Source organism: Hyperolius riggenbachi, chromosome 2 (genome assembly GCF_040937935.1).
Source record: "Hyperolius riggenbachi isolate aHypRig1 chromosome 2, aHypRig1.pri, whole genome shotgun sequence".
NCBI lineage: Eukaryota > Metazoa > Chordata > Amphibia > Anura > Hyperoliidae > Hyperolius > Hyperolius riggenbachi.
This window is the reverse complement of record NC_090647.1, coordinates 98,292,184-98,580,541: the sequence shown is the minus strand read 5'-3', so window position 1 is coordinate 98,580,541 and position 288,358 is coordinate 98,292,184. Positions and strand designations below refer to the sequence as shown.

At 44.3% G+C, this 288,358-nt stretch overlaps 1 protein-coding gene across 1 annotated transcript; it reads left to right on the top strand.

Moving 5' to 3' along the window:
- Positions 1-65,029: 65,029 nt before the first annotated feature.
- On the top strand, positions 65,030-266,413 carry LHFPL6 (LHFPL tetraspan subfamily member 6). The gene is made up of 4 exons (XM_068267108.1): positions 65,030-65,255; positions 74,447-74,985; positions 244,488-244,586; positions 263,709-266,413. The coding sequence occupies exons 2-4, from the start codon at positions 74,601-74,603 to the stop codon at positions 263,825-263,827; spliced, it is 603 nt and encodes a 200-aa protein (XP_068123209.1). The 5' UTR covers positions 65,030-65,255; positions 74,447-74,600; the 3' UTR covers positions 263,828-266,413.
- The last annotated feature ends 21,945 nt before the right edge of the window (positions 266,414-288,358 follow it).

Below are 288,358 nucleotides of genomic sequence, written 5' to 3'. Positions count from 1 at the left end.
AAAATAGCAAAGTCAAAGGCTAATTTCATAGCTTGTTAGAACTCTTTGAGTATTGATGGGTTTTTTTAAACAGTTTGCCTTACACCTGCAAAAAATAACTCTGCATGTCTGAATCCTGAACTCCAGGATTTTCCAACTACTAACAGCATAAAATACACAGAAGAAAATGTGAAAATAATCCATAATGCAAGGCCAGTAGGTTCCTAACAACACATGTTAAAACAAGTATAGATGTATTCAAATACTGCAGAAGACCATTATCCGGCAACATCTTAGAGCCAAACAGGATCACTTTGTCAAGGTGCAGCTTCATTTTGAATAGAACTGATCAAATTAGCAGATTCAAAAACGAAGCATGAACAGTTAGAGCAAGCCTGAAGCAAAAATAAACTTTATGATGTAATGAATTGTATGTGTAATATGGATAATTAATAGAACATTAGCAGCAAATAAAAGAGTCTCATAATTGTATTTTCAGTTATATACTGTAGCTTTATTTTTATTATAACATTGCATCATTCTGTCACAGCTGAAGTTTTAAAACCACACTCTGCCTTTTTAACTTTTTAAGCCTTTATCAATGTAAAGCACTATAAGCCCTGCTAAACCGCCACATCCCTGCGGCAAAACGAGGGGTCTATACCCCCCAAATCCCCTCTGCTGAGTCTGGGGAGCGCTTCCTCACAGAGGCAGAGCTTATGGCTGTAGCTTTGCCTTTTGGTGCGTCAATCCCTGCTGATCACCGTCTCTCCCCTTCCCTCCCCGCCCCTCTCAATCTTCCTTCACTGAGAGGGGCGGGGGAGAGGCGGAGATCCGTGGGCAGATTGACGCTCATGGAGGCAGAGCTACAGCTAAAAGCTCTGCCTCCATGGGTAGCAAAATCCATGACCAAGAAAGTTGTGGATTTTGCAGAGGGGATTTGGGGGGTATAAACCCCTCGTTTTGCCGTGGGGATGCGGTGCTTTAGCAGGGTTTATATCGCTTACCATTAAAAAAGTGGAGTTAGACTTGCTTCAGAGTCTCTTTAAGCTGTAAAACAAAGCAGAAAAAATGACCCTTTGAACTTTCCTGCAGTAAAACCTTATCTCAAGCTGTTACATTCTTTGTTAACCTCTTGCCGACTTCGTCACGCCCATGGGCGTGGCCGCGGCAGCAGCCCCAGGACCGCCTATCGCCGATTGGCGTAAAGTCCTGGGGCTATGTTTTGCAGGAGATCGCGCACATCTCCTGCTTGGGGCTCGGAGCTCCGCCCCGCCCCGCCTTCAGTCTCCGAGTGGCTATAGCCGCTCGGGAGACTGTTAGACGCCGTGATCGCCGTCTATTTACACTGTGCAGCGCTGCGATCAGCAGCAGCGCTGCACTGGGGACCGCTGTGTGACACGGCTGTCCCCCTGGGGGACAAGAGAGCGATCGGCTCTCATAGGCAGAAGCCTATGACAGCCGATCGCTGTAATTGGCTGGCTGTGGGGAGGGAGGGAGGAAAGGGGTTTAAAGAAACAGTTAAAAAAAAAAACACGAACAATAATATTTATTATACAAAAAATAAACATGGGGGAGCGATCAGACCCCACCAACAGAGAGCTGTGTTGGTGGGGAGAAAAGGGGGGGGAATCACTTCTGTGCTGTGTTGTGCGGCCCTGCAGATTGGCCTTAAAGCTGCAGTGGCCAATTTTACTAAAAATGGCCTGGTCACTTGGGGGGTTTAGCCCTGCAGTCCTCAAGAGGTTAAATAAGGAACACTCCCAGTAGGATTGGTTCTCTACATAGGCATAGCGAGAGTGACACTGAAGACAAGGAGCACCAGAAACAAAGTCAGCAACAGTTAATATAGTCCGCCGCAGGCTTAATTAAAAAAAAAAAATGTTTGTTCCTTTAGGGATGCTTTAAAGAGTTAGGTCAATTTCATACATGAGGTAGGCATACAATATACAATATTTTTACAGTGGAACCTTGGTTTGTGAACATAATTTGATCTGGAAACATGCTTGTAATCCAAAGCACTCTTATTTCAAAGCTAATTTCCCCATCAGAATTAATGGAAACCCAGGTGATTCATTCCATAATCCAGAAAAAGTTATAGTAAAATAGTATAAAATAAAAATGTAAACAAGACTTTCGCTATAACTAACAACATCATTGCCATCTGTTGTCTCGGCCAACCTTTTTTGTGTGTGGCTTTAACAAGGAACTTATCCAATGACAGTTGATTTTGCCTACTTCATTTCATGAAAATGAGACACTGTACAGTCTCTACACTCTTATCAAGGCCTTGTACACATCATGACGCGTAGATGGCCGTGCTATCGGAACGCATCGCCCATTATAGCACGCCATATGCGCTGCTAAGAGCTGCACTGCTGATTCCATTCACTACAGTGAATGGGTCAGTGCTGTGCTTGCAGACAGAATGCATGCAGCAGTACGATAGCGCATCGTACTGCTGCGCAGCACCTATGATGTGAACATCAGAAGGTCTGTCTATGCCCTTCTGCCGTTCTTGCGTGTCGCACATCATACGAACTTCCAAATGCGCACGGAAGCGCATCATGATGTGAATGAGGCCTAAATTCAATCCTGCATCCTCAAAAGAAGAAGAACTATCGGCTCGGTTGTGATGACATGACACATGTATACTTTTTTTGCTTGTATATCAAGTCATAATTTCACAAAAATGTTGGCTTGTATCGCAAAGCACTCCTAAAGTAAAGGTCCAAGGGAAAAAAATCCACTTACCTGGGGCTTCCTCCAGCCCGAGGCAGCCGTCCTGACCTCTCACCGCAGCTCCGGAGGCTTCTGGTCTTCTCCACTGCAAAACCCGACCTCGCCAGGTCGGGTTCTGGGTCGGCCTCTTCTGCGCTCCACGGTGCGGGTCACGTGGTCCGGCCGACGTCATCAGGACTGTACTGCACAGGCGCAGTAGTTCTGCGCCTGCGCAGTACCGTCCATGATGACGTCGGCCGGATATTTAATTTTTAGTGAACTGTTTTTCCTTATTGGATAATAGGAAACAATCACATTTTCATTGGCCAAAACTACATTCAAATATCAAACTCAGGTCCAGAGCAATAACAAAACATGATTATTAATTCTCATGCTTTCTCTTTTGACAAAAGATCAAGATGTACTGTACACTGAAACAAAAAGTTTTCACTAAATTTAATCATCAAGCCCACTACAATATCAGCCATTTGGAGCCCGAGTGTGTGTGGCCCCATACCAAAATGTTATCCATTTTTCATCTGTTACTGGTATAGCTTTATTAAAGCAAATCTGTAGCGATAAAATGAAGTCAGATACTTACCTATGGAGAGGGAAGGCTCTGCATCCTCTCTCTCTCTCTCTCTCTCTCTCCCTCCCTCCCCCTTCGAAGAGGATTTTTGCCATTGAAGGTGATTTTGGCTTCTGCTTGGATATCTGAACTAACTATCCGCCCAGATTTCGTATTTCAGATGGGAAGTCCGAGTTTGCTCGGATAGTCTGATTATCAGATTAGTCAGATTATCTGGGTAGTTCGGATATCCAAAATCTTGCTGAGCACCACTGTTAGGGGACACGAGTGCTCCAGAAGCCTTCCAAGGGTTCTCAAAGGCCCGTTCAACCAGTGTCTCAGATTCATGCAACGGGGTAACAGCACTGGAACGAGGGAACTGAGAAGGGACAAAGAAGACTTAATAGGATCTAGAGTAAAGGTGTCAAACACACGGCCCGCGGGGCGAATGTGGCCCTCTTTGCCATTTTATGTGGCCCTCCAGAGATTTAAATGTGCATCATTGTAAGTAGTTAAAGAACAACAGTTTACTGTCTTACCATCCAGAGAATGACAGTGTTTCTGGTTAAAACATTGTTTGGGTTTTTGAGTCTGGGTGCAGCAACCATGCGGCCTCCTCCTTGGATCCAAAGATCCAAATCCACCAATGTCGCTGAAAAAATACATACACCTTTCTCCCTAGCAAAAAAGTGAAGATGACCAGCACTTGCCAATTCTTAAAAAGCAGGGTATTTATTCACACAAAAAAAAAAGTGAACAAAAAATAGCCATGACATCTGGACTCCCAGAATGTAACTATAGCTCTTGAGAGTAGATATAGCTCTTAGCTGCAAACAGTAGCATGAGGACTTCCTCCAGAATAGGTTACGCCTCCATTGCAGCCCAATTCCAATCACAACGGACTGTCGCCGTTTCGAACGGATAAACCGCTCTTTGTCAAGTGAAAGCGCTTTCACTTGACAAAGAGCGGTTTATCCGTTCGAAACGGCGACAGTCCGTTGTGATTGGAATTGGGCTGCAATGGAGGCGTAACCTATTCTGGAGGAAGTCCTCATGCTACTGTTTGCAGCTAAGAGCTATATCTACTCTCAAGAGCTATAGTTACATTCTGGGAGTCCAGATGTCATGGCTATTTTTTGTTCACTTTTTTTTTTGTGTGAATAAATACCCTGCTTTTTAAGAATTGGCAAGTGCTGGTCATCTTCACTTTTTTGCTAGGGAGAAAGGTGTATGTATTTTTTCAGCGACATTGGTGGATTTGGATCTTTGGATCCAAGGAGGATCCAAAGACAGACCACATTAGAACATGTATAGGAACTTATAGGATAGAAGAAATAAGGCTGAACATTTTGTTACAGAGTCTCTTTAAGCTCGTGGTCCTTAACATTTTGCCCACAACTTTGACTGGTTTTAGATTTTGGTCCCTTACATGATTGAGTTTGACCACCCAGATCTAAAGCCTTCTTCTCCATGGATACTATCAGAGTTTTTTTTTTCCTGTCTTCAGTCTAAAATGTGTCCGCAAATGCAGTGTTATGTTCCACAATAACTCCATATTTGTCCTACAGGCCTTGTCTCTACCTAATCTCTCCCACACCGATATGCTCATTGAACCAATTCCTTTGTCAGAGAATGTGTTGAAGAAAAGTCATGTTAGAGGTATACAACCTCAATATGTGTTCAATCAATTCTTAATGTGTTTAATGCTTAAAAAATATGTTGTGCGGTTTATTAAAATTCATCCTGTGACTATCCTGCTGCAGATCTCACAAGAAAATGAGATCCTAATCATGTTATTCCTTCCATGGCTCAGTTATTAACCTCCTCCATCATTGTGCCTCTTCAAATACAATCTTTTCAAACCAATGAATTGTCAGTCTAAAACAGCGATTTATCACTGTGAGTGTGCCTGAATTATTAACGTCCTTTCCGTTCTGCTCATAGCGACATTCCAGGCAGAACTTCACAGATAACTGCTTGTTTCAATCATTTTTCACAGATGTTTTGAAAAATTGCTTCTAATTAATAATGCAGAAATATTGCATCATGGCTTTTGCGGCTCTAAAAGGCTAAGTGAGAAGACAGCAGAGCCCCATTTTTTACTAACAGCAGCAGGAGACATTTGTTTTCTACACTTGTATAGATCTATTTATAAAGAGGTGGAAAACAAGAGTGAAAAATTCTCATCAGAACTTTTATGTCATTTTTTTCTATGCGATTGCGCTTGCAATAATGCATTTTTAGTGCGATTTGCATATTTTGATTTTGCGTTTGCAATTTGTGTTTTTCACTGGATTTCTCTGATTGGTTGAAATTTCTTGAGTAGATTTTTGAAAATGATTGCTGTGGTTACATATGAAATGTGATGCTCTAATTGGCTAAACAGATATAATTTCAATCCAGTCCTTGTTTCTCACCCCGCTGTCCTTGTACGGCTCCATTTCCTTCTCATACAGGCATGGATGGGCCTGTATTGTAGTAATCAGACTCTCTGTTGTGAAACACCATTGTGCTTCTTCCCCAAGACGTAAACAGGAAGAGAAAGAAACAGGAAGAGGAATTCTGGGAGAAAGGAAATTGTTTATGAGTAAAAAATGCATCTATATAAAGATATTTTACTATCTTTATAAACAGGCCCCTTTGTCTATAGTTCCTTGTTTGTACTTCCAGGCCCTTGCCAAATGACACTACACTAACAATACACTTACTGTATTTTTTGCACTATAAGACTCACTTTTTCTCCCCTCAAATTGGGGGCCAAAAGTCACTGCGTCTTATAGTCCAAATGCAGGGAGTTCCTGACTTGTGAAAACCTGCCACTACGAACCTCCAACCCGCCGCAATGTTGGGGACCCCTTGTGGTGTGCCCATGCAGGGGAGGACACAGGGGGCTAAATGGAGGACACAGGGGGACACACTGGGGCATAGAAGAGGATACAAGGGGGACACGAAGGGACATAGAGGAGGACACAAGTAGGACAGAGGAGGACACAGAGAGACACAAGAGGTACAAAGGGGCATGAGGTACAAGGGGGCATAATCCACAAGATGCCCCTTCACAATGGATGCACCAGGTTTGTTATATATTTTTTTCCCTGGTTTTTGTCCTCTAAACTTAGGTACGTCTGTCAGGGGTGTCTTATAGTCAAAAAAATACGGTACATTAGTTTATTACTTACTGATCATGTGATCAGTCCAAATTATCTGATGCATTTTACTTTTGCCTTGAGACCTGAAATGTGGTGCAAGTGAATGTTTTGTAAGGGAAAGAATATGATGGTAGATGGCTTTAATGGTGAAATTTTTAGACTGTCCGTGTAATTATTTTAATGTAATGTAAGCAAGGTTTGCAGCTGTTAGAAAATAGTGGGATTTTGCTGACTTTTTATGTCTCTTTATACCTGTAGTAACAAAATCAATATTGCAGTATATTTGCATTATTGATCTGAGCTACTTTTAAAAGCTTTCTATGAAGATATCTGAAATCTTTGCTTCAACCTTTGGAGCAGCACTTTGGCTCACCTTGATCACAAGGTCAGGAGCCAATGAAATTGGCTCCTGATCGGCTCACAGAGCTCTGCCGTCATAGCTACGGCAGAGAAAGAGTGGGCTTCAGCGTCGGGAGAGCAGCCCAAATGGCGAGAGGTCTGTGTGGTGTGATGTTGGTGAGCCACGCTTTTGTACTAGAAAGTGCTGGAACTTAAGTGATTAAAAAGGTGTTTTTCATGCACGTTTTCTGCACAAGAAAACTGAGAACCAATGTTAATCAGTGGGCTACTTTACACTGGAATGCGTTTTTCACATACAGAAAGCAAATTGACAGTAGTGCAGGATTGTGTGCATTTTCTCAATTAGGGCCCATTCACACCTAAGTGATTAGCGGGTGATTCCTGACAATCGCTAAAGCGCTAGTGCTTTGTTACCCGATGGCAGTGTTCTCACTGCCGCAATTGGCGCCGATTGTGGGTGTTTTGCGATTAGCGGCAATCGCAAACGCGTTACCTGCAGTTTTGCGGCGATTCTGGAGCAATCGCGATTACCCTTCATAGAAGCTCAAATCGTGATCGCTCCAAAAATGCAAATTTGTCCAGTGATATTTTTTTGCGTGAATCGCATAAAAATCACCCGCGCAAAACGCTAGCGCTAATTTATAAGTGTGAATGTGCCCTTACATTAGCTTCTGTGAAAAAGGGCACATGTTTTCCCACATATAAACACACATGGTGTGCAGAAAACATATGCAGAAAAATGTGCACAGAGTACAGGTAGTCCCCAACTTATGAATGCCCGACTTACAAATGACCAATACAAAAATGGGGACTAGTAAAAAAAATAATTTTTTTTTAAAGAGAACACAAGGTGGCATATTGTTATCCTAACAGGACCCAGAGGCATGTCATGTGCACAATGACATGCCTCTGGGTAATTGTAAAGCCACCCTGCGCTTTGCTGTTCCCCCTTAAAAGATCGCATAAATAAAGCAGGCTGCTTGTCGCTAGCCTGCTTTATTTATGCGAGGCTGTCAGTCAGCCTCGTAGCATCTCCACCTGGATTCCAGGCTCCCCCCCACCTGTGTTAGCTTCCTCCAATAGGAAGCCAAGTCGCAACCCAGGAAGTACAGGCTGCAAAATACGCAGCGGAGGACGGCTGCAAGGGAGAGATAAATCTAGAGTAGGCTGGAGGAAGCCCCAGGTATGTATACATTTTTATTCCGGCCCTTCTCAGGTATACTTTTAAGGATATACAAGGTGACAGGGGTTAACCTATTTTGGTTCCTGGACGTAGTTTCTACGTCCAGGAACCAGGCCGATCGCACTCCCGGCCGCGGATTTGGTAGCCACGGAATCAATGTATCGGGCTATGGTGCCCGATCACTGATTCCTCTCCCCCGCTGAAAAAGCGACAGCTTCTCTCGGAAGCTGTGCTTTTTCTGGCCGTTCCCTCCCCGATGCGTCACTCTAAGCGTGTGCTACGCTTAGAGTGACGTCATGTAAACAAACTCATGGCCGCCATCTTGTTGCCAAAAAGTAATACTACACCTGAAAGAAAAAAAAAAGAAAAATTAACACACATTTACATTATAAATCTATTGTTTACCTCCCACCCTCCCAAAACTACCCAAATAAAATGTTTACTATAAAAAAAAAACATTACAATAAAAAAAAAAAACATGTAAATATTTACCTAAGGGTCTACACTTTTTATATATCAATGTAAAGATGAAATATTTCTATATATTTTTTATTTCAAACTTGTAAATAGTGATAGATGCAAAATGGAAAAAATGCACCTTTATTTCCAAATAAAATATTGTCGCCATACATTGTGATAGGGACATAATTTTAACGGTGTAATAACCGGGACATATGGGCAAATACAATACGTGAGTTTTAATTATGGAGGCATGTATTATTTTAAAACTATAATGGCTGAAAACTGAGAAATAATGAATTTTTCCATTTTTTTCTTATTCTTCCTGTTAAAATGCATTTACGGTAAAGTGGCTCTTAGCAAAATGTACCCCCCCCCCCCCCCAAAGAAAGCCTAATTGGTGGCGGTAAAAACAAGATATAGATCAGTGCATTGTGATAAGTAGTGATAAAGTTATAGGCTAATGAATGGGAGGTGAACATTTCTCACGTGAAAACGACGGAACGCGAATGGGTTAAAAAAAGTCAAGCTATCACAGCAATAAAAATGACGTTCCTCCCAAAACTCCTTTACGCCTTTCGTATGCTACCCATCCCGCTGCCAGCCTCTTTCTTACACAATATCCAGAGCAAGGTCAATCACTTTATATGGGGCTCCAAAAAGCCAAGGTTTCGCAGCCTATATTTGTATAGACTAAGATCCGATGGAGGACTTGGAGTGCCCAACTTGAAACATTACTACAGGGCCGCACACATCTCTCCACTAGTTCTGTGGCAGTTGAATTCCCACAGACCTTCATGGGTTGATATTGAAGAATCTTTAGTAGACCCAATTAAACTCTCTAATCTCCTCTGGATCACCCCAGCCAGTAGAGCGACAGTCACTAATCCAATAATCAAACATTCCCTATCTGTTTGGGACAGTTGCAAATACTCCGGAAACTTACTATCTCCCCATAGGCCCCTAACATCTTTCCTCGGGAACCCCTCCTTCCCTGCAGCCTTAATCTCACCAGTTAGCTTTCGCTGGTGGATAAATTCCCACCTCACAACGGTATATGCCTTATCTTCAGGCACAGGCATGAAAACCTTAGCCTTCCTAATAGAGCACAAACAACTCCCCCCCACTGAAAGATTCCGATACATGCAGATCTCACACTTTGTTAAATCCCATCTCTCCCACACGGATTCTCCTCTAACTAGAACTCCATTTGAACATATCTGCGCCACAGACCCACTTTCACCAGGCATTGTCTCAACTATATATAAGGCATTAACTCACGTACAATCCAACCGCAAGCCCAAATATATAGTCGACTGGGAGAAAGATTTAAATATTTTGATCGACCCTGAAGACTTGTCTGACATTTGGACTAATATCCCCAAAACTTCTATCAACGCCGACCTAGTTGAAGTTAACTACAAGCTACTCTTCAGATGGTACTTAGTTCCCTCCCGTTTGGCCAAGTTTAAAAGCAATACATCCCCAAACTGCTTCAGAGGCTGTAATACTCCCGGGACTCATGTCCATACCTGGTGGAAATGTACTAAAGTCCGCCGACTCTGGCTAAGAGTGTGTACCTGGGCCTCCTCGCTGGTTAACCAACCAATACCGAGGAACCCAATTCATACTTTACTGGGCCTTCCTTACCCAAACCTTACTAAACCGCAAAACATGTTGGTAAATTATATCTTTACAGCAACTAAACTGACGATCGCCGCAGCTTGGAATACTAGTCTCCTCTCCTTCGACCTGGTGAAGAAAAATTGCGTGCTAGGCTAGAAGACAATATGACTAAATTCAACAAAACCTGGTCTTCCTTTATGGAATACCTACTGGGGGCTGACTATAGCGCCAAGATTGGCGCGGTTTGACACCCTAGAGCCACCCCGGCCCTCACTGCCTAGACTGACTTGCAACAGCTGACTCTCTCCTCGTCCCATACTCTACCTCACTTCTCTCTCTATCCCTACGTCTCTTTTTTCTTCTCTCCCCCCTCTTGCTCCTCCTTTACTACCTTTCTTACTTATGGTCAGACGGGCCTTCTAGATATCTATCCCTGCCTCCACTGGGAGACAGGTAGCACTAGCTAATCACACTATCAAAACAAAATAGGTTCATGCCCAGCCAAAAATTTGGTTCCATGAATGGGCAGGAGACATTTTGTCACAATTATAACTACCACGACTAATCTTTACATAATACAACGAAAGCAATGTCCTTAACCACTACAACCCTATGGTTGCTTTATATACGCCAGTCGACAATACCTCTAATTCTTGATTATGTTTATCCCTATACTGCTGTTATGATTGTTATTGCTGTTATTTCCTGTACACGACCGTAAGCTCTCCTACAATCTAATCATATGCTAATGTTTATATAGTCTGTGCAGACTTATGTTATCGTTTTATCTTATAAAATCCAATAAAAACGATTGAAATAAAAAAAGTCAAGCTGCAAAGTCCTTCTAGGATGCAGTCTGCGTCCTTTTTCCCTAGATTGCCTCCAATAACTTTGCAAAGTGCCTGCGAAGGTCAGGAGCTCTCTACCATGTCCTCGCTCCCAGGGCCCTCCAGGACATCCTGCCCGCGTGTGCTCCTGACCCGTGCAGGCGAGCGAGCAGCAATGTGAACTGTGCAAGCTCGGGAGGTTAAAGCAGAATTCCATTTCCAGGTCAAGGATGCAGACCCAGGGGAGTGTCTCGGCCCGGTCCGGGCACTTTGCAAAGCTATTGGAGGCAATCTGGGGATAAAGAAGGATGCAGCCCACATCCTAGAAGGATTGTGCAGCTTCACAGATATTTACTTTTCTTTTAATCCCGGTCACCTCGTTCATCCTTTGACTTTCACTTTGCTAAGCAGTGGAAGCTCGTCTTATCGCTCCGGTTTGCTAGAAGGCTTTCCCATGTACAGTAACTATACACAGGAGCCTTAGTCAAATCCAGGATTTTCAGTTAATTGTAAATTCCCTTTAAAACACCAGAGATTTACAACCGCAGCTTGCAGTCATTCAAGAGGCTCTTCTCTTTTCATAGTCCAACGTAAATTTCTTTGATCTTTCCCCCAAACGACTGTCCACAGAGTAAAATAACGGTGAGATTGAACAGACTTTAGAGGATAGAGAAACAGACAAGGATTCACTTTTTATTCCTCAGCAAATTGTGCTGAATCGTCAGTTTTTCTTTGCGTATTCGTTTTCCAGTGCCTTTATTTGCTGTGTAAAATCTCTGCCATGGCTTTTATTCACCTAATTACAAAATTACGTGCCACACTTAAATGTCATTGCCCAGGAGACTTTTTTAAAGTATACGATTTATTGCCGGTGAAAGTCTGCAGCTTGCATTATTTTTATGGAGTATAACTGACCCTACTATGGTTTCTGCAGTAATATAGTCACCAGATATATTGGTGGATTTTTGTAGGATCTCAGGTATGATGGCAAAATTTTCCATGCAATGTGAGGGCATGGAGAAAAAGGAGAAAAGGCACACACTGTGATGCTGGTAGGTGAGGGCTTTAGGCTCTATAGGAAAGGTTTCACCTACTTGTCGAGGCTGGAGAAACCTATATAGGTTTGCCAGCTGTCACGCTTGTGTCCCTCTTACCATCGTGACCATGGTGGAATCCCGACTTGATCACGATCCAAGACCGTGAGGCTATCCATGCAAGCCAGGTCCCCTGGGCGTGTAAACGTTTTTCTGCACTCGGCCGGTATGAGCCTTGCTACTCACCGGCCTCCCTGCACAACTTTGATATTTTCCAGTATGGGGAGGATCATGACTGACATTATGACGTTGGTGTTTAACCCCTCAAGGGGAGTTCTTGTCAGCAATGCTCAAACTAATCTTACTCTCACACAGATGTAATGTCCAGGAGCATACAGGCACAAAAATCCCAGTACCTTAAAGTAAATCGGGAAGTAAAAATAAAAAAACAGATATTCACTTAAGGAGAAGGAATGCTCTGGGTCCTACAGAGCCTTCTCATTCCCCTCATGGTCCCAGTGCTGGCTCCCCGGTTCAAATTTACAGCCGCGGGAGCCATCGGAAGTCTTCAGGAGCTCTCAGGCTCCCAATGGCGGGCAGCTCTGTACTACGCACGCACGAGTGCGCGAAAGAGGAGTGCTTCTGAAGACTCCAAAAGCCCACCAGAAGCGGAAGAGAGCAGTCTATGGCCGGTTGGTCGTAGACTGCTAACGGAGGAGCGTGCAGGGAGACGCGGGGACCGTGAGGAAACTGGGAAGGCTCTGAAGGACACAGAGCCTTCCCTCTCCTTAGGTGAGTATCTTTTTTTTGTATTTATTTTTACTTTAGACTCCCTTTCAGGGATGTGCTTCTGAGTAGCCCCGAGTTTGTAGCTACTCAGATTCGAAATGTTAATTAATACTGATTAACCTCCCTGGCGTTCTGGACGAGCTAGGCTCGTCCAGCGACGCCGGAGGTCGCCGCTCAGGCCCCGCTGGGCTGATTTGAATAATTTTTTTTTAAAACACGCAGCAAGCACTTTGCTTGCTGCGGCGGGCGGTGGCGATCAGGCACAACACGTGCCTGATTGCCGCCGCCCGCCGCAGATTCGCCGCTACCCGCCGCAATGCAGCCTCCCCCCCCCCAGACCCCGTGCGCTGTCTGGCCAATCAGTGCCAGGCAGCGCTGAGGGGTGGATCGGGACTCCCTGTGACGTCATGACGTCCATGATGTCGATGACGTCACAACGGTCGTCACTATGGCGACGGGGGAAGCCCTCCTGGAAATCCCGTTCAGAACGGGATTTCCGGACGGGTGATTGAGCCGGCGGCGATCGGAGGGGTGGGAGGGATGCCGCAGGGAGGGGGGGATCATGTAGCTAGCGCTGGGCTAGCTACATGATAAATAAAAAAAAAAATTAAAAAAACGTTCCCGCGGCCGCAGGGCCACGGGAATCAGAACGCCAGGCAGGTTAAAGCAGGTGTGACCACGGGAGACGGGTGTTAACCTACCCTGAAGTCTGGCCGAAAGGAGGAAGTGCGGTAGTGAGTCATGGAGCGCGGCCAACACTTTGCGTATGAGGCGATGGACCGCACAGGACCCCGTGGACTTCTGGGTAAGTTAAACCCCATCTCCTGTGGTCACACTTGCTTTAATCAGTATTAATTATAATTTCGAATCTGAGTAGCTACAAACTCGTAGCCACTCGGAAGCACGTCCCTGCTCCCTTTTTAACGTCAAAAATATTACACATCGTTACATAGTTACATAGTTATTAGTTACATAGTTATTTTGGTTGAAAAAAGACATACGTCCATCGAGTTCAACCGGTATAAAGTACAACACCAGCCTGCTCCCTCACATATCCCTGTTGAACCAGAGGAAGGCGAAAAAACCCTTACAAGGCATGGTCCAATTAGCCCCAAAAGGGAAAAATTCCTTCCCGACTCCAGATGGCAATCAGATAAAATCCCTGGATCAACATCATTAGGAATTACCTAGTAATTGTAGCCATGGATGTCTTTCAACGCAAGGAAAGCATCTAAGCCCCCTTTAAATGCAGGTATAGAATTTGCCATAACGACTTCCTGTGGCAATGCATTCCACATCTTAATTACGCTTACTGTTAAGAACCCTTTACTAAATAAATGGCTAAAACACAGCCAAAGTTATGTTATCACACCTATCCCTCACCACAGACACAGTAACAAAAGTGGCACCTCAGAAGCCTCTCAATGACTAGAATTGTTGTAGTTGTAAGTGATGCGTGGGACAGTGTGGGAGCTGGAGGGAACCAACCACCTCTGGAACCATAGCTCCCAACTGTCCCTCTTTTGGAGGGGCAGTCCCTCTTTGGGAGCCCAGTCCCTCTTTCTTCCTCATTTGTCCCTCTTTCAGGACTGTGTCCCTCTTTCTATGTAAATATATATATTTCTTTACTAAAAATTTGTTTGATTGACTCTAAACTTTATTCCCATCCTTTAAATTGATATATTACTAATTTTAAAATGTTAATATGAAGGAAAATGGGCCAGGATAGAAAGGACCGGGTGGTTTGAATTATAAAACATCATATTTTTCTTATGAAAACTTTATGGTATGCGTGACTAGGGGTGTGACAGGGGCGTGATCAGGGGTGTGGCGTAAGTGTCCCTCTTTCTCATCTCAAAAAGTTGGGAGGTATGTGGAACAACAATGCCTTCAGGCACCTGCATAGTGTTCCTAGTAAAAAAAATTCTGCTCTGGTTATACTGCTGCAAATCCCACAATATATTTCATAAATGACATTTTATTGGTTTGACTTCTGTAAAATTATTGGCTGTGGGCTATAATTGCTTATTGTAAGTCCAACTCCAACTGTACCAAATGTTTCTGCTTTTGTTGACACTGTTAAGTTGATTAAAGGTTAACTGAAGTGAGAAGAATATGGAGACTGCCATATTTATTGCCTTTTAACCTCCTGAGCATTCTGGACGAGCTGAGCTCGTCCAGAGACGCCGGAGGGTGTCGCTCAGGCCCTGCTGGGCCAATTTACTCCAAATAAAAAGGAGCACACGCAGCCGGCACTTTGCCAGCCGTGTGTGCTGCCTGATCGCCGCCGCAGCGCGGCGATGCGCCGCGTGCAGCGGCGATGCGCCGCGTGCAGCGGCGAAAGAGGGTCCCCCCAGCCGCCCGAGCCCAGCGCAGCCGGACCAAACAGTTCCGGCCAGCGCTAAGGGCTGGATTGGAGGCGGCTGACGTCAGGATGTCGGCTGACGTCCATGACGTCACTCCGCTCGTCGCCATGGCGACGTGGAGGGCAAAACAAGAAGGGCCCTTCTTGTTACTTCTGATCGCCGGAGGCGATCGGAAATACAGATTAGGAGCGCCCTCTAGTGGGCTTTCATGCAGCATGAAATAGTTTTTTTTTTTATCAAAAAAAAAACGTCCGGTCGCCAGCCTGGCGATCTTACTAGAACGCCAGGCAGGTTAAGCAATACCATTTGCCCGGTGGCCCTGCTTATCCTCTGCCTCTAATGCTGGGAAAACACCATAAGTTTTTTAAGCAGATAGATGGTGCGATAGATAATTTCCGACATGTCCGATATTATTTTTTCTGATCGATTTCTCATAGAAGTGAATGGAAATTGATAAGAAAAGATAAGAAAATCGATCAGAAAATCGATCAGAAATAAGATCAGACAGTAAATCGACTGAAAAATATTATTGTGTATTCCCAGCATTATACTTTTATCCATAGCCCCCAAACAAGCATGCAGCAGATCAGGCAAGATTAGCTGCATGCTTGTTTCTGGTGTGATTCAGACACTACTGCAGCCTTATAGACCAGCAGTGCTGCCAGGAATAGCAGGCAACTGGTATTGTTTATAAGGAAATAAATATGGCAGCCTCCACATACTTCCCACTTCAGTTGTCCTTTAAAGAGGCACTGTAGTGACATATAGTAGAATGCAGTAAAATATTCAGGATGATACTCATTGTTATTGTAATTATCCCAGTTTCAGCATCAGAAACACTTCCTACAGCTATATATTGCTGTATGTTGGTATGTAGCTCCACCCTCCCAGTGATGCTTAGCATAGGCTGATTAGATATGCAGAACCCCCTGAGCATTCTGGGATACGAGCAGGGGAGTAACTAGAAATCCCTGGGCCCCCCTGCAAAAAAAAAATCCGCCCCCCCCCCAGGGCCAGCCCCTCCCTCATCTTGGGCTCTCAGCGCTCCCCTCCTGCAATCTTTAGTGACAGCGGGCAGCAGCGGCATGCAGGACACATACCTCCATCGCGCCGGAGGTCTCCGATCAAGTAAGTGCTTCATGTCAATTCCTGTGTAAACAGGAAGTGACATGAAGCTCTTAGACATTGGAGACCTCCGGGGCGAAGGAGGTATGTGTCCTGCCTGCCGCCGCTGTCACTAAAAATTGCAGGAGGGGAGCGCTGAGAGGAGAGCCCAAGGTGAGGGAGGGGGGGAATGTCCCGACTCCCCACCGATCTGCGACCACGCTCTCCTCTTATGCTGCGACCCCTCCTGCCCCCCAAAATGGCCCCGAGCGGGCCCTAGTGCCCCCCCCCCCCCGCAGGGGCAGGGGTCGCATCCCCTATTGTTACGCCGGTGGATACCAGGTATGTTTTCTAATGGCTTTAGTACTCTCAGTAAACAAACATTTTACATGGATCACCTGACAGGACCTGACAGAGATGCTGCTGTTACCAAGGCGAGAGTGCTGGGCTCGCTGCAGAGAAGAGATGATGTCAACACTGGAACATCGTAGGCGGCGAGTCTTTGGCTGTTACTTTTTACACATCCGCAGTCCTCTGCAGAGGGAAGGAGTCAGGTAGAGAAGTGAGGGCACTTTGGGCGGCAAGAGAGCCGCCTCTCACACGTGGTGGTGTGGTGGCCATGCTGCACGCCCTTTACAGTGCTGCACCCAGGGACATATGTCCCCCTTGCTCTCCCCTGGCTACGCCTTTGCTTTAGATAATCCTGCTAGTGGAAATATGTTGGATAAATCAACAGAAAAAGCATTTAATCAACTTACAAGTGACTAATAAAGGAATCATTTTCACCCTTAGTTTCTGCCTTTGTCAGCAGCAACAGGTTTTTACTAATGACCGTGATGACATCCCGTACATTCTATATAAAATATCAGCCAAGATCGTTTTTTGTCAAAGGTAATTTAGCTGGTTTGGTGACACGTCTCCTGTGACTGTTGTTATTATAGTCGGGGGAATGACAATGTGGACATAAGGGTAATATAGCCGAGCTGTAATGAGATCGGGTCAATTCAGCTGAAAATAGTCTGGAGTAATTGCAAGAATAATGAGAGCGATACAGGAAGGACTTGCAGCAATCAGAATGAATGTGGCTTTGTGGTTTTCTCTATTTTCTCCTGAATGTGACACACATTTTCCAAGGACTTCTTCATACCATAGATAGGAGATTATTTTACTACACAGAAGTAAGAGCCACTTGTCAAATCATTTGAACTTTACTGTATTTACTGTGTATAGATCGCTTGTTAGGCTTACCATTTGCTGATACTAGTTCATGCATGTCAAACTCCAGCCCGTGGGCTAGATCTGGCCCTCAGAGCCATTCAATTTAGCCCTCAAGTGGTTTCCCCACTTTGCATTATGTTTGCCCCACTGTAGACCACCAGAGAAGCTATATTGGAGGTGAAGCATTAGATCACCAGGGAAGCCATATAAAGGGGGGCACACTAAACGCTTTTAGCATGCGAAAGCAAATGCATATTTGCATGAGCAATGTCGCATGATAAGCCAATTAGGCCGAATTTGCAAATCCAGATTTGTCAGGTTCTACTTGATGTTTGATGCACACATTAAATTCTTTGTGATGTGATTATAATTCTTTCCCCTTTGGTGGATGGCTTGTTCTAGCAGGTGAGAGCCCTGGAGCGAGCTATCTGCGCCTGCCCTTCCTCCCCTTGGAGTGTTGTGTGTAAGCCAGCCCTGAGCTCCTCAGCTTGGGGTGGCCCGTGCTTCACTCCTTTCCCATACAGTGGAGGAAATAATTATTTGACCCCTCACTGATTTTGTAAGTTTGTCCAATGACAAAGAAATGAAAAGTCTCAGAACAGTATCATGTCAATGGTAGGTATATTTTAACAGTGGCAGATAGCACATCAAAAGGAAAATTGAAAAAATAACCTTAAATAAAAGATAGCAACTGATTTGCATTTCATTGAGTGAAATAAGTTTTTGAACCCTCTAACAATAAAAGACTTAATACTTAGTGGAAAAACCCTTGTTTGCAAGCACAGAGGTCAAACGTTTCTTGTAATTGATGACCAAGTTTGCACACATTTTAGGAGGAATGTTGGTCCACTCCTCTTTGCAGATCATCTCTAAATCCCTAAGGTTTCGAGGCTGTCTCTGTGCAACTCTGAGCTTGAGCTCCCTCCATAGGTTTTCTATTGGATTAAGGTCCGGAGACTGACTAGGCCACTCCATGACCTTAATGTGCTTCTTCTTGAGCCACTCCTTTGTTGCCTTTGCTGTATGTTTTGGGTCATTGTCGTGCTGGAACACCCATCCACGACCCATTTTCAGTTTCCTGGCAGAGGGAAGGAGGTTGTCGTTCAGGATTTCACGATACATGGCTCCGTCCATTTTCCCGTTAATGCGATTAAGTTGTCCTGTGTCCTTAGCAGAAAAACACCCCCAAAGCAAAATGTTTCCACCCCCATGCTTGACGGTGGGGACGGTGTTTTGGGGGTCATAGGCAGCATTTTTCTTCCTCCAAACACAGCGAGTTGAGTTAATGCCAAAGAGCTCTATTTTGGTCTCATCAGACCACAGCACCTTCTCCCAGTCACTCACAGAATCATTCAGGTGTTCATTGGCAAACTTCAGACGGGCCTGCACATGTGCCTTCTTGAGCAGGGGGACCTTGCAAACCCTGCAGGATTTTAATCCATTGCGGTGTAATGTGTTTCCAATGGTTTTCTTGGTGACTGGTCCCTGCTTATTTGAGGTCTTTCACTAACTCCTCCCGTGTAGTTCTAGGATGCTTTTTTACCTTTCTCAGAACCACTGACACCCCACGAGGTGAGATCTTGCGTGGAGCCCCAGAGCGAGGTCGATTGATGGTCATTTTGTGCTCCTTCCATTTTCGAACTATCGCACCAACACTTGTCACCTTCTCTCCCAGCTTCTTGCTAATGGTTTTGTAGCCCATTCCAGCCTTGTGCAGGTCTACAATTTTGTCTCTGACATCCTTGGACAGCTCTTTGGTCTTTCCCATGTTGGAGAGTTTGGAGTCTGCTTGATTGATTGATTCTGTGGACAGGTGTCTTTTATACAGGTGACTAGTTAAGACAGGTGTCCTTAATGAGGGTGACTAATTGAGTAGAAGTGTCTAACCACTCTGTGGGAGCCAGAACTCTTAATGGTTGGTAGGGGTTCAAAAACTTATTTCACTCAATGAAATGCAAATCAGTTGCTATCTTTTATTGAAGGTTATTTTTTTTATTTTCCTTTTGATGTGCTATCTGCCACTGTTAAAATAAACCTACCATTGAAATGATACTGTTCTGAGACTTTTCATTTCTTTGTCATTGGACAAACTTACAAAATCAGTGAGGGGGTCAAATAATTATTTCCTCCACTGTATGTTGCTCTCAAGTCGCGCTCATGCAGCAGAATGCAATGGACGCTAAGGTAAGTGCCTGTTTTTAAATTTTGGGAGGTGGGTGCGGGCGGCTTTCCCCGGCGCTGGCCACACTTGGAGGGGTCGCCTGCACCTCCCAGCCTCCCCCTCCTGGGTGCCGCAGTGTGGGTTCCAGGCAGTGAGTGGGCGTGTGGCCCCTGCGGCTCCCCGGTTGTATGTGGGCATTGGGAAGCCTCCCCGTGGCGCTCCTGGATAGTGCTAATGCAGCATGAACTAATCCCCGCAGGGCAACCGCTTTGCGGTATTAGTTTTAGACCCTGCATATTTTGGCATGCGAAAGCAAATGCATATTTGCATGAGCGATGTCTCGTTATAAGCCAATCGGGCCAAATTTGAAAAGCCAGATTTATTATTATTATTATTTATTGTATTTATAAAGCGCCAACATATTACGCAGCGCTGCACAATAGATAAATGGGTTAACATACAGGTAGAACATACGGAAACTCACAACAAAACAAGATCATGCAAATGATTTGATAACAATACAGTGTCATAGGTCAAGATAGAGACTGTTCGAGTCTACAAGAAGGGTGGTTGTGAGTAAGATTGCATAATCAAGATGGATACATTAGGGAGGATGGCCCTGCCAGAGGCTTACAATCTAAAGGGTGGGGTGGAGACAATAGGGGCTTGATTCACAAAGCGGTGCTAACTGTTAGCACGCCTGTGAAAACCCCCTTAGCACGTCTAAACAAGCTTTTCGCGCATAAAACTTTATGCGCGCAAAACTTTATGCGCGTAAAACTTTACGCGCGTACTGCACAGAGCACAGGGCGCACCGCGCGAAGTGCCCATTAAAGCCTATGGGACTTAGCGCGCGTAAAACTTTGCGCGCGTAAAACTTTACGCGCGCAAAGTTAGTGCACGATCTGATTGAGAAATCCGGTGCTAACCTACTTAGCACCCTGGTTAGCGCGTCTAAAGACTTTAGACGTGCTAAGTAGGTTAGCACCGCTTTGTGAATCAAGCCCATGGTGCGTCTTTTGAGAGGGGGTCTAACAGAACATATTATGATACTGGTGTAGGGGGGTATGCGAGCGTGAAGAGGTGAGTCTTGAGAGCTTGTTTGAAGGTATTAAAGGTGGGGGCGAGTCTGACGGCTGGTGGGAGAGAGTTCCAGAGAGTAGGGGCAGCCCTGGTGAAGTCCTGCAATCGTGCGTGTGACTGAGTTATGCGTGGTGCGACTAGGCGCAGGTCATTGGAGGATCGGAGGGGGCGGGCTGGTATGTGCCTGTGGACCAGATCAGAGATGTAGGTCGGGCAGGTCTTGTGCACTGATTTGTAGGCCAAGCACAGGATTTTGAAATTGATCCTAAAGCTGATGGGGAGCCAGTGTAGTGCTTTACAGAGCGGAGTTGTAGAGGCACTGCGGTGAGAAGAATGTATCAGTCTGGCTGCCGCATTCATTACCAATTTAAGTGGGTCAGTACGGTTAGAGGGGAGGCCAGATAAAAGAGAATTGCAGTAGTCCAGGCGGGAGATGACAAGGGCATGGATAAGGAGTTTAGTGGTGTCAAGTGACAGGTAGGAGCGGATCTTGGAGATGTTGCGGAGGTGGAAGTTGCAGGATCTGACAATACCTTGGATGTGGGCTGTAAAGGAAAGTTCAGAGTCCAGAGTAACGCCTAGACAGCGGGCTTGGGAGGTAGGGTGGATAGTAGTATTTTCAATAGTGACGTGCAGATCTGGGAGGGGTGCAGCTGTGCGGGGTGGGAATATTAGAAGCTCAGTCTTGTCCAAATTAAGCTTCAGGTACCTGGCAGCCATCCAGGAGGAAATGGATGTGAGGCAGGCAGAGACTTTGTCCATGGTAGAGGAGGAGAGATCTGGGGTGTGGAGATATATCTGGGTGTCGTCGGCATACAGGTGATAATTGAAACCCATGGAGGAGATGATTTTACCAATTGAGGCAGTATAGAGTGAGAACAGGAGTGGTCCTAGGACGGAACCTTGAGGAACACCAACTGAGAGGGGTGTAGGAGCGGATGAGGAGCCATTGAAAAATGTTGTGAAGGAGCGGTTGGAGAGGTAGGAGGAGATCCAGGCTAAGGCTAGGTCCTGAATGCCCATTAGCTGCAGGGAGTGGAGGAGGAGGGAGTGGTCGACAGTGTCAAATGCCGAGGAGAGGTCCAGGAGGAGCAGGATGGAGTATTTACCTTCGGCTTTGGCAAGGGCAAGGTCGTTTACCACTTTGGTGAGGGCTGTTTCTGTAGAATGGGCTGTGCGAAAACCAGACTGCAGGGGATCGAGAAGGGAGTTGGAGTTAAGGAAGTTGGTCAGGCGTTGTTGGGCCAGGCGTTCAAGAATTTTTGAGGCAAAAGGGAGGAGAGAGATTGGGCGGTAGTTGGATGGCAGAGCAGGGTCAAGTGAAGATTTCTTTAGCAGGGGAAGCACAGTGGCCTGTTTGAATATGGAGGGGAAGATGCCGGTGGAGAAGGAGAGGTTGAACAGATGGGTGAGGACAGGGGCCAGATCAGAAAAATGTGGGCGCAGAGAATCAGATGGGACCGGATCTAGGGGGCAGGAAGTGGCAGGTGAAGTTGCCAGCAGCTGGTTGACTTCCTCCACCGTGACAGGATTGAAGGAGGTAAGGGAGGAGAAAGAGGCAGGAGTCGGATGTGGTGGGGAGGCGGGGGCGATAGAGTGGAGGAGAGAAATATCCCTCCGGATTTGTCAGGTTCTACTTGGTGTTTGATGCACACATTAAATTCTTTGTGATGTGACACTTTAAAGTACACCTTCCATAAGACAGTGGAGGCTGCCATCTTGATATGCTGCTTAAAATGCTAATGTCTTTGCTATAATTATTTTTTTTTATTTTTTTTGTGCCAAAACCTTTTGTGGCATTGAACAGATTACAATACAGATAAAAGAGGGTACCATTAATACAGACATAGTTCATGCGCAGTACAGGTGGAACCTTAAAGAAAACCTGTAACATCAAAAAGTTCCCCTGAGGGGTACTCACCTTGGGAGGGGAAAGCCTCAGGGTCCCAATGAGGCTTCCCATGCCGTCCTCTGTCCCTCGGGGGTCTCGCTGCAGCCCTCAGAACAGCGGCAATGTAAATATTTACCTTCCTGGTTCCTGCGCAGGCGCTGTGGCGGCTCTCGGCTCCGAATTGCCGATCACCATCGGGTCTGCTCTACTGCGCAGGTGCAAGTCTCTGGCTCCTGCGCTGTAGAGCGGACCCGACTGAGATCGGGTATTTCCGTCTACTTCGGAGCCGAAAGGCGCAACAGCGCCCCCGCTGGAGCCTGAAAAGGTAAATATTGAACAAGCTGACGGATTTGTCAGGCCGCTGTTCGGAGGGCTGCAGCGAGACCCCCGAGGGACAGAGGACGGCGTGGGAAGCCTCATTGTGACCCTGAGGTTTCCCCCTCCCGAGGTAAGTACCCCCCAGGGGAACATTTTGATGTTACAGTGTCTCTTTAACAAAACCTAATGCTACAAATGCTAAATTTTACAATTATTATGAATTTTTATATAGTGCTTTCCTCACAGCCTTTCTTCCTATATCTCCTTTAAGCTGGGATAGCCAAGGAGCTTGTGAATACAGGGAAAAGCCACCGGAAATGGTCAAGAATGTCAGTGTCAGCAACAAATATTAAAGGCCTATATTAGGCACGAGTGGCTTCTACTTATCTATTTTTCATTTATCTTACTTCCGTGAGGCTGGGTGCACACATAACAGAGTGTGAAAGGTCGTGTTTTCTGTCATGTGCGGTTTTTTAATTTGCATTTTTAGTGCGTTTGCGTTTTTTCCGCATATGCGTTTTTCTAGTGTTTTGCCTGCTTTTTATGCATTTGCAGTTCATATATACAAAACACATATGCGTTTTGTATGCGTTTTCAATGCGTTTTCATATTGCGTTTTATGCAAATCACTAGGAAGACAACAGGAAGCGGAAATACCTTTTAGCCTCTTTCCTCCTGCTGTGGCAGCACGCTGAGGTCCGAGATGGTGCATCAGGAGATGCGAAACAATTGTTGACCCGCTGTGCCGTGTGCGGGGTGACCCAGGAGGGGTGATATATAGCACTTCGCTCTGTGCTTTGTTTGCTGGCAATAAACCCAGCGTTTGCACTTTACTGGTGCCCATGTTTTTTGTCTTCATTTGCCAAGGAAGCGGAAATACATCACAAAACAATAAAAAAAAAAATCCATGAAAAGCACATACAAAACGCAATACATTGCGTTCCCATTGACTTTCATTATGTATGTCTTTTATGTGTTTTTAATCATTATGCAACAAAACCAGCGTTTTTAAAAACGCACACATACAAAACGCTTATGCGGGTTTTTTTATGCGGTTTTTCATGCGGCCCATAGACTTCCATTAGCAGCAAAAACGCAGCGTTTTCCGCAACAATTGCGTTTCTGCTAAGTGTGCACCCAGCCTTACTATCTGTGGACCTGAAATAATCTGGAAATTTGACATTAGGTCATTTTCTTGCGCCACAGGAAGTGGAATATCTGTGGGAAGAACCAGATATAACCTGACTGCTGATTAATCAAGTGGACAAGTATGAATTGTTAACACTCCAAATCTGATTAGTCTAGTGCAACAATCGAAATCAATTTTATGTGGCCAAAAAATTTGCACATACTGTATAAGGAATTTGAGTTGGCAGTTGCTTAACGGACACACACAAAACACAGACAGTGACCCCTTCGCAATTATGATGCAAAATTGTAATGCGAAATTTTAGGAAAAATCGTAATTCATTTTGTTTGTAAATGTAATCAGGAGCCGTCAGTTGCCTAATTTTTGCTTAATTGAATGCCGACTTTAGTGGTTCATAGTAAAGCCACTGTCACCAAAAATGCTACATACTGTACATTAACCACCTTAGCGGTATGGACGAGCTCAGCTCGTCCATTACCGCCAGAGGGTGCCGCTCAGGCCCTGCTGGGCCGATTTTGATCAAATAAAAAGCAGCACACGCAGCCGGCACTTTGCCAGCTGCGTGTGCTGCCTGATCGCCGCCGCTCTGCGGCGATCCGCCGCGAGCAGCGGCGAAAGAGGGTCCCCCCAGCCGCCCGAGCCCTGCGCAGCCGGAACAAATAGTTCCAGCCAGCGCTAAGGGCTGGATCGGAGGCGGCTGACGTCAGGACGTCGGCTGACGTCCATGACGTCACTCCGCTCGTCGCCATGGCGACGAGGTAAGCGAAACACGGAAGGCCGCTCATTGCGGCCTTCCGTGTTACTTCTGGCCGCTGGAGGCGATCAGAAGAACGCATCCGGAGCGCCCTCTAGTGGGCTTTCATGCAGCCAACTTTCAGTTGGCTGCATGAAATAGTTTTTTTTTAATTAAAAAAAAAACCCTCCCGCAGCCGCCCTGGCGATCTTAATAGAACGCCAGGGTGGTTAAGGAGAAGAGAAGGAACAAGTCTAGTCATAAAAAATAATTGTTAAAAAATGACTGTTATAGTTTTTGAGAAAATCCATTTTAAAAATGCAAAGGGAAAATGTTTTTTAAACTAAAAAAATGATAATTTAAAAATAATTTTTCCTTTGCATTTTCAAAATGGATTTTCTCAAAAATGACAAAGTATTTTTGACAATCGCATATATTTGCTATTAACCGCTAAATTCGGCACAACGCAAGAATTATGCGCAATTGTCCATAGCATTGCACTGTTAGATTGGGTTTGATGAATTGTTAATAGTTTTAATTCTTAAATCCGTTCCTAGTGTGTGGAACACATCAGGCCTGTCAGATTTGATATGAATTTATCTGATGGTCGAATCTGATGGCTATCTATAGGTATATGGCCACCTTTAGGTTATCTATCATATACTGTTGCTGCATTTATGTAGTGATGAATCTGTTCAGTTTATCACACAGGATAGCTAAATATATACTTTATTTGGATAGCATCTGCCTAGGCTGTGGGAATTAAAGGATAACCGAAGTGACATGTGACCTGATGAGATAGACATGTGTATGTACAGTGCCTAGCACACAAATAGCTATGCTGTGTTCCTTTTTTTCTTTCTCTGCCTGAAAGAGTTAAATATCAGGTATGTAAGTGGCTGACTCAGTCCTGACTCAGACAGGAAGTGACTATAGTGTGACCCTCACTGATAAGAAATTCCCCTTGTTATCTCTTTCTTGCTCTCAGAAACAATTTTCTGCTAGGAAAGTGTTTTATAGTTGGAATTTCTTATCAGTGAGGGTCATACTCTAGTCACTTCCTGTCTGAGTCAGGACTGAGTCAGCCACTTACATACCTGATATTTAACTCTTTCAGGCAGAGAAAGAAAAAAACTCTTTCAGGCAAAGAAAGAAAAAAAGGAACACAGCATAGTTATTTGTGTGCTAGTAACTGTACATACACATGTCTATCTCATCATGTCACAAGTCACTTCGGGTATCCTTTAAGGAAGCTGTGGTGGTAATAAGCAGACAGTGAATTGTAGCTGGCACTGACCTGGTGGGTGAGGGCAGAGGCCTCTCTGTGTAATTATGCTGCTCCTGCGATGACATCAGAGCCTTATCACTGCTAGTTATATCACTGATGGGAGGGGGGTGGGATCTGCTCACCTGTATGACACATTCTGCTAGACACATGAACGGAGGATTTTGTTATTTACAGTCCAAAAATAAAACATCTGACCAATTTCTACATCTTATAACATACGCATTTCGCATAGCCAGTCGCACAATGACCGGCAGCATGAAATTCGCCAAGACCTTATTTAATATCCAGCTAAAGGTACTTATTTCATGCAAATAATGAGTTGGAGCAGTACCTGCAATGTGCCATGGTATCGCTTTACAGCCGCAGAGAACAAGCCCCCACAATCATGTGAAAGCTATAAAGGGGGGAGAGGCACCTAAGTTATTATAGAACTGTTAAGAACAGATAAAATAGAAAAAAAAATGAGGTGGCTTACCTCAATGAAGAAAAATTTATATAATAAATGAATTTTTATATGCACCACCAATGCGTTTGTGGGCCTATACCCACTTCCTCAGGCCGAATAAAGTGCCAAAGGGTCCTATGAGCCATATACAAGGTGCCTCAGAGGCGTATCAGAGGCGCATTGTATTCGGCTCATAGCACCCTTCGACAATTTATTCGGCCTGAGGAAGTGGGTATAGGCCCACGAAACACATTGCCAGTTTTTAACATAGTTTTATATCTTGGGCGCCTATTCCCTCCTTGTGCTTTTCATCCCCCTTTTGGCCCCGTGTGGCTTGGTCACCTCAAGGACCACCTAGATATTTTATAGCAAGACCACATCCAGGCCATCTAGAAACCCGCGAGGAGTTTGGTTTGTTCATCTCCACCTGCCTGCAGTGGTTGGCTGCAACCTCTTCTTGTGAGTACCGAATTCTACCTTTACTCATTATCTACCTTTGTGTCATACTGCACCTTTAGGGCTGTCTCTGTGTTTTTTTTCCAAGGTGCTTTTTGATCACCCTCCACCCCGTACAAGCTATGACATTTGCTGCCAAAGTAAAAAAAAAGAAAACTAAAACGCAATACTAGGTGATTTACTTTTTTGGGCTGTAATCTTGTTTACTTTTGCCTGATTCACAGCCCAAATAAGTAAAAAATTTTTCATCTGATTGTTAAAAATTTTTTTGCATACGATTTGTACGATAAATCCTCCTCAACTCCTCAGCTAGGCCGATCCAGCATTGAGACCCTTGAAGCATGGCCATACTGCTCCTGCGCAGTAGCATGGACCGCTCGCCTTCAGAATAAAAAGCCAAGGCCGATCGGGTCCATGATACTCTGTATGCACAAGCTGTCGATAAGCAGGTTTCCAGGGGTTCCAGCACCTAGTGGAGGAGGATGGGGAACCTCTGGAGGTGAGAACTCCATAGGGGCACATTTCTCCATACAGGTACACTTTAAAATATAAAAGCAAACTCTGGGACAGTTTTACATATCAAATATAAGTTGTCATAGAGATATGAGCTTAAAGGATACCCGAACTGAAATGTGACATAATGAGATAGACATGTGTATGTACAGTGCCTAGCACAGAAATAACTATGCTGTGTTCCTTTTTTTCTTTCTCTGTCTGAAAGAGTAAAAATATCAGGTATATAAGTGGCTGACTCAGTCCTGACTCAGACAGGAAGTGACTACAGTGTGACCCTCACTGATAAGAAACTCCCCTTTTTTACCTCTTTCTTGCTCTCAGAAGCCATTTTCTGCTAGGAAAGTGTTTTATAGTTGGAATCTCTTATCAGTGAGGGTCACACTGTAGTCACTTCCTGTCTGAGTCAGGACTGAGTCAGCCACTTGCATACCTTATATTTAACTCTTTCAGGCAGAGAAAGAAAAAAAGGAACACAGCATAGTTATTTGTGTGCTAGGCACTGCACATACACATGTCTATCTCATTATGTCACATTTCAGTTTGGGTATCCTTTAATGGTTGTGAATATTCATCAATACTCAACAATGGTACACTAAATAGTGATGTAATAATAAAAAGTAGTGGGATAAATCTAGCAGATGAGTCACTGAGTCCATATGGTGGTGGAGAAGAGCACAGAGGGAGGATTACAATTACTGTTGCCTGCAGAGTTGGGAACCCGATATCTCAGGCAACCGTTGTGGGCCAAGTTCTGTACAGGCGCTTCACTGACCTACAGGCTAGCAACCCATTCTGTGGCAATGGGGTGGAGGCTCCAGTGCGCCACACAGCAAAGCAACAGGGAACAGGAGGAGTAAGGAGAACAATAGTTTAGACAGCAAACAAGATTATCTGCCAGTGTAGATCCTTCACCCAAGCATTCGGGTAGAGGGGGTGTATGTGATGAATCCATAAAAAAATGAAGCAAGTAAAAAAAAACAGCAATGCTGATTGCTGAAATGTGCCTGCTATTTAATGCAACTTCCAACACGGTAACGGTCAGTACAGTCTCCAGATTCATTAGAATTGAAGTAACATATGGCTCACCATGAAGAGAGTGAATCCAGGAGCACACACAATACAGTCCAACATTTAAATGGGTCCTCTTAAGGTAAACTCATATTGCAGAGAGCAGTGGATAAAACGCGCAGTAATACTTATCAGACACATGAAGACAAGCAAGAGGTGCGGAGGATGGTCGACGATTGTTTCGCCCAAAGACCATTTTGAGAAAGCCCAGTGGGCCGAACGATCATTGTGTTGGAATATATTACATGTGCTCCTGGATTCACTCTCTTCATGGTAAAAAAACAAAAAACAAAAACAAGAGCACCATATATAACAACAGAAAACATGTTATTAACCTTCCTCACTTTGAGGTCTTTGTACATAAAGGCTAATTTGTTGCCTGAAGCCCGCTGAAGCACACTGCTGACAGCCTTCATTTACTGACTTCGGTTCTGAAACATATTTCTGCTCAATGATTCATGCAAAAGCTAAACGTAGGAACAGGTAAATAGCAGTTTACCTGTGAAAATGTATGATTAGTGTATGATTAGTGCCAAGCGAATTGTTCCCCATGAAGCAGTATTTGCATTAGTCGGGTGAATTCAAAACAAACAGTTTTTATGAGATATTTCAAGATTTTTCCTTCTTTCTATAAGGCAACCAAGTATTGAACTTCATTCCAATCAGCAGCCCATACCCCATTTCCAGAGGAGTAGCTAGGCTTTTCAGCACCCGGGGACAAAGACAGTTTTTGCGCCCCCTCTGGATAAATTGGGCATGGTCATGCATCAGAATATGGGTGGAGCCAAATGTACAAATGCTTTTTAAATAGCCAGATGTGCCCCCCTTCCACCATTTAGATAGCCAAATGTACCCCCTACAGTTAGCCAGGTGTGCCCCCCCTTGTTCTGCTGCTGTTAACACTTCTGCACTCCTCTGCAGAGGGAGGTAGAGAAGCAGGGGCACCAGCCAGCAAGCCACCTCTCACTCACTTGGGGGTGCAGTGGCCATGCTTTGTGCCCCCTTAGAGTGCTGTGCCCGGGAACATGTGTACCCCTTCGCCCACCCATAGCTACGCCTCTGCCCCTTTCCCACAAGAAATCTTTACCTTTTTTCAAATAAATCATCAGGGGGGGTCTGTATGGCTGATATTGTAGTGAAACCCCTCCCACATTGTGATGTAATGACCATGGGCAGCATGGTGGCATGGTGGTTAGAAATCTCTAACTGAAGAGAAAGTATAACAAATGCACTAGGATAATGTTATACACACCAGGGGGAACCTTTTGAAATCTGACTTCTGTGGCCGGGACCCACAAGAGCTGTTTCAATCGTACTTAACCACTTGAGGACCCACCCTTTACCCCCCCTTAAGGACCAGCGCTGTTTTAGCTGATCTGTGCTGGGTGGGCTGTGCAGCCCCCAGCACAGATCAGCTGGCACGCAGAGCGACCAGATCGCCCCCCTTTTTTCCCCACTAGGGGGATGATGTGCTGGGGGGGTCTGATCGCTCCTGCCTGATGGGTGTTGCGGGGGGGGGGCACCTCAAAGCTCCCCTCCGCTGCGGAATTCCTCCCCTCCCTCTCCTACCTGTTCCCCCCCAGTGATCCGCGCTGCACAGGACGCTATCCGTCCTGTGCAGCCAGTGACAGGCTGTCCCCTGTCACATGGCGGCGATCCCCGGCCGCTGATTGGCCGGGGATCGCCGATCTGCCTTACGGCGCTGCTGCGCAGCAGCGCCGTACAATGTAAACAAAGCGGATTATTTCCGATTGTGTTTACATTTAGCCTGCGAGCCGCGATCGGCGGCCCGCAGGCTATTCACGGAGCCCCCCGCCGTGAATTGACAGGAAGCAGCCGCTCGCGCGAGCGGCTGCTTCCTGATTAATTAGCCTGCAGCCGGCGACGCAGAACTGCGTCGCTGGTCCTGCAGCTGCCACTTTGCCGACGCGCGGTATGAGTGCGCGGTCGGCAAGTGGTTAAAGTGAACCTGAGATCAGCTAACTGGGCATATTTATAGTTACCTGGGGCTTTCTCTAGCCCCATGAGGTGCGATCGCGCCCTCGCTATCCTCGCCGGCTGCTCGGTTATCCTGGAATCAGCCCCAGTAGCCGGGCCCAGCGTTCTTCTGCACGTGTGCGGCCCCCACACGTCCCAGAGAGAACGCTCCTGGGAACGGGAGCGCGGTGGGGGCAGGCGTGCGGCCAAGCTGCGCATGCGTAGAAGCCCGCAACTGGCTGGGACTGGCTAGATTACCAGGGCTGATTCTAGGACAACCGAGCAGAATCGCCGGTGATTCTAAATGCACTAGGCTACTGAATGCTAATGTAGGGGGTTCCACAGGAGTTCCCTAAATCGTAGTCTTGGCTCCTGCAGCATATTTGGAGCAATTGGGCTTCAGTACAAAGTATAGGATCGCTATTCAATCACTGTACAAAGTAATTTTGCAGCGATTTTACTACCCAGAACCAGAGAGATACCAAAAGGAAAACACTGCAAACATTGTACAAAACGCTAGCATTAAATTAAAAAATGATTTAAAGCAGCATTGCCAGCCATAAAATCAATTTCCATTTATTACCTACTGATCTGTGTTTATTAGGCAGTCTACAACCTGACCCTGCATTGCAAGCATTCCAATATAATCATAAATGTTTCTGCTGTAATAAATCTTATCTCAGTCAGCCTGGTTCAGTTTGGTACATTACCGAGAAGAGGGAAGCTTGTTATCCCCCCTTCCACATTCCTGTTCCTTTCTGATTGGCTGAGGGCAGCCCAGCGTGACAGGAGGCTGAGAAGGGAAATATACCTCACCCCTGTGCAGAAGCTGAGATACGATCTATGCTGTGCGCACGTGTTTACAAAGCAAGCTATATATGACACTGCAGAGACACTGAAGAGTAAGGGAGAAAATCACATCAGGATTGGCTTCAGTCAGAGGCAGTAAAGATGGAAAATGCCTGAAACAGTTTTATCTTTATTTACTACCATATATAAAATTCACTGAGATCAAAACATGGACAGTACAATACATATGTAATTAGGACAAGCATTTATCTACTTATATGTGTTGTTTTTTTCCTAGGATAATATTGCTGCTCTAAAATCACTAGTAATTGGTCCAGAAAGCACAGCTAAAATCGCCACAAAAAGCACTCAGCTATTGCGTTTTGCAATTTCTCTAACCATTCCCCAGGACTTTAGAGGATAAGAACTGAATATTACTTACACTTGTGCAGAAAAGATGTACCAGGGAGAAGCCCAGGAGTCACACCATGCAGAGAATGAAGAGGTTAAGCAGGACTTTAAACAGTGTAGTAAGGTAGCACTCAGTGGAAGGATAAAATGTAACGGGAATATTGATCCGCAAAACACTCTGCTATCTACTGCTACTCTGGTAAGTATTTTATGAAATATAATTGCACTCAGGCTTTGATTTCCTTCCTCTGAATCAATACAAATATAAATAAAATATAAATATCAGCTGAACAAAAGAGCGCAGTCAATAAGTGTAGACCGCCACACAGGCAACGCTGCTGTAAATGGCGCTCTACCATGTAATGCATTGTGTGAGATACCACAAATCTCTTGTTTGTTCTGCACACTCCCACTACTGCCTTTACTTTGCTTGGCTGGTCACTGATAATTAAAGGGAGTCTGAAGCCAATTTAAAAAAACAAAATAAATCAGATACTCACCTAAGGAGAGGGAAGGCTCTGGTTCCTATAGAGCAGGGGTCCCCAAACTTTTTTGGTCAAGGGCCGGGCCAATATACTTCCAGCACTGGAACGTGGGGACCGTGAGAGGAATGGGAAGGCTCATAAAGACCCAGAACCTTCCCTCTCCTTAGGTGAGTATCTGTTTGTTTGTTTTTTAAAGAAAATTAGATACAGATTTATCTTAAAATATGGCAATTTGTAGTAAGTGCAGCCTTTATGGAATAATAATCATATATGTTTGTCACGCTTGGAGGTGTATTCTCCACGGTCAGCACGTGATGCATAAGCTGACGTGAAGGAGGTACACACACCAGCACAAGGAATCAGGACATCCCCAGTTTAGTGGAGGAGAGGACTGACTCCAATAGGAGATTGTGGCGCACAGAGCCGGTGCAGATCCGAACAGCCACAAACAATACTTTCGTGATAACGTCTCAGCGCAAAATAGCGCTGAGCGCATAAACCAGAACTGAGGAGATCAGGGCAGGTAGACAGAATGAACGCTTGCTTAACTAGCCACTACTTAGTGACAGCAAGCGTCCACAACAAGACAGACTGGAATGAGGCAGCCAATGCGTTTACAGCGATGGCGTGCCTCACAAAGACAGGACAGGATAGTCAGGAAATAGCAGGATCAAGATAGATGAACGTAACACAGACAAATATACAATAAGCATGTTTTCCTAGCGTATTACAATTACAGCTATCAATGAAACTATTTGTAACGTCTGACTAACATATGTATATATCGGCAATGAACCGATATATGACATAAGCAGGAACACTGACTCGCACTGGAGCAATACAGGGAACAGGACTCAGAAGGATTTGCTATCTCTTCGCAGAGATGAACGCAATCCACAAACGGTAACAGGACAGGATTCAGAAGGATTCGTTATCTCCTCGCAGAGATGAACGCAATCCACAAACAGGACCAGGAGCAGGATACTAGCTCAGCACGGGTGATCACGATACGCGCAAACTACCAAAACGTGCTGTAAAACTGACTAACTGAACACAGGATATAAACAGTTCGTGTACGTATATATCAGCGACACTGATGTATCAACGTAACACGAATACAAGGAAAATAATAAACGTGCTGGTATGCATATATATTGGCAATGAACCAATATATGATGCAAGACCAGCAAAGTATCTTTTGAACAAGAAACACGGTCTGGGGCTGAAGCAACAGCAAGACTAGCTACACTGAAACTATGATAGCCCAAGGAAACCCTGCAGGAAGCAGATCTTTATACTGAGGTCATCCAATGGGAGCAGACATGCAGATTCCCACACAGGTGAATGATAATCAGTCACAAGCTGACAGCAAGGAAAGGTAGACAAAGCTATGCAGCTTGCATGGAAAGAGATCAGAACTGCCTCAGCAGCACTACTACTGCCAGCAATACCTGCTGCAGCAGCGATCATAACAATGTTATTGTGTATGTGCTTTCTTGCAACGAGCAGCAGCACACTTCTGTGCAAGGTAATCTAGCCCACTGTTGGATTTTAATAGATTTTTACCCAGTTCAGGAAAACTTTAAAGGGTACCTAAAGTGGCATATGGCATGGTGTTGTTATAATCATATAGTACCAATCCTACTAATGGTGCCTGTGCACGGTACAATAAAAACATTCAATTTTCCTGTTTATTCGACCAAAATGATCGAATAGAGTGAAAATAGAAAGGAATTTTATTTTTGCAATCGAGAAAAACAACAAGCAATTATTCAGTTTTTTTCGATAAAACTCTGATCGGACATGTTGGAAAAATCTGGGTGAAAATACTATTGATAAAAAACAGCTTTTTCTTCATATTCAATGGTTTTTCTCTGATTGTCAGAAAAATCGACTGTTCGTGTATTGTACCTCAAAAAGAGTTTTAAAAACGATTTGACCAAACGGAATAATTAATCGAATTTGTCTGCTATAAAAAAAAATAGAAAGAATTGTACCGTGTATGGGCACAATTAGATTCACTTATTGCATCAGTGGTTACACTGGATCCTGTGGTACAGAGAACATACCGTGCGACCATAAGACGCACCTAGGTTTAGAGGACAAAAACAAAGGTTAAAAATATATATATACACTAAACCTGGTGCGTCCATGATGCAGGGGCGTCTTGTGGATCTTTTCCCCTATACCCCCCAATTATTATTTTCCCCTTGTACCTCTTGTGACCCCTTGTGCCTCTTGTGTTCTTCTCTGTCCCTTCTGTGTCATACTTTGCCCCCCCCCCCCCCTTGTGACCTGTCAGCGGAGTCGGGCATCATTGCACAGGCGCTGACCCAGCTCCGCGCGTCCTACAGCAGGCGACCGTCAGGGGTGTAGCAATAGGGGTTGCAGAGGTTGGGACCGCATCGGGGCCCTTGGGCCAGAGGGGCCCCTAAGGGCCCTACCTCAACTACAGTATTAGCTTCCTATTGGTCCTGTGCTCATAATAATCACTTCTATAGATACTTTGAATAATGGTAATCATTACCAAGCTGCTCCCCATCCCCTTCTTACACTTCTGACACTGTAGTTGCCATTGGCAGGTTTTGGTGCGCTGTATCAATTGTTATGTATAGAGTGCTTAGGGGGCACAATGTAAAACTTGCATCAGCAGGGCTCACAGCTCCTTAGCTACACTACTGGCGACCGTGGTTGGGAGTACTTTGCGTATGACGTAATCGTGACATTGTGCGCAAAGCACTCCCGGGCCGCGACCGCACATTGTAGAATGCGTCTGCCGACTGTTGCCTGACTCCGGCGACCTGGAAGAGGCTGCCAGGGGGAATTTATCTACGAAAGGAGGGGGACAGAGGAGAACGGAGGGAGTGGTGGCCATCAAGACAGCTCTCTATACATGCCTGCACCCCTCGTTTCTCCTAATCTTTTCAGCTCTGGTATCCTTTAATTTCACAGAGGGACAAGGATATTTTCCCACCCTGTCATTGGTTAGCTAGGTCACATGATCACCATGTGACCTAACTGTCAATATTCTATAAACTGAACCAGCGAATAAGGGGCAGCAACAAAGATGAGCAGAGATGCAGGGTAAGGTGTGAAGCAGAAATAGATCACTATTTTGTAAACTAGTCGTAACAGTATCCAGGCACAGCACTTACCATTCAATAAATATTTTAAACTTAAAGAGAAAACACTCCATTTGTGTCATAAGCTGTTAAAACATGGCTGAAATGTATGCCACAAATGTGCAACAATTGGCAGAATCTTAGCAGAAGTGTGAATCCCTGTCCAGATTCATTCTGTTGTCATGGTAGCTTGAAAGCAGCAATCATTCGCTGATTTTAATATCCAATCTAATAACATGTGATAGTAAATCAACAGCTGGAAAATTAGCATGGGAGGAAAACAATCAGCTATAAAATTAATTAATTTGCTGCAGTTGTAAATTTCTCAGTTCAAATCAGATGACGGGACCGGTATTGTGCATAAAGACTTCAGTGAGAGTCATGGAGTGATTTCAGATCTGCATACTTCACTCAACTATCCATTTAATTTCTCCTTTTAATCGCTCCAACCTGTCACTAAGGAGTGCCATTACCCCCATTTTCACTTCTACACGATGGTCCTCAACACCGGCAAAACCGTTGAGATGATCGTTGGCTTTAGGAAGCACGCCCCCACCCCCAAGCTACATTGATGGCACATAAATTGAAAGAGTTCCTTTTGTCCGCCTCCTCGGGAAACAACCATCTCAAACAACTTGAGCTGGAAGGCCAACGACACCCTTACCCAGAGGAAATCTTACCAGTGACTATTCTTCCTCCACCAACTGAAGAAGTTTGTTATGGCCAAGGAGCTCCTGATGAGCTTCTACTCCTCCCTTTGAAACTGTTGTCTGTTCTTCCATCCTGGTCTGGTGTGCTGGCTCCTACGCTAGCGCCAGAGGGTCATCAGATCAGCAGAGAGGATCATTGGGAAACCCCTTCCCCCCCTGGACCTCTTCTACAACTCCAGACTGTCCTCCAGAGCACTGAGGATTGCCAACGATCCCATACACCCTGGCTTTGAGTCGGCTCCCATTAGGCTGGAGATTTCGGTCCATCTCCACCAGGACCGCAAGGCATAAGAACAGTTTTTTCCCCTCAGCTGTCAACTGTCTGAACTCTCTTCACGTCCCCAACCCCCCCCCCCCCCCCAAGCACCCCCACTTTCTTTAGGATTTGTGTGGTACGACAAATCATGTTCTTACTGCTGTATATTGTGTACATAATTGTGGTCTACATGCGTTATCCTGATATTTCTCTGTTCTACAATTGGTGTTGCTCTGCTGTATGCAAAACTGTGTTTGTTCTTGTGTTGTGTTTTCATGGCTTCAAGCGGGACATAGTTTGTGGCTCTTCCCCAACTCAGAGTGCCTCCCCCTCCGAAAAGACGTAAAAATTGAAAGCACTCCAGTACAGGTAGGTAGCCAAAGGGGCCCCCACAGTATAGGTAGTCACCTTCAGTAAAGGTAGCAAAGGTTATCCCCCAGTACAGGAAGCCAATATGTCCCCCCAGTATAGGTAGCCACCCCCAGTGTTGGTAGCCAACGGGTGGTATGTTACATCCTGCTACCTCTTTATCTGCAACACTCACAGACCTGCAGATCAGCAGTGACCCGAAGAGAGGAGAGCAGCGCACAGTAACTGCAAGACACACTTCAAATGCAGGAAGTGAACAATGACCTCACTTCCACATCTGCAGTGTTCACTGCGCCGCTCTCCCCTCTGTTCACATTGCCCCTGATCTGAGGTCTGTGTGTGAGTTATGGGTCACAGACATGGCAGCCCTGGCAGCATGGGAGGTCTCTGCTGTGGGTCAGGCCCCAAGCTGCAGCTCGGTTTGCCTGGTCCAAGCTGCACCCCTGTTTCTAAAGTTATGTACCCACATCGCGATTTTCCCAACGACCGATGATTTTTTTTTTAGCACCGAGCAGTTGTTTCCGCGATATCGCAACATGGGTACAGTCACACGACCATACGAATGTCGCTTAGCATTGTGCCGCAATAACGACCATCACATCGGATTGCTAAGATCCCTGACAATTCCTGCGCAAAGTACCACGACCGTTTGAAGCCTCGTTCGCTCCCGAATTGTAACGTCGCGTGACGTCATGCATACCCATCGTCAAGGAGGCGTTGCAGGACCTGTCGGTGGTGAGTATGGGGCTTAGCCATACACGGTTGGTTGATGGCACACAAGGAACTGGGAGTGCAGACGGTGGACAGCGGACTTTGTGCTGCCCACACTGGAGCTCTCCTGTCTCCTTTTACTTTCACCTTCTAATAAGAGCAAACTCTGCTATGCCGGTTTTTCCATTATTTATCAAGGCTCAAAGCTTTCAGTGAAGAAGATTTAAAGTATAACCTTCCTTTAAGAAGTCTTGCCTTTTCTACAAAGCGCTGTATCCTGATCTAGCATGGAAAAGCTTTCTGTTTCAAATATTTTTCCGTACAAAAGAATAATCCCTTTCATTTTCTGTGCCAGATGTGAAACTTATTCCGAGAAGCAGAGATGCCAAAACTCTGACCTTTCTGAGGAATGTGTCTAATAACTATGGATCGATTAGTTCAAGGAATAGCAGTGGAGTGCAGAGACAGAGCACTCGTTTGTGTAATAATATGTTATATAATATACAGTATATACAAGTTATGACATTTCTGTTTTCATAGAAGTGTAACATCAGATGAATGGGAGTTGCAGCTGTGCAACGACTTATAGTTAGGCTCGGTTCACATTTGTTTTAAAAATGTACCCGTTGCTCTGTTTTTGGGGCCTGGACCAAAACCAGAGCCACGGATACAAATGTTAAAAATAGCGGCGTCTTGACCCACTTCAAAAACGGATCCGTGGGCGAATTGGGGATCCGCTTTGAAAAACTGAACGGAGGGTCCGGATTTGCAGGGTTTTCATGGACCCCGGATACACGCAGGGGTAGTGAAAACCAATGCAAATATGGATCTCCCTTCCAGCCCTGTCTGTGGGTGGGGAGGGGGCTGCCATGCTGGAGGGGGTAGCAGGCAGGAAGTGAGGTAGCTGGCACAGCAGCGGGGAAGGGGGTTGGACCCCCCTCACCTGGGACCCCCCTTCCCTGCTCCCCTTCCAGCTAGTTTCTTTTAAAATCAATCAATCAGGGAGCAGCGAGCGGGAACTCGCTCACTTCCTTGTGTTCCACCGCTCGCTGCTTCACTTCCTGCCATGCCGCCCTCTGTACTTCAGTGGGCAGCATTGCAGGAAGTGACATGGCAAGCGGTGGAACAAGGAAGTGAGTGAGTTTCCCGCTCGCCGCTGGATTGATTTTAAAATAAACTAGCTGGAAGGGGAGCGTGGAAGGGATACGCAAGTGAGGGGAGTCCGACCCTCCTCCCCGCTGTTGTGCCCGCAGCCCCCCTTCCTGGCTGTTACCCCCTCCAGTTCGGCACACCTCCCCCCCCCAGGGCTGGGGATACGTTTTCGCGGGCTGGAAATGCATGCTGCAAAAAGGACACTTTTTTGCAGACCTGAGACTTTTTTTTTTTTTTTAGAAAAACAGATCCCTTTGAAACGGGATCCGATCTGCAACCTGACAAGTGTGGACCTAGCCTTAGTCCTAATAATTGTTTCATGTATATTAATAATACTAATTTCCAACCCATCCACTGTATGTATCTGTGTCCATCCCCCAGACACGCCCCTTCCTGCTCTGCCATTTTCTGTAAGCAGCCGCGATTGGTCATGGTGCTGAATGGCGAAAGTGTGGCGGAGTGACAGGATAACGTCTAGAGACACGGCGTGCGCACTCCTGTCCTGTTTCCATGAAAAAACTTTTGCGGCCAATGCCATTGCCATTAATGGCAGGCTAACGTTGAAAACCTTCAGGGCATACTCGCAGCCACAATGTCTTTTAAAAAGGTGCCAAAACTGTCCAAAAACTTGGGCAGTGGCATGACTGAGGGGGTACAATGGCAATATCCCCCCCCCCCCCCCAAATACAAACTTTATGCAGAGGCTTTTTGTGTGAGAAAAATTGCACTACAAACTCAAACTAAACTTTGTGTGACAATGTTTGGTGAGGTGACACAACAGTATTAGTCAGTGCATTTGAAACAGCACCATGTGTGCTAGCATGTGCCTGGCTGTGTTTATTAATCCTTCTCTTCCCCTAACTACACTAACTAGGGACATCCTCCCTGGGGTCCGATCTGCCTGCCCAGTCGCCCCCAGCATTCACCACCCCTCCCCCCCCATACACCGATCGGGAGCAGGGACAATAATGGGGCACATCTGGCTATCTATTCTAGGGAAGTATTAAAGGTGTGTTTCAAATATTTTTATAGTTGAGGTGCTTAGGTCACTTTATCAACAACAGCCATGATCGGTAGTACTTTTCTGTTTGTTTTCTGTGCTAAATTAAATGACTGTGATGAAATATAAGTGACATGTTATTAAAAGGCATATGCAAATGCCCTATGTATGTTTTTACACTTTGCTGCAAATTGTTTCTGAGGGTAGGATGGGTCAGTATTTAAAAGGATGAGTTGGCAACCCTGGAACACACTAGGCAGAATCGCATATGCGTTTTCCATAGCACATAGTAGAAAATACATGTGTGAATCTGCCTAGTGTTTTCCAAACCTCAAGGTCCTCCTCTTTCCAGTTTATAAATACCCACAAAGCAGTTCGGAGAAGGAGGTCAGACAGTTGGGTGCCGGTGGGCTTCTTTTAGGATTGGCTCCCTTTCAGGACAGCTGTGCACAGCTTGAAGACAGGCAGGAGGCCAGAAACAGCGAGCATTGCCATTACAATAAAAGAGCTTTCTTCAGTTGGTGGTGCCTGCCTCTACTCCGCTACTGATCTGTGGACGCCAAAGTATGGGGGTCATTTGGGGCAATGGCACACCGATCCTCTTTACTGAGTGCCACTCCATCCCTTCCTGCCCTTATTATAGTGTGTGCACCGCAAAAGCCGCTATACCTCCCAACTTTTTGAGATGAGAAAGAGGGACACTTAAGCCATGCCCCTGTCACGCCCCCATCACAACCCTAGTCACGCATACCATAAAGATTTCATAAGAAAAATATGTTGTTTTATAATTCAAACCACATTGGTCCTTTCTATCCTGGTTCATTTTCCTTCATATTAACATTTTAAAATTAGTAATATTTCAATTTAAAGGATGGGAATAAAGTTTAGAGTCAATCAAACACATTTTTTTAGTAGAGAAATATATATATTTACATAGAAAGAGGGACAAAGTCCTGAAAGAGGGACAAATGAGGTAGAAAGAGGGACAGGGCTCCCAAAGAGGGACTGTCCCTCCAAAAGAGGGACAGTTGGGAGCTATGAGGTATGTAATAACATTGTGCTCTATTTGGTGCCCTTTTTAACCACTTACCGTATGAGCCCTTTGTACCTGCTTCAAGGAAACCGTATCAATATGAAAATGACCTCCCACCAATGTACAGCTTAATGCTGGGGATACACGGTATGTTTCTGTACCGTGTATCGACCAGCTGATCCGGCCAGCTGATAATATTCAGCTGGCCCGATCAAGCCTCTCGACTCCCGCCCGCTCGATCCCCGCCGGCGGACAATGGCAGGGAATCGAGCAGCTGATTAGGAAGCGCCGGCGGGGACGAGTGGGGATCGATCCGCGCGCATGCAGGGATGCGGCGGGGACGCGGCGGGGATCGATCTGGCGGCTAATCGGTGGGCATACACGGTGCGTTTCTTTCTTATCAATCGAGCCGCTGATGGGCTCGATTGATAATATCCGACAGGTCCGATCACGAATGGATCGATTCCCCGCTCGATTCCCGCCCGCGGACAATGGCAGGGAATCGAGCGGAAGATAAGCGGCGCCGGTGGGGACGAGCGGTTATCGATTCGGGCGCACGAGCAGACGCGTGGGGACGCAGTGGGAGTAGATCCAGCGGCTAATCGAGCCACCAGATCGCACCGTGTATGCCCACCATTAGACAGCTTACCTTTGCCATTTTTCTGTAATCCAGTCCCTCAGAGAAGTCATAGCACAGCCCTGCTGCCAGTCATTGCAGCTAGTATGGGCTGCTGTATCATTGCAGCGAGTGTGGGCTGCCCTCTCACTCACACTGGACCATATATTTCAGTGTTTGGATAGTGCTACAAGGAGCAGTAGTGGAATGCAGCTTCATACTTTCTCCCTGTGGTAACCACAAACCTCAATCCTGCCTCTTGTCATGTCAGGCTTTAAACCCACAATAATCACTTTTCTTGAAAGACGCCATCAAGCAGGATTTTTGCCGAATGACAGAGAAAATGTCCCTGATCTCCACTCTCTCCTCTGACTGTTTTGTCTGTTTGATCCCATTAACTCCATAATTACCTAGAGCTGAAATGAATGGGGGTCAATGAAAGCAGACCTTGGCTGAGGGCTTGCCAGTACTTCGCTCTTCCCCTCCACTCAGCTGCCACTGGGCGATGACAGACTGTGCTAATGCATGCGAAAATAGCATTAGGAAAGAGAAAATACACAGGAAATGTTAACTCTGCCATAATAAAGCCTGCCCTGGCTTTGTAGTGCTGTACAACATCTGTCAGGAGCTGAGATGTGCCCCCCCATTTAAGTTGGTATGTACCAGGTGTTCTGGGTATTCCCCAAAGTTCAGATAGGTAAGTGGAGAATGGAAGCAGATCCAACTTGTGTCTGATTCATGTTAAGTGTCTGCCCTGGCTGTGGCCTTTTGAAATGTGACATTAAAGAACCACTCCAGCGAAAAAAGTAAGCAGTTAAAATCTGACAGAACCGACAGGTTTGGAACTAGTCTATGTCCTCACGGGGGATTCTCAAGGTTTTCTGTTTTCATATGCATTTCCTGAATGGCAGTTGCTAAGCCTAACTGCCAAATAGTGTGCAAGTGAGTAGGGAGGCTGGCTGGTATCTTGTTTTTTTGGCCGTTAAAGAGGAACTGTCGCAAAAATCTTAAAATTTAAAACACATACACAGAAGAAGTACATTTCTTCCAGAGTAAAATGAGCTATAAATGACTTTTCTCATATGTTGCTGTCACTTACAGTAGGTAGTATAAATCTGACATTAGCGACAGGTTTTGGGTTAGTCCATCTCTCCAAAGTGGATTCTCAGCATGGCCTGTATTCTTTATAAAGACATTCCCTGAAAAAAATGTATACAATGATACTGGACAGCCTCCCTGCTCACCGTACACTTTTTTGGCAATTGGACGGAGCAACTGCCATTCACTAAGTGCTTTTAAAAATAAAGTAAACCCTAAGAACCCCCTATGAGAAGATGGGCTAGTCCAAAATCTGTCGGTAATGTCAGATTGCTACTACTTACTGTAAGTGACAGCAACATAGGAGAAAAGTAATTTATGGCCCATTTAACTCCGGAAGAAACATACTTCTTATTTGTGTATGTTAACATATATTTTAACTTTAAAGATTTTCGCGACAGAGGTCCATTAAACTTCCGTTTAGGATATGCTCTTGAAAACAAAGGAAACTCTTATACTGTACATCAAAGAAACAGTGAAAGACAACTTCAGATACGATTTTACTGCAGGGAAGTTCAAATGGTCATTAGCTCTGCTCTGTTTCATAGTTTAAAATACAGAGTGTAGTTTGTAAACTGCAAACATTAGAGAATGATGCAATGTTATTAAAAAAAAAAGCTATATAACTGAAAATAAAAATATGAGACTCTTTTCTTTGCTACTATTGTTCTATTCATTATCCGTACTAAGAAAAACAAAAGTTTGCTTTCTTAAAACAGAAAGGATTTGCGATAATTCAGGTTGGAGTGAGCTTGAGATGTCTCCCAGGGCATCACTGCTGAATATATGCAAATTAACCATTGTTACCCTTAGAAGCTAAACACACCTCCAGAACCGCTGGAATGCAATGATGTGTTAGCTTGTTAATTTGTACAGAGCCATAATAATCCAACATGCAAACAGACTGTTTCAGATTGTTTGATTCTCATCAGTGCATGGCATGGATTAATTTGGCTCTATGGAGGACTTGAGATGTCTCCCAGTGCAACACTGCTGAATATATGCACTGGGAGACATCTCAAGCTCACTCCAACCTGAATTATAGCAAATTCTTTCTGTTTTAAGAAAGCAAACTTTTGTTTTTCCTACCATTTTAGTAAGGGGGCTCTTAGGACTATTGTAGCCCCTTACACACTCCAATGAGTTCTCGGTCACCATGAGCTTGCTGGTTAGTCTGTACCTCTCGGTGTTACAAGCCCTACTCCATAGAGCCAAATTAATCCATGCCAAGCACTGATGAGGATCAAACAATCTGAAACAGTCTGTATGCATGTTGGATTATTATGGCTCTGTACAAATTAACAAGCTGACACATCATTGCATTCCAGCGGTTCTGGAGGTGTGTTTAGCTTCTAAGGGTAACAATGGTTAATTTGCATATATTCAGCAGTGATGGCCTGGGAGACATCTCAAGCTCACTCCAACCTGAATTATCGCAAATTCTTTCTGCTTTAAGAAAGCAAACTTTTGTTTTTCTTAGCATTTTAGTAAGGGGGCTTTTAGGACCATTGTAGTCCCTTACACACTCCAATGAGTTCTGGTTCACCATGAGCTGGCTGGCTAGTCTGTACCTTATCCGTACTACAAATACAATTCATTACATCATAATTTTATTTCACTTCAGTGTCACTTTAATATGTCACTTTTAGAATTTAAAATCTTGGTGTTTTTTTTTTCTAGACTGCAATAGCGGTATACACAGATAATTTATGTTGGGAAACAGGGCTGTGTAGCAGACTGTGATGCCAATCAGAAGTAATTTATAGCAGCCAATTAGGGAACTGTTACTCTTGGTCAAAGGCGGCTACTAGCTGCTGACAGCGGAGATAATGGAATGATCAATGTACACATCCCACATTTATAATGTAAACTGTGTTGCTAAGAGCCTCATAGATCTTTACAAGAGCAAAAAAAGGCAAGACTGAAATTGTAAAAGTAACATTGTAACACATGATTTCTTCTACAGCAAGAAGAAATATTTCCTCTTGGTCAAAGAGATGGGAGCAGTTCATTTTAAAACAGAAATTTAATGGTGAGATTCTTAATCTTAAAGAGAACTTGTAACAACAACAAAAAAAACCCTGGGGGATACTTACCTCAGGAGGGAGAAGCCTCTGGATCCCAACGAGGCTTCCCCCGTCCTCCCCCGTCCCACAATGCAGCGCTGTGACCCCCCCAAACAGTGGCAAGGTAAATATTTACCTCTTGGGATCCAGCGCAGGTGCAGTAGCAGCTCTTTGTTCGGGCTGATGCAGAAATAGCCGAGCCCGATCATATCCGCTCTACTGCACAGCCGCGAGTCCTTTTCGATTGGACTCGGCTATTTCCCCCCTTAGTCCGGATGAAGAGCCACTACTGCACCTGCGCTGGATCGCGGGAGGTAAATATTATCGCGTCTGCGCAGTAATTTTGTCATCAGGCTTTGTCGAGGAAGTTCTGGGGGAGCCAGCGCTGGATTCCCCAGGCTACAGAGGATGGGAAAGCCTCACTGGGACCGCCTGAGGCTTCCCCCTCCCAAGGTAAGTATCTCCCAGTGGGAGATTTTTTGTTACAGGTTCTCTTTAAAGAAGAGCTGTCAGCCATACTATCTCAGAAAAAAAACACATATATAAGTAGATAAACACTTGCTCTACTTACATAACAGATGTATTGCACTGTCCAAATTTTGAGTTTAGTGATTTTTCTACAGTAAAAAAAGAGAAAATCCTTCTTAGCATTTCTCATTTTAACTGGGGCTATTTTGAAGCCAATCCTGATGTCCTTTCCTCCCTTACTCTCCTCTGCCTGACTGTGTATGCCTTGCCCGCCCTCCACTATAGAAAGTGCATTATCTCACTATGAGAAATATTGGCCAATCAGAGAGGAACACGGGTGGACGGAGGGAAAGAGGCTTCAGCCAATCAGGCTGCATTGGTTAAGTCTGAAGGGAAGTAGAGAAGCAAAAAAGGACAACCCGGAATGCCCAGCAACTTCCTCTTTGTGTACCAAAATTTGTGTGTACCAAATAAGAGTCAGGTAAACTGGGGAATGATCATATATCAACAAGAAAAGTAATAGTGATTTTAACTTTTGGGTTGCCTGGTTAGCATCCTTATTACTTGTTTACCAGATAAAAATAAAGAATTGTTTTTTTCATTTTATGACTGACAGTTACACTTTAAGAAACTCACGGTCGGCATTCATTGATTTATAAAGCGCCAACATATTTTGTACAAAGTAAGAAACAAACATGGGGTACATAATAATACAGACAATGGTGTACACCAAAATACAATATACACCAATGTACAAAATACAGAATTGGTACAAAATACAGTTATTATGGTGACAAAAGTAACATGATAAATAAAATGTGTAAAAAATTCCAAGACACAAAAGGGTGAGAGAGCCCTGCCCTTGCAAGCTACAATCTATATGAATGGGGGATAACAAGGGGTGGTGGTATACAATATTCATAGCTACAGGCAGTGTGTTTTTAGGTTATCTAGTAAGAAGTACAACTTGGCCAGAGGTCAAAAGGGCAAAGGCCTAAGGTAGAGTGTATTCTTGTCGAAAAAAGTGAGCTTTGAGGGAGCGTTTAAAGATATAAAAGGTTGGAGATTGATGGATGTGTTGTGGAAGGGAATTCCAGAAAAGGGGTGAAGCATGTGAGAAATCCTGTATATGTGAATGCAAGGATGTTATTCTATTTAACAATGTATTTATTGGTTTTTTTTCAAAATATACAGTGCCCACATAGGCATAACGCTTATAAACATCTACATACATAAACTTATGTACTAAAGTATAACAATATAGTAGTATTGTACATTACAGTACTGTATATATAAGTGGTCACAATAATACAAATAAGAAATTGCTTTTTTCTTTGCAAAGTACTTTCAAATAATAAACTAACTGTTTATCTATGAGACATTATATATATATATATATATATATATATATATATATATATACATAACATGTTAGCTTGTATCCGGAGCAGCACCTTCTGGGCAGCTGGGGGACCAGTACCACCCTACTAAGCTCCCAGAAGTCGCATCCAGCTTACCATATAATGTCTTTCTATGATCATAGTATGAATAGTGCTTTAGTCGTCTTCATATATCTCTGGATAACCCCCCAATATAAGGGTCTCTAAACTATAACTAAACTAATCTATACTACAGTATACGTGTTCCCTGAGTGAGTTTCTGTTTTAAACTGAGAATGTAAAATATTCTTAATATTGTTATTATGAAAGTTATTAAGTAGAGTAAATTGAACTAAGGAGGTGATTCTAGAGAAGGACATAAGAAGGTCATGTGCAGATCTGAGATTGCGGTTGGGTTGGTATTTGGAAACTAGTGAGGAGATGTACAGGGGAGAGAGATTACAACAAAAACATCAGGTACTGGAGATCACAGAAAGTAATCATTCACTTGTCAATTCCAAACAATCAGATATGAAATGCAGAGATGTTTGTGTACATTTTACACATTTAGCCTGTCATGATGCATTTTATATATGTCTTCAAACAAACAAAAATGTAAACAAGTATCGCCCATAAACTTCATTGTCTAACCCTTCCATCTTGATGTACTGTATTTACTACAATATTTTCTCTTAATCTGAATGATCTTATTAAAAATATGAAACCATTAGCTGCATTAGCTAAAAATAGCACCATTAATGGGAACCTTTAGATAACTGCAGGCAGATTCACAGAGCTTAAAGAGGAACTCCGGTGAAAATAATGTAATACAGTGCTTCATTTTTACAATAATTGTGTATAAATGATTTAGTCAGTGTTTGCCCATTGTAAAATATTTTAAATCCCTGATTTATATTCTGACATTTATTACATGGTGACATTTTTACTGCTGGCAAGTGATGTAGCTGCTGCTTGCTGTTTTGGCAGTTGGAAACAGCTGTAAACAGCTATTTCCCACAATGTAACAGGGGTCACAGGCAGGAAACTGCCAGATGTACCTCGGTACTCAGAGCTTCTTGTGGGAGGGGATTCACCACAATATTAGTCATACAGCGCCCCCTGATGGTCTGTTTGTGAAAAGGAATAGATTTCTCATGTAAAAGGGGGTATCAGCTACTGATTGGGATAAAGTTAAATTCTTGGTCGGAGTTTCTCTTTAAAGAGACTCTGAAGCGAGAATAAAACCCGCTTCAGAGCTTACATTCAGCAGGGGCATGTGTGCCCCTGCTAAAACGCCGCTATCCCGCAGCTGAACGGGGGTCCCTTACCCCCCCCCCCCCCCCCAAATCCCCCCTTGCAAAATCTACGGCCAACTTGGTCATAGATTTTGCTGCTTCTGGAGGCAGGGCTAACGGCTGCAGCACTGCCTCTCAGCGAGTCTATCAGCGGCGGATCTCTTTCCCCCCCTGCCCCTCTCAGTGAAAAAAGACTGAGAGGGGCGGGCGAGAGGCGGAAATACGCGCTGACAGACGCGCTGAGAGGCAGGGCTGCGGCCATTAGCCCTGCCTCACCAGGAAGAGATCCCCACAAAGAACGGAGGGGTTTTGGGAGGTAAGGGACCCCCGTTCAACCACGGGATAGCGGCGGTTTAGCAGAGGCACACATGCCCCTGCTGAATATAAGAGCTGAAGCGAGTTTTATTCTCACTTCAGACTTTCTTTAAGCCCCATCTACACCGTACAATTTTTTGTGTGATTCAATTCTATTCATCGATTCGATTTGATTCAGTCCGACATGTCCGATTGGGATTCGATTTGCCATTGCAAAACAATGGCGTATCGAATCAAATCGAATCCCGATTGGACATGTCGGATCGAATCGAATCGATGAATCGAATCGCACAAAAAATTGTATGGTGTAGATGGGGCTTTAGCCTACAGCCATAAATTGCTTACCTGAGGAAAATGTATGCGTGCTCTAACACCAAGTTTTAATCCTAGCAAGTCTGGCTCTGCAAATCTGGCTCAGATAGCTATTCGTGAGGCAATGCTCAAGCAAATATGCATTTGCTTTCGCACGCCAAACTATGCAGGGTCAAAAAACGAATACCGCAAAGCGGTTGCCCTGCGGGAATTAGTTCATGCCACATTAGCACTATCCATGAGCATCACGGGGAGGCTTCCCAATGCCCCCATACAACCGGGGGACTGCGGGGTCCCAGGCACTCGTACTGCTCTCTCTTCCCCTCTCCCCTCATTTATAAACATACGCACACACACTACACATGTACACATATATATTATCATCATTATTTTTTATTTATATAGTGCCAACATCCTCCAATAATAATGATGGGGAACATAGATATGGGCAGCACAGTGGCATAGTGGTTAGGTTAGTCAGTTCGAATACCAGCCACGTCAACATCTGCAAGGAGTTTGTATGTTCTCCACGAGTCTGCGTGGGGTTCATCCGGGTATCTCGGTTTCCTTCCACATCCCAAAAACATATAGATAAGTTAATTGGCTTCCCCCTAAATTGGCCCTAGACTACACAATACATACATAGACATAGGACCATAATAGGGATTAGATTGTGAGCCCCTCAGAGACACAGATAAGTGACAAGACAATATACTCTGTACAGCACTGCGGAAGATGTTGGCGCTATATAAATACTAAATAATAATAGATACATTAGCATTTCAGCACACTGTACCATCAGGGTATCCAGCAACACAAGTATAAATATATTCAATTGATGTGTAGTTTGAAAACATCACCAATACTGGTACATATTCATTTGATAAATTACACAGTAACACAAGGGGGAGGTACAGCAAAGTTTCCCAGATACAAAGTATGACTAAGGATCTCGCTGTGGTATCTGCAGTCCCAGCTCCCGGTACGCTGTCTCCTCTCGCTCCTCACTCTAATGTCATCATCCCATTGGTCACCCTCCTAGCTGTCACTAAGCACCTGAATTGTTAGCACCGTCCCCATAGCAGTCACAGCAATAGATGCTCATTATAAGCACCACAAGCCCAGCAATAACATGCTACATCATTTGTAATATTATTAATGCTTCTGACTGAGTTAGGGAGTTATGGCATAATATGTCTGTACTTACTTACGGACACACTGGAGCGTTGTACTGCCTCACATTGCATTATAATGTACTGTACATATATCGCAACCCAAATAAACCATTTCCGGTGGTGGGCAATGTAACGCAGGCAAAGACTGCAAGCAATGACTAGTGTGCGCCTCCATAGACTAACGCCAAAGTGTGTGCTTCTTGTAATGCACAACATGCTCTGCCCTGTAACTACAGAATCAGTTGCATCACAGCACATTTGATGAAGTGTAAACTCTACATAGACTTGAATCGGATTACATTAGAGAGACAAAATACTGTCCGCTACAACATACTTTTTGAGGTAAAGTGACACTGAAGCGAAAAAAAATTTATGATATAATGGGCTTGATTCACTTAGACAAATAGCATGCCTTATCAGAGTTAACACACCTTATCAGAGTAGTATAGCGAGCACCACGAACTTATGACTAGAGATGTCCCGAACGGTTCGCCGGCGAACGGTTCCCGGCGAACTTCGGGGGTTCGCGTTCGCCTGCCAAATGCGAACTTTCCCGGTAGTTCGATTCGCGCCATAATGCTCTATTGAGCAAAACTTTGACCCTCTACATTACAGTCAGCAGGCACATTATTGCCAATCAGACTGCACTCACTGGTGGAGCCCCCCCCCCCCCCTTATACAATTATACAAGGCAAGGTCCTTGAGCCATTTGACTCACTCGTCTGCCTATACTAATTAGTTAAGGGACAGCTGCTAGGGAGAGTTTAATTAGCCTCTTGTAGGCTTGCTCCACACTCCTACCCTCTACCCTCCACCCTTCTACCCACTACCCTCCACCCTCTACCCTCCGCCCTCTACCCTCCACCCTCTAGGTATGTACCATACCACAAAAGGCAAGGCCATGCCTGGCTACATATCCTTAAGCAGTGGCTGGATGGTGTAATGGTTAAGGGCTTTGCCTCTGACACAGGTGACCAGGGTTCGAATCTCGGCTCTGTCTGCTCAGTAAGCCAGCACATATTCAGTAGGAGACCTTAGGCAAGTCTTCCTAACACTGCTACTGCCTATAGAGCGTGCCCTAGTGGCTGCAGCTCTGGTGCTTTGAGTCCGCCAGGAGAAAAGTGTGATATAAATGTTATTTGTCTTGTCTAATTTTTCTTTTGGATTGAGCATAAATGGTACATGCTAGGCTAGTTTCAGCTAGTAGTGTTGGTGGTATAATGGATATGTTAGTTACCTACCATACACTGAGACCTGGGTTCAATCCCCAGCCACGGTATGTAAGCTGGCTTTTGAAATACTGGAATTCCCTGGCAGATGAGACCCTCCTAGGAGGGAGAAGGGAATAGGTAGAAGGGAGGTATTAGAACCCTTGAAACATGTTTTCTATCATTTATCCAGCCAGTAGAAATTTTTCTGAATTTTGAAGTTCGCCTCCCCATTGAAGTCTATTGCGGTTCGCGAACTTTTTCACGAACCGAACTTTCCGCAGAGGTTCACTGAGAATACATTTGCTGAGAATTAATTTATTCTAAATCCATTTTAACAGGAATATTAAGAAAGAAATGGAAAAAAATCATTATTGCTCAGCTTTTGGCCATTATAGTTTGAAATGAATACATGCTACTATAATTAAAACCTATGTACTTTATTTACCAATTTGTCGTGCTTATTACACCATTTAAATGATGTTCCTATCACAATGTATGGCGCCGATATTTTATTTGGAAATAAAGGTGCATTTTTTCAATTTGCGTCCATCACTATTTAGAAGCCCATAATTTAATAAATCATATTGATAAACTCCTTTTGACATGAATATTTAAAAAGTCCAGGTAACTATTTATGTTTTTCTTTTTTTATTATTGTAATTTTTCATTTTATTTTTTATTAAAACTTTTATGTGGGTATTTTTTGGTGTGGGAGGTAAACAGGGGATTTTAAATGTTTTAAAATGTATTTATTCAATTCAGAATGTTTTTTGGTGTAGTTTGCTATTTGGCCACAAGATGGCCACAGTCAAAAAGTCCTGGGAGCGATCGATCTCGCTCCCAGGAAGAAGTATGAAGACGGGGAACTTTTTGATCTCAGAAAAGCCGCAGCGTCTGAAGAGACGCTGTCGGCTTTTCTCCGGGGGGGTCCGATCAGTGAAAGGGATTTATAATCCCTTTCATTGATCGCTGGGCTAACGGCCAGCAGCGGGGGGGGGCGCGCATGGGGGGGGGGGGGCCGCGGGAGCGCGCGCAGCCTAACTGGACGAAAATTTTCGTCCAGTTAGGCTGAAGTGGTTAAAGGACATTATCCCTGCACTTTGATTGGCCCAATAGGTTGCCTGTCACTTGACAGGAAACTTGACAGGCAGCCTGCTGGGGCTCACTATGCTACTCTGATAAGGTGTGTTAACTCTGATAAGGCATGCAATTTGTCTTAGTGAATCAAGCCCAATGAATTGTATGTGTAGTATGGATAATGAATAGAACATTAGTAGCAAAGAAAATAGTCTCATATTTTTATTTTCAGTTATACAGCTTTTTTTTTATTACGTTGCATCATTCTCTAATATTTGCAGTTTACACATTACATTCAGCATTCTAAATGATTTCACAGAGCAGGCTAGTGAACTTTTGAACTTTACTCTACAGAAAAAACAAAATACAGTGACAAACACTTAACCCTCTGGGCGATACAATTATATCGCCCAGGAGGTGGCGCAGCACTATTTTTTTAAATGTTTTATTTTTTAAATCATGTAGCGAGCCCAGGGCTCGCTACATGATAGCCGCAGCGCAGCGGCATCCCCCCACCCACTCCGATCGCCTTCGGCGATCAGAGTAAGCAGGAAATCCCGTTCAGAACGGGATTTCCTGCTGGGCTTCCCCGGTCGCCATGGCGACGGGGCGGGATGACGTCACCGACGTCATGGACGTCGTGACGTCGGAGGGAGTCCCGATCCACCCCTCAGCGCTGCCTGGCACTGATAGGCCAGGCTGCGCAAGGGGTCGGGGAGGGGGGGGGGGCTGCACAGCAGGCGAGCGGCGGCGGATCGGCGGCGAGCGGCGGCGATCGGAAGTTACACGCAGCTAGCAAAGTGCTAGCTGCGTGTAACAAAAAAAAAATTATGCAAATCGGCCCACCAGGGCCTGAGAAATCCTCCTGCGCGATATACCCCGAGCTCAGCTCGGGATTATCGCTCAGGAGGTTAAGATAATAAGCTTCTGAAGTCAGAGCTCTCTTTGACTTTGAAAGTCGTGGAGCTCAGATAAGCTCTTTTGCATAGATAACAACTGGAGTCTCTTAACTCTTCCTGTACTTGAAACAATATTAGACTCATATCTCTGCTGCCAATGCTTTATTCCTTATTTCTTAGCTGTACTACACATACAAATCATTATATCATAAGTTTATCTTTACTTCAGATCCCCTTTAAGAGAGAGGCACTTTAAAGAGACTCCGTAACAAAAATTGCATCCTGTTTTTTATCATCCTACAAGTTCCAAAAGCTATTCTGTGTTCTGGCTTACTGCAGCACTTTGTACTATCAAAGTCTCTGTAATAAATCAATGTATCTTTCCCTTGTCAGACTTGTCAGCCTGTGTCTGGAAGGCTGCCAAGTTCTTCAGTGTTGTGGATCTGCTATGCACTCCCCCCTCAGGGGGGAAAGAAACACACAAATGATCTCTTGAGATTCAAAAGGAAGTCTGTATACAGCCTGCTTGTGTATGGATGTATTTTCTATGTGTGGACATACTGTACATTAACCTACTTCCTGTTTGGTGGCCATTTTGTTTGTTTATAAACAAACTTTTTAAAACTGTTTTTAACCACTTTTAATGCGGCGGGGAGTGGCGAAATTGTGACAGAGGGTAATAGGAGATGTCCCCTAACGCACTGGTATGTTTACTTTTGTGCGATTTTAACAATACAGATTCTCTTTAAGACACGCCCCTGGCACACCTCTAACTATACACTCTCTCTCTCTCTCTCCTCTCTCCTCTCTCTCTCTCTCCCCCCCTCTCCCCCCCCCCCCCCCTCATGCATACCACAAAAAAATCATAAGCAAAACATAGTTTTATCATACAAACCACACAGGTCCTTTCTATCAATATTAGTTTTATTTCATAACAGCATTTGAAAGTAAGTAACATATCAATTTAAAAAACAACAGAAGGGATCTGCAGACTGACTGCAGTGGGATAAATAAAAGCTGGTATTCTTTATTCAAAACTCCACACAAGAAGACAAGTCACAGGGACAACTGACGTGTATTGGGCTCAAAGTCTGCCCTTAGTCAGTGTAACTATGACTAAGGGCAGGCATTGAGCCCGATATGCATCAGTTGTTCCTCTGGATGTGTTTGTATTCTTGTGTGGAGTTTTGAATAAAGAATGCCAGCTTTTATCCATCCCACTGCAGTCTGCAGCTCCCTTCTGTTGTTCTACAATACATGGCTTGGCTGGCCAGATCCTGCACCAGTGGGTATGTGTTTGTGGGTGTTTAGAGCATTCAGACTTTCTCTTTGCTCCATATCAATTTAAAGGATGGGAATACAGTTTGGAGTCAATTAAAAACATTTTTTTTCAGTAGAATACTACGTATATTTACAAACACCTGTACATCACTCCTGAAAGAGGGACAAATGAGGAAGAAAGTCACAGGGGGATTTGGTTCTACAAAAAAGGGACAGTTGGTAGCTATGCATTACAACACAAAACACTACAGATCGTGTTAGTCCGGAGTAGCTGCGATCGAGGGAGTGGAGGCTACAGTGGGGCAAGAGGACAGCGAGCTCTGGGGATGGTGTGTGGGATGCAGCAGAAACGTTGCTGGGTTCAGGAGTTCTGACATTCTTTTCTTTCCGGCGATGATGCTGGGCAATGGTTGGGTTCCTGCAGCCAGGAGAGGAGAGGGCCAGCTTGGGGGTAGCATCTGGGGCATCTGCGTGAGTTGACTGGTGGCGGACCTCTCCATGTGGGTGGGTCAGTGCCTGGCAACTAGGGCACAAAGTAGCCAGGAGCAGAGTCGTTTCGTTCATTCTGTCCTAGCATTATTGGCCAGAGGTGCATCTGCTGCGGCCCAGGGCATTGCATGTGTTACAATACTTAGAAACAGAAAAGGGGGGCAAAGAATGCAGGCAAACCTCCCATAGGACCCGAAGGGATGGGGAGCTGTGTGCCGTGGCTGCCATTTGTAGTGCCATCTTGCTGGTCTAAGGGCCCATTCCCACTTGTGCCGTCACCCTTCTCCGAGATAGACACTGCCACGTATGCTGATGTTAGTAAGCATCCGAATCCCTCTAGCTGGGCCATGCAAGGCTATCGGGATTCGGAAAAAATGCTGCAGGCACTACGTTAGTTATCCCCACTCGCAAATTTGAAAGCATCTTATTGATTTCAATAGGCTACGATTCTCCGTCCCAATTTAAGGGCAGAAAAAGGTTGCATATCCTCCCTAGTAGAAACAAGCCCACAATGTTATGGATTACTGACCCAAAATACCAAAAATCCCTCCCCTGGAGCCCCTATAAATACGACAGAGTCTTTCTAGAACAGAAGGCATTCATATTTCACCTCCTCTTTCCTGACATGTGAGTACTTGACCCCGGGGCTGTAGTAACAACAACCGGCACTCATAAACCAGCCATGTGACATGTCAGAAGGTGACAACTACAGCTGCACTGAAAGTGCAACCAAGTCCAGAAGATGATGGTGAAGATTAAAGACGATCTTCTTCTGTAGTGATGACTGATGTGTTTATTATTAGGGATTTTCAGATCCCTGTATCTCTATTTACTGAAGTGGCTCAGCTCAGTAGTTCTGGGCAAACAGTGACAGGGGCTGAAGAAGCTCTTCATGGGAGACATTTTCAGCACTGTCAGGAGAGAGATTGGAGTGTTTTTAACATAAGCAGTTGTGAATTCCCATTCAGGTGCATTCACACTATGCGCCTCCCTGCTGCTATGTTGCTGGATGGGAATTGTATGAGAATGTTCACATCCCAGCAGTATAATGGACCATGTTATCCAAACACACTTAAAGAGGAACTCCAGCCTAAACAAACATACTGTCATTAAGTTACATTAGTTATGTTAATTAAACTGATAGGCAATATAATCTCTTACCCACACTGTTTTAAAAGAACAGACAAATGTTTGATTTTATGATGGCAGCTATCTTTTTGGTTGAAAGGAGGTGACAGGGAGCATGAGACACAGTTTCAACTGTCCTGTGTTCTGAGCACCTCTCCCAGTTGCTAGGCAACGTGAACAACAACATAGGAAATCCCATCATGCTCTGCACAGCATCAGGGGAAAAAAAGCCCGAGCTTTTTTTCTTTGATGGGTGGAGCTTAGGTAAAAATGCAGCTAAAAATTATGCTTTGGTAAGAAAAACAAAGTTTATGATGCTGTGAAACTGTTAAACAAACACCAAGCCTTTTCAGTTCTGCTAAGTAGATTTTTAGTCCGGAGGTTCACTTTATTAATGTATACATTAAAGGGGCACTATGGCGAAAAATTGTAAAATATGTATGAGTAACATGAGCCATAAATTACTTATTTCCTATGTTGCTGTCACTTACAGTATTTAGTATAAATCTGACAGAAGCGACAGGTTTTGGACTAGTCCATTTCTCCATAGGGGATTCTCAGTAAGGCTTTTATTCTTTATAAAGATATTCCCTAAAAAGGTTTTTAACAATGATACTGGCCAGTTTGCCTGCTCCATACACAGTTTTTTGGCAGTTGGACAGAGCAACTGCCATTTACTAAGTGCTTTTGAAAATAAATAAATCCCTGAGAATTCCCCCATGAAGAGATGGACTAGTCCAAAACCTGTCGCTTCTGTCAGATTTCTTCTACGTAATGTAGGTGACATCAACATAGGAGAAAAGTAATTTATGGCTCATTTTACTCTGGAAAAACCATACTTCTTATTTGCTCATGTTTGCACATATTTTAAATTTTACAACGTTCACCATAGTGCCCCCTTAAAGAGGAACTGTTACCAATGTTTGAATTACATCCCAATCAGTAGCTGATACCCCCTTTTCCATGAAAAATGTGTCTTTTTTTCAAAAAGATCATGGGGGGGGGGGGGGGTCTGTATAGCTGATATTGTAGTGAAACCCCTCCAACAGTGCGATGTCAGGACCTAGGTCCTGACAGTTTGCTGTCTGTGAACCTTGTTGCATTGTGGGAAACAACAGCTATTTCCAACCTGCCAAGAAACCAGCATCTTCCTCTGTGCATATGTATATCTTCAGCGTGATCCTGAAAGGAATTGAAGGAAAATCTCTCTATTTGAGACATTAACAACAGTAAAAAAAAGAACACAAGTGCTAAGCCTATACCCCCCTCCCCATTTCACTCAAGGAGCCAGGCTTTATTAGGATTATTGGACTGTAAGCCTTTGGCAGGGTCCTACCTGCCCTAGTGTATTCTACATGATCTTGTGCTCCTTTCCTTGTACTTGTATTACTGGGCCTGCCTGACAACCCCAAAAACGCATGATCATGTATTTTGTACCCTGCTTGCCTTGAACAGCTTTGTCCTATGCTGTATAACCTTGTTACGTCCGTCATCCTTTGTATTATTGAATTTATATTTATTTATTTATTATACAGCGCTGAATTGCATTTTTGTCCTGCACTGCATAATATGTTAGCACTTTATAAATACAATCAATAATAATTATTTTTTTGTTCTATTGTTTAGGAACATTAAAAAGTTAATGAAAAGTGTGCAAAAGCAAACATTTCCCAGTTTACTATTGCAACCATTCAGAATCTTTTGACTCCTTTTTAAACCTGGACTTTAAAATGTACAACTCCATAGAGGGCACTGTGATGACTATGTTTATCATGGTGTCCTCGCCAATTGGCAAAATGCATGCGCTTCGAAAGTCGTACCGAAGCGCATGCAGTGTGGAAGGGCCCTAACCCCTCTCACTACGTTGCTAAATAAATCAAATATGAAAAGTAACGAAATGAAAATGCTCTGTACAAATACATTATAAAAGAAACTGAACGTAACAAATATAAAGGTTCAGAACTGCTGCAACGAGTACTTTCCTGAAGCCATCCATCAAACTATCCTTTATTGACACAGTGCGAGCAGAGAGAGTGCAGCAGTGGGTGAGGGGTTGTATGTAATCTTTTGGTTCTTAAAGCTCAATTTCATGGCCTCCCTTGAGAGTTTTTTACACCATGTGAGACGACCCCAGACATTGGAGGACTGCAGAGACAGAATTGGGAAACCCTTTTAAAACCAGCAGGAGCATCCCAAAGCTCATTAGGCTGGGCTAGTAGGATCATTGATTTGCTGGTCACTGATTATCGTGCTCATAAATCACAGGGATTTGGCATTTGGCTGACAGAAACAGAAAATCAGGACAGTATAATTCATTAAAGGGTCAGCTCTCCCCATCCTAGATGTACTCAGTGTTCACTAGATAAAACCAAGAAGTTTTGAATCAGGATGATACCATTTATTGGCTAACTTAGAGATGGATAAACAGTGAAGGAGTTCAGTTGGCCAGTGGATTCTGAAGGTGCATACACACACTAGATTAAATTGGCCTGAGAAGAGTCTGGACTGAGAATCTAGTGTGTACTGTGTGTACTGGTGTCCCCAGAATGCCAGATCGTTAAAGAGAACAAGAGACAAAAAAGAAAAGGTGAGATACTAAGGCCCCGTTCGCATCTGCGTTTTGAGCCAAACATTCCGGTGAGTGGATCCGATCTCCGATTCACCGGATCCGTATGGCTCTGTGCACACTGCCAAATGGAAAGTGAAAACGCATCTGATCAACAATCAATCGGATCAGTTTTCACTGAGTTTGCCGGCAAATACATACCTTAATGCTTTTTTGCAGCCGGCGGTAGAGGCTTCCTCTTCTTCCGCTGTGACTAGTCACATGATGCGTCACTAGTCACATGACGCAGAAGAAGGCGAAAGCCTCTACCGCCGGCTTCAAAAGAGCATTAGGTGTGTATTTTACCCTCCCTCACCCACCCACCCGGCTGCTTCACCCTCCCGCCGCTTAGGTTCGCGTCCCCACATCCCCCCCATTCCCCATGGAACGGTCCGTTTCTTCACTAGTGTGAAGAAATGATCCGTTTTCCATTGCCCCAATGCTGCAGCATTTGTTGTCCAATTCCGTTCTGCTGGGCAGAGCGGTCCGGAAAATTAGGGCCTGCAGCATTTTTTTAGGTCCGGGGAACGGAACGTACGGAACGTATCCGTACCAACGGACACATGTGAATGGATCCATAGGTTACCATTGGTTACTTTTACATCCGTTCCGTTTGTACAGTATACTTTCCGGTTACGTTCCGCAAAAAAAACGCTAATGTGAACCGGGCCTTAACCACTTTAGTACCAAAGGGTTTCTGGCCCCTTAAGGACCAGAGACCGCTGGCACCAAAAACCGTGTCCATCAGACGAATCGACTCTACCGCCACACACAACGGACACTCGTTGCCTCAGGCCACCCAATCTGCTGTCTCTATAATGGCAGAGCTCTGAGAGCCGGTCAGGAGCTGCTTTAATTGGCTCCTGACTGTGTGATCAATGTAAGCCAATGGGGATTCGCTTACATTAATGACAGGGTCAGGAGCCAATGAAATAAGCTCCAGACCGGCTCAAAGAGCTCTGCTGTCATACCAATAGCAGGGCGAGTGAGCTGCGGCGGGGAGACAGTGAAGAAATCGGTGGAAGCAATGAGAGCATTGAAAATTAGCGGCAGCGGTGAGGTGAAATCTACGCCCTGGCAGGTATAACAGCCTCCAAACTAGGCGTAGATTTCAATCACTGCCATGCAAAAGAGGTTAAATCATACCATAGCTGAAGAAAATAATGAAAACGTGGGAAGCAAGCATGTATTAGGTGCAGTCCTCATGCCGAATGCTAACCCTTGTTTTCCTACGCCCCCTTCGTTTTTACCGAAATCCTCCGTTGTGGCTCAGCCCAGGTTGCCGGAGTCGGTCGGTAGTGCGTGTGTCGAGGAGCGCTGTGTACATGCGTGCGAAAGCATGATGATGTCATCATTCCTTAATGCGTGCGCACTCCTGGCCGCATACGCCTGCACACTACTGCCTAACTCCAACCACCTCCACTGAGCCGCAGTGGAGTATTTTGGTAAAAAGGAGGGGGTGGAGAACTGGGGGGGGGGGACTGGACGATGGGTACAAGGACTGCACCTATTACATGCCTGCTTCCCCCGTTTTCAGTATTTTCTTTGGCTGTGGTAACCTTTAAAAGGGAACTGAAGAGAGAGGTATATGGAGGCTGTCATGTTTATTTCCTTTTAATCAATACCAGTTGCCTGGCAGCCCTGCTGGTCTATTTCTCTGCAGTAGTATCTGATTAAAACCAGAAACAAGCATGCAGCTAGTCTTGTCAGATCAGACTTATAAGTCTGAACCACTGAAACACCTGATCTGCTGCATGCTTGTTCAGGGGCTATGGCTAATAGTATTAGAGGCAGAGGATCAGCAGGGCTGCCAGGCAACTGGTATTGTCTAAAAAGGAAATAAACATGACAGCCTCCATATACCTCTCTCTTCAGTTCCCCTTTAAGCCTGGTACACACATCCAATTTTGATTGGCCAATTTTACCACTTCCATGTTGTAGAAGGGCCAACAGATTTTGAATACCATGAAAATTATGTAGCTAAGCTCTCATATTACATGGAAATGGTAACATTGACCAATTAAAATTGCATGTGTGTACCAGGCTTTACCCAAGAGGGAAACTTCTGGATCTTCCAGAGGCTTTCTACATCCTCCGTCACACCGCCGCCGCCAAGGACCCACTGGGAGATTGCATCCGTGCTCCTCTGCGCATGAGTGTGGCCGTTCTGCATGTGCATAAGTATGGCTGTGCATGCTCAGAACCACGGAGTCACTTGTGCACAAGGGGCTTCAGCTTACTGTGCAGGCGCGGCAGTTGTCCCACCTGCCCCCCCCCCCCTCCCTTAGCAACACATTGCTCTGCTATAAAATTGCATTGGGTGGGCATAATTTCTATGGGGGGGGGTGTACAGGCCACGCTTGTTATGGGGAGGGGAGCTATACTTGCTTTGTGGGGGGGTTGGGAGTTTTGGAATTTTATAGTCATCTTTATCATGGGGTGCAGCACTTGACATATGGGGGGTTGCCACTGGGAAGTTTGGTCTCACAGAGGTCCCATCGAGATTCTTGCAAAATAAGCAGTCAAGTACACCATGTAAATTTCACCATTCTAAAAAGTTGAAAATAACAAGTTTTACTCAGCAATGTATTACACAGAGCTCTGTTAATAATTTGTGATGATGCCCAGGGGCAAACGCAGGATTTTTAAGGGGGGGGGGGGGGATTCCTGAAAGGTCCAGAAGCACTTATGTCCTCGAGTGCTTCCGAATACAGGTGGCTCCATACTGCCCATGCACAAAAAGTGCGCTGGTGTATTATGGAGCTGCCTATCTTTGGAAGTACTCAATGACACAAGTGTTTCTGAGGGCTTCTGGTAGCAGCAAATTTGAATGGGGTACAGCGCTGGAACAACTCCCCGAGAGAGGAACGGGAGATAGACTTAGTTTGGACAATTCAGTGGAATATGTCACATGTCACATAGCGCAAGCGATACCCATATGATGCAGGGATATATGCATCTGCGGAAGAAGGCGGCGCTATATAAATACTAAATAATAATATTTTGCCTCACCAGAATTGCACTTTTATTTAGCTTTCCTGTATGATGAGAAGACACAGCCAGCTCTAGGGGAAGAGGGAAACAAAGGTGAATGAAGGAGGCTGGTGCACACCAAGAGTGCTTCTGAGCGTTTTTCAAATCAACAGTGATTTGAAAAGCGCTTGGCTAATGTTACCCTATGACATTGTTCTCACAGCAGCGTTGTGACTTTTTCAAAATCGCACGTATACTGCATGTAGCATGTTTTTGAGCGATTCATTCAAAAATCGCTCTGAAAATCGCTTCACAAAATCACACTCACAAATTGCTAGCGATTGCTATTGTCATTTTGGCGTTGCACTAGCCCAGAGAGAGGAGTGGAGAAATTGAGAATAGCCTGAGATGGAGCAGAGAACTTATCTGTATTGCAGTCCCACATCAGACAGGTTACTTTCCTGTAATCTGACTCCTGTCCCTGCCAGTCTCCCACACAAGTCAGAAAGTAGCCCTCCTGGAGTCTAGGGACTGTCAAAAACTTTTCAACTTGTTTAACACCTTATCCACACATGCAGTCATTATAACAATGGGGAGAGACCAGACAGATGTTTGCCAAAGGACCCTCCAGGCAAGCTCTGCATCATGCTGTGGTTATTTACCAGCTTGCCTGTCCTCTAATTGCATTTTGTCTGACACTTCTGTGCTGTGGAGAGTCCTGGACTCCAGAATCAACATTCTCTCACTGCAGGCTGCATCTTCTTGCGTGGGGGAAGCCCGGCTGGCTCTCTCATTCTATTAGCTGGAGGGAGGCACCAGAAGTAAGAAGGGAGGGAGCATGAGACTGTTTATATTATGCGGGCTTCCCTGGCTGAATACACAGCTCAGTGCAGGTGTTCCAGACACCCGGAATAGCCCCCTCCGTTCACCAGTGATGCCAACGAACTGCCAGTTAATGCTGCTTCTATGAACCCTGCACCTGCACTTGTTTGGGCACAATTTTAGTGTCAGAATTTTTGGTGGCATTCATGTTGTCATTGTGAAAACTAGCAATTCCATGTTTATGTTTATAAAGCAACATTCAATTTTTGGCAGTGTGAAAAAAAAATCTGCTTCCTGGAGATTATCTGGAGTTTGTATGTTCTCCTCATGTTGGAGAATTGGAGGACTGACATCCCAGCACAGCCCCCTAGTAGTACAGCCCCCTAGTAGAGCAGAAATGGAGGGCTGACCTCCCAGCACAACCCCCTAGTAATACAGCCTGCTAGTAAAGAAGTGGAGGACTGATATCGCAGCACAGCCACCCAGTAGCACAGCCCTCTAGTAGCACAGCCCGATAGAGAACTGGAGGACCGACATCCCAGCACAGCCACCTAGTAGAGCAGAAGAGGAAGTCTGACATCCCAGCACAGCCTCCTAGTAGAGCAGAACTGGAGGTCTGACATCCCAGCATAGCCACCTAGTAGAGCAGAAGTGGAGAACTGACATCCCAGCAAAGCTTGCCAGTAGAGCAGAATCAGAAGCCTGACATCCCAGCACAGCCCCCTAGTAGAGTATGAGTGGAGGACTGACATCCCAGCACAGCCCCCAAGTAGAGCAGAAGTGGAGGTCTGACATCCCAGCACAGCCCTCTAGTCCTACAGCCCGCTAGTAGAGCAGAAGTGGAGGCCTGACATCCCAGCACAACCCCCTTAGTAGTACAACCTGCTAGTAGAGCAAAAGTGGAGGACTGACCTCCCAGCACAGCCCCCTTGTAGTACAGCATGCTTTACCGCTTATAGAGCAGAAGTTGAGTGCTGACATCCCAGCACAACCCCCTTAGTAGTACAACCTGCTAGTAGAGCAGAAGTTGAGTGCTGACATCCCAGCACAACCCACATAGTAGTACAGCCCGCCAGTAGAGAAGTGGAAGACTGACATCCCAGCACAGCCCCATAGTAGTACAGCCCGCTATTAGAGCAGAAATGGAGGGCTGGCCTCCCAGCACAACCTGCTAGTAGAGCAGAAGTGGAGGACTGACATCCAAGCACAGCCCCCTAGTAAAGCAAAAGTGGAGGGCTGACATCCAAGTACAGCCCCCTAGTAGAGCAGAAGTGGAGGGCTGACATCCCAGCACAGCCTCCTAGTAGAGCAGAAGTGGAGGACTGACATTCCAGCACATCCCCCTAGTAGAGCAGAAGTAGAGGTCTGACATCCCAGCACAACCCCCTTAGTAGTACAACCTGCTAGTAGAGCAGAAGTGGAGGACTGACCTCCCAGCACAGCCCCCTTGCAGTACAGCCCGCTTTACCGCTTATAGAGCAGAAGTTGAGTGCTGACATCCCAGCACAGCCTCCTAGTAGAGCAGAAGTGGAGGACTGACATCCCAGCACATCCCCCTAGTAGAGCAGAAGCGAAAGCCTGACATCCCAGCACAACCCCCTAGTAGAGCAGGAGTGAGGACTGACATCCCAGCACAGCCCCCAAGTAGAGCAGAAGTGGAGGTCTGACATCCCAGCACAGCCCCCTAGTCCTACTGCCCGCTAGTAGAGCAGAAGTGGAGGTCTGACATCCCAGCACAGCCCCCCTTAGTAGTACAACCTGCTAGTAGAGCAGAAATGGAGGACTGACCTCCCAGCACAGCCCCCTTGTAGTATAGCACGCTTTACCGTTAATAGAGCAGAAGTTGAGTGCTGACATCCCAGCACAACCCCCTAGTAGTACAGCCCGATAGTAGAGAAGTGGAAGACTGACATCCCAGCACAGCCCCATAGTAGTGCAGCTCGCTATTAGAGCAGAAATGGAGGGCTGACCTTCCAGCATGACCTGCTAGTAGAGCAGAAGTGGAGGACTGACATCCAAGCACAGCTACTAGTAAAGCAGAAGTGGAGGTCTGACATCCCAGCACAGCCCCCTTAGTAGTACAACCTGCTAGTAGAGCAGAAGTGGAGGACTGACCTCCCAGCACAGCCCCCTTGTAGTACAGTCCGCTTTACCACTTATGGAGCAGAAGTGGAGTGCTGACATCCCAGCACAGCCCCCCTAGTACAGCCTGCTATTAGAGCAGAAATGGAGGCCTGACCACCCAGCACAACCTGCAAGTAGAGTAGAAGTGGAGGGCTGACATCCAAGCACAGCCCCCTAGTAGAGCAGAAGTGGTTAAGTGGAGGACTGACGTACACGCACAGCCCCCTAGTAGAGCAGAAGTGGAGGGCTAACATCCCAGCACAGCCCCCTAATAGAGCAGAAGAGGAAGTCTGACATTCTAGCACAGCCCCCTAGTAGAACAGAAGTGGAGAACTGACATCCCAGCATAGCCCCCTAGTAGAGCAGAAGTGGAGGTCTGACATCCCAGCACAGCCCATCAGTAGAGCAGAAGCGGAGGCCTGACATCCCAGCACAGACCCCTAGTAGAGCAGTAGTGGAGGACTGACATCCATTCCCAGCACAGCCCCCAAGTAGAGCAGAAGTGGAGGTCTGCCATCCCAGCACAACCCCCTTAGTAGTACAACCTGCTAGTAGAGCAGAAGTTGAGTGCTGACATCCCAGCACAACCCACATAGTAGTACAGCCCGCTAGTAGAGAAGTGGAAGACCGACATCCCAGCCCAGCCCCATAGTAGTACAGCCCGCTATTAGAGCAGAAATGGAGGGCTGACCTCCCAGCACAACCTGCAAGTAGAGTAGGGGTGGAGGGCTGACATCCAAGCACAGCCCCCTAGTAGAGCAGAAGTGGTTAAGTGGAGGACTGACGTACACGCACAGCCCCCTAGTAGAGCAGAAGTGGAGGACTGACATCCCAGCACAGCCTCCTAGAGCAGAAGTGGAGGACTGACATCCCAGCACAGCCTCCTAGTAGAGCAGAAGTGGACGACTGACATTCAAGCACAGCCTCCTAGAGCAGAAGTGTAGGGCCGACATCCCAGTACAGCAGCAGTCAGTAGAAGAGAAAGTGTTGGAGCACCCGACTGACATCCTAGCACAGCCCGGAGCCCACTAGACTAGAGCTGATCAGCAGAAATCCTCTCTGCATTCACATCGTTCGCACAGCTGGTTGGATGCCGGGCCGGTGGGCAGGCTGAGGGGGCGTGCCCTCGCATGATTGATGGTTCCTCTGTGAGTTTGACACGAGTGTTCCTCCCTCCTCCCTCTGCTGCTCTCCTTCTCTCAATCTTTAGGAATGCATCCATAACATTTCCTCTGCGAGCTTCTCAGAGAGCGCTGGGGGGAGAGGAGAGCTGAGCGCAGCCTGGTGTGCCAGTGATCCGGGCTCTGCTGGAGGAGCATCTGCTGGAGATCGGGATCTGGCCGGGCATCTAGCGGCTCTTCTGCTGCCGATCACTCATGGGGAGGATATGTGGCACCCGGACTGCTTCCCATTAGGTATGATAAACTCCCTTATGGCAACACTGTTACTTTCCTTGTCTTGCCAAGTTCAGCCTTGCTGCTCCTCCATCTGGGTCTTGTCCCATCCATGGAAGTGTGGTCCAGCTCGCTGACTCTGGATGGGTCACAAAGTCTTCTGCTCGGTTATCTGGATGGAGAGGAGCATCAGTGGGAGGGAAGCAGGCAGCCTAGGACATTGGGTGGCCTTTACTGTTAAGTTTTATAAGAGGAGTAGTAGAAGTATATAACTAGTACAGTTCTTCTCAGTTGGGAGTTGATTATGGTTTGGTACAACTAGCACAGTGTTCTAGATTCTTGTAGTGTTTAGTCTCTATTTTGTTTTTGTTTATTTACTTCTTTGTTTTTAACTAAAACATCATTGCTAGGGACCATACACAGTGATGCAGTCTATGGCGATCAGTCAAAGGCAGATCTAGCAACTGTTGTAGTGAAATGTCCATGATGACGAGTCAGTCAACAAGGAGAGATCGACACTTCGATCAACACCCAATCAGGACTGGTAGAAATCATTATTATTGGTTTTTGCGGTTTAAAAAGAAATTGTTATTATTGATCATCAGAGCGTGAATATGCCATTGAACGATCGTTTCCAAAACAACGATCAGTTGACTATGTAAAGTTGCAAGCTTCTTATGTCCATTGTTGAAAGCTTCTCATGTCCATTGTTGCCCTTAGAAAATGTATCTTGGTTACTGTCTTGGAGGAGTATAAAGTATATTCCACTATAAAATGCTTATTTAACTGTAATATACCATACAATACAGATAATATGTTTGCATTGTAAAGGATGCTCTGCATCGTGGGAGACATCATATGCTCACTCCAATCTGAATAATCACAAATACCTCCTTTTTTTAAGAAAGCAAACTTTTGTTTTGCATAGCATTTTAGTGAGAGGGCTTTTTGGTCCTTTGTAGACAGGGGCGTAGCAATAGGGGTTGCAGAGGTAGCGACCGCATCGGGGCCCTTGGGCCAGAGGGGCCCCATGGAGCCCTTCCTAAACCAGAGTATATGCTGTTTATTGGTCCTGTGGTGGTAATAATCACTTCTATAGATGCTTTGAATCATTAACAAACTGCTCACCATTCCATTCTTGTACCTCTAATACTGTAGATGACCTTAGCAGGTTTTGTTGTGCCAAATCAAGTGTTATGTATAGAGTGCTTGGGGGGGCCCAATGTAAAAATCGCACCGGGACCCTGAGCTCCATAGCTACGCCACTGTTTGTAGACCCTGCACACTCCTAAGAGTTCTGGTTCACCATGAGCTTGCTGGGTAGTCTGTTCCTTCAACATTAAACTGAAAAACTAGAAAACATAATTAACTGGTAAGGAATGAACAATTTGTGGCATCATTCATAAGCACAGAAGTTCTTAGATGTTTCCAGCTGCATAAAGTTCCAAGGCTGTGTTCTCCAAACTTGACAATAGTCCTAGGAAATGTGATAGACAGCTGTACCTGTGCAGATCACATCCTCCCTGTGTAATGGATGTGTTGGCTGTTGTAGGTTTTTGAAAGGCGAACATTGTATTGTTTTGCCTTGTGGCTGCACAGAGTGCAGAGCAGGCTTCTGGCACTGATGGGGTTATTGTCAGTGTCACTCGGGTCCTGGGAGTGCACAGCGCTGGCTGAGCCTGTCCCAAGTGACTGAGTCTAAAGACGCAGCATCATGGTAACTAGAGGAAACAACTGGCATCCAGACCAGTGAGGGAGGAGAGTACAGAGAGCAAGTGAGGTACTGTAGATAGAAGCCAGAGAAGAAAGAATCAGGTGTTCTGCTGTAATTGTATCCAATCTGCTCAAGAACACTCAGTGACAAGAAATGGTAAATTAGGTGTGCCACTTTATCAGATCAGTACTTTCTTCTGGATTGAGATATTCTAAGGAGTCCTTATCCTGATAAACAGAGAGACAGACCATTCAGTGTGTCCATCATTTACATTACTAGTTGTCATTGTTCACTGTGTTTCTGACAACTGATAGGATCTGTTGCAGAACTAAAGAAAGTTGCATAACAAGATCTATGCATAAAATGTGGAGGATTACATTTCTTTTTTCAAGTTCAAAACTTGTCAGTAAACAAAGAGAACAGCTGCTAGTATGGGGGTGTTCTGTGCTAAGTATAGCAACCTGCAAGGGGTTTTTCGGTTTGCCACTGTAGTTTTAACTCTATTTTAGGGACTTAAAACAATAACATTTATGTTTAAAGGGTCCAGATCAAGGACTGTCCTTTAAGCAGACCTAACCTCAGAACTTCCTCTCTGCTCTAAAAGATACAGAACAGCGTAATAAACATTAAAGAAAAACATTTCTTTATTATAGCTGATACAAATCCTGCAATAAATCTGCAGCGTGTCTACTTCCTGCTTTCATGGAAGCAGACATATTATTAACATCCTGTGCTTTGAAATGAGCTCATCTGCTGTGGCAGTCAGCTGACACAGAGGAGAGATCAAATTACACAAAACAGGCTAAACTCTCTAAATACATACAGGGTGCTTTTTTCTATTTTTTCCTTCTGTCCTGTGCAACAGTTAAGGTCCACTTTAAGGATTCCAGATTAATTACTGTCCTTAAAGAGAAACCGTGACCAAGAATTGAACTTTATCCCAATCAGTAGCTGATACTCCCTTTCCCATGAGGAATCTATTCCTTTTCACAAATGGATCATCAGGGGGCGCTGTATGGCTGATACTGTGGTGAAACCCCACCCACAAGAAACTGTGAGGATTATGGTTCTCCTGGCAGTTTCCTGTCTGTGAACCTTGCTGCATTGTGGGAAATAGCTGTTTACAGCTGATTACAACGGCCAAAAAAGCAAGCAGCAGCTACATCACCTTCCAGCAGTAAAAATGTCACCATGTGATAAATGTCTAAATGTAAGTCATGGATTTTCAAGATTTTACAATGTTTGAACACTGACTAAATAATTTGTACAATACATGAAGCATTTGTTTTTTACATTATTTTCACTGGAGTTCCTCTTTAAAAGGTGCATTTCCATGACTGTGGCTGGTTATCATGGATTCAATACTAAGTGAATTTGTGTATATGCAAATTAGGGTCGATGTTAGCGGTGTGATTAGCTCCTACAGGTGACAACCAATCACAGCCAAACCCAGTTACATAGTTATTTAGTTTGAAAAAAGACATACGTCCATCAAGTTCAACCAGAAAACAAGGTACAACACCAGCCTGCTCCCTCACATATCACTGTTGATCCAGAGGAAGGTGTAAAACCCTTACAAGGCATGGTCCAATTAGCCCCAAAAGGGAAAAGAATTCCTTCCCGACTCCAGATGGCAATCAGATAAAATCAAGGAACAGGAAGTGATGGCAACTTTACTCAACATGGAGATAGACGACTATAAAAATGGTGTGCTTTGTGTGCATCATCTAACATTTCTTTCAAGCAACTGATTGATCCACATTCGGTGCCTAAAGATGGCCACACATGATACAATAAAATGATCCGATTTTACAGTAATTCGATAAATATGCTCGGATCTCCCCAAAGAATCGAATGCTTTTTTTTTCATTTGACTGAAAAATCCGATCGGATTTCCCGTTTTTTTTTCGATTTTTTTTTTTATCGATCCGGAATGCTGGACATTTTTCTTCAATGTTTCTATAGATTGTCAATTTATTAATATACACACCCTAGCAATTTTCTCAGTTTCCAATCATTTTTTATCATATTTGGGAAAAATTTAACATAGGTGTGTGGTACATGGGTCATATTTTTGAAATGTTACAATCAGTCAGAAAAATTGATTGCAATTCTTGAATTGAACAGATATTTAAAAAATTGTATGGTGTGTGGCCACCTTAAGGATTCAGTCTATCCACTGTAATTTGCTTCATTGTGTGGAAATAACATTTGTAAATTGTCCTATACTGATGTAATGCTGCTGTCAAACAACAAAAGCCCAATAGTCCAAAAATACCCACTTCCCCCAAATACAGCTCCATCACATAGCTCCAAGTAATGGTTTTACTTAGCTATAGTAACTGGCCAAGGTATCAGTTGACAGGTTAGGTTGGTTTACCCTGTATGTTAGGGTGACAGCAGGAGTCAGGCATGACGACTTGAAGTCACTTGAGTTGACAGGAGTCACACATGGGCTCAGAAGGCTGTTTTTAGAGAACTGAAGCATACAATAGTTCTAAATTGTTAGCTTTAAAAGACAGCTGTAAAGAGAGGGATGTGGAGGTTGTCATATGTATTTCCTTTTAAACAATACCAGTTGCCTGGCTGTCCTGCTGATCCTCTGCCTCTAATACTTTTAGCTATAGACCCTGAACAAGCATGCAGCAGATCAGGTGTTTCTGACATTATTGTCAGATCTGACAAGATTAGCTGCATGCTTGTTTCTAGAGTGATTCAGACACTACTGCAGCCAGATGGACCAGCATGACTGCCAGGCAACTGGTATTGTTTACAAGGAAATAAATATGGCAGCCTCCATATCCCTCTTGTTACAGTTGTCACCTAAACAGAAAGGATGCATTAACTGAATTTTTAAAGAGACCCTGAGCTCTCCGTAAAAATGCAATATAGACTTACCGGTCCCGCTGGCGGCTCCGTTATTCTGCGACTTTGGGCGTGCTACATATCAGTATGCCGGCCAGCTTGAGACTCCTGTGCGTGAGCGGTTCAGTCTTAGAGAACCGCGCATTCTCAGGACTCTCTCGCTGGTCGGCATGATGACGCGTTGCGTGCACGGCGGGGATGCGCATTGGACACTTCAGTCCAAAGTCGCCAAATAATGGAGCTGCTAGCGGGACCGGCAGAGGAGCGAGGAGGACGCCAGAGGACATCGCGGGCTACGGTGGGCTGGAGGAAGCCCCAGGTAAGTCCATATTACATTTTTACAGAACTCTGGGTCCTTTTAAAACATTATTATGTTACAGTGATCACATGACCACCTGCATCCTCCTCCTCGTCCGCTTTACAATGATAAGAGCTTGGAACTTACAATATATTAAAGTGAAAGCAGTAACCTATTACACTCACTATTATACTCCCTTTGAATAAAGAACCTTTTCTCCAGCCAGCAGTAAAGTACTCAAAATATATTGTCTCAAATGAACTTAAAGGATACCCGAAGCTAAGGCAAGAAATTCTGCCGTTTCTTCCAGACCCTGCACCCCCCTTTCAAGCGCCCCCCCCCCCCCCCCCCATTCTGGTCCCTCACTGTTGTTCTGAATCATTCCAGTGTGCCGCTGTCTCCTCCAAAATATCTGCAAATTGTGGTAAGTTGCGCATGTGCACCTCCTCAATCATGTCCTTGTGACTGGGAGCATTCTGCGCATGTGCAGTTTGTAAAGAGTTAAACTGCGAATGCATAGAATGCTCTGGGTTACAGGGGCATGTACAAGGATTCCCATGGCCAGGGTGCATCTTAGGGGGAACTGCAGATCTTAGGGAAGGGGCAGCGGCAGTCTCTAGAGTGGATCAGAACCACTTCGGGGGGGTACGGTGTCTGGATGAAACCCCAGATAACTAACAGAACCTCTTGCCCTTGCCTCGGGTGTCCTTTATGTTTGCTTTTATATTACTTTTTATATTCATGTTCTTACTTGTTAGTAGTTTTTCACTAGCTAGATACTGAAAATATATTTTTTAGATAAAATGTTTCATCCGTCAGTACTAAGGACAATTTCTTATGTATTTCTAACCAATAAATTGCAAAAGTTCGACCTTTTGTATTTAGTTCTGGGTTTTGGAACGTTGAAAGGATTGGAGTGTATGTCTCCCTCTACTTTGCCCAGTGCTGGCCTTTGATTATTTGTCATACGGATGAACCCTCTTGACAAAGCCGGCATTTTCAAGGTTCCGTGTTCTAAAGCATTCTTTCTGGGATACTTGCACGGGTATTGTGTCCAGGCTGAATATCCCAAGACCACCATTCATTTGTGTTGCTAAATTAAATTTACTGATTGAACAGGCAGTCGGCTTATTCCTTTTCAAATTGAAGGTTGGGCAAATTAATGCGAATGCCCCTGAGAATGAAAGAACCAGAGACCAGAAAATCTACTTTTTATTTTATGTGCAGTAGCCCATATTCTGCAAATCACACAACACACAGCTTTAATAAGGGAAAAGGAAATATTCTAACAAAGAACTACGGGCTATCAACCACTTCATAAGGCTAGTCTCACCCTAAATGGAAATATAATATTAATTAACATATAGATAAGGGAGCCTAAAGCATATTCAAAATTAGATCAATTTACTAACAATATCTGCGTACAAAACACCCCAAAAGGCACTTTAAAAATCCCACCCATAAAACCACTGCGTTACCCTAAATGTGATTCCTGTAACCTGTATAGGGAATAGGCAGTCCTGGAGTGCACTCCTTTAAGGGACAAGGGTGATTGCTCAATTCTGATTCTTCTTGACTTGTCAACAGCATTTGATACTGTGGACAATGAAATACTAATCCAGCGACTGAAGAATTACTGTGGCCTAAGGGGTACTGTTCTTAGCTGGTTTCAGACCTTCCTATCTGGCAGGACACAGCAAGTATGTCTGGGCACACACTACTCTAATCCAGTGCCACTTGCCTATGGAGTTCCACAGGGTTCTGTACTATCACCATTACTCTTTGCAGTCTACATGCTCCCACTGGGCAAAATAATCCAGAACTATGGTTTAGGATACCATTGTTATGCAGATGACACACAACTGTATCTGTCCTTCAAGCCTGGCACCCAAGACCCATCAGCATCCATAAATGCGTGTCTAGTGGATTTACAAAATTGGATGAACACCAGCTGGCTGAGGCTGAACTCTGACAAAACAGAGGTGTTGGTGGTAGGTGGTCCACACATGATGGATAAAGTTCAAAACGCTCACCACCTCAAACTAGCAATTGGGGGAGATACTGTGCAGTATAAAGACTCTGTGCGAAACCTTGGGGTGATCCTGGATGGAAATCTGAAACTCAGACAGCAGGTATCAGCTGTCGTCAAGTCTTCCTTCTTCCATCTAAGAAATATAGCGAAAATAAAACACCTTATCCCAGCTGAAGACCTACCTGCCCTGGTTCACGCATTTGTATCCTCCCGCCTAGACTACTGCAACGCCCTGTTAATCGGATCTACAGATAAGGTTCTGCGCCCCTTACAGCTAGTACAGAATGCTGCAGCCAGACTCCTAGCCAATGCCCCCCAACAGCTCACACATCACCCCAGTACTGCAAACTCTTCACTGGTTGACAGTAAAATGGAGAATCAATTTTAAGATCTGCCTGCTGACATTCAAGGCTCTACACCACATGGGACCCAAATACATAGCGGATCTATTGGAACTTTATGCCCCTCCACGCACCCTCCGCTCTGCCAACAAGATGAAGCTGGTTATTCCCAGGATACACTTAACATTTGGTGCTCGGGCCTTTTCCTATGCAGCCCCTACTCTATGGAACTCCCTTCCACAATCAGTACGAGAGGCTCCTTCTCTGGACAGCTTTAAAAAAAGGCTAAAAACTCACCTCTTTTCCCTAGCCTTTGAGACTGCATAATGCAGGGTCACAGCGCTTTGAGTCCCCAGGGAGAAAAGCGCTATATAAATATTATTGTTATTGTTATTGTTGTTTAAGAACCAGCGCTGTAACATACAAAATTTCTTCAGGCCCATTTAAAGATCCACAGCAAGAATGACAGCCAGATAAGGTGGAAAAGATATCTTCATCCTCAACCCATGTGCCAAATATAAAGCACGCCTCTATAAACAATGTATACACGTGCGCATTACAGCCACAAATGTGACCTCTCAAGCCTCTATTGAGCAGCAGCCATTCGGGTATCGATATTAGAGCCAACTCACGTGAACCAAGCACGGAACTCGGTTTACACCCTCCGGAAGAAGCCTGGCGACCCGCAGTCTGTGACTGTATTGCTGGCGGGGAACGGCTGCATGAAGGCGTGCTGTACGCTCAGCCACAGAGAGAGGCGAGAGGAAGCGCACGGAGGCACGGGGAGGACGTAGCTCCGCCCACCTATTTGGCGTCACAGGTGCACGCGACGTGTTTCATCCTATCGGATTTCATCAGACGTGTAACCCTGATTACTCAACCTTTCCTTTTATGCTGGAAGCGAACAGGTATCACGTATCAACTTATGCATAAGCATATTAAAAACAAAAGGGAAATGAAAAAGGAAATATTGGCTATGGAGTTTAAAGAGGAACTTTAACAAAGGATTGAACTTAATTACAATCATCAGCTGATACCCCCCTTTACCACAGTTAGGCTGCTTTCACAGTGGGACATTACAGGTGCACGTTAGAGCAGCCTGTAACGCAGCCCAACTCACAGTAATGAAAAATCAATGGGCTGTTCACAGTGCCCACGTTGCGTTACAGTGTAACGCTACACGTTAAGTTAAAGTACTGCATGCAGTACGTTATACACGGCTAAGCCGCGTTAGACTGTTTGCACATGCTCAGTAATGTTGGAGGAGGAGGGGAGAGTCCGCTATTGCGGCCAGCCACATGGCTAATTTATATTCAAAGCACTGTGTGACGTGCAGTGTTTACTTCCTGGAGCGGCCGCTTTGTGCGGCGATTGACTGGCATGTGTCAAAAAGTACGCATCATGGACGCATCAAGAGCCGCCTAACGCGGCTCAATCTGACGTCCAACTTCAACACCACCATGCGTTGTGTTAGGGGCACGTTATGCGACCTTAACGTCGCATCTAACGCAACGTCTTAGTGGGAAAGAGGCCTTAATCGTTAGCTTTTCTCGAATAGATCATCTGGGGGGTCCATATGGCTGATACTGTGGTGAAACCCCTCCCACAATGTAATGTCATGACCAAGGTCCTGACAGTTTGCAGCCTGTCAACCTCACTGCATTGTAGGAAATAACGGCTTTTTCCAACTGCGCATAGAACCTTCAGAAACGAACATTCCTTACAGATCACCTGGCAGAACTAAAGATGTCACCACCAGTGATAAATTTCAGAATGTAAATCAGGGAGAGGAAAGATTTTACAATGGGCAAACACTGACTAAATAATCTATAAATGTATATTGTAAGAGATAAGACATTTTATTCATTTTTATTTTTACTACAGTTCCTCTTTAATTACACTATATAAAGGTAGTTTTATTTGCATTCCGACCTGTAATTATGTTTGTTTTCCCTTTCTCAGGGATTTTCCATTGCTGACTCTAATTTCTGGATATCGAACTGTGCAGGATTAAGCTGTGTTTGGAGATTGCGCAATTCACCATTTCCTCTGGATAATCTTGTTTGTTTTAACTCTGTTTAACCTTTGATGAAGTTTACCTCGCTGGCAGAAGATCATGGCATCTAGTTTGACCTGCACCGGGGTGATCTGGGCACTCCTGTCTTTCATATGCGCTGGGGCTTCCTGTGTTGGGTTTTTCATGCCGTACTGGCTTCTTGGTTCTCAGTTGGATAAGCCGGTATCATTTGGCACATTCCGGAGATGTTCTTACCCTGTTCGAGATGAAAGCCGACAGACCACTGTGATGGTAGAACAGTGTGGCCGCTATGCCTCCTTCCAAGCCATACCAAGCCCTGAGTGGCGGATCTGCACTGTGGTTACTGGACTTGGATGTGGTCTTCTTCTTTTGGTGGCGTTGACCGCTATCATGGGATGTTGTGTCTCGGATCTTATCTCCAGGACTGTCGGAAGAGTGGCTGGTGGAATACAGTTTCTTGGAGGTAAGATGGTTCTTTCTATTGTTTTGGGGGATATCTACGAAAATCAGAAATCAGAACACTTTCACAATTGTAGACTTAAGGTCCGTACACACGCCGGACTTGAGGCAACGACGGGTCCATTGTCACCTCCCGCTGGGTGGGCGTTCCAACGACAGTCCGGCGTGTGTACGCACTGTCGGCGGACTGATACGGCTGTTTCTGAGCGATCCGCCGTTGCCTCCAGTCCGGCGTGTGTACGGACCTTTAGTGTTGTCTTTTGATGAGGACAGACAAGGTGGCCCTTTCACTTTCCCACACATAATGAACTAGACAGACAATCATGAAATTAGAGATATTTGTTTAGTATAGGGGCACTTTTAACATAAAAGGGAACCTGAGGTGAGAGTGATATGGAGGCTGCCATATTTATTTCCTTGTAAACAATGCCAGTTGCTTGACAGCCCTGTTGTTTCTATGGCATAAGTAGTGTCTGAGTCAAAACCCTGGAAAAAGCATATAGCTAATCCAGGAAAACCTGAGTCAGAGTACTGTAGCTGATCTGCTGTATGCTTGTTCAGGGTGTTAGAGACACAGGAGCGCTCTTGCCTTGCAGCGCTGAGTCCCTGGTTTGAATCCCAGCCAGGGCAATATCTGCAAGGAGTTTGTATGTTCTCCCTGTGTCTGTGTGGGTTTGCTCCGGGCACTCCGGTTTCCTCCCACAATCTAAAAACATACAGATAAGTTAATTGGATTCCCCCTAAAATTGGCACTAGACTACGATACATACACTACACGATGCATACATAGACATATGACTATTGTAGGGATTAGATTGTGAGCTTATCCGAGGGACAGATAGTGTCAAGAATATACAGTATATACTCAGTACAACGACAAAATGTTGGCACTATATAATACTAAATAAATAATAATAATAATTGTTTAAATGGAAATAAATATGGCCACCTCCGTATCTCTCTCACCTTGGGTTACCTTTAAGTATTATCTGGGGTTTATCTGCTTACAGGACAGGGAACATATTGGGCTCGATTCACAAAGCGGTGATAACCCAGTTAAAGACTTTAGGCGTGATAACCATTTTATCATGCCTAAACTCAGTTTAGGCATGATAATAGTTTAGGCATGATAATTTTAGGCATGATAAGTTAAGGCGTGATAAGTTTAGGCGTGATAAGTTTAAATAAGTTTAGATCGCAAAGTCCCGCGCGCAAAGCAGCGCCATTAAACTCTATGCAACGTTTTGTGCACCAGACTTTGCTAGCGCAAAACTTTTGATCAGCTGTGTACTGCGGTGCTAACCCAGTTGGTGCTATAGTTATCATCCCTAAACTTATCATGCCTAAACTTATCATGCTTAACTTATCACGCCTAAACTTATCACGCCTAAACTTATCACGCCTAAACTTATGCCTAAACTGAGTTTAGGCGTGATAAGGGGCTTTTCACCAGCGTGCTAACAGTTTGCACCGCTTTGTGAATCAAGCCCATTTAATGCATCTGATAATAAAAGGTAAATATAGAATTCCCTCGGTTTTATGTTCTCTTTTTATGACCTATCAACCCTGAGGAGAGTTTCTCTAATGTATTTCTGCCAAGCATCTACATGTGCTGCCAGCTAGACCTGCCAAGTTATGTATGCACTGATTCTGTAGAATTTCCTCCCACCTGGTTATATTTGTTACAAATCTATTTGCTGTGCATGGTTGTACCTCTATGCTGCCTGATCGTGAGGCAAAGCAACTAAGCTGTTGTTTTTAAATGATGTTTGAATTTAGAACTAGCAACGCTTTAAAGTAGAAAAACTTTTAGGGCTGGAACCCACAAGAGCGTTTTTTTGAGCATTTTGGCAGCGCTGCGATACGCTAGCGTTTTGCCAAAACGCTCAGCTGATGTTAATGGATGGGGCAACTTCCACAGGAGCGTTTGCGTTTCCCAGAAACGCAAACGCAGGACCTGCAGCATTTTGGGAGCGTTAGCGCTTCAATGTAAAGTATTGAAACGCTAGCAGAAACGCTCAGCAAAACCTAAACTGAGCGGTTTTGCTAGCGTTTTGCAGTTCAGCACACTGTAACAAAATTAAAAATAATTCACAGGACCAATCAGGATAAAAACGCAAAACGCAAAACGCTACACAACCGCTCAGGAAAAAAATACACTGTTGCAAAACGCGACCGAAAACTCGCATGAATCCGCTTGCAAACCGCTCATGCAAAACGCTAGCGGTTGCGTTTTGCGTTTGCGGATTTCAGTGGGTTCCAGGCCTTAGTGTTGAATCTTCAGATGTAGAAAAAGAAAATGGTTTTCTTGAAGCAGTAGTTTAAACATGCTAGGATATGAAAGCCAAAGATTATTGCAGTTGCAGTCAATGAAATGCAAATATTCCTGAGTTGATGCAAGTTTATGCGGGCTCCCTGTTGGATTGTGAAAAATCAACAAGAATCCTAACTAGCAACAGGGAGGATTCTCATTGGTCCACCGTGAACCAATGAAGATTTTCTCTCCATGCTTCTGCTGGGGTCTGATCTGCTTCTGACCAAACGGTGGGTGTCAGTGGTGGCAGAATGGATCCACAGGACAGATAAGTTGGCATTCTGCGTGCGGCAACCAGTCTAGTGGGAAAAGACACCGTCCATTCCCATAGCCTTCCATTACGTCCGATTTGTGGTGTTGTGATCACAATATGGTTGTGAAAAAATCCAGCAGGTTGGGATTTACCATTGTGGTTCAGTCTGTGTGCATCAACTTCGACAGTGTGACTACATTCTATTAATAACATAGGATGCGTTCACCATCCGATTTTACATTTTGTTGCGCTCCGGCCCTTATGCAGCTTGAATATGGATCTATCAAATGCATGAGGTTCAGCACCCAGTTGGTCCATTTTCAACTCACTCCAACCTGAATAATTGCGAATTTACTGTATCTTGTTGCGAGTTTGGAAGTGGACGGCAAGTGTGTTTACCAGCTAGGAATTCGGTGCCGACCTCACCTCTACATATGCATTGATAATTGCAAATGATTTCTGTTTTAAGAAGGCAAACTTTTGTTTTCCATTACATTACCAGAGAAATTGCATTAACTTTGAATTATTTGCATCTCATTAGCTAGTCCTAATATAGAATAAGGAGTAAGCCTTCTCGTCTTCTCGCTATACAAAGGATAAAAATACTCAACTTAAGGTACGTATACTCGTCTGATTTTTCCGAACGACTTGTCGTTCAAACCGTTTGTTTGAATGACAGTTGGGCGTGTGGACATACTATCGTTCGACTGATAGCAGCAGTTTTGACTGATCCGCTCGGCGGATCCATTGGACCAACTGTCGTTCAAACGACACTCAGGTCCGTACGTGTTTACAAACGACTAGAAGTCATTTGTACAAGTAAAGGCCCATACACACGTCGGATTTTTGCGAACATTCAAAGTAGATGGTGGGGAGAGGCACACCTTTCCGTAGTATTCAGGGTGCATAACCACGGATGTCAAGCCACATCCAATAAACAGTCCATTAGTAGAAAAGATCTTGGTTAGCACTCCAGCTTCTCAGTGAGCAAAAAGATTTTTTATTTTCCAGTTACATGTCAACACTTAAGTTAACAATTGTTTCGGGGCCATCAGGGGTCCCCTTCTTCAGAACAGTGCAGACAAAACCCTGTTTTGTCTGCACTGTTCTGAAGAAGGGGACCCCTGATGGCCCCGAAACAATTGTTAACTTAAGTGTTGACATGTAACTGGAAAATAAAAAATCTTTTTGCTCACTGAGAAGCTGGAGTGCTAACCAAGATCTTTTTTACTAATGGATTTTTGCGAACGACCCGTCGTTTGAACGTTCCGTCGTTCGCACGTCAAATCCGGCGTGTGTACAGACTATCGTTCGGGTGATCGCTGAAAACCAGTCTTATCACCCGAACGATAGTCTGTACACACGCCGGATTTGACGTGTGAATGACGGAACAACGGAACGTTCAAACGACGGGTCGTCCGCAAAAATCCGACGTGTGTATGGGCCTTTATACTCATTCACACATAAAGTCTTTTGATCAGTCGTTTGATCTGGTCCAGTGTTCTATCCTGTCCATTGACCAGTCAAACGACATGTAAATTAGCTGACATTAGCATATCGGCTGCTTTGTCAGTCTGTGTGTACATGACGTCTGAACGACTTGTTGTTTGCACGTCAAGTCGTTTAAAAGACTGGTTTGAACGACAATCGCCCGTAAAGTCGGACGTGTGTACGCACCTTTAGACACTTCTGTATACAGACATCTGATATATTTTCTTCATTGCCCCATTTATAATTTGTGTACCTCTGTTCAGTTACCTATATTCATGTATTGTGATCGATATCACCTTCTTGTTATTAGTAGGTGACTTGTTTATATCATTTTGCGATATTAAATGAACTTTTTATTTTATCTGTGATGTAACCGAATACAAATGAGATGTGGCAGAATGTCTCTGTGTGCTTGATTGCTCTGTTACACTGTACCACTATATGTTGGTGTGCCCATCTACAGTATGCTGATCTCATCAAAGTGATTGACACTGCTACCCTACATCCTTTCCTATGAGGGTGCGTTTCCACTAGTGCGGTGTGGAATCTCTGCGGATTCTCCGCGGACGAATTCACATGCAGGAGCGAAATCGCATGCAGTTGTATGCAAATTTTACCACAAATTCGCATACGATTTCGCATGGATGACCCTGTGTGCGAATTTAACCATGTCAGTGCCTGTGTGCTTTTTCATTGATTCCATGCGAAATCGTATGCGAATTCACACGAAAATTCGCATGAAATAACACCATGCAGATTACCTATTAAATACATTGTATGCGAATCGCATGCGTGTGTGCGGTGTCCGAATTCGGATGACTCTGCTGAGCAGATTTTTTCTGCACAAGAAAACGCTCCGTTTTCCTGACAAGTGGACACAGGCTCATTCACTTTTATTGGTTATGCGAATTTGCATGCGGGGAACGCATGCGAATTCGCGTTAGTGGAAACGCACCCTTACTCAGTTCAATACAGAAATATTCATTCAGAGCAAATTTTTCAACCCATACCTTCTCATATTTTTATCAATCAGAACCTGATTGGAAATTATAAATCAATCATCAGTGCAGTAGAGCGTTTTGAGTTGCTACAAGCTAGATGATGGAATTTGTAACTTTTAGCTTAGGCTGTAAATGACTCTTAATTACTTGGAACTGTAACCAAGGATTGAACTTCCTTAAAATCAGTAGCTGATACCCCCTTTCCCATGAGAAATCTTTACTTTTTCTCAAATAGATCATCACGGGGGGGGGGGTCTGTATGGCCAGAATCCCCTCCCACAGTGTGATGTCATGACCAAGGCCCTGACAGTCTGCTCTCTGTGAACCTCGTTGCGTTGTGGGAAATAACAGCTTTTTCCAACTGCCCAGCAAGCAAGATCTCCCTCCCTGTGCATAGAACTCTCAGTAACGAACATTCCGTACAGATCACATGACAGAACTAAAGATGTAATACATTTCAGAAAGTAAATCAGAGAGAGGGACGATTTTACAAAGTGTAAACACTGACTGAATAATCTATAAAGGAATATTGTAAACAATAAGCAATTTTATTCATTGTTATTTTCACTACAGTCCCTCTTTAAAATAATATGGTGATGTAGCAACTAATGTATTCCAAATTCAGTCATGTGGAGTGTGAGGTAAGTGTCAGGCCCTCTTGAAAGTTTCTATAGGCACTTTTGTATGGTCACGACTTGGTTGTATCAGTTCTCGGGCTGTTCTAAAATAACAGCTTTAGTTCCTTTGAAATGAAAAGAAGCAGACAATGGCTGTCAGCTGCTGGAAAACCTCACTTCTGTAGTATAATTCTGGCCTCTGTGCTGACAGGAATGCTGCTCTGAAAATGGCCATTAACTCTATAACAGCTGATAAGCCACCCTTGCCAACCTGCCGGCCAGTGCTGCGTCATATGTTGGTGCTATATAAATCTAGGACAGCCTTTCTCAATCTTTTTAGAGCCTAGGAATCTCTACACAAGTTTTCAAGTCTGGGGGAACCCCTGCGTAAAAGCGCAACACTTTTATACCCCCACATAAGAACTGCAATAATTACTCCACAGTGTAGCAATAATTCCACATAAGAACTGCAACAATTGACTCACAGTGCAGCAATTGACTCATGTAACAGCTGCAACAATTACCCCACAGTGCAGCAACCACCTAATATATAAAATGCAACAATCACCCCACATATGAAGTGCAACAATTACCCCACATGTGAAATGCAACAAATTACCCCATATATGAAATGCAACAATTACCCCATATATGAAAAGGAAAATTCCCCCACATGAAATGCAACAACCACCCCCTTATGAAATGCAACAGTTACCCCCTTACGTAGTTATATCAGTCCCCCCTCTCCCCAAGTGCAGCTGTAATCGCTGCAATCATTGGTGTCAGTAGTGTTCAGGAGGTGCACCCCACCAGTGCTTAGTGGGCTGACTGCCTCTGTGTGTGTCTCTCCCATCCCCCCCTCCCCCAATCCACCGCATGCTCATCTATCATTAGTGTCAGTTGGTTTTGAATCAGCACCTACCTCCAGATCATTGGTATGCAGTAGGCTTCAGAATCCCCTATGAGGCGATGGCCTGGTCAAAAACCTGTCAGTTCCGTTAAATTTCTACTAACTACTGTAAGTGACAGCAACATAAGAGAAAAGTAATGTATTGCTCAATTTACTCTGGAAGAAACATACTTTCTTTTTCAAATTTTTAAATTTTTTTATTTTAAATGTTAAAATTTTTGGCGCTAGTGGTCCTGTAATGCTGACATCAGACATAGGCTCAGGGTGGGGATTTAGTGTGCTGAGTTTATTATATCTGTGCTTCAAATACAGCTAATTCGGCTATAAAGTGTAACCATGATATTTATCATTTTATAGGGATGGTTCATTAACCCTTCCTGTTATTCTGTGCTGACATTGCAGAACAGTTGTGTCTATTTCCCTCCACTGTTGCATTTTTCCTTGGTTGGCAGATGTGTATGTTTTATGTTTATATGTACACACATCTGGGTAGACACATTAAAGCAGGTGCGCAACTTTACACTCACAAGTATGTACCAAAACACTGGAAGCTTTGTTTCTACAAGTGCACTGCAAACCAGCGTGACGTGTTTAGAAAACTTTGTGAATGCCTCACATGTCTGTCAATGGAGGTTTATACTACGGAGTCCTTTGGAATGTGGATATAAGCATTGGTAAGTAGTGATGGTCATGCCTAGGGGAACTCATGGAGAAACATGGGATTTGTTTCATCAGCTGATAGATTTGCAGAGCTCTTATTTGCTGTGATCACGTCCTACTTTAGCACATGTTTAGGACTAGCAAATTAGAGACTTGCATATCTATCACCTGACCAAACTGATCATGTGCTTCTCCATGAATTCATTCTCCTAGACATGACCATCACTATTGGTAAGAGAAGAACTGCAGTATAATTAGTGACCACTAGGCAGACTTGCTGCATTTATAAGTCATACCATGTTTACCCTAAAATAAGACCTACCCGAAAATAAGGCCTAGCTTTTGTTTCAAGCATGCTTGAAATATAAGCCCTACCCCGAAAATAAGACCTAGCTGTGGGACCTCCCCATACACATAGCGTCTACCCCTCTACTAGAGAACCCCCCCCCCCCCCCAAAAAAAGCCCTAGCACATATTTCTCCCCAAAAGAATATGAGACTTTGTTCACATTAGAGGCGTTTTTTGAAAAATGTAAGCGCGGGCATTTTTCCAAAACGCACAGAAAGCGGCTGCACCATGTTGTGCTATGGTGTACTTCTCACTTAAGCGTTCCGTGCGCTGTCAGTTTTCAAAAGCGGTGCTTCAGCCATTTTAGGGCGTTTTTGCTATAATGGGAGGTATAGGATTGCGTTCGCATTCTTAAGAATAAATACATTGTATGTATTATTTTTCGGATCAGTTAACTTCCTGACTTGCGTCAGGGAGTGAATTACCAAAACGCTCGGAAAAACGTGTCGGAAACCGCTAACCCCCCCAAAAAAACGCCCACCCAAGCGCTGGGAATCGGACAGAAAAAACGCGAACGGAAGCAAAACGCAATGTGAACAAGGCCTAAGAGAGTGTCTTGTATTCGGGGAAAGAGGGTATATAGCACCTGCCATAAAACGCTGGTGGAATTAGTTTATTTTGGAAAGCTGTCAGTATTGGTTTCTGTATTGGTTTAGTGGCATGACTCAAGTCTAGTAGTGGAATTATGTTTTTCTTTTATGCTGACATCCTCTTCTTGTAAGATGGCCATGCTGTGTTAGTCAGCCAGCTTCACTACTCAAAATATCTGAGCTGAGGATCCCCCATGAGGAGATGGACTAGTCCAAAACCTGCAGATCTGTCACATTTTCACTACCTACTATATGTGATAGCAACATAGGAAAAAAGTAATTTATAGTGCATGTTATTCATTTATATATATGTATTTTAAATTATAATTTTTTTTTTACAATTGCATCGCGAGTGTGCATTGCATTACCCTATTTTACCGCAGGGTGACGCAACGGCAGTGGGGCCTACCACACTTACCGCGTCGTGCCGAAGATTTCCAAATCGCTGCCGAGCCACCGCAAAATCGACAGCACGTTACCGGCCGACTTCCATGGAAGCAAAAGTAATGTAAGTCAATGGGTGACGCATACCTACGGAACAACGGGAATATGACGGGGATCCCCAGGAATGCCACCTTGGAGTACGTCACCGGGCGAGTGACGTGTGCAGGGGGTGGAGGGGATGGGTGGGGTGTTGGAGCTATGCATATGACCCTGTCACCGCACTCTACCGGGTCATATGTTAGTAATTTTTTGCGTTGTGGGATGCGCTAGGGACATTGCATCCCCACTGCAACGCAAAAATTATGTGTAAAACCGGCCTAAAGTTTCCGCATGTCAGCTTCTAAATTCTCAGCTGTCTAGCATGTGTACAAAGCCGAATGCTTTTAAATGTGTTTTTCCAAGTTTTGTTTTTGCATTTCTCTGCTGAACCCTCCCGTAGGCCCCATTCACACCTAAAATCGCAAACTTGTGCGCTGTTTTTTCCCTCCCTCCCTCCCTCCCGGTGCTCCACTGCACGCTGCGTTTTGGTAAAAAGCACTTTTCTAAGCGCTTTTTCAGAGCGGTTTTGTTATTTACTCCCTGACGCAAGTCAGGAAGTGAACTCTGTCACCCAGAAAAGAATAAAACAATGTATTTATTCTTAAAAACGCTCACGCAATCGCTGCACAAAGCGATTATGTGAGCATTTTGCGTTTTTTTTTATACCTTCCATTATAGCAAAAACGCCTCAGAAATGGCACAGGCACCGCTTTGCTGAGCGGATCGGAAACGAACTGCTCAACTGTGAACTCTCTCATAGGGAATCATTGCACAAGCGTTTTGTGGGCGACTTTAAAAAACGCCTGTGCTTGAAAAAAATGCGGAAAATGCCTCTAGTGTGATCGGGCCCTAACTATAGTTTATACATGCCAGGATAGCTGTATGCTGGGAGAAGTATAGCAATATCTCAGAGAATGACAGAGGTAAGTTACCTCAAAGTTTATCTTTGCTTTATGAATATGAAGCTATTCAGCCAAGACTGGAGGATTTTATCACCTGCTATCTCTCCATCAAACATCCAGTCTGTGTAGGAGAGTACCGTATACGTGATGATGGTGGAGGTAATAGGGGTGGAAATGATATTTCATCACGCTTCATGTGCCTGTCGCACGCTACTAACTGCTAAATGTCCCAAATATCGGCTGTTTAGCCGAAATAAAAAGTCTGCCCTGTCTCTGTCTTTATGCCCTTTGCATAGCGCGAACAATGAAACGCAATTTAGTGTCCTTGTCGCAGCTTGACTGGAGACAGACAGCACAGTCTGAAGAATTCTCGCTGCCATTTCTATTGCTTCTGATGATCATATCCTGAAAGCAAGGTTTCTGTTACCCATAGCAACCAATCCCATTCTTCCTTTTAAGGACCACTACAGCAAAAAAAAAAGTAAACAGTTGAAATCGTACAGAACCGACTAGCTCATCTCCTCATGGGAGATTCTCAGGGCTTTCTTTATTTTCAATTGCTTTCCCTGAACAGCAGTTGCTAATACTCACTGCCAAAATAGTGTGCAAGCAAGTATCCTCTTACTACTTTGGCAGTTAGACATAGCAACTGCTTATGGTTCAATTAATTAAATGTCTAATACTTTTATTTTCAGTTATATAGCTTTTTTTAAATAAAATTACATCATACTGTCACAGTTGCAGTTTTACAACCACACTCTGTCTTTTAAGCTATAAAACAAAGTAATAGTGACCCTTTTTACTTTCCTGCAGTAAACCCTTATCTGAAGCTCTCTCTCACTGTTTCTTGGCTGTTTAAGGCCTTGTTCACATTGCGTTCCGATCGCGTGTTCGCTCGCATTGGGCGTATTTGTGGCAATTTGTTTTTTCCTTTCCCAGCGCTCGGGTGGGTGATTTCTAAGCGCTTTTCCCAAGCATTTTTTTAATTCACTCCCTGACGCAAGTCAGGAAGTGAACTCTTTGACCCGGAAAATAATAAATACAATGTATTTACTCTTAAAAACGCAAATGCAATCGCTGCACAAAGTGATTTTGTGAGCGTTTTGAGTTTTTCCTATATCTTCCATTGAGGTGGAATCGCCTAAAAAATGGCTTGTGCAGCGCTTCTCCGAGCGGATCGGAAACAAACCGCTCAGATGTAAACTCTGTCATAGAGAATCATTGCACAAGCCGTTTTAGGGCGATTTTGAAAATCGCCCGTGTTTGAAAAAAGGGCAAAAACGCCCTTAGTGTGAACGAGCCCTCAGTGCTTCAGAAAACGGGGGTGTTTTTCCCAGTGGGTGGAATAGCTCAGAGAAGCTCTTTTGCATAGATAACAACTGAAGTTTCTTAACTCTTCCTGTACTGGAAACAATATATGACTTGTGTCTTTGCTACTAATGTTCTGTTTCTTAGCTGTACTACACATACAATTCATTATCCCATAGCTTTATTTTTGCTTCAAGTTTGAGTTAAAGGGGTTCTGTGGAGGGTTTGAAAAAACTGACACTTACCTGGGGCTTCTATCGGCCCCCTGCAGCTGTAATGTCCGGCGCCGTCCTCCTACGATCATCTGTTCCCTGCCGCCAGTTTATTCGTTTAACTAGACGGCGGCACGCGTGCTCTCTCCCACTCGCTTCTCCGGGAGCTTACTGCGCAGTACGAGAAAACCTCGTACTGTACCGGTGCATTAAGCTCGCGGAGACGCGAGGGGCAGCGAGCATTATTCGTCTAGTTAGACCAATGATTGACCGGTGCCGGCGGTGGGGAACGGAGGATCGTAGGAGGAGGGCGCGGGGACATGATGTACTTTCTTGTGTGTACTGGAACATTTTTGTGAATGTAGACATCGAACTAGAAAGGCTATGAGGTGTAGAAACAAAGCATTTTATTGCAGCATCCGTGATAACACAGCCTAAATTGCTAATCTGCCCTCAATAAAATGACTGAATATTTTGCTGTGGCCAACAAAGGCAGCTTGTTACAGACACTAATGAATGTGACCCCTGGAACCAAACGTGCAGCATTGATTTACTGCCTTCTGTAATGCCTTAATTGTGCTCCCTGTATAATTACAGCCCTGCCTCCAGGTGCTGCACAGGGATTCTCTCATATTGAACACCTATAGTGCTGCGTGAGGTGAAAGTTTCTGCAGATTACACATACAGATTGTCTGTCACAAGCCCAGAACTGGAACCTGAATTTACAGGGTTTTAAAATATAAATTTATATCTGCCTAGTATAATCATACACTGAGTGGCCCAAAAATTGTAACAACGCAGAGTTGCTTATATAAGGACCACTCAGGTCCAGAGGACACTACACGGTTAATGTCAAAATGGGTAAGACAAAATATTTAAAGTGAACCTTAACTGAGGAATAAAAAAAAAGGTTCACTTAGACTTCCCCCAGCCCCCTGCAGATGTCCTGTGCCTGCGCCGTCTCAAACCGATCTTTCGGTCCCCCGCAGGCAGCTAGTTTAGTTCGCCTGGCCAGTGCGCCTGCGTGGCTCTGGCCGCGTGTGTACTCAATCGCACAGGATGGCCACAGCGTCAAATCTCAAGATTTTATCGCCCAACAGTATCTCAGGTGTTTAGAGAGTGGCAGTAGAGGAAAAAAAACTTCAAGTGATATGGACTATTCTGGTTGAAAAAAGGCTGGTGAGCGAGTAGCACACATAGGGGTCGATTCTCTATAACAAATTGCATGCCTTATCAGAGTTAACATGTCTTATCCGAGTTAACACTCCTTATCAGAGTAGCATAGCGAGTGCTACGAACTTATGCCTGCTAATTAGCAATGACGACAGCTCCACTCGTCCTGCCCTGAGCCCCTCAATCGCTTTAAAGGACATTATCCCCGCACTTTGATTGGTCCAATAGGCTGCCTGTCAAGTTTCATGTCAAGTGGCAGGCAGCCTATTGGGCCAATCAAAGTGCGGGGATAATGGGCTCAATTCTGGTAGCGTTTAGTAAATAATGACCTCATGGAATTGGATTTACCTCATGAGGGAAATCAACTTTTGAATTCTGGTAGTTTAAGTAACGTTTTACCTCATGCAATTTCATGAGGTAATTCATGTGGTAATTTTCGACTAAAAATGTGTGGTATTTAGTAGTGAAATACCTCACACTTGAATTCTGAAGAGAAATAAGGTGCATGTTTGCATGTCTTTTACCTCACATAATTAGACCTACCTCTACCACATGATAAATGCAGTGCTGTGACAGAATTGTGATATCTGTCACATAACATGGAGCCTTTTCAGCTTGCTCTGTGTTCAGGGCCACCATATTTAGCTGAAATAAGTAAAAGTGATCTGACCAACGAATCCCCCCCAGCTTCAATTGTGTTTAAAAAAAGAAAATGTGCTCCAAACCCTGTACAATCCTTGATCTGCCAAGCCCGCCCCCCCCCCCCCCCCCCCCCCCCCCTCAACATTGCCATTCCCCAACCTCTGGTTGGAAAAAAAAGTAAAAATGCTCCAACCCACAGCCTCTTTTTTTAAAAAAATTAAGCAAAACTGCGACAAACACCAATTCCCCCACCCCCTCCTCTGGTTAAAAGTGCTCAGAGCCCCCCCCCCTCCCCCCAGCAGCCTCTAAAAGTAAAAGTGCTGCAACCCCCCCTCCAGACCCCCAGCCTCTAAAAGTAAAAGTACTCACACCCCCAGTCTCTAAAAGTGCTGACCCCTCCCCCAGCCTCTAAAAGTGCTCCTACCCCCCCTCCCTCCCCCCAACCTCTAAAGGTAAATGAGCTAGATTTTTTTTTCATAATGGATGCCTATAAATTTACTTTTCATAGGCTGCTACATAATCAAATACACTTTCCCTCAAAAAGAAAAAAAATCTTCCAAAGACTATCCTAACTTATGGAGGACAATTAAAGACCATTACTTATTTGCTGCAGGCTTACCACTGAAATGCCTCATGTTTTACCTCATGTTTTACCTCATGTTTTACCTCATGTTTTGAAATGGAGAAAATTCTTTCAGAATTGATAAAAGAAGAGGAAAATACCTCATGAGGTATTTCACCTACAAAAAAATATTTATCTCACATAGCTACCAGAATTGAGCCCAATGTCCTTTAAAGTGATTGGACCCGCAGGGGCTCAGGGCAGAACGAGTGGAGCTCTCGTCATTGCCAATTACCAGGCAAAAGTTTGTAGCGCTTGTTGTGCTACTCTGATAAGGTGTGTTAACTCTGATAAGGCATGCTATTTGTCTTAGTGAATCAAGCCCATAGTCTGCAGCAACAGAAGGACAACAACATGACAAATTATAGCTCAATTCATTGCAAGTGCATCACAAACCATATCCCATCTAGAGCGCCTTTGGTATCACAGAAAAATGAGAAAATACGCCTGTTATGGGCTCTTGCCACCGTGCTCGATTGGTCTCCATTTGGTTTGAAGAACATCAGAGTGTAACCTGCTTCCATGGCTAGCTCAGTCCCCTGACCTCCTATTGAGCATTTGTGGGAGGAAATAAAAAAATCACTTCTAAGCTTTGCAAAGGATAATTTTTCTGATCAATATTGTACAGAAGTGATAGAAAAATCGATCAGAAAAATGATCCAAAATTGGATTGGACTTGTCGGAAATACCGACAATCTGACGGTAAATTGCATGGTGTGTACCAGGCATAAAGAGGACCATTGATGAAAAATACAATATAAAGCTTTTTATTACTGCCGCAAGGATCAGTGGATGGTTGGGTTGATAACTCACCAAATCGCCTGTAATTTATTAATTTCATAAACTTTGCTCCCTTGGCAAAACCACTGTGGCATTTTTTTGTTTGTTTTGCAGGGGGAGTGTTTATAATGAATGGACTGTGATAAGCAGAGGTTTTCCCCCAGATGTACATCCAGGCAGGGCAGGCGTTCCATAGAGGCAAAGGGAGCAATTGCCCCAGAGCCTTTAGGGTCCCCCCCTCCCTCCAACATACCTGTTTTCCCCAGGGACCCACAATGCAGCAATGAAGGACAGACAGAGGAGCATGCCTGCTGGAAAAAGCAAGAGGCTACTCTGCCAAAGACATTGCAGGGGCCCCAAGGGAACAGTTTAGTAGGGGGTGTAATCTGGGGGGGGGTAGCAGGCTCAGGGGCCCTGTAGGGAAATTTTGCTGCAACAAAGGTTTAGTTGGGAGGGGGTGGTTGTCGGGGGGGGGGGGGGGGGGGGGGGGGCTCGGGTTAATCTTGCCCAAGGGCCCTGTTGTTACTAGAACCGGCCCTGCCCCCAGATTGGATACACTGTCGTTTGATAACCTGTGATAAGACTCCGAGGCATTATAGCGTGAAAACATAGTGGAGTTTCAGAACATGGTTGTACTGTATATGTGCTGTGTGCTTGCCATCTGCACAGCACTCTGTAAACTGATCGTAATTGATCTTGACTCTATAAGAAAGAGTTCATATCATTTTGAACGTGGTCAGTTTCTATGGAGTCATCAAAGCTGGTGCCAATGCTGGAAATGGTTGTACAGCGAATAGTTGGCTTAGCAGTGATAAGAGACTTGGTGGTGTTAAAGCTTTCAGGAGAGAAGAGGTCAAGTATTAGGATATGATAACAAAAGAATCTCAGAAACAAACATGCAGGAAAGTGCCCTTGGGGAAGTAAAGACATTAGCAGAAGGATCTCAGTAAGGTTTGACAAGCCCCTCCTGCTTCCACAAGCTAATGCACTGCCTAAAGGGAACCAAGCTTTATTTTTAACTCCCAGGACAGCTCAATAGCAAACTAAAAATGCATGCTAAGAAAGTGGTTCAATATTAAAAAAAAAAACTTTCATTTTACATAATCTTTTTACATTTTTAGGGTTAATTACAGGCAGATTCCTTCTGCATTCTCCATCCCAAGCCCACAAGCCCGGAAGGAGCAACAGAATATGGAAGGCAGATAAGAATTTAACTAATACGACTTAATTTCCCACAAACAAACCCATTAAGCATTAGGGAGGGGATGAGTGTTCCCCATTATACTTCAAACAGAAAATGTTAGTCACACTTGATAAATTTCACTCCAAAACCTGGATAATGGCAGTGAAAAGGTAGCAGGGGGGCTACATTCTCAAGCATGGCAGCCCTTTCAGCTATTTTAAACCAGGAGCTGCTAAGATCCCTTTAAAAGACAACTGTTACGAGAGGGATATGGAGGCTGCCATGTTTATTTCCTTTTAAACAATACCAGTTGCCTGTCTATCCTGTTCCTAACTTCCTATGCCTCTAATACTTTTAGCCATAGACCCTGAACAAGCATGCAGCAGATCAGGTGTTTCTGACATTATTGTCACATCTGACAAGATTAGCTGCATGCTTGTTTCTGGTGGGATTCAGACACTACTGCAGCCAAATAGATCACTAGGTCTGCCAGGCAACTGGCATTGTTTAAAAGGAAATAAATATGGCAGGCTCCATATTCTTCTCACTACAGGTCTCCTTTAAGGCTTTCTTTTTGTTGGGATTTTATATTAAGAATAGATGGTTGGTTTTGCGTGGAAAAGATACAGTATATAAACCGGATATAATATACCAGTTACAAGGGGCTTAATTCATTAGGACAAATAGCATGCCTTATCAAAGTTAGCATGCCTTATTAAAGTTAACACGCCTTATCAGCGTAGCATAGTGAACTTGCTTGCTAATTGACAATGACTAGAGCTCCACTCATCCTGCCCTGAGCCCCTGCGGGTTCGTAGCACTCGCTGTGCTACTCTGATAAGGTGTGTTAACTTTGATAAGGCATGCTAACTTTGATAAGGCATGTGATTTGTCTTAGTGAATCAAGCCCAATGACCCCATGACATGGATCTGCTACTTTGGCAAGTCCCTGAATGCCTTTAGTTCCAATTTCTCAGCGCTGGATTTCCCACACTCTGGTACAACAACCTGCAGCAATCCAGTGCTAAACCCATGGACAAGTGACCACCATTGTAACCAGGGCTGGCCTTAAGTTTCACAGCGCCCTGAGCGAAACCTGATTTTTGTGCCCCCCTTCATCCTCTTCATGCATGCGCGCATACACATGCACTCACACACAAACACACACATGCCCATATGCAATTCACCTTTTCTCCTGAGATATCTCCTAAGACAGTGGTTCCCAACCTTTTTGACATTGTGACACATCACGCCAAATGCTCAGATCTCTGAGATCCACGAATGGATGGAAAGAGTGCATTATTCTGAATATACTTAAAAATGAAGGCTAGAACCTTTCAGGAATATTAATAAAGACAATCAGTGGGACAGTTAGCAACGCCCCCCCCCCCCCCCATTTAGAATGATAGCACAGCACCGACAATTTGCACCACGCGTTATAGCCGCAGTGCACCCCCCCCAACCCCCCCCCCCCCCCCCAATCTCATGTGTAGGTGCCCTCAATATAGGTTGCCAAGCATAGGTGCCCCCAGTATAGGAAGTCAGTTGAAGGGCTCCATCGCCCCCACACGTAGCCAAGCATAGGTGCCTCCAGTATAGGTATCCATGTGTTGGTGCACTCAGTAAAGGTAGCCAGCTATAGGTGCCTCCAGTATAGGAAATCAGGTGTAGGTGCCCTCAGTATAGGTAACCGGCTATTAGGCGCTCCCTTGGAAGCCGGCGCCCTGAGCGACCGCTCTGGTCGCACAGGTCAAAGGCCGGCTATGATTGTAACTATAGGTATATTTGTCAGGTATAGGTTTCCAAAGGGGAGTAAACTTTTACTAAATTTGCATAAATCATACATTAGTTTTGGTAAAATCACTCACATTGAGGGTCCGTGCACACTAGACCCTGCTGCCTTAATTTGCATCTGACTTTGTGCCTATAGTTATGGTGGTGGCCACTTATCCGTGTGTTCAGCACTGGGTTGCTGCAGGTTGTTAGTCCAGAGAGTGGGAAATCCAGCGCTGAGGAATGGTTGGTTTGTACTTGTTTTATATGGTGGATTGGAATCCTCTGGCTGCTTTGACATTTTGACATGGCCAGAGCCAGGAGTCATTGGGCAAGACTCCCCAATGCTCCAGGGTGGCCTGCTGAGCACCCCCTTAGTGGCAGCACCCATCAAGTGCTTGAATCCTGAGTGGAGAAATGTGGTATACAGATACTAGCATTTCATTACATGCAAGCCATGGTTTATTGTTTGTATCTACATGGAAAAGACATCAGCCTAATGATATATATTTTTATCAATGTGTGTTGAAGGGGAAAACGGCATAGATAGATTGGCTGGTGCTAAATGTCACGACTGGTAGACTATACAGGGTATCCAGGTGTAAGAATGATTGTGGCCTCCGATGAAGCAAAGAGACACGCCAAATGGCTGTCAGGCCAACTGCACACTCCTATCGAAATCTAATGTATCTCCTTGTTTCCTGAAGGCAAAATTGTACTTTGCAGTGTTTTTGTCCATAGGAATGTTCTGGGCTTCTTTAGGCTTACTACAAAACATCCTGCTGCTTCTGGCTCTCTCTAATTTATCGGAGTACCCTGTGATAACACTTACATAAGTCATATCATAGAGCCATAGCTTATACTGATGAAGGCCAAAATAGCCTAAAACAGCACTCTGTAAGTTGGAGTCTATGATTCAGTGAAATCAATAAGTTATGTGTTCTAAAGGAATGCCTGGCATACAAGGGCATGAAGTAAAGTTATGTGTATTTAAACCACTGCTTGACGCAATGCATTGTGGGTGTTACTTCTTGGGCATGTGGAGGTGAAAACTGCAAATGCCTCCTGCTTTAAAGCAAACCTGAACTGAAAAGTAAAAGTCAAAATAAACATGCACATGTCATACATACTTCCCATGTAGACTACTCATCAAGCTCTTTCTCCTCTGCTGTGTCCTGTTTGTCCACTGTGATCAATGGAATTCTCCATCCTCCATTTTGAAAATGGCCATTGCCCCATAACAGCTTCCTGGTCGGCACACCGTTAAACTGTAATATCGCCCTCTTGAAGCATAGTGAAACATGGACATTACCTTGTTCATCAGTTGTCCTTTCAGTTATAACTGACCACAACTGATATATTTCAGTTCTGACAAAATCTTGTCAGAACTGGAAGGAATCGTAAGAAGAAAATGGTGAGCTTCTGAGAGGAACTGATGGTGAGGTAAGTATGTAATATTCATTTGCAGGTACATCATGTATTTATTAAAAAATATTTTTTTTCGGTTCAGATTCACGTTAAGAAGTCAATACTTTACCCCGTTTACCATTTGCCTTATTATTTTTCAGTCTTCCCTCATGCTAATAACGTTATGAGCACTGTGCCCTAGCCGATAGATTTTGCATTCCATAAAGTGGATTCCCACAGGAGCTGCTGGTGGCTCCGACTTTATAAGCGACAGATCCGCATAATGGATGATCTTTAGATTACAGAATGTTGATACATGTTACTTGTTTGAATACATTGCAGACCGCCAACAAGACAATGATGAATGGATGCTGTTTACATTCAATGTACCAAAAATTGCCTGGAAAACATTAATTATTCATGAGCGGAGCCTAGGAAAGCATTCTTTCGCGCTACAATCTAATGACAGGTCTGCAGTTTTGACATGTTTCCCTATGCTGCCATTTATCAGCAACTTCATCTCCAATTATAGCCAAACCAATCACAGACAAATGTAAACAAAAAAGATTAAAAGGAATGAAAATAGCTTAGAAGATATTTCAAAGAAGCCTTACTGAGGTCCGGTCACAGCTGTCATTCATTACATAGCAGTGGCTGTAAGACATCCTCTGTGACATCACAGGGAAGCAGGTGAACAGAAGTACCATATTGCATTCTTACAGCAGACAAAAAAATAAACCGTTGAGATAAACAATTGTATTCATAGTATGTAGTATTTTTTTTAGTGTCCCTCAGCTACATAATCTTTTATGCTGAATATTCACCTAAAGATGGATTGGGGAACCTCACAGCGACGCCTCCCAACCACTGAGGTTCCCCGATCCATTTTCCTACCCACGGGAAAACGCAACACCACATGACAGGAGCGAATGGGAAGTCAAACGATCGCAGGTCTTTACACAGCAATGGCTGCAGATCTCCAGTTTTTTGGGTCCGACAGGAGAGAAGCACTATAAAAATTTTAACATTTCTCTTAACCATTTTTTTCCTTAGGCATAACCAGGGCTGTGGAGTTGGAGTCGAAGCAATGTTTGGGTACCTGTAGTCGAGGTCAGTGGTTTCATAAACTGAGGAATCGGAGTTGTAGTTGCAGTCAGATGATTTTTGTACCTACTCCACAGGCCTGAAAGGGGTGTGGAGTCGGAGCAATTTTTGGTACCCGGAGTCGGTGGTTTCATAAACTGACTCCACAGCCCTGGGCATAACTGTAAATGCTCTTCTGAGCTAATCGTTTGGATTTACAAGGCAGTCTGAGTGGCCTGTTCATGTCTTGAGGATAAACAGCTAACCTATATCTACGGACAGTTTTAAGGTGCATACATCTTGAGGATAAACCGCTAACTGATATCTATGGACAGTTTTAAGGTGCGTACACACACAATTACTGTCGCCCACAAGCATTGTGACTCAATCCCTCGAGTGACATCTCGGGCCCGAGTTGTGTACAGATGAGCCACTAACCTGTTTTGTTGCTACGGAGGGAGGCGGAGGGATGACATGCAGCGTATGATGGAGTGTCACTGAGGAGGAAGGGATAAGGAGGCAGAACAGTGGACTCGGCTAGCGCTCAGACGAGATGATCCGGTGCTCTGGGTCTCTCACTGGCACTTGGGGGGGATCAGGGGCTGCCGTAAACATGCTCGATTTTTGTCCAAGGCCGTCCATAGATAATGTGTCGGCATCACTGAAATGCATCAGACTGAATTGGAACCTCTACATAATCCAACCTAATCCAACAATAAAATGACAATTGCCTTCTTTGTAGGACTTCTCTGTATTATACAATTAAAAAAGGAACAGGATAACGGCTCATTATGTGCTGCACAGGCCAAACTAAACACAAGAAGTACAAAGCTCCGCTCCCTTTGAACTTCAGATAAGTGGTGCCAGCATTGTTCCATTAACTTCTTAATAAGGAGTGATTGTGCATAGCCTACTGCTTCTGTGCAGACAAATGCTTAGCCCCCAGTCATCCATGGAAATTCCTCAAGTCAGATAGTTCTGCTTGACATGTCCCTGCATTGGAAATACTTGGAACACATCACTACTGAGATGCTTAGAGTAGTTTCTCATTAACTAGGCTGTACTGTATTAAGTAATGTAGCTTAAAGGAAACACAAGATGAAAAAAAATTGATGAGATAAACATTTGTATCTATCCTCCTTCTCCTAAAAATTACCTTTTTTTTTAGATATCCCACGGTTTTATTTTATTTTTAAATCTATTTTTTATATTTTTATTGTATCATTGTCTCTTCTCCATGACACATTCATGGAAGTATGCCAGAGCTAAAAATCTATTGACTGCTCTCAGAAGCCATTTTCTGCCAGGAAAGTGTTTTATGACTGTAATTCCTTACCAGTGAGGGTTACAGCTGTTGTCTGACCCAGTCCCCACCCGGGCAGAAACTGTCACTTGAATATCTGATTTTTAACCTTTTCAGCCATAAAAAGAAAAAAACGAACAGCATAGTTATTTGTATGTTTGGCACTGCACATACACATGTCTATTTCAGCCACAGGAAGTGAGCTCTAGAGAGCCTCATTTATAGTTTGGCTTACTGCCAAAAGTTACATTACTGCGCATTACCGCCGGTATCTCTAAGGCCTGTTTTTAGCGTTACAGTGCAATCGGATCACATCCAAAACGCTGGTTGCCAGTTTCAAACCTCCCTAAGATCTGACACTTTGGTGCAATGTGAAGTGTTCGGTGCACTTGATTTCAATTACCATATAAGGGGAGGGGGTGTACTTGGCAAACACTGGCTTTCAAAAAGCTTACACCAACTTAGTGGCCTAGGCTTAAAAACACCTATGATTACATGTCTGAATTCTGCAACTATGTTCAGTGTAATGGTTAACTTTGAAGGCGAATATTTCTGATCAGTGCCCCGAAGCATTTTTCTGCACAGCGGATAATAATATGGAAAAACAAAGCGTAATGCGATATCTCAGTGCGCTTGTTTCATAAGCAGGAAACCCCCGCTTCAAGGTGTCTGCATAGCCAAGCAGCATATTAGACTGGATAGCTTGATTTATGAGATCAAAAGATATGGAAAGTACTTGTCGAATGCTGTGATTAATCTTGGAAGAGTCTACAGCAAAAAGACAGCTCAGACACACTAATCATCCAAACAGTTGCAGGAAATCATAACTAATATATTATTGCCATCTGTTTTGTGTAGGCAGTAATATAGCATGGCGCTGTCTCTAAAAAGACATATACATGCTGATGTATCTTCCCACACAAGGTTAGCAAACAACTAAAACTTTCTCTACTTCCATCTTTTCTAGTTATCTCCAGCTAAATCCATATGCCACAAATTCTCCCTATCAGTGGTACCCCTGTCTATGCTACACATCAGTATTTCACATCATTACTAAACACTGCCAGCCATCAGCAAGTTCCTCTGCTGGTCGTCCTTAAAGGGACACTTAAGTCAAACAAAAAAATGAGTTTTACTCACATAGGGCTTCCAATAGCCCCCTGAAGCTCTCCGCTGCCTTCGCCGTCTCCCTCCGATCCTCCTGGCCCCGCCGGCAGCCACTTCCTGTTTCGGTGACAGGAGCTGACAGGCTGGGGACGCGAGTGATTCTTCGCGTTCCCAAACACATTAGCACCCTCTATGCTGCTATATGGTATATGATATATGCTATAGCAGCATAGATGGCGCTATTGTGGCCTGGAACGCGAAGAATCACTCGCGTCCCCAGCCTGTCAGCTCCTGTCACCGAAACAGGAAGTGGCTGCCGGCGGGGCCAGAAGGATCGGAGGGAGACCGCGAGGGCACCGGACAGCTGCAGGGGGCTATTGGAAGCCCCAGGTGAGTAAAACTCATTTTTTTTGTTTGACTTAAGTGTCCCTTTAAAGTGAACCTGAATTCATTCTTTTAAAGTGAAGAGCCTGTCTAATCCATGTCTAATTACAATTGTAATTTGATCTCTCACCTGTGTCAGCACAGAGCAGCTAATTTGTAAATCCAGGATGTTAACCCTTGATCTGCTTCCATGAAAGCAGGAAGTATACACACTGCAGATTCATTGCAGGAGTTCTGTGGGCTGCAACAAATAAATGTTTTTCTGTAAAGGATATTGTGCTGTTGCTTATCTTTTAAAGCATAGAGGAAGTTCTGCATCCAGGTCTGCTTTAAATGATTGCCGGTACAATCTAATGGTGTAATGGCGTCCCTAACAAGTTCTCAAGCCTTTACCTACATATTGGTGGCTGGATAGTGTAATGGTTAAGGGCTCTGCCTCTGATACAGGAGACCTGGGTTCAAATCTCGGCTCTGCCTGTTCAGTAAGCCAGCACCTATTCAGTAGGAGACCTTGGGCAAGTCTCTCTAACACTGCTACTGCCTATAGAGCACGTCCTAGTGGCTGCAACTTTGGCGCTTTGAGTCCGACAGGAGAAAAACGCGATATAAATGTTCTGTGTTTGTTTGTTTGTATATGCGCAGTTCTGTCTGTCTGTCCCATGTCCTCCTCAATGCAGTTGTTCAGAGGACTTGGAATGCCTGAAGAGCAGTGGTCCTCAAACTAAGGCCCGCGGGCCTATTTTGCGGCCCTGTGAGGATTTTTCACCGGCCCCCACTCTCAAAATCTATTACTTGTAGATGCGGTCTACTGCATGTCTAAATATCTGCGACCCACATATAGAATAGCAGTGCCGACACCATCCATCCACATGGGTCCAATTGGACTGCAGGTTGTCACCTGGGTATGCTTCACTGTCTGTAGCCAAGATGTTCTTTGGGCGCCACATGAATGGCTGCTTCTCCTCCGGAGGAATTCTGCTCTGTGTTGCAAGACATACTATCTGCACATGCTGTGTTGGAGGGCATATTATCGGATTGGGTTAAATGGGAGACATAAGGGCTGCACATGTTAACAGGTAATAGTTTATACTACCTAGGCTCAATGTAATGTTTTCTACACTTTATGTACACTCCGGCCCCCCAGCAGTCTGAAGTATGTTCGACCAAAAAAGTTTGGGGACCCCTGCTGTAGAGGATCCAGAGGCTTCCCTTTTTTTTCAGTAAGTATGTGTTTTCTTACCCAAGGTTCTCCAAAGTTCTTTTTTAATTTTTTTTGTGGATTATCAAATTGAAAAATGGTAGTACGACTGCATAAGTAATCTTTACAAGTCTCTGAAGTTATAAATGTTCAGCTTCAGCCATTTATTCCAATGAACAGACAATGGCCTTTCTCACCGGTGCAGAGGTCAGTTAAAGTCCTTCACAAGCCTCACACAGCTTTCCCCCTTCTGCTTCTCCATCTTGGCCAATTTCATATCTTTCTCAGAAAATCACTGGGCTAGCATGTTAATGTCATTTTCCTAAGTTAGTAAGGCCATATGAGTGCCATTCCACGCTCTCCTGAGAGAAACAGTACACTACCATTGAAGAGTGCGCTGCCATCTAGGCCGTTCAGATCACGGTTGTGAAGGGCATTTTGACTCGGTAAACAGTTCCACGCTCATTAATCTCCGTTTTTAAGGAACGACATTTTACGAGTCTTGAAGTATGAATTTTGCTTTGCCCTGAAGCAGTTTGTTCTCAAAGTACAAATGACTATATTTGAATTGGTTAAGCGCACTTCTAATAAACCACCGAGCCATATGAAGGCAAGCTACTAGTGCAGGTGGCTATTATCTCCTCCCTCATAGCTGTGCATTATTCTAGCCACATTGAATAATGTTGTCCTGGACACTCTGTAACGATCGGTGTCAGCACACAGAGATCTCTGATTATTGGTGATCTGCAGTATCACCAATAATACAGATGCTATACCTGATTATATGGTGATCTGCAGAATCACCAATAATACTAGTATAGCCTGACACGTGACAACCAGTGTAGGATTGTGTTTGGGTGTAACAGTAATTCAGATGAGAGAGCTTACCCGAGTAGCGGGTGACTCAGCCTGCAGCTGATGCTCACCTAATGGCGGGGTGAGTCAGACAGTACTGCAGGCAAGAGGGCTAATGTGTATAATACAATAATGCTGTATAACTGATCACCTGTGGATAAAGTGATTCAGAGTGTACTGCAGCCCGGTAGTGTTTTGGTGCACAGTATAGGGAGAGAACCACAGTAGTGCTGAACTCAGACTCCCCTGAAGAACAGGTGGAGCTGACTGTCTTGCAGCCTAGGAGTAGTTGATACAATTGGTGCTGTAGCCCAGTTTGATTCAGGCGTTACTGCAGCCTAATCTAGAGTGAGACAGACAGTACTGCAGCCTAATAGCAAGTGACACAGATAGTACTGCAGCCTAGTGACAAGTGACACAGATAGTACTGCAGCCTAATGGCAAGAGACACAGATAGTACTGCAGCCTAGGATACCTGAGGAGCAGGTATCCCGACTAGAAGGCAGTATCCTACACCTAGGAGATTGGTGCAGGAAACTGATTTCCCTCACTAGTGGCAGGGCCCACCAGTGCGGGTAGAGAGGTCAGACAGGCAGAGTTGACAACGAGCGGACAGACAAAGTACAGAATCGGAAGACTGATTCAACGTCAGGGACAGGCAGGGTCGGCAACGTGAATCAGATAGACTGAGGTACAGAATCGACAAACGGAAGAATAGTCAGAGGAAGCAATAGGTCATAACAAATAAACAATGCACTAGTACTTTAAAGCTATCAACAGAATCTAGCTAAGTGTGAATTCCCAGCTCCGGCTGGTTCTAACACACTTTGGGAACTGACTGGGGTCTGAGCGCTAACACAATATAGCATTCGCAACAGCAGACGCGGAGCTACTGACAGACCTGCTCTATATATACCCAGCAAGCTCCACAGCGCCGCCCCAATCCCTCAGCCAATCCGGATGCCAGCTGGAGTCAGCTGACCGCAGGATCAGCTGACCCCCCTCTTAGCTGCATAAAGGTCCTGTCGCTCTGCTCGCGCACGCGTAACCCTTAGCCTGTGAGCAATGGAAGGACCAGGCATAACTTGAGCATTTAACCGCGCGGCAGAGGGGGCAGGCTGACACGCGGAGATAGCCGCCATGCCGCTTGTCTCCGCAGCGGCATCTCCGCTATTCCTTACACACTCCAAGCTAAACTTTGCCCTCCGGGTATTTTGTACTCATTTCATTTGGTAGTTGGTCAAATTTCACCTCAATTCTTATTGCAATAACTAGCTTCCATTCTGACAAGAAGTAAACCCTGGTACACATGTATGAGGCATTCCTGCCAGCAGGGGATCAGGATTTGGTCCCTTGGGCACTATTGCAAGGCTGATGCTGTACAGAAGCATTGTCAGCCTGTGTTCAGTTGCTGTATGCTGTGTTGGGAAGGGGAGCGAAGGGCCAATGGCGTGGCACGGAAGTGATGTCACACAGTGCCCAGGATGCATGAAGAGGACAATACATTTGGCCAGTGATAAGTCGAATTGATCCGCCAGACTCATTGCTTACTGAGGCTTCAGGCATTGGCGGCCACTGTACTCATGCTTGATTCTCAGCAGAAGCGGTCGTTATAGGCCCCATGATCAAGTTTCATCTGGCGTGTCTACGAGGCTTAAAGGGGATCCAAACGCTAGCATAGCACACAATGAAAATTCTTTATTTCACGTATAGTTGCTGAATAAATTCACTGGACTGTGCTCTGTGCTTGTTTAACTAGATCAGAGTGTCAGTTAGCTTTTATCCACAGCTTTGAATCAGAGCTGTGAGCTCTGCTGCAGCAGCTTTCTGCCCTATGGTAAATACAGGCTTAACACTTTCATTACCCAAAGTAATACCCAGTTTCCAATGAGAAATCTTTACCTTTTCTCAAATAGATCATCAGGGGGCTCTGTATGGCTGATAATGTGGTGAACACCCCCCTTTCTCGCTAAAGTTCCTCTTTAATCCATAGTATGCTTTGTCAGGAAATCTTATTTCTGAGCTGGACTATACACTCAGCCCATGACTAGGTCTGATTATACTTTTTAATCATCTTTTTGCTACCTGTTGGCTATAGAAAAGTTTTGCTAGGGGTTTAAATGGATTGATGCTTTAAATCTCATGAAAGATGCTGAGTGTCCTAGCAGAGGAATTTCACAAATGCATTTTAACCACCCGAATACAGTCTCTTATTCCTCAACTCCTGAACCTCAAGCATAGCAGAAATTACAGTTGGAAGAGAACAGAATGCCAAGGCCTAATAAAATCCATTTTCATTTTATTCTGTTACTTTTTTGTCACATAACTTAACTCAAGAGCAATTTGCTTTTAATCTAAGCGCTCTGGTTCTCATTACCTTACAACAGCAGCCTGCTGGCATGAAAATGCCACAAAATGTGCAATTATGGGTTTTCATGGATGTATTTTTACACTCCAAGTGTTAGCTTATAAAATGGAAGGAGAAGAATTCCTTAAAATAGCAGACATGCCTTTACTGCGACCAAAAAAAGCTAGTAAAGCTATGGGAGTTGGTCAACTTTGCAGCTCATCTTCAGAAGACAACGTACTACAGACATCATACCCGCATTATGATTAGCTAGATTAGAACATTTGGGGCTAATCCTTTGGAGGACATTTATCAAGCAAAGCTAAACAGAATCAGGGGCTTTAAAGGGGAACTAAACTCAGAACTCCCTCTCTGTTCTAAAAGATTAGCCACGGCATGATAACCTTTATGGAAGAAAAATATCTTTGTTACAATTTATGGGAATTCTGGAAAAAACATTTTGTTTTGCCTATTTTCACGTTTGCAGAAAGCACTAAAAGGGTTAAGCCTCAGTGTTTACTGTAGGGGGAGAGCTGTCTTGGCAGAGTTCTCCTTCCCTTTATTCACATTTGCTGATAAGAACTAATTAGACAATTTGATCTGGCTAAACAAACACAGAACACAGAGAAGTTAATGTCTACAGCAACTATATGTAGATTAAAGACTTTTCATTGTGTGCTGAGAAAGCGTTTGGGTCCACTTGAAGGATCAAGGTACTTTCATAGTGTTAATAACTATAAACCATCAATTGAATACGGTACATTCATTCCTTATATTTGTCATAGCTGTAAAAGCAGCTTAGGGAAAAAAAATCAGGTCATAAGGGTGTGTACGTATTAGTACCCTGCCCGGGAGAAGTAATCGCCGGAAACCCCGAATTGCCCTTACACGGGGGCATGGGCTTTAGCATTGAAGCTATAACCGTGTCATCATCTTAGTTAGATAGTTATTTGGGTCAAAAAAAGACATACGTCCATCGAGTTCAACTACTACACACCTCCATTGGCGCCTCAGATGACTTGCTTTGATAAGGGCTAGGACCCACTAGGAATTGTGAATTGTTCTGTTACACAAAATACCAAGCGATTTAAAAGAAATCAATATATAAAGTCAGCGCAGGTCTATAGTAATACAGCTTTCATCATTTTTTGGTATACAGGATCTTCGAACAAAAGGGTAAAGAAGCAAGGCTTACCAGATTCCAACAACCCACATTATAAGGTTGTAAACGAGTTTGATAGGTGGTCCGCAGAACTTTCAAATTCTGTCGTTTCACCAGCGATGTTGCACACTACAGATTCCTCCGGAATATAGTAGATATCCTGAGATCGCAGAGACTCACCAAAGGGGAGTCCAGTAGGATAGTGACATGAAAGAGATGTACGGCACATCTAAGTGTAAACCGTCTTTATTACATAACAAGTAAAACAATTAAAAACAAGGATAAAGGAAAACTCACATACGGGGCCCGTGCACTGGGAACCCCGAAAAAGTAGCGCGCATAAAATGGTCAATAGAAGACCTCAAATAAAATGGTGCCACCTGTCGCCTTCCCGACCGGTTTCGCAATCTTGCGTCATCAGGGGAGAAAGGCGACCAGGCGGCCAGCACCAACTTTATAACATTTTTGAATTAAAAAGTGGGAGTGGTTAGGCTCCACCTTATTCAGACTACACTAGTCAAAGGCAGAAAGCATCAAACATGAAATAAAACATTGTGACAAATTGCATTGTGTCAGAGAGACAGTAGCAAAAGATCTCTCAGATAGTGTGAATAAAAAGAGGTGAATGCAATATTACCTGCATATTCAATTCGTAGTAGGCTAGTTAAGGCTAAATTAAAAGCTAGATTGATTACTCTGCCCTAGGGCATATCTTTCCTATGAAAAAACTTTTCTCTAGCTGAAAAGCAGGCACTTCCTGTACCAGAAGTAGTCACTGGAACTCAGGAAGTAGCCTTGCACTCCACCAGGGTCAAGTGGAGCACAAGTTCTTCCTGTGAAGGGAGAAAAGAAAAAAAAAAATCCAATGCGTATGCAATAACGCATATGATCATAAAAACGTAAACAATGAAGCACATAGCAGTGCAGTGCGGCTATAAATATGCATGAAGTGTACTCAGGTGTGCAATGAAAAGCGCGTCTAATGTACTATACTAAGAAGGTGCATAAATTTGTATGCATAGTAAAAACAATGAAATGATTTCATTGTTTTTACTATGCATACAAATGTATGCACCTTCTTAGTATAGTACATTAGACGCGCTTTTCATTGCACACCTGAGTACACTTCATGCATATTTATAGCCGCACTGCACTGCTATGTGCTTCATTGTTTACGTTTTTATGATCGTATGCGTTATTGCATACGCATTGGATTTTTTTTTTTTTTCTTCTCCCTTCACAGGAAGAACTTGTGCTCCACTTGACCCTGGTGGAGTGCAAGGCTACTTCCTGAGTTCCAGTGACTACTTCTGGTACAGGAAGTGCCTGCTTTTCAGCTAGAGAAAAGTTTTTTCATAGGAAAGATATGCCCTAGGGCAGAGTAATCAATCTAGCTTTTAATTTAGCCTTAACTAGCCTACTACGAATTGAATATGCAGGTAATATTGCATTCACCTCTTTTTATTCACACTATCTGAGAGATCTTTTGCTACTGTCTCTCTGACACAATGCAATTTGTCACAATGTTTTATTTCATGTTTGATGCTTTCTGCCTTTGACTAGTGTAGTCTGAATAAGGTGGAGCCTAACCACTCCCACTTTTTAATTCAAAAATGTTATAAAGTTGGTGCTGGCCGCCTGGTCGCCTTTCTCCCCTGATGACGCAAGATTGCGAAACCGGTCGGGAAGGCGACAGGCGGCACCATTTTATTTGAGGTCTTCTATTGACCATTTTATGCGCGCTACTTTTTCGGGGTTCCCAGTGCACGGGCCCCGTATGTGAGTTTTCCTTTATCCTTGTTTTTAATTGTTTTACTTGTTATGTAATAAAGACGGTTTACACTTAGATGTGCCGTACATCTCTTTCATGTCACTATCCTACTGGACTCCCCTTTGGTGAGTCTCTGCGATCTCAGGATATCTACTATATTCCGGAGGAATCTGTAGTGTGCAACATCGCTGGTGAAACGACAGCATTTGAAAGTTCTGCGGACCACCTATCAAACTCGTTTACAACCTTATAATGTGGGTTGTTGGAATCTGGTAAGCCTTGCTTCTTTACCCTTTTGTTCGAAGATCCTGTATACCAAAAAATGATGAAAGCTGTATTACTATAGACCTGCGCTGACTTTATATATTCATTGCTTGTGTGGACTTTTGGACATTGTCCTTCTCGGCTGCGGTCGCCTTCTGCCTTGGCGCTGACACTTGTTGTTTATTGATTTAAAAGAAATCGCTGTGAAGGAATGCAATTTTGTTTTTGCATTCCTAATATATTCAGGAGTAGGAGTGGTCATATGTTGATAAGTACAGTAGGGGCTTGATTCACAAAGGCATGATAACTGTTATCACGGCTGTGAAAAAGTGCTTTGCGCGAGTTTTAGCGCATTTTCGCTCAAAAACAGTTATCGCGTGCAAAAATTCGCATTTTCACGATAACGCGAATTTATGGTGCAAATGCGGAATGTTAACGCGTGAAAAATTCGCATTATCGCGCGAATGAGAATTTTTGGGTGTGGTAACCGTTTTTGCACTAAATTTCACGCGAACCACTTTTCACAACGTGATAACATTTATCACGGCTTTGTGAATCAAGCCATGTGTGTGTGTGTGTGTGTGTGTGTGTGTGTGTGTGTGTGTGTGTGTGTGTGTGTGTGTGTGTGTGTGTGTGTGTGTGTGTGTGAACGTGTGTGTGTGTGTGAACATGTGTTGTGTGTGTTATGAACGTGTGTGTGTGTGTGTGTGTGTGTGTTATGAACGTGTGTGTGTGTGTGTGTACGTGTGTGTGTGTGTGTACGTGTGTGTGTGTGTACGTGTGTGTGTGTGTGTGTGTGTGTGAACGCGTGTGTGTGTGTGTGTGTGTGTGTGTGTGTGTGTGTGTGTGTGTGTGTGTGTGTGTGTGTGTGTGTGTGTGTGTGAACGCGTGTGTGTGTGTGTGTGTGTGTGTGTGTGTGAACGTGTGTGTGTGTGTGTGTGTGAACGCGTGTGTGTGTGTGAACGCGTGTGTGTGTGTGAACGCGTGTGTGAACGTGTGTGTATGTGTAAACGTGTGTGTGTGTGTGTGTGAACGTGTGTGTATGTGTGAACGTGTGTGTGTGTGTGTGTGTGTGTGTGTGTGTGAACGCGTGTGTGTGTGTGTGTGTGTGTGTGTGTGTGTGTGTGTGTGTGTGTGTGTGTGTGTGAACGTGTGTGTGTGTGTGTGTGTGTGTGTGTGTGAACGCGTGTGTGTGTGTGAACGCGTGTGTGTGTGTGAACGCGTGTGTGAACGTGTGTGTATGTGTAAACGTGTGTGTGTGTGAACGTGTGTGTATGTGTGAACGTGTGTGTGTGTGAACGTGTGTGAACGTGTGTGTGTGTTGAACGTGTGTGTGTGTGTGTGAATGTGTGTATGTGTGAACGCGTGTGTGTGTGTGTGTGTGTGTGTGTGTGTGTGTGTGTGTGTGTGTGTGTGTGTGTGTGTGTGCGTGCGTGTGTGTGTGTGTGTGTGTGTGTGTGTGTGAACGTGTGTGTATGTATTTATGTGTCTCGGTCAAGGAAAAAATTTTTAGCGTGGCCTTTAACCACAGTTTTGTGTGTGTAAGAAACATATGTAGAAAGCTGAATGAAGAAATATATTGATTTCTGGGTCACTATATTTGATGAGGTCACACAGTTAGCACACAGTTAAGTCTGGAAAGCCTACAGATCACAGAAGGCATGAAGTCAGTGCCAGGTTTTGGTGACAGTGAATTATAATTGGGCTCACCTGGGCTGTGTGTGAAAACAGAATAATTGTGAAGTTATTTTTCGAGCAGCAATTAACAGCTGAAGAATACAAAACCGCATCAGAGCCGCTAACCTCGGTTACAACGTTACATGAGCCGGTTTGCCTTAAAATAAATACTTTCAAGTTGAAGAGATTCCACATATGTTACATCACAGATTAGCTGAAAGCCGTGCAGATTTATCTATGGAAGGTTTGCTAGCTGCCATCAATCATCACAAACAGATGGCTCAGAGCAGCGAATAGAGGCAGAAAAGCTGACTGCGTTATGTTGTAATTACCATGTTAAAGCAAAATTGTTTTTTTTTTTAGCGACGGTGGCTGTAAAGAGTGGGACTCACTGCAGTAATATAAGAGTGTAGAAGGAAGGACAGCCAAGATCTGATAAGTGAAGGAAGGTCCTAAAAAAGAGCTTGATGAACTATTAACCACTCTGGGACCACCTAACATCGATCGGAGGCCGCAGAGTGGCTTCCTAGTTCCTCCGCCACGCCAATAGGCTTCATCTCGCGAGAGATGAGATTTGCAGGAATCGAGCGCTTGCACAAGCGCGTGTTCCCTGCAGTTAACACAGGGGGCCGCCGCGATCAGCCTTCCAGCCAAGGATCAGAGCTGGCAGGCTGTTTTTAACACAAATAAAGTAAATAAATATGTATATAGCACTGCAATTATGGGCAGCGCTGTACAGAGGACAGCCTTGTTACTTAACTGTCCCTCGGAGTGGCTCACAATCTAATCCCTATCATAGGCATATGCCTATGCATGTATCATGTAGTGTATGTAATGTAGTGTAGGGCTAATTTGGGGGGGGGGGGGGGGGGAATAAAATAAATAAAATATGTTTTTGTTTTTTTCAAAAATAGGATCTTTTTTAATTAATGAAAAAGAAAAACTAAAAGGAGCAGCAGCAATCAGAGACCACCAAAAGTAAGCACTATTTATGAGAAGAAAAGGAGGTAAAATTAATTTGGGTGCTAAGTTGTATGAGCGAGCAATAAACTGTTAAACTTGTGAAGTGCTGAATTGTAAAAGATGGCCCAGTCACTAGGGGGGTATAATCCTCTGGTCCTCAAGTGGTCCTCAACTTTCCCATTTTTGTCCTTCAAAAGTGATCAGCTAAAAAAGTGTTTTCCCCGAGGCAAAATATAAGTTATATACCCGGGTAGAGGGAAGCTTCTGGATGGTCAAGACACAAATTGTATGTCCTTCTTGCCTCCACTATTTCCATGCATGAACCCCCTGAACATATCCGACAAGAGCTTGTGGCGGCGTTCCCCTCATTGCACGAGTGCGGCTGTTCTGTGCCTGTGCAAGTACGCCTGTGCAGTAAGCTGAACCCACCCATCCAAGAAGGGGAGTGCACTAGCAGACTAAAAAAGGGTCCCTGTGAGCGGCAGTGGGGCAAGGAGGACACAAGAATCCACTGGAGCATCCCCCTTCTTAGGTACCATATTTTTTGGCATATAAGACACACTTTTTCTCCACCAAAAGTGGAGAGAAAAAGTCACTGTGTCTCATATGCCAAATATAGGGAGTCCCCGACTTACAAACTCCCACCGACCCGCCGTGATATCTGGGACTTCCTGTATTGTCCTTCCTGTGTTCTCTGCTCTCTTGAATAGATGAAAGTAGCAGCTCACCTAATCCATCGGAGCCCGCGGCGAGCAGTGACCTCTCCTCCCCCTCACTGCTCCCCTAGTGCCGGCTTCGGCTGATTGTGTCATTACACGCGACCAGCACTAGGGGAGCAGTGAGGGGAAGGAGAGGTATCTGATCGCCATGGGCTCTGATGGATTAGGTGAGCCGTGCTGCTGCTACTTTCATCTGTTCAAGGAGAGCAGAGAATACATGGAGACAGTAGGGGACAGAAGGGGATACAGGAGGATACATAAGGTACTTGGGAGACACAATACTTGGGGGAGAACATCTTCAAGACGCTCCTGGACCAATGGACACACCAGGTTTGGTATATTATTTTTCCCTGTTTTTTACCCTGTAAACCTAGGTGCATCTTATAGTCCGAATCATATGCCGAAAAATACGGTAAGTATCTGTTTTTTTACTTATATTTCGCCTCAGGTTTGCTATTATGATCTGCACTCCACAGAGGATCTGCACTGTTTCTGCCTCACTTCACATAGACTTAATATAAACACCATCTAGCAGTTACAGCGTAGCACGTGTTAAACCTGCAACACAATCCTCTCCTCTGCTATATGCTGGAATATACCTCCACCATCACCTTTGCCCTTGTATTTCATATGACCTTATTCAGACACAGAATATACTAATGCGATTCCTGTGAGGATGTTTAGGTGCAGCTGCTGCTTCCTGTGTGTACAGCTGAGGCTCTGTAATGTCTCATAATCGCCTATGGTATATTACTTTACAAGCGACTCCCCAGTAGTGTGTCCATTTGTCATCTGTTTCTCTTTATTTGCCGTGTATTATTTCACTGTGATTGCTATACTGGTGCTTCTAGACAAACCAAACCTCTATTTATGGAAAGCCAGGTCACACAGGCAGCAGCCCAGGGCAGCCAAATGTAAGACTATTATGCAGCCCTGGGCAACAAAAATATCGCTGTCATTTTGGGGAAAAAAATTGTTAAAGCAATTTTCACATTTTACAATAGCAGATAACACTCTCGCTTTGAAGCCCTGGGTCTCTATTTTTAATCCCAGCCAGGACACTATCTGCATGGGCTTTGTATGTTCTCCCCATGTCTGCGTTGGTTTCCTCCCACATCCCCCAAAGGCCAAAACATACAAATTATTTGGCTTCCCCTAAGTTGGCCCTAGAAAACGATACATACATAGACATATGACTATGGTAGCGATTTGATTGTGATCTCCTTGCAGGGACAGATAGTAACAAGACTATATACTCTGCAAAAGATAATAGACAATGCACTAATTTAAGATTCACTTTGTTGTCATTGTGTAACACAACACAACTATCAGTAGGAGGGGGTTCTTTCTGTGCAGTAAGATTTCTGTGGTGTGTGGTGTGTTGCCGACAGAAGTCGTTTTCTAATTTCTCTGCCCACTAGAGTATATTGTGTCAAGCTGCTGTCTCACCATTCACCAAAGCCATGAATAGCAATTCATTCCACAAGTACAGAATTTCCAAATGAGTAAGTTTTTTGTTTATGAGAGCATTAAATAGGCACGGTTACGACACATTATTCAGGATACCCAATGCTAAGTTAGTTACCCTGGTTTCAGCACAAGTAACACTTCCTGTACCTATATATTGCTGTATGTTGGTACGTAACGCTACCCTACTAGTGATGCTATTCAGTTATGAAGTCTTCTCTTCCCAGTGCACTCTGGGAGTTCCGGTGGTGTTTCTCCTTACTTAGGAACAACACAACAAACGATCATTCTGCAGCACTGCATCTGCCAGCAGTAGAGATGTCACCACCTGTGATAAAGTTACGAGGGTGAGGAAAGATTTTACAATGGGCAGATATTGACTAAATAATTTATAGATGAATATTGTAAACGATAAGTAGTTTCATTCTGTAAAGTTCCCCTTTAAGTGTTTTTCTAGCCATAGAACTTTGAGGGAAAAAACGCGTTAATGGGCTTATTTCACAATACAGTGTATTTATTCTATTTATTTATTTATTGTATTTATAAAGTGCCAACATATTACGCAGTGCTGGACAATAGTTTAGGTTACAGACAATATTTAGGGGTGACATGCAGCAATAAGACAATACAAGAATAATTGCAAACCAGATCACGCAGCACAGTATGAGTACAAGGTAATGCTTAGTCAGTCACTGGATGGGAGCATGGAGATTAGGCAAGTCGAGTTCACTCAGGTCCATAAGATGGGTGTACGGCAATGGAGGTGCGTAATCAGGTAGGAGACACAAGGAGCAGGACCCTGCCCGAAGGCTTACAATCTAGAGGGAGTTGGGGGACCAGAGTTCAGTTGTGGGTTTAGAGCACTAGTGAGGGGGGTAGGCCAGAGTGGAAAGGTGAGTTTTGAGGGCCTTCTTGAAGATGTTGAAGGGGGGAAATCCTAATGGGGGGGAGGTAATCATATGCATTGGTTGATTGTAACTAATTAGATTTTACCTTAGAGCAGTCAAATCAGTAAAACGGGGAGTGTTGATTGGTTTGCTGAACCTCTGAACGGTAATTTTAGGGCCTTTTCATTCTTGGCTCCAAAACTCTTTGATTCAGTGGGATAGAAGCACGTGTGCCAACAGATCCAATGTTAAAGAGGAACTCCAGTGAAAATAATGTAATAAAAAAAGTGCTTCATTTTTACAATAATTATGTATAAATGATTTAGTCAGTGTTTGCACATTGTAAACTCTTTTAAATCCCTGATTTACATTCTGACATTTATTACATGGTGACATTTTTACTGTTGGCAGGTGATGTAGCTGCTGCATGATTTTTTGGCAGTTGGAAACAGCTGTAAACAGCTATTTCCCACAATGCAGCAAGGTTCACAGACAGGAAACTGCCAAGAGTACGTACTTTTTTTGTTTCTTGTGGGAGGGGTTTCACCACAACATCAGCCATACAGCGCCCCCTGATGGTCTGTTTGTGAAAAGGAATAGATTTCTCATGTAAAAGGGGTTATCAGCTACTGATTGGGATCAAGATCAATTCTTGGTCTGAGTTTCTCTTTAAGCATAGGATCCATTTATATTTGCTATTTAACCACTTGCCGACCGCGCACTCATAACGCGCGTCGGCAAAGTGGCAGCTGCAGGACCAGCGACGCAGTATTGCGTCGCCAGCTGCAGGCTGATTAATCAGGAAGCAGCCGCTCGTGCGAGCGGCTGCTTCCTGTCAATTCACGGCGGGGGGCTCCGTGAATAGCCTGCGGGCCGCCGATGGCGGCTCGCAGGCTAAATGTAAACACAAGCGGAAATAATCATTGTTTACATTTGTACGGCGCTGCTGCGCAGCAGCGCCGTAAGGCAGATCGGCGATCCCCGGCCAATCAGCGGCCGGGGATCGCCGCCATGTGACCGGAGACAGCCTGTCACTGGCTGCACAGGACGGATAGCGTCCTGTGCAGCCCGGCTTACCAGGGGGGGCCAGGTAGGAGAGGGAGGGAGAGGATTTCGCCGCGGAGGGGGGCTTTGAGGTGCCCCCCCTCCCCGCAACACCTGCAGGCAGGAGCGATCAGACCCCCCCAGCACATCATCCCCCTAGTGGGGAAAAAAGGGGGGCGATCTGGTCGCTCTGCCTGCACGCTGATCTGTGCTGGGGGCTGCAGAGCCCACCCAGCACAGATCAGCTACAACAGCGCTGGTCGTTAAGGGGTGGTAAAGGGTGGGTCCTCAAGTGGTTAAAGGGAAGCAGGAGAGTAAGCAGAACGCACAATTCAAACTGGCATAATTATTCTGGAGCCCACATACGCTGTGGATGACCACAGAATCAGTGCAAGCCTATTTGAATAGACATTGTCCGTCATCACTTGGCTGTTTTCTCCCTTCGTTCTGGATCTACTCACCTGTCTTCTGTGTCCCATTCAGGTCCTCCATGCGTGCTGGGCTCAGGGACGAGCACCAGTATTGGAGTCCTGGTAGAACCATAGGGCTATCATTGGATTGCAAACGGTCAATGGGAATCCTACATAGCACCAAGGAGGATTCTCATTGGTTTAGTGGTTGACCAATGAAAGTTCTCCTTGTGGCTAGTTAGGATTCCCATTGATCTAGCCAGTGTGCTTCTCCCAAGCTCTGAACAATGGCGACAGTGGCGGGCTATATGGGGCACAGCATGTCCGCTCAGGATATGCTGTGAATGCACCTTTGTGCATCTGATGTAGTTTCAACCTAGACAACCATTTTTGTTAGCTGAGTGTCCCCTTACTGTAGAAGTATGTTATGCAAGCCGTAGATACACACTTTCCATAGAAAACATTCAAATGACCATACATTGAACGGTAAAAGAGCTAAAGCTATTGCTCCATTTGCTTTGGCTTAAGTGATTTCTCCAGTGCTCTCTGTTCTAGGAATCCATAGCAATCAGTAAGACTCATGAAAAGGCCATTTTATAGAATCAATGTCATTTGGAGTGGAGATGAGATCTTGTCAGCCCAGAGCCTCCTGTCCCCTGATGAAGGTGGCTTGTGGCTGCCTTCACATGCTGTGACTTGGTGCAGCGTCACTAAAGCAAAGCTGTAGCTATGGGCAAAACTGTAACCCATTTCTGAGCTCAGCAGCAGTAAATTGCTGTAAGGCATAGAGAGAAAGAAGCAGGATAGCTTGACACTTGATATTACTGTGGAAGAATATTCAAATGGTATTGCTAAGCTGAGTAGAACTATGTAAAGAAGTAATGTAATGTCAGTAATGCTAGGTACACACCATACAATGTTGTGTTAGATAGATGGTTCCATAGATAATTTCCGATATGTCTGATCTTATTTTCGATCGCTTTTCTGGTCGATTCTCATAGAAGTGAATGGAAATAGATAAGAAAGATAACAGAATCAAATCGGAAATCGATTGGAACTTTGAATCGAAAATCGATTGGATGGGAAATCGACGAAAAAAAACGCATCGTGTGTACCCAGCATCAGTTGGGCCACTGATCTTACTGCCAACTGGTAAGATCCCCAGGCCTAATTTATGAAGGCCAATGCAATGTAATCTGGAGCAGTTATGCAGAGCTTCCTGTCAGAATCATTATTTTATCTACCAGCTGAAACCTGATTGGTTGGTCTGGGCAATTGCTCCACTTTTACTTCACTTTTCTTTGCGTGGAGCTCAGAGGACAGAAATGTTTTTTGCTGGACATCAGAGAAACAACAAACAAAAGTTATGTATACAATTCTGGTTCAGAGAAGAACAGAAACATACCCTATATAGAAGTCAACCACAAATCAAGGCAACATTATTATTACTATTTAGTATTTTTATATAGTAAATAGGAGGACTCTTCCACAACCGACCAAAATGGAACAGATGAATGGTAGTGGCTGGATGGTGTACTGGTTAAGGGCTCTGCCTCTGACACAAATCTCAGCTCTGCCTGTTCAGTAAGCCAGCATCTATTCAGTAGGAGACCTTGGGCAAATCTCCCTAAAGCTGGCCACTAACGGTCCAATTTCTAGCGAAAAATCGTTCGAACGATCAGAAATTCGGATCGGATTGGTTGTAATTAATCTCCATTGGTGGACACAATCTATTATGAACGAGTGAAAAAAATGTCGCCCGAATGAATTTTCGTCGAACGAAAATTTGGATTTTCTTGGTGGTCGTGATAGATAGGAAGCAATGATTGGTTAGTTGATGGTGTAGTGAACGATTTTTCGTCCGATCAGAATTTCTGATCGCTTGAATGATTTTTCGCTAGAAATTGGACCGTTAGTGGCCAGCTTAACACTGCTACTGCCTATAGAGCGCTTCCTAGTGGCTGCTGCTCTGGCGCTTTGAGTCTGCCAGGAGAAAAGCTCGATATAAATGTTCTGTGTTTGTTTAAATGTGAACTGGTCAATAGTCAATTATTACAGTCATCAATCTTCAATGTGTCCATATTCTGCACACTTTCTGGTTCATCGAAATGCAATGCATCTTGTGAACAGGGCCTAAGAAAGTTTCATTAAACACAGTGAATTAACTCTTTGGTGACTAACTTAGCTCATTTCAATGAATTTGCTTATAGGCTCAGAATTTACTAAGAATTACTTATATTTTTTTATAGACACTGCTTCCCATCTCTAACTTCTACAATAACATTAAACGGTCACCATGACAACAGCCCAGCTCAGACGCAAGATGCTGTGGTAGTCAGAAGTGGCATCTCCCTGACCCTGAATGGTTTGACCTTCACATTAACATATTAAGGGCTCATTTAAGTGATGGTGTCAGCCATTGTTATTGAACCTGAATGTCCTTTAAAGTCATGCCTGTCATCCATGATTTCACACAATCTGCTGTTAAGTGTAGCTGAATGTGTTGAAATAAGGTTATTTTTATTGCTGACTTGAGTACAATATTTACAGTCCTTTGTTTTTCCTGCCACTGTGCAGCCCACTTTGGAGTGCTATAAACCCTAAAGGTAGCCATACACTGGTCGATTTGCCATTAGATCAACCAGCTGACAGATCCCTATCTGATCGAATCTGATCAGAGAGGGATCGTATGGCTGCCTTTACTGCAAACAGATTGTGAATCGATTTCAGCCTGAAACCGATCACAATCTGTTGAGCTGCTCCTGCCGCCTGTGCCCCCCCCGTATACATTACCTGAAGATGGCTCCCGGGCGTCTTCTCCACGCTGCACCGCACCGCTCTGTTTTTGCTCCATCCCGGCGCTTCCTGTGTCACTCCGTGACCAGGTAGTTCAAATAGAGCGCCCTCTATTTGAACTTCCTGGTCACTGCAGTGACACAGGAAGCGCCGGGATGGAGCCAGAACAGAGCGGTGCAGCGCGGAGAAGACGCCCGGGAGCCAGCGTCAGGTAATGTATACCTGATCGGATCGGCCGCCGCTAGCGACGCGCACCCTACCCGCGGGCGATCGAGGGTAATTTCCCACACGGCGCGATCGACAGACCGATCCGATTTCGGGAGGAAATCGGATCGGCGGGTGCGTTTAGCGCGAACGATTGGCAGCAGATTCGATCCCAGGATCGAATCTGCTGTCGAAACGGCCGCAAATCGGGCCAGTGTATGGCCACCTTTAATGTTGCAATTACACATGGGCAAACAGAGACCTCACTCAGCTAGTTCATGAAGATTTTAAATGGAAGGTCTAAGATATGTTAAATTAAAATATTCCCAATTTATGTCAGATACGGTACATTCGAAAAGTAGTCACAGCACATTACTTTTTCCACATGTGTATGTTAAAGCCTTATTCCAAAATGGATTACGGTAAATTCATATTTTCCTTAGAATTCTACACACAACACGGCATAATGACAACGTGAAAACGTTGACTTGAGGTTTTGGCAAATTAATTAAAAATTTAAAACTGAGAAATTATACTGTAAGTATTCACAGCCTTTGCCATGAAGCTCAAAATTGAGCTCAGGTGCATCCTGTTTCCCCTGATCATCCTTGAGATGTTTCTGAATTTTAAGAGGAGTCCACCTGTAGTAAATACAGTTGATTGGACATGATTTTGAAAGGCACACACCTGTCTATGTAAGATCACACAGTTGACAGTTCATGTCAGAGCACAAACCAAGCATGAAGTCAAAGGAATTTTCTGTAGACCTCCGAGACAGGACTGTCTCAAGGCACAAATCTGGGGAAGGTTGAACATTTTTACCTGAAAATCTTTATTTACTGAATGCACCTAAAGGTGTGCACACATGCGCAAAAAATGTTGCCTGCACGGATTGGGACTCAATCCATTGGACAACAGTCTGTAATCGATTTCTGTAAAGATGCTGTCGGTGGGGGGGTGGAGATGCCATTGCTGTGCACAATGCACCGGCTTCCAGTGGGCAGGGTAAAGAGGAGAGCATTGTACTTGGTTGAGATGGTCTGGCCTTCTGATCCTCTCCAACATATTGGGGAAGCTCTACACACGCTATATTTTCAGCAGAGACCGCCCCGACCAGCCACCTTGGCCGAGAACCCTCTAGCACGTAAGGGGCACGTCACAGACTGCCAAGCAAGGTCCAAAACCCTGGCAGTCCAGCGCATGTCATCTCCCATGTAATACTGTGGAAATTCCACATCTACAAGGGACTTTTCATGAAGTGAAGTTAAGGAGACCAGCTTTAGACAAGTGACTATAGCTTTGTACTTTAAAGGGAACCCAAGGTGAGAGTGATATGGAGGCTGCCATATTTATTTCCTTGCAAACAATGCCAGTTGCCTGGCAGTCCTGTTGATCTTCTGGCATACATAGTGTCTTAGTCAAAATCCCTGGAACAAGCATATGGCTAATCCAGTAAAACCTGACTGATCTGCTCTGCATATGCTTGTTCAGGGTCTAAGGCTAAAAGTATTAGAGACGCAGGATCTGGAGGGCTGCCAGGCAACTGGTATCGTTTAAAAAGAAATAAATATGGCAGCCTCCCTATGCCTCTCGTTACAGTTGTCCTTTAATATTATGAATTTATTTTGTAGTCAGTTTTTTTTTTTCCTTTTTTTCGTTTCTGAGTCAAATTGTGTTTATTGTCCCTTTAAACTTTTATGAGGATTGGAATCTTTGGTTTCAGATAAAATACAAGCAGAAGGGATGCATTAAATGTTTTATCTGTTCGTTAATCCTTTAATTTATGGATGAATCTGTTGCAGTAAACTTAGATTAAGCAGTCCAGACCTCTGTGGTTTAGAGAAGTTATGCAGGCTGTATCTTTAGCAATAAAAAAAGATAGAAGTGTTTTTTCACCCACTTAGAAGTCTGTTTCTTCCTCGATAGCGGGAGGGCTTCTCCCACTCGTGTAGCGGGCCATAATCTTTCATGAAGCATGTTCTGAGTGGGGCCTTGTCTATGTTTCTTCACAAGCTGTTCCTGCTGAATTCTTCTACAGGCTGTGGGCTTCATTCACTCCTACACGTGGCATTTCAAAGATAGGAATCCTTCTTGTAAACTAATTAGTGTTCTGTTCAGATGGAGGAAGTAAAGATCGTACATCCCTAATTGACCTGTTCCCAGTCTGTTCTATATTTTTATAGAACAACTTTCTTTGGGCAAGTTTCTCACAAATGTTGGCAAACTGAGCATATTATACAAATGTGTTATTAGAGGCTACCTATAGTGAAAGCTGCATGTCAAAATGTTCTGTAGTTAGAGGTAATCTGCAAATTTGTTTTAAGCCTTTGTCACGAGGGAGGCTGAAGGTGGTGAGTACACCACCTGTCAGCTACTCCCATGCACTGGCATTAACAATGGAGAGGTTACCACCATAGTAATTCCCAAGTGAGTGTGCTTATCCATAGTGGCTTACTGCCCTTGTGGCCATTCATAGTGGCCTACTACCCATGCAGCCATCCATAGCAGCCTACTGCCCTTGTGGCCATTTATAGAAGCCTACTGCACATGTGGCCATCCATATCAGCCTACTGCCCATGTGGCCATTCATAGCAGCCTACTGCCCATGTGGCTATCCATAGCAGCCTACTGCCCATGTGGCCATTCATAGCAGCCTACTGCCCATATGGCCATTCATAGCAGCCTACTGCCCATGTGGCCATTCATAGTAGCTTTCTACCCATGTGGCAATCCATAGCAGCCTACTGCCCATGTGGCCATTCATAGCAGCTTTCTGCCCATGTGGCAATCCATAGCAGCCTACTGCCCATGTGGCTATCCATAGCAGCCTACTGCCCATGTGGCCATTCATAGCAGCCTACTGCCCATATGGCCATTCATAGCAGCCTACTGCCCATGTGGCCATTCATAGCAGCTTTCTACCCATGTAGCAATCCATAGCAGCCTACTGCCCATGTGGCTATCCATAGCAGCCTACTGCCCATGTGACCATTCATAGCAGCTTACAGCCCTTGTGACCATCCATAGCAGGCCTACTATATTTGTGGTCATTCATAGCAGCCTACTGCCCATGTAGCCATTCATAGCGGCTTACTGCCCTTGTGGCCATCCATAGCAGTCTACTGCCCATGTGGCCATCCATTACAGACCATGGTAATGTACTGGCAGTGTGCTTTACATTTCCTGTGCAGTTTTCTGTGAGATGATAGCAGAAGCTCTTCCCTCACCTACCCCACCTCTCCGCTATCGCTGTATGAAGCCAACAGAAGCTAAGGAGACTCTTTTGGCCGCACCTAACATAGGGGCCAAAAGTACACTGCTGTTCCCCGACCTTCCAATAGCTGAGTCGTAGGTGGGGGTTGCCACTTAATTTCTCTTTTCTCCCTTAAGATTAAAAAGTAAAACTGGAAAGACATTGTGAAAACCATATGCCTAGGACTAGCACTCTCATGTCAGTTTGTAGGTCATGAATATAGGGCAAATGTAATAATGACAAAATTGTGCTTCCAGGAAGGATGATACCCAAGACGTGATAATCAGTCCAGCATTGCTGCTCTTAGCTGCATTCCTTACTATTTAATAGCATGGCAAATGGAAGGGGTAGTTTCTGGATAACTGGACAGCTGAGGAGGCTAAAAATAGCAGGTTCATAGTAGCATCAATCAAGTGAAGATGGTCATTGACAAATGAAGACTTGTGTAAGCTTGACTAAGTCTAGGCAATTAACCCCCTTAATGGCTGATCAATGCCCTGCTGGTCTTAGTGTCACTGACAGAGTACTCATTAATTCTGTCCTTCCTGACCATAACACGTATCATCATTTATTATTTTTATTTGGACGTTATCTCATATCCTATGGGGTAGGTCATTTAGGCCTCTATTGTGAGGCTACATCTGGATTTGTAGGCACTATGTTATGTGTTAACCACTTTATGAAAACTATAAACACTGCCACCAAAACGCTGCAGAATCGAACCTCCTGTATTGCATGATCTGTGAATTGCCAAAAGGTCCTACTCGGCTCCACAAGCCTACAAGTTACATACTGAGACTTGACTTGAGTCACATAACAGTCTGGCAAGAAAACATCAGTCACCATGTCGCTGACCTTAGAACCTATTAGTGTCAGAATGAATAACTAGTGTCAAACTAAATCACAAATCAACTTGACTCAGTGGCGTAGCTAAGGAGCTCTGGGCCCCAGTGCAAGTTTTACATAGGGCCCCCCAAGCACTCTACACATAACAATTACTATGGCCCACTAAAACCTGCCAAGGACAACCACAGTGTCAGAGAGGCAAGAAGGGGATAGGGAACAGTGTGTTCATGATTACTACTATTTACAGCATCTACTGTATAGAAGTGATTATTACCAGCACAAGACCAATAAAGAGCTAAAACTGCAGTTAAGGCAGGATCTTACGGGCCCCTCTGGCCCAAGGGCCCCCGATGCGGTCGCAACCTCTGCAACCCCTATTGCTACGCCACTGACTGGACTCTACAACACTGAGATTATCCCATCTATTGCTATATTTGTATTGATACACCATTTGAATTGCAATGCACAGTGTTTTGGAACTATCCTGAGGAAGAGTACATTTTTGGGAAGTCATGTGAGGAAGCTCAACAGCCCTTTAACATCATTCACATCATTCATACTGTGCACTGACCTGTGGTCACTCATTCTTCTGTGACACGGCTGTGACCACTCAGCCACTTGAGGCCCGCTCAGCATTCTTTTTACAGGGCTGTAGTCACTCTGCGATCTTTCAGCTTCTTGTAACATGGCTCTGATCTCTGTCTCTTGTGACATAACTGCGATCATTCAGCTTCTTGTAACATGGCTCTGATTACTCAGTCTCCTGTGACACAACAGTGATCATTCAGCTTCTTGTAACAAGGCTCTGGTCACTCAGTCTCCTGTGGCATAACTGTGATCATTCAGCTTCTTGTAACATGGCACTGATCACTCAGTCTCCTGTGACATAACTGCGATCATTCAGCTTCTTGTAACATGGCACTGATCACTCAGTCTCCTGTGACATAACTGCGATCATTCAGCTTCTTGTAACATGGCTCTGATCTCTCAGTCTCTTGTGACATAACTGCGATCATTCAGCTTCTTGTAACATGGCTCTGATTACTCAGTCTCCTGTGACACAACAGTGATCATTCAGCTTCTTGTAACAAGGCTCTGGTCACTCAGTCTCCTGTGGCATAACTGTGATCATTCAGCTTCTTGTAACATGGCACTGATCACTCAGTCTCCTGTGACATAACTGTGATCATTCAGCTTCTTGTAACATGGCACTGATCACTCAGTCTCCTGTGACATAACTGCGATCATTCAGCTTCTTGTAACATGGCACTGATCACTCAGTCTCCTGTGACATAACTGCGATCATTCAGCTTCTTGTAACATGGCACTGATCACTTAGTCTCCTGTGACATAACTGCGATCTTTCAGCTACTTGTAACATGGCACTGATCACTCAGTCACTTGTGACATAACTGCGATCATTCAGATTCTTGTAACAAGGCACTGATCACTCAGTCTTCTGTGACATAACTGCTTATTCAGCTTCTTGTAACATGGCACTGATCACTCAGTCTCTTGTGACATAACTGTGATCAATTAGAATGAATTATGAAATGTATTCTTATGTGCTTTTATGATGTAGATATTTTCTGTGCACTGCCCAGTACATTGCCTTGAGGTATTGTCCATTTAAATTCCCTCGTACTTGCACGTGTCTGTGTTTATAGCATTCACATGCTGGTTGAGTTCCATGTTTAATTGTGAAGCACAGCAACATTTTCCATAGGACAGATAATATAAACAGCCAAGCTCTAATGTTACATGAGACCGCACCAAAACCCTTGCAGAACACACAGTGACTAAAGAGTATAAATATTGTCTGTTCAGCATGTGCATGAAGTCTATACAAAGGACACTTTAGTTTCCTATTCTAAAGGGGTTGATAGGAAAATAAAGCCTCTAGAGATGTTGCGAACTGTTCGCTCGGCGAACATCTCTGGGGCTTTTACTACTTCCGGGTCGCTCTGACCCGGAGTAGTACACCTGCGCTGCCCGGCGAAGCGCGTCCTAGATCGCGCTCCTGTTGCCGTGCACTCTCTGCGCATGTGCGTGACGTCGTTCATGATGTCACGCACATGCGCAGAGAATGCCCGGCAACAGGAGCGCGATCTTGGACGCGCTTCACCGGGCAGCGCAGGCGTACTACTTCGGGTCAGAGCGACCCGGAAGTAGTAAAAGCCCCATGTATTCAGAGATGTTCGCCGGCGAACGGTTCGGGAACCGTTCGCTACATCTCTAAAAGCCTCATGCATTGATGTACCAGCAGAAGTGGTAGAGGTGGCTACCATTACAGGTCCTGTAACCTCTTAACTTTTCCCCTAAGTAAGGCATGTTCAGATGAGTGGGTGACTTGCTCAGTTGTGCCACCCAGCAGCTATCATGAACGGCACATTCTGTTGCAGCATGTGTAATTAGTTGTGGGTGTCCACATTAGAAGTTAGGCTTGAAGGACAGTGGACAACCATTGCTCTATTTAAAACATTCTCATGTAGAGTCTGGTTGGTAGTTGTTTTTTTCATCTAGGTCCTATTCAGTTGGTAGAGTGCTGTGTCAGACACTGGACCAATATCACCCCATTCTCCTGGTGAAAGCCTTTTCACACATGGTAGCAGCTAACGAGTGATGAGCCTACCATGGACCACCAAGCATATGAGCCTGGTCTAATAAGTTATCTGCATCCTTGAAGGTGTCTTGTCTGAAACAGCATTAAATAAAGGGTCAGATAAATCTCAAACAAGGGCTGAATTCAGAATGCTTTAATGGTTTTGCCCACTGTGTTTGATCGTACCATGCCTTGTGCTGTAAATGCCAGATTTCAGACATTTGGTCCCTTCACAGGGGGATTTCATCAGCAGACATCAGATGAAACTGCAGAAGATGCATCAGCATTGGTAGAGTACGAGCCATTTCAGCCCACGACTGTTAAGTGGTTACAGCGGCCACAGATCAATATTGCTCAGGCATCATTAACAATCCATCCTGTCGGTCCATTAGTTATCCGCGGTGCCTGAGCATAACCAATCACAATGCTATTTTCAACCCCCACCAACAGATTGAAGCTGATCCAATGTTCGCTGATCGTCATCCCTCTGCCACCCTCCATAGCAACAGACCAAATCTTTAGCCTTAAGGCTAGGGATGTGTCTGGTTGAACTCAATGGACGTATGTCTTTTTTCAACCAAAATAACTATGTAACTATGTCTGTACAGTATCGTTCCCCAAATTTCCCAATTCCAGAGTGAGAATGTGTATACTTAGCTTAAAAGACTAGATAAAGCTGTCCTTGCTCAGGAATAGTTGCAGGACAGCTGATAGGGCATCTTAGGTGCAGCAGGACCTCAGGTGAATCAGGACAGCTGGCCTGTAGAGTATAGGGCCTATTAATGACATAGGGAAATCTAAGGAAGCCATCTAAGGTAATAATGCATTGTAATTGCCTTATTGATTAGCCCCTCTCTAGAATCTGTACAAGCTCCACAGCTGAAGCTGCTTTATAAGTATGCTTGTCTTATCAGTCAGAATACATTGTTATTATTAGTTTCTTAGGTTCAAACTAAGATCAAATAAAGATATGTAAGCATCTCTTTGTCAAGTATAATTATATAATTATTTCCACTCCTCCCCCACAAACACACACACAAACACACACACACACACACACACACACACACACTCCTACAGAAACACACGCACACTCCTACAGAAACACACACATATTCTCCTGCAGAAACACACACACTCCTACAGAAACACATACACTCCTACAGAAACGCACACTCTCCTACAGAAACGCACACTCTCCTACAGAAACGCACACACACTCCTACAGAAACGCACACTCTCCTACAGAAACGCACACACTCCTACAGAAACACACACACACTCCTACAGAAACGCACACTCTCCTACAGAAACGCACACACTCCTACAGAAACACACACACACTCCTACAGAAACGCACACTCTCCTACAGAAACACACACACACTCCTACAGAAATGCACACACTCCTACAGAAATGCACACACTCCTACAGAAACGCACACACTCCTACAGAAACACACACACTCCTACAGAAACACACACACTCCTACAGAAACACACACACTCCTACAGAAACGCACACACTCCTACAAAAACGCACACACTCCTACAGAAACGCACACACTCCTACAAAAACACACACTCCTCCTACAGAAACACATAAACACACACACTTCTTCAGAAAGACACACACTCCTACAGAAACACACACACTCCTATAGAAACGCACACACTCCTACAGAAACGCACACTCTCCTACAGAAACGCACACACTCCTACAAAAATGCACACACTCCTACAGAAACACACACACTCCTACAGAAACGCACACACTCCTACAGAAACGCACACTCGCCTACAGAAATGCACACTCTCCTACAGAAACGCACACTCCTCCTACAGAAACACACACACACACTCCTACAGAAAGACACACACTCCTACAGAAACACACACTCTCCCACAGAAATGCACACACTCCTACAAAAACGCACACACTCCTACAGAAACGCACACTCTCCTACAGAAACGCACACTCTCCTACAGAAACGCACACTCTCCTACAGAAACGCACACTCCTACAGAAACACACACACTCCTACAGAAACGCACACACTCCTACAGAAACACACACTCTCCCACAGAAATGCACACACTCCTACAAAAACGCACACACTCCTACAGAAACGCACACTCTCCTACAGAAACGCACACACTCCTACAGAAACGCACACTCTCCTACAGAAACGCACACACTTCTACAGAAACGCACACACTCCTACAAAAATGCACACACTCCTACAGAAACGCACACTCGCCTACAGAAATGCACACTCTCCTAAAGAAACGCACACTCCTCCTACAGAAACACACACACACTCCTACAGAAAGACACACACTCCTACAGAAACACACACTCTCCCACAGAAATGCACACACTCCTACAGAAACGCACACTCTCCTACAGAAACGCACACTCTCCTACAGAAACGCACACTCTCCTACAGAAACGCACACTCCTACAGAAACACACACACTCCTACAGAAACGCACACACTCCTACTGAAACGCACACACACACTCCAGAAACACACACACGCTCCTTCACACACGCTTCTACAGAAGCACACCCTCGCACATACACACTTCTACAAACACCCACAAAGGTGTACATGTAAAAAAGGCATCCGCCAATATTTACCGACCACAGCTGACCCTATTATCACACTAACCCTCCCTCTATACAGAGATGGATTAAGATGAAATGGGGCCCTGGAGGCAAGGTAGTAGTAGCGTTGGCTCCCCCTTATGGCCCTTTTAATAATATTAGATGGGAGACGGATCTGAGAAAATGGTGGTTGGGCCCTCTGACACCCGCTAGGCCCCAGGCACCTGCCTCGGTTGCCTTGTGAATGATCCTGCTCAGCCTCTATCGCTACCTAACAGTAACCATTCCCCAACGTTCTGTTGACACATCTGTTGGTCCGTTGGGTCCCATTCCATGAAATGTACAGATTTCAACTCCAGTGTGAACTTTGCCTTACCGCTTCCAAAATATCCAAAAATAACATTGCATCTATTTTTGCCACCCTTATGCTCTGAAAGACGTACAGAACAGTATGCATGGCATGGGTTTACATCAGAAGATACCATTGTGCTTCTGGATCCACCTCTGAATTAGCATTCCCAAGCGCCTCTGGTTAAACGCTAAACAAAATCTTGTTCAGAGTTAAAAACTAATCAAAGCTGTAGAAAATAACTGACTCATAGCATGGATGCGCTTGCCGCAAGGATAAGCAGCTAGTTGTCAAGACAATCATTAAGCACAACGCTCCTCCTTTGATAAGTTCACCCATCGCATTCTGGAGTGGCCTGAAGGTATTCTTCTCCACCAGGGAAGAAAGAAATGCTGTGTTTAAAGCAACGATGACACTAATTTTATTTATGGATTTGCAAGCTGTTAAGTGCTATTCTCTTTTCTTCTTAAGTTTCTCCTTGCATAACTTTCTTTTAATGTGGCTAGGACACTCTTTGTTTTAATGACTTGAAGAAGTCTTACAGAGAGTTGCTGAATGTTTGACGGCAGCTGTGTGTATTTACCTGCTAATATCAGGACACAGATAGGCTCGCCTTATGCTGGCCCTTCAGGTATACATGTTACTGCAATCTCCTTAAACTGCAGTCTCCTTAACCGCTTGGGCACCACAGACTTACACCCCCCTAGTGACCAGGCCATTGTTTACAATTCAGCACATTGCAGCTTTAACAGTGTGCTGCACGGCCATGCAACTTAGCACACAAAAGCACCCCCACCACCCCACTTAGCACCCCCCTTTTGTTGTCATTATTATTATTTCTTTTCCTTACAACCACCCCCCCCCCCCCCGTCCCCGAGAGCCAATCAGTGTGATCGTCTCTCGTGGGCAATAGCGTATAAGAGCGATCACTTTGTGAGCCTCTCCTGGGGACAGCTCTGTGACAGAGCTGTCCTCCGTATAGCGCTGCACTAGATTGCAGCGTTGTACAACCATAATAAACTTTTTCTAAATTTCTAACAGCCTGCTAGCCGCAATCGCGGGCTAGCAGGCTGATACTGGAGCTCTGCAAGCATCCGTGCTAATCTCCGCCCCCCCAGGACTTGACACCGAACGGCAGTAGGCTGGCCTGGGGGAGCCATCATCCCGACGCCTATTTGTGTTAGCTGGTCGTGAAGGGGTTAAAGTAAACCTTTACTAAAGAAATCTTCCCCTGCGGTTTACTTACCTCGGGAAGGAAAAAACCTCTGGATCCTAATGAGGCAACCCCATCCTCCTAAGCCTCCGGGATCCAGCGCTGGCAGCCCCCAAACAGAAGACGTGAATATTTACCATCTGCACTGTGCAGGTGCAGTAGCGGCTTTCCAATGGACTCCGGTGGAAATAGCCGAGCCTGATCAGGTCTGCTGTACTTTGTAGGTGTGTCGCACCTTCGCAGTAGAGAGGACCCAATCGGGCTTGGCTGTTTCCACTAAAGCCCGTTGTAAAGCCGCTACTGCACCTGTGCAGGAGCGCAGATGGTAAATATTGCCACCAAACTTGTCAGCTGATTTTTTGGGTGCTGCCATCGCTGGATCCCTGAGGCTGAAGAAGACTGGGAAGCCTCGTTAGGATCCAGAGGCTTCCCCCTCCTGAGGTAAGTACCCCCCAGGGACTCTTTTTTTTCTTTTAAAACATTTCAAAGCAACTTCAAATCCATCGAAAACGATCATCTGACATTTCTAATATGATTTATTCAGTTCAATTTGCTCTAAATTGTCCTCTTCTACCACTCAATAAAATGATTAGATTTTATTAAAGGATACCCGAGGTGACATGATGAGATAGACATGGGTATGTACAGTGCCTAGCACACAAATAACTACGCTGTGTTCCTTTTTTTCTTTCTCTGCCTGGAAGAGTTAACTATCAGGTATGTAAGTGGCTGACTCAGTCCTGACTCAGACAGGAAGTGACTACAGTGTGACCCTGACTGATAAGAAATTCCAACTATAAAACATTTTCCTAGCAGAAAGTGGCTTCTGAGAGCAGGAAAGAGATAAAAAGAGTCAATAATTCATAGATTTTTAGCTCTGGCATACTTCAATTAATGTGTCATTGAGCAAAATCAATAAAACAGTTAGAACTTAAAAAGTAGATTTGAACCTAAAATAAAACTGTGGAATACCTCAAAAAGTCATTTTTAGGAGAAGGAAGATAGATACAATCGTTTATTTCATTAGTTTATTTTCGCCTTGGGTGTCCTTTAATATATATTTATTTAGTGCCAACATCTTCTGTAGCGCTGTACATAGTACAAAGCAAATAGTGGGGAGCTTAGATACCAGAGCGGTTCAACACACTGTACAATCAGGACATCCAGTAATACAAATACATCCATAGTTGATGTGGGGTTTGAGGCATCACCAATACTGGTACATGTTCCTATGATAAATTACAAAATCATAGGGAAAACTAGGATGAGCTCCCTGCCCTTGCGAGCTTACAATACAGAGGTTAGTGGGGTGGAGATACTAGGGGAAGGGAGACACAGGGGTTAGCAGATAAGGCAGTGAGGCTCCGGTGCTACCTATGACAAATGATAAGGTTGTTTGAAGAGTACATTTGAAGGTGGTTTCCAGGCTTGGAGCATGACAGACTGTGAGAGAATTCCAAGGGAGAGGTGACACTCATGAAATGTCCTGGACGTGAGAGTGAGAAGAGTTGACTAAGCTGAAGGACTGGAGGTCTCATGAGAGGAGTGAAGTTATCTGGAAATGAGGAAATGTTTGGAAGTGACAATTTAGGCTCAGTTCACACTGTGGCGGATGGCAAATGGCCAGCTGTAGCAGACAGTGCAAAATCTGCTCTGGTGGTCCCCTGAGGTCCTTGTAGAGTCTGGAATCCCCTTATCCGGAAAAATGGTGCTTTGTGGCTTTTGCCGCATCGGATCGAATGGTTTTTGAAATCTGTAAAAATAAACAAAAAATGTCTGTTTTTTTACTCTAGTGTGAACCGATCCTTATGTTGATCTTTGTATGATGGAGAGAGGGGTTTGAACGAGATCCTTTGGATGACTGGCAGCCAAGGAAGGGATTGGCAGAGAGGGGCAGAGTGAGAGGAGCATATTTTTTAGATTAATGAAATTAATAATCTAACTTTACTCCAAAGGGGAAAAAAGTAAATAACTGCAGTGTTTAGAGGACAACCATAGTAGATCATTAAGCGGTCAAACCAAACTTGAATAAGATCTGCAGATAGGGGGCAAACTAATGCTCTCTGTATTGTTATCAAGCATTGGAATTCACCAAGATCTGTTGACATGGAGACAGTTGTATAAAGGCTAGAGGGGTCTCTTGGGGGTGGGGATGTACTGTTGGATGCACTAATGGAATGAAGAATATCAGGACTACACCTGCAAATATTGTACATTGTATCTATTGTAGCAGATGTGTGAGTGGATGTGCAAAGGTGAAAAGAAGATTCGGCGGTGGTTATTTGTGAATTATCACTCAAACCTTTCTATTTAACCCAGAATAATAGACATCCATCCATCCCCCCATGTATACAAACGCATGGAAAGCATAGTTACAATAGTCCCATACAAACAACATCATGTACAAAATGTACTGCAGTGCTTTGTGGTTACGTCACTGTATTGTATAAGCTGTTGTGAGTAGTTTGAAGCACATTAAAAACATCAGGCCTCTACTGCAACTGTCTCCAGTTCCTGCTTGTTCTTGGGGCATTTTCCCTTCAGTTTTGTCTTCAGCAAGTGAAATGCATGTTCAATCGGATTCAGGTCAGGTGATAGACTTGGCCATTGCATAACATTCCACTTCTTTCCCTTCCAAAACTTCTTTGGTTGCTTTTGCAGTATGCTTTGGGACATTGTCCATCTGCACTGTGAAACACCATCCAATGAGTTCTGAAGCTTTTGGCTGAATATGAGCAGATAATATTGCCCATAACACTTCTGAATTCATCCTGCTGCTTTTGTCAGCAACACATCATCAATAAATACAAGAAAACCAGTTCCATTGGCAGCTATACATGCCCACGCCATGACACTACCACCACCATGCTATAGAGATGAGGTGGAATGTTAGAATAGTGTCCATGTCCCAATATTTATAGACCTGACTGTATATACTACTCTCTTGACATAAATTACTTCTCAGGACAGAAGTGCTTGCTTGCACTGCCCAGACACAGGATATATGTGGGCAGGGTGGAGGGGCAGGAGAACAGCTGGAGAGATAAAGGGGAGGCAGCCACATTAGCTTAGTAAGGCTGGACCTGTCCAACTTTACTGCAAATAAAGGATTGCAACAGTTCAATCCCACTTTAAGCAATGATTCCCAGGACCTTGAATTCAGGTGTCATTTTATTATTAGTAATATTGCAGGTCACCTCCAGATCTTTTGCAGTTTGAATACGGTTGCTCAGTATTAACAGGTGTATATGGGCCTTTTTCTTCAGCTTGAGCTCAGGGTGACATCAGAAAGGGAACTGAAGTCAAAGTTGCTTGTCCACTCCACTCCCTCTATTTGAGTTGCCATGTTTTTGCCTTGGTTTTGTAGGTCACATAAAGGAGCATCCGTAATATACAAAAAAGTGTTGCTGTCTATCCCTGTTGGAGCTTTCTACCTACTTGTTTCAGGAAGGGAAGCAAAATAAATTCTTCTAGACTGGGACACAGACAGCAGTAAAACCCCCAAGAGAGGTTTAAACCCTTTCAACTATCCTAGATTGAGACACAGATAGCAGTAAAACCCCCAAGAGATTTTCAAACTCTTTCCACACTATCCTACACTGGGACAGGGACAGGGACAGCAGTAAAGCCCCCAAGAGAGGTTCAAACCCTTTTCACACTATCTAAAGAAAAAAATACTTGGACTGTACATTTTCCAGCCTATGTTAAGTTTGGAATATAAGCTAAATATTTGCTCTTGTACCTGTTTACATACAAACTGTTTTCCTTAAACATCAGTGTTTTGTTTTGTGGGAAGCTAGTAAGTAGAAACTGTCCACAGACAAGCCTATATAAAAGCACAATGCATTTGAAAGCAGTTGGCAATGGTTATTTACCAAGTAGCGCTGGATAAATATTTTACTTCTCGCCATTAGCCGGTAAATTCTCGCTGTGCCGCGGATTAGGGCGACTTGTCGCCGCTCAGTTCCCCCACATCAGTGACTGTGCTGAAAGCCTGCGTTTCTGCAAGACGCATTTTTAAATTCAATTTGGCTCTGTGTGCCCTTGGCACTCAGCAGGTTTCATTAAATTTCACAGCAGTTAGTTTCAATGGCCCGTGTGGGTTCCTTTTTATCTACGTTTACCTCCGGAATAGTCTTAGATGGTGGCGCTTTATGAGAAATTATCATGCAATAATAATTCTGCAGTCCACTCAGAGTATGTCTCCTAAGTGGCAATTTTCTATATAATTTAGTCCTAGTGAAAACTTGTTTAAATAATTACCTGTAGATCCAAAATAGGGACTTATATATGACGTTCTTGTAAGTCATTTTTAAAGAAGGATTCTGGGTAATTCAGCTGGGTTCCCCAGAGCCCAGTAATTAAAACTGATTTACTTTGGTCATCACAGAGAAACTCACCCAAAGTCTCCCACTGTCTGTGTAGCCCTGTCTGCAATGGGCTGTGGCTTGCTCTAATTCCTTTTCTAAGCAAGGATTTAAAAACACCACATAATATAACTTAGTTATCAGAGTGCTCAGTTCAGCCCTTTTTCCTGTGAGATTTTGATTACAAGACGAGAAGCAGAGGGGCTTGTTGTAGGAGTGGCTGTTGTGGTTTGGATTTCATCATCCTACTGTTCAAATTTCAAGTGGGAAGGCGCAGACTGAACTGAACTGATGGTCTGTTTTGCAGCAAGCTATGTATCTGGGCTACTCACCAAGTACTTTAAAAGTGTCTTATTTGACATCAGCTAATCAAGGAGCTTCCCAGAAGGAGATGGACCTTGTAAAGCTTGAAAAAAAGAGCAGAATGTTTGAAACATCACTGTAGCTGTGTTTTTGGTCCGATGTTACAATCAATAAAAAGCTTAAAGAGGAACTGCACTGTAAATTATGTAATGAATAAAAATGTAAATTCTCTACTCCACCTTTCTTCACCCCAATTTATATTCTGAAATGTATTACATGTGGCAACATATTTAATGCTGGCAGGTTCATTGTTGCAGAATGTTTGAGAGTTCCAAAGCCAGTGAAAATTATACCTGCTGCATGTCCCACGAAGCAGCTCCGCTCGCAGCCCGGTGTCCCTGCCGGTACTGAGGCCGACCTCAGGGTCAGCCCCATACTGCACCTGCGCGAGCGGCGCTGTCACGCTCACGTTGTCTGCGCTGTACTGCGCAGGTCAAGCTGTCCGCCCTGTGCTGCACAGGCGCAGTACAGCGCAGACAACGTGGCTGTGATTGACAGCGCCGCTCGTACAGGCGCAGTACGGGGCTGACCCGGCGGGGACACCGGGCTGCGGGCTGTGAGTGGAGCTGTGTCGCGGGACATGTTACCGGGCAGGAGCTGGAGGAAGCCAATGGTAAGTACATCGGGGGGAAGCCGTTGCAGCCTGATGATTCCTTTAACAGCCAAGGCTGTGGCGTCATTGGGAGGGCGGGGCTTCATACCAATATATAGTTATAGGAAATGTTTCTGATGTGGAAATCAGTATAATTATAAGTGGGCATCCTGAATAATTTTCTACAGTCACTATATGTCACTACAGTGCTCCTTTAAAGTGGACCTGAACTCTTGCACAGGACACAAGGAAAACAGAGTGAAATGCTTCCTGTGTGTTTTTAGAGAAAAGATCCTGTCTAGTCCCCCCTTGTCTTCAAGTTATTACAAGTGTAATGTGATCTCTCAGCTGTGTCAGCACAGAAATTTGGCAGCCCTTGGCAGGCACAGCTAATATGTAAACACAGGATGTTAACCCTTTGCTTCCATGGAAGCAGGAAGTAGACACACTGCAGATTTATTAAAGGATTTCTGTAAACTATAACTAAGAAATGTTCCTCATTAATAATAAAAATAATAATTCCAGTATTTGTATAGCAGACTCTCCTGTCGGACTCAAAGCGCTTGCGAGTGGGCAGTAGCAGTGTTATGGAGCCTCGCCCAAGAACTCCTTACTGATTACTGAAAGGCTTATTGAATTAGGAAAGGCTGAGATGCGAACCCAGGTCTACCGTGTCAGAGGCAGAGCCCTTAAAGGGAACCAGAGACGCCAGAAAAAAGTTTTTATACATACCTGGGGCTTCCTCCAGCGTCACACGCATGGATCGCTCCCACGCCGCCGTCCTCCGCTTCCTGTATCCGACGGTACCGGGCCCCGTAGTTTCGGCCAGTCGGCGTCAGAACGCGGCCAATTGTCCACATCACAGGGGCTCCCGGCATACCCTTACGCGTGCGGCTGCATACTGCGCAGCCGCACGCGTAAGGATATGGAGGGAGCCCCTGCTCATGCGGACAATTGCCCGCGTCCGCCGGAAGTGACGGCACCCGGTACCGGCGGATCCAGGAAGCGGAGGATGGCGGCGTGGGAGCGATCCAGGCTTATGGGGCTGGAAGAAGCCCCAGGTATGTATAAAATCTTTTTTTCTTTTTACAAGTCCAGCATCTCTGGTTCCCTTTAAAGGGGAACTGAAGAGAGAGGTATATGGAGGCTGCCATATTTATTACCTTTTAAGCAATACCAGTTGCCTGGCAGCCCTGCTGATCCTCTGCCTCTAATACTATTAGCCATAGCCCCTGAACAAGCATGCAGCAGATCAGGTGTTTCAGACTTTAAAGTCAGATCTGACCAGACTAGCTGCATGCTTGTTTCTGGTGTTATTCAGATACTACTGCAGAGAAATAGACCAGCAGGGCTGCCAGGGAACTGGTATTGATTAAAAGGAAATAAATATGCATCCTCCGTATACCTCTTACTTCAGTTCCCCTTTAACCATTACACTAGGTTATTATACTGTCGCTTATCATTTAGAGCAAAGAGGAAGTCCTTAGTTCAGGTGTGCTTTAAGTTTACATTTAGACCAGGCACTCTACTATGTTTGGCATGTTCTCTGTTTGATAATTTATAGGATACCCAAGGTGACATGATGAGATAGACATAGGTATGTACAGAGCCTAGCACACAAATAACTGTGCTGTGTTCCTTTTTTTCTTTCTCTGCCTGAAAGAGTTAAATATCAGGTATGGAAGTGGCTGACTCAGTCCTGACTCAGACAGGAAGTGACTACAGTGTGACCCTCACTGATAAGAAATTCTAACTATAAAACACTTTCCTGGCAGAAAATGGCTTCTGAGAGCAGGAAAGAGATAAAAAGGTCAATAGTTCATAGATTTTAGCTCTGGCATACTTCAATGAATGTGTGATTGAGCAAAAACAATAAAACAGTTAAAACTTAAAAAGTAGATTTATATATAAAATAAAACTGTCATTTTTAGGAGAAGGAAGATAGATACAATTGTTTATTTCATTCGTTTATTTTCGCCTCGGATGTCCTTTACTGCTCACTCCAGATTCACATTACATGGTAGCGCCTGGTAACATGGAGGAGAGGAGGGATGCTGCTAATGTAGCGAGTTGTGCTACACACAGCGGAAGCTGCAGGTTCTGTTGCTGGCAGTTGTGTGCTGAGCTGACAGTCTGAGTACATTCACTTCCAGGAGGATGCCTATAGCAGCTGATATATTGTGATGTGTAGACATGAGCGGAAACCCACAGCCCTGCTTTGTGTATGTGCAATAACTTGAAGGGGAGCTTTTGAAAGAAGCTCCAGCTCAACTGACTGAAAAAGATTCAGCTTGACAGATGTCCACATGAGCCACAACTCAGAAGCCATGCTTTCATTATCCCCGCTGGAACCCGCTCTCCCGCCTTTTCCTGCTTCCGCCAGTTAGGGTTCTTTTAAATGACATTTTCGCAAGGTATTAGCAAAAGCAACGTCCTTGATGTGACCTGAGGTAAAAAAGCTGACAAGGTGACCGGATTGTTTTAAAAAGCAAATGTAGGCATACAGTTCATGCAGTTTTTATACAGTTGTTGTACAGTTATACATTTCATGCAGTTTTTTTATCATTGCATTTTATAGACCTGCCATTTTCTTTTTCTAAGTGCGATAAAAGGTACATTGAAAAACTTTTATTTTTTTGAAATATAAAAATCAAAATGTCTCAGCTGCGTGTTGTCTGCAGGCATCAGGACCAGCAAAGTACACCTGAAGTGAGAGGGATATGGAGGCTGACATATTTATTTCCTTTAAAACAACTCATGTGCCTGGCTGTCCTGCTGAAGCTCTGTTTCTAATACTCTTAGGCTGGTTTCACAGTGGGACGTTACAGGCGCACATTAGAGCAGCCTGTAACGCACCCCACCACACAGCAATGAAAAATCAATGGGCTGTTCACAGTGCCCACGTTGCGTTACACAGTAACGCTGCGCCATTACACAACGTACTGCATGCAGTACTTTGTAAGCGCCAGAGCCGCGTTAGACTGCTTGGACATGCGCAGTAATGTTGGGGAGGAGCGGAGAGCGGCCAAGCACATGGCTATTTAATATTCACTGCACTCAGTGACGTGCAGTGTTTACTTCCTGGAGCGGCCGCTCTGTGCGGCGATTGGCCGGGCGGGACCACGTGATGCCGCATGCGTCCAAGAGTGCGCATCACAGCATCATGGACGCCAGAGTGAGCTGCACAACGCGGCTCACTGGACGTCCACCTTAGAGAGCACCAGGTGTTGCGTTAGGGACACGTTATGCGACCATAACGTCCCCTAAAACGCAACGTCCTGGTGCGAAACCAGCCTTAAGCTACGTACACACATACGGTAACGATCGTTCGTAATAAACGACGAACGATCATTTCTAGTGTTGAAGAAATGGTCGTTAGATAGATCCGTTAAAGGGTCTAAACGATAAGATCGTTCGTTCACGAACGATGCGGAAGTTACGTATATTTCTGGGTGAGGTCATTATGCAAAACCATTAGATCGTTTGTGATAACGGAAAGTTTGTCATTACTGATGGTCTGTAGAAAATAGGAAGTTGCGCAATCTTCGTTCGCCAAACGAACGTTCTTTCAGTAGATTTCAGGAAATGACACCATAGGTATATTATAAAAGGGTTTCAATCATTACAGATGTTGCTGCATTTGGTCTGGACGTGCTTTCATTATCCTGTTAGCGTTATCAGTGCAGCAATGGCATCACATATATATGTGTCTGCCACTACACCCAACAATAACCTTCCAACTAGGACGTTCCAATACTTCTAACGCTAACCTGCCTACACACAACACTACCCTTTCTACATCATCATACTGTTGCACCACCGCATGCCAAGTTGCACTCTGTGTATTCCGGAGTGTGCTGAACCTAAGCTCCCTGGCATACCATATCCCCAATTAATATTGTAGGTTATGGTACTGCCCGACCCCCCCCCCCCCCCCCCCCACACACACACACACTCCTTGCACAGCACACATGGAAACATGCAGAGCACACAAGGATGCTAGGATGGAGAAGGATGCTGGGATGGAAATGCTCCCCCCTCCCCCCCAATAAAAAACAAACCCTACTGAAATGCTTGTACTGATGGACCAGAAATGTTACTTCAGGAAAGAGCTAATGCATAATGTTTACTCTATTCAGGCGAGACAGTGCTGTACTCTGCCATCTCCCTGCAGGCTTCACATCGGTCTACCCCTACTGATTTTTCTAGTTCCATGCGACACAGATGACACCACTAGTTAGAAGTATAAGCATCTGCTGGTCACAGTGTTGATAAGTATAAAAATGTGAGGTTAGGGACAAATGTGTCCGCCCACTCCTGGACCTTAATGAAGCCGCTATGGCCATGCTTCTGTTGCCATGGCAGTGGTAAATGTGATGAATGCGTTTATAGTTGCCTACCTAGGACTTTCTGTTATTGTACTCCTTTAATAGTAAACCTTTGTTTGACTTCAGCAAAATGTTGGAAGTTTACAAGCAAACCCTAGTGACCAGATGTGCTTCCATTGCCGGATTTGAGGTAAGGCTGTAAAGGCCATGGCCTAGGGCAGGAAGCAAGGGACGGTAACTGGCACATAAAGGCAGTTCAACTGCCAAATGTAAACCACAGCATTCACAAACCCAGTCTGTGACGGCCCTGCTTCCACAGGGGCGGGCAGTGGAGCATTGGTCCTGTGCTCCCCCCAATCCTGTGCTGTGCTCCCTCCCAGCACAACACAGAATGGAGAAAGCACAGAACCAGGTAAGTACACAGTATAGGGGAAGCAGAAGATGAGAGTACAGGACCAGAAGTACAAAAATGGGACAGGGGGAGCACACAGGATGGGTTTGCACAGGACAGGGTGGTTGGGGGGAGGTGGAGTTGGTGACAGAGAGCCTTGGGCGGTACAATTTCCAAATCCAGCCCTGTGTTATTCCTCACCATGGCTGTGTGCAGTGCCAACATTAGGTAGTTAGGAAATGTAAAAAAAAAGTACTTTTTCTGTCAATACACATCACATTTCTTAGAAGAACATAAGACCTCCAACAATCCCATTTGATCTTTCACGTTGCAGCATTTCTGGCAGGAAAACATGCAGCTTATGAGAGCAAATTATTTTCCTTCCCTCCCAATATTCAGCTTATCAGTACCGGCCAGTGCAGCGCAGTGCTGCTAACGACTGATAGAGAGAGAAGTGTTTAGATTCGGCTGGCTACCGCTGCTAATCTGCTGGATAGAACCTGACTTTGCAATTATGGTAGATAAAGTAATCTTATTGACAAACAGCAGTTTACAGCAGCAAATGTTTGATTTCTGTGTACCACTAAAAGATCCGTGGCTGTGCATGCTGGGCTGGCGGAAATGAAGTCTGATCAACAGTCTCAGTCAACAGTAGGGTGACCAGATGGCTTCGGCAACAAAAAGAGGACACAGACAGTCAAAAAGGAGGACAAAAATGACCATATATATTTTTCAACTCCATGGTTACCATACGTGACCGTTACTTTTCGTCCTGCCTTAAAACACGGATATTTCATCCAGTGTCAGAACTACAAATTATGCCCAAGCAAAACTTTGATGGGGTCCCAAAGAGTTCACACCCTTTCCTTTGCCTACTCCTAATGAGACTCACAGCATGGAGAGCATCTCACAAGGGTCATAAAATAAGTGGGGTCATCATAATCTTCCCACCCATAACAAGTGTAGCCACAAAACACCTGATCTGAAGGATGGACCTCTTTATCAGAGGGAGTGAAGTAGTAGTTTGGGCCCACTAACAGCTCTGAGCCCCCCCCCCCCCCTGCAGTCACAGGCACTGCTCCCCTGTAGTTACGCACCTTATTTCATCTTGTGACGATCAGAAAACTTGCGTTCTCTCAGGGGCGTAACTAGAAATCACCGGCGCCGCCTGCAAAAATTTGGATGGCCCCCCCTCCCTTGCCCCTCAGGTCCGTTTTGTGGGGCAGGAGGGGTCGCAGCATGAGAGGAAAGCATGGCCGCACATTGGCGGGGAGGGGGGACAGCCCCCCCCCCCTCACCTCTGGTTCTCCTCTCTGCGCTCTCCTCCAGCATCTATTATCAGTGGCAACAGGTGGGCAGCAGCAACACATACCTCCATCGCGGAGGTTTTTAAACAGGAAGTAGCATGAAGCACTGAGAGATCGGAGACCTCCACGATGGAGGTATGTGTTGCTGCTGCACGCCTGTTGCCACTGATAATAGATGCTGGAGGCGAGCGCAGTCAGGAGAGCCCGAGCTGAGGGAGGGGGTGGACTGTCCCCCCTCCCCGCCGAGGTGCAGCCATGCTTTCCTCTCGTGCTGCGACCCCTCCAGCCCCACAAAATGGACCTGAGCGGGCACTGGAGGGTCCCTGGGGCCCCCCTCCTCCCCGCAAGGGCAGGAGCTGCATCCCCTATTGTTACGCCAGTGAGTTGTCTCTTTTCAGTTAGATTATTCTGTTTCTTTTGAATATGATATTTTATAAAACCTTCTTAGTTATCCCTTTTTTAGACCATCAACTGCTAACATGATGATGCAACATGATGTCACGAACATGGCCAAAGGCTGCTTAGTCTCAATATAGATCATATAATTAGTCAAAAACTATAAACTCTGTTCATGATTGTATGAATGAAGGACATTTTCATGAATTTTTGGCCTGGCTGGAGGATGAGGGAAACCATGTTAAAAAAAGAGGACATTGAAAGGAAATGGTCACTTTTCAGACCCACTGGACCTTCGAGGATGACCTAGATATAATACTCTGTGATTTCTTTACCAGTACTGGCTTTGAATCTGGTCAGTCACAATAAGAGACACACAGACAGGTTGTGGTTGACAAGCAGATAGATTGTATATTCTTTGAATCATTATATTTATGCAGAAATTTGTACAGCCTGCGCAAACTCAATAGACATAGAAATTCCAGCCGATTTACATGATAAAAGATTTACATGATAAATGATTTACATGATAGGACTTTCCCAGCATAGCATATGACATATTTCTGCAGGTGTTTATTGACAGTTAGGGTGGTACATTAAAAGTTTCCTGTAAATTGAAGAGATAGACAAAGATAGAACAGAAAAGGAGAAGTAAGAATGCAGTGTTGCATGACAGGTACAATCTTCGAGCTCTAGCTAGACTAGAAGCTTACTGCAATAAATCGCTGACAGTGTATATACTTATATACTTATGCTTAAAATTCCTTACAGACATGTCCTCTTTTTTTAGGACATCCCTTCGCCCTAGTCAGCAGCCATGTGCAGCTGCCAGTAACAAGCAGTCAAGACTGTCCTGTAACCACCTGATCATCGTTATGAAGATTTCTTAGTTGAAATTCTTTAATTCTATCTCCAGTAAGAAATGTAACAAAATACAGTAGTTTTTTGAGCAGGCTAAATCCATTAACTATTATTAATACAGGTTGCTTTATTACAATCCAGAAATGTAACTCACAAGGCTGTGTATTCTGCCTAAGGCCTTTTTCACACAGGAGGCTGAAGGCGGTGAATCCACCACCTGGCAGCTGCTCCCCTGCATTGCTTCATAGCCCCTCGGGGCCCCCTACTAAGTAATTCTGAGCATTCCCCACTGGGGCCTGGTAATGAAGTACTACCTGTACTTTCTGATGGTGGCCCCAAGTATGATATGGTGTCAGTTTGAGTTCATGCTGCACAGGGGTGAGGAACATTCCTTAGCTACACAGTGCAATTGATTTGGCTTTAAAGAAGTATGGGAAAGAATTAGAGCCTCTTTCACATTTGTATTTGTGTTCTAATTCCAGTGATTCTTTCATACTTCATGTGCCATTCATGGATGGTGCCTAGAATGGAAATATTCATATACACTGGTCAACTGGATAGTGTACTGGTAAGGCTATTGACTTTGATGTAGGATTTGAGCTTTTGACCAGGGTGCAAATCCCGGCTCAAGCCAGTACTTGAAGTAAACCCGAGCCGAAGCTCAGGTTCAAAATAGGCCATTACCATGAAGAGAGGGAAGCCTCAGGATCCTGTTGAGGCTTCTTTTGGTGGTCTGCAGTCCCCCTATTGCTGAGGGCAGCCCCCTTCCACATTGGGGCCATGCAGCTCCTCTTCCTGATTCATGAATGCACGAGCTCGTGGCCGGGCTTGCATGTCTACTACGCATCCATGAATCAGGATGAGTTGCTGCGCTGCCCCTATATGATTAGCGCTAATCTTGGGGGGGCATACTCAGCGACGAGGGACATAAGAGCAGCGGGAGGAGCCTCAATTGGATCCTGAGGCTTCTATCTCTTTAGGTAAGTATCTCATTTTGTACCTGATCTTCAGCTTGAGTACACTTTAACACAGCCCATTAATTTACATGCCTATCAGTTTTAATGCGTTAGAATAAATGTGTACAATGTGAATGAGCCCCATGCGCTTTTCATGTGCTAGCCCTTTGTCCATTGCTTGCTGAATAACTGTAAAGGCAAAAATGTGATGTAAAACTGTTGTAGTACTAATTATTTCTTATGATGTAATGGCAGTAAAAATACATACAGTGCTAGCAGATAGTTTGCTTCTGTAACCTTTTTCATATTCATATTTCATTTTGTAAGAATTGGGATTCTCAGAGGAGTTGAAAAAGCTCATTCCCCGCAGACAAGATCAGAGCGTGGTTTTTAATCATGCCTTGGAATATCTTCTCCAGATGCCTTTCATGCGCATCAGATACATCTTGTTTATTTGCAGACATTCAGTTTCATCGTTTTCTTCTTCAGAAATGGAACAGGGCTAACTTGTGCTGGCCGGCATTCAAGCATCCGTCTGACTCTAAGAGAAACAGTCCGCTTCTGCTGGAAGAGCTAAATGATGACTTTGTAAACACCGAACCACACACATCTGGCCCTGAGCTAGAGAAACTTAAAGAGGAACTCTAGTGAAAATAATGTAATAAAAAAGTGCTTCATTTTTACAATAATTATGTATAAATGATTTAGTCAGTGTTTGCCCATTGTAAAATCTTTCCTCTCCCTGATTTACATTCTGACATTTATCACATGGTGACATTTTTACTGCTGGCAGGTGATGGCAGTGGAAGAAGATGCTGCTTGCTTTTTTGGCAGCTGTAAACAGCTGTTGTTTCCCACAATGCAACAAGGCTCCCACAGTGTGATGTCAGAACCATGGTCCTGACATCTCACTGTGGGAGGGTTTTCACCACAATATCAGCCATACAGAGCAGCCTGATGATCCGTTTTTGAAAAGGAAAATATTTCTCATGGGAAAGGGGGTATCAGCTACTGATTGGGAAGAAATTCAATTCTTGGTTACGGTTTCTCTTTAAGCTAATCCATCTCCCTACCCACGGGAACACGCAACGGCACACGATGGGCACAAAGGATAGGCCAAACAATTGTGGTGCTGTGCGCGGGAGTCATCAGGGATCTTAAAGACCAAATCCATGATGGTCATTATCACCACGTGTTGTAAAACGTTTGTGTAATCATGGGCATGAACCCAAGTCGCGAGAGCGCGGAAACGTTCACTCGTCTCTGAAAAAATCGCAGTCTCACAGAAAAATTTCATAAAAATGGCATAGTGGGCGCAGCCCTATACACGACACTACCTCTTCTGGAGACCTAGCGGGTTACATTCATGTGCGAAACCAGACTAATGGGACACCGAGAAATTGAGGCTACCCTTACCTTCTCACTCTGCTCTACCTAATGCTGGGAATACACAATGGGCTCGATTCACAAAGCGGTGATAACTCAGTTATCACGCCTAAAAGACTTTAGGCGTGATAACCTTTGCACCAGCAAAGTTATCACCGCTTTGTGCTCTAACTCGCGCGAAGTTTCCGCGCGTACGCGCGCGCGCAAAGTCCCATGGGGCTTAATGGGAGCTTCGCGCGAAGCGGGAGGCGCTGCGCGCGCGCGTGCGCGGTTGCGCGCGCAAAACTTTGCGCGCGGAAAATTCGCGCGAGTTTCTTCTTATCATGCCTAAACTGAGTTTAGGCGTGATAAAGGGGTTTTCACAGTCGTGCAAAGTGTTTGCGCCGCTTTGTGAATCAAGCCCAATAAGTTACTTCGGCAGATTTACTGGCTGATCAACTTTCTGATTGATTTTCCAATCAGAAAAACAATCAAAATCAGATCAGTCCTGTCGGAAATTATCTATCGAGCCATCTGTCTGCCAAAAAAACTCATGGGGCTTGATTCACAAAGCGGTGCAAACTGTTTAGCACGGGTGTGCTAAACAGTTAGCACGTGAAGTGCTGTTCGCAGACTTTTGCGGGCGCAAAGTGCAGCGATTCGCGCGATCGCTGACTTTTGCGCGCGCAATTTGCTGCGATTTGCGCGGACGGCACTTCACGTGCTAACTGTTTAGCACACCCGTGCTAAATAGTTTGCACCGCGTTGTGAATCAAGCCCATGGTGTATTCCCAGGATAGCACTACCTACTATATATTAACTAATATCAGACTTATTTTGTAATAGGTTCTTCTTCGTTCCTAATAATTCCCCTTTAAGCCTGGTACACACTTTCAGTTATGATCCCTGACCAATTTTATCACCTTCATGTAGTATGAGGGTTTATTCTACACAATCTGCTCATAGTATTCAATGGCCTCAATTCACTAAGATCATGCTGGAGATAATAAGGCAAGAGAAAACTTACCACCGCACAGTGAGAGAGTTATCTCATCTCTTCATTCCTTAAGTTACCTCCTCTGTAGTTAATTTACCTCCTCTGTAGTTAATTTACCTCCTCTGTAGTTATTTTCACATGCAGTTAATAAACAGCCTCATCACCATGGTGATCACTCTAGAAACGTTATTAAAGACAGGAGATAAGCTTAGTGAATTGAGGCCAATATCTGTTGACCGTCATACTACATGGAGGTGGTGAAATTGGTCACTGTTTGGCCAATTATAATTGAACGTGTGTACCAGGCTTTATACTGAGACCTAGGAACAATTTACCTGTTATGTCCTTTAGCACAGCTAGAGTCTAATCAAGTCCACAGTGGCAATAGGTCAGTGTTTCCAAACATCTGAAATTTGGTGACTCAGTCTCTCAGCCCTTCCCTGGCCTATAGCTCAGTCACACCGCCTGTGTAGTGGCTGGATAGTGTAATGGTAAAGGGCTCTGCCTCTGACACAGGAGACCTGGGTTTGAATCTCGACTCTTCATGTTCAGTAGACCAGCACCTATCCAGTAAAGTGTCCTTGGGCTAGACTCCCACTGCCACTACTGAGCGTGCCCTTGTGGCTGCAGTTCAAGTGTTTTGAGTACGCCAGGGGGTAAAAAAAGCGCAATGTAAATGTTGTTTGTCTTGTCTTGATCTAAGTTTCAGCTCTGTTTGAGCACTAAAGTAATGGAAAGCATACACTTTCAATGTCACACTGTGAAAACCATTCATAAATGTGACTGTGCAACACTTAGAGCAGCAGCTCAGGTACGCTACATCCATCAGGCCACGGAGGGAGAGTGTCTCTGATGTTCTGCTGTATTTTAATGTCCGCATTTGCATAACATAATGAGCATTAATAGAAAAAAGCTATTTAATGCTGTTGGCTGTGTACAATAGACTCGCACGTGTCCAATTACAAACAGTCTGTCCGCTGCTTTGAATATTGGTCACACTGTGAGATTTCGCTCCTGCTGTTTCATTTCTCGCCATCTCCTGGTGGAATTGAGCCGCCATCCAGGAAAGATGCTGACTAAAGGGCCAGTCAGGTATAAAAGCCATGTTAATAAAAACTGCCTCATGAATGCATCTCTGTAGCAGGTTTTAATTAACATAACGGTGGCTGTATAGTATTGCGCAGCACGCTTCTGTTTCATGAGGAGTTATTGCTTTTGTCTGGGCCCCAGTAAAAACAACGATAACATTTCAGTTATGAGGACTTTTCCGTTAGAGGGGAATATTGAAAGAAGTCTGCTTTGTTCGGCTGCCAGTTATCTGAGCGAATGTCAGCGGTGCATTCTCATTTGACACTCCCGTCTCAGCGCAAGCCTGCAATTAGCCCGCGCCTCTAATATATTGTGACATGTTTTCTAGGAAGGCACCTGCATTGGCTGGCGTGTGTTTGTACAGCTCGCTCTTTACTCTGAAGACATCCTGACTACTTCTGCTTATAACTCATTACAGAGAATATTGAGGAGGTGGAGCGTGCTGCTGTTAATCACTCTTCTCTGTAGTTGTTCTTGTTGCTTTTTGTTGTGGGAATTGACTCTAAGGATATTGAGGTGGAACTTTAGGTTAAGGTAACCAGATAATGAGGCAGCGACCCGCTATAGGTTGTTCTCAATAAAGAGGCCCTACGGAACCTAGGGTGGGTATTTGACTGGACTTCCTGTTCGGAAGCCCACTACTACCAATCACCCCTCCTCTCATGCTGGCTACGCAACTTCTTTGCCTGCAGGTTATGCCACAACCTGAACCGATTTTGAGGCCAGGCAAGTCAGGAGTCAATAGAGGAGGGAAACGGTAGTCCAGTCAGTCAGATTCTGATCAAACTATGGTGGCTCCCAGGGGCTCTGCAGAGCCGCATTTGTGAGAGCAGCCATTGCTACTGAGGTAGGAAGGCTACCTAACTTCCTGCCTTACTTCAGGGTGAGGAAGCAGTGAACAACTACAGGGTCTTTTTAATAACATTTTCTTAAAGGGGTAGTCCAACCACGTCACGTAGAACAGCACCCATCTTATGTTATTTGCAGCATTTCAGTTTCCAAAGTCATTACTAGAGTTTTTATGTTTTCTGTGTTTCTATGAATGTCTTCTATGTTCTCCAGTTTTATCTCAAAGACCAAAAATGTATGATGAGTTAACTGTCTCCTGGCCATTCTGGTACTTGCATTTGTGTGCTTGATGATGTGCAAACATTGGATTGTAAGCTTTTTGGACACAAAGACTTTTTTCTTCAATTTCATACACTTACATTGATAAGCTCCGCAGAGTGGTTTCACCCTATTTAACTAGAAATATATAAAATTAATTGGACATAAGTGAGTGCAGGTATCCACTAGCATCTTATATGCTGTAAGTAACGCCTTCCACCAGAGAGCAGAAGGTGCTGGATTTGTCAATAATAACTTGTGCATTGGTACAGGTCACATGACTGCACATGACCAATGCTTCCTTCAATGTTGAGGATATCACTATTCCTAGAGTCACCCTTGAGTTCCGAGACTTTAGTTTTGAGTTCAAGTTTAGGTCACATGACTAACCTTGTTCCACAGTTTGTTAGAGTTGTGTATTGCCAAGACCCTTGAGGACTAATTCCTTTGCATCTTTCCCCCCCCCCCCCCCCCTACATTGTAACCAAATGATCACCAGGCTGTTAAAGGGGCACTACAGCGAAAAACTGTAAAATTTAAAATATGTGAAAACATATACAAATAAGAAGTACATTTTTTCCAGAGTAAAATAAGCCATAAATTACTTTTCTCCTATGTTGCTGTCACTTATAGTAGGTAGTAGAAATCTGACAGAAGTGACAGGTTTTGGACTAGTTCATCTCTTTATAGGGGATTCTCAGGGATATATTTATTTTCAAAAGCACTTAGTGAATGGCAGTTGCTTTGTCCAAAACTGTGTAGGGAGCAGGGGAGCTGGCCAGCTTCATTGTTTAACTCCTTTTTAGGGAATATCTTTATAAAGAATAAAAGCCTTGCTGAGAATCCCCTATGAAGAGATGGCCTAGTCCAAAACCTGTCACTTCTGTCAGATTTCTACTGCCTACTGTAAGTGACAGCAACATAGGAGAAAAGTAATTTATGGCTCATTTTACTCTGGAAGAGACGTACTTCTTATTTGTATATGTTTGTACATATTTAAAATGTTACAGTTTTTCGCTGTAGTGCCCCTTTAAGAGCAGATTAACTGTCAGTTGACTGGCAACCCCTTTCCTACACATGTTACTGAATAAGAGCATTCAAGCAAGCTGTGTTTTGTAGTTGTTTGCTTCTGTCAAACACTATGGTTGATGTTTGGTTCAAAAATGTCGCTTGACACGTTGGCAGGTCAGCCGTTCCTATAAGCTTGAAAGGAGAGTATTATAAGTGTTTGTGAAACTGGTTCCTGTTAATCTGTATTTAAAGAATAGGGTGCTGAAGAAAAAAAAAAGTGATGGGGCTGAACTATTCACAACTGTCCAATAACAGCTGGAACACATGTCTGATGGGCATCGGATGAAATTAAAAGAATGCCCCACAGAATGAATGTTGCAAAACCATGTGCAAACGCTTGTCCGTTGAAGGCACTTGAGAAGTGACAACCGTGCACCACCACTTTCCAATCAGTGGGCTTGAGTCTCCAAAGATGATGGCATACAGCACAATCCATCACCCACAAGCCTCACTGGAGTGTCTTTCTTGTGTGCAATGATGTTGTGTTACCATAGCAACCTCCCAACAATAACAAAACAAAAAAAAACTAGATAACACCGATAGGACTGCAGATAGGATGCTGGAGACAATGTGGTCTACTCTTATCTTACATGAAGTTATTTGTGAGCCAATGTTAATTTGTATTCATGTATGCATATAGCATATATATGCATGGATTCACATAGGCATTCAGTACCCGAGAGTATTGTGTCAGTGTGGTTTCCATAGATATAAAAGATATAGAGAATCTGCAGTGTTGCTAGAATAATACATATGTCCACATGATGAATGAAGAAATTGGATCATCTAGTAGCTAGAATATATATTAATAAATGTCCCCGATGGGGACATAGACCACAATGAAAAATCTGACAGAGGGCTTTAGTCTTCCTTACTCAATTCAGAATAAGCGAATGGTAATTGTACAGTGCTCTACTTTGGGAGCAGCCTCTATATGAGTGCTGTTGTTACACACAGAGTAAAATCATGCTAAATAAATGAGTTCCCCAGAGTTACGGTATATGGTTGTAATAACTCTTAGATTCTCTCTTCTGACTATGTGTACATTGGACGGTAAACCTTAGAGATATCATGAGTAGCAAGGCTTGGGCGGTGAACCCTAGAGATATCAGGAGTAGCAAGGCATGGGCAGTGAACCCTAGAGATATCAGGAGTAGAAAGGCTTGGGCAGTGAACCCTAGAGATATCAGGAGTATAAAGGCTTGGGCAGTGAACCCTAGAGATATCAGGAGTATAAAGGCTTGGGCAGTGAACCCTAGAGATATCAGGAGTAGCAAGGCTTGGGCAGTGAACCCTAGAGATATCAGGAGTAGCAAGGCTTGGGCAGTGAACCCTAGAGATATGAGGAGTAACAAGGCTTGGACGGTGAACCCTAGAGATATCAGGAGTAGAAAGGCTTGGGCAGTGAACCCTAGAGATATCAGGATTAGCAAGGCTTGGGCAGTGAACCCTAGAGATATCAGGAGTAGCAAGGCTTGGGCAGTGAACCCTAGAGATATCAGGAGTAGCAAGGCTTGGGCAGTGAACCCTAGAGATATCAGGAGTAGCAAGGCATGGGCAGTGAACCCTAGAGATATCAGGATTAGCAAGGCTTGGGCAGTGAACCCTAGAGATATTAGGAGTAGCAAGGCTTGGGCACTGAACTCTAGAGATATCAGGAGTAGCAAGGCTTGGGCAGTAAACCCTAGAGATATCAGGAGTAGCAAGGCTTGGGCACTGAACTCTAGAGATATCAGGAGTAGCAAGGCTTGGGCAGTAAACCCTAGAGATATGAGGAGTAACAAGGCTTGGACGGTGAACCCTAGAGATATCAGGAGTAGCAAGGCATGGGCAGTGAACCCTAGAGATATCAGGAGTATAAAGGCTTGGGCAGTGAACCCTAGAGATATCAGGAGTAGCAAGGCATGGGCAGTGAACCCTAGAGATATCAGGAGTAGCAAGGCTTGGGCAGTGAACCCTAGAGATATCAGGAGTAGCAAGGCTTGGGCAGTGAACCCTAGAGATATCAGGAGTAGCAAGGCTTCGGCAGTGAACTCTAGAGATATCAGGAATAGCAAGGCTTCGGCGGTGAACCCTAGAGATATCAAGAGTAGCAAGGATTGGATGTTGAACACTAGAAATATCAGGAGTAGCAGGGCTTGGGCGGTGAACCCTAGAGATATCAGGAGTAGCAAAGCTTGGACAATGAAACTTAGAGATATGAGGAGTGACAAGGCGTGGACAGTAAACCCTAGAGATATCAGGAGTAGCAAGGCTTGGATAGTAAATCCTAGAAGTATCAGGAGTAGCAAGGCTTGGACAGTGAACCCTAGAGATATCAGGAGTAGCAAAGCTTGGACAGTGAAACTTAGAGATATGAGGAGTGACAAGGCTTGGACAGTAAACTCTAGAGATATCAGGAGTAGCAAGGCTTGGACGGTGAACCCTAGAAGTATCAGGAGTAGCAAGGCTTGGATAGTGAACCCTAGAGATATCAGGAGTAGCAAAGCTTGGGCAGTAAACCCTAGATATGTCAGGAGTAGCAAGGCTTGCACGGTGAACACTAGAGATATCAGGAGTAGCAAAGCTTGGACGGTGAACCTTAGAAATATCAGGCGTAGCAAGGCATGGACAGTAAACCCTAGAGATATCAGGAGTAGCAAGGCTTGGACGGTGAACCCTAGAAGTATCAGGAGTAGCAAGGCTTGGATAGTAAATCCTAGAAGTATCAGGAGTAGAAAACACAAAAATAATTCCTATCTGGAGTGTGTACATTATAAAATATAACTTTTATTAATATAATTAAAATGAGTTAATATGCCTAATTGACCTAACTGAGGTAGGTTACAAAATCAATGACCAGATATTAATCATTTGTAAACATACATCTGATCAACCTATTCCTCACTAAGGCTTGGACAGTGAACCCTAGAGATATCAGGAGTAGCAAAGCTTGGACAGTGAAACTTAGAGATATGAGGAGTGACAAGGCTTGGACAGTAAACCCTAGAGATATCAGGAGTAGCAAGGCTTGGACGGTGAACCCTAGAAGTATCAGGAGTAGCAAGGCTTGGATAGTGAACCCTAGAGATATCAGGAGTAGCAAAGCTTGGGCAGTAAACCCTAGATATGTCAGGAGTAGCAAGGCTTGCACGGTGAACACTAGAGATATCAGGAGTAGCAAAGCATGGACAGTAAACCCTAGAGATATCAGGATTAGCAATGCTTGGACGGTGAACCTTAGAGATATCAGGAGTAGCAAGGCTTGGACAGTGAACCTTAAAGATATCAGGAGTAGCAAAGCATGGACAGTGAACTCTAGAGATATCATTAGTAGCAAGGCTTGGACGGTGAACCCTAGAAGTATCAGGAGTAGCAAGGCTTTGATAGTAAATCCTAGAAGTATCAGGAGTAGCAAGGCTTGGACGGTGAACCATAGAAATATCAGGCGTAGCAAGGCATGGACAGTAAACCCTAGAGATATCAGGATTAGCAATGCTTGGACGGTGAACCTTAGAGATATCAGGAGTAGCAAGGCTTGGACGGTGAACCTTAGATATATCAGGAGTAGCAAGGCATGGACAGTAAACCCTAGGGATATCAGGCACAGCAAAGCTTGGACAGTGAACCCTAGATATATCTGACCCTGATCTTTGCACTAAACAGAGTGATTTCAAGGAATGCTACTTTGGACCCTTTAGTCCTTGAAATTGCTCCAAAAAATCTGCAGGCATCATCTTTGTGATTTCGGGCAAATTGCAATTTTATCTATGGAATCAATACCATAGACTTGTATTAGCCTAACACTTTGGGAACCGTCAGCAATTCCTCAAAAGCGTAAATCACTACTGAAACGGCTCTAGTTGGCCCTGGGCCTGAGACCTCAACTTTGCTCGCAGAAAAGAACAAACAGGAAAGGTCTCAAGCCTGTATGGATTGCTGCACAACTGCAGCAAGCGCGACTACACAAAGTTTTTTTCAGTCTGAAAAGTTCCATTTCAAAGGTAGTTCTTATAATTTACACTAATCAACATGGTTACTGTGAGAATTGACCTTGTTCACTTTTGAGTTCAGCTGTTAATACAAAGTAGTGTACACATAATGCGTACGCAAAACGAATGTGCCAGAGAGCTCATCTTTCCTGACACACTCTAGCACTCAGCACCCAATCACAGGCAGCCAGTAGCAGAGAGAGAGAGTCAGTGGCAACATTTGGGAGGCAGGAGTCAAGAGAACTCACAAATTATCAGACCATGTGGCGGCAATTACCATTTTGGAGGGCGTGGCAAAATACTGAATAAACGTATGCCCTGCAAAGTTAAAGGACACTTAAACTAAGAGGGATATGGAGTCAGACATATTTATTTCCTTTTAAAGAGACACTGAAGCGGAAAAAAAATTATGATATTATGAGTTGTATGTGTAATACAGCTAAGAAATAAAACATTAAGATCAGATAGATCAGTATAATTGTTTCCAGTACAGGAAGAGTTAAGAAACTCCAGTTGTTATCTCTATGCAAAAAAGCAATTAAGCTCTACGACTTTCAAAGTCGTGGAGAGGGCTGTTATCTGACTTGTATTATCTCAAGTGTTATTGAACTGTTTACTTTTCCTCTGCCAGAGGAGAGGTCATTAGTTCACAGACTGCTCTGAAAGAATCATTTTGAATGCTGAGTGTTGTGTAATCTGCACATATTATAGAATGATGCAATGTTAGAAAAAACACTATATACCTGAAAATAAAAATATAAGAATATTTTCTTTGCTGCTAAACTTCTAGTAAATACCGGTATTCATAGTACACAACCAATTCATTATATCATATATTTTTTTTCGCTTCAGTGTCTCTTTAAACAATGCACTTTGCCTGGCTGTCCTGTTGATCCTCTGCCTCTAATACTTTTAGCCACAGACACTGAGCAAGCATTCAGATCAGACGTTTCTGACTGAAGTCTGTCTAGATTACCCACATGCTTGTTTCAGGTGTGTGATCCAGATACTACTGCAGCCAAAGAAATTAGCAGGATGCCAGACAACTGGTATTTGTTAAAATGAGATTTTACATCTGTATCCTAATAGGAATAAACATGGGTCTGGCTTTTAAATAGTACTTTGGAGAGGAGGTTACTTCATTGTAGAATGACTTTTTAAATGTGCTTTACAAAATCCAGTAAAGAAGAAGGAAAAAAAAAGCTGTGTAGCTGAAAATGTTTATCACTCACTTGCAATGTCTTTGCCACATCCTGGTCAGCAAAGTCAATGCAGAGCTGTTCAGTCTGTGTAATGAACTATTGCTTCTTCATAAATAGCTGCAGGCTAATGTCATAGACTGCCTGCAGCAATAAGCAGTGAAGATAGGAGAGTGGCAATGCTGCTTACCTTCTATCACTGCTGTGAAAAGAGAGAAATCGTTGGAAAAGGGTCCCTGAACCATAGATGTATATTTTACTTTAAGAGCAACTGTAACCCCGGATAGAACTTCACCCCAATCAGTAGCTGAATAGATCATTGGGACCAGGGCGTAGCAATAGGGGTTGCAGAGGTAGCGACCGCATCAGGGCCCTTGGGGTAGAGGGGCCCCGAAGGGCCCTTCCTCAACTACAGTATTAGCTCTCTATGGGTCCTGTGCTCATAATAATCACTTCTATACAGTATATACTTTGAATAGTGGTAATCATTAACAAGCTGTCCTCATCCCCTTCTTGCACCTCTGACACTGTGGTTGTCCTTGGCAGGTTTTGGTGCGCCTTATCAATTGTTATGTATAGAGTGTCTGGGGGGCCTCAATGTAAAACTTGCATCAGGGCCCACAGCTCCTTAGTTACGCAACTGATCAGGGGGTTTGTATGGTTGATATTATGATGAAACCCCTCCCACAGTGTGATGTCATGACCATGGTCCTTACAGTTTGCTGTCTGTGAACCGTGTTACATTGTGGGAAATAACGGCCAGCTGCCAAGCAAGCAATATCTCCTTCTGTGCATAGAGCTCTCAGTAATGAACATTTCATACAGATCTCCTGGCAGGACTAAATAAGTCATCACCAGAGATACATTTCAGAATGTAAATTGGGAGAGGAACGATTTTACAATGGGCAGACACTGACTGTGTAATCTATAAATTAATATTATAAAAAATAAGCAGTTTTATCCATTATGTTATTTTCACTACAGTTCCTCTTTAAGAGATGTTTGTATGTTCCCCTCTAAGTCATGATTAGTAACTTACCTTTATTTTGTCTCTGAACTCCCATCCCTCTGACCTGTAAACAGGCCAGCAGTGCACAAATGGAGAGTGAGAAGGAGGTGTATTCACTAAAGCCGAGCACGTTAGGTTTGCCGGGATTCTTGCAAATTCTGTTACGCGTAATGTAATTACGTGACTTGTGATACATTATTATGGAACACCTACGTGGTTTGTGTAACGGGCAACGCGGATGTTCCATACTGTATACATTGTAAGCTATGCAAATAAGATAGCCCGGAAATCCCTGTTAACTTAACATGCGCAGCCTTCACTAGTTAAACATGTTGTAGTGAATAAACCTTAATATCTGTGGAATGGGACTTCACAGAGACCAAATAAAGGTATATAGCTACCGTAATCATATTTAAGATGAAAACACACTTGCATTTTTATTCTCTGTGAAGGTATTCCAACGTCATGCCTTTAGCCCACCAGCAAGTCCACAGACAAGAAATGAGAATATCTGAGGAATGGGAGTCCACGGAAACTAAGTAAAGGAATGCATTAGAGAACATACAATTTATTTCTTTTCATTTTAAAGCGCACATTCAGTGTTCAAATACACTTTAAAATAGTGGTAAATACATATCGATGATTTAACACTGAATTATAAAGCTCCTTAGGGACAGGGTAATTGTCTTCAACCCATACTGGGCACTTTATGTATATAAATGTGTGTCATTGGTGGGACCATTATATTGTACGCTCCTGAGACAGAAACAGATGTAAATTGCTCTATCTACTCTGTAAACCACTGTGGAATTGCTGTGTGCTATATTAATTAATTAAATAAATCTATACGGTAGATGCTATTAATAGAATAGATGCCTTGGGGCCTAGCTCACATTTTACAGCAGGCCCTGGAGGAATATTTCATCTGGCTTGGCAACAAATTCCATTCCAGCCGTGCCCTTTGTCAGATGAACGATGTTTGCCGGCGTGCTTTATGTCAATAAAATGTGAGTGTCCAGCAAGCAGAGAGTTAATGCTACTGGGTTTCTGGGTTTAATTGAATTCATAGAAGAAGAATGTAGCACATATTTAGAATTCTTGAATCAAGTTCTTGTAGAACAGTGAAGGAAAATGAGTTTTTTTAGCATGTTAAGCCTGGCAGGCTCCCCTCTGTACACCATGTGAAGTGCTCATGTGGCATTCCTGTCAGGTAGAATCGTTTTGCATGTAGCCTGTCCCAATGGACATGTGTGTATTGCTTGCCTGCTTCCTGCAATAACTGCACCGCGCACTGCTTCTGTTTTTTTCTCTGTTTTTCTATTTCCACCCTCCCCAGAATGTGGCCTCCATCACTTTGTGTTCCGAGTGAGAATAGAACTCCATTTTGACCAAAGAAAGCTGACTTACTAAAATCAACATCCATGTTTGGTCTTCCAGGCCTGGAAACATATAAACACTTAAAAACAGTTTAAAAGGGAAGAGGACCTTGGCTCAGCACGACACATGGTTTAGGGTAAAAACAAAAGAGGTAATTTATTGTAAAACATAGAAGAAAAAACACTCACAGCGCGCTTCACGGGTATCAGCCCGCTTCCTCGGGTCAGTAAGCAGTGTCTCAAGATAAGTATTGCATGGTGTGGAATACCTGTAGGCTGACTGCGGCAGTCTCCAGTAAGCCTACAGGCACTCTGAGCTGTGCAATATTTATCTTGAGAAACTTGACCTGAGGAGGTGGATTTATTCCTGTTATTATTATTATTAATTGTATTTATAAAGCGCCAACATAAACGCAATAGCCTGTGTTTGTTTGTTTTTTTTTTAACAATAAACTACCTCTTTTTTTTATCCTAAACTTGGTGTCATACTGAGGTAAGGCCCTCTTACATTTTAAAAAGTTTTTAAGTCTTTTATATATTTTTTGGGTGCCTTGTTCTCTTCCAAGTTACATTACGACCCCCCACATGGGTTAATTATTCTGGCCATTCACAGTAATTTACCCTTTGTTGTCCCTAACTAAACTTTTTGGCGAGAGTGACCAAACCCATTAGGACGTATACATCTTCACAGGGTGGTCGGACCCATCTCACTCAAACCTTTCACTTCAGGTTCACTTGGTCACTTCTACTCTATAACATGCTACAGACGTCTTGTTAGGGTCTCTACTGCATCAGAAGTTTGGCACAATAGCTGCTCTACTGAGGAAATAAATTATAGATTGGGATGAGACAGTTATCTGTTATTTTTTACTGTTCCTCCCTTGTTCGGAAATTACATACAAGACTCCGTCCGCCAAGGTTGAGGAAATGTCAAAGCACCGGAGAAGATGGGAGAAATCCATGCACAGGTGCGAATGTACAAAGACCATTCAAACCACTTACAGATTCATTTGCAACGCATTTCATTTAACACAATTTCAAAAGAAACAATAAAAATACTAAACGTGGAACGAAACTGGCGAGGCAACTGCAATGCTGCCTGCGCAATTAATTTTATGTGTGGAATTCTAGTCTGAAGGTTCACAGCAAATGAGCAAGCCCCGTGTGTATTGCTGTAGTATTAGTGGAATTATCATGCCCCGGTAATGGAACGTACCAATTAACCGCATAATGAACAGATTTACAGTGGGAACAATGGCTGATCGCATTGACGAGAGGGGCCGGAAGAGTTAAAAATCCTTTTGGCAGACTCTGCTAGGTCTGAAGCTGACTTAGTGAACCCGCTGATAAGTGCAATGCCTCCAGGAAGAATAGATCAGAAGGCTCTATAATATGCATGAAAAGTGGGTCAACACATAGCATATGAGATTCCTGAGGTTGCAAATTACATCTGACACATCTACTGTAGAAGCGCTGCCTTGTATCTAACATGTTTTTGTACATCCTTGCTTTATACATAAAGCTGTGTCAAAGTACTCATGCATACATGGTGTTGCTTTTACTGCTTGTCCATTGTACCAGAGTGTGCGCACTATCTATTATTATTATTACGGCTGCTACCTACTACGCTTCAGGGATGGAGACTGATGCGAATGGCTCAGTGTTCTCTATAAAGCATTGCAAGGATATGTCTGGAATAAATGAGGAAGGTGAATACATTAGCTTTATGTAATGGAAAGCCCGCGGTACAACCAAACCTCTTAATTAGGTTTTTAGGGGATACTTTAGAATGTGGGAAAGTGTAAATTTTAAGAGAGAGGAAAAAAAAATTACAGAGGGAAAAAAAAAGTTGCATCTAAAAAGTTTGCTGCGTAACAAAGGACAGAATTTAAAGGTGCCCGTTGACGGTACAATTTTTTCATCAAGTGCGATCTTTCAACGCAATTTTATGATCAGAAGGTAATTATCGATTATTCCAGGGGCTTTACTATAAATCATGGGGCCCTCAAGCAAAATTTGCTAGGGCCCCACAGTGTTGTCACCCGTTCCCTTGCCTACCCCTGGTGACCCTCACCGCCTGGAGGCCCATCTCACAAGGGTCATAAAACAAGCGTGGACATCATAATCTTCACACTCATAACAAGTGTAGCCACAAAAACACCTGATCTGAAGGATGGACCTCTTAATCGGAGAGAGTGAAGGAGTAGGTGGAGTCTCCTTACTGCTCTGGGCCCCCCTGCGGTTGCAGGTGCTCCTCCCCTGTAATTACGCCCCTGGATTGTTCCTATAAACGGGTCGATTAGGTAATTTTCTCTCTTCCAATTCAATTGTAAAATCTAACTTTCAGATCGATTACATTCTCTGTTCCAATCGACCATAGAATCATTTTACATCGATTTTCGCCACACACTGCGACATTTACTGTACAATTCAATCATAAAAATCATGTTGAAAGATTGCATTGCAATCCTGTAGCAGATTGCAAACATTTGAACCAGGGCTGTGGAGTCAAGGAGTTGGAGACGGCGCCATTTTGGGTACCTGGAGTCGGTGGTTTCATAAACTGAGGAGTCGGCGTTGGAGTCGGAAGATTTTTATACTGGCTCCACACCCCTGATTTGAACAGACTTAATATCATGTCAGTACTGGCACTCCCCATATGGAGCTGTCAAAAGACTAAAAGTGGCCATACACTGGCCATACACTATTATTTGATAGAATCAGAATCAGAATCAAATTTATTTCGCCAAGTACAACGGGGGTTGTACCCGGAATTATTTTTGGCTCATACAGGGGCGGAGATGGTACAAACACATGCAGCAATTCAACACATACAATCACGTGCAATAGTACACTTAGGCTTATAATATATACCCATATATACATAATACCAATAACTGTAGTGGAGGACGCATGGGGAAATCTGGAGTGCTATGTGAGGGGAGCAGCCTGCCAACTATCGACGGCGCTCGCTCGCTCCACAGCAGCTCCAGATGCCCCGCAGTGTGTCCTGGATAGAGAAAGAGAGAGAAAGGATAGCTAAGAGAGACGAAGAAAGAGAGAGAGAGAGAAAGGATAGCTGAGAGAGACGAAGAGAAGACCAAGGCAGGAAGAGAGAGACAGATACAGAGGCAGAGTCCCTGGGGCTGCAGAGTGCAGATTGAAAAGCACCCCTGGGTCCAGCCATCTGTCCAGTCCAGTTGTTGTGCAGGGATCTATTGTGGATGCAGGCAGATGGGACCCTGTGCTTCAGGCAGCTGTAGCATACAGAGCCTGGACCGGTGGAGAAAGGACCGAGCTCCAGGGCCCATAGGAGCCAAGTAGACACAAGGATCCTCCTTGGTGGATGGGGCCTGCCGTGCGTGTCCCTCGTGCAGTGCAGGGCTGGGAGCAGCTGTGACCCTCCGCTGGCCTGGATGGGGCCTGCCGTGCGTGTCCCTCGTGCAGTGCGAGGCTGAGAGCAGCTGTGACCCTCCGCTGGCCTGGATGGGGCCTGCCGTGCGTGTCCCTCGTGCAGTGCGAGGCTGAGAGCAGCTGTGACCCTCCGCTGGCCTGGATGGGGCCTGCCGTGCGTGTCCCTCGTGCAGTGCGAGGCTGGGAGCAGCTGTGACCCTCCGCTGGCCTGGATCCCTATGCTGTGAGCGGTGGGGGAACAGCCGTGAGATCCTCCTTCCTTGTGGCTTCTAGGGTCTCCATGGCAGCGGCTACAGGCCGCTGTGAAATGTGGCAGCTAGACGGCTGTGGGCTCCTCCATGCGACGTCCTCGGTATAATCCAGCAGCAGCTTCCAGCCACCCGAGGGGGTCCCACCGCTGGGAACCGTCTTGGGTGACGAGCTGCGGTGATCGGCACAGGTGGAGTCCTCTAACCATGTGGATGCAGCGACGGCAGACCAGCGGAACTCCGTGCTGCCTCTCCATGCTGCGCACAACCACGTGGCCCCGATCAGCTGATCCTCAACAGCTGATCCTCACGCCGCCTGTGTTCCGTGTCTGATGCGGAACAGGTCCGGTAGTGCCCATGTCCTCCGCCTCTCCCAGCAAGAGTGAAGCTCTCTCCACCTCGAGTGGAGAGAGAAAGTACAAAAGTACTAAAAAAGCCGGAGCCCTGTGGCCGTGGCGACCGAGTCCGGCGCCATCTTGGATGATAGCCACCAGATACACCATCAGATAGATCCCTCTGTAATTGAATCTGATCAGAGAGGGATTTATGACCTGCCCACTCGCTACAGATAAAATTTCAATTGTTTTCAACATGAAATCTATTGGAAATTGTCCTAGCGCCTCTGCCTGCCTCATCCCTACCCCCACATAATGTCGCCCCAGGCTCTGAGTGTGGAAGCAGCTCAGCTGTCCACCCAAACCTCTTGTGGTATCCTCTCTCCATCAAATGTACTCCGTGACCCCATCTAATGTATGTGACGTCAGTAAACCCGAGACCACTGCTGCTCACCCCGAGAATTTTCCAGCACGATCAAACGGCTGGCCATGTTGCGGCATCAATCTCTGCCACATTCGATCATTATGATTGATTTGGTCAGATATAGATGTCACAAATCGAGTACTGTACGGACAACTTAGCAGGCCCCTAATATCTATTGTCACACCTGATTACAGGCTGCCTCCATTCCACATGACTGTTCTCCAACCTCTCTATTGGTCCAGAGGCAAGTGATTGTGGCTGGTGGTAGGGTAAGGGACATGGCTTTATGTTCATATGAGGAAGCCAGGAAGATGATTCAGGATTTATTTGGGGAAGGAATTATGGTTAACATATGGATCATGTAAGAACTGTCCAAATGCAAATATCAATAACTAGGGGAGTTAGGTTTGTGTTAGACATAGGTGAGGGGTGATGGGGAAAGAACAAGAGTTAAAGTTAGGTTTAGACTGGATTTGCAGGGCAGGTGGGCCTTTGTGGCAGTTTTGAAATGGAAAATGTTAATTTTTGAGACAGAGAACCATCACACTGGTATGTGTGTATACCCAGATTCTATACCTACAATCAATGACAAAAGTGTGCATTAAAAATCAGTAGCATTATCCTTCAGTATTCCACTCATACATATTGTGAGAATTTTCTGTAGAGTTTGTACCTAAAGTCCATATTTCATGTGTGGTTCTGCATAATTTACTCAGGCTTTATACATTAAGGATAATAATATTAACAATTATTGAAGAAGAGTAGTTTAGCTCTTGACCCCTTTGTTTATGTGACAATGAAATGGATAATTGTATAATAACCACAAAGTAATAATTACATTGTTCGTATAAAAATAGAACGTGATTGCTAATTTAGAAACTGGAGGACTACATTGTGGATTTGTGACAATTACATATTAGGCTTGCTTTTATTCATGCAGAAATTACTTAAAGGATACCTGAACTGACATGTGACATGATGAGATAGACATGTGTATGTACAGTGCCTAGCACCCAAATAACTATGCTGTGTCCCTTTTTTTCTTTCTCTGCCTGAAAAAGTTAAATACCAGGTATGCAAGTGGCTGACTCAGTCCTGACTCAGACAGGAAGTGACTACAGTGTGACCCTCAGTAATGAGAAATTCCAACTATAAAGCACTTTTCTAGCAGAAAATGGCTTCTGAGAGCAAGAAAGAAGTAAAAAAAGGGCAATTTCTTATCAATGAGGGTCACACTGTAGTCACTTCCTGTCTAAGCCAGGACTGAGTCAGCCACTTACATACCTGATGTTTAACTTTTTTTTATTTGTGTGCTAGGCACTGTACAAACATGTGTCATCTCATCATGTCACATGTCACTGCGGGTATCCTTTAACTGGGGTTGGCAGCTTGTTACACCTTCATTACATGACTAATCAGATGGCACCATAAGCACCTCCATTCAGTTATTAATAATAATATTTGTATAGTTCTTTTCCCCAAGTCAGAATCAAAGCGACTGAGAACTGCAGCCACTAGGGGAGCACTCAGTAAGCCACCCTGCAGTGTTAGGGAGTCTTGCCCAAAGACTTCTTACTGAATAGGTACTGGCCTTGGCCAGGATTTGAACACAGGTCTTCTATGTCAGAGGCAGAGTCCTTGACCAGTACACTCTCCATCTTGATTTTACATTTTGAAGAGGCACATCACTCCAACATGCAAACCGTTGGATTGATGTGGCTCTGTAAAATGTAAAAGCTATTGGCTTACCATACACCAGAGACTTTGGGTGACTGGCTATAGGGGCATAAAGAGACAATTTGCATTTTCTGGGGTGAAGCATCATGGGAAATCCCAGTTGCTCACTGAATCATTGCAAATACCTTCTGTTTTAAGAAGGCGAAATTATAAAAAAGTGTCTCTAAACATTCCTTGACTACTGTCCTAAAACATTCCATAACTACAGTCCCTCGACGTTCCAAACCTACAGTCCCCAACAAATCTTGACTACTGTCACTTACTTTCCATGATTACTAAGAAGTGTAATTGTACCACCAATCAGCTATGTTCCATCCAACCAATGCTCTAGCTCAGTGCTGTCCAACTTCATGGGAAGGAGGTGTGTCTATCACTGGATTTTTCAGCTGGAGGGGGCAGAGCATCAGTGCCCTGGCTTGGGGGCAAAGCCAAGTGTAAACAAAAGGTGGACCTGCCAGTAGAGGTGGCCTAATATATAGTTTCCAGTAAATAGTGCTGTGCTTACCTAACCATCAGAAGCCCATAGTCTATGTACTGTATATCACACGTCCTAATTTCCAGCAGATCATGCTGCTCTTCAATTACCAGTCCGTGTATTCTTTGCAAATGTTTATGTAGCATACTCCTGGATACTCTTGTATCCAAGACTGTGTTATGAGGAAACCCCTTTAAACAGGGACATAAAACCATACATAGTATAACTTGTAAGTAAATTTAATCTATCACCCTTTAGTGACAGGCATGCATCTATTCTACAGAACAGGGAGTACAACTACGAAGGGATCCACCGCCTGCAGGTTCAGGCGTTCCCCCTTTACCATATGCCCCTGCTCACCAAACAGTTGCTTTGATCACAGCCAATGTCTGCCACCTGGGCTTTTTCCAAATAGACACTTCTGCAAGTGAACTCCGAAACAAACCGATATGTGTAAAACCGTTTATTTAATACTTAGATTAAAATCAGTATTGCCCGTACATTTTAAAAAACATTAACAGCATTGTATATCACCAGCTCTTTGTCAAGGTAGGATTTTCAGCGTCTCGTCTCGCCTTCCCTTCATAAGCTCAGCGCATGTCTCCAAGGCACCGCCCTACTGGTTTCGTCATATCACAAGACTCATCAGGGGCTGAGTCATGTGTTATGACAAAACCGCAGGGTGGAGCCAGGGAGACGCGCTGAACTTATGAAGGGAAGGAGAGGCGAGATGCTGAAAATCCTACACAGACAAAGAGATGGTGATATACAATGCTGTTAATGTTTTCTCTCTGAGGTAACTTGCAGAAGTGTCTATTTGGAAAAAGCCCAGGTGGCAGACATTGGCTGTGATTAAAGCAACTGTTTGGTGAGCAGGGGCATATGGGGGAGGGGGAACACCTGAACCCGCAGCTGGCGGATCCCTTTGTGTTTGCACTCCCTGTTCTGTGGAATAGATGCATGCCTGTCACTAAAGGGTGATAGATTAAGTTTACTTACAGACTATACTATGTATGGTTTTATGTCCTTGTTTAATACTCTGCTCACATCTAAAATCGAAATCACAAACTCAAGCGTTATGCAATTTTGCCTGCGTTTTTTTAAAGCGCTTTTCTAAAGCGCTTTTGCAAAGTGATTTTTCAATTCACTCCCTGACGCAAGTCAGGAAGTGAACTCTTTGACCCGGAAAATAATAAATACAATGTATTTATTCTTAAAATCGCGAACGCAATTGCCTCACAAAGCGTTTAGCGCTCTTCCATTACAGCAAAATCACCCTAAAAATGGTACAGGCACCACTTTGCAGAGCGCAAAGCGGACAAAATGCGCTGATATGAACCTTCTCATGGAGAATCATCGCACAAGCGTTTTGTGGGCGATTTTGAAAATCGCCTGCGCTTGGAAAAAAGCTGAAAACGCCCCTAGTGTGAACCAGCCCTAAAGGTGTTTCCTCATAACAGTCTTGGTTACCAGATTGAAGGAGAAGTTGAGGAGTGATCACAACTGCTACATAAACATTTGCAGTGGAGGGGGCCTGACACAAAAAATAGTCTGGGCAAGTGAGTGCAGCCCGGGGGCCACATCCGGCCCATGGGCCACCAGTTGGACAGCCCGGGTCTAGTGAGTCCGGCCCAGGGGCCACATCTGGCCCATGGGCCGCCAGTTGGACAGCCCGGGTCTAGTTAGTGCACAAACAAACAGGCTATATTATGGTCACATGGGGGAAGTGGGGTTGCGGGGGTTCCAGCATTTAGACCTCAGTTGGAGTCATTTGGGGACATATTGTGATCTTTTTGAAACAAAGTCAGACAGAAAGCTGTGCAGTATTACCAAATACCTTTATAATACTTTTTTAATAATGATAAACTAAGCCCCAGTAAACCCTTCTGTGGCTCCCTGCACACTGCAAATCCGTTTTCCGATTCCGATTCCGTTTCCGATTCCGATTCCGTTTCCGATTTTCCTTGAATACATTCAACAGAAAAACGGATCAAAAAACGCAGCATGCAGTTAAGATTAAAAATCTGAATCGGAATCGGATGTAAAAACAGATTAAAAAGCGGAATCGGAATCTGAAATGCATGCAGTGTGCAAGAGGCCGTATCTGTGCAGTTTCTGCCTTTCAGACAGGAGAACTCTCCTAGTAATATGGAGGTGACAGAACAATTGTTACTTTGTGTTGTCACATACTGTAACTTGAGCGCGTCGTCTTTTTTTTTTAACTTGCTTTGTTACAGCTCCGCTTCATTTACATTCCAGCTCCCTTTTATGTGAGATGCTGCCACATCCAGCACTGCTTATGTTATAATTAGATGTCTGACACAGCTTTGCTGCATCTGTGATATCTCTCGCATTTCTCTAACACGTTTGTATGGCTTGCCGATGGCTTTCTCGCTGCTTCTGCTAATGCTGTTAGATGTGCCACAGATGTAGAAATCAAAGTCCGGATGCATTTGACAACACTGTTCATGGCATAATAGACAGCTCCTTGCTGCTCATCAGTGTGTAACAGATTTTAGGAGCTACTTGTAATGAGTGGGGAGAGAGTTCTGCTTTCACAGATCACTAGTGTTAAAATTCCCTGTATAAGGCTAGTTACACACCGGGACGTTGCGTTATAGTGGACGTTATGGTCGCATAACGTCCCCTAACGCAACGCCTGCCGGTGTTGGTAGAGGACGTTGAGTGAGCCGCGTTAAGCGGCTCTTTCCGCATTAGGGCAGTGAGAGTGGCGCTGATTGGCCGGCGGGACCACATGATGCGGAGTGAAACACTCTGCATCACGTGGTACCGCCAGCCAATCAGCGGCCACCAGTGCAGTGCATATTGAGTAGCCATGTGTGCGGCTACGTAGCGGCCTCTCCCCGCGTCCTCTCCGCCCCAACACTGAGCATGTGCAAACAGTCTAACGCAGCTTAAGCCGCTGGAACGCTATAGTATGCTGCACGTTCTGAAGAACGTGCAGCGTTACATGTAACGCAACGTGGGCAGTGTGAACAGCCCCATTGACTTTGTATTGCTGTGAGTTGGGGAGCGTTACAGGCTGCACTAACGTGCGCCTGTAACGTCCTTGTGTGGAAGCAGCCTAAAGGTATCTATAGGTATTTTACAATGGAGAATTCTATGAGCAAATTTTTAACCACTTAAGGACTGCAGTCATAAAACCCCTTAAGGACCAGAGCCTTTTTTTCCATTCGGACCACTGCAGCTTTCACGGTTTATTGCTCAGTCATACAACCTACCACCTAAATGAATTTTACCTCCTTTTCTTGTCACTAATACAGCTTTCTTTCGGTGCTATTTGATTGCTGCTGCGAGTTTTACTTTTTATTATATTCATCAAAAAAGACATGAATTTTGTCAAAAAAATGACTTTTTTAACTTTCTGTGCTGACATTTTTCAAATAAAGTAAAATTTCCTATACATTTGAGCGCGAAAGTTATTCTGCTACATGTCTTTGATTAAAAAAAAACATTCAGTGTATATTTATTGGATTGGGTAAAAGTTATAGCGTTTACAAACTATGGTGCCAAAAGTGAATTTTCCTATTTTCAAGCATCTCTGACTTTTCTGCGCACCTGTCAGGTTTCATGAGGGGCTAAAATTCCAGGATAGTACAAATCCCCCCCAAATGACCCCATTTTGGAAAGAAGACATCCCAAAGTATTCAGTGAGAGGCATGGTGAGTTCATAGAAGATTTTATTTTTTGTCACAAGTTAGCGGAAAATGACACTTTGTAACAAAAAAAAAAAGTTTCCATTTCTTCTAACTTGCGACAAAAAAAAATGAAATCTGCCACGGACTCACTATGCTACTCTCTGAATACCTTGAAGTGTCTACTTTCCAAAATGGGGTCATTTGTGGGGTGTGTTCACTGTCCTGGCATTTTGGGGGGTGCCTAATTGTAAGCACCCCTGTAAAGCCTAAAGATGCTCATTGGACTTTGGGCCCCTTAGCGCAGTTAGGCTGCAAAAAAGTGCCACACATGTGGTATTGCCGTACTCAGGAGAAGTAGTATAATGTGTTTTGGGGTGTATTTTTACACATACCCATGCTGGGTGGGAGAAATATCTCCGTAAATGACAATTGTTTTATTTTTTTTACACACAATTGTCAATTTATAGAGATATTTCTCCCACTCAGCATGGGTATGTGGAAAAATACACCCCAAAACACATTATACTACTTCTCCTGAGTACGGCGATACCACATGTGTGGCACTTTTTTGCACCCTAACTGCGCTAAGGGGCCCAAAGTCCAATGAGTACCTTTAGGATTTCACAGGTCATTTTGAGAAATTTCGTTTCAAGACTGCTCCTCACGGTTTAGGGCCCCTAAAATGCCAGGACAGTATAGGAATCCCACAAATTACCCCATTTTAGAAAGAAGACACCCCAAGGTATTCCATTAGGAGGATGGTGAGTTCATAGAAGATTTTTTTTTTTTTGTCACAAGTTAGCGGAAATTGATTTGAATTGTTTTTTTTCACAAAGTGTCATTTTCTGCTAACTTGTGACAAAAATAAAATCTTCTATGAACTCACCATACTCCTAACGGAATACCTTGGGGTGTCTTCTTTCTAAAATGGGGTCATTTGTGGGGTTCCTATACTGCCCTGGCATTTTAGGGGCCCTAAACCGTGAGGAGTAGTCTTGAAACCAAATGTCGCAAAATGACCTGTGAAATCCTAAAGGTACTCATTGGACTTTGGGCCCCTTAGCGCACTTAGGGTGCAAAAAAGTGCCACACATGTGGTACCGCCGTACTCAGGAGAAGTAGTATAATGAGTTTTGGGGTGTATTTTTACACATACAGATGCTAGGTGGGAGAAATATCTCTGTAAATGACAATTATTCGATTTTTTTTACACACAATTGTCCATTTACAGAGAGATTTCTCCCACCCAGCATGGGTATGTATAAAAATACACCTCAAGACACATTATACTACTTCTTCTGAGTACGGCGATACCACATGTGTGACACTTTTTTGCAACCTAGGTGCGCTAAGGGGCCTAACGTCCTATTCACAGGTCATTTTGAGGCATTTGGATTCTAGACTACTCCTCACGGTTTAGGGCCCCTAAAATGCCAGGGCAGTATAGGAACCTCACAAGTGACCCCATTTTAGAAAGAAGACACCCCAAGGTATTCCGTTAGGGGTATGGTGAGTTCATAGAAGATTTTTTTTTTGTCACAAGTTAGCGGAAAATGACACTTTGTGAAAAAAAAAACAATACATATCAATTTCCGCTAACTTGTGACAAAAAATAAAATCTTCTATGAACTCACCATACTCCTAACGGAATACCTTGGGGTGTCTTCTTTCTAGAATGGGGTCATTTGTGGGGTTCCAATACTGCCCTGGCATTTTAGGGGCCCTAAACCGTGAGGAGTAGTCTTGAACCCAAATGTCTCAAAATGACCTGTGAAATCCTAAAGGTACTCATTGGACTTTGGGCCCCTTAGCACAGTTAGGCTGCAAAAAAGTGTCACACATGTGGTATCGCCGTACTCAGAAGAAGTAGTATAATGTGTTTTGTGGTGTATCTTTACATATAACCATGCTGGGTGGGAGAAATATCTCTGTAAATGACACATTTTTGATTTTTTTTACACACAATTGTCCATTTACAGAGAGATTTCTCCCACCCAGCATGGGTATGTGTAAAAATAACCCACAAAACACATTATACTACTTCTCCTGAGTATGGCGATACTACATGTGTGACACTTTTTTGCAGCCTAGGTGCGCTAAGGGGCCCAACGTCCTATTCACAGGTCATTTTGAGGCATTTGTTTTCTAGACTACTCCCTACGGTTTAGGGCCCCTAAAATGCCAGGGCAGTATAGGAACCCCACAAGTGACCCCATTTTAGAAAGACGACACCCCAAGGTATTCCGTTAGGGGTATGGTGAGTTCATAGAAGATTTTATTTTTTGTCACAAGTTAGTGAAAAATGACACTTTGTGAAAAAAACAATAAAAATCCAATTTCCGCTAACTTTTGACAAAAAATAAAATCTTCTATGAACTCATCATACACCTAACAGAATACCTTGGGGTGTCTTCTTTCTAAAATGGGGTCACTTGTGGGGTTCCTATACTGCCCTGGCATTTTACGGGCCCAAAACTGTGAGTAGTCTGGAAACCAAATTTCTCAAAATGACTGTTCAGGGGTATAAGCATCTGCAAATTTTGATGACAGGTGGTCTATGAGGGGGCAAATTTTGTGGAAACGGTCATAAGCAGGGTGGCCTCTTAGATGACAGGATGAATTGGGCCTGATCTGATGGATAGGAGTGCTAGGGGGGTGACAGGAGGTGATTGATGGGTGTCTCAGGGGGCGGTTAGAGGGGAAAATAGATGCAATCAATGCACTGGGGAGGTGATCGGAACGGGGTCTGAGGGGGATCTGAGGGTTTGGCCGAGTGATCAGGGCCCACACGGGGCAAATTAGGGCCTGATCTGATGGGTAGGTGTGCTAGGGGGTGACAGGAGGTGATTTATGGGTGTCTCAAGGTGTGATTAGAGGGGGGAAATAGATGCAAGCAATGCACTAGCGAGGTGATCAGGGCTGGGGTCTGAGGGCGTTCTGAGGTGTGGGCGGGTGATTGGGTGCCCGCAAGGGGCAGATTAGGGTCTAATCTGATGGGTAACAGTGACAGGTGGTGATAGGGGGTGATTGATGGGTAATTAGTGGGTGTTTAGAGGAGAGAAGAGATGTAAACACTGCACTTGGGAGGTGATCTGATGTCGGATCTGCGGGCGATCTATTGGTGTGGGTGGGTGATCAGATTGCCCGCAAGGGGCAGGTTAGGGGCTGATTGATGGGTGGCAGTGACAGGGGGTGATTGATGGGTGGCAGTGACAGGGGGTGATTGATGGGTGATTGACAGGTGATCAGTGGGTTATTACAGGGAATAACAGATGTAAATATTGCACTGGCGAATTGATAAGGGGGGGGTCTGAGGGCAATCTGAGCGTGTGGGCGGGTGATTGGGTGCCCGCAAGGGGCAGATTAGGGTCTAATCTGATGGGTAACAGTGACAGGTGGTGATAGGGGGTGATTGATGGGTAATTAGTGGGTGTTTAGAGGAGAGAATAGATGTAAACGATGGATTTGGGAGGTGATCTGATGTCGGATCTGCGGGCGATCTATTGGTGTGGGTGGGTGATCAGATTGCCTGCAAGGGGCAGGTTAGGGGCTGATTGATGGGTGGCAGTGACAGGGGGTGATTGATGGGTGGCAGTGACAGGGGGTGATTGACAGGTGATCAGTGGGTTAGTACAGGGAAGAACGGATGTAAATAATGCACTGGCGAATCGATAAGGGGGGGGGGGTTGAGGGCAATCTGAGCGTGTGGGCGGGCGATTGGGTGCCCGCAAGGGTCTAATCTGATGGGTAACAGTGACAGGTGGTGATAGGGGGTGATTGATGGGTAATTAGTGGGTGTTTAGAGGAGAGAATAGATGTAAACGATGGATTTGGGAGGTGATCTGATGTCGGATCTGCGGGCGATTTATTGGTGTGGGTGGGTGATCAGATTGCCCGCAAGGGGCAGGTTAGGGGCTGATTGATAAGTGGCAGTGACAGGGGGTGATTGATGGGTGGCAGTGACAGGGGGTGATTGACAGGTGATCAGTGGGTTATTACAGGGAAGAACGGATGTAAATAATGCACTGGCGAATCGATAAGGGGGGGGGTTGAGGGCAATCTGAGCGTGTGGGCGGGCGATTGGATGCCCGCAAGGGTCTAATCTGATGGGTAACAGTGACAGGTGGTGATAGGGGGTGATTGATGGGTGATTGATGGGTAATTAGTGGGTGTTTAGAGGAGAGAATAGATGTAAACGATGGATTTGGGAGGTGATCTGATGTCGGATCTGCGGGCGATCTATTGGTGTGGGTGGGTGATCAGATTGCCCGCAAGGGGCAGGTTAGGGGCTGATTGATGGGTGGCAGTGACAGGGGGTGATTGACGGGTGATTGACGGGTGATTGACGGGTGATTGACAGGTGATCAGGGGGGATAGATGCATACAGTACACAGGGGGGGGGAGGGTCTGGGGGGGTCTCGGGAGAATCTGAGGGGTGGGGGGGTGATCAGGAGGGAGCAGGGGGCAGTTTAGGGACTAAAAAAAAAAATAGCGTTGACAGATAGTGACAGGGAGTGATTGATGGGTGATTAGGGGGGTGATTGTGTGCAAATGGTGGTCTGGGGGGTGGGCAGGGGGGGGTCTGAGGGGTACTGTGGGCGATCAGGGGGCAGGGGGGGGGGCAGATCAGTGTGTTTGGGTGCAGACTAGGGTGGCTGCAGCCTGCCCTGGTGGTCCCTCGGACACTGGGACCACCAGGGCAGGAGGCAGCCTGTATAATACACTTTGTAAACATTACAAAGCGTATTATACGCTTCCTATCCGGGGATCGTCGGGTTAACAACCCGCCGGCGCTTCCGATTGGCCGGCGGGTTGACGTCGCGGGTGGGCGGAGCCTATTGCCGGTGGATGCGCGCGCATCCCAGCGCGCGATCCCCGGCCAGAGAGTGCCCCAGGACCTGACGCCAATCTGCGTTACGTGGTCCTGGGGCTGCCACTTTGCCGCCGCCAATATGAAGTAGGCGGTCGGCAAGTGGTTAAAGGATAACTGAAGTGAGAGGGATATGGAGGCTGCCATATTTATTTTCTTTTAAGCAATACCAGTTGCCTGGCTATCCTGCTGATCCTCTGCCTCTAATACTGTTAGCCATAGACCCTAAACAAGCATGCAGCAGATCAGGTGTTTCTGACATTATTATTCTGAAATCACATCTGACAAGATTTGCTGCATGCTTGTTTTTGGTGTGATTCAGACACTACTGCAGCCAAATAGATCAGCAGGGCTGCCAGGCAACTGGTATTGCTTAAAAGAAAATAAAAATGGCAGCCCCCATATACCCCTCACTCCAGTTGTCCGTTAAATAATGTAAGAAGATCCAGTTAATATATATACACTGAAGTTTTAAGTTTTATGGTTAGGGCTAGGATTGGGTCTGGGTTTCCCATGTGAGGTTAGCCTAATAACTAGGATCAGAGAGAGGAGTAGGTTTACCTTAGTGTGTTGTTAGTACAGTATACTGTAATGGCTAGTTTTAAGGGTGCATACACACATGCAATTTTTAATGGCCAATCACTGACCAATTTAACCACCTCCATATAGAATTATTATTATTTAGTATTTATATAGGTCTGACATCTTACACAGCGCTGTACAGAGTATCTTGTCTTGTCACTAACTGTCCCTCGGAGGGGCTCACAATCTATCCCCTACCATAGTCATATGTCTATGTATGCATTGTGTAGTGTATGTAATGTAGTCTAGGGCCATTTTTTTTTCTTCAGGGGGAAGCCAATGAACTTTTCTGTATATTTTGGGGTGTGGGAGGAAACCGGATTGCCCGGAGGAAGCCCACATAGACACAGGGAGAACATACAAACTCCGTGCAGATAGTGCCCTGGCTGGAATTCGGACCACTACGCCACCGTGCTGCCCAGGGTTAACAGATTTTAAACACTATGAACAGATTGTGTAGGTAAGCTCTTATACTACACAGAAGTGATAAAATTGGCCAATCAAAATTGGAAGTGTGTATGCACCAAGGTCACTTTAACACTAAATGCGTCGCCCAATCACAAAAACACCCAAAACTTTTTTTATGGTTGAGAAGTGTTTGATTTGAGGTTCCATAGCGTCTATTCTCTTTCAATCAGGACTGCAAATGCAGGAGAACAGAGGAACCGAGCTTGCTGGGATTGGAAAAATGAAACATAAAGCAAACCTGGAATGGGATTCACATGCATGTTAGCGCTGCTCCAACAGATCTCATTCACAATCCAAACTGTGTCCAAAGCACTTTAGAAACGCAGATTAGTAAACATTACAGAAGTATCAGAAGTCCACCAAAGCCCTTGGTCTACTCAAGTTATTATTCAACTAATCTTTCCTCTCTCTACTAGCTTTCAGTTATGTTTAACCAATGATGGATTAAGATGAAATGAGGCCCTAGTCAAGGTAGTAGTTTGGCTCATCCTGATAGTCCTTTTGGCAATCTGGGCTGGGAGATGGGACAGAGAAAGTGGCGGTTGGGTCCCCTGACACTCACTAGGCCCCAGGCACCTGCCAAGGCTGCCCTGAGGATGATCCTGCTATCTGTTTAATTGATTGAAATGCTGATAAATACCTTTGTTTAGAAGGTGACAGTAACAATTGTGTGACCACCACTGTTTTAAATAAAGATATTTGGTAGTGCCCACCGCTGCTGCTGTATGGTTGTGCTCTCTCAGCATAGGTCAGTCTTGCTGTCTTTTGGGAGGGAAGGTGTGGCTAGGCTGCCCTTTTCCACCTCTCTCCTAAAAAGGAAGGTTTTTTTAATTGATCTTATTGCACATGGCACTTTTGTTGCAGTTAGGTACTTTCTTCCTTAGTAGATACAGGGCCGGCGCTACCATAGAAGCAAAGGAGGCAGCTGCCCCAGGGCCCCAGAGCTTGTAGGGGCCCACAGTGGCTACAAGAGGAAAAAAAATGTTCAAATCGGCCTTATAGTTTTTGAGAAAATCGATTTTAAAGTTTCAAAGGAAAAAAAAATACACATTTAAAAACCTGCCGACTTTAATGGTTAATAGCAAATCCACCTTAAATGCTAGAAACCCTAAATTTGCAGGATATGTTAAGGAGATCATTAGAAATAATAGGAAAGAACAATTTTAAAAAAAGACCTTATAGTTTTTGAGAAAATCGATTTTAAAGTTTCCAAGGAAAAAAGTATACTTTTAAATGCGGTAAATGTCACTTTTAGTACCGAACGATAGTGTAATTTTACATGTATCAAACGAAAGCGCAATACATTTCCTGACGGGGTTTCCAGGGGGTCTATACGCAGCCGCAGCGCTTTGGCCAGGGATCGCTATACAGCTGCAATATGGCTGTATGAAGATCCCTGACATTTTTTCCTATTTTCCCAATTTTTTTTTTTTATGTTTAGTGTGGGAATTTTTTTTTTTTAATTATGTGGGGTCCCCCCTCCTGAAACTTTTTAACCCCTTGTCCCCCATGCAGGCTGGGATAGCCAGAATGTGGAGATCCGACCAATTGGGACTTCACACCCTGACTATACCAGCTGCAAAAAAGGTCCCCTAATGCCGATTTTTGTTCCGGGGTATATGTTGGGGGGGCCCCCCCAGGTTTATTTTGCCCTGGGGCCCCATTGTTGCTTAAACCGGCCCTGAGTAGATATGTATTCTTCTTTCCCCATATATGAATTATGAGTTCATTTATATAGTTTGCATCAACTTTTGTGCCTGGCCTACTAATGTGTGCTCAAGACCTGCCCAACCTACATCTCTGAGCTTATCCACAGATAAATACCCAACCGCCCCCTCTGGCCCTCCAGTGACCTCCGCCTGACTGCCCTGTGCGTTTCTCACTCCCTTGCACGCCTGCAAGACTTCTCCAGAGCTGCCCCCACCCTATGGAACTTTATCTCTCTTCCCCCTTCTATATTTTTGTACCCCCCTCCCCCACCAATCATAGCATAATGATGGCAGTTACATAAGGTCAGGTGGGTCAGAAAGTCGTATGTGTCTAATTTTACATATTGAGGACTTACTGGGGTTGGAGAGACCCTCATTAGAGACAGAGGGCAGCTCCTCTGTGTCGTATGAAGATTTACTACTAGCTGAATCTACAGCAGTTAATGCAGGATGATTTCATACAGTTGGTGCCATTCAGACAGTCTATTGTTGGGTTGCTGAGTTATAACGCAGTTCTCCTTTAAATCCCTGGAAACACACTATTGTTTGATGAGTATTCTCGCTTTGTAGGAAGAACGGTGATGAGAAAGTGTATTTTTTTTGTTTAATCCATTCTTTGAACATTCACTGTATTTTACACCCGGGCCATTTGATGCACAGGAATAGATCGATAGCTAAATTCCATTTGCACTTGTGATTACCTTAATTTGTAAGGCTGGCACAGGAGTCGGTATTTCTCGGTGTGTAGAATGTACGGTTCCCAACCCTCATTACCTGATTTATAACTGATAACCGCTGTCGGATTCCAGTTCTCTCCCATTGTTGAGATCTTTGATGTGCTAATTAGAGAGAGAAAGACTTGGGAGAAATGTATTTTGCCGTACTTTAATCTCTTTTATTAACAACAATCTCTTCCTCCTCCAATATTTGCTTTGTAGCTTGGTGTAGGTACATGTCTTTGATATCAGTCCTGAAAGCAATAAAACCAGCCAGCGCAATAATTACTTGTGCAAAGAAAGCCCGCAAAGGAATGTGTCCGCTCTCCTTTTATTTGGTTTCAAGGAAACTTCACTGTACAAATAGCTTTCCGGTGTGAATGTGAGGCAAATGACAATAAATCAGTGTACACTGCGGTTTAATTTATAATAGGCATGGTTAATGACTGACGGGGGTTAGGAATTGATTACATATTTTATCCATTAAGTCACTTCCCTGATCACTTATCAGTTTTATTTTGTGTTTACGTAGTCCTACGTAGGAGGACTGGCCATTAGTGATGTTTATTTTATGGTTCTTAAAGGGAACCTGAGACGAGAAGCATCTCCGGTTTTATACCTACCATCAATTTGTACAGCGGGAGACATGGCAGCGTTTTCAAACAGAAGTTATACCTGAATGATCAATCTGCCTGGATGTGCAGAGCTCCAGTAACTGGACAATATTGAACAACAGGCAATAAGATGGAGCCTATACAAAAACAGGTCTGGTACTATGCCAGAGGCACATGACATAGTAGCAGACAGAGGCACATGGCATAGTAGCAGACAGAGGCGCATGGCATAGTACCAGACAGAGGCACATGGCATAGTAGCAGACAGAGGCGCATGGCATAGTACCAGACCTGTTTTTGTATATGCTTCATCTTATTGCCTGAGGAAGCGGGTCACTCCCACAAAACGCATTGTATTTCACTGGAGTATGTAAATAAATGTTTTTGCTGAAAATTGATCTGCATTTTCCTGTGTTTGCTCGGAGGAGGTAAGTCCACCACTACCTCCTCACTTTTAAACGTATTCGATCTTTTTATCTTTTTGGCGCCTCTGTATCCATACTACATTGTTAACGGTTATGATTGACATTGCCCTCAAACTAGATCAAACATTACTGATCTGTACCAGAATCAGTTGGTTCTTTTGGTTAATGTGGCTGCCTTTAGTGTGCATTTTTCTGTTTTTGCTTCTGTGACTATTTTAGCTCAGAGCTTTCTAATCCTCCAGCTGTGGGGAGGGCTGTTTTTTATGTTAGCAAGATGTTGGGTTGTATCAGGACGTTGTTGGTGTCTGATTTGATAGAGATTGATTTAAAAGCTAAATGTCACACTCAGTTCATGATACTCTCTAAGCAATTTATTCATTGACTGAGCAAATCAATTAATCAGAGCTTATTGCATGATGTCGCCGTTAGTGTCAGCCACACTTCACCCTGGAATCCAAGGTCAACGCTCACAGTTTACATTTATATAATTCAATAATTGAAACCGAGGTATTGACTGCAAAGAACAAAGTCAGGATATTATTTATGTAATGTGGCAAAGCGCTCGCTCTGTTTCCTGCTATGATGGATGGGGAAAGTTGTGTACTCTTTTCCCTTTCTTTTCTTTTTATATTCTATGAAGTGCGGACCTTTGAAGTGCTGCAACAGCCAACCGTGCATACCAGAGGAAGGCATTCTTCAAGGGTGCTGTTAGGCTTTTTTATCCAGATTCACGCATGTTTTCTTACTAGTCAGAATATATAAGCCTAACGAGTGCCTAAGGTAAAATGACAGAGCTATTCTTAATGATGGAGGATAGGGAGGTTAGGGTTAAATATATACCTGTTCTGGCATAAAGCAGGTAATTGCTCCCCCCCCCCCCACCATTGAAATGCCAAGGTGCTGTCAACCCCGATCTGTGTTGCCATGCCCTGCCCCTAGCTCGGTAGCCACTGCCAAATTGGCGGCTGCCAAGCCTGGGGCGGGCGTACGTATGAATACATTGCTGGTGAGCTGGGCGCAGGGCGAGCCAAATTACAGCTGACCCTGCTGCCACTCAAATTCCTGGTGGCGTTAAATACTTTTCCTCCTCCAAGTCGTAGCAATTCGAGGGGAAATGAAATTGGGGGTCTGGTGATCGACAAAGACTCAGGCGGACTGTTACCTGTGACCTTATGATGTCAGATAAGGTAAGTATTTAAAGAGAAACCGTAACCAATAATTGAACTTCATCCCAATCAGTAGCTGATAATGAGGTGTGAGCTATCAGTAGCTGATACCCCCTTTCCCATGAGAAATCTATTCCTTTTCTTAAACGGATCATCAGGGGCTCTGTATGGCTGATATTGTGGTGAAACCCCTCCCACAGTGTGATGTCAGCGCCTCACAGCAGTGAGGTACTGACACCACACTGCCGGAGCCTTGTTGCATTGTGGGAAATAACAGCTGTTTCCAACGGCCAAAAATGCAAGCAACACCTCCTTCCAGTGACATCACCTGCCAGCAGTAAAAATGTCACCATGTGAATTAGGGAGAGGAAACATTTTACAATGAGCAAACACTGACTAAATCATTTATACACAATTATTGTAAAAATTAAGCACTTTTTATTACATTATTTTCACTGGAGTTCCTCTTTAAGCCTGAGACCTCCCCCCGATCCTGCTGCATTGTCATGACAGGCTCTGTCATTTTTACTATGGGTAATCTTTAATAACCTGAATACAGTGTATAGATTGAGGACCTGTCCACGTCTCTCCTTAAAGCGGCCCTAAACTCCTTATCGGCTCTAAAACATAAGCAACAGCATAATTACCTTGAAAGAAAAGCTTTTCTTTGGTACAGCTAATAGAAATCCTGCAATAAATCTGTAGTGTGTCTACTTCCTGCTTTCAGGTTTGCTTTGTTCACTCTTCATTCTCACAAAACAAGCTTAGTTTTCTGTTCAGGTTTTCCAGTGTGTTTCTTCTCATTCATATGTGTAAAACAAATGCGTATGATGATGTGTATTGGTGTATGCTACACATTCCCGTACTGTGAGCTGCAAAACCGGAGCTTCCTGCATACAGTGTGAACACACCGAAGTTTCTGGAGTGAATATAAATGTATCAAATGAATAAATCATATGTGTTATTCCTGTTCACTGCCCAATCCGCTGACGCTTCATAGAACTCGCTCTTTTTAGTCGTATTCTTAACGTTTTTGTAGGTGTGCCAGTTACATATTCTTTCCACTGACAAGCAGTTACATAAATGTTGTAATGTGAGGAAGCTGTAGAGGCAGCAGTACATGGCATCCCCAGGTAGACCTTTGTGGACAGGCTCTACTCCGCTCTCCTCAGGGATCTGCTGTTTGATCTTAAGAGATTAAAAGCATCCGACTCGTGCAGCCGCTGTTTACACGTCAGAGCTTTCAACTTTTCTTAAACCTTGCTTCATCCATCACAAAATGCCAGAGATGAAAGCATTTACCGAGTGACATTAAGGCAGACCGCATGACAGGAAGCACATGATGCTTTTTTTATATCATCTTCTTAGTCTATTTATTTATTTATTTTAATGCTAAATTAAAAACAATGTTGCGAGAATTGCTTTATGAGTCTTCCTGGTTTCCTCTCCTGACAAAATGAGTGGTAAGTTGCTTCTACAGGGATTGGGGAAGGGTTAGGCCTATGCCAGTTTTTACTGCTACTCCAATGACCAAGTTCCTCACTGAATACTGTGTCATCTGTACAGGAAGTGAGAGGAACTTCCCTCAGTGGGGATAGCAGAAGTGAGAAAAGCTACATTTGAGGCTGGATTCACACTTAGATGCATTGGGTTGAGATGTGTCGCATTGTGTTGTATTGCAGCGTACGTTTTTCAATAGGATGCGATGCAACTCGACGCAGCTCAACGCAACGCATCTAAGTGTGAATCCAGCCTAAAAGAATATGTCATGGTCTGAATGTGTTTGTTTTAAATTGTAGCTCTATACCCTGTATTAGTTGTAGTGTGATTGGACGCTAGGAGTTTTTTTCTTTACTGTTTGTAGGGTGATGTGCAAGTATATTAAAATGAGGCAAAAAAACAGTAATGCAAATGTATAGCATTATTGATCAGTGCCATATTTTTGGACAATTTAAAGCAAACCTAAAACTTAAAAATAGAAGTCAAAACAAACATACTTACCTCCCCTGTATTCTACTCATCAATCTCTGTCTCCTCTTCTGCATCCTGTTTGTCCACTGTGATCGATGGAAATTTCCATCCATTTTAAAAATGGCGATGACCCTGGGTCGGCAATCCGTTAACCTGTTATATTGCTAATTATAAGCACACAAACACTATTTTTAGTTTAGCTTGCAGTTGTGTTGAGTTCACCTGCTTGTATGCAGTGGTCTCTCTGTACTCTGTGCACGATGGAAGATTGCTCATCTTCAGCTCAGAGCAGAAAAGTGACATTCATGTTCTCTCTCTCTCTCTCTCTCTCTCTCTCTCTCTCTCTCATCCCTGAAAACGGGTGGCATTATTACAGTAAATGCTGCAAACTGTTTTTTGCTCTGCAGAGGGGAGGATTGCTTAGGGCTGTGACTTGTGTGGTCTTGAAATCATCTTCTTCATTAACCTGTGATGTGAGCCTGTCTTTCTGCAGCACATCATCATCCATATGAAGTAAAGCTTTGAAGTGAGCTAGTTATGGCATTTCATTGTTTCAGGTGTTCTTACCTCAGGTCAGAGCTGCATTTTTCTATCTTTTCATATTGCACCTTTTTATGCAACATCATACTATATATACAGTGTATATATATATATATATATATATATATATATATATATATATATATATATATATATATATATATATATAAATATACATATCAGTACAGCACACTCAAACACTGGCAATCCAGCCAGTTACTTTTGAAACACTGTAATTCCCCACCATCCACGATGACCTGGAGGGGGAATAGTAATTATCGCCGCCGGGAACTTGTGCAGAGGCAGGATAAGCCATATACTGGCTGTATCCTGCGCCCAAGTCTCCCATCGGCGAATCCTCTCGTACGCCAACACACTCCCCCACTCCTTAGATTGTAAGCCTGTTTAGCAGGGCCCTCCTCCCTGTGTGCTCTTCTCCACCACCATATGGACTCAGTGGACCACATGGCAGGTGTCGGTGGCTGCCAAACTGACAGGTAAACCAGGACTCAAAAAGTGTAGTTATGTCTCAGATCAATACAGAGTTGCAGGCTGGACTGGGTTACAGAGAAAATAGTCAGGTGTTCATAAATGACAGAATAAACAGGTGGCTTTTCACTTTGGACTTAAATGCTTCCAGGGATGAATAAGTCCTGATTGGGTGTGGCAGGGAGTTCCAAAGTATTGGGGCAGCATGACAGAAGGTTCTGTCTCCAAAGGTTATGAGGTGGACTCTGGAATGACCATGTTTTTAGATCGTTTTGATCTAAGATTGTGGGGGGTGAGATGTAGTTGCAACAAGTCCTTCAGGTATCCAGGGCCCATATTGTGCAAGGGTTTGAATGTCAATAAGCCAATCTTAAACAGAGTTGCCCATTTTATAGCTAGCCAGTGGAGTAGGCAAAGGGTTCGTGTTATGTGGCAATGGTGGGGTTGGCTAGTTAACAGCCTTGCTGCGGAATCTTGTACTAATTGCAGGCAGTGCAGGGTCTTTATTTGGAAGGCCCCAGTATAGAGAACATTGCAGTAGTCAATCTGTGATGTGATGAAGGCATGATCTAACGTGGGAAGATCCGCTGGGGGTATGAGGTGCTTAGTCCTTGCAATGTTCCTTAGGTGAAAGAAGGAATGTTTCACAACAGCTGAGATTGATTCCTGAAGCTTAATTCAGTCACCCAGGCTGCACACAAAGTCTCAAAGTCTGAGCTGTTAGGTCTGAGCTTCCTATCCTACATTGGTTATTACAATGGTAGAATTAACAGAAATTTCAGCAATATTTTAAGTTTCATAAGTGCTGTTTTACTTCAGACATGAATCAAAGAAAGATTCCGCTTTTTCATACTGGCCACGTTCCTTCATGAAGTTCCATAGTTGATTTTCTTCAATTGGGAGGGGTCAGTAGGGATTTAAGCTCTTGATTTAATACAATCATTTTGTTTTTTCAATTTCTTGCGTAATTGTTCTGACACATCTTTCACATTTATGCTAAGATTTCTGTTTTCATTCACTATATTATGACTTTAGAATATATTTCAAGTCTTCCAGTAAACTGATTAAGGGTTCCATTCACTTAGTTGGATATATTATCGCTTTTTAGGAGGTCATCTGATTATCTCTTTTATGTCATCCTTATGTACTTTATTCTGGAAATATCCGGGGCATTGACTCCTAATATTTATACCTCTGTATATAGAGTGAGGAGGGAAATTGGACAGCCTCGTCTTGTCTCATTTTTTAGCTTAATGTCTTTCGATAATGTGCTGTTAATATTTTATCTTGCACTTGGGTTAGAATATTAAATCATGACCTTTTCTATGAAAACCTCCCATAAACCAAATTTGGCTAATACTTTGAAGAGGAGTAGTAATTTCTCTCTATCAAATGCCTGTTTCGCATGGATAGCTAGCAGGCGGGACTCGACCTTATATCTTTTACAGTAATAAATCACATTCAATTTGGACACATTATTATCTCCCGTTCCATTTCCTTTTTGAAATCCTGCCTGATTAAGTCTTATTTATTATCTTCTCACATCTTCTAGCTAACACTTTAACATTGATTTTAATATCAACATGAATTAACACTATAGGGCGAGAATGGTGATTTGAAAGGAGTAGTGTGCATCCAAAACACTGGAGCAATGGAAAATCAATGGAAATACCATTTGTCATCCAATCATGTGCTTTTTAAAAAAAGTATTTTTATAGGCCTCACCCAAAAAAGTTTCCTTGAACAGCAGTCTCATTTTACGCAAACGGTAAGTTTTACAGGTTCACCAATTGCTCAACGATGTTTGTCAGGTGTGGATTTAAAGAGTCTTCTTTGCTCTAAAAGATTATTTACAGCCTTATCAGGAGACAGCCTTCCACTACATGATTTTTCTGCACATTTTTCCGATGACCGGTGGTTTTTTAATTTTTTTTTTGAGCAGCGAGCAAATCCATGTTGCGCCATGAGTACAGGCGTGCGATTATGCAAACGATGCTTAGTGACACGCACGGATAACTACTGTCACGGTGGATTAGATTTAAAGTTCCCCAATGAATTCCCTACATAAAGTAATGCAATCGATTGACTTCCTGTTTGCACACATTGCATGATGTCAGGAGTACCGCCAGGAAGATGGATCGGAGAACGCTCGTCATCAAGGGATGTCGCTGGGATCCATATTCCTGGGTCGTTAGGTGGTTAATCAGCTTTAAACTTACTACCAGAAAAAAATGGTAGCAAACAGCATTCAAACAGTTAAACACAGCACTTTCTTCTTCAGTGGAAAGCTTACTGCCGAAGTTAAAGAAGTAGTGCCTGGTACACACTGTGCAATTTCCCAGATTGACAGTCAAATCGATAATTTCCGGCAGTTGGGATCTAATTTCCGATTGTTTTTTGAATCAACTTTTCAATCACTTCTATACAAAATTGATCACAAAATTGTTTGGAAACAGATCAGACCTGTTGGAAATTATTGGTTCGACCGTTAATCTGACGGGAAATAGCATGGTGTGTGTACCCAGCATTATATCCGAACTCAAGTGATAACATTATCTTGTTATTGTTAACTTAGCAGCTATACAGTTACTATTAGTAAACATTGCTGTGCAGTGTATCAGCTTGCACAGATTGCAGAAGGGAAAACAGAAAAGAACGCTCACTGGGTACATTCAAATATATCAATACAGCAGCTATGCAATAAAATGCAATGGCAGCTTTCAGAGCAGATAAACTTTACTTTGGGAACTTGTCATTTGTAAATGGACAATAATACTTGTGCACAAAGGCAAACATGTTAACTGTATAGGTAATAAAAAATCGGAAAACATTTTTTTCTGCTTTAAAGGGAACCTGAGGTGAGAGGAATAGGGAGGCTGCTATATTTATTTCCTTTTAAACAATGCACATTGCTTGGCTGTCCTGCTGATCCTCTGCTTCTAAAATGTTTAGCCTTAGACCCTGAACAAGCATGCAGCAGATCTAGTCCTCTGACTCAGCTGACTCTGGATTACTGGATTAGCCATATTCTTTTTCCAGCGTTTTGACTCAGACATATACTCGAATACATGTCGACCACGTGTAGAAGTCGACTACAATATTCAACCCTCTTAACCACCCTGGCGTTCTATTAAGATCGCCAGGGCGGCTGCGGGAGGGTTTTTTTTAAATAAAAAAAAAACTATTTCATGCAGCCAACTGAAAGTTGGCTGCATGAAAGCCCACTAGATGGCGCTCCGGAGGCGTTCTTCCGATCGCCTCCGGCAGCCAGAAGTAACACGGAAGGCCGCAATGAGCAGCCTTCCGTGTTTGGCTTCTCCTGTCGCCATGGCGACGAGCGGAGTGACGTCATGGACGTCAGCCGACGTCCTGACGTCAGCCGCCTCCGATCCAGCCCTTAGCGCTGGCCGGAACTATTTGTTCCGGCTGCGCAGGGCTCAGGCGGCTGGGGGGACCCTCTTTCGCCGCTGCTCGCGGCGGATCGCCGCAGAGCGGCGGCGATCGGGCAGCACACGCGGCTGGCAAAGTGCCGGCTGCATGTGCTGCTTTTTATTTGAGCAAAATCGGCCCAGCAGGGCCTGAGCGGCAGCCATCGGCGGTGATGGACGAGCTGAGCTCGTCCATACCGCTAAGATGGTTACAGAGAAACTGTGACCAAGAATTGAACTTCATCCTAATCAATAGCTGATACCCCATTTTACATGAGAAATCTATTCCTTTTCACAAATGGATCATCAGGGGGCTCTGTATGGCTGATATTGTGGTGAAGCCCCTCCCACAGGAGACTGTGAGGACCATTTTCCTGGCAGTTTACTGTCTGTGAACCTCATTGCATTGTGAGAAATAGCTGTTTACAGCTGTTTCCAACTGCCAAAAAAAGCAAGCAGCAGGTACTTCCACTTACATCACCTGCCAGCAGTAAAAATGTCACCATGTGATAAATGTCAGAATATAAATCAAGGAGAGGAAAGCTTTTACAATGGGTAACACTGACTAAATCATTTATACATAATTAGTGTAAAAATGAAGCACTTTTTAGTACATAATTTTCACTGGAGTTCTTCTTTAAGCTGGAATGTTTTATTTACTCAAGTATAAGTCTACCCAGCAAAGTTGATGGCTGCACTTGGAGCCTAGGAGGGGTTAAAGACTGTATTGCAGCCATTAACCCCTGCTGTCCCTTAAGTGCAGCCAATAACTCATCCAGGCCCCAAGTGCCCCAATTAATCACTCCCCTTCCTGCAGCCAGGTATCCCCCCCCCCCCTCCTTGTTAATTGTTGTGGCCAGGACTTTCAGATCTGTGTTTTCTTGGCATTTCCTTTATCAAGAAAGTATCACTTACCACAGGGTAAATTGCTGCAACTTACCCAGTTGGAATGTCACTAATAGTACACACATTACTCATGGTGCTCAGTGTTGCCCGTGACTTGTGTATGAGTCGACCCCTATACTTTTATGAAGTGAATCAGACCTAAGTTTCTAGACTTATACTCGAGTATATACATTACTTATGCCAGAAAATCAACAGGACTACCAGGCAACTGGCATTGTTTACAAGGAAATAAATATGGCAGCCTCCGTACTACTCTCACCTCGGGTTCCCTTTAATGAGTTACATTTACGACCTACATGTTCTGGAACATATGCAGTTTCCCGTGTCAGTGCTGAATGCGTTTGGCAGTGCATTTGTGGGCTCAAGGAAGTTACTTTGTGTACTCTGCCTTTCCCAAACTATGGGGGGCAGTGCATTTGGGAGCGCCCGAACTCTATTGATTGAAGTAGCTGAGAATACGCTGTGAACTTTTTCCGTTCCTAATCCCTCTCTTGGAAAGCAGCCAATGAAACAGCGAGAGGCTTTGTGAAACAAGAAAGCCATTTACAAAATCAAAACATAAAGTGGCCCGATTCTTATCAGCAGTCCGCAGCCTCTGTGAACTTGGTCAGATAAGTAATAGCTTCTATCTCCCTTCTGCCTAATGCCAGCAGAAAAGACTGTCCTGAGCCCGCTGCGGCAGCGGGAGCGTGAAATTCCTGGTGATTCTTAATTATGTTTATTACTGAGTAAGAAGGAATTGATCCCAAAAGATGCCCCGTGTCTATAAAGCAGAAATCCAGACTCCCGACTGGCTGCTGCAGCTTGACAGCCCAGGAGGACAGACTGGGAAAAAAGGATGTTTAATTGTCTGATATGATGTCCTAATTTACCCTCTTTGTACTGAGCTAAATGCTTTTTAATGTGGCCATGTAGGGAAGGATTATATGGCCTTATCTACAGTTTTACACGTAGTGAGCATTATAACAGCCTAGCTCCCAACTGTCGCTTCTTCTCAACAGTAGCTCCTCTGTCCCCTTTTCTCTGCATTTCTTCCCCTTTCGTGCCTATAATTTGGCTACCCCTCGCCTTAAAGTGAACTTGAACCAAGTACAATTATTTAAAAAGGATCTGCACACCCATCTCGCACTCAGGTAAGCAGAGACTCTGTCGGTGGTTTGTACTGTAGGTTTCCTCTCTAAAGAAAACTAGCGACTGAAGGGCCCCGAGCTCCATGGGACAGTGATTAACCACTTGAGGACTGCAGTGTTAACCCCCCCCCCCCCTAAAGACCAGACCATTTTCAGTTAAATAGGCCACTGCAGCTCTAAGGCCTTGCTGCAGGGCCGCACAACACAGCACACAAGTGATCCCCCCCCCTTTTCTCCCCACCAACAGAGCTCCCTGTTGGTGGGGTCTGATCACCCCCCCCCCCCCCCCCCAGTTGTTTGTTTTTTTGCAAATATTTATTCTAATTTATTATTTATTAAATTTACGTTTTTTTTTTTATTTTCTCTCTTTCCTATCTTTCCCGCCCACCCGCCGCCAGCCAATTACGGCGATCGATTGTCATAGGCTTCAGCCTATGAGAGCCGATCACTCTCTGGTGCCCCAGGGGGACAGCCGACACGGCTTTCCCCAGTACAGCGCTGCTGCGGATGGTAGTGCTGTACAAAGGAATTAGAAAACTGAAGGCGTGGAGCTTTTTTTCAGAATCAGAATAATTTATTTCGCCAAGTACAAAGGGGGGTTTTACGCAAAATTGGTTTTGGCTCATACAGGTTCTGGAGGGGGGATAATGTCTGAAAGCCAAGAGCCAAGGCTGCCATACTACGGCGCCACCAGTTTGGCAATCATCTGGAGACATTTAAGGGGGATGGGGGAGGCACAGAGGGAGGCGAAGGTTCAGCAGTGATGATCCAGTTCTTCATGAAATAAACTTGCAGTGATGGCTGACGCTGCTGAGGATCCCGATTGCTGACATCTGTCATCTGGCAGTGCTGGCCAAGGTGTTCCAGTTCAGAAGGGGTAGTAGTGTTCATTTCTGTGGTAGATCCCGACTCCTGGGCAGCATTCTGCAGGGCTGGTCAAGATAATCTGGCTGTCACAGTAGCGTCTGGCTGCGGTGGCCCTTACTTCTGGATTAGCGTCTGGCATCATGGAGGGGCTGATCCAAAGGTGTCTCTGCTGCGGTGGAGCATCAGCAGCCTATGGATGGATGGAGCCGACATCCAGCAAGGATTTTTGTTGTGAAAATAAAGATATTTTTGTTCTGAAGACCAGTTTAGACATTTATCTTTAGGTAATTTCTTACCTTGTATACTTAGACTGTCTTTAAGTATTTTATAATCTTGGGCTCCTCCAACTCCTTTGTCCCCACCTGTTTGTATTCAGATTTGCCATGAGAAGGATCTATATCTCATCCATCTACTGTTAAAAGTCTTTACTTAGGTTTACTTGCGTAGTGCAGCCATTTTTATTTCTTTCTATCAGTTCTTATAAAGTTGTTCCAATTACCTCCGCAGTATATGATATTCTGTCCCTCTTTTGAAGTTGTTGTTCGACTACCTGAAGTATATTTAGAACAGCTGGAGACCACCTGAGGTGCGGAGGTCCCCCCCCCCCCCCTCCAGCAGGTAAGTGGTGTCAGAACAAGCTTTTATCCGGTTACAGGCCCTGTGTGATGATTGCTGTCTGAAGTGCTGTATGTGAGGGTCATGCTGACAATGTAGTATTTGTGCTCACTAATTTCCTGCCTTTTGCTGGAACTGCAGCTGTTCCAGATTTGTTTCGTTTCTCCTTCATAAAACAATTTATTTACTGAGTAAAATCTCCTAGCGTGTGCTTTATTTTTTCTTTGTTCTTTTATTTTTCTTTTGCTGAGCAGTATGGTTGTACGCTTGACTTACTGGCTCAAAGTATGATGCTCATGTGTTTGGAAAAGCCACATTTAAAGCTTACATAAGTCACATGCAGTAACCGAAAAAGAAGCATGTAATATCTACAAGAAATATCCAGGCACTATCCAGAGGGTGCAGCTTTATTGTCTATTCGCGGATGCTATATACGTTATTCCAGAGTGGAACGCTTACATAACCCCTACAGTAGAGGTGTATGAAGAAGGTAGGTGAGGGTTCACTGTGCAAGACCCTACATAGCGTCCATTTTGCATCAACAGACGCTTGGTCGGGCAACATACAGGGGGGCTTCACGTAACCAAGCGTTAGTTGATGTGAAATGGCTGGACTTTTTCTTGTGGATGTCAAAGAATTCACCGTTTCTCCCCCACTACTGAGTGCATCCTTGAAGGTTCTACACCAGACATCTAGTCACAGAGAAGCGATGCAAAGCACATTTGCCGCTTGTGGCTACATATTACTCACTTGCATATTAGCGAGTCCCACACTACCGTTTCCATTCCTTGAGAACAAAATTGATGGAAGTAAGCATTACTGTTAACTTCACACATCGGCTAGGAGGTTTGTTTTTATGTTTGCAACATAACAAGGTTTGAAGTGCAACTAATCTGGTCACATCATGCAACCTGAATGGGGACAGGCATCTCCCCACCTGCACCATCAGTGATTGCTCTAATAGCAACCTGGTTTTTGGTAGTACCTCCCTTTTTTGTATTTAGTTTTATTTTAAGCAATAACATACTACACTCTATTGGCACCCGGTGTTTCCCTGTGTTCCCTTTTTCTCAGAAGGTCAAGATTCTACCAGACTCCACCCTTCCTCTTTCAACAAGTACGGTAATCTGCAAGTTTAGCTTTTCAGCTCGTTTTGGCAGTCTTCGGAACTACTCGCATCCCCATGCAGTTCCGAAGACGTGGACATCTGTACTGTGCATGCGCCAGTCTGGGCTCGTGCATACGCAGTACGGATGCACTCATCTTCAGAACTTAGTTCTGAAGGCTGCCCGAGCAGCATTGGAGACCTAGAAGAATGAGTAACTTCAACCGGGGATGACGCAGGAACAACAAGATGGACCGAGTACACTCTATGGTATCCAGACCCTTCCTTCTACATAGCGATTTCTGGCGCCCATGCTTGTGACCATATTTTAAAGGCACTTGTATTGACCTGAAGAAGCAGGCTGAGACCCATGAAACGCATTGTCCTTTTAATCACGTTGAATAACTCAGTTAATCTTTTTATATCTAACCTGTGGTTTGGGTTCTTACATCTGGAGTGGTAAAGACACCTCCCTCACCCCTTATTTTTTGTTTCCTTGCATTACCTATTTTTAGGAGCCTTCACCCCGCAGTACTCTACATAGGTATGTATGAAACCTGAAGTTATCATCTGCTCTCCCATAGCAAGGATGAAATATGTTTTAACTGGTTGGCTTCGACAAGAACTCCTTTTATAACAATGTCCCCATCGCCTATTAAACCAGAATCTGACTTTAATATTCAATTAAAAGTGTTGTTTAAACTCATGTATTCTATTCAGTGTGCCTGTAGTAATGAGCAGACACTGTGCTTCTGCCACAGCAATGGTCACTGCCACGAGTATGTCTTTCCTGATTCCCTTCCATGTAAGAACTGTACATCTCCCTAGGAAAGCTTTGAGGTTTCACAATGTGCTTTCTAAGAATGCTCGGGGGATTTCCAGTCGGTGGATTCTGTCACTGTCACTTAGCATCACTTAGTAAGCTGCATGACCTGATATTGCTCTTTGTAAATGAATTGCAAAACTTGATTAAACTGTGCTGCGCTATTTCTGTCACAGCTTGTCTGCAGAGTGATGTGTGCGCCAGATAGATGAATCCAGGAAGCTTCACAAGAGATGCGATATCCAGTAATAACCCCAATCAGCTCCCTCCTCAAAGCCTGCTTCTTATCTCTGGAAAGAGGTTTTTATTGCCGTGTGTGACTGTGTAAGCCTTTTACATATTAAAGGGACCTAAAGTGAGAGGAATATGGAAGCTGCCATATTGCTTTCTTCTTTTCAAAATGTCATTTGCGAAGATGTTGTATGGATTGGACTTCAGTAGTGTCTGAGGGGCTGATGTATGAAGGTGTAAGCAGGAGATTTGGCTTTTCCTTTGTTAAGAGCTAATTTTCACTACAGGCTTGCGTTTTACTCGTGAGAATTTGCATGAATATTTTAATGCAGAAAAAAATATTGGATTTTATGCATCTAGCTTATATGAGAACTTCCTCCTCGTTTGCTTCCTTTGTAAAACAGAGGCAAATTTTAGCACTGTAACTGGCAAAGCACAACAACACCTCTACTTTTTGAGAAAACTAAGGAGCGTTAACCTTCCACAGAAGCTGCTGGTTAATTTCTACAGATGCACTATAGAAAGTGTTTTGACCAATTCCATGACAACAGCTGCGCCAAGGTTGGTGAAGAAGCCCTGCAGCAAGTTGCTAAGACAACAGAAGTCATTATCAGCACTGAACTACCATCACTGGAACTCGCTGCATGAGAAGGGTCAAAACCATTATCAAGGACAACACTCACCCTGGAAACACCTTGTTTGAGCTTCTTCCATCAGGTAGACGTTTTAGATCAGTCTGCATACAAACAGACTGAAAACCAGTTTTTTTTTCCATCTGCCATAAACTTGATTAACTCTGAATCCTCTCTGAAATAATTAACATTGTGTACAAATTGTTTAAATATTTGAAATACCTGGCATACTTGTATAATTCCTCTATATCTAACTTTGCTACTATCACTATGTTCCCTATATGCACCGTGGGGCTGTCATGAAAAGTAATTTTGTTGTGTTACACAATGACAATAAAGTGTTTGAATCTTGAATCTTCAAATATAGAGCTATTGAGCAATTCAGATACAAACAAGTGTAGCATGCACGGAGCTGCTCATGCATGGACGAAAAAGCCATGCACCAGTGGCTCCATGCTACTACTCAGGCATGGGCCGTCCTTGCGCCTGCACAGTACAACTGCACTTATATACAGACAGATACGTTTCCCTCTGACGTAAGTATCTTATGCATTTTTGTTTCGCACAGGAAGACTTTACTGAGATTATTCCTGATCATAATACACATATTTAACCTTGTTGGAGGAGAGCAAAAAGTCCTAAATCTTAACTTTTATTCATATTGTTTAAAGGCTCAATAGTTGCTGACCATATACATATTGTAAATAATTAAACGTTCAGTGGTTAGGAGCTGGGGTCACCTAAGTTGGTCTTAGTTTGGTAGGTTCAAGGATTCCTTCTACTCATACAGCTACTGTAAACTATACACTACCTCACACAAGCCCTACATGTTTCACCCACTCAAATGGGGAGCTTCATCGGGTACAAAAGTGCCCAGTGCTAAAGTACTCAGTGCTAAGGTGAAAATTTGCATGATAAAAGATTCAGCACAATATCACATATTCATAGCCTGTTGACTTTGTCCTTTTTATAAGGGTGGGGGATGGGGCGGGATGTGACATCCCACCGGTCACCTCCCATCTGTCCCTACGTGATTGGATCTCACCGCTGCCTGTAAAATGAATATGCCAATCAGGTAATTCAGTCCCTGATGGACCTCCCACAGTATTAGTGCAAGTTTACCTTATATAGGTGAGTTTGGACTAATTACTAATGATCATTTTGGTTGGCATTGTTTACAAGCCTTTAGACTGGACACCATCTTTAAAATGTTCATATTGGCCCTCGAAAACCCACCTCTTCAAAATGACCTTCTTCTTTGTCTTAATAATTCATTACCTGGTAACTCAGTCCACCTCCAGGTTCATTCAGTGAACTGTGCCATCGTATTCTCTCTATTTTAATTCGGTCAATAGAAAAAGACAATTTCAACCATCCATCTGCTGCAAAAAAAGATTTTTCATCTCCAGAATAAAACGTCTTTATTGGGCAAGGGTCGCCCTGCCAGGACAGATTCTTTTCATCCAAGCATCAATGAAGCATTGCATAACCATGGCAAGCTGTCCCATAGTGAAGCTGGATTGGCACATTTCCTGTTTACGTTTGCCAAGATAGCCAGTTTTCACATCTACACTTTCCTCATTCAGTCAGGTTACCCTTTTCCTCTCAACTTCATGCATTGTACTGTACATCTTTACAAGTTATGGAACAGTGCTGTGCCACATATATTATATTTCTATATCTGAGAGCTATTATAATCATCCTAACCATGTCATCTATGTTGGTCACTGCTTAAAGGGGTTCTTCCGCGAATGAGGAAAAAAAATCAAAATGGTTTATGCATAATCTATTAAAAATCCTTCTAAAATAGTGTGAAAAGTTTTTTTAAAAAATGAATGGTTTCACCAATACAACATGTAATGTATACAGTGACGGCTGAGGTGACTGTGAGGCTAATCCATTTGTTAGGGGTGGTTTTTTTGTTACTGTCATTTCACAAGCTGCTCCCTACCTAGTTTTCATTGCTGTAATGCAGGGCTATGATGAAGTGCTGTGCAATGGCAGTTACAGCTGAATAACGGCTGTGCTGCTCTGTAGTTTCTGCTTGTACTTCCTTACAGAGCTGACCCCCCTCCCCCCCCTCTCTGTACTGTACTGTACTGAACTGTAGCTCAGGCAGCTAACTTGCCGTGCAATGGATAGGAAGTCCTCTGCACAGACGCTGAAGTCTGGTTGCCTGGCAACGAGGTAAACACGTGATTTGCTCCGAAGAGCTGCCCGACCTCTGCCTACAGGGAGAGGCGGGGGGAGGGGGGTCAGCTCTGTGAGGAAGTACAAGCAGAAACTACAGAGCAGCACAGCCGTTATTTTAATAGCTGTAACTGCCATTGCACAGCACTTCATCATAGCCCTGCATTACAGCAATGAAAACTAGGTAGGGAGCAGCTTATGAAGTGAAAGTAACAAAAAAAACACCCCTAACAAATGGATTAGCCTCACAGTCCCGTCAGCCGTCACTGTATACATTACATGTTGTATTGGTGAAACCATTCATTTTTTTGAAAAAAATTTCACACTATTTTAGAAGGATTTTTAATAGAACATGCATAAACCATTTTTATTTTTTTTCCTCATTCGCGGAAGAACCCCTTTAAAGAGAGTCTGAAGCGAGAATTAATCTCGCTTCAGACCTCATAGATAGCAGGGGCATGTGTGCCCCTGCTAAAACGCCACTATCGCGCCGCTAAACGGGGTCCCTTCACCCCCAAATCCCCTCCGTAAAGCGGGGGAGCGCTTCCTGGTTGGGGCAGGGCTAACCGCCGCAGCCCTGCCCCACGCGCGTCTGTCAGCGCGTATCTACGCCTCTCCCCCGCCCCTTTCAGTCTTCCTTCACTGAGAGGGGCGGGGGAGAGGCGGCGATGCGCGTCTGATAGACGCGACTGGAGGCAGGGCTGCAGCCGTTAGCCCTGCCTCCAGGAGCGACCAAGTCTGCGACCAAGTGTTGCAGTGGCGGGTTTGGGGGTGAAGGGACCCCCGTTTAGCGGCACGTATGCGGCGGTTTAGCAGGGGCACACATGCCCCTGCTAACTATGAGCTCTGAAGCGAGATTTATTCTCGCTTCAGAGCATGTTGTGAAGAATGCTTTACAAGTACAGTGCAGAGTGGACTCATCCCCACAGCTCCAATAGGCTAGCAACATACCATAAGAACTTCTATAAACAGATAATTATTTGCTAGGAACTGAAAAGGATAATAGACTGTGTTTCACTTTGCTCTAAAGCTTATATGTTAACCAAGGCACAGTTCCCCAAGTCTTTTCGTCACTGCGGTTGATAAGGGTGAGTAAACATAGCAGAAAGGGTTTGTTTTTTGCAGGATTCTGTGTGACTGTAAAGGTGCGTACACACGCACTACCAAATGCAATGACGGGTCCACCGGACCCTCCTGCTGGGCGGTCTTTAGCCGACAGTATGCACGTGTGTACGCGCTGTCGGCGGACTGATAAGGTTGTTTCTGAGCGATCCGCCCAGCGCCCATTACTGTCTTCTAAAGACCGCCCAGCGGGAGGGTCCAGTGGATCCATCGTTGCATTTGGTAGTATGTGTGTATGCACCTTAAGCAGAGAAGATAACATTTTTGTCACCGTAAAAGTGCCCATCAAAGATACAATCTTTAGTGAATATTTTTTTTTCATTCAGATCCAATTGTATAAAAACAGAGAAGCTGCGGGGGCCTGTGGATCCTAAGCAACTGCATTATTACCAGTAGTTATTTTCTTAAAGAACTGGTTACTCTGCATGTTTTTGTATGTTTTTTTAACACACATATGATCATAACGGGTTTCAATATCTGAATAGCTTGAATCTGTTAATGATGTTGATCAATGTAAACAATCTACAATTGTCCACTAAAAATCAGACTGTAAATGTGCAGCTTAACAGTTTTGCAATGGCATTTCCCACCCCTGCTGTACTTCAAGCTGGGGGAACATGGGATTTTTACACAGATGACATTACTTTGGGACAGAGGAGTGTAGATTAACAGTATAGGCAATAAACAAGTTTTTATAGATATATTACTTGTATAAAGTCAAAAGAAGGGGGTGTATGGTGTGGCACTTCCCACAAAATTGCTTAGTGAGCTGAATGGTATACACAGGTAAATCCCTTTATGCAGTCCTGCAACATCCACTGTTTGTAACAGAATGTGCCTTCAGACGTGTGCTCCGCACCAAAATACATAAAGAAAACTGACAATAATAATCGGAGAAAAAAGGGAAAGTAAAAAATGTCCGTGCACCTTCCGTCTTGAAAAACAATTTGTATTTGCAAAGATGGTGGCAATTCACATTTTCAGTACAAACTTTTCTTGATATGACATTATTCAATCAAAGCTTGGTGTAATTGCCTTCTTAAAACAGAAGGAAATTTGCAATAATTCAGTTATAAATGAACATTTGTGGTTACCCACAATGCACACCTACTAAATATGCAAATTATCCCTTTTCGCCCTTGTTAAGCCAAGCAAGCATCCAGAACCGCTGGTTTATAGCAAGCCTATAGCCTTAAGTTTTACACAGCCATATCAAACCCACATGTAGACAGCCTGTTTCGGACTTTTGGTCCTCATCAGTACATGGCAGGGATTGATAAGGCTGTATGAAATAGGGCTTGGTCGAGTACAACAGAGTAACCAAGCAGCTCAGGGTGACCCAAACTACTAGGAATGTATAGGGGATAAAAGGAACCAAAAAGCCCTCCTACTAAAAAAGCAAAGTTTGGTGTAATTGCCTTCTTAAAACAGAAGGAAATTTGCAATAATTCAGTTATAAATCAACATTTGTGGTTACCCACAATGCACACCTACTAAATATGCAAATTATCCCTTTTCACCCTTGTTAAGCCAAGCAAGCATCCAGAACCGCTGGTTTATAGCAAGCCTGTAGCTTTAAGTTTTACACAGCAATATCAAACCCACATGTAGACAGCCTGTTTCGGACTTTTGATCCTCATCAGTACATGGCAGGGATTGATAAGGCTGTATGAAATAGGGCTTGGTCGAGTACAGCAGAGTAACCAAGCAGCTCAGGGTGACCCAAACTACTAGGAATGTATAGGGGGATAAAAGGAACCAAAATTTGCATATTTAGTAGGTGTGCATTGTGGGTAACCACAAATGTTCATTTATAACTGAATTATTGCAAATTTCCTTCTGTTTTAAGAAGGCAATTACACCAAGCTATGCTTTTTTAGTAGGAGGGCTTTTTGGTTCCTTTTATCCCCCTATACATTCCTAGTAGTTTGGGTCACCCTGAGCTGCTTGGTTACTCTATTATTCAATCAATCATACTTGTGGAAAGAACGCTGGGTGTAGCTTACGTGTCCCCTTGGCGTGGAGCAGGTTGTGCAGTTGGGAGGTGGGTGTCAGGCACTAGGTGGGAGAGCTATGTATGATTGATTGAATAATGTCATATCAAGAAAAGTTTGTACTGAAAATGTGAATTGCCACCATCTTTGCAAATACAAATTGTTTTTCAAGACGGAAGGTGCACGGACATTTTTTGCTTTCCCCTTTTTCTCTGATTATTATAGATATATTACACCAGATTGTTATTCCACTTTAAGATGCCTGGAATATTATGTTGCCCTTTTCAGAGTCATTTTCCTGTTGCTTTTTCTTCATTTGCTTTCTCCTTGTATCCTTGCTCTTTTGTCAGGAAATGTCACAGAACTGCTTCGGTCAGCAATAAAGATTACATATATGAATTAGAGGAACCTTTTTTTTACTAGCTGATTCCAGTTCTCTCCATTTCATTAGCTGCAAATGTCTTCTTCACAGTACATTGCATTGGGGGTCACTACTCTGTCCACACTTGGATGAGTATTACAAGGATTCGTCTGAATGGATATAAATGGTTCCCTTCTATTGGCCACATATCTTGCAAATTAAACTTCATATTTCATTTCATGTGCTGCAAGTTAATCTCCGACTATAAACGGAATCAATTTACCTCTGTGAATAAATTGATACATATTTCAAAATGGATTATTTGTTTCTTGCTTCTGTTATTATCTTCAGCCTTGATTTATAAGGAATCCCACTGAGCTGGAATTAAGTTTGTTATGTTAACTTAGAAATGTGAAAAACCCCTCAGGTGCCCCCACTGTGACCAGCACAGATTATTATTATTATGATCCATTATTTATGAAGCGCAAACAAATGACGCAATGCTGTACATTAAATAATAATGGCGCGCAAACTGCACCTCTGAGATAAAATAAGAACAGAAACAGAATAATGCAAGATGGGAGGAGGCGCCCCAATTGTCAGTGGCGTAGTCATGGGGTTGGAGAGGTCTCGAATGCACCGGGGCCCTTGGGCCACAGGGGCCCCTTAGGGCCCTGACCCCACTGCAGTATTAGCTCTTTATTGGTCCTATGCTTATAATGATCACTTCTATAAATGCTTTGAATGATAATCATCATTAACAAGCTATTCCCCATCCCCTTCTTGCACCTCTGACACTGTGTTGTCCTTGGCAGGTTTTGATGCACCGTATCAATTGTTATGCATAGAGTGCTTGGGTGGGCCCCATATAAACTCACACCGGGGCCCATAGCTCCTTCGCTACACCACTGCCAATTGTTATCCAACATGTAGTGAGTTTAAGTAAGTAATACGAACAGTCTTACCTCATGATAAGTATTAGACACCAATAAAAAGACAATGCATTTCACGGTACCTGCCCGCTTCCTCAGATCAATACGAGGTAGTGTCTGAGCTGTGTATCTCTGTTTCAGTCAAATTTTTTCTGGAGCACAACCCACATTTACCCAACCGAGTCATCATAACCAAGTGGAGATGGTCCTTCTCCACATGCCCAAAATTGTGCTTGCCTATAGCAACCCACATTTGTGAGTACTTATTTCTTTACATTTCCCATAAATATTACACTCTTGGTGCTCTTTTATCTCCATTTCTTACCGGTATCTGGGTTTCCAAACCTGAAATTATTCTACTGGACCAACCTGAAACAGACTGAGATCCCAGTGCAGAAACCAGCTGGCAGTCTGGAGTTTTGCAGTAGACAAAGGCTATGACATTGTGGGAATAACCGAGACATGGATGGATGAAAGCCATGACTGGATAGCTAATTTAAAAGGATACAATGTGTTTAGGAGGGATAGAACAGGGAAAAAAGGTGGAGGGGTTTGTCTCTTTGTTAAGAATTCTCTTACAGCTGTCCTCAACGATGAGATGGAGGAAGATTGCGAAGATGTGGAGTCCGTTTGGGTAAATATTCATGGTGGAAATAAAAGTTGCCAATTGCTTATTGGGGTATGCTACAGGCCACCTCTTATTAATGAAGCTGCAGAACTGCGATTACTACAGCAGATTGAAAAAGCTGCAGGTAAAAATGAGGTCATAATTATGGGCGACTTCAACTTTCCAGACATTGACTGGAGTATTGAGGCTACCCATTCTGGTAAAAGCAGCAGATTTCTGGCAGCACTACAGGACAATTACTTGACTCAAATGGTAACTGAACCAACTAGGGGGAATGCGTTACTGGATCTGATCATTTCTAATAGACCAGATAATGTATCAAATGTGCAGGTTCAAGAACATTTGGGAAATAGCGATCACAACATGATAACGTTTGAGCTGGTGACTGATAGGCCACGGGGCAGCGGGACCACTAAAACTATGAACTTTAGAAAAGCAAAGTTCACTCAAATTAGGCAGGCACTAAGTTTGGTGAACTGGGATAATGTACTACAAGGGGAAGACACTGAAGGGAAATGGCAAGCTTTTAAACTTATACTCAATCAATACTGTAGTATGTATATCCCATATGGAAACAAAATGTCTAGGAATAAAAAAAGGCCTCTATGGATGAATAGAAAGGTTAAAGATAAAATGAAGAGGAAAAAGAATGCCTATAAGGTCTTAAAACAGGAGGGGACAGAGGCTGCACTAAGCAATTATAAGGAGTGCAATAAAAATTGTAAAAAATAAATTAGGCAGGCAAAGATTGAAGCTGAAAAACAAATCGCTAAGGATATCAAATCTAACCCAAAAAAGTTTTACAAGTACATTAACTCTAAAAAAAGAAAGGTTGACTGTATAGGACTCCTAAAGGATGAGGATGGGAACTCAATGGTGGATGACCAAGGTAAGGCAGAGTTATTAAATGCTTTCTTTGCTTCTGTCTTCACAAAAGAAACAGCACTGTTGCAAACTACAGAGGCGGAAGAGTCTCAATCTTCTAACTGTAATATTAAATACTTAACGCAGGAAGAAGTGAAGGCAAGACTAAATAAATTAAAAATAGACAAGGCACCTGGCCCGGATGGCATGCATCCTCGGGTCCTAAGGGAATTAAGTTCAGTTATAGATAAACCCCTTTATCTTATCTTTTGTGACTCTCTTGCAACTGGCAGAGTCCCAGTGGATTGGCGTACAGCCCACGTTTTCCCATTATTTAAGAAGGGCAAAAAATCTGATCCAGGAAATTATAGACCTGTAAGTTTAACATCAGTTGTATGCAAACTATTTGAGGGGTTACTAAGAGATACTATACATGACTTCATAGTAGAAAATAATCTTATTTCTCAGCATCAACATGGGTTTACTAAAGACAGGTCCTGTTTGACTAACATGCTCAGCTTTTATGAGGTAGTGAATGCTAATATGGATATTGGGAATGCTGTAGATGTGATATACTTGGACTTTGCAAAGGCCTTCGACACTGTTCCCCACAAAAGTCTGGTGCAAAAGTTGAGGATGCAAGGACTGGGGAAGAGTCTGTGTTCATGGATAGGGAACTGGCTAATGGACAGAAAACAAAGAGTTGTGGTCAATGGATCGTACTCAAAATGGGAGACTGTTAGCAGTGGGGTCCCACAGGGGTCTGTTCTGGGTCCAGTGCTCTTCAATTTATTTATTAATGACCTAGTAGATGCAGTAGTGAGCAATGTTGCTATTTTTGCAGATGATACAAAATTGTGCAGAATCATTAACTCTCAGGAAGATAGTGTCATATTGCAACAGGATCTGGATAGGATGGCTATATGGGCACATACATGGCAGATGAAATTCAATGTTGACAAATGTAAGGTCATGCATTTTGGACGTACTAATGGTCTAGCACCATACAAAATAAATGGGATACAGTTGGGGACATCAAACTTGGAGAAGGACTTAGGAGTACTCATTGACAACAAGTTAAATAATCGTACTCAATGCCAAGCAGCTGCAGCTAAAGCTAACAAAATTTTGGGATGCATTAAAAGGGAAATAAAAACTCGAGATGCTAGCATAATATTGCCCCTGTTTAACTCTCTAGTAAGGCCACATCTGGAATATGGAATTCAGTTCTGGGCACCACATTACAAAAAAGATATTGCAGTTTTAGAGCAGGTGCAGAGACGAGCAACAAAATTGATCCGTGGGATGGAAGGTCTCACTTATCGAGAAAGGTTAGATAAACTGGGTTTATTTAGTCTAGAGAAAAGACGCCTTAGAGGGGATCTAATTAACATGTATAAATACATCAGAGGGCAATATAATACCTTGGCGGATGAGCTTTTTGTCCCTAGGCCTTCTCAAAGGACTAGAGGACATGATCTGCGCATGGAGGAAAAATGTTTTAGCCATTTATTTAGGAAAGGGTTCTTTACAGTAAGAGTGATTAAGATGTGGAATGCATTGCCACAGGAAGTCGTTATGGCAAACTCTATACCTGCATTTAAAGGGGGCTTAGATGCTTTCCTTGCGTTGAAAGACATCCATGGCTACAATTACTAGGTAATGCCTAATGATGTTGATCCAGGGATTTTATCTGATTGCCATCTGGAGTCGGGAAGGAATTTTTCCCTTTAGGGGCTAATTGGACCATGCCTTGTAAGGGTTTTTTCGCCTTCCTCTGGATCAACAGGGATATGTGAGGGAGCAGGCTGGTGTTGTACTTTATACTGGTTGAACTCGATGGACGTATGTCTTTTTTCAACCAAAATAACTATGTAACTATGTAACTATGTAACTATGTAACCTTGTTTCCTACGGTATATGTTTTGCTGCACTTTGTGGATTGTTTGCGATTCAAAGAAAGCAAAGACACTGGCAATTTGTATAACGCGGTAACATGTTCCCATTACTGTGATATGATTTAGGATCGAAAACAAACATCCGGATTGCTTCATTTTATGAGGATTTTGAGCTTGATACTCACTTAAGAAGATTGAAGGCTCTGAATCTTACATTTCATCGTTCCATCTCTGGACCCCTTGTTGAAGTAATCAGACTATAACACACAAAAGATTGAACATAACAGCCATTGTACACATATGTACCGTATGTGGATTTTGCATTCCCACCTACTGGTAATCAAATACTGATCAGTACAGGATCTTCTCAAAAAATTAGCATATTGTGATAAAGTTCATTATTTTCTGTAATGTACTGATAAACATTAGACTTTCATATATTTTAGATTCAAATACACACAACTGAAGTAGTTCAAGCCTTTTATTGTTTTAATATTGATGATTTTGGCATACAGCTCATGAAAACCCAAATTTCCTATCTCAAAAAATTAGCATATTTCATCCGACCAATAAAAGAAAAGTGTTTTTAAAACAAAAAAAGTCAACTTTCAAATAATTATGTTCAGTTATGCACTCAATACTTGGTCGGGAATCCTTTTGCAGAAATGACTGTTTCAATGCGGCGTGGCATGGAGGCAATCAGCCTGTGGCACTGCTCAGGTGTTATGGAGGCCCAGGATGCTTCGATAGCAGCCTTAAGCTCATCCAGAGTGTTGGGTCTTGCGTCTCTCAACTTTCTCTTCACAATATCCCACAGATTCTCTATGGGGTTCAGGTCAGGAGAGTTGGCAGGCCAATTGAGCACAGTAATACCATGGTCACTGAACCATTTACCAGTGGTTTTGGCACTGTGAGCAATTGCCAGGTCATGCTGAAAAATGAAATCTTCATCTCCATAACACTTTTCAGCAGATGGAAGCATGATCCCACTTTTGAACCATAAACAGCGGCAGAAGCGTCTGACCTGGGCTACAGAGAAGCAGCACTGGACTGTTGCTCAGTGGTCCAAAGTACTTTTTTCGGATGAAAGCAACTTTTACATGTCATTTGGAAATCAAGGTGCCAGAGTCTGGAGGAAGACTGTGGAGAGGGAAATGCCAAAATGCCTGAAGTCCAGTGTCAAATACCCACAGTCAGTGATGGTCTGGGGTGCCATGTCAGCTGCTGGTGTTGGTCCACTGTGTTTTATCAAGGGCAGGGTCAATGCAGCTAGCTATCAGGAGATTTTGGAGCACTTCATGCTTCCATCTGCTGAAAACCTTTATGGAGATGAAGATTTCATTTTTCAGCATGACCTGGCACCTGCTCACAGTGCCAAAACCACTGGTAAATGGTTTACTGACCATGGTATTACTGTGCTCAATTGGCCTGCCAACTCTCCTGACCTGAACCCCATAGAGAATCTGTGGGATATTGTGAAGAGAAAGTTAAGAGACGCAAGACCCAACACTCTGAATGAGCTTAAGGCCGCTATCGAAGCATCCTGGGCCTCCATAACACCTGAGCAGTGCCACAGGCTGATTGCCTCCATGCCACGCCGCATTGAAGCAGTCATTTCTGCAAAAGGATTCCCGACCAAGTATTGAGTGCATAACTGAACATAATTATTTGAAGGTTGACTTTTTTTGTTTTAAAAACACTTTTCTTTTATTGGTCGGATGAAATATGCTAATTTTTTGAGATAGGAAATTTGGGTTTTCATGAGCTGTATGCCAAAATCATCAATATTAAAACAATAAAAGGTTTGAACTACTTCAGTTGTGTGTATTTGAATCTAAAATATATGAAAGTCTAATGTTTATCCGTACATTACAGAAAATAATGAACTTTATCACAATATGCTAATTTTTTTAGAAGATCCTGTATATTGACTGGAATGGTCAGTTACCTAAAAGGTTCCCTGTTGTTTATCAGACATTACCCCACTTTTTTGGCAGATTAGTTGAGCAGCTTTGAAATGTATCTCCTTGTGTCATCAAGCCAGGCTTGTGCTATGCAGGGAATAACTTTGCATAGACTTTTTCAGACCGTAGAGCCTTTCAGTAGCAGTATGCCAGCCATTTTCCTTGGGTAAAGTTCAGCAGATCCGGTCCCATCTGTAGTCTGTGGTGAATTCCAACAAATAAGATAAAAAAAAGAGCGACATTAATGCTGGTTACACTGATACATTTTAATATGATGGTTTTAATCGATTTAAAAAAAAAGAACTAAAAAATGTTACATTTACTTCATATTCAGTTCATTTAGATTACAATTGTCATTAACCAATTCGCGTTCCGTCGTTTTCACTTGAGAAATGTTCACCTCCCATTCATTAGCCTATAACTTTATCACTACTTATCACAATGAATTGATCTATATCTTGTTTTTTCCGCCACCAATTAGGCTTTCTTTGGGGGGTACATTTTGCTAAGAGCCACTTTACTGTAAATGCATTTTAACAGGAAGAATAAGAAAAAAACGGAAAAAAATTCATTATTTCTCAGTTTTCAGCCATTATAGTTTTAAAGTAATACATGCCTCCATAATTAAAACTCACATATTGTATTTGCCCATATGTCCCGGTTATTACACCGTTAAAATTATGTCCCTATCACAATGTATGGCGACAATATTTTATTTGGAAATAAAGGTGCATTTTTTCCGTTTTGCATCCATCACTATTTACAAGTTTAAAATAAAAAAAATATAGAAATATTTCATCTTTACATTGATATTTAAAAAGTTTAGACCCTTAGGTAAATATTTACATGTTTTTTTTTTTTATTGTAATGTGTTTTTTTTTTATATTAAACATTTTATTTGGGTAGTTTTGGGAGGGTTGGAAGTAAATAATAGGTTTATAATGTAAATGTTTGTTGATTTTTATTTTTTTTTTACTTTTAGTTGTAGTATTACTTTTTGGCCACAAGATGGCGGCCATGAGTTTGTTTACATGACGTCACTCTAAGCGTAACATACGCTCAAAGAGACGCATGGGGGAGGTAACAGCCAGAAAAGGCGCAGCTTCCGAGAGAAGCTGTCGCTTTTTCAGCGGGGGAGAGGAATCAGTGATCGGGCACCATAGCCCGATTCACTGATTGCCTGGGTAACGAACCGCGGGCCGGGAGCGCGTGTGTAGTTTCTACGTCCAGGAACTAAAATAGGTTAAAGCAAACTTAAATTAAAAAACAAAAACAAAATTGAGATAATGAATTGTATGTGTAGTACGGATAAGGAATAAAACATTAGTAGCAAAGAAAACAGTCTCATATTTTTATTTTCAGTTATATAGCTTTTTTAGAACATTGCATCATTCTGTCAGATTTGCCATTTTAAAACCACACTCTTTTAAGCTACAGTATAAAACAAAGCAGAAGTAATGGCCATTTGAACTTTCCTGCAGTAAAACCTTATTTCAACCCGTCTCTCACTGTTTCTTAACTGCTAAAGTACTTCTGAAAGCTGGGTGGAATAGCTCAGAGAGGCTCTTTTGCATAGATAACAACTGAAGTTTTTTTTAACTCTTCCTGTACTGGAAAACAATATGAGACACTTTTTTTTTTTTTTTGCTACATATGTTTTATTTCTTACCTGTACTACACACACTACACATTATCTTATAATCTTATTTTCACTTCAGGTTTGCTTTATGGATGCAAGTTTGTTTTTGTTAAATTGCAAATAGTGTGTGCGGCCAGAGTAATTTAATCCAGCAATGAAGGTAAATGGAGGGTGCCATTGCCACAATGTCACCTCTTAAAAAATAAACACACACACACTCCCTTCAGAGATTTCCCTTATTCATGAAATTGCAGCTCTAGGTTTCCATGGCAGCCAGAAGCTAGGCATTACTACAAGCTTAGGGATTTGATGGCCACATCTGGTGAGAGGGAAAGTTAGAGTTCGAGCAGAGCCACTAATTGGCCAGCTTTGCCTCCGTGTCAGTTGGTTCAGCACCTCAGCAGAAAACAGATGACCAAATGCTTAGAAAGTGCCATGAACCCAAACAACCAGTTTCACAAAAATATATATTTTAAAGATTTCTTTTTTTTTCTTTTCTAAGTACATTTTCACCTGCAATACTTTTACGACATGTTGTTGCCAACAGCTTAATTTGTATACCACAATTTACATACTCAGCTACTCTACAGTGATCACTACAAACTGTCAAGACTGGGAGGGTGAGTCCTGCCTGCCACTCAGTTTCTACACATGTGGAAAACAAGCAACAAGTGTTGCTTCTCAAAGCAGCTAGTTACTCATGCAGGAAATAGAATGTAATTGGTTTGTCCGTACTTGAACATTAGCGCAAGACAATGTACAGAGTGCATACTAGCAATGCAAGGGGGCAGAGGAAGCCTCTGGATTATCCAGAAGCTACCCTTTACTGAGGTAAGTACACATTTGGGGCATTTTTTTCCTTCAGGTTCACTTTAAGTCCATTTGGGAATGTATTGTGTACTGTATAGACCAGTGGTCCTCAAACTGCGGGCCGAATGCGGCCCTCCAAGGCTTTTTCACTGGCCCCCCAAACACAAAACGTATAACTTATAGATGTGGCCCACTGCACCGTTAAATGTCGCGCCCCGCATATAGAATAGCAGTGCTGGCACCACCCATCCACATACTGTAGAAGCCAGAGAGCAGTCATTCGCTGACTTCCAATTCAGCATCAGGTGATACTGCTATCCAACTGGTCGGCAGGTTGTCACCTGGGTATGCTTCATTGCCTGGTGCACAAAGACGTTCTTCAGGCGATGCATGACTGAATGGCTGCTGCTGGGAGTTCTCCTCCAAGCATAATTGGGGGTAATCAATACCTAGACTCAATGTAATGCTTTTCAACATCATTTTATGTATGTTCCAGCCCCCCAGCCGTCGAAAGTATGTTGACCCTTGACCGAAAATGTTTGGGTACTCCTGGTGGTATAGACTGTACATAAGCACTTAAAATCATCAATCAAGCAGCTAAATGTGAAAAGCTTCCCCATGCTCACTGTCCCCAGAAATCTCCAGTCAGCCCAACTACTTTGCCCCACCCCATCCTCCCCATTCTCTGCCTAAGGATTCATATGACTTTGATGTCAGTTTCCACATGACAAAGCAGCAGAGAGCTAATTATGTAAATGGCATGTTAGCTGCCTGTGCTACTTTGCATTTTGAACAGGGGGAACAGTGGCCCAGGATGGACAGAGGAATAATTGTGAGGTTTTCCCTCCATAATTGCTGTAAAAATTCAGAGGCCGTCACCCAGTGAACCATCTCTCCTTGGTTGAGGGAGCACAGCACCCCTTACACAGCATTTCCCCAGATATGTCTGCATATATATTTTATATCAACTATTTGCCAACTGTATTGAGACGCCTGCTTTTGCATACTTTAATGACTTTCAATTTATTATTATTTTTTAGTTTTTATATAGTACTAACATCTTCCACAGAGTGTATAGTCCTGTCACTATTTGTCCCTCAAAGGGGCTCCCAATCTAATCCATACTATAGTCTCTCGTTGTCTATGGCCAAATTAGGGGGAAGCCAATTAACTTATCTGTGTGTTTTTGGCATATGGGAGGAAACTAGAGTGCCTGGAGGAAACCCTCACAAAAACAGGGAGAGCATACAAACGCCATGTAAATAGTGCTCTGTCAGTCACTGCTTCTTTCAGCTGTTGCATAGGCATGTTCATAGCTTCATATGTGCTGTCTATCCATCTAAGCCTCTGCCATCCTTTTCTTCTTTTGCCCTCAATTTTTCCATGCATCAAGGATTTCTGCAAAGAATCCGGTCTTCTCATTATGTGACCAAAGTATGTGTTTTAATAGTAGTATCAGCCCTTCTAGTGAACACCCCAGCCTTATTTATATAAGTATTGACTGGTTAGATCTTCTAGCTGTCCAGGGAACTCTTAGTAGCTTTCTCCACACCCACAATTCAAAAGCATCAATTTTTCTATGCATGGCCTTATTTATAGTCCAACTTTCACAACCATATGTTACTACTGGGAATACCATAGTTCTAACTATCTTGATCTTTGTTGATAAGTGACATATCTATCCTGAGGCGCTACACCTGCTATTGACGAAATTCTGTTTTGTCCCCACTTTTATTGCCTGATGAAGCGGGCTGGGCCTGCGAAACGTGTTGCACTGTTTTTGGGGTACCGTATAACAAATGTATTGATTTATATGAAGACAGGATCTCGTGTCTGCTTTTGGGAGGCAAGCCCACCACTTCCTCCAAGCAATTTTTAAAATTGTATTGACTTTTATCCTGCTGGCGCCTCTGTTCTACATACAAATACTCTGTGTCCACTCCAGGTGGAGGGGAGTGCTACCCCCTTTCTTGTTTCTTTACTACAGAGAGCGACTTCTTAATCCTGAGTGAGGACAGGTCTAATCTCCTCACCTTCCTATTGAGTGGTTGCCTGAATGGTAACCCATGTTTGTGAGTATAAATTCTCTCACTAAACCACTTACCAATTGTGTTTAACATACTACACCATATTGGGCTCTCGTTTTTTTCAATTTATATCTATCCTTTAGTATCTTGTCCAAATTTGCCATAGCTTTCTTCCCAAGTAACAAGTGTCTTTTGCAATCCCAGAAAGATGAAATCTATTACAACTGCTACTTTTCCCCCATCTATTTGCAGAGGGGTAATTGGAGCAGATGACATGACTTAAGTTTTCTTCAAGCTAAGCGGTAGACCAGCTTTGGCACTTTCTTGTTTGACATTCATGACTAGCCTCTTCAATTCTTCCTCAGTTTCAGCCATCAGAGTGGTATCATCAGCATATCCTAGATTGGTAATATTCCTGCCAGCTATTTTAATTCCAGCATGTGACTCATCCAAACCAGCTTTCCACATTACATATTCAGCATATAAGTTAAAAAAAATGAGACAATGTGCAACCTTGCCGCACTCCTTTACCAATTGTGAACCCATCAGCTATGACAGACTCCTTTATAACTGTTGCTGCTTGGTTTGCAAACAGATTCTTTAACCTCCCTGGCGGTATGATTATTTCCGGATTTTAGGGTCTTTTCAGCAAGTTTTAGACCCTAAAATCAGGAAAAAATTCACACCGCCAGAGTCTCTGCAGCAGTCCCAGCACTCACTCACCTCCCGGGGCTCCAGCACTGCAATTTTACCTCCATCCTCCAGGTGGCGTTGTAACTCTGTAGTGAGATAGATGACGGCGATCTCACCAGAGTGATTCAGAGCCTCATGAGGACAGGAAGGAGAACGGCTACCGATGCCTGGATCCCCCGGGAGGTGAGTAAAAGCGCCCGATGTGCACTATACTCAGCATTGAGCTCCCGGCAGCTAGCCCGAGTTACACTCAGGATTAGCGCCAGGGAGGTTAAAAAAGCAAATGAGATGGCTTTGTATCCCCATTTCCATGAGATTCTGCCACAGTCTACTACGATCTACACAGTCAAAAGCTTGATCTATACAGTCAATAAAGCAAAAGTAGACATTATTCTGGAATGATCTTGTTTTCTCTATTATCCATTGAATGAAATCCAAATGAACAGAAGAAACCAGAGAATTTGACATACTCTAGCTGCTAGCACAGAGGTAGGGAACCTATGGCTCAGGAGCCAGATGTGGCTCTTTTGATGGCTACATCTGGCTCACAGTTAGGGGTTCAATCACTAAGCTACACTGTTCAAGAAGCGCAGCTTAGTGTGGCAGCACAAGTAAAATTGTCAAAGTAGGCATGCTACTGCTGTAGCATGCACTACTAACTTGCTCACGCTCCCCCCAAAATGAACAGCTGCTCCAATTTTCCCATTCTGGACCCTGTCAGGTCCAGTGACTTTGTAGTACGAGTTTCCCACATTTTGACTGGCCCAATAGGCTGCCTGTCACTTGACTTGCATGCGCACTTCCCCAGTTTAAAACATACGGTTCTTAAGAATTACATTTTTAAAATATGTGGCGTTTATGACTCTCTCAGCCAAAAAGGTTCCTGACCCCTGCTCCAGCACAAGAAGTATACTGTAGTAGTGGCTGGATAGTGTACAGGTTAAGGGCTTTGCCTCTGAAACAGGGGACCTGGATTCAAATCAGTAAGCCAACACCTACTCGGTGAGGAGACCTTGGTCAAACTTTGAGTCTGCCAGGAGAAAAGCGCAATATAAATGTTATTTGTCTTGTCTTGTCTAGTACGGTATCTTAATTCAGGCAATAATTGGGAGCCATTTTATTTTCAATGACATTTTATTGAAAAGGCAAACTTTAAAACAGTACTGTTGTACAAACTGGACACACATCTGTAATGTACATTGCGTGGCGATAAAGATCTGTGTGCCTGGCACTGGAACCCTGACTGAACATGCTTGTTTTAACCAGTGAAAGACAGCTTCATCAACCTCCTCATTTGTAGTCTTGCGCATTTTCTTGCTGCTGTCTGCAAATGGCACACTGGATTTGTATCTGTCAGGTTTATTTCCAAATCATACTGTCAGTTGCCTTATTAATACCGCACTCATGCACAATGTCAGCTTGGGTTTTGCTTTCAATCAGGCAGATTATGTAGCACTTTTCCTCAAGTTTTATACTTCATCGTTTTGATACTGTGGCGATCACCATTTTTTCCTCACAGACGCTCATGTCAACCAGTGCATGATGCCATCCCAGATTCCACTACAGCCGGATACAACGTACCACAGGGGGCAAAAAAAATGTTCATTATAACCCAAGTTCTATCATATGCAATTTTACTATACCTGGCATTACACCTGTATACTCATAATGGTGCTTGGTTGGGACCTGGACACTTATGTTACTAGAAGTAGAGTTTTACTATATCCGAGTTTATTATAACGAGATTCTACAGTATAATATGGCCAACAAAGGAGGGGCCTGAGCAGTGCAGTTGGAGGCGTGATAAGAGCCAGGCATTGGCATATTAGGGACAGGAATGGGTGTGTCGGGGCATCTGAACAAGGGACTCCAACTAAACATTGGCACTCAACTCAATTCAAACGGGCCTCAGTAGTAAGAAAAAACGGAGTTGCCATATAGAGAGGCAAAGACCCACCACAGTCAGTACTGCTGTGAAGTTGCTATATGCTTGTGTTCTCAATCCTAATACCAGGTCTGTGAGCAATAAAGTAAACAAGGATCCTTATCTTACCCCATTTAGATGGTCTGTTTGTATTAAGGCATCTTAATGATGTATTTATGCTTGAAAAAAATATCTGTTTTTCCTTTTGATGTTGCATGTATATAAGCTGTCTGTACCACCAGCTTGCAAACTAACAGGATGTAAACCTGACGAAGGCTGCAAGGCCGAAAGCTTGTTTATTCTTATTCATTTGTAGTTAGCCAATAAATGGTATCATCCTGATTTAAAACTTCTTGCTTTTACTGATGGCTAACACGGTACAATACCCTACTGCTACTACTTTAAAGAGGAAGTGAAAATAACAATGAGTAAAATTGCTTATTTTTCTACAATATTAATTAAAAGATTATTTAGTCAGGGTTTGCCCATTGTAAAATCTTTCCTTTCCCAGATTTACATTCTGAAATGTATCACAGGGAGTAAACTCTTTAGTTCTGCCAGGTGATCTGTATGAAATGTTCGTTTACTGAGAGTTCTATGCACAGGGAGGGAGATACTGCATGCTTGGCAGTTGGAAAAAGCTGTTATTTCCCACAGTGCAATGAGGTTCACAGACAGTAAACTGTCAGGACCACGATCATGACATCACACTGTGGGAGGGGTTCCACCACAATATCATCCATACAGAGCACCCTGATAATCTATTCGAGAAAAGGTAAAGATTAGCTGTGGGAAAGGGGGAATCAGCTACTGATTGGGATGAAGTTCAATCCTGGGTTAAAGTTCCTTTTTAAACTTAAAAAAGAATCTGACAATCTGAGTGTGGTCAGCTTTATGCTGAGGTATCATTTTGACATTGAAAATAAAACAGACCTAATAATTTGAAGTGCTAAAGCGCTGCTTACATGTCTTAGAGACTTCCGCTTCAAATTATATTACCAAAAACAACAGGAAGTCTTTTTACCGGTGACCAATCAATGTTACGCTGCATTTCATCTTCCTGCTAATTTCCTCCCCGCTCCCTTCTTCTGCTGCTAATTATTCCGGCAATAATAACTCTCCAACAACTTTACAAGTTTTATATTGAAGTCATCAGTGAGGAAATGGCAAGAGTGGCTTGCTGGGAGAAATTATTATTGTCTCCTTTTAAGGGATCCCCACTGAGTCACTTATATTTCCATTACGGCCTTGTAAATCCTGCTATATTGTGACACTTATTGTACTTTAGAATCATCATGGGAAATCAATCACGGTACACAAGAGAGAGTGTCATTATTTGAAGGAGAGGGCCGTGTTGTGAGCGCCTCTTAGCATTTATAAATGTAAAAATAACAGCAGCATGGTAACGTGAATGACTCATCGCAAGCTACTGCTGGCTCAGGCAAGGCGGTAAATATATAGGATGTTCAAAGTGGCCTCTTGATCTTTATTCAGAGATGGGGGGCTCATAAAACACATGTCTCCTGGAGACCAGTAAATGATATTAACAGTATGATATTGTTTAGATCCAACCACTGCCTATTATGAATGAGTCAGGCTCTGCCAGCTCAAGCTTAAAGAGAAACTGTAACAAAAAAACATCCCCTGGGTGGTACTCACCTCGGTAGGGGGAAGCCTCAGGGTCCAAATTAGGCTTCCCAAGGCGGTCTCGCTGCAGGCAATCCAGCGCTGGCTCCCCCGAAGTGTCCCACAATCCGGGCTCCAGGGCCGGCGCTACCATTAAGGCAAAGGAGGCAGCTGCCCCAGGGCCCCAGAGCTTGTAGGGGCCCCCAGTGGCTACAAGAGGGAAAAAAAATTTCAAATCGGCCTTATAGTTTTTGAGAAAATCGATTTTAAAGTTTCAAAGGAAAAAAAAACACATTTAAAAACCTGCCGAATTTAATGGTTAATAACAAATCCACCTTAAAAGCTAGAAACCCTAAATTTGCAGGATATGTTAAGGAGATCATTAGGAATACGAGGAAAAAAGACCTTATAGTTTTTGAGAAAATCGATTTTAAAGTTTAGAAGGAAAAAAGTATAGTTTTAAATGCGGTAAATGTCACTTTTAGTAGCAAACCTAACGATAGTGTAATTTTACATGCATCAAACGAAAGCGCAATAAATTTCCTGATGCGGTTTCCAGGGGGTCTATGCGCAGCCGCAGCGCTTTGGCCAGGGATCGCTATACAGCCGCAATATGGCTGTATGAAGATCCCTGGCATTTTTTCCTATTTTCCCAAAATTTTTTTATGTTTAGAGTGTGGGAATTTAAAAAAAAAAATTATGTGGGATCCCCCCTCCTGAAACATTTTAACCCCTTGTCCCCCATGCAGGCTGGGATAGCCAGAATGTGGAGCTCAGACCGACTGGGACTTCACACCCTGACTATACCAGCTGCAAAAAAGGTCCCCTAATGCAGATTTTTGTTCCGAGGTATATGTTGGGGGGGGGCCCCCCAGGATTATTTTGCCCTGGGGCCCCATTGTTGCTTAAACCGGCCCTGCCGGGCTCGGCAAGCTCGACATGGCAAATATATTTACCTTCCCTGTCTCCAGTGGGGGCGCTGTTGTGGCTCTCAACACAGAGATAGGCGGAAATAGAAGATCTCTGTCGCGTCCGCTCTACTACGCAGGCGCAGGAGACCTGATAGCGATTGGCTATTTCCGCCTATCTCCGAGCGGAGAGCCGATATTGCGTCTGCGCTGGAGCCAGGGAAGGTAAATATTTATATCCCCGCTGTTCGGGGAGCTTTATCGCTGCCGCCGTGGGACACAGGAGGACGGGGGAAGCCTCGATAGGATGCAGAGGCTTCCCCCACCCGAGGTGAGTACCCCCAGGGGAACTTTTTCTCATTACAGGTTTTCTTTAAAGTGAACCTAAACCAAGTAAAATGATTTAAAACTAGTAGACCTAAGCCCTTTACAATAACGGGCTCGAGGCCTCCCTCACAACCCCCCTCCCGCCCCTGTCACCTCCACCATCCGCTGCTGCCGCATGGCAGAGCGCACGGCCCGTGCTCACACGCGCACCGTGTGTGCACACGCCTGCCCCCCTGGCGCTGTCCACCTCCTGCTCTAACTGCCGCCCACGTGCCGCGCATGCGCAGTACGCAAAAGCACGGACACAGGGGCACACAGGAGGAGGATGCAGGGACACAGGGGTTTTATTTTATAGGATAAACACACAATGTATCTGTAAATGAATATTTCATGCTTACCTTGCTGTCGGTTCCTCTCAGGAGCTCACCATTTTCTTCTAAAAACGATCCCTTCAAGTTCTGACAAGATTTTATTAGAACTGAAATATATCAGTTGATTTCAGTTATATACCAGTTGCTTTCAGTTATAACTGAAAGGACAACTGATGTGCAAGGTAATGTCCATGTTTCCCTATGGCTCAAGTGGGCGATGTTACAGTTTAACAGTGTGCTGACCAGGAAGCTGTTATGTGGTTATGAGAACCCCCCGGAGAATTCCATTGATCACAGTAGAAAAACGGGATGCAAGATAGGAGAAGGAGATTGATGAGTAGCCTACCTAGGAGGTAAGTATGACGTGTGTATGTTTATTTTGACTTTTCATTTTAGGTTTGTTTCAAACAACTGAGGTGAGAGGTAGATGGAGGCTGCCATATTTATTTCTTTTTAAACCATACCAGTTGCCTGGCTATCTTGCTGGTCCTCTGCCTTTTTAATCATAGACCCTGAACAAGCATGCAGAATCAGATGTTTCTGACTGAAGTTTGACTGGATTAGCTGCATGCTTGTTTCTGGTGTGATTCAGATACTACTGCAACCAAACAGACCAGTAGGGCTGCCAGGGAACTGGTATTGATTAAAAAAGCGAGGACAATGGAGTTGGCCATCACTTGGGCAAGTTGATCTGCTAGGTGGATCGCTTGGGGGGCCACTTTACACATGCATGACTATCGGCTGAGGCGGTCATTATCTGCCACCTCAGACGACTTTTATCATGCGTGTGTACGAGCCTTTAGACTCAAGGCCGTACCCACTACACAATTTTTCCGATGATTGGTGATTTTTTCAGCAAGAGCGATTGTTTCTGCAATCTCCCGACATGGGTATAGGCCTGCGATTACGCAAACAACGTTTGGCGACCACAACCATTACGGTGGATCGGATCTTTAAGATCCCAGACGACTCCCGCACAATCGCTTGAACTCCCGTTGTGTGATGTTGCATATACCCGCCGGGAGGAGGATGGATCAGGGAACGCTCTTCGAGGTGGAACGTCACTGGGATCCATCTTCCTGCCTCATGAGGTATTCAGCTTTAGCACGAAGTTTGTGATTGTTTTTGTAGCAACGGCACAGTTGCTTGCCAGCGCCATTTGCTTTAAAAGTTATCCGGCCTCTGATTTTACTGCCCTGTTGTGAAATCTCCAGGAATGCTTTTAAAGTGACACCTCATTGCCTAGCAACATTTCATGTACTGTCTGCCAGCCAGGAGGAGGATGGTCATTTCAGCTGGGTCTCCTTATAAAGACAGAGGCAAAACAAAAAAGTGCTTTCACCCACTGTGTGCAGACTAATGGTAACTGCTGCAATCTCCTAACAGAATAACCCGTGTGAAAGATAAAGGCTGGGAGCTTACTAGTTTGATTCGCTAGCATTTTGCTGCATAGTGGAAAGTGCGCACAAAATCACACTTAGTGAAAGTCTATGGGCCACACAGCTCTCTGTGATTTGTAATTTACCGTTTTAAAATTGCTCAAGAATTGAACTTTATCCCAATCAGTAGCTGATACTCCCTTTTACATGAGAAATCTATTCCTTTTCACAAACAGACCATCGGGGGCGCTATATGACTGATATTGTGGTGAAACCCCTCCCACAAGAAGCTCTGAGGACCGTGGTACTCCTGGCTGTTTCCTGTTTGTGAACCTTGTTGCATTGTGGTAAATAGCTGTTTACAGCTGTTTCCAACTGCAAAACAGCATGCAGCAGCTACATCACTTGCCAACAGTAAAAATGTCACCATGTAATAAATGTCAGAATGTAATTCAGGGATTTAAAATATTTTACAATGGGCAAACACTGACTAAATCATTTATACATAATTATTGTAAAAATGAAGCACTTTTTTATTACATTATTTTCAACGCAAAGAAAAAAATGCAGAAAGGCACATGGCAGAAAACTCTTGCTTTTCCACACAGACAAGTGCGCTCCCAGCCAAAAATGGAACCCGAAGCAGTTGGAGTGGAGGTGCAAACTACGCCTAGAAAAATAAAAAACAGCTAAAGTTGCCTCACAGGCCACTGAAGATGGTTAATCTGGTTCTAATTACTCCAACTTCAAAGGACAATTGAAGTGGGAGGACTATGGAGGCTGCCATATTTATTTCCTTTTAAATAATGCCAGTTGCCTGGCTATCCTGTTGCTCTATTTGGCTGCAGTAGAGTCTGAATCACACCAGAAATAAGCATGCACATAATCTTGTCAGATCTGATAATAGTGTCAGGAACACCTGATCTGCCTATGCTTGTTCACGGTCTACTCTATGGCTAAAAAGTATTAGAGGCAGAGGATCAGCAGGACAGCCAGGCAACTGTTATTGCTTAAAAGGAAATAAATATGGGAGCTTCCATATCCCTCTCACTTCAGTTGCGCTTTAATGCAAATTATATCAGTATGGAATTGAAAAAAAATGCATCTCCTTGCTAGTCAATCCAGTGAAAATTGCAAAAGGCAATCGCAGACACATAAAGACAAAACACTGAGAATCTCATGCTGGAACATTCTACAAATCGCATAGTAATCGCAGTACGTTGTTGAATGCGTTTTACAATTTGTAGTGTTAAACAGCCCTAAAGGCCGTTCACACTAGAGGCGTTTTCCGCCTTTTTTTAAGCACAGGTGAATTTTTAAAATCGCCCACTAAACGCTTGCGCAATGATTCCCTATGAGAGAGTTCACAGCTGAGCAGTTGGTTTCCGATCCGCTCAGCAATGCGGTGCCTGTGCCATTTCTGAGGCGTTTTTGCTATAACGGAAGGTATAGGAAAAATGCAAAATGCTCACAAAATCGCTTTGTGCAGCGATTGCGTTCGTGTTTTTAAGAATAAATACATTGTATTTATTCTTTTCCGGGTCAAAGAGTTCACTTCCTGACCTGCATCAGGGAGTGAATTACAAAACCGCTCTAAAAAAAAAGGGCTTAGAAAAGCACTTTTTACAAAAACGCAATGCGCAGGGGAGCGCTGGGAGGGGAAGAAAAACAGTGCACAAAAACGCAAAATGCATGCGTTTTTGTTTTAGGTTTAAATGGGGCCTTAATCTTTGAATGCTGTAAGATCACCCTCAGCACAAAAAAAAAAAACCAGAGAGTTCCTGTAAGGAATAACGTGAGGACTCTTTGATTTCCATTTTGTGATGCGGATCAGAAAATCTGATCCGTGGCTGTGAGGGGAGCCGCAGCAATGTGAGGGAGCTGAATCTCTCTGGGACTGACGCTTGCATACGATTGTTTTTTATTTATGAATACTGAATACATTGTGCATCTCAGAATATGGAGTTTCAGAAGTGTTCTTTCAAACCTAGTGTTGTGTTAATGATATTAAAGGGAACCTGAAGCAAGAGGTACATGGAGGCTCCCATATTTATTTCTTATTTAACAATACTAGTTGCCTGACTTCCTGCTGATTGCTCTGTCTGTTAGGCCTCATTCACATCATACGTGCTTCCGTGCACATTTGGTGACACGCAGGAGCGGCAGAAGAACATAGATGGCCCTTCTGCCGTCCACATCTACTGCGCTGCGCAGCAGTATGATGCGGTTGCGTACTGCTGCCTGCATTTTGCCTGCAAGTGCAGAGCTGATCCCTTCACTGTCTATGGATTGGATCAGCAGCGGGTAGCGGCGCAGATGACGTGCGATCGTACGTGTTGCGTTCTGATCGCACTACCATCTGCGCTGAGTAGATGTGAACGAGGCCTAATACTTGTAGCCATAGACCATGAACAAGCATGCCGATCAGGTGTCTTTGACAAAAATCTGACAAGATTTGCTGCATGCTTATTTCAGGTGTGATTCAGACACTACTGCAGCCAAATAGATCAGCAGGGCTGCCAGGCAACTGGTATTGTTTAAAAGGAAATAAATATGGCAGCCTTAATCTCACCTCAGGTTCCCTTTATTTCCTCCCAGACAGAGCCCAGACATAAATTTTGCCTTCAACGATAACATAATGATAACGATAATGTCCTTGAAGATGCATGGCAAACCTTTTCCTCCACCTATCTCCTGACTCAATCAAATAGAAAAGTTATAGGGACACTATAGATTAACATGTTTTTTTTTCCAATTCCATGTTTGGGAAGTGCTGCTAAGTACTGTTGTATACATTTCATTGCTTATCTACTGTATTTGATTACTGTTATCTAATTCCTTTCACACTTTTCTGAGGGCAGTCTGCTGAAATTCTTATGGCAGACTCAGCCATGAGGGGAGGGGGGATTCCCTTCGCAGTGCATCATTAACTCTGTGCGTGCCGAGAGTTCAGTCAGAGACAGGCAGAGCTTTCTCTCACAGAGAGCAGAGAAAATGTATCTTATGTGCAACATAAACATTTGTAATACTGTAGTGTGTAAGACCTGATACCTGTTTTCAAATAATCTGCTTCAATATTACACTGTTCTTAGCATGTCAGACTGCAGAGATTCATGCCTCTGCAAATGAGACATTCCAAACGTAGCTAAAATCTACACACAATGAATTAAAGCTTTTGCCTCTGATAATTAACATGAAAAGTAGGAAAATGTTAACACAGCTACTTAGACATTATTTGTATGTTTTCATTTTAGAACACTTCGGCATTTATAGTATTCCTGTAAGGTACCCATATACAGTTCTTGCTCGATTTTTCTGACAGTTTTGATTATTATGATCGAATCTGCCACGTGAGATGTGCAACGTGGCTGCCCAATCATAAATTAAATTGATAACTGTCAGAAATCGATCAAACCTATTACTACAGACTGGAAAGATCTTGCTCAAAAGGGGGCTGTAGGATGCACAGTGGTAGCAGTGTTTGATCTCAGACAACCAAAGGACCCCTGGCCAGATTTTCAAACCTAATAGAAATCTGTATACTGTGTGTAGCGGCAATAGATCCCTCTTTGATCAGGTTTCAATCAGAGAAGGGTCAATCTGATGGTGGAATCTGTTGGCCATCTATAGGTGTATGGCCACCTTTAGTGTACTGACTAGAGACAATGTTTCACATTTGGGCAGCTAATACATGTTTAAAGGTGTCATTTACTGAATGTCTCATACAATGACTCTTCATGTACATATCCTTTACATGACACTTTGCATTTACTACTTGGCTTTAAAGGGGCAAGGAACATGCAAGGTATCATCTCTGCACCTTGATCAATGTTGCTGTTAGCGTCAGAGTATGTGCAGCTTTCCCTTTAAGGAGGCTCTTTGATGTGAATGTTCAGTCACTTTATATTTTCCACCTGCTGTGCCTACAAAATTCTGATGTCTCCAGATCAGACGGCTTTTTTTCTGCATCGATTCAAAGCCTTTTACACCCTGAGAATGCGTAGAGCAGGCGCAGCATGGCAGAGTAATGGCCCAATGGGCTTGTTCTGCTTAATTGACTGCTTGGCTCCCTGATTTATCTGCGGCAGGATGGTGAGATGTCCGCTGTTCCGCCAGCCTCCGCTCGGGCTTCTAAGCAGCTCCTTTACAAAATGCTGATGTCTTGATATACTAACAATAAAGCCATTCATTTTACACATTCTAGGAATACTTTTCTGCTGAGCATCCAACCTGAAATAACATCGGACGGGGCCATAATACAATTTTATGTTTCCTCCCTACTTCAAGTGGTTGTGTCAGGAAAATTACACATTTGTTACTCGTCATTTCATGTGAAAATAAGCGTAACGCTAGGAGTAAATAGCAAGAGCTCAGGATTCTTATAAAATATAACATATTCCATTGTATTTAGCATTATGAGAATGATCTCCTATATGGAAATAAGGCCCAGATATTATATGGAGTGTTATGGAGAACATAGAATAACTGGCCTCAGATGAACTCAATCTATAAATCCTGTCTCCTGGCATTCTGTAGGGAGTAATTGTGTCTTGCCAGAAAGACTCATCTCCATCTAGTCTCCTGTCCTCCAGGTCCCTCCTTACCCAATGTGGCAGTGTCTCTGCCCTCCAATGTTCAGTCATCTTGCAGCTTCTGGTCATGGTAATGGTAAGCCTTCTAGCCATGATAGTGGTAAGCCTTGTATCCGTGACAGTGGTAAGCCTTCCAACCATGGTAATGGTAAGCCTTATAGCCATGATAGCTTACCCGCCTTCCAGCCATGACAGTGGTAAGCCTTCTAGCCATGACAGTGGTAAGCCTCCCAGCCAGGGTAATGGTCAGCCTTCCAGCTATGGTAATGGTAAGCATTCTAGCCATGACAGTGGTAAACCTTCCAGCCATGGTAATGGTAAGCAGTCCAGCTATGGTAATGGTAAGCCTTTCAGCCATGGTAATGGTAAGCCTTCCAGCTATGGTTCTGGTAAGCCTTCCAGTCATGATAATGGTGAGCCTTCCAGCTGTGGTAATGGTAAGCCTTCCAGTTATGGTAATAGTAAGCCTTCCAATCATAGTAATGGTAAGCCTTCTAGTCATGGTAATGGTAAGCCTTTCATCCATGGTAATGGTAAGCCTTTCAGCCATGGTAATGGTAAGCCATCCAGCTATGGAATGGTAAGCCTTCCAGCTAAGGTAATGGTAAGCGTTCCAGTCATGGTAATGGTAAGCCTTCTAGTCATGGTAATGGTAAGCTTTCCTGTCATGGTAATGTAGAGCCTTCCAGCCATGGTAATAGCAAGCCTTCCAGCTTATTCCAGTTATGATAATGGTAAGCCTTCCAAGTATGATGATAGTAAGCCCTCCAGTTATGGTGATGGTAAGCCCTCCAGTTATGGTGATGGTAAGCCTTCCAGTCATGTAATGGTAAGAAGAGAAGGACCAGAGGGAACCTTTGAGGGGTGAGTATCAGCTGTTTCTTCCCATACAAGTATTTTTGTAGGATTCCCTGGAGTTCATCTGGAGTAACCTGAAGTGTAACTAAACTTATTGGATATGAAATTGTATTTGTAGAATTAATCCTAAATATAACTCTCCTGGAGTCCCGAGTTGTGGCCACCTGTGATAAACTTCATACCATACACCGAATGTAAATTGGGGAGAGGAAACATTTTACAACAGGCAAAGTAAATAATGTATATGAGAATATTATAAAAAGATTTTTAAAAAAGCAATTTTATTAATTATGTTATTTTCACTACAGTTCCTCTAAAGCTACAGAGGCCCAAAGAGCTTCCAAGGACATGTAGTGAATCAAAATGTTCTCCTGTGGGAATAGCAAGATCAGCAAAACCCCCAAAGGAGGTTCTATTCCCTTGCTGCACTATCCAGTATTAAACTATTTTTTACTAGACTTAATTACAACAGGGAACTGTGGGAGCGTTTATTGTGTATTCTAAAATATTGTGCTTTTTGCTTGCTTGCTATTTTTTGCTACTTTCTATCCCAGTCAAATCACATCAATATTTCATACCTGCCACTTCTCTCAAGTCCTTTTAAAAGCCTGATACTCCTGCAATTCTGTGTTTTATCAAAGCCCAGCAAAAAAAAAAAAAATGCTTAAAAGTGCTGGACTGGCGGAACATTATGAGTCAAATTCCCTGTGTGGCAACTTGAAACGATGTTGTTACAAGATAAGCACAAGCGGTCTGATAGCAACTTGGAGAAAATGAATAAAGATTCCTGTCATAATTGCCTCTTGCATGTTACAAGCTCAGTGAAGGCCGAGGAAAAGCTACATTTTCTTAAGACAGACATGAAATAGCTCAGTAAAAAAAGAACTCTGCAAAGGGTGAATGCAAGCGGGAAGTGTTCTTAGTCATGCCAGAAATAAAGATACGCTTGTACAAAGTCCTGTTCTGTTTCTCCAAAGACCCTGGAGCCTATTCAAAAAGATGACTATTAGCCTGGTCAAAATGCTGATGACAACACATTTTTGATGACAGTATTTATTATAAGCGTCATGATCAGTTTAAAGAAAACTTCAGATTGTTAACTGTATGTGTGGTCAAGGCCGGATTTACCATAAGGCACTGTAGGCACGTGCCTACAGGCGCCTGATGATGGAAAGGCGGCTCACTCCCCTTCACAAGTGCCTCCCTCCTTCCCTTCCGGCAATCTAGGGTGCCGGATGTCTGTGCCTATAGGTTCCTGTGATGTAAATCCAGGCCTGTGTGTGGTAATCATGGTAAATGGACCTTTCCTGGAGTCTAATATTCTTATTTTCAGTCTGTGGCCTGAATTTCTAAAGCTAGGTATACACACCAGGGGCCTGATTCACAAAGCGGTGCAAACACTTTGCACGCCTGTGAAAAGCCCTTTATCACGCCTAAACTTAGTTTAGGCGTGATCTGAAGGAATTCGCGCGAACTCCCGCGTGCAAAGTTTTGCGCGCATAGCGCGGTGCGCTACGCGCGCAGCGCACCGTGCTTCGAGCGAAGTGCCCATTAAGCCCTATGGGACTTTGTGCGCGCACGCGTACGCGCGCAAAACTTTGCGCGCGGGGGCTTCGCGCGAGTTAGAGCACAAAGCGGTGATAACTTTGCTAGTGCAAAGGTTATCACGCCTAAAGTCTTTTAGGCGTGATAACTGAGTTATCACCGCTTTGTGAATCAGGCCCCAGATGACACTCAGCCAAGTCTGCCATTTATAATAAAAATAATAATGCTAACATTTGTTTAGTGCTTTTCTATTATCGGACTCTAAAGGTCCAAACCCACTGAATGTCTTATGCATGATGAGTAGAGCATAAAGCAGTGCATGTAATGTTTTGCCTCTACTCATCGTGAGGTAAGACTTTATGTATGTTGTTCTGCTTACCGTAGTTTAGTGAATGTACCCCTATATTATCCCTCTCAAACTGACTTAAAGAGGAACTCCAGTGAAAATTATGTAATAAAAAAAAGTGCTTCATTTTTACAATAATTATGTATAAGTGATTTAGTCAGTCTTTGCTTATTGTTAAATCTTTCCTCTCCCTGATTTACATTCTGATATTTATTACATGGTGACATTTTTACTGTTGGCAGGTTATGTACCTGCTGCATGCTTTTTTGGCAGTTGGAAACAGCTATTTCCCACAATGCAACAAGGTTCACAGACAGGAAACTGCCAGGAGTACCACGGTCCTCAGAGCTTCTTGAGGGAGGGGTTTCACCACAATTTCAGTCATAAAGCGCCCCCTGATGGTCTGTTTGTGAGAAGGAATAGATTTCTTATGTAAAAGGGGGTATCGGCTACTGATTGGGATAAAGTTCAATTCTTGGTCGGAGTTTCTCTTTAAGATGTAGTCATGTGAAAAATGAAATAAACAATGGGATTGATCAGTGGCGTAGCTAAGGAGTTGTAGGCCCCAATGCAAGTTTTACAATAGGGCCCCCAAGCACTCTATACATAGCAATTGATACAGCACACCAAAACCTGCCAATGGAAACTACAGTGTCTGAGGTGCAAGAAGGGGATAGGGAACAGTTTGTTAATAATTACCACTATTTAAAGTATCTATAGAAGTAATTATTATGAGCACAGGACCAATGGAGAGCTATTACTGTAGTCGAGGGAGGGCCCTTCGGGGCCCCTCTGGCCCAAGTGCCCCGATGCGGTGGCTACCTCTGCAACCCCTATTGCTACGCCCCTGGGATTGATGATATGTGGGAGCATTGATGCTGAGATCACTGGCTTTCCAAAGTGTGTGAGGTAATTGTCATTTAAAGAGGAACTCCAGTGAAAATAATGTAGTAAAAAAAGTGCTTCATTTTTACCATAATTATGTATAAATGATTTAGTCAGTGTTTACTCATTGTAAAATCTTTAAAATCCCTGATTTACATTTTGACATTTATTACATGGTGACATTGTTACTGTGGGCAGGTTATGTAGCTGTTTCTAGCTGTTCTGGCTGTTACAGACAGCTGTAAACAGCTATTTCCTGTCTGTGAACATTGTTACATTGTGGCAGTTTGCCCAGAGTACCTCGGTCCCAGAGCTTCTTGTGGGAGGGGTTTCAGCACAAAATCAGTCATACAGCGCCCCCTGATGGTCTGTTTGTGAAAAGCATTATATTTCTCATGTAAAAGGGGGTATCAGCTACTGATTGGGATAAAGTTCAATTCCAGGTTGGAGTTTCTCTTTAAGATATTTAATATGCTTTTGCATTTTAAAATTCATTTGAGTATACTTTCTTGAGGAAACTAGTGAAATGACTCATTCTTAAGTTTTTCAGCAAGTTTCCATGACGTCATTTTTCCTCCATACTGGCAAAGCAGTAAAGGTCAGTTGTATTGGAAATATTGGAGTGACCTGGTAACAGCTGCTGTGCTTAAAGCATCCTCCAACTGTAAACTAACCTCCCTGGACGCTCTTGAAGGGAAACTTGTGAGAGGAGGTCTGGCCTGGAGTATGGAACACTTTCTTGCTGCTGGTAAACATCTGTTGCTAGGTTTTGGCTGTGCTTCTACAGTGTTTAATCTTCAGAAAACTGAGAATGGGGGGAGAGGGGAATACAGCATTGAAGAGCCATTTTCTTTCTATGTAAAGGGAAGAAACAAATAGGAGTTAGCTCAGGACATAGTATTGAATTCCCTCAGTGACGCGAGTAGCATCTTTATTGTTGTGCAAGAAATAGTACTTTTACTTCTTCCCGACCGTCTCATGCCGATCAGCAGTGGGAAGATGGTGCCATCAGGACCGCCTAACGCGGTCCTGGAGACGGGGATTAGCAGGGAATGCATACAAGTGTGTTTCCTGCTCATAAAGGTAGCCGTGATCCGTTAGCAGACTGTCAGCCGCCATTAGAGCTGGCAGGCTGCAATGTAAAAAAAAAAAATAAACAATTGTACAGCGCTGCGATCTAGCGCAATTCGGTACAGGGGACAGCCCTGTCACTTAGCTGTTCCTCTGATTTGCTCACAAATCTATTCCCTCTCATTGGCTGATACCAGTGTTGCCAACTCATCCCTTTAATCACTGACACATCTAAGTTATACAGGTTCTGGGGCTATTTGCACATAATCAGTGCCTTAACTGCATCTACCTAGCCACAAAACCTGTATAAATCATATGTGTCAGTAATTAAAGGGATGAGTTGGCAACACTGGCTGATACCTATGAAAGTGGAATGTTTGTACGGTGCGCAGTCAGGGCCAGTTTAGAGGGGAGGAAGGGAGAGGGGAAATAATAATTTTTTTTTAATTTAAAAAAAAAAAAAAACTTTAAAAAATAAAAATCGCAGCAGCAATCAGGGACCACAAAAAACTCCCCCATTAGTGGGACCTAGCAATAAATCGTTAAAGCTGTGCAGTGCTGAATTGTAAAAGATCGCCTGGTCACTAGGGGGGAATAAACCTGTGGTCCTCAAGTAGGTGAGTAGTGTAGCTATTGATTAAAAAGAACCCAAGGGTGAGACCTATGGAAGCTGCCGTATTTCCTTTTAAACAATACCAGTTGCCTGGCAGTCCTGCTGATCTTTCTGGTCAGTGGAGTCTAAATCACACTGAAACAAGCATGCAGCTAATCTTGTCAGATTTGTCAGGGTCTATGGCTAAAAGTATTAGAGGCAGAGGATCAGCAGGACAGCGAGGCAATGTGCATTATTTAAAAGGAAATAAATATGTCAGCCACTATATCCCTCTCACCTCAGGTTCACTGTAACCTAAATTTTATAACCTATAAATACTTTACATTGCACAAATATGGTAGGTCTAAAGTGGTGCAGCAATGGGTGTGATACAGGTGTGGAAGAGAGCATGTTTATACTACAAAACAATACTTACCTGGCCATATCCTCTATTTGTCTATGCTCCACCCAACCTTCCACATCCTCCATGTTCCTACTATATGGCGATGCCTGTGCATCCCTGCTGCTCTGTCCCTTGTCAGTCTTGACCGATGCCAGGTTTGCCACTCCACGTGCCTATGCAAAAGAGGCACAAAGAAAAACAGGTGTGAAATAGCGGTAATAGAGTATAAGTAATTTTACCAATGTTCCACTGTCACCTCGGTTACCCTAATTCTCACATGAACCCTCCTCTATTTATGCCTAACCAACCCCCACCTACTCCTAACCCTAACCCCCCCCCCCCCCCCCCCCCCCACACACACACACACACACACACACACACACACCTACTCTAATCCTAAACACTCTCATCTACTCCTAACACCAACCTCCTCCCACTCACTGGTATATTACACTGGAGTTCAGCTACACCGTAGCCTCCAGCATGGCCACCATTCCTACCGAGTTATACCACTATGTAGCGGAATTCAGCCACAGGTACTTTTCGCAGGTGCCTCTGGTGGCCACTATTTTTATTGGACGCCCACACAAATTTTAGGCAATGAAGAAGCGCTACATTGGGTTTGTGCGAAACAGCTGTAGACCACCCACTGCCTCGTACTCACTCTGCATGCGGTATTGTATCCCTAATGATTTTAAGATTTTTGCATTAAAGTTTTGCTTTTTAGTGGATGTCACTACTGCTATATGCTCTTTTTTGTGATATACATGATATACAGTTACTTGATTAGTATGTTGCACTCCACTGTATGCAGCCACGTCCTGTGCATCAGTTGCTTTTTCTCCACGATAGACAAATTTCAGGCTATAGCCAGTATTTCTCTGTTTTAATATATGCGCTTAAATTTTCCTAGGCGCCCCTCACTCTCAAATTGTCCATTTCTTCCTATTCAACCATGCACATGCATTCACCAGACACAGTTCCTCCATGCAGCCTACAGCTGATGTGGAATTCCGCTTTTTCCTGCAAGCCAGGTTCTACCAGCCGAGAGCTCCATTGGGCCCGAAGTCCACCAGTTCACACTTGGTCCTCAGTCAATGTCACATGCTTTCAAGCTAATTTTACCTTTGCCCAGATAAAATACATAGGTGAGACTTGTCCTTGCAGGACTGGCAGCCCCAGAGTCCTTCCTGGTTACTGTGTGTGCTTCTCTGACTTTTTTTGTCTACCCTATAAATAGCCACTTGGTTTAAAGATGTGCTAAGCTTCCATCAGTTTCTTCTCTGAAGAAGAAGTATAGAATATATAAAAGTATAGGGATTCTACAGAAAGACAAGTTGATCAGGACTCCGGCTGTAGAGTTTGAGCTGCTCATCATTTACTGAGCAATGTGAAGGCGAGAGAATGGAAATGAACTCGTCATTTCTAATTAGAGTGACTTTGTACTCCCTAGCCTAGTAGAACAATGTTATGGGAATGTGCCGCCTGAATGTCCATTCATAATTCTATCGTTTGATACCACATAATTGATTTCAGTTAGAGATCTCCCCTGGTCTTTGAAGATCATTTCATTCTCTCAGTAAAGAGAATTTTTCATTTCCGACAACTAAACATGTAAGAAAATCTCGCTTTTATCCTCCAGCTTTCTAAAAAAAATATCCGCATACAGTGAACCACTAGCCTATCTTTTTACCACTTAACGACCGCCTAACGCCGATAGGCGGCGGCTGGTCGTAAGTGGGTTTCCATGTCAGTTTACGGAGGGTGTCTCCCTGAACAGCCTGCGAGCCTCCGATAGCGGCTCGCAGGCTAATTGTATACACGCGGGGAAGAAATCCCCGGTGTTTACAGCGTACGGCGCTGCTGTCGCAGCAGCGCCGTAAAGGAGATTGGCGACCCCGGCCTCTGGCTGAAGCCTATCAGAGGCGGTACAGGACGGATCGCCGTCCTGTACCGCCCGTAGAGAGAAGGGGAGCGAGGGCAGAATAGGGCTGCGGAGGGGGGCTTTGAGGATCCCCCCCCCCCGCAAGGCACAAGTAGCCGGCGGCGATCAGACCCCCCCCCAGCAGGACATCCCCCTAGTGGGGAAAAAAGGGGGGAAGTCTGATCGCCCTGCAGCAAAGATGATCTGTGCTGGGGGCTGAAAAATCCCCTGGTCCTCAAGTGGTTAAAGGAAACCTTTTATTCTAGAGAGCAACTGCTGACATTTTTGTGTCAATCCATGGTTGTCATGGCCTACCTACTGCTTCACTGCTTAGTAAAGTTCCATTCAATGACAATCAGAGCACACGTAGAACAGTTGCACAAAAAAATCACTTAGAATGATGCAATGATCATTTACAAGTTTTGTTAGGGTAAAATATTTTACTTGACGTGTTTCATGGATGAGTCTTCACTTCCTCAGAAGAAGACCTTAGCCCATTAGTTAAAGAGGAACTGTAGCCAAGGATTGAACTTCATCTCAATCAGTAGCTGATACCCCCTTTCCCATGAGAAATCTCTACCTTTCCTTGAATAGATCATCAGGGGGTCTGTCTGGCTAATATTGTGGTGTAAACCCCTCCCACAGTGTGATGTCAGGACCATGGTCCTGGCAGTTTCCTGACTGTTAACCTTGTTGTACTGTGGGAAATAACAGCTGTTTCCAACTGCCAAACAACCAGTATCTCCCTCTGTGCATATGTATAGCTATAAAAAAACAACCCTTTAGCCTATTGCATTGTTAGTCGGTTTGGTTATAGATAATGGCAGTTGGTGTTGTCTGTTTTTTTCATGTCTGCCAATAGTAAGGCCTCGTTTACACTTCACGCGTTGTTGTGCGCTTTTCAACAACGCGTGGGGTGTGCGTTTAGTAAAGGTACATAAAAATCAATGATTTTCTATGTGCCTCGTTCACATAGCTGCGTTTCAAACGTATGCGTGTTTGAAACGCATAGCTGCATGCATTTCTTTGCGTTGCGTGCACAAACGCATGCGCATGACATGCGTGTTTACTGCGTTTCGGGAATTGCGTTTCTCGACGGAAGTGTAGACAAAAGGAAAAAAAAACAAAAACGCATGAGGACCAAAAACGCATTACAAAAACGCGTACAAACGCATGCAGATGCATGCGTTTTTCATATGCGTTTTCTCCCTGCGTTCTATGCATTTTCCACATGCACACAATGTGAACGAGGCCTTAAGATGATTACTTGCCGACTGATTGTGGATCAAACAACATGAACAAATTACATTACAATTTCTTGATCTCTCTTCTATTTCTCTCTTCTACTTTTTACTTTGCAATGTATTGATTTATTTTTACCCCTTTTCGTTAAAGTTCCTCTTTTAGGGCCTATTCCCACTACACCCAAATTCTGGGTGCAGAAAAACTGACTCCAATAAATGACTATTGGCCTGTTTCCACTAAACAATTTTTCTGATGCAGATTTTACAATGAAAACGTTCGTGGATACAGATCCTAAGAGTATCAGCTATGTAAACCTATAACAAAAACATCCTTGTTATTCTAGTGAACTTTTCATACACATTACATGCATGTGAGAGTATGTTGCACTGTGGGGCGGGGTAAGTTGTCCTTGTTGAACTCTGCTTAGGTCTGTGGGTCCCTTTAAAATGTGTAATAGGGCCCCATGATTCCTGGTTATGATGCTTGGTGCTTCATAGGCCTGCTATACTTAAGACTTTGAAGTACTTTGTGATGTTAAATTGGCAGGTGTGATTGGTTCCTGTCTTTCTGTACATTCGGAGGTTGGTAGGCAGAAGTTCAATCAGCTCTTCAAAGCTCACTACGAAGCGGAGAGGTATTCTATAGAAGATAGGCAGGAAACTCTATCTGTGGCAGGTTAAGGAGAGTTGAGGAACAAAGGGCACAAAGCGTGTGAAATGAAGTGGCAAGAGGAATTGACAGAGACAACTCGGAGAATGGCTATTTCTGGTGAACAGCTGGGCTCCAGGCCAGCCTCAGAACAGGTCAGGAATGGAATCACAGCAGAATGAGTGGCTCCGCAGTGCTGAACACGCATAAAGAAATGTAATTCTGTCATCTAAGCATATAGTGCTAGAATATATATTTTTAGCCAAAGATCTGCATTGGCATTGTAGAGTGGCTTCATTCACATATCTGTAAAAATGGAGCCAACAGAAGAGGATCTCATGCACAAACTCATTTTGGATTTGTAAGCTACGGAATGACTGGCCACAGATGTCACTGTGTTTCATTACTGCTAAAACCAGAATGTACAGTATGTAGGAGAAACTGACTTTCTGTAGTGTGGGACAGTAGCGTCACTATGGGGGTGCAGTAGGTGCCGACCGCATCAGGTGTCACCAGCAGAGGCATGACACCAAGCTCCAGACTAAAAGAGGGTGGTGCAAAGCTATGTAAATATATACCAGGCTAGTGCCTGATGATCTGCTCTTCTGGTTGCTCCGTGATGATGAGCTGATAACTGAGTTTAGAAGCCACCAGGGCCACGTGATGATTACCTTAACATCCACCTATTCATCCCCTAGGTGCCCTTCCCCCATAGCAAGTGCATCCAGCATGGTACCTCTCCCTCACCCACCCACAACAAACATGGGTAGACACTCCCCTCAGCCACCCGCCTAACGATCATTAATCCCACCTCCTGTAGCAAGTGTAAAGCCCCATCTACACGATACGAGTCTTTGTGCGATACGATTACGATTCTCTTTACAATCCGATTCCAACATGTCCGATCAGGATTCGATTCAATTCGATTTGCCATTGTTTTGCAATGGAAAATCGAACCGAATCGAATCCTGATCGGACATGTCGGATTTAATCGGATCGTAAATAGAATCGTAATCGAATCGCACAAAGAATCGTATCGTGTAGATTGGGCTTAATAGGTGTAAATCCTGCCGACCAACATATATTGATATTATTATTATTATTATTTATTTAAAAAAGTGCCAACATTTTCTGTGGCGCTGTACAATGTAAGAAAACAAACACGGGATACATAATGATACAGACAATGATGTACATCAAATATGGACGCTGGTACAAAATATAAAAACTGGTGATTACAATAGCAAATTTAACATGATGACTAAAATGTATAAATGTATTACAGAGTACAAGCTGTTAAATGAATAACACTCTAAGACACAATAGGGTGAGAGAGCCCTTGCGAGCTTACATATCACGTGTCCAGTGCTGTACCCCTCACTGTTCCCCCAAAACAAACATAGTCAGAACCCACCCATAACAAAGTGTGGCCAGTACAACGATCCCTTACCCTAACTCCTTTCCCCCTATAGCAAGTGGATCCAGTATAACCCCTACCAAACCCCATTCTCAAGTTCTCAACAAAATGTCAGTAACAAGTGACATTTCTCCAGAAATGTATTATTTGTTTTGTGTAGCCTGGTGAGGTTGGCGGATCATGGTGTAAGAGAGGGGGTGACAACATTAGTTTCTACACCAGGTGACACCAACCCTAGTGACGGCTCTGGTGTGGGAGTCCCACTTTATTGCTGACCCCCCCCCCCCCCCCCCCCCCATTACTTCCTGGTCTTGTGAACGTGTGTGTAGTAATGAGGCATTTCCACAGGGGCGCAGGCAGTAGTAATATCTGGACCTATCTCTATGCTAATTAAAAAGTAAGAGAAGCTTTGGGTCAAAGTTTGACTTTTAGGCTAGGTTCCACTGTATTGTTGCATTCTTGTAAAAACAGGATTACAGCACAATAGAGGGGGATAGTCGCATTGTGCAGTAGGCACATACACTGAAGCATGCAGTCAATGAAAAATAAAGAAAACCTGAGGGGGGGGGGGCACAAGTTTTATTTTACTTACCCACCGAGGCTTCTTCCAGCCCCCCATAGCCTTACAGGTCCTTCGGTTTCTTCTCTCTGCTCCACCCTTTAAAAGTTCATCCATCTATTGCACATGCACAGATCCAACCGCATGCCTCCTCAATCGCGATCCCAGCCACGAGAGCACAACTGAGGAGGTGCACGCCTGAGACCGCGCATATGCAGTACCCACAACTGGTCCAGTCGGTGAGCTTTCTGAGCGGCACAGCAGCACAACAGAAAGCCTAGGAGGAAAGCCTGTGGAAGGCTACAGGGGCTGGAAGAAGCCCAAGGTAAGTAAAACAGAACTCTTCCCCTTACCCAAGTACACTTTAACTGTAAACAGGCATGCCAATACTGCACAGCATGCCTCCCGTTATGCCAACGGATTCCACTGACTAACATGCCAATTTGAACGTACCATTACAGTACCTCAGCCATTTTTTCACTCCAGGCGAGAAAACCTGTGGTGCCTCAAATCCCCCCATTTCCCCCCCCCCCCTTTCCCCTGCCACCCCCACCCTCCGTGCTCCTCCCGACACAAATAGTCTCCAGTGCAGGGCTTCTGACACCATTTTCCCGTAGCCCTGCTCTGCCTGCCGGAAACCAGACTCGCGCAGGCTGGAGGTGAGCTGTGGGCTGTGGACGGTAAACTGGCGCGGCTTCTAGATGCCGCAAGCCAGTTCACCACCTGAGGGGAAACAATCTGGCGGGGGGTGGCTGTGGTCCCCCACCCCCCTCCCCCGAGTTATCCCTTGTTCAGCCCCGACTGAGAGGAATCCACCAGACACTGACTTGAATGCGAATATCAAGAATTTATTTGTGACCAAAACAATGGTCAGCTGGCAACTTCTCAAATAGTAACAACTCTCAACACAAATACAGGATCTTCTAAAAAAATTAGCATATTGTGATAAAGTTCATTATTTTCTGTAATGTACTGATAAACATTAGACTTTCATATATTTTAGATTCAAATACACACAACAGAAGTATTTCAAGCCTTTTATTGTTTTAATATTGATGATTTTGGCATACAGCTCATGAAAACCCAAAATTCCTATCTCAAAAAATTAGCATATTTCATCTGACCAATAAAAGAAAAGTGTTTTTAAAACAAAAAGAGTCAACCTTCAAATAATTATGTTCAGTTATGCACTCAATACTTGGTCGGGAATACTTTTGCAGAAATGACTGCTTCAATGCGGCATGGCATGGAGGCAATCAGCCTGTGGCACTGCTCAGGTGTTATGGAGGCCCAGGATGCTTCGATAGCGGCCTTAAGCTCATCCAGAGTGTTGGGTCAGGTCAGGAGAGTTGGCAGGCCAATTGAGCACAGTAATACCATGGTCAGTAAACCATTTACCAGTGGTTTTGGCACTGTGAGCAGGTGCCAGGATGTGCTGAAAAATGAAATCTTCATCGCCATAAAGCTTTTGACTATTATGACTACTACTCTGATTTCAGTCTGTGGCTTAATGAAGACGCAATGCTCATACTCATCTGGCTCAATACTCTCTCTCTGTACTATGCTTGGATCTGGCCTGGCGTTTCTTTAGCTTTTCCCAGTTGTCGCCTGGTCTCTGTCACTCCTGGCTACTCTCTCTCACCTTGGCGGTGTGTCTGGTTAGCTGCCGCCAGGACCCCTCTCTGCCTCATGGGGTGGCTGCTGCTGCGGCTGCTGCTCTGTGGTCCTCCGCTCCCCTTGCTCACCGCTGCCTGACTGACCGCGCGCCGTGAGGAGAACTGGTTATGACCAGTCTCCTCAGCCTGTGTCTCGCGCCACTCTACCCACTGCGTCTGCGCTGCCTCACGCGGCTTCTGGAAGGTTCCCCTCTCTGTGTCTATGGTCGCCTAGCAACCACAAGTACTTTAGGCCTCTATGCACCGTTTTAGTTCCACAGTGCTAAGCCTATTAATAGCAAGGCGAAGTTTAGCCTATCATGGCAATACATTACCACATTATACTTTGTTCCCTGAAAGGGCTACACATTGCTGCCATAGCCGTGCCAAACTCAAGCGCTGCGCGGCATGTACCAAGAAGCCCTGCCTTGCCTTATAACCCCTTACCAGTTCATTAAATTAATGCACTACTGTTTAGGCTGCCATTGTTTCAAATAGTTCACTTGCCTAGTAGTCCTCCTGTGGCACTTATTATCATAACAACATGGAGAATCCTGTACCCTGACATTACTGAATGATTACACTGTCACCCCCCAGTGCATGTACCTCAGATATCCTGCATAGTATACATTTGTTAGAACTCATCTTGAAACTTTATGCCATTTAATCTTACCTTCCTGTGCTATGTCATTTTCTCTTGCTATATATTCTGTTTCAGTTGAAAAGACAGCGCCTCCAGCAGTGGCAGAGTTACCTACACCGTTGTCTTATTAAACCTCTGAGGAATGTGTCTGAGTGAGGATCAGGTGCTTGAAATCCCTTAGGATTGTCTAGAATTGTATTGTCTGCTTGTAAGAGAGGAAATACTTTTTGGCTTATACGGGATGAGATGGTATTTTTACAGCAGAGTAACATATTTCGGCTCGCAAATGTCTCAAGAATTATTCCTTGGAACAAGTCAGCCGAACTTTATGCTGAACAGAAAATCTTTGTTTTTTGTTCAGTATAGTATCATATAATCTCATATTAACACTGGTTACCCTAAAGAGGAACTCTAGTGAAAATAACATCCTACTAATATTATAAATGGGAAAGTTTGGATGTTTGTTACTCAATCACGGAAAAATGGCTTAACGAATCTGAATGAAATTTGGCACACACATAGTACATGACCTGGAATAACATATAGGATACTTTTTATTCCCACAACTAAAAAGTGGGCGGAGACAAATACAAATTTCACTGGGAAAATGTAAACTGCAGGCATTCTTACACTGTTAGGGCCTGTTTCCACTACACGCTGATTGGATGCAGATTGGATGCAGAAAAACTCTAATGTAATGAGTCTAAAAGACTCCAATGAATGCCTATGGGGAAATCTGCATCAGAAAAATTGCGATTAGTGGAAACAGGCCCATAGGCATTCATTGGAGTCAGTTTTTCTGCATCCATTCTGCATCCAATCTGCGTGTAGTGGAAACAGACCCTGAATGGTAGGGCTCTCAAACTTTGCACAGTTGGTCAGTGGGAGACGGGAATTAATATTCAGAAATGTGGGTGGAGCCAACAAAAGTCCACCTATTGATTTTCAAGAGGAATATTTAATTGCTGCCATTCTTGCACTGTTAGTGGCACAAGCCTCACATCTGGTACAGTTGGCCATTGGGTGACTGGGGTTCAAATTCAGAAAAGGGGGTGGAGCCACAAAAAACAATCAGATTTGTTTCATTTCAATGCAAATTATTGGTCTCAAAGACCGCAAAGTTTACAAACTTCGTCATTAAGTAATTGTGTGTTAGAGTTATAAAAAGTGGGGGCAGCCAACACCAGTCAAATACATACCCGGGCAATGCTGGATCATCAGTGGGCGAAGACCAATACAAATTTCACTGGGAAAATGTAAACGGCAGCCATTCTTACACTGTTAATGGCAGGGTTCTCAAACTTTGCACAGTTGATCCCTGGGTGACTGGGATTCATATTCAGAAAAGTGGGTGGAGTCTACAAAAGCCAATAAAAAAATCACCTATTGATACTTAAGGGGAATATTTAATTGCTGTCATTCTTGCACTGTTAATGGCACAAGCCTCAAACCTGAGTGGTTGGGGTTCAGATTTAGAAAAGGGGTTGGAGCCACAGCCAATCAGATTTTGTTTAATTTCAATGCATATTATTGATGCCAAAGACCGCAAAGCTCACAAACTAGGTAATTGAGTAATTGTGTGTTAGGGTTAGAAATGTAGGCGGAGCCAACACCAGCCAAATACATACACGGGCAACGCCGGGCCATCAGTTAGTAATTAATAAAATAGCTTTTTTTGTTTTACAATAATCATCTATAAATGATTTAGTAAATGTTTGCCCATTGCAAAATGTTTCCTCTCCCTGATTTACATTCTGAAATGTATCACAGGTGGGGACATCTTTAGTCCTGACAGGTGCAACTCTGCAGAATATTTGTTTCTGAAAATTCTGCAGCTGGTGAAAATAATGTCTGTAGTGACATTCTACTAAATGTCACTATAGTAAATTGTACAGCATTTCTGATCGGTGATTTATACCTTTTTGTACCTGCCAGTAAAGCTAGTTATACTCACCGGGTGTACCGATGTCCACCCATAGCCCCCCCCCCTCCAGCGGAAGAGGTCATAGGTGCGTCTCTAGGACCAATCAGAAAAGCGTCTGTGTCCTCTTCTGCTAAGGGGCGGCCTACAGGCAGAAGCCGGACGTTGGAACACTCGGTAAGTATATAACTTAAAAAAAAAAACTTTCCACCCCCAAATTGTTGTAAAATTGCTTTAAAGTGACACTGCAGCAGAAAAAAAACTTATGATATAATGAATTGTATGTGTGGTGCAGATAATGAATAGATCAATAGTAGCAATGAAGAGTCTCATGTTTTTATTTTCAGTTATACAGCTGTTTTTCTATAACATTACATCATTCTCTAATATTTGCAGTTTACAAATTACACTGTATTTTAAACTATGAAACAGAGCAGAGCTAATGACTCTTTGAATTTCCTGGCAGAAAAACTTTAAACAAAACAAGAAACTGAGAGACAGATTGAGATAAGTTCTTCAGAAAACAGCACTGTAGGGGAGAGCTCAGAGTAGCTCTTTTGCATAGATAACAACTGGAGTTTCTTAACTCTTCCTGTACTGGAAACAATATGAGAGTTTTCTTTGCTACTAATGTTCTATTTCTTAGCTGTACTACACATACAATTCATCATCTCATAAGTTTATTTTCACTTCACATTCTCTTTAACCACTTCGCCGCCGGGTACAGTAAATCTACGCTCCTTTGGACTTGAGTTCCCCGCCCGGAGCATAGATATACGCACCCCCCGCTGCTGCTCCCGCCTCTGTCCGCGCTCCCACTCGCACGTGCGCGCGCTCCCGTGCTCGTGCGTGCCCGGAGATCAATGAACGGGAAAAACCATTCCCGTTCATTGATCTCTGCCCCCCCAGCAATGATCGGCTGCTTCTATGAGAAGCAGCGCGATCATTGTGAAAAAAAAAGTTTCCCAGCCTCCCTGAACATCCTGTAAGCATACTTCCGACGCTTACAGGACGCATTCCCGAAAATGTACTGTGGCTATCTTGTGGCTAAAAAGTAAAACTACACCCATAAACATTTTTCATATACAAATACATTATTCTACATTATAAATTAACTCATTAACTCCCACACTCCCCAATTGTTACCATTTTTTTTTTTTGTAAAAAAAAAAAATTACAAAAAAACAAACAAAAAAACAAAGCAAAACATAAATAGTTACTTTAGGGACTGAAATCTTTAAATATTTATATCAAGAGGGTATAACACTGTTACGTTATAAATTATGGGCTTGCAAATAGTGATGGATGCAAATAAAAAAAAAATCACCTTTATTTCCAAATAAAATATCAGCGCCATACATTGTGATAGGGACATAATTTAAATGGTGTAATAACCGGGACAAATGGGCAAATAAGTTACATGGATTTTAATTACAGTAGCATGCATTATTTAAAAACTATAATGGCCGAAAACTGAAAAATAATGATTTTTTTTCCCAAATGTTTTCCTATTTTCCCATTAAAACACATTTAGAATAAAATAATTCTTGGCATAATGTCCCACCTAAAGAAAGCCTAATTGGTGGCGAAAAAAACAAGATATAGTTCATTTCATTGCAATAAGTAATGATAAAGTTAAAGACGAATGAATGTTAGGAGCGCTGAAAGGTGAAAATTGCTCGGAAGGGGTAAAACCCCTCAGTTGTGAAGTGGTTAAAAAGCGATTTTGCAGCGCTTAAATACTTTGCATTGAGTACAAATGCGCCCAGAATGCTGCATGTCCTGTGATTGTGATTTCTGTAATGGCAATCTCACTAGTGGGTTCAACCTCATTAGAATACGTTGGCAAATCGCTTTTTGAAATCGCTCGCAATACAAAAACACTGCCAAAATCGCTCCCGTGTGCCCCTTTAAAAGTGGTATAAAAATGTGAAAATCTGAATAATGGGTCTTTTCTTTGCTTTGTCTTTACCAAACTGAAGGTTCTCCATCACTAGTAATTGCTTTGAGCTGATCCTTTGGGCTTGATCTACCTTTCCAAGCAGAAGATTCAGGGAACAGATGACTTCTTTTATTATATTGGCCACAAACACAGAGTTGTTATCCCTGATCATGTGAGACGCATACTTGAGCTGCAATTGTAGATCTGCCTGTGAATTTCCCGCAGACCTAGATATAGAAATATGTTCTTAATCTCACACCAGCCCTTGGCAACAAGTAATATCTGTTTCTATATTTAAGTTATGGCATTCGCCATTCAGTATTTCCTCTGCGGTTCCCTTCTTTATGAGCTACCTGTAACACTTCTCCAAGGACCCTAATCTATTGAGCCGGAGTTATTATCATTTTCCCAGCATTACATTTACACTGCATAGCAGCACTAGTGAAAATGCATTCCAATACAGAAGCAGATTTGCAATACAACAGAAGGGATGTAACATTCCAGGGCCTGCTAGTGCTGAATGACTTTCCTGGAACCTTGAAAGAATCTTAGAGTGACCACTCAGCTGAGAATAACAGCATGGTGGAGGTAATCTACAACAGGAGCAAGGATGGATTTATACTTTTTATAACCCCATGACAACTTTCTTGCAGCTTCCCTTCTATGTGTAGCACCCCCTCCTATTCCTTGTGCAGCCCCCTCTTCCATGTCTAACATTTATGTACAGCAACCTCCTTTAGTTTTATACAGGTTCCTTGGGCATCAGCTCCCTATTTCCATGTGTTGTTCCTTATTTGCAACCTCTGTATTCCATTTGCAGCCTCTTCTTTCATATGCAGCTAAGGGGCGGCAGCTGGAAGAGGGATTCTCTTCCATGTCCAGCTGCCGCCCCTTGGCCAGCAGCCACTCCAGGCCCGGGCCTTGAGGGCCTTTTCCAAAAAGTCTGGCCCTGCACAGGAGATGTAAAGGGGAGAAGACAGAAATCATTCTATTAACACTTTATATTCACGTTATCCAACAGTCATGCGCAGAGAACTTTTCCTTTGTTATTATCTGCACTTAAGTAAATCATTGTAGTGATTTAGACTTCTCTTCACTGCATCTCCTTTATGAATCGCTTCAGTGAAGGCGCCCACAAACACACAATTTCTGTTACCCGCCAGGATCAGGACTCAATACCTCGAGCAACGTTTCAGGCCCTAGTTTTGTACAGATGTGTTGCTATCCTGGAGGCTAGCTATGCATTTTATTGCTATGGAGGGGGCTGAAAGACGATGGTGATGCGCACAAGGCATTGGCAATAATGGAGAAGCCTGTTCTGTTCTGTGGTGAGGTGGAATAATGAGCAGTGGGCAAGCTGAAGGCCCTGGATAAAAGCAGTCGTTCATGTGGGACATTCAGTGATCTTTCATGGTGGATTCATAAAGCCTTGTACACTTTAGATTACTGTCACCCAGCAGAGATTACAGAGTAACCAAGCAGAGATTGGGACTTGATCACTTGGGAGAGGGGTTGTGGCCAAAGCTGTGCAGACATGTCACTATGGGGGGAGGTAGAGGGACGATGTGTGGCACATGATGAAGGGGGTGGAGGGAGACAACAATAATGTTGCACTCGAGTGAGAAGAGGCGGTCTGTAGCGGCTGCCTTAAAGGGTAATTGAAGTAAGAGGTATACGGAGGCTGCCATGTTAATTTCCTTTTAATCAATACCAGTTGCCTGGCAGCCCTGCTGGTCTATTTCTCTGCAGTAGTATCTGAATAACACCAGAAACAAGCATGCAGCTAGTGTTGTCAGATCTGACTTTAAAGTCTGAAACACCTGATCTGCTGCATGCTTGTTCAGGGGCTATGGCTAATAGTATTAGAGGCAGAGGATCAGCAGGGCTGCTAGGCAACTGGTATTGAGTAAAAGGAAATAAATATGGCAGCCTCCGTATACCTCTTACTTCAGTTCCCCTTTAATCCAGTGTGTGTATGTAAATAACGAGGCAGCTGCGAAGGACAGCACCGCCGCCGCAGCTGCCTCCATGCGGCCATCCATCCGTTCAGTGTCCAGGACGCCGAGGACGGAACGTTCTCCCGTGCAGGGGGCTGCCATAGTGCGAAGGCGCGCGCATAGATGGGACCTTTATGCGGGGAGGAAGCCCGTCAGCTGACCTGCTGGTCGGCTGACGTCAGGGGTGACCCACGGCGCCCAGGATTGGCTGATGAGAGGGGGGCGTGCCTGTGAGGTCTCCTCTGCTTCATAAGCCTCCGGGCTGCATTGCTACTTTGTCTGTTGTCGTGAATGCTTGCGTGTTAGCGCTCAGACCTTAGGCTAGTTCCCTGGTGTTGATGCTACGGATTTCACACCAAGACTAGGAGACTGTTATCTGTTTATTGTTATTTGTTTAGACTAGTTCCCTGGAGTTGATGCTACGGATTTCACACCAAGACTAGGATATTGCTTACTGTTTGATCTCATGTCTATGACTCTTAGCTATTCCTTCTGACTCTGATCCTGCCTTCTGATCCTGTACCTTCGCCTATCTGCCTACCTGTTGCTGAACCTCTGCCTGATTACCGTTTACTCTCTTGTCTCACGATTCTGTACCGATACTTACCTCTCTGTTGCCGAGCCTTGCCTGTCTGACCATTCTACTCGCCAGTGGGCCCTCGCCACTGGTGAGGTGTTACTGCGCCAGCTCCGCTGGTTCAGCAGCTCTGTTAGGCTATAGTTTAGCCTTAATTACCTGCAGTATAGTCTGAATCACCCGCTCCGAGATTCAGCCTCTTCAGTTTTGTCTCTCCAGCTTGCTGGAGGTTATACGTTAGTACACGCTCAGTGTACTGTTTATACCTCACCAGCCCCTCTGGTGAGGTCTCATTACCATTGAAGTTACGGTTGCACCCAAACACTTACACTTTATTAGGTGTCCAGAGGTTAGCCATACTTGTATTATTGGTGATTCTGCAGATCACTAATAATCAGGTATACATCTGTATTGTTGGTGATACTGCAGATCATCAATAATCAGATACTCTCTGTGTGCTGACACCAACCGTTACAGTGTACCATCACTATTACTAATTGTTCTCTGAGATTAAAAAAAAAAAAGTCCGGGAGATAAAACTGCTCTTTTGTGTTACTGCCGGAGATTTCTAGGAGATTATTATAAGATTAATCTGACAGGTTTGCCCAGAATGGGGAAGAAAAAAATCCCCCAAAGGAGCAATTAACCACCTTTTATACTCAGCTCTGGAGCAAAGTAAAGAAGATTAATGGCTGATATTATCTGCTATGACTGTGACAGAATCATGACAGTGTGTCAGCAGCAGGGCCAGGAATTCCACAGGACTAGCCTAGGTAATTGCTCAGGACCACAGGTTCTTTAAAGCGGTATTGTCACCATAAAAATCACATTTCAACAGCAACTGGTCTGAGTGTATTAAGTGATAAAGATGCTAATCCTGCATTCAAAACTTGCAAAACTTTTTCTGCTGTTATGGTTTGGAGTTATCACATACTTTATGAGAACTGGCCCTAGTGCCAAACAGTGCCAAAGAGTTGAATGCTGGGAGTTCTTTTTATCTATAATATATTCCTCATCTTCCATTTATTTCCCTGCCTAGCTGCTTATCAGAAACACCCTCTCATTACTTGTGTTTACAAGCAAGGCTGAGCTGACTCAGCGATTGGAGGATAAGACAGTGCAGTTGTTAGTATACACCTCAGTGGCAGTGTCTGAAGACTCTAGGACAGGGGTCTCAAACTTGCGGCCCACGGGCCATTTGCGGCCCTCGATACAATATTTTGTGGCCCTCGCCGGCAAAAGCTTCCATATAGTTCACTCCAGTGCTCCCAAGTAATCCGCCGCATCCCCGCTGCTAAACGAGGGCTGCAGAGCCCCCAAATTGCCCAGGGGCAATCCGCCGGCATTTCCTGGAAGGGGCAGAGCTGAATGCTCTGCCCCTCCTGATGTAAATCGCCGCACGGATCGCCACCTCTCCCCGCCCCTCTCTGTGAAGGAAGAGTGAGAGGGGCGGGCAGAGGCGGCGATGCGCCGCGATTGTGAAATTCCTTATGCGGCCCAGCCTCATCCTGACTTTGCCTCCTGCGGCCCCCCAGGTAAATTGAGTTTGAGACCCCTGCTTTAGGAGGAGGGCAGCTAATGAATACACAATGAGCAAGAGAAGGGAGTGGGGGAAACAAGAGTCAGGGAGGATATGATGTCAGCATTAGCTTGGCAAGATGGCCACTGCCTAGAATAGGATTTTCTGCTTTTCCTTTATAAAATTCACAGGAATCAGTACGTGGATAGTACAATACATCTGTTACAAGTAGAAGTAGTATTTATCTACATATATATGTGTTTTGTATTTCTAGGTTAGCATGGGTGTCGCTTGTTCTTTAAGTGGGCCCAAGTCAGGGTTTATGGAGGTCAGGACAATTTTAAAATCTTTAGTTTTGTCCCAAGTGAGTGGTGGAGCAAGTAATGTATTACACTCTTCTGCTGCTCTGCATAACGTACAGGAGCCTGTGATGGAAGTCAGATAGTTATTTTCATTCTTGTTTTTAGAACGCCAGAAGACAACTGAATTTCCTCCAGGCTGGAAAAAAAAAGATTGAGAGATGATTTTATTTGATTTCTTATCTCATGGTGCAGCTATTTTCTATGTACACAAAACTGCTGTAATGACATAATTGGTCTTTGATGTGTGGTGTGTGGTGAAGCTTAGCTCCGCACACCTCATTAGGTGATGCCTTTCGCACTTGGCTGACACTGAAGCTGTGATTGTGGTATTGTGTGATCAGGCATGTGCTGTGTGAGGTATGCCAGTAGAGCGGTGATTGTGGTGTTGTGTGATCAGGCATGTGCTGTGTGAGGTATGCCAGTAGAGCGGTGACTGTGGTGTTGTGTGATCAGGCATGTGCTGTGGAAGGTATGCCAGTAGAGCGGTGATTGTGGTGTTGTGTGATCAGGCGTGTGCTGTGTGAGGTATGCCAGTAGAGCGGTGATTGTGGTGTTGTGTGATCAGGCATGTGCTGTGTGAGGTATGCCAGTAGAGCGGTGATTGTGGTGTTGTGTGATCAGGCATGTGCTGTGTGAGGTATGCCAGTAGAGCGGTGATTGTGGTGTTGTGTGATCAGGCATGTGCTGTGTGAGGTATGCCAGTAGAGCAGTGATTGTGGTGTTGTGTGATCAGGCATGTGCTGTGTGAGGTATGCCAGTAGAGCGGTGATTGAGGTGTTGTGTGATCAGGCATGTGCTGTGTGAGGTATGCCAGTAGAGCGGTGATTGTGGTGTTGTGTGATCAGGCATGTGCTGTGGAAGGTATGCCAGTAGAGCAGTGATTGTGGTGTTGTGTGATCAGGCATGTGCTGTGTGAGGTATGCCAGTAGAGCGGTGATTGTGGTGTTGTGTGATCAGGCATGTGCTGTGTGAGGTATGCCAGTAGAGCGGTGATTGTGGTGTTGTGTGATCAGGCATATGCTGTGGAAGGTATGCCAGTAGAGCGGTGATTGTGGTGTTGTGTGATCAGGCGTGTGCTGTGTGAGGTATGCCAGTAGAGCGGTGATTGTGGTGTTGTGTGATCAGGCATGTACTGTGGAAGGTATGCCAGTAGAGCGGTGATTGTGGTGGTGTGTGATCAGGCATGTGCTGTGTGAGGTATGCCAGTAGAGCGGTGATTGTGGTATTGTGTGATCAGGCATGTGCTGTGTGAGGTATGCCAGTAGAGCGGTGATTGTGGTGTTGTGTGATCAGGCATGTGCTGTGTGAGGTATGCCAGTAGAGCGGTGATTGTGGTGTTGTGTGATCAGGCATATGCTGTGGAAGGTATGCCAGTAGAGCGGTGATTGTGGTGTTGTGTGATCAGGCATGTGCTGTGTGAGGTATGCCAGTAGAGCGGTGATTGTGGTGTTGTGTGATCAGGCATATGCTGTGGAAGGTATGCCAGTAGAGCGGTGATTGTGGTGTTGTGTGATCAGGCGTGTGCTGTGTGAGGTATGCCAGTAGAGCGGTGATTGTGGTGTTGTGTAATCAGGCATGTACTGTGGAAGGTATGCCAGTAGAACCGTGATTGTGGTGTTGTGTGATCAGGCATGTGCTGTGTGAGGTATGCCAGTAGAGCGGTGATTGTGGTGTTGTGTGATCAGGCATGTGCTGTGTGAGGTATGCCAGTAGAGCGGTGATTGTGATGTTGTGTGATCAGGCGTGTGCTGTGTGAGGTATGCCAGTAGAGCGGTGATTGTGATGTTGTGTGATCAGGCATGTGCTACGTGTGAGGTATGCCAGTAGAGCGGTGATTGTGGTGTTGTGTGATCAGGCGTGTGCTGTGTGAGGTATGCCAGTAGAGCGGTGATTGAGGTGTTGTGTGATCAGGCATGTGCTGTGTGAAGTATGCCAGTAGAGCGGTGATTGTGGTGTTGTGTGATCAGGCATGTGCTGTGTGAGGTATGCCAGTAGAGCGGTGATTGTGGTGTTGTGTGATCAGGCATGTGCCCGTGGAAGGTATGCCAGTAGAGCGGTGATTGTGGTGTTGTGTGATCAGGCATGTGCTGTGTGAGGTATGCCAGTAGAGCGGTGATTGTGGTGTTGTGTGATCAGGCATGTGCTGTGTGAGGTATGCCAGTAGAGAGGTGATTGTGATGTTGTGTGATCAGGCATGTGCTGTGTGAGGTATGCCAGTAGAGCGGTGATTGTGGTGTTGTGTGATCAGGCATGTGCTGTGGAAGGTATGCCAGTAGAGCGGTGATTGTGGTGCTGTGTGATCAGGCATGTGCTGTGGAAGGTATGCCAGTAGAGCGGTGATTGTGGTGTTGTGTGATCAGGCATGTGCTGTGTGAGGTATGCCAGTAGAGCGGTGATTGTGGTGTTGTGTGATCAGGCATGTGCTGTGTGAGGTATGCCAGTAGAGAGGTGATTGTGGTGTTGTGTGATCAGGCGTGTGCTGTGTGAGGTATGCCAGTAGAGCGGTGATTGTGGTGTTGTGTGATCAGGCATGTGCTGTGTGAGGTATGCCAGTAGAGCGGTGATTGTGGTGTTGTGTGATCAGGCATGTGCTGTGTGAGGTATGCCAGTAGAGCGGTGATTGTGATGTTATGTGATCAGGCATGTGCTGTGTGAGGTATGCCAGTAGAGCGGTGATTGTGGTGTTGTGTGATCAGGCATGTGCTGTGTGAGGTATGCCAGTAGAGCGGTGATTGTGATGTTATGTGATCAGGCATGTGCTGTGTGAGGTATGCCAGTAGAGCGGTGATTGTGGTGTTGTGTGATCAGGCATGTGCTGTGTGAGGTATGCCAGTAGAGAGGTGATTGTGGTGTTGTGTGATCAGGCGTGTGCTGTGTGAGGTATGCCAGTAGAGCGGTGATTGAGGTGTTGTGTGATCAGGCATGTGCTGTGTGAGGTATGCCAGTAGAGCGGTGATTGTGGTGTTGTGTGATCAGGCATGTGCTGTGTGAGGTATGCCAGTAGAGCGGTGATTGAGGTGTTGTGTGATCAGGCATGTGCTGTGTGAGGTATGCCAGTAGAGCGGTGATTGTGGTGTTGTGTGATCAGGCATGTGCTGTGGAAGGTATGCCAGTAGAGCAGTGATTGTGGTGTTGTGTGATCAGGCATGTGCTGTGTGAGGTATGCCAGTAGAGCGGTGATTGTGGTGTTGTGTGATCAGGCATGTGCTGTGTGAGGTATGCCAGTAGAGCGGTGATTGTGGTGTTGTGTGATCAGGCATATGCTGTGGAAGGTATGCCAGTAGAGCGGTGATTGTGGTGTTGTGTGATCAGGCATGTGCTGTGTGAGGTATGCCAGTAGAGCGGTGATTGTGGTGTTGTGTGATCAGGCATATGCTGTGGAAGGTATGCCAGTAGAGCGGTGATTGTGGTGTTGTGTGATCAGGCGTGTGCTGTGTGAGGTATGCCAGTAGAGCGGTGATTGTGGTGTTGTGTGATCAGGCATGTACTGTGGAAGGTATGCCAGTAGAGCCGTGATTGTGGTGTTGTGTGATCAGGCATGTGCTGTGTGAGGTATGCCAGTAGAGCGGTGATTGTGGTGTTGTGTGATCAGGCATGTGCTGTGTGAGGTATGCCAGTAGAGCGGTGATTGTGATGTTGTGTGATCAGGCGTGTGCTGTGTGAAGTATGCCAGTAGAGCGGTGATTGTGATGTTGTGTGATCAGGCATGTGCTACGTGTGAGGTATGCCAGTAGAGCGGTGATTGTGGTGTTGTGTGATCAGGCATGTGCTGTGTGAGGTATGCCAGTAGAGCGGTGATTGAGGTGTTGTGTGATCAGGCATGTGCTGTGTGAGGTATGCCAGTAGAGCGGTGATTGTGATGTTGTGTGATCAGGCATGTGCTGTGTGAGGTATGCCAGTAGAGCGGTGATTGTGGTGTTGTGTGATCAGGCATGTGCTGTGGAAGGTATGCCAGTAGAGCGGTGATTGTGGTGTTGTGTGATCAGGCATGTGCTGTGGAAGGTATGCCAGTAGAGCGGTGATTGTGGTGTTGTGTGATCAGGCATGTGCTGTGTGAGGTATGCCAGTAGAGCGGTGATTGTGGTGTTGTGTGATCAGGCATGTGCTGTGTGAGGTATGCCAGTAGAGAGGTGATTGTGGTGTTGTGTGATCAGGCGTGTGCTGTGTGAGGTATGCCAGTAGAGCGGTGATTGTGGTGTTGTGTGATCAGGCATGTGCTGTGTGAGGTATGCCAGTAGAGCGGTGATTGTGGTGTTGTGTGATCAGGCATATGCTGTGGAAGGTATGCCATAAGAGCGGTGATTGTGGTGTTGTGTGATCAGGCGTGTGCTGTGTGAGGTATGCCAGTAGAGCGGTGATTGTGGTGTTGTGTGATCAGGCATGTGCTGTGTGAGGTATGCCAGTAGAGCGGTGATTGTGGTGTTGTGTGATCAGGCATGTGCTGTGTGAGGTATGCCAGTAGAGCGGTGATTGTGGTGTTGTGTGATCAGGCATGTGCTGTGTGAGGTATGCCAGTAGAGCGGTGATTGTGATGTTGTGTGATCAGGCATGTGCTGTGTGAGGTATGCCAGTAGAGCGGTGATTGTGGTGTTGTGTGATCAGGCATGTGCTGTGGAAGGTATGCCAGTAGAGCGGTGATTGTGGTGTTGTGTGATCAGGCATGTGCTGTGGAAGGTATGCCAGTAGAGCGGTGATTGTGGTGTTATGTGATCAGGCATGTGCTGTGTGAGGTATGCCAGTAGAGCGGTGATTGTGGTGTTGTGTGATCAGGCATGTGCTGTGTGAGGTATGCCAGTAGAGAGGTGATTGTGGTGTTGTGTGATCAGGCGTGTGCTGTGTGAGGTATGCCAGTAGAGCGGTGATTGTGGTGTTGTGTGATCAGGCATGTGCTGTGTGAGGTATGCCAGTAGAGCGGTGATTGTGGTGTTGTGTGATCAGGCATGTGCTGTGTGAGGTATGCCAGTAGAGCGGTGATTGTGGTATTGTGTGATCAGGCATGTGCTGTGTGAGGTATGCCAGTAGAGCGGTGATTGTGGTGTTGTGTGATCAGGCATGTGCTGTGGAAGGTATGCCAGTAGAGCGGTGATTGTGGTGTTGTGTGATCAGGCATGTGCTGTGTGAGGTATGCCAGTAGAGCGGTGATTGTGGTATTGTGTGATCAGGCATGTGCTGTGTGAGGTGCTCAGGAGCTCTTGTTTTGCAGGGATGACACATAACAGATGCTGCTGTTTGGATGGCACGTCTTTTAGTGGCATTCTGGGCATCTTAAGTATCCCGTCTTCCCTGGGCAAGGATAGTGATTGAGGCATTCTGTTGCCTTGGCTGGTGTCCATCTGCTGAAGACCCATGTAAAAAGAATTAACACCATCTGTGTTTACTAGGTGACAATACATTTTTACAGGCCCACACTCTAACTTAACTGGTTTCTTGTGATTATATAGAAAGTACTACAGGTTGTTTCACAATTCTTGCTCATTTGCCTTGTATTTTAGGTCCTTATTCCATGGGAGACAGAAGGCAGTGAATTCACTGTCAGCTGATCCCGTGCACTGGCTGGGCACTTATTAGCACTGGGCACAGGTGTTGCAAAAGTGACCTCGCAGTTGTGGTTTTGCTCAGGACAAGTTGTTGTTTTTTTTGCAGCACTACCATGTGTCAAATAGTAATATACAGTAGGTGGTATTACAAATGCGGCTATGCCCGTGGCTGGCAGTTGGGAGCTTGAACTGCCTGACAATCGCGTTCAACCATCCAGGGAAAAGGGGCTTTAAAGTGTACCTGAGATGGCAAGGGATAGAAGATGTATACATACCTGGGGCTTCCTCCAGCCCCTTCCAAGCTGATCGCTCCCTTGCCGTCCTCCTCCGCCTGGAATCTGGCCCGAAAGTCCTCCAGTCGGCGCAGGCCCAGTCTGGCCACACACACGCAATTCACCTTTGTCGGGAGAGTTCTGCACCTGCGTAGTAGTACTCTGGGGTGGAGCATTCAGGAACTCCGGTGACCGGGGTGAATGTGGCTGGAACACACATATGCAGAACGCCCCAGACCGGAGGACTTTCGGGGCCAGATACAAGACCATCCAGGCAGCAGGCAGGACGGCGAGGGAGCGATCAGCCTGGAGGGGCTGGAAGCAGCCCTGGGTATGCATACATTTTCTCTACCTCACCATCTCAGGTTTACTTTAACCACCTCAGCCCGTGGGTGTTTTCCCCATAAAGGGAAGGTTCGAGCACTTGAAAAATAAAAAATCCACTTACCTGGGGCTTCCTCCAGCCCCCTGTATCCATCCTGTGCCCTCGCCGCAGCTCTGGTGGCTCCCGGGCCCCTCCGGTAGAGCTGCTGACCTCGCCAAGTTGGCTTCCGGGTCGGCTTCTCCTGCGCTCCAGCGTGCGGCTCACTGGTTGCACTGACGTCATCCGGACTGTACAGCGCAGGTGCAGAACTACTGCACCTGCACAGTACAGTCCGGATGATGTCAGTGCGACTCTGAGAGCCGGGTGTACAGGCGCAGTGGTCATCCTGCGCTAGAGGGGACCTCGGGCCACCGGCAGTGAATGGAGCTGTGGCGAGGACACAGGACGGCTGGCAGTGGCTGGAGGAAGCTCCAGGTAAGAGGATTTTTTTTATTTTCATATAGCTCGGATGTGTCCTTTAAGGACAGAAGCAATTTTCCCATGTCGGTGATCCTACCATTCATTTACTAATAACTTTATCACTACTTATAACACCTAATTGATCTATATCTTGTTTTTTTTTCACCACAAATTAGGATTTTGGGGGTGATACTTGTTTTCAGCAATTACTTTATTTTCTATGCATTTTGTAGGGAAATACGAGAAAAAACCGAAAAAATAGAATTTCTCCAATTCCATCCATTATAGTTTGCAATAAACAATGCTACTATAGATAAAATCCACACATTTTATTTGCCCAGTTGTCCTGGCTATCACAACATTTAAATTATGTTCGTAGTACATATATTATTTGGAAATAAGTGTTTTTCTCTGTTTGTACTCTATCAATAATTACAAACCTTTATGTTATTTGCTACTGTTATTTGCTAAAATAACAATAATATGCCCTCATTATGGACATATTAAAAAACTCAGACTCCAAGGTAACTCGGTTACTAAGTAACTATGTATGTATTTTTTTAAAACTGTTATTTTTATTTATTTTTTTGTACATGTTTATGTTTTTAGCTACAGGGGAGGGGGGTTAATAGGGTTTTAATAACTATTATATTTATTTATTTTTTCTTACTTTAATATTACTTTTAGGCCACTAGATGACGCTGTACACTGTCCTGGAAGTTACTAGGAAGTTTACAATCTTATCTTTTACTACTTTATTAATCAACATGCCTTATGATTTATTCACAGGTGCTTTGGTTGGTTCGGGAAACACATGTTCCCATTCACCAATCGATTCCCTGTAATAGCCGCCGGGAACGAGTCTGGGAGTAACTGATTACTTGCTGTATTGGGCTGCTGTCATCCGGTGTATGGCCAGTTATAGAAGCCATTATCTGAGCTAATTATCAACAGTAGGATGGTTTTGCATTGCTGTAATCTGATCTCTACTCACCCCAGAATATATGAGTCCATCCCACACTGATGTAAATATTTGTTTTATTTGCAGGACTGCTGATTGGATCGGGCTGTGCTCTCTATCCTCTGGGCTGGAGCAGTGAGGAAGTCCGGCAGACGTGTGGAAATCTCTCGGCGCAGTTTGAATTGGGTAAGTATACATTTGTGAAGTTTAAAATGTAAAATGTTCATATTTATTTCCTGGACTTTTCATTAGAGAAATGTCATAGAAAAGTTATTACCCTGCTTCTGCTGCACAGACCGGTAACTCTTGGATATCCTTCAGCGCCCTTTCACCCTGTACTGTGTGGTAATTTTACCGCACCCCACCACAGGGCAATGAAAGTCTATGGTGCCTTTCATACAGTCGTGGTACAGCACGATGCGACGGAAGTGATGTTTTTGCCGCGTTCCAGATGCTCAGATAGACCTACGTTGCCATGTAGAGCTGCGGCGATACGGCAGATCAGAAGTCATGCAAGTCTATGGCAACGCTGGGATGTTGAAAATGGTGGCAGTGCGGTGCACATGCGCGGAAGCGTATTTTTTACAATACACTTCCGTGCACGTCCCGATTTCTGAAACAGGAAGTGAGCTCAAGTGAGCGTCACTTCCTTTTTGGCTGTCGGCCAGAAGGGGATTACTGCGTATTATTGGGTAATTCCCCAAGGCCTGTTTTTGGCGGTGCGGCACCCGGGAGGCAGTGCTGCTGCCAATCTGCAGTCTGAAACCAGCCTCAGTGTGTTGGTTTGCCAACTAAAATGGAATGCCACCCAAAGCTTTGGATAAATTGGGCAGCACGGTGGCGTAGCGAATAGCTCTCTCAGTCCTTGTCGGCGTGACCTCACCTCAATTCCAGTCTCATGGACAATTATCTCTACACACAGGTAGAGCACATATAATTAGTACAGTATTGCTCTATATGTCGCCCTTATCTTCCATGGCACTCGTACACAAACAAATGGGGTAGTAACAAACAAATTGGGGGAGGGGCATAAGTACAGAGATAGCATAAATGTCACTGTGACTTTAAGTGCACCCGAGGCAGATTTTAGGGGGACAAATGACACAGATGCATGTTCCCTACTCCATGACATGATTCTGTGTCCTCTTTATGACGTTCTCTGCCCTCCTTCTCTCCTCTGCACCACCAAATCTTCTGATAGCAGCTTCTCACTAACCCAAGAGGGGAGCGGCGTCCTTTGCAGTAAAGGCACACCTGCATAACGTCTCTTACCTTCTCTCCGCACTCTCTGCTCTCTCAGGTGAGAGAGATGAGACGCTGTATCGGTATGACCCGGGGATGCGGCCATTTAAAGAAAAAAAACTTCCCTGCATACTAATGGAGCAATGTGGGGCCGGGAGGAGTGGATCATTGGACTCAGGGAGGAGAGCTCCTTTCCAGTAGTATTTTTAATATTATTATTAATAATGTTTTTTTGCCGGCTTGGGTTCTCTTTAACCACTAGCCAACCACTCCACGCCAATTGGTGTGAACGCGGCGGCAGCCCCAGGACTGCTCCGCGCTGATTGGCGGTTGATTTCTATGGGGCTAGCAGGAGATCGCACGCGCCGATGCGCTCGCATCACGGCTTGGGACACAGGAGAGTGATCGGCTCTCATAGGGTGAAGCCTATGACAGCCGATCGCCGTGATTGGCTGGCTGGTGGGAGGAAGGGATTTCAGAAAATAAATAAATAGGTACATATATATTTTTTTATAAAAAAAAAATAAACACTGGGGGGGAGCGATCAGACCCCACCAACAGAGAGCTCTGTTGGTGGGGAGAAAAGGGGGGGGAGAATCACTTGTGTGCTGAGTTGTGTGGCCCTGCATCGAGGCCTTAAAGCTGCAGTGGCCTATTAACAGAAAAATGGCCTGGTCTTTAGGGGGTTTTAACACTGCGGTCCTCAAGTGGTTAAAGAGGAACCAAACTAACAAAAAAAAAAAAACCGTTGCCCATATTGCATCCACAGCACTATAAATAGAAAGTACAACACTATTACCTAGCTACTTTTCCACCATTGTTTACAATTTATGATAAGAGGGTGACTCCTTCAAATTCAGACTACCACCATCTTTGAAAATGCAATCACATGCAAAATGCAAATGCATGCAATTTTTTTTACAATTTTGTTTACTTTTGAGATTTGGAACCCGCCTACTAGTATGCCTAAAGGTGGCTATCCACTATACAATAAAAATATTAGATTTTACAGCAAATCGAGCAAAACGATTGGTTGTACAGAAATATAACAAGAGTTTAATTCCCATTTGAGCGAGAAATCAGTTCTTCATTTTATGGGTAACTTGTACATGTTTGTGTGTATCTCTGAAGGCCAGATTTATACTTTTTCCACCCCTTGGCCAAGTATGTTGGGGTTCCCCTCCCATGTGCAGCAATTTTCCTCCCATTCCAAGTGCAGCCCCCTCTTCCATGTGTAGCATCCATGTACAGCAGCCCCTCTCTTTTATTAACAGCTTCCTTGGGCATCAGCTTCCCTTTTCATGTGTTGCTCCCCATTTGCAGCCTCTTTTTTCATTTGTATCAACCCCTATTTCATTTTCAGGTTCCTCCTCTTGCTGAAGCTGCCCAAGGCCCAGGCCTTTGTGGCCTTTCTAGAAATACAACCCTGTGTCTCTGCCTATGTGTCCACATTTTCATTTTCCTAGGAACATTTTTATAAAGCTTCACTGTGAACTGGCAGTGGCTGGATAGTGTACTGGTTAACCCTCCTGGCGGTTTGCAAAAAAATCGCCAGGGGGCAGCAAATCTTTTTTTTTAAATTTTTTTTTTTTTTTTTCATGTAGCGAGACAAAGTCTCGCTACATGATAGCCGCTGCTCAGCAGCATCCCCCAAGCCCCTCCGATCGCCGCCGGCGATCGGAGATCCGGAGATCCCGTTCAAAGAACGGGATCTCCTGGAGGGCTTCCCCCGTCGCCATGGCGACGGGCGGGATGACGTCACCGACGTCATCGACGTCGTGACGTCAGAGGGGACTCCGATCTGCCCCATAGCGCTGCCTGGCACTGATTGGCCAGGCAGCGCACGGGGTCTGGGGGGGGGGGGGGGGCGGCCGCGGCGAGAGGAATTGCGGCGGATCGGCGGGTAGCGGCGGCGATCGGGCACTGCACGCAGCTAGCAAAGTGCTAGCTGCGTGCAGCAAAAAAAAAATTATGCAAATCGGCCCAGCGGGGCCTGAGCGGTGCCTTCCGGCGGCATAGCCCGAACTCAGTTCGGGCTTACCGCCAGGAAGGTTAAAGAAAACCTGTACTGAGAAAAACCTCCCCTGGAGGGTACTCACCTGGGGTGGGGGAAGCCTTCGGATCCTATTGAGGCTTCTCTCGTCCTCCTCGGTCCCATGGTGGCGGAGATAAAGCTCCCCGAACAGCGGGGATGTAAATATTTATCTTCCCGGCTCCAGCACAGGCGCAGTATCGGCTCTCCACTCGGAGATAGGCGGAAATAGCCGACCGCTGTCGGGCCTCTCTACTGTGCAGGCGCAAGTCTCCTGCGACTGCGCAGTAGAGCGGACCAGATGGAGATCGGCTGTTTTCGCCTATCTCTGTGCGGAAAGCCGCAACAGTGCCCCTGCTGGAGCCAGGAAAGGTAAATAAGTTAGCGCTTGTCAGGCTTGTTGAGGGAGGATTCCGGGACTCTTCGGGGGAGCCAGCGCTGGACTGCCTGCAGCTACAGGGGAGGGGGAAGCCTCATTCAGACCCTGAGGCTTCCCCCTCCCGAGGTCAGTACCCTGCAGGGGAACTTTTTTTTGTCACAGGTTCTCTTTAACCTCCCTGGCGGTAAGCCCGAGCTGAGCTCGGGCTATGCCGCGCAGGGGGAGATCTCAGCCCCTGGTGGGGCGATTTTTATTCTGTAAAGTGCTGTGCGCAGCAGCCAGCACTTTGCTAGCCGCGCGCACAGCTTGATCGCCGCCGCTCTGTGGCGATTGGCCGCACGCAGCGGCGAAAGAGGGCCCCCCCCGCCAGAGCCCTGCGCTGCCCGGACCAATGAGTTCCGGGCAGCGCTATGGGCTGAATCGAGTGCGCATGACGTCAGGACGTCGGCTGACGTCCATGACGTCATCCCGATCGTCGCCATGGCGACAGGAGAAGCCAAACAGGGGAACGCGTTATATACGTGTTCCCCTGTTTGCTATAGATGCCGGCGACGATCGCACTAGAGGGACACATGCGCCCTCTAGTGGTGTTTCATGTAGCTACCACTCTGGTAGCTTTATATGAAACAAAAACAAAAGAAAAAAAGGATTTTTGCCAATTAGGCAAAAAAAATTAACCGCCAAGGAGGTTAAGGGCTCTGCCTTTGACATGGGAGACCAGAGTTCAAATCCTTGCTAGGGTCAGTACCTATTCAGTAAGAAGTCCTTGAGCAAGACTTCCTAACACTGCAGGGTGGCCTCTTGAGCGCGCCCTTAGTGGCTGCAACTCTTGAGTGCTTTCAGTCCAACAGGAGAAAAAGCGCTGTACAAATGTTTATTATTATAACTGCCCGCAATAGTCTTGATGTGCTCTGACATATCTATATTCTCTAATGGGCAATTCCATCAGATGTGACAGATATTGGCTTCCAGCACAGATGCCAAATGATCCTGCCATGTGGGGCATCCAAGAGCGTCAGACGCACAGCAACATGGCCCCGCTTTACCCCAATCCTTTGGTAATGAAGAGGATAGGTCAGTATTGAGAGTTAGCGATATCACAGGCTTGTTATCTTCCCCCCTTTATAACCAACCCCTGCCAGGCAGAGAAAAGGTCAGATTTGTTTTTAGAACCGTTTCTTTTAAATTGTGAAATGTGTTTCTTCCGCATTTCAAACGCCTTTCCTCATAATTATTTAATGATGGTCTCTTTAATGTGCTCTGACTTCAGGCAGCGCTGTGACTTTTCTTTCCACCGCGGCCAGCTATAAATACCTCCTCCGGGGGGAGCTCCCGCTGCTCCCCATACCTGCTTATACGTTGCTTTATTTTGACTGAGCTTCACACTCACTAATCACTCTGCTTTGATTTTTTTGTGTTGCGTTTGAATGATCTCCCCTGAGCCTTGATGAACAGTAATGAATTCAAGCAGGAGAAGAAAACTCCCGGGAATCATTCCAATAATTGCTACTTGTAGATGAATATGCAAGGCTGACTTAAAAATAAAAGGGGGGAGATGTACAGCTACTCATACGGTATATAGTGTAATTGCTGAGCATTAGGCTGCTTCCTTTATTTGACTGGAGTTGTAAGGAGGCGAGTGTGCGGCGGGTTACATAGTCATAGCGGTGGCGAGGATTGAAGCCTTACCTTTCAAAATGAACCAGGTGCATCTATGTATAGGATACAGGAGAACAGAGGCGCCAAAAGGATAAAAGGAAGCTGAATGAGCTTAAAAAATCTAATTCTTGGTAAATAGAGGAGGTAGTGGTGGACTTACCTCCTCCAAGTAGACACACAACGACTGTAGTAAAGACAGTCAATATAGCATATGTGGTTAGTAGAAGAGCCAGGCACCTTTGACAGAGGTACCTGGCTCTTCTACTAACCACATATGCTCCGTTGTTATTGCCTGATGAAGCGGGATCAAACCTGCGAAACGCGTTGCATATTTGGAGTTCATAAATAAAATATATTGACTGTCTTTACTACAGTCGTTGTGTGTCTACTTGGAGGAGGTAAGTCCACCACTACCTCCTCTATTTACCAAGAATTTGTTTTTTTAAGCTCATTTATCTTCATTTTATCCTTTTGGCACCTCTGTTCTCCCGCATAATATTGAGTCCACCCTGGGTGGAGGGTTGAACCCCCTTTTTCTCATCTACAGAGAGCAACTTCTTATTCCTGAGTGGGGTCAGGAAAATCTCCCCACCTGCCTTTACAATGGTTGCCTAATGGTAACCCTGGTTTGTGAGTATTAATATTTACTCTATCTAGTAACCATTTACCAGTACATATTACACTATTGGGGCTCTTGGTGTTCCTTGTTTTTGTCTATGCATAGGAGTTTTATTTACTGTGTTGGAAGACATACAGTCAGGTCCATAAATATTGGGACATCGACACAATTTTAACATTTTTGGCTCTATACACAACCACAATGGATTTGAAATGAAACGAACAAGATGTGCTTTAACTGCAGACTGTCAGCTTTAAAGGGAAGGTCTGAGATGATTAAAAAGCAAAAATATACTTACCTGGGGCTTCCTCCCGCCCCTGGCAATCGCCCTGTGCCCTCGCCGCAGCCCAGGTGGTTCCCTCGCCAGGCTGGCATCTACTTTCACTTCAGCGTGCAGCTTGCAAAGTTGCACTGATGTCATCTGGACTGTACTGTGCAGACGTAGAACTACTGTGCCTGCGCAGTACAGTCCAGATGACATCAGCATGACTCCGTGAGATGCACGCTGAAGGGCAGGAGGCATTTTATAACCAGAGGGGACCCCAGGCCACTGGCGGGGAGGGGAGCTGCAGCGAGGGCACAGGATGGCAGCAAGGGGTTGGAGGAAGCCCCAGGTAAGTAGATTTTTGCTTTTTAACGAGCCTCGGACCTTCCCTTTAATTTGAGAGTATTTACATCCAAATTAGGTGAACGGTGTAGGAATTACAACAGTTTGCATATTTGCCTCCCACTTGTTAAAGAGAACCCGAGGTGGGGTTCTAAGAATGATATATGCACACAGGCTGGGTGCCTATATTGCACAGCCTCTGTTGCTATCTCAATCCCCCCTAAGTTCCCCCTGCACTTTGCTGCCCATAAAACACAGCGTGTCGTAGCGGGCTGTGTTTACCCCTGTACTGTCACTCTCGCCACTACCCCGCCTCCTGCATAGCTCCGGTTCCCGCCCGCGTCTCTTACCCCCCCCCCGCTGATTGGAGGGAAGGGACGCGGGCAGGGACCGGAGCTGTGCAGGAGGCGGGGGAGCGGCCAGACTGACACTACATAGGTAAACACAGCCCGCTGCGTGTCGACAGCGCGGCTGTGATTTATGGGGGACAGCAGAGTGCAGGGGGAACTTAGGGGGGATTGAGATAGCAACAGAGGCTGGGCAATATAAGCAGACCCAGCCTCTGTCTGCGGATATCATTCTTAGAACCCCACCTCGGATTCTCTTTAAGGAAGCAAAAATAATGGAACAGAATAATAATCATAAATCAAACTTTCACTTTTTAATACTTGGTTGCAAATTCTTTGCAGTCAATTAAAGCCTGAAGTCTGATATGTATACACATCACCATACGCTGGGCTTCATCCCTGGTGATGCTCTGCCAGGCCTCTACTGCAACTGTCTTCAGTTCCTGCTTGTTCTTGGGGCATTTTCCCTTCAGTTTTGTCTTCAGCAAGTGAAATGCAGGCTCAGTGGGATTCAGGTCAGGTGATTGACTTGGCCATTGCATAACATTCCACTTCTTTCCCTTCAAAAACACTTTGGTTGCTTTTGCAGTATGCTTTGGGACATTGTCCATCTGCACTGTGAAGCGCCATTCAATGAGTTCTGAAGCATTTGGCTGAATATGAGCAGATAATATTGCTCAAAACACTTCTGAACTCATCCTGCTGCTTTTATCAGCAGTCACATCATCAATAAATAAAAGAGAACCAGTTACATTGGCAGCCATAGATGCCCACGCCATAGCACTACCACCACCATGCTTCAGTGATGAGGTGGTATGCTTTAGCTCATGAACAGTTCCTTTTCTTATCCATATTCTTCTCTTCCTGTCACTCTGGTACAAGTTGATCTTGGTCTCATTTGTCCATAGGATGTTGTTCCAGAACTGTGAAGGCTGTATTAGATGTCGTTTGGCAAACTCTAATCTGGCCTTTCTGTTTTTGAGGCTCACCAATGGTTTACATCTTATTTCATTTATTTATTGTATTTATAAAGTATCAACATATTACGCATCACCTCTGTATTCACTCTAGTGAAGTCTTCTCTTGGTTGTTGACTTTGATAAAAGCAGCAGGATAAATTCAGAAGTGTTTTGGTCAATATTATCTGCTGTCAGTCCATCCCGGACACACCCCAAACTGTCCCGCCCTGCTGTGATTGGGCATCGCAATTGGCGGCAGCGCTGATTGAATGGCATTCAACCTAGGTTCTCAACGTGTGGTACGCGTACCCCAGGGGGTACTTCTAATGGGTCCGGGGGTACTCAGGCTTGATATACTTAACCAACAGTAACTAATTTAGAGTTTTAGAAAATGATAAATCTTATTTAAACAACACCAAATGGGTGTTTTAGCTACGGTAATTAAAACCAATAGTAAATGCTTGGAAATTGTTAAAGGGATCCTGTACTGAGTACAATTATTTAAAATAAACACATGAGGTAACTTCAAATGAACATTACATAGTTACCTTGCCATCAGTTCCTCTCAGAAGCTCACCATTTTCTTCTGACAATAATCCCTTCCAGATCTGACAACATTTTGTCAGAATTGAAATATATCAGTTGCTGTCAGTTATAGCTGAGAGAGAACTGATGTGGCCAGTAATGTCCATGTTTCCCTACGGCTCAAGTGGGCGATGTTACAGTTTAACAGTGTGCTGACCAGGAAGCTGTTATGGGGTAATGGCCATTTTCAAAATGGAGGACGGAGAATTCCCTTGATTACAGTGGACAAACAGGTTGCGGGGGAGGAGAAAGAGATTGAGGAGTAGACTACATGGGAGGTAAGTATGACTTTTAGGTTTTCTTTAAGAACCAATTATCATGTACTACAATTAAATATATATTTGTCAAGGAGTACTTGTGATAATGTTTACTGTGCTAGGAGGTACTTGGTGAGTACAGGGTTTTAAATGGGCTGCATACCAATAAAATGTCAAGAAACACTGACATACATGATGCGGCGGGATGATGCCACCTGCTGGTAATGATAATAACAATAACGTGTGTGTCTGCATATGTGTCCTTGGTTACGTTTAAGGGTGTATGTATATATATATATATATATATATATATACATACAGAGGTTAATAGAATTTTGAAGTTGCTGATATACACAAACTGGAAGTCCTGAGGTGCCCCTCATTATCAGCCAGACACAAGTTTTATTAGTAAAGTTTATTCCACACAGATGCAGCTGATATCTGCTCATGCGTCAGACGACCTTTAATGCAATGTCAGGGGAGGATTTATTACAACAGGGAGCTTTATTATAACAAAAGCATAACCAATTTTCTGGTTAATAATCTTTCCAAATGATTTATGCGGATCTTGAATGGTAATTGTGCATCTCTGTGTGCTCTCAAGGCTGGGATATTACAGACCTTCAATAAAGTTTTATTCTGGTAAACAAAATGCTCGGAACAACGAGTGTCCAGCCAATGCCTGTGTGGGATATTGTTCAAGAGGGCAGCCTACTAAAGATTACAGTCACAAATTAGGCTGGGCTCTTCACGGCTCTCACCACTGACGTTCATGGCACCCAAAATGGATGTAGTCTAGTATGTCTAAGTATCCTACCTAATAATCCTCAAGTGTCCCTGCGTCCTGTCTGTGTGTCAGTGCTTTTGTGCTACTGCGCATGTCAAGCACTGACAGCCGTTGGGACAGGATGCAGGGCGGGCTGGCCAGCAGAGGGACGGGCAGGTGCGCGCATGCGACAGGCGGGTGCGCGCGGTGATGACAGACCTAGAGCCCGTTTTCAAACAGGCTCAGGTTACTATTGTCTAATAATCTAAAAACTGCTTCTGCACTCTATTAACGTGATCTTTTACCTCCCTGGAAAGGATGTAAATCTTCATTTGTCCTATTTTCAGGAAGGACAAGGTGTCCTTCTCGCAACACAAGGGTCTGATCCAGGGGATGTAGAGTTTGCCACCATACCAGAGACCCTAGACTGGAGGGGCCCACCAGGGGCTCTCTTTCCACCATTCTATTAGATCTTCATTGGTGCTATGCTGCTAATGATCACCTCTTTATGTGCTGTGAATAGTGGTAATCATTAATATACTGTTCCCCACCCCCTGCTTACACCTCTCTGACACTGTGGCTATCCTTGGCAGGTGTTTTGCCCTATATCAATTGTTATGTTTAGTGTTCTTAGGGGGACTCGCATTTGAGCCCAGAGCTCCTTAGCTACAGCACTAGTCTAATCTACTGGCCTGGCTCGGAACACATTATTCACAGCAATAAATATGTCATTTTTCAAAGGAACACTTAAAAGTAACCTAAGCTTTGTTAAAAAGTACAAAAATAAACTTAAGAGGAAATCCATGGAGCCAGAGAAGATATCGTTACCGGCATTGACGTCAGGCACATTGTAGGATAGCCTCATTTGTGGCTTCTAGCTTTATAGTTTAATGTATGACTGCAATACAGGTAGAACATAGACAACTGTCATCACAAGCCAATATGCCTCATTTAAAGGCTGTATTCACATGTGCAGCCTTTGCAAGGCTGTATTCACATGTGCAGTCCTTGTAAGGCTGTATTCACATGTGTAGTTATTGTTAGGCTGTATTCACATGTGCAGTCCTTGTAAGGCTGTATTCACATGTGAAGTCCTTGTAAGGCTGTATTCACATGTGCAGTCTTTGCAAGGCTGTATTCACATGTGCAGTCCTTGTAAGGCTGTATTCACATGTGCAGTCCTTGTAAGGCTGTATTCACATGTGTAGTTATTGTAAGGCTGTATTCACGTGTAGTTATTGTTAGGCTGTATTCACATGTATAGGATGCCTGCTGCCAGACTGCTAACCAACCAACCCAGTCACTGCCACAAAACACCAGTCCTGCACTCCCTTCACTGGCTACCTATAGAATGGAGGGTCCTATTCAAGATCGGCCTAATGACATTTAAATCCCTGAATAATCTGGGCCCTGGATACATGAAAGATTTGTTGCAGCTGCGTAGCAATCCCCGCATTCTCAGATCCACAGGTTCTAATAATGTAGTCATACCCAGAGTCCATTTGGAAACTTTTGGTCCCAGAGCCTTCTGTCATGCTGCCCCTACGTTTTGGAACTCCTTACCTCAACAGATCAGGACAGCTCCATCCCTGGACGTGTTTAAATCCAGACTGAATACCCACCTGTTCAGTCTGGCATTTGCAGAAATATAACTTTTGTTGTGTGAATACTTCATCCTACTACCAATTACTGAATCTGAGAGAGCCTAAGCGCTTTGAGTCCTATGGGAGAAAAGCGCTATAGAAATGTTATTGTATTGTATTGTATAATGAGAAGCTGTACCTACTTGAAATGTCAGTTGCTGTTGCAATTCGCTGTCACCTGGACTGAAATCATACGTCCTTTTCCTTTTGTCTCCGCTATAAAGCTGAAAGCCCCCATTTCTTTATTTCAGACATCTCACAGTTTTCCTACAGGCTTTCAGTGCTCTCTCAGCTTTAAAGCTGAATTTCAAAGACCACCAAGAAATCAGTTGTGTTCATATGTACTAGACCTGTGGTGATGTAAGGGGCTCCCCATTCTCTAAAGCCCCTCCAACATATCACTGAGATGCTTAGCGCTCAAAGTTGTCCTGACACAGGAAGGATTATGGAGATGGCAGACAATTCTAGTAAGAGACACTAGGAGGCGTGTCACATGTGCCTCTGGTGAATCCACACTTGTGAACATAAGAGACACTAGGGGGCGTGTCACATGTGCCTCTGGTGAATCCACACTTGTGAACATCCCACACAATTTTGTAGTCTTTCTTACGGCACCAGTAAAGCTGTCCATACACTGGTTGATGTGGCCAACAGATAGATCCCTCTAAGATCATTATTTACTCAGAGAGGGATCTATGTGATCGCATCGCTCCACACCCTACACACAGATTTCCCTGGGCTGTGCAGAGTGGAGCTGACACTCACCTGTCCACCGACACATATTTTCTCCACTGCCAGGCGCTCCTTCCTGTCTATTCTACCCCAGGCCGCCTGTGTCACATGATTAAATGCTAGAGGCCAAACACTAGAGCCCTTGGTACGTACTCTGTTACCACTAGAGGCCTCTAGTGTTTGTCTCATGACACAGACACACCAGGAGAGAAGAGGCAGGGATGGAGAGAAGACATGAGAGAAAGCATCAGTGGACAGGTGACAGTAAGCTCCGCTGCTGTGACAGTCATCCCAATAATTAACGCTGCTAGCAACCCAGTCCTTATCTGCTTTTCACCGATTGAATGATAGCTTCGGTTCTGGCAGAAAATCGATTGAACGTGAATGGTTTGCAGCATCGATTTCTAGCATATACAATCAAATGATCAAATCGCCTGGATATAGGTTTGACCCGTGTATAGCCACCTTAAAGCAGCCTTATCACTGCTCGCCGCTAGTCCTTGCCATCCCGGTGACTGCTGAGATTTTCCGCCTTGCTGGCTTGTACAAGTTATATATCTACTATTGTAGTAGAAGTTTTCCTTTTCAGTAGTGTAAATCCAGGTTTAACATGCTGTACGGTTAAGCAATACATCAATGGTTCAGTGATTACCCCTTGGCCAACTATAAAATGCAAGCACGACGTTTGGGCTTTGGAGAAGTTACTGAAGCTTCAATATCATCAGAGATTTTACACTCAGCTGAGCGCACAGAGACTGACAGTGCCAAGGCAATGTGTGCAGTGGATGTGCAGAGACTCAGCTATGAATAACCGCTAATCCACTGCTTCTATCCAGCACCTTGGCTGAGTGTCGGCTGCTTATTTCATTATAGAAAGCCCTAATCATCAGTGAAACCAATCATAAAAATGTTGGTTTGGTAGGACGGAAAGAAAAAAAAATAGATTTGTATCTGTCCTGGAAAATGGAAATTGGATAAAGAAAGCTGCTCAGAATCTTAGTTGTAATAGTAACTACCGTATGTTTAAAGCAAACCTGAAATTATATAATGAATTGTATGTGTAGTACGGATAATGAAAAAAACATTAGTAGCAAAGAAAAAATTCTTATTTTTATTTTCAGTTATATAGCTTCTTCTTCTTTTTTTTTTTTTTTTATAACATTGCGTCAGACTGTTACAGTTGTAGTTTTAAAACCACACTCTGTCTTTTAAGCTATAAACCAAAGCAGAAATAATTACCCTTTGAACATTGCTGCAGTAAAACCTTATCTTAAGCTGTCTCTCATTGTTTCTTGGCTGTTTAAAGGGAACCTAAACTGAGAAGGCTATGGATTTTTCCTATTAAAATAATACCAGTTGCCTGACTGTCCTGCTGATCCTGTGTCTCTAATACTTTTAGCCACAACCCCTGAACAAGCATGCAGATCAGGTGCTCTGACTGAAGTCAGACTGGAATAGCTGCATGCTTTTTCAGGTGTTTGATTCAGCCACTACTGCAGCCAGAGAGATCAGCAGGACTGACATGCAACTGGTATGGTATTGTTTAAAAGTAAACATCCATATCCACCTCAGTTAAAGAGGAGCTGTTAGGTATAAGGTCTCAGAGAAAATAAACACATATATCAGTAGCTAAAGATTGGCTGTACTCAGTAGCGTTCCTACAATAGGGCGCAGGGGGGCGTGGCGCACCGGGTGACAGCCAGCCAGGGGGGGGTGTCGCCACGACCTCCCATGCAGCCGCAGCAGAGGAAGAGCAGCGCTGGAAGGAGGGGTGACAGGGATAGCGGCGGGGAGGGGAGAAAGATCCCCCCCTCCCTCACCTGGGTCCCCTCCTTCCGCCTCTCTTCCCCTTCAAATGACAGCAGAGGCAGCGGGCAACTTAGAGTAAGGGCGGGCGGGCAGAGACGACTACTCACTTTACGTCTGGCTGCGTTCCAGCAGCTGGAACGCTGGGTCGCCGTCACATGCCTCTTCTCCGCCTCCAATGCTGTGACACGCATTGGAGGCGGAGAAGAGGCACGTGACGGCGACGGAGCGCTCCAGCTGCTGGAACGCAGCCAGACGTAAAGTGAGTAGTCGTCTCTGCCCGCCCGCCCTTACTCTAAGTTGCCCGCTGCCTCCGCTGTCATTTGAAGGGGAAGAGAGGTGGAAGGAGGGGACCCAGGTGAGGGAGGGGGGGGATCTTTCCCCCCTCCCCGCCGCTATCCCTGTCACCCCTCCTTCCAGCGCTGCTCTTCCCCTGCTGGAGCAGCTATACTGGGGGCAACTAAACTAGCTATACTGGGGGCAACTAAACTAGCTATACTGGGGGCATCTATACTAACTATACTGGGGGCAACTAAACTAGCTATTCTGGGTGCATCTATACTGGGGGCAACTATACTGGGGGCATCTATACTGGGGGCAACTATACTAGCTATACTGGGGGCAACTAAACTAGCTATACTGGGGGCATCTATACTAGCTATACTGGGGGCAACTATACTGGGGGCATCTATACTAGCTATACTGGGGGCAACTAAACTAGCTATACTGGGGGCATCTATACTAGCTATACTGGGGGCAGCTATACTAGCTATACTGGGGCAACTATACCAGCTATACTGGGGGCAACTATACTAGCTTTACTGGGGGCAGCTATACTAGCTATACTGGGGACAACTATACTGGGGGCAACTATACTAGCTATACTGGGGCAACTATACTGGGGACAACTAAACTAGCTATACTGGGGGCAACTAAACTAGCTATACTGGGGGCAACTATACTATCTATACTGGGGCAGCTCTGGGGGCAACTATACTATCTATACTGGGGGCAACTATACTAGCTTCACTGGGGCAGCTATACTGGGGGCAACTGTACTAGCTATACTGGGGGCAACTATACTAGCTAATACTTTAAATTACAGTTAGCTCCGCCCTCATGCGGTCATGACCACGCCCAATTTTTTGCCCGTTGTGGCCACACCCATTTTTAAGGGGGGTGGTGTCTTTTAATACCCAGCACCGGGTGACAAATGCCCTAGGTACGCCACTGGCTGTACTTACATTACATATGCATTTTACTGTCCATGTTTGTACTTCACAGAATTTTTATATAGTATATGCAGAGATTGATGCTCCTGACAGCTCATGGCAGGTTCCATGTTTTTCTGTCTTCTATGAAGCCAATTGTGTGGTCATGTCCTGCCTGCTTCCTGATCACAGAAAAGCTCGTACTGAATAACACAGTGTGCAGTGAATATTAATTAGCCATGTGGCTAGGAACAATAGCTGACTCCTGCAGTGTACTCTGCCCTGAGATTTATCAGTGCTACGCGCTGGACTGATTACAAGCTGCTGTAACGTCTCATTAGCAGCCGAGGGGAGGGCCCCAGAATGCTTTGCAGTATAGTATGCGGCTTGCGTCCTGCTTGGTCTAACAGCTTTGCTGATAAGCACACATCAAAGGTAAGAGAGATTTTTATCTTCACTAATGCCTTTTTGGCTTCCTTCTAAACTGTTTAACACAGGAGAATAGAGGTTTAAATTAGCTTCTGCAGCCTGACAGTTACTCTTTAAAGTTTCCTTTAAAGCGGACCCAAACCAAACGTTTTTTTAATTCAAAATATTTAGTTGCACCACTCTGACACATACAAAGATAAATAAACACTCCTTCAAGCCTATGAGCATTTCAGTGCATGCGTTTCACCCTTCTCTTTTCATAACTAGGATTATACAGGTGGCAGCCATTACTTCTGAGCATAGTAGGAGGTTTTAGATCATGGGTGTGTTTGTCATCAGCTACCCTCCCTCACAGTGGCGTCGTCTTTGTGAAATCTCATACAAGCTGAGATCACCTCCCCTGTGACATCATCAGTAGCAACCTGTGTTTTGTTTTTTATCTCCTCCACCAGTCTGCCGGATTCTGTCCCGGCAATATGAAAGGAATGGAGAGGTTCCTCCAATAAATGTAAAAGATTTTATATTTGTCATCATGCAGCTGAAAAAAGGCTGCTATTTATTATTATAATTTAGAAGATAGATTTTATTTCTGAAATCTTGTATTTTTAATTTAAGTCCACTTTAAGTGCTTCAGAAAACAGGACTGTCATTGTGGGTCAGAAGATTTTTTTTTTTTTTTTTTTCACTCTCCTTGTACTGGTATTGCTTAAAAGGAAATACATATGGCAGCCTCCATATTCTTCTCACTTCAGTTGTCCTTTAACTTCACCTGGTACTAAAAACTTATCATGAACGGCGCCGGTGCAAAATGCTTATGCCACCCTCCCCCCCCCCCCCCCAAAAAGTAAAACAAAATAAAACACCCGTTCCCTGAATACTATACTAAACTTGGCATAACCACACCCCACTTGCCCACACCCTGGTGGTACTCTATATGTTGTTCTTCTCTTCAAACCTATCATATCCCCTTGATGCTAACTAATATTACCCCCAACCTAACTTACAACCCCCTTGTGCTACATAATACTACACAGATTCTCACACAACCAATACCCAGGGCTGGGCTGAGGCAGAGGTGAGAAAGGCTCCAGCCTCAGGGCGCAGTGTAGGAGGGGACGCATAACTCACTCAGCTGTCATTCCCCTATTGTGTTTGTAGCAGAGAGAAATAAGAAAAAGGGATACATGGCAGTGACTGCAAGCCAGATAACTAGAGATTAAGGTGTTGGGTGCCCTGGGGCGCTTCTTAGGGGATGGTAGGGATGGAGGTGCGCACTTTGGTGTCTCAGCCTTGGGTGCTGGAGGACCTTGTCCTGGCTCTGCCAATAACCCCCACACCCATTCCCTCTGTGTCTACCATTCCTCTTCCCTCCAAAACTAAAACTAAACGTAAACCCCCTTACATACTAACCTCCAGAATCAGAAGTCTGATGTTTCAGAGGATTAGATGAGCACCGCGACAGAAACATCAGCGCCAGGGATGTCTAGCCAAGACTGCAGTCACATATGTTGTCTCAGCTCAGCACAGTGGGCCTGCTCTGATCACTGAGCCTACATTTCATGGCACAAGGCTTGGCGCTCCATTCATGTGAATGGAATGGTTCTGGCATCTGACTTTTCTCCTCGCTGAAGTAGTTGCTTTGTTGGGCTTTCCATGAATAATTAAACGTTCTCTGCAAAGCCACATAGAACATTCTTGTGCTTCAATAACGGAATTGTTCACTATGCCTGTTTACAGTTTCAAATGCTAAAGCAGGAGAAGGGCATTCTCTACATAGTGAAATGCATATTATGCCAATTTAAATCTGTATTTTCTTTTTGGCATCACCCACCGATCATCACACTGCTGAGGCTGCTGAAATGCATGGTCATCTTCTGCCACTCATCTACCCCTTACATGACACAGTTAGTGGATGGGAAGTGTAGCCTGGCAGTCCTGGGCTACGCCCTGCATACCACAGATTGTGTCATGAGATGGATGGGACAGGCAGTAGTGAAGGGGGATAAGGCTGCATCAAGATTGAGAAGAGTGGCACAGTGTCCATGTAGCACAGATATGCTGTACCACCATGGAGGCCTGCAGCAGATAAAACCGGCGTAGGACCGTTAAAAATGGTGCGGCCATAGGTGCCAATTGTAAAAGCCGTGATTAGCACCAAGGAAGTTAAATTATGGTGTCCATATCACCATAATTTAACTTCCCTACCGCTAATCGTGGCTTTTACTATTGCCACCTATGGCTGCAGCAAGTAGCTAAAATTAGGCAGGGAGGTTAGGGTTAGGCAGGGGGTAGTCAAGGTTAGGCATGGGGGTGGAGTGGTTAGGGTTAGGCAGCGGGGGTGGAGTGGTTAGGGTTAGGCATGGGGGTGGTTAGGATTAGACAGCAGGGGTGGAGTGGTTAGGGTTAGGCATGGGGGTGGAGTGGTTAGGGTTAGGCAGGGGGTAGTTAAGGTTAGGCATGGGGGTGGAGTGGTTAGGATTAGGCAGCGGGGGTGGAGTGGTTAGGGTTAGGCAGCGGGGGTGTAGTGGTTAGGAAGCGGGGATGGAGTGGTTAGGGTTAGGCACCTGGGGAATCTTAGGGCTAGGCATAGGTAGAGGGAGGGTTCAGTGTGAGATCAGGCAGGGGTGTAGTTATACATTACCTGGTCCCAGCTCCTCTGCTTACTATTTAGTTTGTAGCTGTCCTGCAACCAGCCAATCATCCTGTAGCTTCAGTCCATGCATGGTGATTGGCTGGCTGCTGGACTCCTGCAAACTAACCAGGAAGCACATCTACATGGACACTGTGCCACTCTGGCATTGTGTGAACTAATCTTGATGCAGCCTTATTTACCCCCCCTTCACTACTGCCTGTCCCAACCATCTCATGACACACTCGGTGGCATGCAGGGGCTGACCCAGGACTGCCATGCTGTTCCTCTGATCCACTGTGTCATGTGGGGGGCAGATAAGGCTGAGTGGCAGAAGGTAATATATAATAATGCTAGATGATGGTATTGACATATTGTTACTAACGTTACTTAACGTTAAAGAAATGTCCTAAAATGTTACATAACTTTAGTAACAAGATGTCATTACCGGCATCTCCCTGCACCATTTTTTTTGCAGCGCTATTTTTACATGTATGCCCATGGTGGCACGGGATAAGTGGCAACATGTTTGCTTTCCACAAAATCGTGCAGTTTGGGTTTGTGTGTTGCAGAAACGCAAGTACAAACCCAGACATGGTGGAGACAAACATAAGTAAGCCACGGGTCCATTCTGCATGTTCATTGGTTCGCACTCTGGGAAAAATAAAATATAACAATGTTTGCATTGAAGCCAGCATTAAATGGTAAAATGTAAATTTTTCCTGAAAATCTCATCTCAGGTTCCATACTTACCTGGGGCTTCCTTAAGCCTCCTCGAGGCCTCCTGGTCTCTTGCGTCTCTCCGGGTGGCTCCTGCCCCCCACAATACTGCCCGGTAGTCTTGCCGGGATGGCGAGAGACAGAGTGGCCTCAAGGGAGCTTAAGGAAGCCCCAGGTAAGTTTGGAACCTGAGATGTCTTTCATTCACTTTTAAGCAAACCTGAAGTGAGAAATCGCTTCAGGTTTGATACTTACCTCAAAGGAAGGAAAGTTCTGGATAGCACAGAGCCTTCTCGTGCCTTGTCACTCCAATGTTGTCCACCGGTAAAGTTGCTATGTCAAATAGTTCTTCTCAACTGCTTGCGTCTCTGAGTAGCTCTGAGGACAAGTACATCACTACTGCACATGTGAGTTTCTGAATTTACGAAAGCGCAGAAGCAACACCCATTCATGGAACCATTTTGGGACGCGAGTAGATCTGAAGAGCTGCTCGACCAAGGAGGTTAAATAGCTTTACCGGCGGACAGCACTGTAGAGGAACCAGAAGGTTCTATACTGTCCAGAGCATTCACTCTAAGTATCAAACAGGTTTACTCTACTAATGTGTCAGATGTGTCACACATGCAGAATACGCATACACAGGTGACTTTCTTCATGCGATTGAATTTGTATTGTTATCTGCGCAGGTACCTGCAGGATCGGATGGGCGTACTACTGTACCGGAGGAGGAGCTGCTGCTGCAATGCTGATCTGCACATGGCTGTCGTGTTTTTCTGGGAAGAAGCAAAAGCAATATCCGTATTAATGGCACAAGAGGCTTATTGAACTTGGAGGAGCAAGATTGCTTTCTGGGAACTGATTTTTGGCACTTCATACCAAAACTGCCACCATCATGGACATTAAGCCTGCAGACACTTCAGTCTAATTCTCTGCCTGAAATGTTGTCTCCAGTGGGTAAAATGCAGTGTGTGGCGATGAACTGGCCCTAAGCATATATATCTGCAAGTGCATAGAACCTGTTAGGTTCTTCAGACAGGGGCGTAGCTAGGGGTGGGCGGGGTAGGACAAGTGCCCCCGGGCGCTGGGTCCCTAGGGGCGCCCAGCGGTGACCTGTGTTTTTTTTTTATTTATTTACCTGGTTACTACCACTGGGGACACCTATAGACCTGGTTACCTATACTGGGGGCACCTATTTTGGGGAAACTGCTGCCAGATTAACTGTATTTTTGGGGAACCGCTGCTGCCAGATTAAGTGTATTTTGGGGAACAGCTGCCAGATTATATGTATGTTGGGGGAACCACTGCTGCCAGATTGTGTCTATTTTGGGGCAACCATTGTCAAATATCTGTATTTTGGAGGAACCTCTGCCAAATTACACGTATTTTTGGTGAAATGCTGTCAGATTACATGTATTTTGGGGGGAAACACTATGGCAGAGCTCAAACTTCCCTGCCAGACCTTTTACACCACTGCTAAGGTCATGTATATTTGGCCCCACCCATTACCATGCCGACGCCCCTTTTTTGACCTTACAGGGCGCATTAATAGTCTTTGTCCCCGGGCGCTGGAAACCCTAGCTACGCCTCTGTCTTCAGAGCATAGTTAACGGTCATTTACAGGAACAGACGACTGTTTTCAACAAAAGGAAGGGCTAATAATTCATAGTCTTTTCTCATGTATTCCTCAAGCATTGTGTGAGGTCCAGGCCCCCATCCGAAGCAGACATTGCAGAAAGAGATCGTTAAGGAATCTACTACTGTAGAGACCTATTCAGTATTATGAGTACCTGTGGAAGCGCATCCCCTAAATTTAGCGATGATGGGCAGATTCTTTCTCTGATACAATCTGAGTAGCGAGAGATCTGTCAGCTGCCCTTACACCGCAGAGCAATTCCCAATCGATTTTAGAATTAAATCTGCTGGGGATCGGCCAAGTCCACTGCACCCGCTGCTGCCCCCAGTGTCAAAATGTGCCCCCCCTGTGTGCATTTATACATTACCTATTCAGCGGTGCCCATCCATCTTCCGCATCCCGCACCTCCATTTGCACTTCACATGCCGCCGGTGTTTGGCACATGTTATGTCACAAACGTGCCATGCTCTATAAGCCGGCGGCGTGTGAGGTGCACATGGAAGCGGAAGAAGTATAAGATGGATGGGCACCACTTGGTGGGCTACATAGGACAAATAATGTCTAAATGCATACACAGGGCCACATTTATACACTAGGGGGAACAGCGCCGGGGGTTCCATTGTGTTCATTCGGCCCAATGTCGGTCTCCGTTACCGTCATGCACCCAATCAACCACAACGGCCTAACATCTTGCAGCTTGTCCAATCGATACATGCGGCCAATTTCAGCCAAAAATTGGTTGCAACATCAATCGAGCATGCTGTTGGCAGTGCCAATTCGATAATAATTATCTTATCTTATTGAACCAGAGGCCAGGAAATACGCAATGCTAAAGAGAAGATACTTTATTCATCTTATTGAACTCAATACATTAGTTAGGTAACTGTTTAAGTTCCCATGTGACTTAGCTTTCCTCTTACTCTGTTGTATCCTTTGGCTCCTGTGGAATTCAGTCTAGCTGCTAAAAGTAGCAGAGGGTAAATCACGTCAATCAGATAATAATTGTTCCTTGGAAGCCATTCTCCCTGTGTAAAATAACGTGAAATCTATCGAGGTTTACTTTCTGGAGAACTCTATCTCCAGTCTTTGTATCGCTTCTGTGTTGGCTATTCCCTCCCAATATTCGAGGCGATTCATACTCAGTATTATTTTTCCATTGTTGCAATTATTTTTGTGTAATATTTTAGTTGGACCAATAATCTCCATTTATACCAACTTCTGTTACATGTACTGTATATGCACCTATAGGAACATATATCGCATTGCTATGTTGTTGACATTTAATTTTATCTTACAGTTTTTGTGTATACTTACAGACTGCAAATTTACATAGCACAATTGTTTTATGTGGTCATGTGATGCAGTAAGCTGACATTTTATGGGTGGAACCTCACCAGTCTTATTTTATTAAATAATCTTTTACTCACATAAACTGCTTATTTTCACACGGGCTTATACAAGGGTCTTGTAGAAAAGGGGGTGGACAGGAGGAGGGCTGATGTTGTTCAAAGCAGCCAATCATATTGCAGCTCTGATCACTGGAATATGATTAGTTATTTTGAGCAAACCCTCCACCTTTCTATCTCTTTGTTTTCATAGAATAGACATGGTCAGAATCATACTTTGTGATTTAATTATCATGCAGTTTTTATGCTGTTTATTATCATTTTAAACAGAAAAAAATACAAGGTAAGGTTTGTATTAAATACTATGTAAATATATAAGGTTCTTTTACTTATGATTTGTAGATTAAAAATAAAGTGCATATGGTACTTTTTTAATGAGCTTGCTTTTATTTGCCTTTTATTGACTGGCACACAACTTCTGTGGCTTTCTTGAAGTGTACCTGAGGTGGTTTTTAAAGTAAAATAAATGGGCACAGAGGCATGTCCCCATCTGATAAACGTGGCTCTGTGTACCCTCTGCTGTTAGGTGAGGTTGGTATAGCGCTCCAAAGGGTAGGGGCAGCATGACAGAATGGTTCCAAAACTTTTGACATAGACTCTGGGAATGACCAAATTATTAGATCCTGTTGATCTGGGGCTGTGGGAGGAGTTGAGAAAGTTGAAAGCTTTCCTGTCCTATACATTTGAGGGTAAATGCAGTTTTTGTTTTGTCTTAAGTTTTGTTAAACATATGGGCTATTAATATTAGGTAATATGGATAGGACCCTACTTTTTGACATGGCATCTTGACTGATTATTACAACATTTTAATTTAACATATATTGAAGAAAAAACATGCCTCATAAGGGGTGATGTAGACCCCAACAAGAAAATACTTTAATATTTCTAGTGTAAACAGGAACAGAGGCGCCAAAAGGGTAAAAGCAATACTTAAAAAGTTTTAAAATTATGCTTTAGGAGGCAGTGGTGGACTTACCTCCTGCAAGTAGACACAACAGGCTGTGTATTCAGAAAAAAATCAATTTATTGGTACACTCCAGGGGGTAGTTGCAACTACCCCCTGGAGTGTACCAATAAATTGATTTTTTTTCTGAATACACAGCCTGTTGTGTCTACTTGCAGGAGGTAAGTTCACCACTGCCTCCTAAAGCATAATTTTAAAACTTTTTAAGTATTGCTTTTACCCTTTTGGCGCCTCTGTTCCTGTTTACACTATATCTAATATCCACCCTTGGTGGAGGGGGATACCCCATCTTCTTCCTGTCTACAGAGAGCGACTTCTTATTCCTGAGTGAGGACAGGACAATCTCCTCACCTGCCTTTACAGTGGTTGCCTGAAGGTAACCCTGGTTTGTGAGTATATCACTGTACTCTTATTCATATAACCCACTGCCATAACCTACTACACTATATTTGGCTCTCGGTTCTTCTCTTTGCATTTAATATTTCTAGGCTCAAAAAGACATTGCATCACAGCTTAAAGGATACCCGAAGTGACGTGTGACATGATGAGATAGACATGGATATGTACAGTGCCTAGCACAAAAATAACTATGCTGTGTTCCTTTTTTTCTTTCTCTGCCTGAAAGAGTTAAATATTAGGTATGTAAGTGGCTGACTCAGTCCTGACACAGACAGGAAGTGACTACAGTGTGACCCTCACTGATAAGAAATTCCAACTATAAAACCCTTTCCTAGCAGAAAATGGCTTCTGAGAGCAGGAAAGAGATAACAAGGGTCAATAGTTCATAGATTTTAGCTCTGGCATACTTCATTGAATGTGTCATTGAGCAAAAACAATAAAACAGTTAAAATTTAAAAAGTATATTTAAACATAAAATAAAAATGTGGAATATCTTAAAGTGAATGTTTACCAAGTTAAAAATAAAAAAGTCAGATACTCACCTAAGGAGAGGAAAGGCTCGGTCCTAATGAGCCTTCCCTCTCCTCTCCCGGTGCCCGGTCCCACGCAGGATCCCCCGTGGCAGTATTCGACCAGTTCGGTCAAATACTGCCACTTCCGCAGCCGAAGGGAGCTTTCGGAAGCCTTAGGGAGCACTCGGGCTCCCGAAGACGGGCCGCTCCATACTACGCATGCGCGAGTGCCCTCTATGACGCACTCGCGCGTGCGTAGTATGGAGCGGCCCGTCTTCGGAAGCCCGAGTGCTCCCGAAGACCTCCGAAGTCCCTGCGGCGGCGGACGCGTACGGGGGAGCCAGCGCAGCACCGAGGGCACCAGGAGAGGAGAGGGAAGGCTCATTAGGACCGAGCCTTCCCTCTCCTTAGGTGAGTATCTGACTTTTTTATTTTTAAATTGGTAAACACTGGCTTTAAAAAGTCATTTTTAGGAGAAGGAAGATAGATACAATCGTTTATTTCATTAGTTTATTTTCGCTTTGGGTGTCCTTTAAAACCCCTAATATAGGCTATGTGTCATATAACATTTACAGTATTTCAAAAGGAGAGAGACAACGTTTTGTGTGTTTGGAAATGGGACTTGGGCACATGATTAGAGGGCTTGAGTAGAAGTATTAACATTTTTACATATTTTAATTGTAGTGCCATGAACTGGCCTGTTTTTTCCATTTTTCAATACTAATAATAACAATGCCTTTTCCCTTACCTTTTCTATTTTAGTTCTATCCGCATTATATAACCTCTAACTCTGTGGTAGCTTTCATCTGTAGTATCTACCTCATTTTTCCCCCAATTGCCATGTGACAACCTCAGAATATTTCTACACAGGTCTCCAACTCGGGATCCCAGAAACCGCTATAAGCCCCGAGTGTACGGCGCAAGCCGGTATTCACCTTTATGGGACTTGGCAGGAACATGATGCCCAATTTAAAATAATGAAGATCAAGTATTGCCATCCTCTGCCTTGTAGCTGTTTACTTGCAAGTCTCCTCAGTGTCACTTGTGCAGGCCCGGCTGGCTGTGTGGTTTGCAGGAGTGACATCTCACTACAGAAGATTCTATCTCGCTGTGTTTTATTCGGATTGTTATAGAATAATAACGCTGTCAGTAATCATCAGGCTACAGGAAACCATGTGACTCTCAGCTTGTCACTCAGGAAACCGTTCCTGGAATAAGAACCTCTGGTAACAGCGCTGTAACATGGCCCAGTATTGGCTAGCCTTGTGGTCAAGCTCAGCTTTTATTGTGATAATTGGCCCACGGGCAGGATAATGAGCACTTGCAAGTTTTTACAGGTGGTTATTAAACCACACAAGGATTTCTACAGCATATTGGCTTCAATTCGTAAAGCATTAGTACTGCATGTGGTAATGCAGAGAAACAGCTTATGTTACCAAATCTTTTGTAAAATGTCAATTCATCAAGGCTGTTACTGCATGGCAAGCTGAAATTACTGAGCAGTGAGGTAAATTACCGACTTGTGCGGTAAATAACTCAACGTGACGTAAATGTCCATTCACAAAGATCAGAGCATGTGGTAAAGCCAAGAGGAATTTTAAGACCTGTTCTGATGTGTTGGAAACTAGCTTCAGCATGCAATACCACATGACAGACTGAGCAGAGAGGCAATAGGAAGAGCCCTTCTTGCTACTGTCTCAATTGATGCTGACATGTTCAAGGGAGGAACAAGTTTCTCTACCCCCCCCAGACAGCAGTGAAGAGAGCCGGCACAAAAGAGATTTCTCCTGCAGCCCTTTAGACAGTAACCCTTTAGACTCCTGTTTGAAGATGCCGAGGAGCAACTAGTGAAGTCATATAAGCATGGCATGTTTGATGTTTCTTGAGAGGTCATCTAAACACAGGCTATTAAATAAAATGCTAAAACAGGCTAATAGACAGATTCAGAGGGAATAGGAGGGATTGTGTAGATCTAAGACGCTGGGGATGCCTTTTACTATGGTGAAGCTGTCACAGCACATAAGTGGGAGAACATCACAGTAACAGAACAGACACCTTCTGCACAGCTGTTCTACTCTTTACCAAACTTCTTTGTGAATTGAAGCCATGTTCTTCAGTTACTGCTTCTACCGCACCTGTGAAAATCTTTATGAATTAGGAAAAAAGTCTAAAATACTAAATGCAGTATTTTACTGACCTAATTTTTTTTAAATCTAACAGCCCTTTATGAATTGAAACCAATGTGGTTTATGATTGCTTGCTAAGGGCTTGTTCACACTAAGGGCGCTTTTGGTTTTTATAAGCGCCGGCGATTTTTTTTAAATCGCCCTAAAAGTGCTTGTGCAATGATTCTCTATGAGAGTGTTCACATCTGAGCGGTTCCATTCCGATCCGCTCACCAAAGTGCTGCATGTACCATTTTTCTCAATGGCAGGTATAGGGAAATCGCAAAGCGCTTGAAAAGGCGCTTTGTATAGTGATTTCCCGAGTGCTTTTACATTGTATTTACTTTTTTCCAGGTCAAAGAGTTCACTTCCCGACTTGCGTCAGGAAGTGAAAAAACAAATCGCTCTGCAACAGCGCTTAGAAAAGCGCTGTAAAAAAAAAAACTACCGCACAGGTAAGCGTCGGGGGCGCTAAAAAAAAATCACTCACAAAATCGCAAGCGTTTGCGATTTCAGGCCCATACACACGGGCTACAACTGTTGCTGGAAACACATGGCGCGCGCATGTTGCGGTGACAGATCCTCCATGTGTATGAGGCACGCGCAAGGAACTGTTGCTAATCAGAGCTGTCTCCAGGCGATTGACTTGGCCAATCGCCGGCAACAGCTGTTGCAGGAACCGTCGCTAGTCTCAAGTCGATGCGGTCGTGTGTATGCTAGTTTCTAGTAACTCTTGTGAGTCCGACAGTTCATTGAACCTGCGACAGAAGTTGCTGAGCAACAGTTTCCGCTATGTTGCAGACAGCTTGTTGCCGCGTGTATACAATCGTTGCTTGTATACAACTGTTGTTGCTGGAGACTTTCAACTGTTGCTTGTCTCCATGCAACTGCAGACATCCGTACCTCGTGTGTATGATGTGAACAAGGACTTACTGTTCCTTTGTCTTCGTGGAAAAGTAAATCAGCGCTTCACACTGTGTGACCCACACGGTGCCATCTGCCAAATTTAAGAGCAATTCCAGAACAGGTCTTGGCTTTCTTATGGTCAGTAAAAGCACGGATTACAGCTAATGCCAGAACTCAGGTTTGTGGAATGTAGCATAGGCCTAGGTAAATGCTAGAGAGACAGCAAGTTGGCTTTTGTTTCAGCACTTTTCAGGTGTTTTCCTCATTTATGTCTTAGGTAAGAAAAATACTATTTCCATAAAAGCTGTCTTTTTATTTATTTATTTATTTTTTGCTACCTCCCACTGATGCCAGACTCCTGATTCCTTGACTGGCATAATGCTGCTGAGTTTACCTTGTTCAGTGGTGGAATGGTAATTAATTGTGTAGGGTCATCAAGCCAGTGGATGAGAAGAATGAAGAACAGAAGGAATGACCCTGCCTCGGAGAACTCATGAAGAAGCATGTGATCAGTTTGATCAGATGATCAGCAGATTTGTAAGGTTCTGATTTGCTGTGATGTTTTCCTTGTGTAAAGCATAATAATGACCAGCAAATCAGAGCTATAGCAGCGCCCAGCTCAGCCGCCAAGCACCAATTCGCATTGTATACCCGATAGAACGTGGAGGAACTGCTGTAGCGGGAAATAGTAATCTGTCTTCATAAAAGTAGGCAATGTTCGCAGTTGCAGTGAAGCATGCATTTTGTGTACTGTATGAGTCATGCCCCACTTGTAACCTACAATCAGGGCCAGGCCGAGGCAGAGGCGAGAGAGGCTCCAGCCTCAGGGCGCAGTGTAAAAGGGAGTGCACAACTGACTCAGCTATCATTCCCCTATTGTGTTTGAAGCAGAGAGAAATAAGAAACGGGGATACATGGCAGTGACCAAGCCAGATAACTAGAGATTAAGGTGTTGGGGGCCCTGGGGCACCTCTTAGTCTAATAGCAATCAGTGCGTGACGGCTGGGGTGGGAGGGATGGAGGGGCACTTCGGTGTCCCAGCCTTGGGTGCTGGATGACCTTGTCCCGGCTCTGCCTACAATACGACTTTTCCCATCTGTTGCTTTGTGACCCTGTTTGTAAACTAGCTACTGTGGCATAAACATGCACGAAACATAAAGAAACACATGGGAATTCTAAAAATTAGTGTGCGAAAATATGCATGTGAACACACACACCCCTGACCTTCATGCTACATAGAGGTGGTAAAATTGGTCAGTGATTGGCCAATCAAAATTGGATGTGTACCAGGCTATTAGAGGGAGAGGATCAGCAGGACAGCCATGTATTATTATTATTTAGTATGTACACTCACCTAAAGTATTATTAGGAACACCTGTTCAATTTCTCATTAATGCAATTATCTAATCAACCAATCACATTGCAGTTGGTTCAATGCATTTAGGGGTGTGGTCCTGGTCAAGACAATCTCCTGAACTTCAAACTGAATGTCAGAATGGGAAAGAAAGGGGATTTAAGCAATTCTAAACGTGGCATGGTTGTTGGTGCCAGACGAGCCGGTCTGAGTATTTCACAATCTGCTCAGTTACTGGGATTTTCATGCACAACCATTTCTAGGGTTTACAAAGAATGGTGTGAAAAGGGAAAAACATCCAGTATGCGGCAGTCCTGTGGGCGAAAATGCCTTGTTGATGCTAGAGGTCAGAGGAGAATGGGCCGACTTATTTAAGCTGATAGAAGAGTAATGTTGGCTGGAATAACCACTCGTTACAACCAAGGTATTCAGCAAAGCATTTGTGAAGCAACAACATGCACAACTTTGAGGCGGATGGGCTACAACTCATCTCCACCACAAATAGGAAAAAGAGGCTACAATTTGCATGAGCTCACCAAAATTTGACAGTTGAAGACTGGAAAAATGTTGCCTGGTCTGATGAGTCTCGATAGAGTCAGAATTTGGCGTAAACAGAATGAGAACATGGATCCACCATGCCTTGTAATGGTGTGGGGGATGTTTTCTTGGCACACTTTAGGCCCCTTAGTGCCAATTGGGCATCGTTTAAATGCCACGGGCTACCTGAGCATTGTTTTTGACCATGTTCTTCCCTTCATGACCACCATGTACCCATCCTCTGATGGCTACTTCCAGCAGGATAATGCACCACGTCACAAAGCTTGAATCATTTCAAATTGGTTTCTTAATCATGACCAGGGCCGGATTACCGACCAGGCAACAAAAGCAGTCACTTGGGGCCCCATTCATAGTCAAAGGGGCCCCATCAGCACATAAACCAGCCCTCGCCATCCTGTTAGCGGTGGCTGGATGGTATAATGGTTAAAGGGACTCTGAGCAGTGCAGTAACTATGGAACGATGCATATCATTTTTAAGCTCTCTTTCTCCTCTTTCCAATGATATATAAACCATGCCCTATGCCTTTTAATTTTCACTATTTTCGCGATCGGAATCGTGGCCCCTGCAATTTTGATCGCAAAAATAGCGAAAACTAAAAGGCGTAGGGTGGCAGTTTATCTATCATTGGAGAGAGGAGAAAGAGAGCTTCAAAATGATATGCATCTTTCCATAGTTACATTGTATTACACAGGACGACTTTTCTCCAAAGTCGGCAGCTCGATTCAGCACAATGCAATGAAATATAAAGAACCCAGGGGGATATAATTACAAACATCATGCTGGTAGGTGTGAGGATGTAATTAATTAGTTGTGGGTATGCTTAAAGGCATACCCACAGGCACTGCTCGGAGTCCCTTTAAGGCAGGGGTCTCAAACTCGCGGCCCGCGAGCCATTTGCGGCCCTCGATACAATATTTTGTGGCCCTCGCTGGCAAAAGCTTCCTTATAGTTCGCTTCAGTGCTCCCAAGTAATCCGCCGCATCCCCGCCACTAAACAATGGCTGCAGAGCCCCCAATTTGCCCGGGGGGCAATCCGCCGGCATTTTCTGGAAGGGGCAGAGCTTTCAGCTTCAGCTCTGCCCCTCCTGACGTCAATCGCCGCCTCTCCCCGCCCCTCTCTGTGAAGGAAGAGTGAGAGGGGCGGGCAGAGACAGCGATGCGCCGCGATTGTGAAATTCCTTATGCGGCCCAGCCTCATCCTGACTTTGCCTCCTGCGGCCCCCAGATAAATTGAGTTTGAGACCCCTGCTTTAAGGGCTCTGCCTCTGACATAGGAGACCAGGGTTCGAAATCTCGGCTCTGCCTGTTCAGTAAGCCAGCACCTATTCAGTAGGAGACCTTAGGCAAGTCTCTCTAACACTGATACTGCCTATAGGGCGCGTCCAAGTGGCTGCAGCTCTGGCGCTTTGCGTCCGCCAGGAGAAAAGCGCAATATAAATGTTATTTGTCTTGTCTTGTCTTGTCAAATGATGCCGTGCACTGCTGATTGTCTTCAGAGCCAGGCTCTCCTCCTAGGTCCCCCTCCTGCTACTGTGCACTCTGCCACTGCCCACTCCTCCCTCCCTTCCCACAGAGAACCACAGCTGCAGCAAGAATGATAGCAGCAGATGGCAAACACTCACTCAACTATCCATAATCCATGCGATAGAGAGCCCGTCATCTGAAACCCATCTGTCTCTTCTACAGTGCAGCCGCTTGCTCTGAACTTCCTGATTCTCAAATCAGACAGGAAGTAGGAAGTAGTAATAGTAGTAGTAAGAGAGCGGCAGCACTCTAGAGGAGACAGATGGGCTCCGGATGACGGGACCTCTATTGCTTGGATCGCAATAGGTGAAAGTGAGTCATCTGGTGCTGTCATTCTCCCCCGCTGCGGCTGCCTTCTCTGCTCGACTATTGTATTCACTGGGATGGAGGCTGCATGGTGGCTGTCTAGTTTGGGAGGAAATCGGTTGTTCGGTGGTGGGGGTGGTTATGTAATTCTGTCTGGGGAACGGCTTCCGGTTTGGCGGTGTCCAGAGCTTTCTGCTATTGCCATGCTGGAGATGCAGGGGGAAAGTGCTGCTGCTGTGATATCTGGCGCCCTCTTCACAGGGGTGCCCCAGCCCCTGAGTGCAAATGTCCCAGCCATTCATCTCTCACTCTGCATTTTGCCGCTGCTATTCCCTGCATTGTGCACCCGTAGAGGAAAGCGGGCTGTTGCCCATAGCAACCAGTATCTAGGCTGCCCCGGTGTGTGCGTCATGTTGCTGTGCAGCTGCATCTTCTGATTCTATTACGACATGATGGGGGGCACAAATCAGTTACTTTGCTTAGGGCCCCATTTAGCCTTAATCCGGCTCTGATCATGACAATGAGTTCACTGTACTAAAATGGCCCCCACAGTCACCAGATCTCAACCCAATAGAGCATCTTTGGGAAGTGATGGAATGGGAGCTTCGTGTCCTGGATGTGCATCCCACAAATCTCCATCAACTGCAAGATGCTATACTATCAATATTGGCCAACATTTCTAAAGAATGCCTTCAGCACCTTGTTGAATCAATGCCACATAGAATTAAAGCGGAATATAACCCTGCATTTCAACTTTGCTCTAAAACATTATTTACAGTATATTATATGCAACCAGCATTTTTTTTTTTACTAGACCAGCATTGGAAGGGTTACACAGGGCTTTAAAGTCCCTAGAGATTTCTGCAACCGAATCCGAACTTGAGTTAGATACTTTTTGTTTACAAATATGTGTTTATTATGACTCATCTCTCTCACTGAGAAGGAGCTTGGAGGACAGCCAAAGAGATGTATCTATTGATAAACAGTTACACACTAACTAAATAGAATGTAACCATCTGAATGTCTGCACGGAACTTAAAACCTCTGTGTTTAACCCTTCCAATGCTGGTCTAGTAAAAAAAAAATGCTTTTTGCATATAATATGCTGTAAATAATGTTTTAGAGCAAAGTTGAAATGCAGGGTTATATTCCGCTTTAAGGCAGTTCTGAAGGCGAAAGGGGGTCAAACACTGTATTAGTATGGTGTTCCTAATAATCCTTTAGGTGATTGTATATAGCATAGTCTAGGGCCAATTTAGTGGAAGCCAATTAACTTAGCTGTATGTTTTTGGGATGTGGGAGGAAATCAGAGTGCACTAAAGGTAAGTATGTTAACCCCTACGCCACCGGGCTGCCCAGGTACAGTAATCTGCATTGTTTAAAAAGAAATAAATATGTCAGCCTCCCTATCCCTCTCACTTCAGATGTGCTTTACCAGGAGTGCAGATTGGCAGGTTCTGGTGGGAAGCAGTGACTGGGATACGCACGCTGGAACTCTCCGAGGAGAAATAGCCCTGGAAGGGAAAATGTTATTTCTGTTTTCAGCCTTGCCTGATGTTCCTTTAATTACCTGTCAGGGGACCTGTCATTAGTCATCTTTGTACTGTGTCTGCCACACTGATCAAGAGACAGAGAGTCCAAATTGGTGCTCCGTTCTCTGGGCGCTCTTTCCTGTGCCAAGGCAAAAAGTCACCAGAAATTACTGAAATAATCCACTTCAGCAGCACGACAACGCTCCACTTTCTTGTCCTATTGTTTATTTTACAAAAATGTTGTAACCTGATCTAGATGAACCAATTACTCTGTCATACTTCTTACAACAGTATGCATCCAACCTGGGCACACCGATCTTTTGTAAAAAAAAAAAAAAAAAAAAAATCTTAAAGGATGACTATCATAAAAATTTTAAAGTGTAACATACATATACAGTACATAAAATGTAGACTTCCCCAGAGTAGAGTGCACTACATTTTTTACAGTAGGTAGTGAAAGTCTGACAGATCTGACCAGGGCTGGTTTAAGCAACAATGGGGCCCCAGGGCGAAATAAACCTGCCCCCCCCCCCCCCCCCCCCCAACAGATACCCCAGAACAAAAATCGGCATTAAGGGACCTTTTTCGCAGCTGTTATAGTCAGGGTGTGAAGCCCCAATCGGTTGGACTCCACATTCTGGCTACCCCAGCCTGCATGGGGGACAAGGGGTTAAAAAGTTTCAGTAGGGGGGACCCCACATAATTTTTTTTTAAAAAATTCCCACACTCTAAACATACATTTTTTGGGGGGAAAATAGGAAAAAATGCCAGGGATCTTCATACAGCCATTTTGCGGCTGTATAGCGATCCCTGGCCAAAGCGCTGGGGCTGCGTATGGACCCCCTGGAAACCCCGTCAGGAAATGTATTGCTCTTTCTTTTGATGCATGTAAAATTACACTACCGTTAGGTTTGCTACTAAAAGTGACATTTACCACATTTAAAAGTATACTTTTTTCCTTCGAAACTTTAAAATCGATTTTCTCAAAAACTATAAGGTCTTTTTGAAAAATTGTTTTTTCCTCTTATTCCCAATGATCTCCTTAAAGTGAACCTCCAGACTAAAAATGGACTCAGCAGCACTGAAAAGGCCTGGTGTTTCTTTAACAGTTTTACAGCATCAGAACTTTGTTTCTCTTATGCAAGCCTCATTTTTAGCTGCACAGAAGAAAACTGCCCAGGCAGTTTTCCCCTTATGCTGTGCAAAGCATGATGGGATTTCTGATGTTGTTGTTCTCGTTCTGCTATTTTGATGCAATTTTTTTTTTGACATTTTGAATTTGACATTTGAAGCCTAGTGTGTGCAGCTGGGAGAGGTTATCAGGACACAGGACAGTTGGAACTGTGTCTCCTGCTCCTTGTCACCTCCTTTCAACCAAAAAGATGGCTGCCCCCATGACAAAGATGGCAGCCCCCATGAATCACAAACATTTGCCTGTTCTTTTAAAACAGGGTGGGTAAAAGATTATATTACCTATCTATTCTAATTAACATAACTCATGCAACTTAATAACAGTATGTTTGTTTAGGCTGAAGTTCCCCTTTAACATATCCTGCAAATTTAGGGTTTCTAGCATTTAAGGTGGATTTGCTATTAACCATTAAAGTCAGCAGGTTTTTAAATGTGTATTTTTTTCCTTTGAAACTTTAAAATCAATTTTCTCAAAAACTATAAGGTCGATTTGAAATTTTTTTCCTCTTGTAGCCACTGGGGGCCCCTACAAGCTCTGGGGCCCTGGGGCAATTGTCCCCTTTACTTCTATGGTAGCACCGGCCCTGGATCTGACAGTCCACTTCCTCATGGGGGGGGGGGGGGAGTTTGGGAGGATAGGTGAGGTATTTTTTTTTTTAGCACAAAAGCACTTTGTATTGCAGTTGCTCTGTCTAACTGGCACACAATTGTGAAAAGAAGTAGGCAGGCTGGCCAGTATGTTTTCTGCTAAACTGCTTTTAGATCTTTGTTTCGGTTGTTTATGTGATGTACTGAAATATAATTATAAGCACTTCAGACGTTTCAAAGGTTTTTATTGACAATTACATGAGATTTATGCAAAGAGTCAGTATTTGCAGTGTTGGCCCTTCTTTTTCAGGACCTCTGCAATTCGACTGGGCATGCTCTCAATCAACTACTGGGCCAAATCCGGACTGATAACAACCCATTCTTTCATAATCACTTCTTTGAGTTTCTCAGAATTAGTTGGTTTTTGTTTGTCCACCCACCTCTTGAGGAATGACCACAAGTTCTCAATGGGATTAAGATCTGGGGAGTTTCCAGGCCATGGACCCAAAATTTCAACGTTTTGGTCCCCAAGCCACTTAGTTATCACTTTTGCCGTATGACACGGTGCTCCATTGTGCTGGAAAATGCATTGTTCTTCACCAAACTGTTGTTGAATTGTTGGAAGAAATTGCTGTTGGAGGGAGTTTTGGTACCATTCTTTATTCATGGCTGTGTTTTTTGGCAAAATTGTGAGTGAGCCCACTCCCTTGGATGAGAAGCAACCCCACACATGAATGGTCTCAGGATGCTTTACTGTTGGCATGACACAGGACTGATGGTAGCACTCACCTTTTCTTCTTCTGACAAGCCTTTTTCCAGATGCCCCAAACAATCGGAAAGGGGCTTCATAGAAGAATATGACATCCCAGTCCTAAGCAGTCCATTCACCATACTTTCTGCAGAAGATCAATCTGTCCCTGATGTTTTTTTGGGGAGAGAAGTGGCTTCTTTGCTGCCCTTCTTGACACCAGGCCATCTTCAAAAAGTCTTCGCCTCACTGTGCATGCAGATGCGCTCACACCTGCCTGCTGCCATTCCTGAGCAACCTCTGCACTGGTTGCACTCTGAACCCGCAGCTGAATACTCTTCAGGAGACGATCCTGGTGCTTGCTGGAATTTCTTGGACGCCTGAAGCCTTCTTAACAAGAATTGAACCTCTTTCCTTGAAGTTCTTGATGATCCTATAAATTGTTGATTTAGGTGCAGTCTTAGTAGCCACAATATCCTTGCCTATGAGGCCATTTTTATGCAATGCAACAATGGCTGTATGCATTTCTTTGCTGGTCACCATGGTTAACAATGGAAGATCAATGGTTTCAAGCATCACCCTCCTTTTAACATGTCAAGTCTGCCATTCTAACCCAATCAGCCTGACATAATGATCTCCAGCCTTGTGCTTGTCAACATTCTCACCCGAGTTAAAAAGACGATTACTGAAATGATCTCAGCAGGTCCTTTAATGACAGCAATGACATGCAGTGGAAAGTTTTTTTGGGGAAATTTTCATGGCAAAGAAGGACTATGCAATTCATCTGAACACACTTCATAACATTCTGGAGTATATGCAAATTGCTATTATAAAAACTTAAGCACCAACTTTTCTCATTTCCAATATTTTTGACAGTCTCAAAACTTTTGGCCAGGACTGTAGATCTTTACCAGGGGTTGCTTTTTTAAAGGGAACGTAAGCTGAGAAGGATATGTATTTTTCCTTTTAAAATAATACCAGTTGCCTGACTCTCCTGCTGATCTTGTGTCTCTAATACTTTTAGCCACAGCCCCTGAACAAGCATACAGATCAGGTGCGCTGACTGAAGTCAGACTGGATTATCTGCATGCTTGTTTCAGGTGTGTGATTCAGCCACTACTGCAGCCATAGAGATCAGCAGGACTGCCAAGCATCTGGTATTGTTTAAAAGGAAACATCCATATCCCTCTCAGTTAAGGTTCCCTTTAAAGAATAAAGCAAACACTGAGTATCCACCAGGAGGAGATGGACTAGTTCAAAATCTGTCACATCTGTCAGATTTGACTTCCTGCTTTCATGGAAGCAGACAAAGGTTTAACATCCTGTGTTTACATATTAGCTGTGTATGCCGAGAACTGCTAAGTTTCTGTGCTGACACAGCTGAGAGATCAAATTACACTTGATTACTAGAAGATGGGGGGGTTAGACAGGCTCTTCTCTCTAAAAACACAGGGGGTGCATTTCTCTGTTTTTGTGCAAGAGTTCAGGCCCACTTTAAAACTTTTGTAGGGAGCAACTTCTGAAGGATGAAAAAGAAAGTGTAAAAGCTAAAAATCGCAAATCTCTTCAGTACTGAATCCTATGAAACGTTATGCAATTTTCTTTTATCTGTTTGAACCAGGGCATCCATTCAAAGCATTACTTTCAGTGGGAAGAACAGGTGGTTCACGCTGAATAGCAACAAAGTGCAATTATCATAAAACTTTTCCAACACATAACCTGCCCACGCCCCAAAGTGTCTTTATTGCTTTTCTAGCACATCCAAGGATTCTATTGTTCCTCCTCTATAATACTTTTCTAAAATAGGTCAACTAACAGAAAAAAAACCCCTCAGACATCCTGTGTGTATCCTCCGCTACTCCCCCGCTACGCTGCTCCGGTCGCGGTTTAATAGATCCTAATTGCTTGTCAGAAACCGCCGCGTCTAATATTTTGAAGACTCTATTGTGACTGCCCTCACCCACCCACTGAAATGCTTGTAAGATGATACAAATTCCCCGGAACCCCAGCAAACCGTACAGGTGTCATGCTGATCTGCTACCTCTATTGCTGAACTGTCTCCTCAGATGCTGCATTTAAAAATAGCTTCCTCCTCTCCTTTTTTCTTCCACAGCTCCGGCTTCTCTCCCTCAGAAAATACAAACCTCTGTGTATCGAGGTTAATTGTGGAAAGGTGAAGCAGTCAGAATGTTCCCATTCTCCTGTCAGTCACTGTTCTAGAGGAGCTCTGTGAGTTCTCCTCCTGCACATCACACAGGCAGTTATAGATTCATGTTCATTAAATGCCATGGGAGGAGGCATCCTCTGTATGCAGGAAATGAGTGAATGAAACCTATTAGCGGGTTTTCAGTTTTTCCACTGCAGATGTTTAATGGAATGAATTAGTCTAATCAGTAGGAGATCATTATGCCACATTATCAGATATTGAATTACATCGCTGGAGCGTGTATTATTAATCTATAATGGAACCGCCAGTTGGATTAAAGGCCAGTTTTACCTCCACTTTCACATAACAATCATAACAAGGAAAAACAAAACAATCCATTAAGGTCATCTATACAGACTGCAAATACAGCAGAGTCCCTGTTATGTAGAAATCAGGCAACAGGAATTCTGAACTAACCGGCATGCCTGAAGGATAACTGGCACTTTGCTTTCGGCGGGTTTTGAGACTTATTAAGTACTTACCGAGCCTCAAGTAACGTCTAGCAGCCTTCCTGCAGCATCTAGAGGGCTTCTATCGGCTTCCAGTGTCCATGCACCCAAGTGGGCATGTCACGTGACCCAGTGCAGGTCAGGTGACACTTCAGCTTGCATGCATGGGGGAAGCCGTAAAGCCGCTAGGCTGCTACACGTTGCTGGAGGCTCGATAAGTATTTAGGGGGAGGCTTGTGCTTTTTAGGCCGGTTGCTCAAGCAAACTGCAAGCACATGTATCCGGCTTCAGGAGATCCCCATCGGTGTCGGATTCTAGGGACTCTGCTGTGTATCAATACATTTTTCAGCAGATTCGTACCTTCTTCTATCCAGGAGGTAGTGAGACAGAACACTGCTGTAACCAGGAAATGTATATGTATACACTGTGCAGTGGCATAGCAATAGGGGATGCAGAGGTTGCAACCGCACCAGGGTCCTTGAGACAGAGGGACCCTTCCTCAATAGCAGTATTAGCTCTTTATTGGTCCTGTGCTGGTAATTATCAATACTATAGATGCTTTGAATTTTTCAATTGAGATCGGAATTGTTTGAGAAGTGCTGGTGTATACATTTCACTGCTTATCTGTTTGTTTACTGTTATCAAAGTCCTTTCACACTTCACTGACGGACAAATCTGACAAATCTGATGGACTACTTCATGAGGGGAGGGGGATTCCCTCACACTCCATCTGTTAAACCTGTGTGTGAGAAAGCTCTCACTGGCAGCTGTCTGTGTCTCTGAGGCCCAGTGCACACCAAAAACCTCTAGCAGATCTGCAAAACGCTAGAGGTTTTGGAAGCAGATTTCAGAGCGATTCTAGGCATGTTTAGAGACGTTTTCTAAACATGCCTAGCGTTTTTTGGAGCGTTTTTGTGTAGCAGATTACAAATATTGTTACAGTAAAAGCTGTTACTGAACAAATGTAAAGTCATGCATTTTGGTCGTACCAATGGTCTAGCACCATACAAAATAAATGGGATACAGTTGGGAACATCAAACTTGGAGAAGGACTTAGGAGTACTCATCGACAACAAGTTAAATAATCGTACTCAATGCCAAGCCGCTGCAGCTAAAGCGAACAAAATTTTGGGATGCATTAACCTGCCTGGCGTTCTATTAAGATCGCCAGGCAGGCTGCGGGAGGGTTTTTTTTTAATAAAAAAAAAACTATTTCATGCAGCCAACTGAAAGTTGGCTGCATGAAAGCCCACTAGAGGGCGCTCCGGAGGCGATCTTCCGATCGCCTCCGGCGCCCAGAATAAACAAGGAAGGCCGCAATGAGCGGCCTTCCTTGTTTTGCTTATATCGTCGCCATAGCGACGAGCGGAGTGACGTCATCGACGTCAGCCGACGTCGTGACGTCAGCCGCCTCCGATCCAGCCCTTAGCGCTGGCCGGAACTTTTTGTTCCGGCTGCGCAGGGCTCAGGCGGCTAGGGGGGCCCTCTTTCGCCGCTGCTCGCGGCGAATCGCCGCAGAGCGGCGGCGATCAGGCAGCACACGCGGCTGGCAAAGTGCCGGCTGCGTGTGCTGCTTTTTATTTCAGCCAAATCGGCCCAGCAGGGCCTGAGCGGCAGCCTCCGGCGGTACTGGACGAGCTGTGCTCGTCCAGACCGCCCAGCAGGTTAAAAGGGAAATAAAAACTCGAGATGCTAGCATAATATTGCCCCTGTTTAACTCTCTAGTAAGGCCACATCTGGAATATGGAATTCAGTTCTGGGCACCACATTACAAAAAAGATATTGCAGTTTTAGAGCAGGTGCAGAGACGAGCTACAAAATTGATACGTGGGATGGAAGGTCTCGCTTACCAAGAAAGGTTAGATAAACTGGGTTTATTTAGTCTAGAGAAAAGACGCCTTAGAGGAGATCTAATTAACATGTATAAATACATTAGAGGGCAATATAATAGCTTGGCGGATGAGCTTTTTGTCCCTAGGCCTTCTCAAAGGACTAGAGGACATGAGCTGCGCATGGAGGAAAAACGTTTTAGTCATTTATTTAGGAAAGGGTTCTTTACAGTAAGAGTGGTTAAGATGTGGAATGCATTGCCACAGGAAGTCGTTATGGCAAACTCTATACCTGCATTTAAAGGGGGCTTAGATGCTTTCCTTGCGTTGAAAGACATCCATGGCTACAATTACTAGGTTATGCCTAATGATGTTGATCCAGGGATTTTATCTGATTGCCATCTGGAGTCAGGAAGGAATTTTTCCCATTTGGGGCTAATTGGACCATGCCTGGTGGGGGTTTTTTCGCCTTCCTCTGGATCAACAGGGGTATGTGGGGGACGGGCTGGAGTTGTACTTTGTACTGGTTGAACTCGATGGACGTATGTCTTTTTTCAACCAAAATAACTATGTAACTATGTAACTATGTAACAGCTTCTGTAACAAAAACGTCTGGAAAACCGCTCTGATCTAGCGTTTTTCAGAGCGGTTTTACACTTTCCTATACTTTAACATTGAGGCAGAAATGCCTCAGAAATCTAATAAATGCTGCAGTCCCCGAATTTGTGTTTGTGGAAAAAATGAACTGCTCTGGTGTGCACCATCCCATTCACTTTCATTAGCCAAGCAGTTTTCCCCCTGCAAGCGTTTTAAAAAACGCTCCAGAACCGCTCTGGTGTGCACCAGCCCTGACTAAGCTGTCTGCAGAGGAAATGTATCTTATGTGCAACATAAACATTTGTAATTCTGTGTAAAACCTGACACCAGAGACTTTTCATAGAACTCTGCAGTCTGACATGCAAAGAACAGTGTATTTTTAATGCTTGGGGGGTATACTTTCTGACCACCCAGAGCAGCAAGGCTAAATAGCTGGATTATGGAAGAGGCTACACAGATGGACACCGGAGAAATGAACAAGGGAGCAAGATTGCCCAGAGCAACTGCAGCTCTGGGTCGCCTATCAGGCTAGATACTATGTGATGCAATACACAACAGACGTAGTCAGTAACAGGCTTGGGTCATACACGATAGATCAGATGGCAGTAATACAGAAGGACTAGGCAAATTCATAGTCAAGAGGCAGGCAAGGGTCAGAGCACAAAACTATATACAATATTACAATAATACAAATACTGACTGACTAGAGTACATATATATTGTGCTGATGCGCAATATATGAAATGTAGCTCTCAAATAACTCACTAGCTAAAGCACAAGTAATGACAATTAACAAGACAGACAGACAGAATGCTTAGCCAATCTAGTCGCTGCTTCAGCGACGGCAACATTCACACTGAGATAGACAAGACTAACAGGTAAGAGTGTAACTAATGGCAACCGCTGCTATAGTTTGTCTTCAAGAACAAGGCAAGAAGGAATACTACCAGTCACCAATGTGATGCTGGCAGAATCCAAACTATCAAGATCAGAAATACTTTACTGACCCCCGCAGGTCAGCAAACGTCCATCAGGCATGAAAATACAGAGCAAGGCATTATACATTTTTACAACAACAACTTTGACAGCATGGAACCAACGACAACTCAGAGAGCTGAACGCTATGTCGGGCGGGGTCTAAAATGGGAGACAGACTTTTATGTCGGCATCAGCCAATGGATGCAGGCATGCAAATTCCCACACAGCTGAATGGTAATTACGCAATCCTGAGCCCGCTTGATCACAAGCTGCCAGCTGAAAGACCCTCATAACAAATACATGCAATACTATGCAACAACATACATGTAGAAAATCCAGGGATATCTGGTTGCAGTTCAACTGCAGCAAACAAAGGGAAGAGTTATGACGGCATCCTGAGCTGCTCTGAACTGCAGAGTGATTGCAAATGACAATGAGACTCATTGCGAATGCGCAACCGAATACAAGCAGGTAAGTCAGAACTGCCCGGTTGCAACCGACAGAACATGCTACAGGAGAGATCGTGACAGTATTATTGAAACAGAGATTCACCTTTGCAAATGAACATTCCAAAATCTACACACATTGGCTATCATTCATGAACAGGCTGTCGGTAAAGAGAATCAGTGCGGGAAAACACCGCTGGCGGATTTTTAGACTTCTGGGTTGGCATTCATAAAGATGTATCCATGTGCGGAAGCAGTGCGGAGATTCCCCAAACTAAGCTGGCGGTAGGCTTGCGGAGACACGGAAGCTGCCGAGTTGGTACATTTCTCCGTGTTCCGCTCTGCTGCAGCTGCCTGGGAGGTCTGTGTGTCTCCATTCACTTACATTGGTATCGCCACATCAGAGGGAGCGGTACTTCCCGACCTCACACCGCTTGCGGTGATCTTTATGAATGAACATTTTGCTACATTTGTACCGATAATCACCGCACAAGGCGGTGATTTATCACTCTGCTCGGTAGTGTCATTTTTTTCCATGCGGAAAGAGGCTTTATGAATGCTGACTTTGCTAAGTGGTCGGTAAAGTCAGCTGTTTTAAGCATTTCCGCATGCGGAAATGCTTTATGAATGATAGCCAATGGGGTTGATTCACAAAGCTTTTTCACCTGTTTGCTTCTGTTTTCACCTTATCTATGTTACATTTTTCAGCTCCCAAAGAGCAAAAATACAATATAAATAAGGCAAGAAAAGTAATATTGAAATGATGTTAATTAGGAACAACTTGCTTGAGTGTAAGCTTTTTGGCAACGATTGTGATAGCGATTTGCGATTAGCAATTTTAATTCTGATTGGTCCTTTCAAATTATTATAATTTTTTTTACAGTTTGCAGTCATTTAAAATCGCACACAAATTGCTATGTGTAGCGATTCATGAGCGATTTGCCTGCGCTTCAATACTTTACATTGAAGCCCAAACACTCCCAAAATGCTGCATGTCCTGCGACTGCGATTTTCCTAATTGCAATCGCTACTGTGGAATTTGTTACATTTATGTACATTGGCAGAGCGTTTAGGGAAATCACTAGTGATTTACAGCGCTCCCTAAACGCTCAAAAAAGCGCTCTGGTGGGTTCCAGGCCTAAGAGTTACTAAGGCCAGGGTCACACTTGGCAGAATCGCATGCGTTTTGCCCATAGAACATATTGGAAAACTCACGCGAATCTGCTAAGTGTGACTGTCACAGGAGCCCTAGTGGCTGACCGCACTTAGCCTTCTAAACGGTGCCAGCGCACAGATCGTGCGAACTCTGGTCGCAGTCAATGCGCAGGAACCGTTAAGAATTAGCCGCAGACAACTCAGAAGGGAGCCTGTGAGACACGGGTGATTACAACTTCACCCACTGGTTCAGAGTAAACTGCCACCACCGCGGTTATCATGGGACCGTGGAGCCCACTAACTGACTAGTCCTGCGAATAAAACGGTTAAACACACGATATTCTGTCTAGCCAACAACAAACAAACGGTAGCGTATCTTCAGAGACCCGGGATCAGTTCTGTGTGTGCTGATAAGCAGGGTAGCGGAACAGTGAATGACTTGGAGGAAGTCTTTTATTCACACAATATAAATAATTAATATATACAGACAATTATTAAAATCACAATTATTAAGACGGTAATAGCCAGTATAAAAAATAAAAGAAGGGAGAAAAATACTTAGTTCCTGGAAAGATGTCCTTTTTGTAGGAAAATCATCAGTTCAAGCAAAACGGTTTCAAGTTCTTAGAGTTCTTTGTTTCAGAGTAAAGTTCAGCAAGATTTAAAATCCAAACAAAATGGAGGATGTCCTTTGTTTCAGCTCTGTCAAGATGGCCACCACTTGTTCCTCATAGTGGCCGTGTGTCATGAAGATGGTAAAGGGAGGAATTGATGCCCTCCTGCTGGCCAGGTGCTTTTGATGAAGCTGGTTTGGGGGTGTGGCAATGCCGGCCCCTCTGAGTCACCCACCAATGACAGTTCATTCCCTCTGAGAGATTTTAGGGCTAAACTTATGAAATGCTGTAACTCCTGAACCATACACGTTATATTTAGGGGGGTAACAGCTTCAGACTTGTTGGAAAATACAGATTAATATGACATCAGACACGGCTAAGCCAGCAGGTCAGGCTCCAGAGAAGATTCATATCTCGATAACCGGACGGTCTATCCCAAGGAATTTCATATCAGCACGATGGCCAGATTTTACCGGACAAGACGATATGAATTTTATAGCTGGGCGACATACGGTTTTCGTATGCCGACAGGAAATCATATCACCCATGCTTTCCTTATGGCCCATGCTCGGTGCCGGATCGGCTGGCTTTCTATGGCCCCCTGTGGAGCCAGTTTCCTGGTCCTTTTCATGGGGACATCTGCTGTAGGGGGAATGAGCTGGGCCCTGCAGGGAGTCCAGCCACGTGCGACATTCCGGAGGGGTGAGGGGACTGCTCTGGCTCACAGGGGAACATATCTCTGGATTTAAAATAACACAAAATGTCATTTTCGGATCGCTTGCACGACTGCTCAGATCCGACAGGGAGCGATCAGGAAAGCGACTGTGAATTCTCTAGATTCACCTGCGCTTCTCACGGCTATTCCGTGACACCTCCCTTTCCTGACGCTGTGTGGGGGGTTGTCAGCAAGACATCCGCCGTAGCAGCCATTGGCACTGTTGGGTCTAGTTCCCCCTGACACCGGGACAGCCCATCAGCGTTCCGGTGTCGGCCAACCTGGCTGACAGGTCTCGGGTTGCCGGTGCGGCGGGAAAACCTATTGGAGCCTGTGGCTCGGTTCCCCTGGACCGGTCGCGGTCTGCTACCCTCAGGTTTGACCCGACATGGACCGTTCTGGACAGGGCGTTTGCGCCACTGCAGTCGGACGTGGTGTCTGCCGGGACTGCTGACAACGTGCAGTGGGTTGGTTAGGTCAACAGCCAGCCCACGCAGGGTTCCCCTGCTAAGTGGCTGTGGACCTAAGGGAAATCCGCGGGAATCCCTGGACCTTCCCAG

Excerpts from the sequence above, each read along its gene's own strand:
- LHFPL6 (XM_068267108.1), top strand. The coding sequence starts at position 74,601 with ATGGCATCTAGTTTGACCTGCACCGGGGTGATCTGGGCACTCCTGTCT. Across the intron at positions 74,986-244,487 it reads TGGAATACAGTTTCTTGGAG|GACTGCTGATTGGATCGGGC; the intron begins GTAAGATGGTTC and ends TTTTATTTGCAG. Across the intron at positions 244,587-263,708 it reads CTCGGCGCAGTTTGAATTGG|GTACCTGCAGGATCGGATGG; the intron begins GTAAGTATACAT and ends TTATCTGCGCAG.